General features: G+C 41.0%; 1 protein-coding gene across 1 annotated transcript; it reads left to right on the top strand.

Annotated features, from left to right (window-relative positions):
* The first annotated feature begins 113,459 nt into the window (after positions 1–113,459).
* On the top strand, positions 113,460–216,896 carry LOC126190480 (GATOR complex protein NPRL2-like). Its single transcript, XM_049931024.1, has 9 exons — positions 113,460–113,621; positions 148,324–148,415; positions 151,301–151,457; positions 162,063–162,192; positions 172,853–172,989; positions 198,044–198,141; positions 201,229–201,359; positions 201,461–201,630; positions 212,572–216,896. The coding sequence occupies exons 1-9, from the start codon at positions 113,514–113,516 to the stop codon at positions 212,806–212,808; spliced, it is 1,260 nt and encodes a 419-aa protein (XP_049786981.1). The 5' UTR covers positions 113,460–113,513; the 3' UTR covers positions 212,809–216,896.
* Positions 216,897–257,561: the final 40,665 nt, after the last annotated feature.

The following is a 257,561-nucleotide window of genomic DNA, read 5'->3' as shown; positions in this document are numbered from 1 at the left end:
TTTGAATGAGAACCTGTCATTGATGGCCCTTGTCAGCAGACGACCGACGCGAGTGCCTTAGCTAACAGAACGAGATCTCTTGCAGCGTCTCTCCTGGACTTGTGACCATATCGGTTGGATCCTAGACGACTGGAATACAGGGACCCAGTCAGATGAGTTCAGATTTCAGTTGCTAAGAGCTAATGGTAGTGTTCGAGTGTGGCACAGACGCCAAGAAGCCATGGACCCAGGTTATCAACAAGGCACTGGGCAAGCTGGTGGTGGCTCCACAATGGTGGGGGGTTCTCTGGTCCAACTGAACCGATCAGTGACTGGAAATGGTTATGTTCGCCTATGTAGAAACCATTTGCTGCCATTCATGAATTTCATGTTCCCAAACAACGATGGTATTTTTATGGATGGCTTTGCTCCATGTCACTGGACTAGAATTGTTCGTGACTAGTTTGAAAAATATTTTGGACAATTCAAGCGAATGATGTGGCCAGATCGCCCGACATGAATCCCTCGAACATTTATGGGGCATAATCGAGAGATAAGTTCGTGCACAAAATCGTGCACCGGCAACACTTCCGCAATGATGGACGCCTATAGAGGGAGCATGGCTCAGTATTTCTGCTGGGGGCTTCCAGCGACCTGTTGAGTCCAAGCCACGTCGAGCTGTGGGACTATGCAAGGCAAAACGAGGCCCGACATTATATTTGGAGGTATACCATGACTTTTGTCACATCAGTGTATTATGCAGTTCTTGGTAACATAGTACAATCTAAGGATAAAATAGTGTAAAATTAAAATTTACAGAAATAATGGTATCATTCCAGTACAAGACGAATATACACTACAGAAGTTAGGCAAAGGTATTCCCTATTACCAAAACTATAGTCAACACCCCTGGAAGAATATTTCAGTTCTCTAAACTGGAACGCAGACTTGTTAGTGGAACATACCTGATGGACATTCATTTCACTGATGACACTGTACTGTTTACTTCTAGTGCAATAAATAACCATCAATAAACGGGCGAATTTAACAGACCAAGTCTAAGTCTGGAAGTAGGCCTGAAAACCGATTGCGACATGCCTCGTATAACGTATAATTAACATACGGAAAGGAAAACAATGCAAATTAGAAACAAAATTGGGATACTTCCTAATATCGTGTCGAACCTCCTTTTGTGCGGTGTAGTGCAGTAACTCGCCTGACATGAACACAGCAAGACGTTGGATGTCCCCTGCAGAAATGATGAGTAGGAGTCTATTATTACAAAAGTATTAGGGGTGCAGGATTTTGTGCACGAGCTGACAACTCGATGTGTCCAACAAATGTTCTATGAGATTCATGTCAGGCGATCTTCGTTGCCAAATCATTCGCTCAAATTGTCTAGAACGTTCTTCAACCCAACCGCAAACAGTTGTAGCCTGGTGACATGGCGCACTGTCATCGTTAAAACATTCCATTGTTGTTTGGGAACACGAGGTCCACGAATGGCTGCAAATGGTCTCTAAGTAGCCGAACATAACCATTTATAGTCAATTGTTGGTTCAGTTGGACCAGAGGACCCAATTCATTCCATACAAACACAGCCCACACCGTTTTGCAGCCACCACCAGCTTGCACAGTGCCTTGATGGCAACCTGAGTCCATGGCTTCGAGGGGTTTGCACCACACTCGAATCCTACCACCAGTTCTTACCAACTGAAATCGGGACTCATCTGACCAGGTCACGGCTTTCCAGCCATCTAGAGTCCATTCGATATGGTCGTGAACGCAGGCGAGGCGCTGCAGACGGTGTCGTGTTGTTAGCAATGCCACTCGCGTCTGTCTTCTGCTGCCATAGTCCATTTACGCCAGATTTCGCCGTACTGTCCTAGTGGGTACGTTCGTAGTAGGTCCCAAATTGATTTCTGCGGTTATTTCACGCTGTGTTTCTTGTATGTTAGCACTGGCAATTCTATGCAGACGCCGCTGCTCTCGGCCGTTAAGTGAAGTCCGTTGGTCACTTCTTTTTCCGTGGTGAACGTTAATGCCTGAAATTTGGTATTCTGGGCACACTCTTGACATTGTTGATCTCGAACTATTGAATTTCCTAACATATCCGAAATGGAATGTTCCATGCGTCTAGCTGCAACTACTATTCCGCGTTCAGAGTATGTTAATTCGAGTCGTACCGCCACAATACGTCGGAAACCTTTTTAACATGAAAAACCTGAATACAAATGACAGCTCCGCCAATGTACTGCCCTTTTATACCTTCTGTACGCGATACTACCGTCATCTGTATATGTGCAAATTGTTATCCTATGACTTTTGCTACCTCAGTGAAAATTGCATAGTTAGGTGTATCTCCATAGCGAAAAAAACAAGAATAATTCGTGTTAATATCGTTGTTGCAGTATGAATTAGGGATATGTTATAGAAATGTGTTCCTCATACAGAAGCTATTATTCACATAGTAAGTTATTCACTGTCATCCTCTTTCCCCATACTGCTGTACCAGACTATGTTATCCAAAAGCCGCTAAGTGATCGTAACAAATTTAACACACAATCCTAGTGACTTACACTTGACTTTTTATTTCTTGCTGACTGTCGTTATCAACGAATCTGTGCTGCTATTAATTTTAGTTTTTTGTATAATAGTTGTTCCGCGAATATTATCAGGTTATCATCTGATGACGACTTAACAAGCCGAAAAAATGGTTAGTAATACACAAATATTAGTGGACAAAACGCAGTTCGTTTGCTTTTCTCCCTTGTATATGAAATCATTCTACCTAGAAGCTACGAAATAATTCATTAACACAAGGCCTGGTGATTGTCTGGGTTACACTTCAGTTCGACAAAAATTAACAGTTTGTTTTAAATGTTCAAAAACGTAAAATTATACACTTCACAAAGCGCAGAAAAGTAGTATTCCATGACTACAACATCAGAGAGTCACAGCTGGTATTAGTCATCTCATACAAATTCCTGGGTATAACGGTATGTAATGCTATCAAACGAACCCTCTCGCCCTTCCCTCAACGAACCATTAAATTTAGCGAGGTGAGGTGCAGCAAGGCGTGCTTCAGCGATATAGATAACCATACAGTAACTGAAACCATAACGGAGCGGTATATGTGAACAAATCACAGTAACCCGTGGTTGCTGAAGACCAGAAGCAGCCGCCTATTCAGTATTTGCAGTGGTAACAGTCTGTGTTACTGACTGATCTGGCCTTGTAACATTAGGCAACGTTGCCTTGTTGTGCAGTCTCGATTTTATTCCCGAGGGTTATAATTAAAGTGCAGCTACTCACGGAGATCTAGTATGGGCTGTAATTATCGTATGGCAGTGAAACTTGCTAGATACTCTACTGCGTTTATGCAGAACCGATTTACACTGGAAAAAAATTAGTTCCAATTTTTGCCGCCATGTACAAATCTGATGCTCTACGGTATCTTGTCGACGTCTCCAGTGCTCAAATTAAAGAGATTGTGTAAGTGGCAGTTAATAATTAAATAAACATCATGCCTTTCTCACTAGTTTGACCTTTTCTGCCCACGTCCCATGCCTAATCCGTTACATATGGAAACATTTCCATACGTCCTTCTTCAATTCACAGCGCTGGATTTGCACCTGGTGGCCAAAACTGGAACTAATTTTTCCAGCGTAAATCGGTTCCGCATTAACTCATTAGAATGTCTACCAAGTTTCGCTGCCATACGATGATTACGGCCCACGGTTGACCTCTATGAGTAGCCGCAGTAGCTCTATTATATGGCTCAATGATAGGCAATACAGACAAAAAGAAAATAAAACCTTTTGAGGTGCCGTGCTGTAGAACCGTCGAGAAGATTGTATGGGTGGATCGAACGACAGAGAGAGAGGTACTGAATCAATTTGCAGAAAAAAGAAATTTATAGCACAACTCGACTGAAAAAAGGAATCGGTTGATAAGACACATTCTGAGGCATCAGGGAATTGTTGGTCTGGTAATGCAAGGAAATGTGGGGTGCAGGGGAGAGGAGGGGAAGGGGAGAGGTTGGAGACGGGGACCGAGGCTTGAATACAGTAAGCATCTGTGGTAGTAATCCAGAGATGAGGTTTGCGTAGGATAGACGAGAGTGGAGAGCTGTATCAAACCAGTCTTCGAATTAAGACCACAACAGCACAAGAACGACATTAAGTGGAATGATCACATAGACTCCGTAATGGCTGAGGCAGGTGACAGACTTTGTTTCGTAGGCGGCATGCTGGGAAAGTGCAGCCTGAAATATTACTGTATCTCATTGCTACCTACCAGAATCCCTCGGAGAGCATTGAAGATAAACACCAGTCCTAATTTCCCAATTGCAAAGTGACCTGTTTCCAAATTACATACAAAAAAAACACTATTTCAGCATACATATAATTCGAAAACGATGCTGTGCTGATTAACATTGTTCTTATGTGAGAAACATAATATAAATGTGAGATTAATACTGTAACTAATCGAAAGAAATGTAGCACATGGTCAGGATGTACCAGTAAACCTATCAGTATAAAATTACTACAGCAAATTAAATAGAACATATAAATAAAGCATGTTAATTGAATCTCCGATATATGTTAGCACTAAAATTCAGGCACTAATTGATTTATTATAAACAAATTTAGAAATGTAATTTTTACCTGTAACATAATTAGTCAGAAAATGTTATATTAACTCGTAACTAAGTTGAAAATAGGTTCACCTTGTACAGCACTGAGATTGTAAATTTTTAGCAATGTATAGGTCATATTCGGTTTAACTTTTAATTGTTATTTTACATAAAATTGTAATTTTCATTGTAGGTAATTGTTAACAAAAGTATAAATAGAGGTCACGCAGGCGCCTTCAGGCACTCGTTTTTTGGCTAGGGTTGCAAGCAAATGTATTGTAGGCTCACTCGTTTGTTGCTGAACGGCCCTCATAAATATATGTGAATTTAGTAAAGAATGTTTAACCCCCTTCCCCATGAACGATTGACTTTGCCGTTGGTGGGGAGGCTTGATTGCCTCAGCGATACAGATAGCTGTACCGTAGATGCAACCACAATGGATAGGTATACGCTGAGAGACCTTTTCAGTAGTTGCAGGGTCAACAGTCTGAATGATTGACTGATCTGGCCTTGTAACATTAACTGAAACGTCGTTACTGTGCTGGTATTTCGGAGGTAAAATACTCCCCCATTCGAATCTCTGGTCGGAGACTACTCAGGAGGACGTCGTTATCAGGAGAAACAAAACTGGCGTTCTGCGGACCGGAGAGTGGAATGTCAGATCCCTTAATTGGGAAGGGAGGTTAGAAAATTTAAAAAGGGAAATGGATAGGTTGAATTTAGATATAGTGGGAATTAGTGACATTCGGTGGCAGGAGGAACAAGGCTTCTGGTCATGTGAATACAGGGTTATAAATATAAAATCATTCAGGGGTAATGCAAGAGTAGGTTTAATAATGAATAAAAAAATAGCAGCGCAGGTTAGCCACTAAAAACAGCATAGTGAATGCATTATTGTAACCAAGATAGACACAAAGCCCACACCTATCACAGTAGTAAAAATTAATATTGTAGAATGAAGGCTTTCACGACCGGGTGACATGGCTGTTGATATACTTTCCGGGATGTGAGGTCGTGGTCCAAGAACTTTTCTGCTCCTTACGTTTCGTCCAGGACTGCGCTGGACTTCCTCAGAGGCGCTGCTCCGCTGTCTTGCCGACTGACTGGTCGGGTGTCTGAGGGCGACTTATATATTGTGAGAAAGGGGGGCGTGGTTCAGGTGACACGTGATGAGCAGTGACAATCCATAGCAAAGATGAGGTTGACTATCAATTACCACCTTGTCAAAGATAAAAATTGTTAGCAATTTTGTAGAGCCACTGTCCATATATCGCTAAGTTTCATAGCCTCCTCTTTCCTATTAAAATTATCGTGATGTTTATAAATTTCGATAGCTTCTCTATATAGCCGTGGATAGTAATTTAACGTTGTAGATAAAACTTCGGTATCCGAAAACTTCACTTGGTGGTTGCCTGGTTGAAGAGCATGTTCCGCTACAGCTGACTTTTCTATTTTTCCAAGTGAAGTTTTCGGATACCGAAGTTTTATCTACAACATTAAATTACTATCCACGGCTATATAGAGAAGCTATCGAAATTTATAAACATCACGATAATTTTAATAGGAAAGAGGAGGCTATGAAACTTAGCGATATATGGACAGTGGCTCTACAAAATTGCTAACAATTTTTGTCTTTGACAAGGTGGTAATTGATAGTCAACCTCATCTTTGCTATGGATTGTCACTGCTCATCACGTGTCACCTGAACCACGCCCCCCTTTCTCACAATATATAAGTCGCTCTCAGACAGCCGACCAGTCAGTCGGCAAGACTCAGCGGAGCAGCGCCTCTGAGGAAGTCCAGCGCAGTCCTGGACGAAACGTAAGGAGCAGAAAAGTTCTTGGACCACCACCTCACATCCCGGAAAGTATATCAACAAAAATTAATATGCCAACTAGCTCCGCAGATAAGGAGGAGATTAAGGAAATATATGATGAGACAAAAGAATTTATTCAGATACTTATAATCATGGGTGACTGGGATTCAACTGTAGGAAAGGAAGAGAAGGAAAAGTAGTAGGTGAATATGAACTGGGGGAAAGGAATGAAAGAGGAAGCTGCATGACAGAATGTTGTACAGAGCATAATTCAGCCAAGCTAACGCTTGATTTAAGAAACATGAGAGAAGGTTGTACACTTGGAAGAGACCTGGAGACACCACAAGGTTTCAGACTGATTATGTAATGGTTAGACAGAGATACAGGAACCAGATTTTAAATTTTAAGACGCTTACAGGGCAGTTGTGGACTCTGATCAAAATTTATTAATTATCAACTGCAGATTAAAACTGAATTAACTGCAAAAAATTAGGAATTTAAGGAGATGGGACCTGGATAAATTGAAGGAATCAGAGGTTGTAGAGGGTTTCAGAGGGAGCACTTGGGAACGATCGACAAGAACAGGGGAAAGGAATAAAGTAGAAGAAGAATGAGAAGCTCTGACAGATGAAATAGTGAAGGCACCAGAGGAGCAAGTAGGTAAAAAGACGAGAGCTAGTAGAAATCCTTGGGCAATACAAGAGATATTGAATTTAATCGATGAAAGGAGAAGATATAAAAATGCAATAAAGGAAGCAGGCGAAAGGGAACACAAATGTCAAAAAATGAGATTGACAGGAAGTGAAAATGACTTAAGTTGGAACGGCTAGAGGACAAATGTAAGGATGTAGAAGCATATATTACTAGGGTTAAGAAAGATACTGCCCACAGGAAAATTATAGTGACCTTTGGAGAAAAGAGAACATCCTGTATGAGCATCAAGAGTTCAGACGGAAAACCAGTCCTAAGCTCCGTCTGTCCCGCCCCTTTCATCCTGTTTTTTCTTCACCTACCCACTCCTTGACTCTATTCTCTTCCCCCCCCCCCCCCCAAGTCGTTTTTCTTTCCCCTCCACTGTGTTCCCCACTACTTTCTCGCGTCCGCCCTGCTCCCCCAACTTTTTCTGTGCCCTCTCCCTCCATCAGCTTCCCCCCTTCCCCCCCACCCCCCTCATCTGTCTGGGTCCCCCCCCCCCATACCAATGTGCCTTCGTACTCTGTAGTGTTTTCCGTGCGTGTTCAGTGTTGTGTGTCCTCATTTTAAAGTGCTGCGAACAGAAACGAGACTGTCGCCATGTTTTTGTAATTGTGCCTGTCTATTTCCTAAGTGTTTTTAATCAGCATCACTGACCTCTTTGTTTTTTATGTTTTCTTCACAACTTTTTCGCCATGTACTAGTTTTAAACAGTCAGCGTTTTACGAGGTGCATTCAAGTTCTAAGGCCTCCGATTTTTTTTCTAATTAACTACTCACCCGAAATCGATGAACCTGGCGTTACTTCTCGACGTAATCGCCCTGCAGACATACACATTGTTCACAACGCTGACGCCATGATTCCATGGCAGCGGCGAAGGCTTCTTTAGGTATCTGTTTTGACCACTGGAAAATCGCTGAGGCAATAGCAGCACGGCTGGTGAATGTGCGGCCACGGAAAGTGTCTTTCTTTCATTATTGGAAAAAGCCAAAAGTCACTAGGAGCCAGGTCAGGTGAGTAGGGAGCATGAGGAATCACTTCAAAGTTGTTATCACGAAGAAACTGTTGCGTAACGTTAGCTCGATGTGCGGGTGCGTTGTCTTGGTGAAACAGCACATGCGCAGCCCTTCCCGGACATTTTTGTTGCAGTGCAGGAAGGAATTTGTTCTTCAAAACATTTTCGTAGGATGCACCTGTTACCGTAGTGCTCTTTGGAACGTAATGGGTAAGGATTACGCCCTCGCTGTCCCAGAACATGGACACCATCATTTTTTCAGCACTGGCGGTTACCCGAAATTTTTTTGGTGGCGGTGAATCTGTGTGCTTCCATTGAGCTGACTGGCACTTTGTTTCTGGATTGAAAAATGGCATCCACGTCTCATCCATTGTTACAACTGACGAAAAGAAAGTCCCATTCATGCTGTCGTTGCGCGTCAACATTGCTTGGCAACATGCCACACGGGCAGCCATGTGGTCGTCCGTCAGCATTCGTGCCACCCACCTGGATGACACTTTTCGCGTTTTCAGATCGTCATGCAGGACTGTGTGCACAGAACCCACAGAAATGCCAACTCTGGAGGCGATCTGTTCAACAGTCATTCGGCGATCCCCCAAAACAATTCTCTCCACTTTCTCGATCATGTCGTCAGACCGGCTTGTGCGAGCCCGAGGTTGTTTCGGTTTGTTGTCACACGATGTTCTGCCTTCATTAAACTGTCACACCCACGAACGCACTTTCGACACATCCATAACTCCATCACCACATGTCTCCTTCAACTGTCGATGAATTTCAATTGGTTTCATACAACGCAAATTCAGAAAACGAATGATTGCACGCTGTTCAAGTAAGGAAAACGTCGCCATTTTAAGTATTTAAAACAGTTCTCATTCTCGGCGCTGGCGGTAAAATTCCATCTACCGTAAGGTGCTGCCATCTCTGGGACGTATTGACAATGAACGCGGCCTCATTTTAAAACAATGCGCATGTTTCTATCTCTTTCCAGTCCGGAGAAAAAAAAATCGGAGGGCTTAGAACTTGAATGCACCTCGTATCACCTCTTTTTATTGTTATGTTTCCTCATTATGTTTTTTAACTCTATGTGCTGTAAGCTGCAGAGCAGCGTATTATGCTGCTGCCAGCCTGTCCCCCCTCTGGGAGGGAATCGATATACAATAAAAAAATTATGAATAATACACATTAAAAAGATATGTAGCCTATGTTCGTTCGAATCGTTTATTATATACAAATTTAAAGTAAATCGGTCAAGAACTTTTCTAGATTTTTTACTAGCAAGATTTCCCATATATAGTTATATAGTACATGTATTTAAAAATATGTAACCTATGTCCGTCTGAACGTTTATTAGAGTATTGCGTAAAAATATGAAGTAAATCGGTCAAGAACTTTTCGGGATTTTTGGTAACGAAGTTAAACGACTTGTCTTTATGTAGCAATATGGACGTGCTGGGTGACAATTGTTGAACTACACGAAATAAAATCGTCATAACTTCTGAGCGGTTTGCGTTAGGAAGTTCAAACCGCACGGTTGACAGCGGGGCATAATGGGAATTAGTATGGTTTTGTTTAGCGACGAAGCCCATTTTCATTTGGATGGGTTCGTCAGTAAGCAAAATTGGTGCATTTGAGGGACTGAGAATCCTAATTTCGCGATCGAGAAGTCTCTTCACCCTCAACAGTTGTGCAGTGCCCACTCAGGGAATAATCGGTTCGATATTTCTTGATGGGACGGTGACTACCAAACGGTACGTGAAGGTTTTGGAAGATGATTTCGGCCGGCCGGAGTGGCCGAGCGGTTCTACATCTACATCTACACCCATACTCCGCAAGCCACCTGACGATGTGTGGCGGAGGGTACCCTGAGTACCTCTATTGGTTCTCCCTTCTATTCCAGTCTCGTATTGTTCGTGGAAAGAAGGATTGTCGGTATGCTTCTGTGTGGGCTCTCTGATTTTATCCTCATGGTCTCTTCGCGAGATATACGTAGGAGGGAGCAATATACTGCTTGACTCTTCGGTGAAGGTATGTTCTCGAAACTTTAACAAAAGCCCGTACCGAGCTACTGAGCGTCTCTCCTGCAGAGTCTTCCACTGGAGTTTATCTATCATCTCCGTAACGCTTTCGCGATTACTAAATGATCCTGTAACGAAGCGCGGTGCCAATGTTGGATCTTCTCTATATCTTCTATCAAACCTATCTGGTACGGGTCCCACACTGCTGAGCGGTATTCAAGCAGTGGGCGAACAACCGTACTGTAACATACTTCCTTTGTTTTCGGATTGCATTGCCTTAGGGTTCTTCCAATGAATCTCAGTCTGGCATCTGCTTTACCGACGATCAACTTTATATGTTATTCCATTTTAAATCACTCCTAATGCGTACTCCCAGATAATTTATGGAATTAACTGCTTCCAGTTGCTGACCTGCTATTTTGTGCCTAAATGATAAGGGATCTATCTTTCTATGTATTCGGAGCACATTACACTTGTCTACGTTGAGATTAAATTGCCATTCCCTGCACCATGCGTCAATTCGCTGCAGCTCTTCCTGCATTTCAGTACAATTTTTCATTGTTACAATCTCTCGATACACCACAGCATCATCTGCAAAAAGCCTCAGTGAACTTCCGATGTCATCCACGAGGTCATTTATGTGTATTGTAAATAGCAACGGTCCTATGACACTCCCCTGCGGCACACCTGAAATCACTCTTAGTTCGGAAGACTTCACTCCATTGAGAATGACAGGCTGCGTTCTGTTATCTAGGAACTCTTCAATCCAATCACACAATTGGTCTGATAGTCCATATGCTCTTACTTTGTTCATTAAACGACTGTGGGGAACTGTATCGAACGCCTTGCGGAAATCAAGAAACACGGCATCTACCTGGGAACCCGTGTCTATGGCCCTCTGAGTCTCGTGGACGAATAGCGCGAGCTGAGTTTCACACGACCGTCTTTTTCGAAACCTATGCTGATTCCTACAGAGTAGATTTCTAGTCTCCAGAAAAGTCATATTACTCGATCATAATACGTGTTCCAAAATTCTACAACTGATCGACGTTACAGATATAGGTCTATAGCTCTGTACATCTGTTCGACGTCCCTTCTTGAAAACGGGGATGACCTGTGCCCTTTTCCAATCCTTTGGAACGCTACGCTCTTCTAGAGACCTACGGTACACCGCTGTAAGAAGGGGGGCAAGTTCCTTCGCGTACTCTGTGTAAAATCGACCTGGTATCCCATCAGGTCCAGCGGCCTTTCCTCTTTTGAGTGATTTTAATTGTTTCTCTATCCCTCTGTCGTCTATTTCGATATCTGCCTTTTGTCATCTGTGCGACAATCTAGAGAAGGAACTACGGTGCAGTGTTCCTCTGTGAAACAGCTTTGGAAAAAGACATTTAGTATTTCGGCCTTTAGTCTGTCATCCTCTATTTCAGTACCATTTTGGTCACAGAGTGTCTGGACATTTTGTTTTGATCCACCTACCGCTTTGACATAAGACCAAAATTTCTTAGGATTTTCTGCCAAGTCAGTACATAGAACTTTACTTTCGAATTCATTGAACGCCTCTCGCATAGCCCTCCTCACACTACATTTCGCTTCGCGTAATTTTTGTTTGTCTGCAAGGCTTTGGCTATGTTTATGTTTGCTGTCAAGTTCCCTTTGCTTCCGCATCAGTTTTCTAACTCGGTTGTTGTACCACGGTGGCTCTTTTCCATCTCTTACGATCTTGCTTGGCACATACTCATCTAACGCATATTGTACGATGGTTTTGAACTTTGTCCACTGATCCTCAACACTATCTGTACTTGAGACAAAACTTTTGTGTTGAGCCGTCAGGTACTCTGTAATCTGCTTTTTGTCACTTTTGCTAAACAGAAAAATCTTCCTACCTTTTTTAATGTTTCTATTTACGGCTGAAATCATCGATGCAGTAACCGCTTTATGATCGCTGAGTCCCTGTTTCAAATAGTTCGGGTCTGTTTGTCACCAGAAGGTCTAATATGTTATCGCCATGAGTCTGTTTTCTGTTTAACTGCTCAAGGTAGTTTTCAGATAAAGCACTTAAAAAAATTTCACTGGATTTTTTGTCCCTGCCACCCGTTATGAACGTTTGAGTCTCCCAGTCTATATCCAGCAAATTAAAATCTCCACCCAGAACTATAACATGGTGGGGAAATCTACTCGAAATATTTTCCAAATTATCCCTCAGGTGCTCAGCCACAACAGCTGCTGAGCCAGGGGGCCTATAGAGACATCCAATTACCATGTCTGAGCCTGCCTTAACCGTGACCTTCACCCAAATTATTTCACATTTCGGATCTCCGTCAATTTCCTTCGATATTATTGCACTTCTTATCGCTATAAATACGCCTCCCCCTTCACTGTCCAGCCTGTCTCTGCGGTATACATTCCAATCTGAGTTTAGGATATCATTATTGTTTAGGTCTGGTTTCAGCCAACTTTCTATCCCTAGTACTATATGGGCGTTGTGACCGTTTATCAATGAGAGCAGTTCTGGGACCTTTCTATTGACGCTCCTGCAGTTTACTATTAGCATATTAATATTGTTATTCCTTGTTGCGTTTTGCCTACTAGTACCTTGCCGTGTCTCAGGAGGCGTCTTGTTGGGCCTAGGGAGGGAATTCTCTAACCTAAGAAACCCCCATGTGCACTCCACACGTACTCTGCTACCCTTGTAGCCGCTTCCAGCGTGTAGTGCACGCCTGACCTATTCAGGGGGACCCTACATTTCTCCACCCGATAGCGGAGGTCGAGAAATTTGGACCCCAGTTTTCCGCAGAATCGTCTGAGCCTCTGGTTTAAGCCTTCCACTCGGCTCCAAACCAGAGGACCGCGATCGGTTCTGGGAACGATACTACAAATAGTTAGCTCTTATTCCACCCCGCGAGCGAGGCTTTCCGCCTTCACCAATTCCGCCACCCGCCTGTACGAACTGAGGATGACCTCTGAACCCAGACAGCAGGAGTCGTTGGTGCCGACATGAGCAATAATTTGCAGTCGGGTGCACCCAGTGCTCTCTATCGCCGCCGGCAGAGCCTCCTCCACAACTCGGATGAGACCCCCCCCCCCCCCGGCAAGCAGACAGAGTGAACACTGGCCGTCTTCCCCGACCTTTCCGCTATTTCCCTAATGGGCTCCATCACCCGCCTAACGTTGGAGCTCCCAATAACTAATAAACCCCTCCCCCCGTGTGCCTGCTCGGACCTTGCTGAAGGAGCGGCCACATGTCCACTCACAGGCAGAGCGGGCGATGCCACACGGCCAGCCTCCACGTTTACCCTCCGCCTCGTGCGCCGCGTACGCCGCTGAACCCGCCACTCCCCTTGGGGAGGGGGTGGCCCAACCGCGCCCGGTACCGGCGAAGATTATCTCAGCAGCAGGGGCAGTGGGTGAAGCATGTAACACCTGGGGTGTACCTTGCGACGCACCAGACTCCCCACTGCCGCTACACTCCGAGGCAGCCTCCCCACTGCCGATACACTCCGAGGCAGCAGCCTGAAGACGGCTGACCGCGGCCATCAACACGTTCAGCTGTTCGCGAACAGTGGCCAGCTCCTCCTGCGTCCGTACACAGCAGTCACACATCCTATCCATCCTAAGAAATCAATTTACTGTAGAGAGTTAATCAACTTTTATCTAGACTGCTAATTCACTAAAGGCGGCTGATTGTTGACTAAACTGTGGTTGCTAGCCACTTCTTGTAGAAAACAATGAAAATAGCACTACCTGTCTCTGGACTGTATTGAAAACAAACACTAGCACTACTGGCACTATGGTTGACGAAACGGACTCTCTCTGACTGTATTCAAAACAAACACGAAATCTATGGAACACTATTACTAGCACTCGACAATTGAAGCTTCCTAAAAGCAAAAACACACGGAAGAAAAAGTGTCAAGTAAGAAAAATACAGTTAATACTTAAATTAAGGTAGCTCGCTGCACAGCAGACGTGAAGCAGACGGCAGACCTGGACCGGCGCTACCGCTACGGTCGCAGGTTCGAATCCTGCCTCGGGCATGGATGTGTGTGATTTCCTTAGGTTAGTTAGGTTTAAGTAGTTCCAAGTTCTAGGGGACTGATGACCTCAGAAGTTAAGTCCCATAGTGCTCAGAGCCATTTGAACCATTTGAAGATGATTTCGTCCCCATTATGCAAAGTGATCCTGATTTCGACAAGATGTGGTTCATGCAAGATGGAGCTCGACCCCATCGAAGCAGGATAGTTTTTGATGCCCTGGGGAGCGCTTTGGAGACAGCATGGGTCTCCTTAGCCTCCATATTCTTCGCATCTGAACACACACGACTCCTTTTTGTGGGACTGTATTAAAGACAAGGTGTACAGCAATAATCCCAAAACCATTGCTGCGTTGAAAACAGCCATTCAGGAGGCCATCGACAGCATCGATGTTCCGACACTTCAGCGGGTCACGCAGAATTTCGCTATTCGTCTGCGCCACATCATCGCCAATGATGGTAGGCACATCGAACATGTCATAACCTAAATCCGAATATCTGTAGCGACGTTTACATGTTGAATAAAGTGTGTGCACACCGTAGTTTGTAACTAATTTACGTTTTTTCGTATATTTCAATAGTTGCCACCCTGTGTAAGGACTAACAAAGAATAATAACGAGATCGTATAGCCGAGAACGAAGTGTCTTTCTTCCCTAATGGTCAAATTGTACATTGGAGAAGCAATAATGAAAATAAAAGATACGTTCCGGAGTGGGATTAAAATTAAAGGTGAAAGGATATCAATAATAAGAATTGTTGATGACATTGATTTCCCCAGTGTAAGCGAGAAAGAATTACACGACGTACTGAATGAAATAAACAGTATGTTGAGCAAAATGGTTCAAATGGCTCTGAGCACCATGGGACTTAACTTCTGAGGTCATCAGTCCCCTAGAACTTAGAACTACTTAAACCTAACTAACCTAAGGACATCACACACATCCATGCCCGAGCCAGGATTCGAACCTGAGACCGTAGAGGTCGAACGATTCCAGACTGTAGCGCCTAGAACCGCTCGGCCACCCTGGCCGGCTCTGCTGAGCACAAAATATGGAATCAGAGTAAGCCGAAGAAACACCTGAGTATAAAATGCAGCAGAAATGAGACTTAAACTGGGGACCCCGATGTAGACGAAGTGAAGGAATTCTTCCACCTTGAAAGCAAAATAAACCATGAGGATGAAGCACAAAGGACATAAAAAGCAGACTAGCATAGGCAAAGAGGACATTCCTGGCCAAAAGAATTCTACTGCTATCAAACATCGGCTTTAATTTGAGGAAGTAATTTCTGTGATTGTATGTCTGGAGTACATCACTTATAGAAGTGAATCTGGGACTGTAGGGAAATTTGAGAAGAAGAGAGTCGAAGAGTTTGAGATGTGGTGCTATAGAAGGATGCTGAGAATTATGTGGGTTGATAAGATGAGGGGTTCTCCGCAGAATCGAGGAGGATAGCGATAAAGGGAAAAAATTGACAAGAAGAAGGGACAGGAAAATAGGATATGTAAAATGTAAAATTTCGCGGCCGGAAATGTCAGACTTATTAAAATATTCCGGTTTGTTAGGCTGACGACTGGGTCACCGTCTGGATCTGCCGAGTGCTGTTGGCAAGTGGGATGCACTCAGCCTTTGTAAGGCCAATTGAGGGGCTACTTGACTGAAAAGTAGCGGCTCCTGTCACGAAAACTCACAACGGCCGGCAGAGCGGTGTGCTGACCACATGCCCCTCCATGTCCGCACCCAGTGATGCGTATGGGTGAGGAGACACGGCGGCCGCTTGGTGCCTTTGGTCCTTCAAGGCCTGTTCGGACGGCGTTTGTTTGTTTGTTACGCTGAGGACAGATGAATTTCTTGTTGAAACCTTACGTTTTGTTCCCGTCTGCGGATGACATCATCGAGGGGTTGTAGCTTTGTCGGACTCCTGATCCACACCCTGGATCGCACTGACTTCAGGGAATAACTTCCACGGTGCTAGAGGGAGCTGTGGAGGGTAAACACTCTAGAGGAAGACCGAGACTGGGCTATAACCAACAAATAAGTGAGGACGTCAGGTGTAAGTGCCACCCTGAGATGAAGAGGTTGGCACAGGAGAGGAAGACAAGACGGGCTGCATCAGACCAGCCAGATGACATGACAAAAATAGTGTATTTGACCACAGACCATCTCGTGAAGGAAGATGGAATTCTTGTTTACATATGTCGCTAACAGATTTCGCATGAAACGCTAGTCAGGAAGTAACTGAAGGGAAAAGAATGTGTTTGTCGTATTTGGTCCTCATAACATGCCTTGTTTAAAACGATCAGGAAGACCGTTCGTCCCGTAGCCAATTTTTACCTTGTAGTGTACAATGTAGGGGGCCCTAACTGCAGGGAATATTATGTTTTGGCGCGCAATGCGTCTTTGTCGCGCTCACATACCCACCGGCAGTTATCGCGCTATGGTTCCCAGGTGATGGAAGTCGATGAAATGGCGCAAGTGCTGATGTTTTCACAAATGCCACTTCAGGACGTTACTGTCGATGACAGAGATAAGCATGAACTATCGAATCATCATCCAGCACACATAAAGATTAGAGTGGCGAGCAAAAAACTAATATAAATTACTCTGTAGTAACTCTTACTTCTTTAGTCTGGGCCATTTCAGTAAATTACTTCTGTAGTAATATTCCCTTTTAGTAAGTGTTGTAGAGCTCAATTTATATTTACTTCTTTAGTTGTAACTAAAGTAGTAACGCCTTTTTACTAAAGAAGTAAGCCAGTTCTGCACACTGCTGGCCCGTGCATTACTTTCCCTCTCGGAAATTATTGATTGTCGGCAGACATTATTGCTTCATCTTTTGCGTAATTTATGTTCATCCCTCTAATTTTAGAAGCTAGCAAGGATTATTAAATTGAAATACAAAAATTGGAAAATCTAAATGCTATGGTACTAATTAATGATAAGTTCTGTGTATTATGGAAAATAAACGCGCTATTAATGGATGAATTTATATTTACCCCACCATCTACAACTACCGGCGTCCATTGTTGGTTGGTGACACGTGTTAATTTAAGCGCCAGTTTGAGATACGAGCTAGCAGCAACATGGAGGTAGCCAAGAAACGTTCAAAAAACATACCAGAAAATAAAAAAGAGCGGTTTGCGGAATAATGAAAAAGTACGTAACTACTACCGAATCTAATAAGCACTATGTCAACATGCTAAAAAGGAAAAAGGATGCTTGGGAAAAAATACACGTTGAATACAACGTAGAAGCTCTTACACAAAGAGCGCACGAGCAGCTTTAAGTAATTTGGAAGGACATGAAAGCGACAGCAGAGAAAATGAAAGCTAAATGTAATCGAGAACAATTTCAAACTGGCGGTGGAGAAGGTGAGACGAAGATCGACGATATAAGACAAATGGTTGTTGATATGATCGCATAAGTTTTAGAGGGGTTAGCTGGAGTTAACGACAATACACATCTGAGGATAATGTGATACTTTCAAGCAACTTCGATGATGGTAACTGCTCTGAAGGTGGCAATGAAACTGCTGAAGGTGGAACTTTATCCCATAGCCATGAACCTCGGCCTGCATTCTCTGGTGGGAGCTTATCAGAAGATGCGCCCAGCAAAAGAGGGAGAGAACATGCGGTTGCAGTGAAGAACCGAGAGTTGCTGAAAAAAGCAGACGAGCTTCTTTCCCTAAAAATGCATTTAATACGAGAGGAATACAATGCAAAAATGCTATTAATAGAAAGACAAAGAGAAATCGTGGAAGAAGAGCATAACCCTAAAATGGAAATCATGAATAAGTTCAAGAACGTAATGGAGCAAACTTCAGGTTCCAGATCTTCAGCCAATGTGCTCGAGAAATTTGGGTTTTTGTGAATGAATAAGACAATATTCATATGCATAAAAAATCTTTTATTTCTCTGATACTTTTCAAATGGCTAATAAGTTCTTGTTTCTTGTATGGCACAATATTTGTGTTTATCATTTCAGTATCTGTACTAATTTTTGTTAATACTGTATTCTAATATTTATCTGAATTTGCAATATTATAAAAGGAGTCTTTTTTTAAAAAAAATCGAAACGTTGAATGACTTTGTATACTCAATTAAGAAATGAGAATGTTAATCCCCTAGCAAAAAAAAGGAAGAAAGAGAAAAAGAACATAACTATAAAATTACACTTAAATAAAATGACTCACTTTTCACTGCAGTAGTGACAATCCGGTGGCTTATTTATTCATTTAAGAAGGAAATGTCTTTACACTAGCTTCTAATTTTACTAGCAAACTAGGTGCAATTTTAATTAAAGTAATTACGTATAGTAGACCTTCTGACAGCTTGGCCTGCAGCATCTGCTTCTGGCTGAAATGCATTTTGTTCGATGCATTCACCTCCACAGCATCAGGGTGAAACGCATCTCTAACTTCTATTCCATAACTGTGTAGTACTGCAGCAGCCACAATAACATTCCGACACTTGTTTGGTTTAAATCGCATTGTTTTAGTGAGAATTTGGAAACGTTTCTTCCAAACACCGAACGCCAACTCTATTACACATCGGGTAGCAATATGGGCTCTATTGTAGCGCCGTTCGGCTCCTGTGTGGGCTCGGAACACAGGCGTCATAAGATGTTTGGAGATAGCTTATCCACTATCTCTAACAAGCAACCCATCATATTGTCCATTTTCTAATTTTGCAGCAACTGTACTATTGTCCCAAATGCGTGCATCATGCGTGGAACCCGGACAACGGCTTTACACCTTCAAAATCTTCATATTGGCATCACAGATGGTTTGTGCATTGACAGAAAAGAAGTTCTTACAATTTCTATATAGTTCTGCTCATGCTCCAGAAGGACAAAGTATGGGTATATGTACACAATCTATGGCCCCTATGGCATCTGGGAATCCACCAGTTCGATAGAATTCCCTTTTGTTCTTTGATATATTTTCTTGGCTCTGTGGCTTGGACACATACAGTGGCTTTAAGGCAATTAAAATGTTCATTACACTGTTAAAAGCTCTTCCAGCAGTAGTATGATGGGTATTAATGAGATCCCCTTCTACGATTTGATAAGTACCTTTGAGAAAGATTCGCAGTCCACAAAAAAGTTGCAGCCTAGGAGACAAACCACGGTTCCTGCCAGAATTATGCTGCACTAACGGCTCCAGCAAACCAAGGAGCAACTCAAAAGATTCCTTACGAAACCCAAACCGCTCTCTGAAATCACTGTCGCTATTCATCACAATCCTCATTCTTGGGATGTTCACCTCATTTTCCATTTCCATATATTCTTCGTTGTCCATGTAATCCATAGAATTCAACACTTAAAACACAGAAGATCACACCTTACTCTCTTACTTTACTCCTACTACTGCCTAGGAATAAATTTTGTCCTTATTTCCTCCTTAAGTTACTAACGTAGTAGCGTACTCTTCAATGGTGCTCTCCATCAGTAATGGAGTAAATAAATTTACTTCGGAAGTAAATGAAAAATTTACTCCTGAAGTAATTTACTCCCTTAATTCAGTACTGCCGACTGGAAGTCGCCGATTTCCTTCTCTCTTAGTAACTTATTACTTTAGTTTCACTTACTCCTGGTTGGTTCTCACCACTCTTATCATCTAGAGTATCGTAAGCTGTGAGTGACGTGCACGAGAGACCTAGCACCTCATACACGTTGTGCAAGTACTGGAATGCGTTCTCAAAGGGAACTCCGTAAAGAAGCTAAACTACCTTCAGATATTACATGATAGACGAAGCGACTCAAAAAAGAATGATTTTTCTGCAGCTCAAATTCAAAGAGACGGACAGGATTATCTATCGATTAGATTCTTAAGATATAAAAATGACACACAAAGTATCATGCGAGCGAGTTCCTGAGGTTGGTGTCGGACAAAAGAAAATCAATTACTTTGTAGGAAGTACTGCATAACGCGTCCTACAATGCGCGGAGGAGTTTGTATTGGAATGTCTCGTTGACGAGATTCGTATGTTTCAGTGACTGGAAAATCCTTTGACTGGAAAATCCTTCAACATTGGAATCATAGAACATAAACGATATTGTAATGTCAGTGAGTCACAGTGGGAATTGGTGAACTCATACAGATACCTGACTTTAACCTCTTGTAGAAGCATGAAGTGAAACGCTCACATAGGCTCAATCGTGGATAAAGCAGGCGGCTTTTATTGGTAGAATAGCAGGGAAATGCAAAGTCTACAAAGGAGATAGCGACCCATCCTAGAATACTACTCAAGTGTGTGGGACCTGTACCAAGCAGAACTGACAGGAGATATTGAAAGTATACAGTGAAGGGCAGCACGAATGGTCACAGTTTTATTCGACCTGCTGAAGAGTGTCACAGAGATGTTGAAAGAACTGCATTGGCAGACTTGAAGATAGACGTAAACAATCCCGACAAAGCCTGCTTACAAAGTTTCAGCAAACGTCATTCAGTGATGGCTCAAGGAATATGCTACAACCCCCTACGTATCGCTCCCATAGGGACCGTGAGGAAAAGATCAAATTAATTACAACACGCTCAGAGGAATTTAAACAATCATTCTTCCTGCGTTTGATACGTGAACAGAACAGGAAAAAGTTCTAATACAATGGAAAGTACCCTCTGCCATGCACTTCACAGTATTTGCAGAATATGGCTGTAGGTGTAGCTATACATGTAGATGTAGAGCATTGTTATTCCACTGACGAATTACGACATTCGTTTATGCAAAAGAGCAATAGAAATCCAAAAGCACTGCAACAGAAACAAATGAGAGGAAAGGATCTCAACAATAACGCGTCGCGGATTCTTTCTTCATGGCGTTCAAGATGTAAGTGGGAAATCAAACCGTCGCAAAAACCAGGAAATGCTTGCTGCGGCAGATGCAGATTGCTGTAAGAGGAAGGATTACGGTTCGCCGTCAGCAACGGAGAACATCTGCGGTATTCTGATAGATCTGTCCACAGCCTTCACAAAACGCTGTGGAAGCATCAGACCATGGCGGCTGATGCAATCGAGAGGTACACTGACAGGCAGCGTAATATCCAGTATAATATCCAGCGGTGATGAAATCTTGAACGATTTTATAAAATATAACGAAATCTCTGATTTTCCGCTGCCAGCATCGTGGACTACAGCGAGAAAACTGCGAAACATTCGAATGATCTACTGGCGATATTTACTAAATGTTGTTTCTTATGCGAATGGAGTTCAGATAATACGCGTAACCAGACACATTCGTTCATTATTATACGACTGCACAACAAATTCTTTGCACTACTTAACAAAGATAAAACACACAGTAAAAATCGAATCAAATGTAGAAGCAAGATACACATAATTTGTACAACTAAAATGGGCTGACACAGTCATTTTCATTCGAGTAATAAGGGAAGATCTAGTTTTTCTGCGTTGCGAGTACAGAATTCGAATCGAAAACAGCTGTCAACATGAGTAACGTAGAAGTAAATATCCTCGGAATAGTGATGCAACTTAAATCACTTAATAAAAGCAAGTCTTCTGGTCCAGACTGTATACCAATCTGGTTTCTTTCGGAGTATGCTGATGCATTAGCTCCATACCTAACAATCATATACAACCGTTCGCTCGACGGAAGATCCGTACCCAAAGACTGGAAAGTTGCACAGGTCACACCAATATTCAAGAAAGGTAGTGTGAGTAACCCACTAAATTACAGGCCCACATCGTTAACGTCGATATGCAGCAGGATTTTATAACATATATTGTGTTCGAACGTAATGAATTACCTCGAAGAAAACAGTCTATTGACACACAGTCAACATGGGTTTAGAAAACATCGTTCTTGTGAAACACAACTAGCTTTCTATTCACATGAAGTGCTGAGTGCTATTGACAAGGGATTTCAGATCGATTCCGTATTTCTGGATTTCCGGAAGGCTTTTGGCACTGTACCATACAAGTGCCTCGTAGTGAAATTACGTGCTTATGGAATATCCTCTCAGTTATGTGACTGGATCTGTGATTTCCTGTCAGAGAGGTCACAGTTCGTTGTACCTGACGGAAAGTCATCGAGTAAAACAGAGGCGATTTCTGGCATTCCCCAAGGTAGTGCTTAGGCCCTTTGCTGTTCCTACTTATATAAACGATTTGGGAGACAATCTGAGCAGCCGTCTTCGGTTGTTTGCAGATGACGCTGTCGTTTACATTTTATATCCTCTCTACTTCGACCATCATCAGTTATTTTGCTCCCCAAATAGCAAAACTCCTTTACTACTTTAAGTGTCTCATTTCCTAATCTAATACCCTCAGCATCTCCCGACTTAATTCGACTACATCCCATTATCCTCGTATTGCTTTTGTTGATGTTCATCTTATATCCTCCTTTCAAGACGTTATCCATTCTGTTCAACTGCTCTTACAAGCCCTTTGCTGTCTCTGACAGAATTACAATGTCATCGGCGAACCTCAAGGTTTTTATTTCTTCTCCATGGATTTTAATACCTACTCCGAATTTTTCTTTTGTTTCCTTTACTGCTTACTCAATATACAGATTGAATAACATCAGGGAGAGGCTACAACCCTGTCTCACTCTCTTCCCAACCACTGCTTCCCTTTCATGCCCCTCAACTCTTATAATTGCCATTTGGTTTCTGTACAAATTGTAAATAGCCTTTCGTTCCCTGTATTTTACCCCTGCCACCTTTAGAATCTGAAAGAGAGTATTCCAGTCAACACTGTCTAATCTGAAGGCCGTAAATTCAACCAAATACCTAGAAATTACAATTTCAAACAATTTAAATTGGAAGGAACACGTAGAAAATGTTGTGGGAGGGCTAACCAAAGATTGCGTTTCATTGGCAGGACACTTAGAAAATGTAACAGACCTACTAAGGAGACCTTACACTATGCTTGTCCCTCCTCTTTTAGAATACTGTTGCGCGGTGTGGGATCCGTACCAGATAGGACTGACTGGGTACAAGGGAAAAGTTCAAAGAAAGGCAGCACGTTTTGTATCATCGCGAGATATGGGAGAGAGTGTCACAGAAATGATACAGGATTTGGGATGGACATCTTTAAAAGAAAGGTGTTTTTCATTGCGACGGAATCTTCTCACGAAATTCCAATCACCAACTTTCTCCTCCGAATGCGAAAGTATTTTGTTGACACCGACCTTCATAGGGAGCAATGATCACCACGACAAAGTAAGGAAAATTAAGGAGAATTGTGAAGGTGGTTCGATGAACCCTCTGCCAGGCACTTAAATGTGATTTGCAGAGTATCCATGTAGATGTAGATGTAGATGTAGATGTATGATTCGGAACAGCTATTAGTGAAGATTAATATGGGGTGTGCCCACTCTTCGCATTTGTGATTGCTTGAACTCTGCTGGGGACACTTTCAAGGAGGTATAAGAATGATTGTGGCGGAATGGCACTTCGTTCTTCCTCAAAAACGGAAACCAGAAAAAGTAGTGATACTGGACGCTACAGCCTGGAACGAAATCAACGTTTCATCTCATCCCAAACGTGTTCCATTGATTTCAAGTAGAGAGCGTGGGCAGGCTAGTCCATGTCAGGAGTGTTACTGTCCACGAACTACTGCCTCACAGACATTACTTTATGACCAGGTGCATTGTCACACTGATACCAATAAACATCATCTCCGAATTTGTTCCTTTACTGTACACAGTAGAGAATGCTGTAAAACGGATTCACAATATTCCATATTCTTAATCACAATATGGAACCACACTACAAAGATGAAAAACAACCCCATACCGTAAAATCAACTCATCCGTACTTCTATCGGTACTACACATGACGGCAGGTAACGCTCTCCCGGCAATCGCCAAATCCAAACGGCAAAGGGTATAGCGTGATTCATTGATCTAAACCACTCGTTTATAGTCATCCACTGTCCATTGGCGTCGCCCTCTGCACCGTATAGAGTCGCTTTGAACGGAGTGCAGAAATGTGTGGCTTATGGGCACCTGCTCAGCCACTGTACCTCATTCTTCTTTAACTCCCTATGCACAGTCACTGTGTGCTAGCCGAACTGCTGGTAACACTTTGGAACTCATGAGTAATTCGTTACGCTGATTTCATGGGATTTGCTACAACCACCCTCCGCAGTGCCCGACGATCCCTGTCCATCATTACTTGAGGTCTACCCGGTCTTGGTTTAGTTGTGACCGTTTGAGCGCGTTTCCACTTTCCAATCGCATCCTCAACAGTCGACTTGGGCAGCTTCAGAGTGGTTGAATGCTCAATATAGATTTCTTGGTCAGGTGACATCCAGTTACTATACCACGTTCGAAGTAACCGAGCTCTCCTAACGGACCGGTTCTGCTCTTACTACTTCTTTACTGACAACAGTACTCTCCCCGCCTTCTTTTATACCTGCTTGTCCGTCTCTTGGGACATCTATTACTCACAAGGGAACCTCCCCACCGCACCACCCTCAGATTTAGTTATAAGTTGGCACAGTGGATAAGACTTGAAAAACTGAACACAGATCAATGGAGAAAACAGGAAGAAGTTGTGTGGTACTATGAAAAAAATAAGCAAAATATACAAACTGAGGAGTCCATGCCCAAGATAGGCAACATCTAGGATAACACGCGCTGAGGAGCGTCGTGGTCCCGTGGTTAGCGTGAGCAGCTGCGGAACGAGAGCTCCTTGGTTCAAGTCTTCCTTCGAGTGAAAAAATTAATTTTTTGGGAGTGATTATCACATCCACAAGAAAACCTAAATCAGGCATGGTAGACGAATCTTTTTACCCATTCGCCAAGTGTACAAGTTAGGTGGGTGGACAACATATTCCTGTCATGTGACGCACATGCCGTCGCCGTTGTCGTATAGAATATATCAGACGCGTTTTCCTGTGGAGGAATCGATTGACCTATGATCTTGCGATCAAATGTTTTCGGTTCCCATTGGAGAGGCACGTCCTTTCGTCTACTAATCGCACGGTTTTGCGTTGCGGTCGCAAAACACAGACACTAAACTTATTACAGTAAGGTCGGAGAACACCGACACTAAACTTATTACAGTGAACAGAGACGTCAATGAACGAACGGACAGATCATAACTTTGCGAAAATAAAGAAGTTAAACTTTTCACTCTATGGAGGACTTGAACCAAGGACCTCTCGATACGTAGCTGCTCACGCTGACCACGGGACCACGCCGCTCCTTAGGTCACGCCATCCTTGATGTTGCTTAACTTCCCCATGGACTACTTAGTTTGTATATTTTGCTTATTTTTTTCATAGTTCCACACAACTTCTACCTGTTTTCTCCATTGATCTGTGTTCAGTTTTTCAAGGCCTATCCACTGTGCCAACTTATAACTAAATCTGAGGGGGGTGCCATGGGGAGGTTCCCTTGTCAGTTCCACATTACGTAATGGTGTCCGGCTACTTTTGATCAGATAGTGTACTTCCGTGATAGTTGCTCTCGAGGACTTGTCTGCTATCAACACTTAATGCCCCTCTATCACCGAGTTCATTGTATATAGACTCCACTTCACGCACACAAGGATTCGTGAGTCATTTGGATATGCTATTGCCTAAATGATTACCCTAAGCTTTGGTTTACGTGAACTAAAAGGACCACACAAAATTAAGTTCAGTATGGCCAAACAGAGTTTAACAGCTCGCTCCTCCACAACCCTAAACACTGTGCGACTTCCATCGGTATTTGAGTTTCATTCGAGTAAGTGTCATGGCCTCAAATACCGCACGTAGGAGAACATGAATAATTGAAGAAAACGTTATTACACAATGTAATTATGCACTGTGGAGACGAAAGTGGCCGGCCGTTGTGGCCAAGCGGTTCTGGGCGCTTCAGTCCGGAACCGCGCTGCTGCTACGGTCGCAGGTTCGAATCCTGCCTCGGGCAGGTTACTTAGGTTTAAGTAATTCTAAGTCTAGGAGACTAATGTCCTCAGATATTAAGTCCCATAGTGCCCAGAGCCATTTGAACCATTTTTTAGATGTAAGTCATGGGATAGCGATATGCACATATACAGATGGCGGTAGTGTCGCGTCACAAGGTATAAAAGAGCAGTGCATTGGCGGAGCTCTCATTTGTACTCAGGTGATTCATGTGAAAAGGTTTTCCACGTGATTATGGCTACACGACGGGAATTGACTGACTCTGAAGGCGGAATGTTAGTAGGAGCTAGATGCATGGGACATTTCATTTCGAAAATCGTTACAGAATTCAATATTCTGAGATCCACAGTGTCAACAGCGTGCCGAGAATACCAATTACAGGCATTACCTCTCGCCACAGACAACACAGTGGGCGACGGCTGTCACTTAACGACCAAGAGCAGCGGCGTTTGCGTAAAGTTGTCAGCGCTACCAGACAAGCAACACTTCGCGAACTATCCGCAGAAATCAATGTTGGAAGAACGACGAACATATCCATTAGGACAGTGCGGCGAAATGTGGCGTTAATTTGCTATGACCTACGCGAGTGCCTTGCCTAACGAAACATCTCCTGCAGCGCCTCTCCTGGGCTCGTGACCATATCGATTGGACCACAGACGACTGGACAACCGTGGTCTAGTCAGATGAGTCCCCACTTCAGTTGCTAAGAGCTGATGGTAGGGTTCAAGTGTGGCGCGGATCCCACGAAGAGATGGGCCGTAGTTGTCGACAAGGGACTGTGTAAGCTGGTAGTGGCTCCATTATGGTGTGGGCTGTGTTTACAGGGAATGGACTGGGTCCTCTGGTCCATCTGAACCGATCTTTGACTAAAAATGGTTATGTTCGGCTACTTAGAGATCGTTTACAACTATTCATGAACTTCATGTTCCCAAACAACGATGGAATTTTTATGGGTGACAATGTGCCATGTCACGGGCGACAATTGTTTGCGACTGGCTTGAAGAATATTCTGGACAATTCGAGAGAATGATTTTTCATCCAGATCGCCCAACATGAATCCCGTTGAACATTTATGGGATACAATCGAGAGGTTGATTCGTGCACAAAACCCTATATCGGCAGAACTTCAACAATTATGGACTGGACTGCTATAGAGGCAGGATGGCTCAATGTTTCTGCAGGGGACTTCTAAATACTTGTTGAGTCCATGGCACGCTGGAAAAAATGAAGTCAGTCATGATATTAGGAGGTATCCAGTTACTTTTTGCCACCTCAGTATGTTTGCAATGTGCCACCTGAGTCAATACGAGAGTTGCGTGCAGGTCTAGTGGGAAATGTAGGACGAAAAACTGCAGCTGAGAAAACTTGATCATGTCCGTATTCTTTATGACTACTGGAAATTACGAAAAGAAAAGAAAGTAACGCTTTCTGATGTGAAGTCGGTACTAAGTACTCTGCATTTTTTTCCGACAGCTTTTTTGGAGCTGTTTGATATGCAAAGACTTGAAGCGCATAAGCACAGACGTGCAACACTATTTCTAGACTGGTTTGGTATTTTACAGAATTTTAAAAGCCCGAGAGTGTCACAGAAATAAGAGCGACGTGGAACACGCAGTAAAATTTATGCATGAAAACCATTCGTCTTTTAACCATGTGTTTTTCTCGGAAACTGAGGTAAACACTGTAGTATATCTTACTGTATCGCAAGCTAAACGATTATATTTGGCGATTTTCCTGTCTCATTTTAGTGATAACGTTCCCGATAGTAAACTGTTACGTAATCGAAGAGACAGACGGCAAACACTGAGGCACTACACTGAGGCACTCTGTGAGGGATACTGCGCAATTCAAATATTTGTTATTTAACTTGAAGTTGGTCCCAATAAATTTTGACAATCGGTTGCACTATGCTCAAGTTATTAATTTACAACATTTTAATGTAATGTAGTTGTGACCAACATAAAATTTTGGAAGCCCTTTTATTTTCTACGAAGTCCAGTGCTTCGAACTGATGACACCGAGATCTGTAACGGTTTGAATGCTCTCGAAGTACGTTACGGCACATATGCTCCGTAGCAGTCGTAGCCAGCACCTCCTTTTTCGTTTTGCGTGTTTCAAGAAAGACATCTTCAAGCTATTTCATCCATACAAAAATGTCTATAATACTAGAATAGCGGAAAATTCCAACCATCTATTCACCGCAATCATTACCTGAGGTATCTTCACAGACTGTCACCATAATCATACGGAACAATATCATCATCATCAGCAGCAGTAGTATAACATCCACAATCCCATTTTATTGTGTATTCTATGATCATGTATAGTGCGTGGACATAATTACCATTACGATAAATGTTATAACTGATTTTTTTGCATGCGGCGTTAAAATGTGAACTGACAATAGCGACTGCACAGATTTTACAGAGCGTCCAGCAAAGGAGTCCTTGATTTAAAAATAAAATATCTGGAAGACAAAGGTCGTAGACGATTGTAGCAACGGTGTGTTTGTTATGAAACCTGTAAGGATTTTATACAGATGTTATACAGAAGTTTCGAAATATTCCGAAAAGCTGTTAAAGGTGGCGCTATAATTGCAATACGTAGTGTCTATAAATAGTGGGTCGCAGCTCAGGGCCATTAGTTCTACCACTGCAACGTAAAAGGAGGTCAGTATACCGAAGGAAGATGTTGAAATCGTGTGTGCCATCGAACAACGTGTTTTTCTTGTACTAAAACACAATCCTACGGAAACAAGACGAGTTTTCAAACACGTTTGAATGTTCCAAAAGGATCAGATGCGAAAACCATTCGCAGGCTCTTCGCCATATTTCAACGTACAGTCCCTGTGGCTGATGATCATGCGGTGAATGTTGCCCCAGAAAAATTGTATCTATTCCTGGAAATGCCATCACGATTTCTGAAATCATTCAGCATAATCCAAGGGAATCCGTCAGAATAATAGTAGCAGACACTGTTTCAAGCGTTCCAGCACGCAGAAAATACTAAGGCAGAGCATGCTCATGTTCCCATTCAGTCCAGAGCCACTGTAAGAGTCGTGCGTCAGATGGCTTCCTTTGCAAACCACATTGTCGCACTGATTGATATTGTTGTTGTTGTGGTCTTCAGTCCTTAGACTGGTTTGATACAGCTCTCCATGCTACTCTATCCTGTGCAGGCTTCTTCATCTCCCAGTATCTACTGCAGCCTACATTTTTTGAATCTGCTTAGTGTATTCATCTCTTGGCTCCTTCTACGATTTTTACCCACCACGCTGCCCTCCAGTACTAAGTTGGTGATCCCTTGATGCCTCAGAATATGCCCTACCAACCGATCCCTTCTTCTTGTCAAGTTGTGCCACAGATTTCTCTTATCTCCAATTCTATTCAATACCTCCTCATTAGTTATATCTACCCATCTAATCTCCAGCATTCTTCTGTAGCACCACATATCGAAAGCTTCTATTCTCTTCTTGTCCAAACTATTTATCGTCCACGTTTCACTTCCATACATGGCTACACTCCATACAAATACTTTCAGAAACGACTTCCTGACACTTAAATCTATACTCGATGTTAACAAATTTCTCTTCTTCAGAAACGCTTTCCTTGCCATTGCCAGTCTACATTTTATATCCTCTCTACTTCGGCCATCATCAGTTATTTTGCTCCCCAAATAGCAAAACTGGTTTCCCACTATGTCTCATTTCCTAATCTAATTCCCTCAGCATCACCTTACTTAATTCGACTACATTCCATTATCCCCATTTAGCTTTTGTTGATGTTAATCTTATATTCACCTTTCAAGACACTGTCCATTCCGTTCAGCTGCTCTTCCAGGTCCTTTGCTGTCTCTGACAGAATTACAACGTCATCAGCGAACCTCAAAGCTTTTGTTTCTTCTCTATGGATTTTAATTCCTACTCCGAATTTTTCTCTTGTTTCCTTTACTACTTGCTCAATGTACAGATTGAATAACATCGGGGAGAGGCTACAACCCTGTCTCACTCCCTTCCCAACCACTGCTTCCCTTTCATGCCCCTCGACTCTTATAACTGCCATCTGGTTTCTGTGCAAATTGTAAATAGCCTTTCGCTCCCTGTACTTTACCCCTGCCACCTTCAGAATTTGAAAGAGAGTATTCCAGTCAACATTGTCAAAAGCTTTCTCTAAGCCTACAAGTGCTAGAAAAGTAGGTCTTTCATCTAAGATATGTCGTAGGGTCAGTATTGCCTCACGTGTTCCTACTCTTTTACGGTGTCGAAACTGATCTTCCCCGAGGTCGGCTTCTACCAGTTTTTCCATTCGTCGGTAAAGAATTCGTGTTAGTATTTTGCAGCTGTGACTTATTAAACTGATAGTTCGATAATTTTTACATCTGTCAACACCTCCTTTCTTTGGGATTGGAATTGATTAATAATGGAAGATATAATGTTGGCTGCATCTGGTTTACAAATGAAGCACACTTGCAGCTGAATGGAGTCTTGAATAAACCTCACTGGTGATTTTGCGATTCTGAAGATTTACATCTGTGTGAAGCGAAACGACTTTATTCTCCCAGCCGGCCGGGGTGGCCGAGCGGTTCTAGGCGCTACGGTCGCAGGTTCGAATCCTGCCTCGGGCATGGATGTGTGTGATGTCCTTAGGTTAGTAAGGTTTAAGTAGTTCTAAGTGACCCATAGTGCTCAGAGCCATTTGAACTGTATTCTCCCGAAGTTGCTGGTTGACATGTGGCACTCAGCAGAGGCATTAGTGACCCTGTTACGCCCGAGAAAAGCTCACTAGCGTACGTTACTTTGTAATTTTGGAACAATTTTCCCTTCACATAGCTAAGGAGGATAGACGAAACACTGAGTGATTCATGCAGGATGGGGCCAGACCACATTGTACCGACAGGTGTTTCGCTTTCTTAATGAATAGTTCGGGAATAGAGTCATCACGCTGGATTATTGCAAATTTACTGACGGATGGATGGATTGGTCTCCACAATCACCCGATCTGACCCCTTGTGATTACTTTTGCTGGGCACATTGAGAGACAGTATCTGCCGGAACCATCCCACCATGTTAGACGAGCTCTAATCGGCGACCGGTGTGGCATCGGAATCCATTTCTGTTGAGACACTAGGCAAATATCAGTGTTCGTTTTCAGCACCTTCCTACTATGAGTGGTCGACTTTTCGGAAAGATTGTCATGTAACTGCAAAAACTGCTTGCAGAGGACGAGTTGATACTGTATGCCCTGGACATCGTACAGCGTCGTCTGCTAGCATCTTTTGGAAGTACAGTAAGCCGAAACTTCTCTATAACATTGTTTCAGCTCTCACAATAATCATTCTGTTTGTTGCACTCGTCTGTCGATCTTAATTTTCGAGTTATTTAACTTTGAAATCAGGGACTGCTTCGCCGGGAACCTCATGTAAAGAACGCGTTACTGTTATGAACTAATAGATGCATTGTTCTCTTTCCAGTTTCTAATATGTTGTTATTTAGTCCATATTTTATTTTGTTAACAGTACATCATCCCTCCTTCCACATGGAAGAATTTGTCGACTGGGCAACTCTCAGTACCTATTCTCCGGTTGGAAACTCAGTAACCCTGCTCTTTGCATCGTCTCGCTGCCCGCCGCCGTCGCCGCCGCCGCCGCCGCCGCCTTCGTCGCCCGCCGCTTCGGGGTCTGCTGATACTGGCCGCCCGGCGCCTGCCGCCCACTGCTTCGGAGTCTGCTACAGGCAGCCCGCCGCCACTGCCCATCGCCGTCACCGTCGCCGTCGCCATGCTGTCACCATGCTGTTGCTTCGTCTTCGTCTTCCTTGTAGTCTTCAACTGCTCTGTATCGCCTCCCCACTCATCGTTACGTTTCCTACCTTGGCGGTAGGCTCATCCCGATTTAAATATGGACACTCCAAACTCCACCGTCATCTACACCTCCACGTCCCCTGCCCCTACCATTACTTCATGGAGTACCTCCCCCTAGCCCCTCTCCTTATGCCCAACCTCCCCTCATCACTTTTCCTCCCCCTCCATCTCCGCCCCCACATTGTATCCACACTTTATCAGTCCACTCCTGCTCCCTCTCCCGCCCCTGCCACCCGTCCTCATGAGTTTCCCCCTCCTCAAAATGCATCAAATGGCTCTGAGCACTATGGGACTTAACATTGGAGGTCATCAGTTCCCTAGAACTTAGAACTACTTAAACCTAACTAACCTAAGGACATCACACACATCCATGCCCGAGGCAGGATTCGAACCTGCGACCGTAGTGGTCTCGCAGTTCCAGACTGAAGAGCCTAGAACCGCTCAGCCACAGAGGCCGGCTCCCCCTCCTCCCCAGTCGCCCTACAACCCCAGCACATCCTTCACCTGCCCGGGTCATAGCCACTGGGCCACAATCGCCACCACAGACAATTCACTAACACCTTCACATCCCAAGCAGAGCCTGCCACCTATCACCTCCATTTCAACCTATCCCTCACCCTTCAACCTACCCCATGACCTAACATTGACCCCACTCCTGCCACCACCATCAAAAAACCACTGCCCACCGCCATCCTTTCTGAACCCCATGGATAGCACCCCTATTCCCGCTTCCCAAAGCCCTGCCATACACACCTTCATCCTCAACTGCCCCGACCCCAATTTCCTTGATGCCCTTGCCCACACCTTAGAAATCCACAAATACTTTCCCAATGTTCACATTCCCAAACTCATTTCCCACAAGGTCTCCATCCTTATCAAATCACCCAATCCCTCCCTCAACACCAACCTTCTCAAAAAGATCTCCTGTTTCACCTTTGGTCCTCATGCTTCCCTTACATCCTTCCTTACCCCATCCTCTCCTCACCAGCAACAATTTCCTCGCTGTCCTCCAACCCTCACCACCATGATCACAAAGCTCAGCCCCATGGTCATGGAGATAGGGGTGTTGGTGGAACTGAACACCTACCCTGCACTCAAAATCCGTTCTGCCACATCTGCAATGACTTCGGACGCACCAAAAATGTGTGTGAAATCTCATGGAACCTAACTGCTAAGGTCATCAGTCCCTAAGCTTACACACTACTTAACCTAAATTATCCTAAGGACAAACACACACACCCATGCCCGAGCGAGGACTCGAACCTCCACTGGGACCAGCCGCACAGCCCATGACTGCAGCGCCTTAGATCGCTCGGCTAATCCCATGCAGCTCGGACCCACCTTCCTTATGTGTGTCTTCATCGAGTCCTCCTTCTCCATCGACCACCTACTCACCCAGAGAGCCCTTATTTATAACTGCCTCCACCCTGTTGACTCTTCCTGCTGCCTTCCCCAGTCCTACCAGTGCCAAAAGTGCCTTGTCTATAACGATCATCTTCCCCCAACCTCCAAAAATCCTCCCACCAGCCACCACATTCGCTCCTTCCCAAAAAGCCCCTATACATGTATACCCTGTCCCAGCACCAGGTTGACGCCTTCGTTCTGAATGAAACCTTCCTCGAACCTCACTACATTGTCCACACCTCTCCTTATGTCCTTCATAGAACCGATAATGACCACCCCTTACTGCAAGGTGGGACTGCTGTTGGCCACCTTAAGCATATCCCTGTCTGGCCACAACCTCTCCTCAGTGATCCTACCGAACATCCTTTCCTTAGCGTCTTTTTACCCACCCTCACTGTTACCTGTGCTAGCATATACATCTCCCTGCTGTTCCCATCCCCTATGATTTCCTTTCCCGTACTGACCGCACCTTCTACACCTACAAGATTGCCACAGATGTTAACATACATACCATGACCCTGCCACACTCCAGCAGTGGCATCAGTTCCTTTCCACCCTCCAAGGCGACCTTGTCCTCCTCCCTTAGCATACCTATCCCGAAATTTACACCAGCCCTGATGTTGTCCTTGCTTCTTCCAACCTCCTTGGGCAATCAATGTGGAAGTCATTGAACCCATTGGCAGTGACCACCTGCCAGTCCTTCTCAGCATCTCCTTTGCCCGTTGCCCTCCCCCGGCTTCCTTCCCTGCCCATTCACCCCTCCCAAGGTCGTTCACAACTACTGCCATGCCGACTGGAATGCCTACCATGAATCTATTGACACCTAGGTTGGAAGCCATCCCCTCCCCTTCCACCATCTTGATGACAAGTCTCACATCTCGTCCTTCTTCCAGAAGAACGTCTCTGATGTTGTGGTGGTTCATGTTCCCACTAAACCTATCCACCCCCACAAAGTCTTCCTCCACAGGCCGTACTCCTTCTCTGTGAATCCCTCCGGCTCTTCTGTTCCTTCCTCCACACTCGTGACTGGAACACACTCCTTCACCAATGGCAATTACAAAGACACATACAACAGTAAAGAAACGCTGTGACTGGCGCCATACATGAACACGACTCAACGCCACCCTCCCTGTCAACTCCTACAAATAGTGGTCCTTCTACCACTGCCCCACATTACCACTGCTCCATGTCAATTGCCCCTTCCCTGACAACCTCAGTAAAGCTTCTGACCTCAACAAAGTCTTCTCCATACCCAGTGACCCTCACTTTGATTACTCCCTCTTCCCTGATGTCCTTGAATGCACCAATACCACTGTCCTGCCGCTTGCTCCCAGCTTCCGGTACTTGGACCAGTTACCGTCCTCAGAATTGAACACTCCTATCACAGCCTAAGACATGAAACTCATCCTCCGCTCCAAATGTTAAACCGTCCCTATTCACAATTGCATCGCCTACCGCCATCTCAAGGAATGCCCTTTCTCCTCCCTCACCACCCTTGCCACCCAGTATAACACCATCCTCTTCATTTGCTTTTATCCCCCCTCCCCCCTCCCGGCCCCCCCCCTCCCTGTGGAAGACCTGCCGCAATCTGTTGTTCTTTAAACCTAACAAACCCTCTTCTGGGACCTCCTCCTATTGCCCCATATGCCATTTGAACCATTTCTTGAACCCTATTTGCGGACCGTTCTATCGCTTCAATGATTCCCCAATAGTCTCTTCTCCAGGATGTGTCGCGTGCCCATGACGCCACCTGGTTGCTTTCAGTCTCGTGGTGGACAGTGGTCATCATGTTTTCGCTCACCAATGTACTTCTGCAACGGCCCCATTTAATTCAACCCGCGGCAACAATCAACTGTGTACCATCCCTGCAAAGCTATCTAATGAAGACTATATCTTTGCATGATCTATGGCAAAATAATTGTCACTTCGTGCATGAATGACTAACTAACAAAAGCACAACAAAAATTTTTCCTTTGAGTCAGAGACTGCCACAATACGGTTGCGAGGTAGCGTTAACTGTAATTTATACTTCGTCAGATACTGACGTTGAAAAGAAATGAGCTCCTGAAATTTCGTTTACCACATATATTGTCTACAAACGAAAAAGATGTGGAGATAATATTGTGGTATATGGAATTATGAACATTTCCGCTATGCTCTGTCGACTGATGGCACGACACACAGCTCATAGTGGCCGGACAGTCAGGTGGAAAGACCAGTTCTGTTTTTGCGTCCCGAGATAAGAAGTGTATATATTAGATTCGATTTTTATTGTCACGCGTCTTCCATTTACTTCATAAAGCGCCACACCGAGGAGCAAAAAGAGAAAAAAAAACAGAAAAAACCTCCCTGCTGAATACACCCCGAAGTAAGATTCAGTATCTTATGAAACATAGAACTTAACCGTCGAATATTTGAATATTTCACTACAATATCAACATCGAATTCAACCAGGTAGGTCTCAGAAACAGGATGTTCAGGAAGAAAAGTTTCGAATCACCTTTCTATATATGCAATCTCAAAGTACCTCATCAGCTGTCCTAACAATAAACGAACACGTCATTGTAAATTTAATAACACAAGTATAATGCAGTCAACTGACAAAGGTCACGGGATGACTCCTATATCGTGTCGGACCTCCTCTTGCCTGGTTGCCTGGTGTAGTGCAATGGACTCAACAAATCGATGAAAGTCCCCTGCAGCAGTATTGAGCCATGATCCCTCTATAGCTGTCCATAATTGTGAAAGTGTTGCCTATGCAGGTTTTTGTGCACGAGCTGACCTTTCGATTAGGTCCCAGAAACGTTCGACAGAGATTCACGTTGGGTGATCTGGGTAGCCAAATCATTCGCTCTAACTGTCCAGAATGTTCTTCAAACCAATCGCGAACAATTCTGGCCCAAGTGACATGGCACATTGTCATCCCTAAAAATTCCTTAGTTGTTTTGGTACATGAAGTGATCTGCAAGTAGCTGAATATAACTATTTTAAGTCAATGATCGATGTGGACACAGCCCAAACCATTATCGACTAACCACCAGCTTGCACGGTACCTTGTTGACAACTTTGGTCCATGGCTTCGTAGGGTCTGCGACACGCTCGAATCCTACCGTCATCTCTTACCACCTGAAATCGGGACTTATCTGACCAAACTAATGTTTTCCTATTGCCTAGAACCTAACCGATATGGTCGTGAACGCAGGGTTGCCGCTGCAGGCGATGCCGTGCTGTTAGCAAAGGCACTCGAGTCTGTCTTCTGCTGCCATTGCCCATTAACGCCAGATGTTGCCGCACTGTCCTAACGGATACATTCGTCATACGTCCCACATTAATTTCTATGGTTATTTCACGCAGTGTTGCTTGTCTGTTAGCACTGACAACTCTACGCAGACGCCGTTGCTCTCGGTCCTTAAGTGAAGACTGTCAGCCACTGTGTTTTCCGTAGTGATAGGTAATGTCTGAAATTTGGTATTCTCGGCACACTCTTGACAGTGTGGATCTCGGAATATTAAATTCCCTAACGATATCTGAAACGGAATGTCCAATGTATCTAACGCCAACTACCATATAGCGTTGAAAATCTGTTAATTTCCGTCGAGCTGCCGTAATCACGTCGGAATCCTTTTCACCTGAATCCTGAGTACAAGTAACTGCTCCACTTTCTTTTTTTTTTTTCTTTATTGTCATTTTAATATCTTATACAGGTAGGCCGGCAGCGGCAAAACTACGCCGCTCTTCGGCCACAGATATTACAATTAGTTCATATGAAGACATAGAAAAACAAAAGAAAACGATGGATAAAAAACAGTAAAATACAAGGAGGCGTTCACAGGCGTAGTGAAATAAAAAACGTTCAGCATTGGTACATGATCATAGATGACAGAAATGACACACGTGAACGATGGAGCACGGATGGTGAAACACTAAGGCACTAAAACGATAGCACACAAAAAACCGATGGCGATGATATCCAGGGCATAAATGTTCACTGTTCATGTACGAATCCGGGGACCCGCCAGAGGGGAAAAGGTCGGGTAGGAGGGAAAGGTGGAGGGTGTAGATGCCAGTGGAAGGGGAATGGAGAGGGGGAGGATAGAAGGTAGGGGGGTAAGGGAAGCCCGGGAGGGAGAGGAGGGATGGAGGAAGAGAGGAGGGAGAGAAGGGAGATAGGGTGCCCTTGGGAAAGCGCAGAGGGTGGAAGGGGAGGATCAAAGTTGGTAGGAGGGGTAGACGGAGGGGATGAGGGCATCATCAGGGAAGAGGAGTTGGCGGAAGCCACCTTAGGCAAGGGTATGGAGAGTGGAGAGATGGAGAGTGGGTGGGACGCGGTAATACAGGTGCGGCAGCAGACGGGGATGGGAAAGGATGGGAGAGACAAGCGGGTGAGGGGCATCAAGTTTGTGGGAGGTGTAGAGGACCACATTATATAGCCTGGCCAGGATGGAGAGGAAGGAGACAGGAGCTGCACGGAGGTGGCGGTAGGTAACACGGTCGTGACCAGGAGCAGTGTTGCGTTTCGTGTGGAGTGTAATGATGATATCCTGAATAGTGATGGGGCATTGAGTTCGTTGTGCATAATGTTGTCCAAGTACTGGAAGCCAGGAGCGAGTGGAGGGACAGAGGTGTCAGTTTGATCGCGGACATCAGGGAAGAGGGAGTAATCGAACTGGGGATCGTCAGGGAGGGTAAAGATATCGAAGAGGTAGCAGAAAAAGTGATTGGCCTTACGAAGATTATCAGGGAAGAGGTGTTCATCACTGCTCCGCCAGTGCACTGCCCTTTTATATTTTGTGTACGAGATACTATCGCCATCTGTATATGTGCATATTGCTGTTTCCTCGGTGTATACCGTGAAATGCAGTATAACGTAATATACAGACACGCAGCAGTAATTCAAGCAGAGCAAATATGCAGCAGTGACACAGCATATATATTACGTAATGTATACGAAATTAACAAGCACACTACTTAATAAAACTAGTTTTTTATACAAATATGTTTTTACAGGATTAATAGTTACCTTAGCTGCGGCTTGTTATTTATTTCTACAGCTACGTAATATCTGAATTAGATTACATCATGGCAGGATATTGCTCCACAGCCAAGCAAAATTTGTTTACATACCAACCCAATAGTAGAAGCTGTTTTGTATCCTAACAAACATGAACTCACACAGCACGCTGACAAACAACATCAACATATATAATAGATTAGGTTCGCATGGGCTGAACGAATCGAGATTTACCAAGGGGTGATGTTCATGGGTCTAATACTAATGTGGGTAGCACCACACAGGGTCACTGGACTTTTAGTTCAATACTAAGTCCCCTTCCCCTGGAGGTGTTGGTGAAGGGAAATCTGTATCTTCTCTTTCCTGTCTTCATTTAATTCTCTTCCCAAAATATGCCATAAATTCATAATTTCCTATTTCTTTATTCACATATTTTTTCTTTAAGAAACAAGTATATTATCTGTAAGTAAATAAACGATAATGCGAAAGAAAAGACGAAAGAACTCCACGCAGCCCCACCTCCACGTGGTGCTGCATGGGAAACAGTGCCCGCAGCCTCCACTGCGTAGTCCAGTTCTGCTGCGCGGTAGTGGCCGTGGGAGGTGGCTAAGAGGCCTGCGTGGAGCACTACGACATGTATAAAGTAATAAGATGGCAGGACCTAGAAGTCACAATGCAGCCTGGAAAAGAAAGTATCTTTTCCATCACGGATAAAAAGGCGTCAGCTGCTAAAAGAAGTAAGTCTTTTGTACTTGTTGTCTGATATGTCACGAGATGCATTTCATAGACCAAACCGGAAAACACATTTGGCAGCTTTCCCAGAAAAATTAGTGTTGTATGTTTATCGTAACCATTAAAATACCACTGGGCAGTGTGTGTTCATGGAGTAGAGTGTTGTCTTTGTACAGCTCGTGAAGGAAAATTAAAGCCGGGTGGCACTGTTAAGCTTGCTATTTTGGCTGTGAATATGGAAGTTGGTAAATTTAACGCCTCAATTCTACATGACAAATCGCCATCGGCAGTTAGAACGAGGTGTCATGGGGGGAAACTACTGGACTTGCATTTAAGAGGACGCCGTTAAAACCCCCAGGTCTCGATGTCTTTATTCCATTAGTTGCATTGATCAGTAAGTTGCAGGTAGATCAGTGCGTCGCACCCAGAAAGACTTTGTTTTAATGTGTTGGAAGTTGTACTCTGCTTGGCCTCCCAGTACTGTAGTGTTTCATGTAGAACTGGAGTTGGTGGATTTTGATCAGAACTATGTGACACTAGTGTTCATATCGTTGTCGCGTTACCAAAAGGCGTCGTACTCATACTTGTGCGATACCATTTTCTGCTTAGCGGATGTTAGTGGGGCTGCTCTCTTCTGCAATTTGTCATTTACTCGAATTTCAATTTTTTGCCAAGGTTCGTACCGTAAGGTTTCATAGTGGCTGTTGAACCAGAAGAAGGCAGCCTGATCCCTGCTGGTGCAGCCGGCCATGGTGATCGAGCGGTTCTAGGCGCTTCAGTATGGAACCGCGCGACCGCTACGGTCGCAGGTTCGAATCCTGTCTCGGGCATGGATGTGTGTGATGTCCTTAGGTTAGTTAGGTTTGAGCAGTTCTAAGTTCTAGGGGACTGATGACCTCACCTGTTAAGTCCCATAGTGCTCAGAGCCCTTGGAACCATTTGAACCTGCTGGTGCAAGAGGAGACAAGGTAAAGCTGTAAAAGTCAGGATAATCAGTTCAGCATAATCCAAACCTCTTCTCACAGTTGTAAATTCGTTGGCTACCATGTAGAATGATGATTTAACCAAAATCCTTTCCAGTACCAAATGACGTGACGTAGACGAAGGAATATGATGACTGTCAGAGGAAGAAAAATAAAGATTACGGTTTAATCTCGTCTAGATGACGACGTCGCCAGAGAAAGGATGGAAACAGGAATCGACGTCGCTAGAGGAAGGACGGGAATGGGAACAGAAATCGAACGTGTTATTTTCTAAGCAATCTTTCCGGTATTTGCGTTAGGCAACTTAGGGAAACCACGGCACACCCGAGTTGATGGTCAAACTTGATTTGGAACTCCTCTGCTCAGGAATGCCTATGTAGTACATTAACCAGAGCGCCACCTCGCCCTGTCTTCTCAGGTGAAGTACTCGCAGGTAGGCTATTTGCTCTTGTCGCTGTATTGTGATTTCGTCGCAGAAGTTTGACAAAACCCCTACGATAGGAATAACACTACGGTACCATTCAGTATCGAACGAAAATCGTGGAACAGCACATCCGGAAATAGAACAGACGGAACGAACGGACATACATCTACAATTTTTGTACGCCAGTAGCAACTATGTTTCTCTTGCTACATTTCTTGTCAGTTTATCATCTGCGAGCGGTGTTCAATAAGTAATGCAACACTTTTTTTCTGAAAGCAGGTTGGTTTTATTTAGGATTCCAATACACCATATTGTTCCCCACTCTTTTGGCTACAAAAAACTATTTTTCAAAATAATCTCCGTTTAATATGACGTCCCCAGGCCACCTTACTGAGAGACCCCGCATGGTGCCACTCTTGCATCAATAAAATTGTCGCGCTCAGCCTCGAAACGAGCAAGCAAGCAATTCCGTAATCTTCTGTTAAGCGACGAGGAACTCAGCAAGCGCACAACTTTTGAGTACACCAAGTGGTGGACGAATGTGCCACCACTACCAAAAGAGGCGTCCAGTTGAGCAGCGAGGAGTTTGATTATTGATCCGTCGATCACCTCGAATGAGAGTGTCCGCACGTTCCAACACCGCAGGATCGCAGCAGTGTGCGGCCGGCCAGTACTCTGGGATGTGACAGGTTTGCCAACCTCGCTGCGAATACGACAGACACCTAGCCCAACAACTCGCCATGCTTTTGTTCACTGCCAGATTTCCGTAGGCATTCTGCAAGCGCCTATGAATATCTGCGATGCTCTCGTTTTCCTCCAAAAGAAACTCAGTGACAACTCTCTGCTTGGAACGCACCTCCATTACAGACGCCATTTTGAAGCCTACGAATAGTGCCGTCACGTATAGTAACTTCAGGAAACTATAGGAACTGATGCGGGAATATTCCACGATGTCCCAGAAAAAATTCCGTATTTTTTCAGTGGAAATTGGCCGTAAAAAATTTTGTTGCATTACTAATTCAACACCCCTCGTAATATACACTCCTGGAAATTGAAATAAGAACACCGTGAATTCATTGTCCCAGGAAGGGGAAACTTTATTGACACATTCCTGGGGTCAGATACATCACATGATCACACTGACAGAACCACAGGCACATAGACACAGGCAACAGAGCATGCACAATGTCGGCACTAGTACAGTGTATATCCACCTTTCGCAGCAATGCAGGCTGCTATTCTCCCATGGAGACGATCGTAGAGATGCTGGATGTAGTCCTGTGGAACGGCTTGCCATGCCATTTCCACCTGGCGCCTCAGTTGGACCAGCGTTCGTGCTGGACGTGCAGACCGCATGAGACAACGCTTCATCCAGTCCCAAACATGCTCAATGGGGGACAGATCCGGAGATCTTGCTGGCCAGGGTAATTGACTTACACCTTCTAGAGCACGTTGGGTGGCACGGGATACATGCGGACGTGCATTGTCCTGTTGGAACAGCAAGTTCCCTTGCCGGTCTAGGAATGGTAGAACGATGGGTTCGATGACGGTTTGGATGTACCGTGCACTATTCAGTGTCCCCTCGACGATCACCAGTGGTGTACGGCCAATGTAGGAGATCGCTCCCCACACCATGATGCCGGGTGTTGGCCCTGTGTGCCTCGGTCGTATGCAGTCCTGATTGTGGCGCTCACCTGCACGGCGCCAAACACGCATACGACCATCATTGGCACCAAGGCAGAAGCGACTCTCATCGCTGAAGACGACACGTCTCCATTCGTCCCTCCATTCACGCCTGTCGCGACACCACTGGAGGCGGGCTGCACGATGTTGGGGCGTGAGCGGAAGACGGCCTAACGGTGTGCGGGACCGTAGCCCAGCTTCATGGAGACGATTGCGAATGGTCCTCGCCGATACCCCAGGAGCAACAGTGTCCCTAATTTGCTGGGAAGTGGCGGTGCGGTCCCCTACGGCACTGCGTAGGATCCTACGGTCTTGGCGTGCATCCGTGCGTCGCTGCGGTCCGGTCCCAGGTCGACGGGCACGTGCACCTTCCGCCGACCACTGGCGACAACATCGATGTACTGTGGAGACCTCACGCCCCACGTGTTGAGCAATTCGGCGGTACGTCCACCCGGCCTCCCGCATGCCCACTGTACGCCCTCGCTCAAAGTCCGTCAACTGCACATACGGTTCACGTCCACGCTGTCGCGGCATGCTACCAGTGTTAAAGACTGCGATGGAGCTCCGTATGCCACGGCAAACTGGCTGACACTGACGGAGGCGGTGCACAAATGCTGCGCAGCTAGCGCCATTCGACGGCCAACACCGCGGTTCCTGGTGTGTCCGCTGTGCCGTGCGTGTGATCATTGCTTGTACAGCCCTCTCGCAGTGTCCGGAGCAAGTATGGTGGGTCTGACACACCGGCGTCAATGTGTTCTTTTTTCCATTTCCAGGAGTGTAGTTTAAAGATTTGTTGTGTATGGAACATTTTATTAGTGAAACTTGGTGGGAACAGATATAAATGCCACGATAATATGTAGCTTTTTCATTGAGGGGAAAATCACAATATTTATCTGGAATACATTTCTGTTTCATCACGAAAAAATGACCCCCTCAAAATGTTAAACGTTGTGTGAAACGATTCAAGCTATTTAAATGCAAGTGATCCGTACTTGGTAACGCACGCTAATAAAAACCACAGGCTTCATAACCGTCTGTAGGCACTATGGTTCTATGATTCAGTTGTGTACATTTCGCTCATACGAGGATGTACGCTGTCTCACGTTCCCTGCGCTCGTGTTACTCGACACACTCAGATGATGCATCACTATGGCTGCGCACTTAGCTTATTGGAAGACTCAATAAATCAATGCACCTGTTACCTTATACGGTAAGTTGTAGACGTATTTTCGTGAGGCAAAAACCACACTATGTCTCCGTCTTTGACCGTGAACGTTGTTTGCGACAATCTTTGTATATAAGCGCTGCCAAGACAAAATGCATAACTAAAGCGTGTGCTGTATAGTGTTGAGAAAATGTGTACTTTGCACAAATGAGTAATGGAACACTACGTACGTCTATTCAATCCTTAGTAACACATCCACAGAGAAAAAATACAAGGGAATAATAAGAAACGAAAATATCGTTTCTCTTGTTAGAAATGCCAATGTAATCTATTGCAGTTTGCTAATGAAATGATAATTTTAACTTCATAGGGTACAACTTATCGTTGCTTGACAAAGTGGACGTTGGAAACGAAACGAGAGGATTCAAATACTTTAATACCACGTTTCACAGAAATTAAAGAAGAAAATAAATCAAGAAGTTAGAGTACCAGGAATTTTAAGAGTACTAAAAAGGTGGTTATTTGTGCTCTACTGGCTGGTTCTAACGTAAGGGAGAGAAAGAAGGTTACCATAAGGAAAGAATTACAAACGCAAAGCATAAAAACATCACTTGCAAGATCGCAGAAAAAAACGCACAAGACCGAGTAGGGCTCGAGCTCTAAAGGCTCGGTACAAACTTGATTATACGTATATACAGTACAGATAGTTCATATGTAGGTTTTGATGTGTGAGTTCACAGGTATCAAAATATGCGACAAAAATAGGCCTATCTTTCGATTGGATTAACTTAGAAGCTTAAATTTTTTACAGCGGCAAAGGACCATAGACCTTAGTATTGGACACAAGTTTCTACCTGTTCCTGAGAGTAAAGGCTCTTAAAAGATGGATATGCACACGGACAACAAAGTGATCCCAACAACGGTTTTACCGATTGAGGCACGAAACTACAAAAATGTATAAGTGATGGAGCATATTTATATTCACAAACAGATTTATGAAGTAAAAAACTATTTTTATTTATTTCTTGCACATGAGTGTTGGGAAATTATTCCCATTTTCGAGTGTGCTTTTTTGTGTATTTGTGCGTGATGTTTTCGATGAATACTATAATATACAAACATCTGTAGTTCGCAGCCGGCCGGTGTGGCCTTGCGGTTCTAGCGCTTCAGTTTGGAACCGCGTGACCGCTACGATCGCAGGTTCGAATCCTGCCTCGGGCATGGATGTGTGTGATGTCCTTAGGTTAGTTAGGTTTAATTAGTTCTAAGTTCTAGGCGACTGATGACCTCAGCAGTTAAGTCGCATAATGCTCAGAGCCATTTGAGCCATTTTTGTAGTTTGCAGTTAATGGTCGTCTTTACATATAGCTAATGGCGAAATTGGAAAAAAAAACTCTTAGTTATGGATTTTTCCAAATTTACCGTTAATATGTATAATGAAGGTCCATCATTAATTAGAGAACAGCACGAGTTCATTTATTATACTAAAAGAAACAGAATCACGCAACACATCACACGTAAAAATATCACACATAAATAATAAAAAAACGCGAGAAAACGTAATTGAAAATGGGACTCACTTCCCTAAACGCGTCACGCAATAAATAAATAAAAAATCGCGACTGACATCGGAATAAGTTATTTAATAAGTAAGTAAATTGTTGTTATGGTCGCAGATTTTCTTCAACCATTTATAACGGATAAAATTAAAAAATATGTGCATATCATGATCTGTGAAGATTAAAGCTAATAGAGCAGCATTTCGTAAGAGACAAGACGAGACATTAAACGGACTATAAGACTATCTACGTACAAATAAGTGAAAAAATTCAGGAGAAAAAGAAACCAAGAAAAATGGAAGAATTATTACTGTCTGGAGGATAGTGTAAGGTCAATTTGAAGTAAACAAAACTTCGTTATCGTCGTACATGTGGATAATCATCAAAACAGCCCAGAAGCTAAGGAACGATGAATTTACGCAAAAACACCCGTTTTCTCTCAGAGAACTAACATGAGATACAGCAAGGAAGCAAACAGTATTGGGAGTGTTTGGAAAGCAATTCGTCGAAAAAGTGATAGAAATCTGCATCTCTTCTATTAAAATGTAGCATAATATAGGTTGATACCGCTTAACCACCAACTTTTTTTTCTTTTTTGCTGTGGGAGATTCGCACTCTTTAATGTTACGCAAAAGCCGCAAAAGGTGCTCGGCTATATAATTTGCTATGTGGCCGCATTTTGCAGCATGCATGACAGAGCTGCACTAACTTTGAACGGTCCTTAGGGAGAGATGTCGTAATAAACCGGTTAGCGGCTGTGTTAGCTGTTGCGAAGTGCGGAGCACTTTGCTTCGAGAATCGAGAACAAAATATTTGCCTACTACAATTCACAGGTGACGTGCTTTCGCTAAGTAGTGTAAATGAGCGGAGTATGTGCAGGAGAACGTTCGCAAACCTATTGCTCACAAGCTGCGTGGCAAATAAATTACAGTACCAGATGTACTGCCGACCTCTAGTGTGTGTTCTGTGACCTCCATACTGCAGACGAAGGCTACAGCGCATTCAGATAACTCTTGTATACACTATCCAAGGGACGGTAGCGAAAGTCTTTTGCGCAGCAAGTAGTTAGATGTGTGTAAATGTTGTTCGAGTGACTTGCTCCACATCATACGTTTAAGAGTGAATATGATATACAGCACATGCAGCTATCTAAGTGCCGTTTTTGTGCAGCAAGAGGTTATATGGTGTTGTCACTACTTACCTATCAAACGTAAGTGAAATTGTCCGAGTAAAAGTGACCTTCCCTACACTGATCAACGAACACATAGATATGTCACCTGCGAGTCTGGAAGGCCTGTTTGAAGAGACTTTATGTCAAAACTGAAACGCTTTTGGACTCGGGAAATGACTATAAGTATTAATATACGAAGGACTTCAATTTACACACTGTTGTGGCCGGCCAAATAACTTTTATTGAATGATGCACTACGCTTAAGCGGCGCATATACACGACACTATTTTTCTATTTTTCAGCATAGTGAGGAGGTCTCTGTAAATAACGATCGGAACGTTCTACCAATCGTTTAATTCCGCGACGATAGAAATCCGCTTCTTGGTCAAGGAGCCATTCGAGAACCACTGTCGGAACGTCCTCATCGCTTGATAAATCTCTTTCTCCCCCGACGTTTCCTCAGTTTGCTGAGGAAATCTCATGGTGCAAGATCAGGATTTTCTGATCGGCATCACAAACGCCTATGCGGCCTTAGTCAAAGTGTTGGCACAATTCCACTTTTGCTGGACGTGACATTGCAGTTCGTCCATATAAGTTTGCAGCTGCCGCGCTATTTCACTCTTTACACAGTGATGCGACTGCTATCCATACCCCAGCAGAATTTTGTCTACAGAAAATTGCGTAGTGTAATTTACTTTTTGCAGCTCCAATGTATATTCTATACATTATTCCTGCACGTCAAGCGACGAAAATGGAGAAAAAAATAAATATTTTGCATTTATGCAAAATTAATTAATGCTCCGATAATAATTTGCACATTATGGGAGCAAAGTTTAAAAAAAAGAGTGTCAATAGAAGGACATTTTATACATTTCCACGTTATGTCTAATATACATGAAGAACAATGTAATTTTCGTCGAGTAATATTGTGCCAGCATCAACTTAAAAAACAATTGGTATCGAATAAATTTCATTTTACAGCACATTCGCATTGTAATGAAAAATTATGTTAACTCTGGACTGTGATGTGTACACACTTTGTCCGGTGCATATTTTGGAAGATACTTTCGATTTAATATTCCTGTAATGTATAGTTGCAGTCAGGCCAAACGCTGTTTGTCAAACGGAAAATGCAGTTCTAATTTTCTTTGCATACAATATGTTCTTTGAAGTTCAATTTTCTATGTGTAATCGACAAGTCAACTTCAAACCAATGTATTGCTATATTCATTTCGAGGATATTTTTTGGCAATGATAACAAAATACGGAGGATATTCAGTTTCCAGCAACAACTAAGGTTTCTGCTCCACCGCCCTGAGCTGTCTCATCGACGTTTGAAAATCGTATCAACGTTGGCGGAAAGTGGCTAAAATTGGCATACTTTTAGAAGAACTCCAATTTCTGTGTAATTTTTAAAAATAAGATTTTGAAATTTGAGTGGAGCAGCTACAATGTACTTTGAGAAACAAGATAAATGTTAGAAATTGACTATAGTGTAATATGGCTTTTCATAAATATTGACTTTTATACAGGGTTCAATACGTCTCTTTCGGCTACCAGGGTGGAAAACATGACATAGTATATTTCTGCTGTTTCTGACTCCTTGGATTAAGATAACAATCTTCAAAATACCAATAAAACAAAGTCAAGGAAATATGTGACACACTGCCATGCATTTCAAGTAGAAAGTAATTTCTAAAATACAACATAAGTGAAAAATTGTTCATATTTTCTCAGGGAATATTTTTTTTGAAAATGAAATTACGAGACAAAAATATAAAATTTCAATAGACTTTTTAGCGAAGTTATGACCAGTTCATTGACACAGTTCACAAATTAAACTCTTGGCACCTTTGGATGCCCCCACACAATCTCCACGGCTCCACTTGCGACATGGAAGTCGTTTCATCCACACTTCATTTTCCTTTGAGAGGCTAAATAAGTCAGAACAATAAATACAGGCAATATTATCGTCCTCGTTACTAGGAATAACACCAGTGAGGGCTGAGCTCATCTTCTTCAAATGGTTCAAATGGCTCTGAGCACTATGGGACTTAACATCTGAGGTCATCAGTCCCCTAGAACTTAGAACTATTGAAACCTAACTAACCTAAGGACATCGCATACATCCACGTCCGAGGCAGGATTCGAACCTGCGACCGTAGCGGTCGCGCGGTTCCAGACTGAAGCGCCTAGAACCACGCGGACACAACGGCTGGCACTTCTTCTTCGTCCGGCGCTGAAACAATGACCAGACGCCCCTTTGCACCAGCTCTAGTTGATGTCCTAGCGTGTATAGCATTCTTTTGGATTTTCTTCTCCTTCAAATTTTGCAAGTTTCGTGTCGAAGTTAATTTCTTGTTGCCTTCTCCAGTTTTTCGTTTAGGCCTGAACCTGGTAGTGTTGGTGAGAGTTCTACTGACAAGGCATCTGCGTCATATTGCTGTTCTGGAGATTGGTTGTTAGTCTGACTTTCTGTCTCAATTGCTCCATTATTGCGTTCGTTACGAGGTTGATCAGTTGTTTTCGTTGGGCAGTACATATGGTCTGGGAATATATTTGGATTTAATAGATAAATTCCGTATCGTTGAAAGCCAGACAGTGTATTTTTCGGAGTTGGAGCCATCAAATAAGCTTCGTATCTGGTAGATGGATACTGTTCTACCAGTGTTGTTTCTGTGTCATTTTCTGATCTCTTGATTATAATAGGTGCCTGGTGACCCACAAAATGTCAAGAGACTGCAACCGATGTGAGCGATGTGGAGGAAAACAAAACATAATAACTACAGGCTTTCTCTCTATTTGAACCGCCTGAATGTCCTTATGGGTACTATTTCCATCTAGGATTAGAACAACTTGTCCTCAGTCGTAGGTTTAACTGAAGATATAAAATGTAGCAGCCATTTTACAAAGAGTGATGATATCATGCACCCACTTTCGATGCAGAGTCGTAGAGTACCTGGTGGCCTTTCACCATACAATGTGCCGTTCATTTTCTTCAATTGAAAAATTATACCTGGAGTAACACGGTGTCCATTGGAACTCATAGAAACTATCACGGTTACATGAATACCATGCTCAACGCTTGTAAGTGCATCTATCTGCTTCTTACGTCGTTTAGCAAAGACTTTTGGAGATTTTTGCACTGTTGTTATGGTTGATTCATCAATGTTTCTTGGGTTTAGATTACGTTTCTCTACGATTGAGTTAAAGAGAGTAGAATTTTGCAACTTGAAGCCTATTGAAAGATGGTGCCTTCGCTAGTGAAGTAGGCTTTGGCTCGCAAAGATTTATCTTCGGGTTTCTTCTTCGAAATCCGATAAGCTAGTCTTTTCCTGCCATCCATTTTTTGCGTCGAAAGGCACAGGTATTCCCATTCTTTCTGGTAAATCAAAAGCCAACTTTCTTATCCGTAGCTATCAGTCCAAACAGTTGTGACTCGATATCCAGAATACGGTCAGCAACTTCCTTTTCAGAAAAGGCTTAAACTTACCATTTTTTCATACCATTGTTTCCTTGTTTGTTTCTCCCTGCACAATGACGACGAAGTGTGGCACGAGGCACATTATAAGCCTTAGGTGCTTTAAACCAACCCATCTTTAATTTTCTTTTTGTTGCAAGGCTGCCTTCATGTCGTTTTCATTCCAAGACTGTTTGTTGGTAACCCTCTTGTATGTAATTATCGTACTAAATATAAAACAAAAATACATATTTAATGATCGTATTAACAATATTCAACTGTAATGAACAATATTTTCAAGTTATATGAAGACATAGGAGGTCATGATTAGTAAGGCGGCGTGATTAGGCACATATAACAGGGCAAAATGACGTAGTAGTATGTCGTTCGGTCTGCTGCCGTAAATGATAGTTCAAAAACCATCATCTCAAAAGCTATATTGCGCACTAAAATACAAAAGTACTGAAATATGTCTTACCTTTGTGGTATTTACTGTCCCTCTTCCTCTAATTCTAAACTACTGCAGCAAAAGGCGTATTGGCCAAATACTTCACTGAAATGTTGGAATTACGGGATATGAAAGCACATTTTTCCTTGCCACAGGCACCAAATGATACCGCCGCCTATCGATTGATAGTTTGCTCACTGCTGCCAACATCTCGTAAGAATGAAATTTCCCAGCCTAACATCACTCGTGTAGACGATTTCAGAAATATTGTAAGAAAATTAATCATCTTCTGCTGTGGACGGCCGTAGTCACCTAGACCTCCAGTCAAAAGGATGGACATATAAAAACACAATGACAATATGTCATTTTGCCCGCCTATCACATTTTAGGCTACTTTCCCCTACTCTGAAAACGAGTTGCCCCCCTTCAGTTAACGAAAGGGGGTGGCGGTGTTTACTGAAACCAACGTATGGTTGTAAAGTGTTCTCTGAGTTGGTATTTCGTTGTGAGGAACCTCTTTTATTTCATAATTCGCTCACCATTTTAGTGTTGAGAAGGATCGAGATAGGCTCGGTCAGTTTCATTGTTGGTGACCAGAGGGGCAGCCTGGGAATAACCATAGTCCGCAAGCTACCTTACAGTATCTGGTGAAGTGTACTTCGTGTACCACTATCATTTTTTCCCATCCAGTTCGAATCGCAACAACTGCACAGGACGAATTACTATCGTTAAGCCTCCGTATGAATTTCTCTGAGTGTTCGCTACGTTGATTTTTTGCAATATGTGCGGGAGGAGGTGCTATTCTTACTTTAACAAAAAAAAAAAAAATCTTTCCGAGATACGTAACGCCTCTCTTGTAATGTCTGCCACTAGGGTTGGTGAGCATCTCAGAGACGCTCTTGCGTTTATCAAATGAACACCTGACTAAGGGCGCTGCTCTTCATTCCATTTTCTCCATTTCTTCTACTAACATTTCCTATATGAGTTCCAGATTGACGAAAAGGATGCTGAGAGACAGTGTAGAACCGTATCGAACATGTTACGAAAGCCACGGAAAACGATATCAGCCAGCCTCTGCTATATATTAGTTTCTCGGTCTCAGTGACGAAGTGAAATAAGTTTCACTCGATAGCTGCTTGCGGAATCCATAGTAATTCCTACAGACGAGGCCTTCAGATCCAAGGCAGTCATAATAAGCGAGCATGAAACGTGTTCACAAGAGACTGACGTTAGCTACATAGACCTATAAATCTGTGAATCTCCCGATGACCCATCTTGAGAGCGGGTATTACCTGCTCTTTTTTCTAATTGTTCTGAAACACTTCGTTGCTCCAGCGACTAACGATAGACTACTGCTACAACAAGAACTAGATTTTTCGGATAATATATGTTGAATCGTAGAGGTACCGCATAACACCCAGTCATCTTTGCTTTTTGGAGAGATTTTAGTTGACTGTCAGTTCCGTGACCGCCGATTTCAGTACCAATTGTTTTTCTGATTGTTAAAAAACGGAACTGGTAAATGATCTTCCCAGTGAACCAATTTCTGAAGGCCGTGTTTAGTTACTCGACACTCGCCGTATCAACCTCTGTTTCAGTGCGAGGATGACATTCAGCGACTGGATGGATAATTCTGATCCAGGTACTGACTTCACTTAAGACTAAAAGTTAACAGAAATTTTCGCGAGGTCAGCTGACAGAATTTTACTTTAGAACGCAGGACAACACTTCTCACACTGCTATTCTTGGACTCACTTTGTCTTCGTTGAGTTTCAGTTGACAGCAAGTCCTTAAATTTATCAAGGAAAATCGCCAAACAGCCGAATGTTTTGAGAAGTTGTTTTATTTTGTTTTGAAAATTTGACAACAGCTTCGGCATTGCAATATACGTAGCATCTTCAGGCCTCATGTGTACTTCATGTACAGGTATTCAGATGAATAGATATTGGCGTACTGGAGCCATCCCTATCTGAATACCGTGAATTCGTTATTCTAATACTTCCTTCAAAGACTTGACGACTGTCAAGTCTCAAATAATGAATTCTCAGTATCCAGATATTGATGGCTCCAGTATGCCAATATCGGTACATCCGAATGTCTACACTTGAAGCGCATACGGGGCCTGAAGACGGCTTATTGAAATGCCGAAATCGGTTGTCAAAATAAAATAAAATAACTTCGCAAAACGTAGGGCTGTTTGGCGATTTTCCTTGGTAGATATTTGACCAGCCGCTGTCTCACGTCCAAATTGGATCAACAGAGACAGTCAAATGGTTCAAATGGCTCTGAGCACTATGGGACTTAAAAATCTGAGGTCATCAGTCCCCTAGAACTTAGAACTACTTAAACCTAACTAACCTAAGGACATCACACACATCCATGCCCGAGGCAGGATTCGAATCTGCGACAGTAGCAGTCGCGCGGTTCCGGATAGAAGCACCTAGAGCCGCTCGTCCACAGCGGTCGGTAGAGACAGTCCTTAGATTCGTTTCACGGTGTAGTTCTCATTGACTTCGTATTAACTTTGTGACACAGTTTTTTAAACCGTTATATTTGGATTGTGATACTGAATTTTATCCATTGATACTCAACATTCTAACCGCGTCAGATGAATTTTTACTACTAACAGCTCAGTAAATCTGCCATCTGTTTATTGTTGCACTTGTTAATCAGAAATTTTGTCCTTCCCTTATTAACATTCCACAGAACACCCGTAGTTACTGATGCCGTAACATACGTGTACATCAACTGAATCTAAAATTTAGTTACCAGCAGATTCTCTGTCTACTCAAAGTAATTTTCAGAAATGATGATTAGAACAATATCAGACGAAACCCTATTCCTAGGACCTGTTCGAAAAGCGCGAATGGTCTAATCTGTAGTTGATAAGCGTAAGTCTCCTTCCTATTGCGAAACCTTGGTTAGGTAATTCACACGCGGCCTTTTTCACAGTGTTTAAAGCGTTCTGCGCCCGACCGTTCCGAGACAAGTGGTAAGTATGGCACCAGTTCTGGCGTCCAGCTTAACCTTACGCTATGCGCTGAGGCGACAAGAGTAATGGGATAATTCTTAATATCATGTCGGACCTCCTTTGCCCGGTTTAGTTAGCAACTCGACGTGGTATGAACATGAAACCAATCACGAATAGTTGTGGTCCGGTAACATAGCGCATTGACAGGAAGTCCATGAATGGCTGCAAACGGTCTCCAAGTAGCCGAACATAACCATTTCCATTCAGTGATAGATTCAGCTGGACCAGAGACACTGTCCCTTGCAGGTAAACGAACTATATCATTATGGAGACTCCACCAGCTTGCGCAGCGCTTTGTTGATAACTTAGGTCCATGGTTTCGTGGAGTTTGCACCACACTCGAACTCTACCATCAGCCCTTATCAACTGAAGTCTACATCTACATCTACATCTACATTTATACTCCGCAAGCCACCCAACGGTGTGTGGCGGAGGGTACTTTACGTGCCACTGTCATTACCTCCCTTCCCTGTTCCAGTCGCGTATGGTTCGCGGGAAGAACGACTGTCTGAAAGCCTCCGTGCGCGCTCTAATCTCTCTAATTTTACATTCGTGATCTCCTCGGGAGGTATAAGTAGGGGGAAGCAATATATTCGATACCTCATCACGAAACGCACCCTCTCGATACCTGGCGAGCAAGCTACACCGCGATGCAGAGCGCCTCTCTTGCGGAGTCTGCCACTTGAGTTTGTTAAACATCTCCGTAACGCTATCACGGTTACCAAATAACCCTGTGACGAAACGCGCCGCTCTTCTTTGGATCTTCTCTATTTCCTCTGTCGACCCGACCTGGTACGGATCCCACACTGATGAGCAATACTCAAGTATAGGTCGAACGAGTGTTTTGTAAGCCACCTCCTTTGTTGATGGACTACATTTTCTAAGGACTCTCCCAATGAATCTCAACCTGGCACCCGACTTACCAACAATTAATTTTATATGATCATTCCACTTCAAATCGTTCCGCACGCATACTCCCAGATATTTTATAGATGTAACTGCTACCAGTTACCAATAAAGGATCCTTCTTTCTATGTATTCGCAATACATTACATTTGTCTATGTTAAGGGTCAGTTGCCACTCCCTGCACCAAGTGCCTATCCGCTGCAGATCTTCCTGCATTTCGCTACAATTTTCTAATGCTGCAACTTCTCTGTATACTACAGCATCATCCGCGAAAAGCCGCAGGGAACTTCCAACACTATCTACTAAGTCATTTATATACATTGTGAAAAGCAATGGTCCCATAACACTCCCCTGTGGCACGCCAGAGGTTACTTTAACGTCTGTAGACGTCTCTCCATTGATAACAACATGCTGTGTTATGTTTGCTAAAAACTCTTCAATCCAGCCACACAGCTGGTCTGATATTCCGTAGGCTCTTACTTTGTTTATCAGGCGACAGTGCGGAACTGTATCGAACGCCTTCCGGAAGTCAAGGAAAATAGCATCTACCTGGGAGCCTGTATCTAATATTTTCTGGGTCTCATGAACAAATAAAGCGAGTTGGGTCTCACACGATCGCTGTTTCCGGAATCCATGTTGATTCCTACATAGTAGATTCTGGGTTTCCAAAAACGACATGATACTCGAGCAAAAAACATGTTCTAAAATTCTACAACAGATCGACGTCAGAGATATAGGTCTATAGTTTTGCGCATCTGCTCGACGACCCTTCTTGAAGACTGGGACTACCTGTGCTCTTTTCCAATCATTTGGAACCTTCCGTTCCTCTAGAGACTTGCGGTACACGGCTGTTAGAAGGGGGGCAAGTTCTTTCGCGTACTCTGTGTAGAATCGAATTGGTATCCCGTCAGTCGAGATTCATATGACCAGCACACTGTTTTCCAGTAGTCTAGGGTCCACTCGATATGGTCACGAGCCTTGGAGTGGCGCTGCAGGCGATGTAGTGCTGTTAGCAAAAACACTTGCGTCCATCGTTTGCTGCCAAAGCCAATTAACGCCAAATGTGGCCCATCTGTCTAACAGATATGTTCGTCGTACGTCCCACATTGATTTCAGCGGTTATTTCATGTAATGTTGCTTCTCTATTACCACAGACGACTCTAAGCAAGCGCTGCTGTTGTCAGCCTTTAGGTGAAGGCCGTCGGCGACTGCGTTGTCCTTGGTGAGAGGTAATACCTGAAACGTGGTATTCGCGGCACATACTTGACGCAGTGAATCTCGGCATACTGATTTCCCTAACGATTTCCGAAACTGAATACCCCATGCGTCCAGCTCCATTCCAAATTCAAAGTATGATAACTCGCCGTGCCGCAATAATCACGTCGGACACCTTTCCACAAGAATCACCGGAGTACAAATGAGATCTCCGCCAGTGCAATGCCGTTTTACACCTTGTATACGCAATCCTACCGCCATTAGTATATATATATATATATCGCTATCGCATGATTTTTGTCGACTCTGTGTACGTTAGACATAGAATTTATGACAATATTATTGAAAGAACAGTTGCTATTCACCGTGTAACGGAGATGATGAGTCGCAGATAGGCACAACAAAAAGACTGTCAATCAAAGCTTTCGGCGAAACAATCTGACGGCCTTTTTGTTGTGACTCAGCATCTCCGCAGTATCGTGAGTAGCAACTATCCTTTTCATAATATTACCATTACTCCATCCTGGATTTTCGGTTGTTTGATTCCACTAGAATTTAAGATTCTGCTGGTACTGGTCATAGTACCGCGTTGGTATCATTACTGTTAACGTTTGAGACGAATCGTGAGACGTTACGAGAGATGCTGCTGCAGCTGACTAGTGCCATAAAAACATTTTCTGTTTCTTAAGTGTGTATACAAAAAATGTTATTGATTGTTAAAAATACGACTGAACTATTCTCTCCAAATACGGCACATAATGGATCATCGAGCATATGAAGGGGTTTCACTAACTGATCTATAGAAGCCACATATGCAAGGAAGCCACATGCGCTAGCCAGTCCGAAAAGTTCCTAGACTCAGTTTCTTTCTGGCGTGTAAGCGACTTCAGCACAATAACTCCGGTGGCAGCTTGAAGTAACAACTGTAAACAACAGAGGTGCATTCGAGAAGTCAGTTGTGAGCAGGCAGTGCTAAGTAGTGGACGTGCAGCGGTAATGTGTCTAGGCCGTTGTATTACAAATCGCAATGACAAACTTCTATAAATCAAGTGTTCAAGACTTTTTCAGAATATTTTGAAGAAGAGAAAAGTGTGCGTAAAGTTTGTCCCACACACCTCCAAGACGATAACACAGCGACGCATACCGCGACTTGACTGAAATGCAAGGTGAGGACAATTCTTTTCTGGAAAGAATTATTACGGATGTCGAGACTTGGTTTTGTCAATAAACCTATCACAAAACGACAAAGTGCAGCGGACATTCACATGAAGGGTAAACACTTTGACGACATAGCCGACATTCAAGCCAATGTGAAGCGTGAGTTGAGCAACATCACAAAAATGGACTTTTCTGACTGTTTCACATGGTTGTATGAACGTTCTGTACGTTGTACTCAAGGGAGGGTTGCGCGGGGGGGACACTATGTAGAACACATAAACCATTAAAACTTTCACTTTCAAGTATTGTTTATTATTACACTCTCGAAATTTTTTGCACTGGCGGAATATGCATTTTCCTTTACAAGCGAATCTGACTTTCATAACTAACACACACACACACACACACACACAAGCAAACGCATTTGCACACGTCTTTAATTTTTGTCTACAGTGATAATGGATAGCATTGTCATAGGAATAACATCGAACAGATCCGATCCCCCGGTTCCGTGCAGGGTTTTTGAGACTTTTCCATTGGCTATTAGACGATCGCAGTAACTGTAAATCCACTCCGAATATTTACTATCAAAAACAGTCTTGATTACAATTTATTTATTCCGGTGACCGGTTTCGACCACTGCTGTGGTCATCTTCAGACCAATGAGTAAGAAACTCCTTCTGGTGGTAAATCACTGCTTGAGTACTCACTACTTGAGTAGTGATTTACCACCAGAAGGATGTTCATACTCATTGGTCTGTAGATGACAACAGTAGTGGTCGAAACCGGTCGCCGGAATAAATAAATTGCGATCAAGATTGTTTTTGATAGTAAACATTTGTAACAACATTGATCACTGTTCACTCGCACAGTGTATTCAAAAGTAATCCACTCCGAATAATTCAGAATTGTGAATACCTCCATCCTACTCTCCGCCTGCTCGGACATTTGAAGAGAACGAAGTTCTACAACAGCCTGCCTTACTCTAATGACTGTGGCCGGGCGGTTCTAGGCGCTTCAGTCCGGAACCGAGCTGCTGCTACGGTTGCAGGTTCGAGTCCTGCCTCGGACATGGATGTGTGTATGCTGTCCTTAGGTTAGTTAGGTTTAAGTAATTTTAAGTCTAGGGGACTGATGACCTCAGATGTTAAGTCCCATGATGCTTAGAGGCATTTGACCGTTTTTTACTGTAATGAGTAGGGAATGAAAGACGATAAAATGAAGTTCAAGATCTGAGGGTTAATCAGATTTACTGACAGATGTTACCGAAAAATTTGGACACACATTCGGTATGTGCTGAATATCTTTATTAACGCATTCGTTATCAGTTATCCGTACTTATCGTGTAACAAATCCCACTCTCGCTGAGACGCACCTGCCAAGCCATGCCCAATAACTCTGAGGGGCTCGGAGTAGGTGCCAATTATTCTCGGCCGCATGCCGTCGCCGTCCCTCCCACGACCGGCTGAGGTAGCGGGCGGTGGGGGCGAGGCGCTAAATATACCGGCCACGCTTCCCCGCCGCAACACAACACACAATCACACACACACACACACACCGGTCGGCCGTGAGCCGGCGCTTCAGCGGCTGCGCAATGCTCTTTTAGGGAACGCCTTCTTCCAGCTCCCAGCGCACGTAGCCGGACCAGAAGCTTCTGCCGAGCCAACAGCGCACATAGTGTTACTCTCGAATGTAAATACCGAATAGTGAGGTGAACATTCAGAAACAGGGAACGTCAGGTCCTGAAGGCTACAGATGCGGGCTCCTTGCTTGGCGCCGTCTTTCCCGACCGTCACAGAGACTTCTAAATGGTTTCTGGACTTCTGCCAAGTAACATGTACACATGAAGAGCCAAAGAAACTGGTACAACTGCCTAATATTGTGTAAGGCCCCCGCGAGCACGCAGAAGTGCCGCAACACGGCGTGGCATCGACTCGACTAATGTCTGAAGGGGTGCTGGCGGGAATTGACACCATGACTTCTGCAGGGCTGTCCATAAATACGTAAGAGTACGAGAGGAGGGGGGGGGGGGGGGGAGTCGACGTCTCTTCTGAACAGCACTTTGCAAGGCATCCCAAAATGGTTCAAATGGCTCTGAGCACTATGGGACTTAACATCTGAGATCATCAGTCCCCTAGAACTTAGAACTACTTAAACGTAACTAACCTAAGGACATCACACACATCCATGCCCAGGGCAGGATTCGAACCTGCGAGCGTAGCAGTCGCGCAGTTCCGGACTGAAGCGCCTAGAACCGCGTGGCCACAAGGGTCGGCATGGCACCCGAGGTATGCTCAATAACGTTCATGTCTAGGGACTTTGGTGGCGAGCGGAAATGTTTAAACTCAGGAGAGTGTTCCTGGAGCCACTCTGTAGAAATTCTGGACATGAGGGGTGTCACATTGTCCTGCTGGAATTATCCAAGTCCGTCGGAAAGCAGAATGGACGTGAATGGATCCAGGTGATCAAACGGATGCTTAGGTACGTATCACCTGTCGGAGTCGTATCTAGACGTATCAGGGGTCCCATATCACTTCAACTGCACACGCCCCACACCATTACAGAGCCTCCACCAGCTTGAGCAGTCCCTTGCTGACATGCAGGGTCCATGGATTCATGAGGTTGTCTCATACCCGTATACGTCCATCCGCTCGATACAATTTGAAACGAGACTTGTCCAACTAGGCAGCATGCTTCCAGTCGTCAACAGTGCAATGAGTGTTGACGGGCCCAGGCGAGACGTAAAGCCTTGGTCGCGCAGTCATCAAGGGTACACGAGTGGGCCTTCGGTTCCGAGGCTACGAAAGCCCATATCGATGATGTTCATTGAATGGTTGGTACGATGACACTTGTTGATGGCCCAGCATTGAAATCTGCAGAAATTTGCGGAACGGTTGCATTGCTGTCACGCTGAATGATTCTCTTCACTCGTCGTTGGTCCCGTTCTTGCAGGGCTTTTTTCCGGCCGCTGCGATGTCGGAGATTTGATGTTTTACCAGATTCCTGATATTCAAGGTACACTCGTGAAATGGCAATACGGAAAAATCTCCACTTCATCGCTGTCTCTGAGATGCTGCGTCTTAAGGTTCGTGCTCAGAATATCACACCACGTTGAAACTCACTTAAATCTTGATAACCTGCCGTTGTAGCAGCAGTAACCGATCTAACAACTGCGCCAGACGCTGCGGCAGGCACTTGTTGTCTTATATAGGCGTTGCCGACCGCAGCATCATATTCTGCCTGTTTATATATCTTCGTATTTGAACAGGCTTGCCTATACCAGTATCTCTGACGCTTTAGTGTATATATGTGTGTAACAAACCAAGGCTTACGGCAACTTCCTGGGTCAACCGAAGTTTGCCAATCTACTATCTTTTTGGTAATTGTATCCGGCTGCAAATTATGAGTGTCATGTTTCTTAAATGGTAACGCAACACGTTGGTCAATTTACGAAATGTTATACCGCTCCAAATTTATCCACAACGTAATAACATTTTTGTATGTTTTTGTGTGATAATTTTGTGCTATGAAACTTAATTGTCCTACAGATTTCATTTTACAATACCTAGACTCAAAATATGGTATGAATGTGTACAAAACGTAATCTGGTTTTCTTTTTTTCATTTAATTCTCAGCCAATGCCAAATGGACATGAAATTTTCCTTGTTAAGAATCATCATTATATTCCAAAATTACACTTCAGGAGCAATTAATTTTGATGTAAAAGCTAAATATGTATAAGCCTTACGACGTGGCATATTTTAAAGTTATTGAATCTATTTTCGAATTTTTGTTTCTATACTGCCCAAAACAGTATCAGTTTTTCGAAACCCTGTAACTGCCTCCCAATGCGACTCATACGTTTGGAATTTGGCTCACATCTTCCTCTGTAATGGTGGTAAAGAGCGGCGCCCCACGACGTCACCACCAGGCTCGGAGATCCTTCAAACGGGGGAGGTGTCGACACATGCGAAAGGAAGGCTACAGCTAAGAAGTTCATGTGAGGTGTAAGGTCGGTTAGTGATATCACATTGGTTCCAAATTTCGCCAAAATTTTGTCCAGCTCCACCGCGGACGTGTCGCGCGATGGGAAGGCCGTCACTCTCTCTTACCCACATTTCAATCCTTCTCTCGACGGCTCTGCCATGAAGGTCTGAACCACACAACGTTGAAATCACGCGGTTTTCTTATTGGTGGCCGAGCAAAACATTTCACACACACTGCCGCTCAGGATCAACATGAAAATGCCTCAGGAAGGGGCATAAAGGGCGTTCGTGAAACCACCCCTTCCGATCCACACTCCTGATACTGTCAAACGATTCAACCCTATTCTGAGAACATTGTGGGGCTACAACATCATTGAACGTGATCCGAACCCTTCCGAGTGTAACGCGATGGCAACGTTTTCTCAGGTATACAGGTTGGAAGCACTATGAACCGTTCAAAACCATTCGCCGAAATCTGAACGTGATCCGAAGCAGCAAATGGTATTTCTGCTTCTTTAGCCATCCTGTTTCGCGCCATGCTGTGGCGTCCCCAGGCAGGGATGCGACACTAGCATGTGTGTGAATAAAATGGCTAAGAGGTGTCGAAAACGCTGCGTGCCCTCAGGCATTACAGCAGCCGCGAGGCACTACTCATCTGAATGGGTGTCGAAGTACCTCAAAGATACATTTTTAACGTGCTCTACCAAGTTGCGTGCATGGCACCGAGAGTGTTGCCAAACTGGTGGTCTTAGAGGAACTTTTCCCGTTTTATTCACACACACGTCAATGTTGCACCCCTCTGTGATCACGCCACAGTAGGGCGCTAACCAGGAAGCCTAAAAAAGCATAAACACCATTTACTTCTTCGGATCTCGTTCAGATTTCGTCGACTGGTTTTGAACGGTCCCCGTTAGTTCTACGCAGTATACCACAGCAAAAATTGCGCTCGCAATACACTTCAGAGGTGTCAGATCACGTTCACTCCGGCTGCAGGCCTTCGATGTCCTTACAGAAGATTTGATTCGTCCAGAGCGCGTCAGCAGGGTTTAAGTTTGTCTACAACGCCGCCCTGTTGTTCATCGCACTGCCAACTGTCGTTTTCGACCGCGAAATGTGTAAGAGTGAATGGCCGAAGGAAAAGGGGCGTTTTCATTGACGACCTTTATGCCACCATCTTGAGGGCTTTTCTTGTCGATTCTGAGCGGCTGTGTGTGTGAAATATTTTCCTTGGCTAGCCGTAAGAAATCCGTCTGATTTGAACGTGGGGGCGGGGATGGGGGGGGGGGGGGGCGATTCTGCCCTCCATCGCAGAGGCTCAAAGGAAAGTGCGACATGTGGGTAAGAGGAGGCGTGGCGACCTCCTCGTCGTGTGACACGTTCACGGAGGCTGAATTGTGGTGAAATCTGGCGCCAATGTGACATCATTACTCCACCACGCACCTCACATGAACTTCTGAGCTCTGGCCTTTTCCCTGAATATGTCGACATCTCGCTGTCTGAAGCGTAACCAACCCCGAGGGTAACGTCGCAGTGCGCCACACTTTTCCACCATTACAGAGGAATGTTGTAGGCATCTTCGAGCCAAATTTCAAACTTGTGAGCCGCAACAGGAAATAATCATAGGGTTTGGAAAAGCCATACTTTTTTGCACACTGTAATGTGTTTCTGAGAACTCTGCAGTCATAAAAAAATATGTTGTTGTTGTGGTCTTCAGTCCAGAGACTGGTTTGATGCAGCTCTCCAAGCTACTCTATCGTGTGCAAGCTTTTTCATCTCCCAGCACCTACTGTAACCTACATCCTTCTGAATCTGCTTAGTCTCTTGGTCTTCCTCTACGATTTTTACCCTCCACGCTGCCCTCCAATACTAAATTGGTGATCCCTTGATGCCTCAGAACATGTCCTACCAACAGATCCCCTCTTCTAGTCAAGGTGTGCCACAAATTTCTCTTCTCCCTAATTCTATTCAATTCCTCCTCATTAGTTATGTAATCTACCCATCTAATCTTCAGCATTCTTCTGTAGCACCACATTTCGAAAGCTTCTATTCTTTTCTTGTCCAAACTATTTATCGTCCATGTTTTACTTCCATATATGGCCACACTCCATACAAATACTTTCAGAAACGACTTCCTAACACTTAAATCTATATTCGATGATAACAAATTTCTCTTCTTCAGAAACGCTTTCCTTGCCATTGCCAGTCTTCATTTTATATCCCCTCTACTTCGACCATCATAAGTTATTTTGCTCCCCAAATAGCAAAACTCATTTACAACTTTAAGCGTCTCATTTCCTAATCTAATTCCCTCAGCATCACCTTACTTAATTCGACTACGTTCCATTATCCTCGTATTGCTTTTGTTGATGTTCATCTTATATGCTCCTTTCAAGACACTGTCCATTCTGCTCAGCTGCTCTTTCAGGTCCTTTGCTGTGTGACAGAATTACAACGTCATCAGCGAACCTCAAAGTTTTTATTTCTTCTCCATGGATTTTAATTCCTACTCAGAATTTTTCTTTTGTTTCCTTTACTGCTTGCTCAATATACAGATTGAATAACACCGGGGATAGGCTACAATCCTGTCTCACTCCCTTCCCAACCACCGCTTCCCTTTCATGCCCCTCGACTCTTATAACTGCCTTCTGGTTTCTGTACAAGTTGTAAATATCCTTCCGCTCCCTGTATTTTAACCCTGCCACCAACTATAATTTCACTTATATTCGTCACTATTCAAAAAAGTGGAAATTACATAACTTACTAATTCGATGAACAAAAATTTCCAGGAACAATATTGTTTTATATATAAGTCAAAAAGCCTGTTATGTACCCTACCATCCCTGGTATCAATGCTAAACACTAACAACACTAATGCACTCTAGGGCCATTCTATCTCTTACAGAGAAATTTAACTCTAATATTTACATACTCACCGATGTTGTTTACGTCTATGACGTACCGGTGACATTCGATTGTATGATATGGGTCCTTTACTTTTCTTGTTTGTCAGGCAGTGCATATATGAGAAAAGAAGTCCATGTGGATGCTAGTTTTAATGAATGCATGTAATTTTTTTCGGTACATCTGCTAACAAATTCTGTAACAATACTAGACGAATATAAGCACTCGGACAATACATTTGCACCCTCAGAAGAGGATGTTAATGCTATCTACGAGGAGCGTTCAGTAAGTAATGCAACTTTTTTTTTTTCTCTGCCAATTTCGGTTGAAAAACTTCGGAATTTGGTCTGGGACATCGTGGAATATTCCCGCTTCAGCCCCTGTAGTTTCATGAAGTACCGATTGCTGGCGTCGCTAAACGTAGCCTACAACGGAGGTGCACCCCAAGTTGAGAGCTGTCATTGAGGTTCTTCTGGAGGAAAATCAGAGCAGTGCAAGTATTCATAGGCGCTTACAGAAGTTCTGCGGAGGCCTTGGAGTGAACAAAAGCACGACAAGTCGTTGGTCTGTGATCATTGTAACAAGGTCGCGTAAACCTGTCCGATCTTCCGCGTTCCGGCCGGCCGCACGCAGCTGTGACTCCTGCAATCTTGGAACGTGCAGACACTCTCATTCGAAGTGGTTGACGGATCAGAATCAAACAACCTGCTGCACGACAGTACGTCTGTGTTGGTGGTGTTGACACACTCGTCTACCATTTGGAGTCGTTGCATTTCTCACCGCCTAACAGAAGATAATGAGCAATGTAGGACCTTCCGTGCGGAATTGCTTGTGCGTTATGAGGCCGATGGCGTCAGTTTTTTGTCGATCATAGTCACATGTGATGAAACATGGCTTCATCATTTCGAACTGGAAACCAAACGGCTACCTATGGAGTGGCGCCAAACGACCTCTTCTCCGAAGAAAAAGTTTCAAGTCGCATCCTCAGCCGGTGAAATCGTGGCGAGCTTCTGGGACTCTGAAGGAGTAATTCCACTTGATGTCCTCGCTTGTGGTACAATTTAGATCTGTGAACTTCTCCTTCTCCATGACAATGCAAACCCTCACACAAGTCTGCACACCCGAGAGGAGCTGACAAAACTTGATTCGACGGTTCTTCCTCATCCGCCTTATAGTCCGGATATCGCACCTTCCGACTTTCATATGTTTGGCCCAATGAAGGATACACTCAGCGGAAAGCAGCACGTGGATGGTGGGGAGGTTATCGATGCAGCAAGACGTTGGCTCCGATGTCGACCAGTAGAGTGGTAACGTGAGGACAAACAGGCCCTCCCTGCAAGGTCATGTAAGACCGTCGCAATGAATGGAGATTATGTTGAAAAATAGGTTTTTGTAGCCGAAAGAGTGTGAAACAACATGGTGTATTAGTATCCCGAATAAAACTAAGTTGCTTTCAGGAAAAAGTGTTGTATTACTTATTGCTCATACCTCGTAACAGCACTTCTGACCTTGGTAGTGGTCTGAATTCGGCTACGAAGGGAGACCACAAGTTTTTCAGGTATGGCATATTCGGCTGAAACCAGTCATTGATGGATCTTGTAGAAACGGCAAATTGTGTGGATGTTGATTGCTACGTATTACCCGCAGTTCTAAACATATCAAGACATTTTCTATGGGAATAAGATCGGATGATTTAGTAGACCAATCACGATGTGAAGGGCGACAGGGAGCCCTGTGAACAGGGCTGTTGTCACCTTGGAAGACGAGGGTGTCCGTAGTATACTCAGCACGAAAATGTAGAAGAAAGGGTATTCTAGAATGTTAAAGTAAACATCCTGTTTCACGTTCACGGTAATGTGAGTGAGCAAGACCAAGTTGCGGGGCGATAAAAATGCCCCACTCCCTCCAAAAAAACATCACAGAAATATCTGTGGTCTGATTTAATTCCTCCAGACTTTGCGAGTTAAGCGCCTCATTAGGCAGGCGGTGCACTCGACCTGAAGCATCATTAAAAAGAGGCGAAATCGTGACTCGTCTACAACTACATCTACATCTATACTCCGCAAGCCACTTAGAGGTGTGTGACGGAAGATACTTCTGGTACCACTAATTGATCTCCCCTTGCCTGTTCCACTTGCGAATGGCGCGTGGAAAGGATGTTAGTCGGTAGGCGTCTGCATTAGCTCTAGTTTCTGGAATTTTCTCGTTGTGGTCATTTCACGAGATGTATGCGGGAAGACGTTGTCTGACTCTTCCCGGAAGACATTCTCTCGAAATGTCAACACTAAAGCCGGCCGATGTGGCCCAGCGGTTCTAGGAACTTCAGTCCGGAACCGCGTTGCTGCTACGGTCGCAGCTTCGAATCCTGCCTCGGGCGTGGATGTGTGTGATGTCCTTAGCTTAGTTAGGTTTAAGTAGTTCTAAGTCTAGGGGACTGATGACCTCAGATGCAAAGTCCCATAGTGCTTAGAGCCATTTGAACCAACACTAAACCTCTCCGTGATGCACAACACCTCTCTTGTTGCTTCTGCCACCGGAGTTTGTTTAGCATCTCTATAACGCTGTCGAGCCGACTGAACGATCCCGCAACGAATTGCGCTGCTCTTAATTGGATCTTTTCTAAACAGTCGTACATGGTAGGGGTCCCAGATTGATCACTAATACACAAGAATCGGCTAAACAAACGCCTTGTAAACTTCTCTTGTAGCGCCTGCCACTGGAGTTTGTTGAACATCTCTCCTATGCTCTCTCGCCAACTAAACGATCCCGTGACCAAACGCGCTACTTTTCTTTGGATTTTTTTCTGTGTATTACATTAGTCCTACCCGACAAGGGTCCCACTATTAGTCGTTTCCTTTTCTGTTCCACTCGCAGACAGAGCGAGGGAAAAACGGCTATCTATATTCCTCCGTATGAGACCTAATTTCTCGTATCTTATCTTTATGTGAACCTGACGCGAAATATGTTGGTGGCAGTAGAATCGCTTCGCCCCTCGAAAAGAACTTCCAGGGATTCCCATCTGAGTTCCCGAAGCAACTTCGTTAAGACTTGCTTGTTGTTCGAACCTATCAGTGACAAACCTAGCAGCCCGCCTCTGAATTGCTTCCATGTCTTGCTTTAATCCGCCCTGGTGCAGTTACCGTTTTTATATGTCTTGAGGCAGAGTAATTCGTCCCTGTTACTGTCCTTCAAAGTAGTCACCAGCGTTGTGTAGAACCCGTTGGCAGTGATGTGGAGGGCGTAGTATACGTTAGCAGAGCCTGTTCTGTTGATAGTGCGAATGGAGCGGTCTACTGCCTGTCGAATCTCTGGAACAGTTCTGAAGTGGATGCGACGAAGTGGTTCCTTCATCTTTGGAATCAAATCAAAGCGAAGGACTTAAGTCCGGAGAATATGGTGGATGGTACAGTATTTCCCAGTTCCATCGACCGAACAGAGCAGCCACAACTTGCGCTGTATGCGTCCGCGCATTGTCGTGCAAAATGATGGGTGGGTTGCGAAGGAAGTGCCGACGCTTCTTTCGCAAAGCTGGTCGCAGGTGATGCTCGAAAAACGAACAGTTATACTGTGCATTGACGGTCTGCCGTGGAGGAACGTAATGCGTTAGGATAACACCATCACAGTCGTACACGTGAAATAACTATAGACCTCTCCATTCGCACCATCAACAGAACAGGCTCTGCTAACGGTATACTACGCCCTAACATCGCTGGCAACGGGTTCTACACAACGCAGGTGACCACTTTGAAGGACAGTAACAGGTGCAAACATGTAACTCTTTTGTGTCGTTTATCAATAAATAGTTGCCACTATTTAAGTTCCAACCCTCGTATATGAAATATGAAAACCAAGTTTTTGTTGCCCCTGGAAGCTGTTAGATAGGCAAACTGCAACTAGAATTACGTGACAGTTTTAGCTGTTTTGTAACATGGATTACGAACATCATAACACGGCCAGAGGGGCCCATGCAGCCCACGACAGAGCATTTGGTCGGCCTTTTTGTTGCAGTTACAGAGCAAAGCGGGGCAGTGTGCAGCATCCTGGATTTAGGTTTTTCGTGAATTTCCTAAATCGCTCCATGCAAATGACGGCATGTTCTCTGTCTCTAATGACCTCGGTGCCGACAAGAAGTTAAATTCTAATGTTCCTTCCTTTTCGTTACAGTTGTGTGTGGCAGAGTGAGGAGGTGATGGGTTGAAGCTAGGTGAGTCATAGTCTTGGCTACTCCAGCCACGACGGTGTCCTACACGTAATAAGCGAACATGCAGGGTATATTTTTCACAATCGCCTGCCTAATGGTTGATGATGTTGAATAATGTGAGCTGAGAGAACCTGGCAGACTGGGTACAGAGTTCTGCCACTGTGTCATTCCTCACTGCCTGTATGAACTAGTTAGTTTCAGTAAGTTTTCGCAGCACTTAAAGCCCTTAGTCACAAGTAATTCAGTCAATGGCATAAGCCCTTTCCGATTTGTTATAAATATTTTGCATTTCCAAGTTTATGCCTGTTATATACACTGATATAAAACATTCAAGATCGCTAATGGTGTGTGCTTTCTCTCATACAGTTTTTTCGTGCTAAACGTTTGTCACTGAGGTTACGTGTAGAAGTGGCAGTTCCCAACTATTCACGTTACGCTGTGTCCAAAACATGTGTTGTGTAGACGCGATGCCGTCCTTGGCGACCCCGAACAAGATCGTATCTGACATAATGGGAGCGTCAATGAATGCCAATTGGGTATGTTGCCAACAGGAGGTCGGGCCACCACAGTGTTCGACCATTCTGTTGGTCGGACGGTTATTCCATAACCACATGTAGTGAAGGTGACAAATATGCAAACATACAACACGCTCCTGGAGTTCCGTAAACTTCAAAACGGCGAACGTTAAGGGATACGTAACAACTCAGAGTAGATGCAATACTTGTCACGAAAATAACTGCGACAGGCTCTTTTGTATTGCACCATTAAAAGTACAAACAAATTCACAGTGTTATGAAGCCTTAGCTCTTATGAAGACGAACGCCTTTATTAGCATGTGTCAGATAAACCCATGCAATTAATCAAAATGGGTCAAATGGCTCTAAGCACTATGGGACTTAACATCTGAGGTTATCAGTTCCCTAGACTTAGTACCACTTAAACCTAACTAACCTAAGTACATCACACACATCCATGCCCGAGAAAGGATTCGAACCTACGACCTAACAGCAGCGCAGTTCCGGACTGAAGCGCCTAGAGCCGCTCGGCCACAGCGGCCGGCTGCAATTAATCTCTAGTCAGTCAAATAATATGAGCATTTCGAGAAGATGGAAGTAAAAACATCTCCATTATCAATCGACGATCATAAGCTGATGTTTTGCTGTGTGTGAGGAACGAAAAGCGACACTTACGGGTAAGCATGAACTGTATATTATTACATTCTTGTATGATGTTCAGCCTGGACGTTTATCCAATACTTGACCTGGGAAGACGTTTCAAACATAACATGTGCACTATCCAGTGATTCATGTAGTCTTAAAACTATAGTTGGTGAGGAATGCATCTAGCTTACACTAGAAGTGTGAGCCATTTTCCATCGTCTTTTGATATGATGTTATGTGTTAGTTTGTTGTACATTAGCAATATCTCAGTCTGAGCAGCAGAACTCTGCTGTTCCAGCGATTTTCCGTTTTCGACCTATGGAATCTATTCGCGCCATCTTCACTCTGCTCACCACAAACCCTTAGCAAATACTATATACAGTTTGGAATGTAAATAGACGAATTATTATGTTATCATGTGTATATCTTCATGTTGCATGTAAAGACGCCGGGAATATTTTACTATATGTTGACTATTATGGTGGAGTCGCTGTAAATTACACAAGTTTTCGTCCGAATTTTCGAATTTTCATAGCCAAACCAAGAGCGGGAGTGGGAAAATGGAATATCAGGTTGATCAGCGAGAGATCTAGTTTTGCGAAGCAAGGTTTAGTTGCTCGAAATTAATGGGGGTAATTAAGAAATAATTTCTTTGTGGTTTGAGTAAAAATTATTGTCAGAATTTTCGTAGCCTAACGAATAGTGGGAAATGGACAAATGGCGTATCAGATTGACCAGCACGGAGGGAGGTCTAGTATTGCAAAAATAATATGTAATTGCTTGAAAGTCATCAGATAATAAGGAAAAACTTAATTACTGATTTGAGGGAAATTTGAAATACTTCGCAAACATTGCTGCTATCTGTGAAGTGTGAAGAAGTTCACTTTTCAAGTCTTAGCTACTTTACGCATAAAAAGTTACATAGGTGTGACATTTAATAGTCAATAGTCAAGCAATAGCTGTGACACAACGTAGGGGTCGCTGTGGTCCGCAACAATCTGAAACACAGAGCAATCGACAGAAGTTTCCCGAATGGTGCCGACTTTTAACTGTCAGCGCTTGGAGGCCTGCGGTCAACTTATCGCGGCCTTACTACAGTTTGTCTATTGGGGCTCATAACATACTGTTTTATTGATTTGGTACATAAGTTCGCAGTGTTCCTTCCATAAGTTTAGTAGACACAACAGATACACATAACGGAAACTTTAGTCGTCAATAATATATTATTCTTCACTATTTACAACAGCCTGCCAATGCTGAAGTAATTTTTCGATTTCGCGACTGTAAGAAATCACATGGCTTTGATGCGAAGAACTCGTCGATCCATGTTCGGAGCACATTTTCATCCGAAAAGGAAGTCTCTTGAAGGTCGTTCGAAACAGAGCGGGAACGGAGAAAATGTGAGGATGATTGATTAGGTGAATAAGTTGGGTGCAGAGTGACTTCCCAACCCAACTCCTGCATAGTGTTTCTTTGTCAGTCTAGCAGAATGAGGGCGGACGTCGTTATCGTAGAGTGCGACGGCCGGTGTGGCCGAGCGGTTCTAGGTGCTACAGTCCGGAACCGCGCGTCCGCTACGGTCGCAGGTTCGAATCCTGCCTCGGACATGGATGTGTGTGCTGTCCTTAGATTAGTTAGGTTTAAGTAGTTCTAAGTCTAGGGGAGTGATGATCTCAGATGTTAAGTCCCATAATGCTCAGGACCATTTTTTATCGTGGAGTGGCATCAGTTCATGCAGTCTTCCTAGTCGTTCTTGAATTGCGCCCGTAAGATGTCTCAGTTGTTGACAATAAATGCCAGCAGTGATGGTTACACTCCGTGGAAGTCGTTCTTCGTACACGACACCGTCGCTGCTCCGCCAGATGCATAACATTGTCTTTTGTGGATGCGTACAGGTCTTTGTACGGGGAGCTGCTGCTTTGTTTGGGTTCAGCCTTCCTTTCTTTTTCTTATGTTAGCTTAAAGACACCATTTCTCGTCGTCAGTAACGATGCAGGATAGGGACTGTCGGTGTTGTTCACAAGCCAATTGATGACGAGCAAGCTGAGATGCACATATGGCCACCCTCTGATATTTGTGATTTTGGCTTAGAGTATGCGGTACTAACACATCCAATATCTGAACCTTTCCCATTGCACGCAAATACCGTACAATGGTGGAGTGATCACATTTCATCTCATTGTCCAGTTCTCGACTAGACTGGCATGGATTATTGAAGGTCTTCCTAAACATGGAGAGTCACTAATTCCAAAACGATCCTCCTTAAATGTAGAAAAGCATTTTCTTGCCGTGCTCTGTCCAATGGCATTATCTCCGTACACGGCGCAAATGTTTCTGGCTGTTTCCGTTGCTGTAACTCCTCTATTGAACTCAGACAGAATAATATGTCAGAAATGTTCCGATTTCTCCACTTGGCACTCCATTTCGTAGTGTCCACAGCTCAACTCACTATCTCCAAATAACAAAAGACAAGCTGTAATCTGAAACAGCAATAGTGAATTATAAGTAAAAAATGGCAGTCGATAATTAAATCCATAGCAACTGGAATATCAGGATACAAATCAAAAAAGTTACGAACTGATGAACAAACTTAATATGTTGTTGTTGTTGTTGTTGTTGTTGTGGTCGTCAGTTCTTAGACTGGTTTGATGCAGCTCTCCATGCAACTCTATCCTGTGCAAGCTTCTTCATCTCCCAGTACCTACTGCAACCTACATCCTTCTGAATCTGTTTAGTGTATTCATCTCTTGGTCTCTCTCCACGATTTTTACCCTCCGCGCTGCCCTCCAATACTAAATTGGTGATCCCTTGATGCCTCAGAATATGTCCTACCAATCGATCCCATCTTCTAGTCAAGTTGTGCCACAAATTTCTCTTCTCCCCAATTCTGTTCAGTACTTACTCATTAGTTATGTGATCTACCCATCTAATCTTCAGCATTCTTCTGTAGCACCATATTTCAAAAGCTTGTATTCTCTTCTTGTCTAAGCTATTTATCATCCACGTTTCACTTCCATACATGGCTACACTCCATACAAATACTTTGAGAAACGACTTCCTGACACTTGAATCAATACTCGATGTTAACAAATTTCTCTTCTTCAGAAACGATTTCCTTGCCATTGCCAGTCTACATTTTATATCTTCTCTACTTCGACCATCATAAGTAATTTTGCTCCCAAAATAGCAAAACTCCTTTACTACTTTAAGTGTCTCATTTCCTAATCTAATACCCTCAGCATCACCCGACGTAATTCAACTACATCCCATTATCCTCGTATTGCTTTTGTTGATGTTCATCTTATATCCTCCTTTCAAGACGCTATCCATTCCGTTCAACTGCTCTTCCAAGTCCTTTGTTGTCTCTGACAGAATTACAATGTCATCGGCGAACCTCAAAGTTTTTATTTCTTCTCCATGGATTTTAATACCTACTCCAAATTTTTCTTTTGTTTCCTTTACTGCTTGCTCAATATACAGATTGAATAACATCGGGGAGAGGCTACAACCCTGTCTCACTCCCTTCCCAACCACTGCTTCCCTTTCATGCCCCTCGATTCTTATAACTGCCATCTGGTTTCTGTACAAATTGTAAATAGCCTTTCGCTCCCTGTATTTTACCCCTGCCACCTTCAGTATTTGAAAGATAGTATTCCAGTCAACATTATCAAAAGCTTTCTCTAAGTCTACAAATGCTAGAAATGAAGGTTTCCCTTTCCTTAATCTTTCTTCTAAGATAAGTCGTAGGGTCAGTATTGCCCCACGTGTTCCAACATTTCTACGGAATCCAAACTGATCTTCCCCGAGGTCGGCTTTTACCAGTTTTTCCATTCGTCGGTAAAGAATTCGCGTTAGTATTTTGCAGCTGTGACTTATTAAACTGATAGTTCGGTAATTTTCACATCTGTCAACACCTGCTTTCTTTGGGATTGGAATTATTATATTCTTCTTGAAGTCTGAGGGTATTTCACTGTCTCGTACATCTTGCTCACCAGATGGTAGAGTTTTGTCACGACTGGCTCTCCCAAGGCTGTCAGTAGTTCTAATGGAGTGTTGTCTACTCCCGGGGCCTTGTTTCGACTTAGGTCTTTCAGTGCTCTGTCAAACTCTTCACGCAGTATCATATCTCCCATTGCATCTTCATTTACATCCTCTTCCATTTCCATAATATTATCCTCATGAACATCGCTCCTGTATAGACCCGGTACATACTCCTTCCACCTTTCTGCTTTCCCTTCTTTGCTTAGAACTGGGTTTCCATCTGAGCTCTTGATATTCATACAAGTGGCTCTCTTTTCTCCAAAGGTCTCTTTAATTCTCCTGTGGGCAGTATCTATTTTGCCTCTAGTGAGATAAGCCTCTACATCCTTACATTTGTCCTCTAGCCATCCCTGCTTAGCCATTTTGCACTTCCTGTTGATCTCGTTTTTGAGACGTTTGTATTCTTTTTTGCCTGTTTCATTTACTGCATTTTTATATTTTCTCCTTTCATCAATTAAATTCAATATTTCTTCTGTTACCCAAGGATTTCTACTAGCCCTCGTCTTTTTACCTACTTGATCCTCTGCTGCCTTCACTACTTCATCCCTCAGAGCTACCCATTCTTCCTCTACTATATTTCTTTCCCCCATTCCTGTCAATTGCTCCCTTATGCTATCCCTGAAACTCTGTACAACCTCTGGTTCTTTCATTTTATCCAGGTCCCATCTCCTTAAATTCCCACCTTTTTGCAATTTCTTCAGTTTTAATCTACAGTTCATAACCAATAGATTGTAGTCAGAGTCCACATCTGTCCCTGGAAATGTCTTACAATTTAAAACCTGGTTCCTAAATCTCTGTCTTACCATTATATAATCTATCTGAAACCTTTTAGTATCTCCAGGATTCTTCCATGTAGACAACAAACCTAAGATGTAGGTTACCAATTAATAATCAGATCGGCACATTTACGGCCCGAGGTGCCGCCCCACAATGTCGACATTGCTTCTTCAGCAAAAAAGTTCTACTTCCACGGATCTAGACGGTTCGTCATGAATTATGTAATTGGGTGGATGTAAGGGTTTGAAGCCATAATGTGATCGGTCGTAACCGTTTTCGATGTCTAGGAATCAAAGGAAAGAGGTTCGAAAAAGTCTGTGCTTAGGTACTGAAGGTGAATCAGATGTAGATGTTGACTGTCTGTGGCAAATGGGAACATAAACCACCCTGGGTGGTGAGAAAAGGGAGGTTTGGTGCAAGGTATTTGTGGATACCTCCACAGAGGATTGATTCAAGGATCTTGATGAACACTGAAGTTTTCCGTAACATGTGATAAAAGCATGTGTGGAAGACTGTGCTATACAGGACTTCTAGGATTTCTAGGTATAAGAGTAAACATTTCTTAAGGTGGCAGTACAAGCGGGCTATTTTTTTTCTCTGAGCAGTAGTAGATTGGTGTGTTTAAGTCTGTTCTGTGAAGTGGATGGTTCTAGACTTTAGATACTCCGCAACATTAATCTGTCCATGAGGAACAATGGGCTGAGTACTCAGAGAAGAATAGCGGTCACTGTTGAATGCACAGCCTGGATACAGATTGTAATGCAGCAGTACTTATTTTGTCTAATCTGGCGAGTTGTTGCTCATTGTCGATGTGTTAGAAGATAACACCGTAATCCAATTGAAGATGTATATATGAAGATAGTAAGATACTATTGATGACCGTGCAGTGAGATATATCAACAACACCTGTCGGCAGCTGAGGGTTTCAATTAATTATCATTTATTCTAGACAAGCTGTCAGTTGATGGTAGGAAAGCGTGACAGTATATATGATATAGAAATTTCACTCAGAATAGTCCCTTGTAGCAGCTTTTAGCATATTCTGCTCGTACCGATCATCTCATTGCTTATCTGAATGTATGCGCTACGAGTGTGCAACCTGTAAATATCTGAAGATATCTGTATTCCAAGATTACAGTGCTTATGTATTAGTCCAGAGATTTGTATATTGGCATATGCAGTTGAGATATTGAGGAATACTGTGGCGAGGAAGCAGTGGCTGACGAGCAGGGCCAAGATGCCACTCTTTAATATCGTATGATTGTCATAAATTACTCTTGCTATTCAGAAGTGATTTTGGGTGCTTGAGAATAAGTGTGTGTGTTCCAAGCATCTTCCCAGTCGTCTTTCAACAATCCTTTCAAGTATTTTGCTGAAGCATAAACTCAGCGCAACTGAACTGCACTGAAGAGCCAAAGAAACTGGTACCCTGCTTAATATCGTGTAGGGCCTCCGCGAGCACGCAGAAGTGCAGCAGCACGACGTGGCATGGAGTCGACCAACGTCTGAGGTAGTGCTGGCGGGAACTGACACCATGAATCCTGCAGGGCTGTCCATAAATCCGTAAGAGTATGGGGGGGGGGGTGGAGATCTCTTCTGAACAGCAAGTTGCAAGGTATCCCAGATATGCTTAATAATGTTCATGTCTGGGGAGTATGGTGGCCATTGGATGTGTTTAAACTCAAAAAGAGTGTTCCTGTAGCAATTATGGACGTGTGGGGTACAGCATTGTCGTGATGGAACTGACCAAGTCCGCCGGAATGCAAAATGGACATGAATGGATGCAGGTGATCAGAGAGGATGCTGAAGTACATGTCACCTGTCAGAGTCGTATCTAGACATGTCAGATGTCCCATATCACTCCAGCTACACACGCCCCACACCATTACAGAGCCTCCACCAGCTTCAACAGCCCATGCTGACATGCAGGGTCCATGGATTCATGATGTTGTCTCCATACCCGTACACGTCCATCCGATGGATACAATTTGAAACGAGATTCGTCCGACCAAGCAACATGTTTCCAGTCATCAACAGTCTAATATGGTGTTGACTGGTCCATGTGAGGCTAAAGCTTTGTTTCGTGCAGTCATGCAGGGTACGCGAGTGGGTCTTCGGCTCCGAAAGGCCATATCGATGATGTTTCGTTGAATGTTCGCACGCTGACACCTGTTGGCTCAAATGGCTCTGAGCACTATGGGACTTAACTTCTTAGGTCATCAGTCCCCTAGAGCTTGGAACTACTCAAACCTAATTAACCTAAGGACGTCACACACATCCATGCTCGAGGCAGGATTAGAACCTGCGACCGTAGTGGTCGCGCGGTTCCAGACTGTAGTGCCTAGAACCGACCGGCCACCTAGGCCGGCTGACACTTGTTGATGGCCCAGGATTGGTTTCAACAACAAAAAAGAAACGGTCCTCATAAGTAATTTTCTTGTGATGGTGGCTGTGGGAGGTACTCTGTCTTTGTACGGTCCATTGTAATATTGTTGTTAAAGATTGAGTCTGGAAGTAAGGAGAGGATTAAAAATTCTTGTGCTATAAACCAATATGAAGGTTTCAGGACTTTAATCCAGGATCGTGGCATATAGTTGGGAGATAAGGACCTGTACATTTCCACCTCTTATCTCTCCTATCTTTAATGGAAAAATGTTGGAGATAAAAAAAGTCTCAAATGCTTTCTTCCGGCAACTGTCAGCAGAGGGTATATCTTTCAGGAAATTCATGACACTTGGCTGCATTAGAATAACTTATTAATTTGCTACGAGTTTCGATCACTGACCGTCACCTGGCGCAAAAAATCGCCTCCTTCTGGAAGGTCCTGTTGTGTGTGCGTGAGGAAGGTTGCGGATGTATGGAATGTGTTGCTCTTCTATATTATTACTCATGCAACTGACAGTTAATCCGATTCTGTGGTTCAGCATGATTGAAGTGTGACTTACAGTAGCCAATTTTGCGTTGCAGGTGATGGTCAACATTACAAAATTAATAAACTGTTGTAACGCAGCCAAGTGTCATGAATTTCCTGATAAAAAATCTACCAATACCTTGGTTCGAACCCGCCAGCAACAAACGAATCAGTGCACATAAACATCTTTCATGCAGAGGAAGGACGGAAGACAAAATAAAGTGCCAGAACGTAGCCAACTTAATACCGAGCGGCTGGTCACCGAGCTTATCGTCTTCGCCAGATGAATCACTATCAACAATTTCAGAGGTCTTTGCTCCATGAGATATTGCGAAGCACTGTGGGATTTTATCCAGGACAACGGCAAACGGTATGGTGACCTGGCTCTGTTCGCGACCACATCTTCTCTCTTTGGAGCGAAATGTTATTCATAAATAATTCTCCGTCACTGGTATTCGAACCTGGTCCCGCCAGGCTGAGTTCCATCGCATTATCGTGCGTTAGAGATCTCGATTACGGATATGAGAACTGGTCTCTAATTCGAGAGGAACTAGATGCAAATCGCCTCCCAGTCACCTCGACTTAAATGGTTTCTCTCAATCGCTTCTTACGAAAAATGGAATTATCCCCTTTGTAGATCATTCTCTGTTGCTCCATCCATCCTTCTCTACTTGAGACATCGCTACGTACGCTAAGGCCGCTGTATAGGTGCAACCTTTAACTATGTCACACATTTGAGCCTCACGGTGACAATCCTTAGGATGTCAATGGTTTTTGTACTTCAGTCCCGACTCTGTACGGTAACACAACTGGCGGCAGCGCGCGGGTTACGTAAGGAACGTGACGCAACGCAGCAGTGCATCCCTGTCACGTTATGCTGGCGCCACCACGCCGTCGCATCTCACCTGCTCTGCCGGCGGCTTTCCCAGAGGCTGTTTTGTGTTATTGTTTGCGCCGTTACTGGTGCGGTGGCGTAGGATTGAGACACAAGCATCAGTGTGCATTACAGTTGCAGTTGACTTGGGTCTGGACAAAGTGAGCAGGACTTTACTCGTAAAGCTGTTTCATCAAGACAACAGCAATAGCGTCCCTGCTCTTCGCGAATATCGATGCATTGAATGAATACAGAGAGGCCCTCTTTCCACACGGGGTTGAAATTCATTACTTCTTGGAGAGGACGACTGTCAATTGCGCCACAAGTTACTATCGATGCATTGAATGAATACGGAGAGGCCCTCTTTCCACACGGGGTTGAAATTCATTACTTCTTGGAGAGGACGACTGTCAATTGCGCCACAAGTTACTATTCCCATGGCTGAGAATTCTGGACGCTACGTGCAATCTTCAAGTAGGACACGAGCTGTGTAACGACAGCTGAACATTCCATTCCATCGTTGTTTCCGGCAGCAGTGGAACAATCTCTGTTGCAGTTCCATACTATCGTGGATGCAGACGGTTTTCACAGTGAGCAATGTTTATAACCTGAAACATAAGCATGGTACGCAGTTAACAAATTTTACCCTCTCATATGGAAATTATAGTGTGTTTCTTTCAATGGTTTCTTCGTTATTTCCCTTCAGCGAGTCCTTACAAATATTTCTATCAAGTTTTATTGCCCTACGATCACTCGTTTGTCATGTGGCCCTCTCAAATAAAGAAATTTGATAATCATCCTGTATATAATACATCAGAGCAGTAACTGTTTATCACATGTTGAAAACGAAGACTGGAAAATCACGACATATGCCAAATAAGCAGGAAGCCTTTGCTACGTGCTAGAAATAATGACTACTCCATAAATACATGAAGCAGAAGAAGAAGACGATAGACTTTGGAGAAAAACCGAAACTTTTTTAATGTGCCGTACAACACAGACATTCTTCGTTTACTACTTGATGTGAATATGTCCACATTAAGTTGAAATATTGTACAGTAACTACCAGGAAATTATTTCGGGTTGGTTGGTTGTGTGGAGGAAGAGACCAAACGTCGAGGTCATCGGTCTCATCGGATTAGGGAAGGACGGGGAAGGAAGTCGGCCGTGTCCTTTCAGAGGAACCATCCCGGCATTTGCCTGGAGTGATTTAGCGAAATCACGGAAAACCTAAATCAGGATGGCCGGACGCGGGATTGAACCGTCGTCCTCCCGAATGCGAGTCCAGTGTGCTAACCACTGCGCCACCTCGCTCGGTTTATTTTGGGGAGAAAATGATTGGAAGGGGGGGATGCCTTGGTACGGAAAGACAACGATCACTATAGTTGCAGTGAAATTTGTCTATGAAACATCCGATATATCTTCACGGGTGTTGCAGGAAGCCCTTCGAAACCACAGCGAGGGAAAAGAAAGACTATCTATTTGCTTTTGTATGAGCTCCAATTTCTCACATCTTGTCTTGGCATTCCTTAACGCGAGGTGTAGGTTGGGACAGTAGGATCGTTCTGCAGTCTGTCGCCAAAAGTCGCTTCTCTACATTTTCTCCATCGTGTTTCGCGGAAAGAACGTCTTCTTCCCTACAGGAATTCCCATTTGACCTCACGTAGGATTTCCGTAATACTCGCCTGCTGGTGGAAAGGAATGATAAAAAATCTCGCAGCAGACCTCTGAATTGCTTCCGCTTCATTGTGTCACTTTAATCCGACCTGCTGGGATCCCAAACACTCAAGCAGTATCCAAGAATGCTTTACACAATCTTTGTGTTTGCGGTCTCCTTTTTAGATGAGCTACACTGCCCTAGAAACCTCTTAATGAACAGAAGTCGACCATTCCCATTCACCTTCCCTACAACTGACCTTATGTTCCATATCATGTCGCTTTGCAAAGTTATGCCTAGATATTTAATCGATGTCACTGTGTCGAGGAGCACACCACTGATACTGTATTGCAACGTTAGAGGATTGTTTTTCTTACACGGGCCTGCATTGAGGGAAGTAATGTTTTTGAATAGTCTCTGGGATGGGTTTGACTTCGGTATAGCTGGCCGCTGTATTATTTTACTTTGTGGACTTGAATTGATATTCAGTGGTTTCCTACTGATATTTTTCTGCTCTTATTTTCGAGATATGTACCAAGTGGATACGGAACATAAAGAAAGAAAAATATAAAGACGCTCACGCTTTGAAGGGTATCGATAATGTCGCTGTAATAACACTGAAGATTAAATGCATCTTACAAGAATGTTTGAGATAGTGCAGACACCTACATGACATCTGCATCTACTCACTGTACGAACATAACAAAGACCACTTTTATTTCTCCAGCTCTATTCATGAACAGAGCGTGAGAAGAATTTGGGAGCTATTATTAATCTTTTTGTTATCTTATCAATCCCTGCGGGAGCGATATGCACAGGACTTAACACCCCACCGTCAGCCAGGTAAGCCTGGGACTACCCCAATAATAAATCGAAGCCACTTACCTACAGCTAGGTAATTGTTGTTGTTATACTACCTATCCGCTCTGCCATCTACATTGGTCGGCAAAACTTAAGGACGACAGTAACTTTTTGTTTTCTGTGTCACTGCCAAGAAACGTACTCGATGAAACTTGGACCATACATAGAAAGAACTGCTACAGTATAATTCAGAAGGCAAATGAAATAAATACGCAATGAGACAAGCAGAAACGACACATTGAAGTCACGACTATTTATAATGGTCCCCAGGAAATATAAAAGGCAGGACATCGTTCTTAATAGGATGTGTGATCACCATGGACAGCAATGCATGCCCTGCGACGTGTTATCTTGCTGGCAACAAAGTTGGTAAGGAATTCATGTGGCAAGGCGTTCCATTCCGTTCCGCCACCAACGTGGTTGATAACCGCTGGATGCTCTTTTGTACATGTGGACGTGCTGGAATAGTCTCCACACAGAATCCCACAAGTGCTCGATGGGATATAAGCCGTGGGAATGGGCAGGCCATTCCGTTCGCAAAACATGGTCTAGTTCCAATACCTCCTCCACCTGCGTTGTTCGATACCGCCGCGCATTGTCATCCATAACAAGGAGGTGAGAAACGAAAGAACTCCTGAAAAGTCGCATATGGGGAAAGGGTGCAGTGAGTCAACAATGTTGCCTAGTGACTATACCGTTGTTCAAAGATTTGGAGGACAGTTTACCCATGCAACATTATACCTCCCCACACCATAGCACTTGGACAACCAAAACAATGAGGTTAGGCAATGTTTCTGGCAGCATCACTTTTTGACACCCCTTGCCCTAGGGAGGGCCAGCCGGGGTGGCCGAGCGGTTCTAGGCGCTACAGTTTGGAACCGCGCCACCGCTACGGTCGCAGGTTCGAATCCTGCCTCGGGCATGGATGTGTGTGATATCCTTAGGTTAGTTAGGTTTAAGTAGTTCTAAGTTCTAGGGGGACTGATGACCTCAGAAGTTAAGTCCCATAGTGCTCAGAGCCATTTGAACACTAGGGAGGTATGTGCAGGTTCACTACTCATACGGAACCTGCTCTCATCCGAGAAAGCGCGCGATTCCACTCCTTGCTGGTCAGTCCCTATGCAGGTGGCATCAGATGATGGTGCCAGCGATGTGTTAGAGCCATGGAACGCAACGTGCTTGTCGCCGGGCACAGAGACTACGCTCATGCAATCGCCGTGGAGGGTAAGATCGCATGGTTTTGAGTCATGTTATATGTGGTTGCAGCTGCACCCGCTGTTTGATATGGGTCCCTTCTTGCCTGTTGCACATTGTAGCCGTCATCTGCTGCTGTTGTTAATCGTGTATCGATCAAGTCCTCTCCTTCGGGCAGCAGTGCCCGTGGTTCAAAACACTCTCATGATGGTGAAACAATGCTATGAGCAATACCGAAATACTGAGCTACAATCGTCATACTTCAACTTTCTTCCGGTTTCCCGATGATTCTCCCCTATATGAAGGCATCCAGATTATGTCTCCGGGCTATGTTGTATTGAAGCAGTCCACCACGGTGCGCCATAAATGCTCGCTGACTGAGACACACTGTCTCTTCTAGTTCCTTTAACTGCCACATAATCAGAGGTCAACCCTATTCGACACTATAGTCCCGCCAACCTCATGACATCTATTCACGACTGGGCGACTTCTGGCATCATGCTGCCGCACTTTTATTCATTTCCACCGAGTACTTAAAATGTAATGTTACTTTATTTACACTGAAGACAAGAAACTGGTACACCTGCCTAATATCGTGTAGAGCCCCCTCGAGCACGCAGAAGTACCGCAACACGGCGCGGCATGGACTCGACTAATGTCTGAAGCAGTGCTGAACGTAATTGACACCATGCATCCTGCAGGGCTGTCCATAAATCCGTAAGAGTACGAGGGGGTGGAGATCTCTTCTGAACCTCACGTTGCAAGGCATCCCAGATATGCTCAATGATGTTCATGTCTGGGGAGTTTCGTGGCCACCGGAAGTGTTTGAATTCAGAAGAGAGTTCCTGGAGCCACTCTGTAGCAATTCTGGACGTGTGGTGTGTCGCATTACCCTGCTGGAATTGCCCAAATCTGTCGGAATGCAAAATGGACATGAATGGAAGCAGGTGGTCAAACGGGGTGCTTAAATACATGTCACCTGCATCTAGAAGTATCAGAGGTCCAATATCACTTCACTGCGCACGCCTCACACCATTACAGAGCCTCCACCAGCTCGAACAATGATTCCCTGCTGACATGGAGAGTCCTTGGATTCATAAGGATGTCTCCATACCAGTACAGGTCCATCCGCTCGATACAATTTGAAACGAAACTCATCCGACCAGGCAACATGTTTCCAGTCATCAACAGCCCAATATCGGTGTTGACGGACCCAGGCGAGGCGTAAAGCTTTGTGTCGTACGGTCATGAACGGTACACGTGTGGGCCTTCGGCTCCGAAATCCCATATCGATGATGTTTCGTTGAATGTTTCGCACGCTGACACTTGTTGATGGCCCAGCTTTGAAATCTGCAGGAGGGTTGCACTTCTGTCCCGTCGAACTATTCTCTTCAATCGTAGTTGGTCCCGTTCTTGCAGGACCTTTTTTCGTCTGCAGCGATGTCGGAGTTTGATATTTACCGGATTCCTGATATTCACGGTACACTGATGAAACGGTCGTACGGGAAAATCCCCACTTCATCACTACCTCGGAGATGTTGTGTCCAATCGCTCGTGCGCCGACTGTAACTCCACGTTCAAACTCACTTAAATCTTGATAACCTACCATTGCAGCAGCAGTAACTGATCTGACAACTGCGCCAGACGCATGCTGTCTTATATAGATGTTGCCGACCGCAGCACCGTATTCTGCCTGTTTACATATCTCTGCATTTGAATACGCATGCCTGTACAAGATTCTTTGGCACTTCAGTGTATCTCGTCGGTCGTGCGGTAGCGTTCTCGCTTCCCACGCCCGGGTTCGATTCCCGGCGGGGTCAGAGATTTTCTCTGCCTCGTGCTGACTGGGTGTTGTGTGATGTCCTTAGGTTAGTTAGGTTTAAGTAGTTCTAAGTTCTAGGGGACTGATGACCATAGATGTTAAGTCCCATAGTGCTCAGAGCCATTTTTTTGTATCTCGTCTTTAAATTTTTCAGTGCACTGTGTCGTGTTGGACAGCTGATTCAAGCAGCAAATTATTAACCACGTGTTCAAAAGCTAATACGGTTTTACATTTCATGAAGTGCATCTCCTTACACTTTCTGCGTTAACAGCTACTTTCTAAGGTTTCCATGACGCTGATATTTAATCAAGGTGAAACTGGACATTATTTCGATCGTATAATGCATACTCATAGATAACTGCGTTATCTGTTAAAAATCTGAGATTGCAACAGGTATTAACTGGTAAGAAATTAACACCTAACATGAACAACTAGTCATAAACGCGCCCGGATAACCTTGCATGTTAAAGCACCGCCTCCGGGACGGGGCCCTAATTCCACGCGGCGGACTGACGAAGAGGGCCGGTGTGCCAGCCAGACTGGATGTGGTTTTTGGGTGGTTTCCCACATCCCACTAGGTGAATAGCGGGCTTGTACCCAAGTCCCGCCTCAATTACACTCTTCGCAAACATTTAGAAAACTTTCACTCAGTTTTACGTGAATAACACTAGATGCACACAGTTTGGGTACACATATTCCACCCGGTGGGTTATGGAGTCGCGACGCGAACGGCGTCTAGCGCTTCTTAAATTAACCGTATCAAATCCTTAGGTAACGAAGACGAGCCTGCGCCGATGCGGGTCAAAGGCACAACGAAAAAAAAGGACAACTAGTTATAAGAAACTTCACTGGAGTACCCTGAAACCTTTTCTACTTAAAAGACTTTTGAGTCAGGAAAACGTGTTGCGTCGTGTCTGTTAAGAAGTCCTCAATTCAGTCGTAAATGTCACTGGAGACTCCACATGAAGGGTATAGGTGTTACCACCCCTAATGTTAGTTTGAATATCACGGTGCTTTACTGGGCATTGTCCTACTGGGTGTTGTATGCCGTTCCGTTCCTCCGACCTCTGATCTGAATTTCCTAGCAAGTAATAGCAGGACTTGCAGTTTGATGTGGAATACGAACCGCGGTGCATGTATCCCATTTTTCGGCACTGCCGGAGGTGAATGACAAAAATCCTGCGACAGACCAGAATCTAAGCTAAGACCTTCAAGTTCGTTGTGTGGCAATCACTTAGATACTAACCCAATGCCAACGGCAGTTGTCGGCGCTGTGATAAATGAAGAGATCTTAGAAAATGAAGCAATGTCGAATCCATCTGGTCATATGTAACAGTGGCTGTAAGGATGAAATATATGGAGATCGTGAGTCGGGTTTCGTATGATCGGCGATGTCGGAAACCATGGTGGTTGCCGCGAGGAAGCCGTTTCGTTGCAACCGAAGGACGGATAGTGCTGCCGTTGGGTAAAGCATGTACGCAGTGTATTGGGCTGTGGCCCTGTGTGGGCCTCACGGACGCACTGTTAGTGATAAGCGGGCTGCCACAGCCAGACGCCTCACATTACGAGCCGGCGGGAGATCAACGACCGGCTGAGCTGGCAGCAGCCAGCGGGCCCCTATCCCACTGCTCTGCGATAAGCCCGGCTGGCTTCCCAGCCAGAACTGGCTGCACCTGCTCTTCTCCACTTAACACCGAGTAAACGCAATAAGCGCCAGATAACACAGGTAGCTGCTTAATCCAAACACGCTGGCGTCACGCCCCTAATTGCGACATGCAAGTTCAGCATTTTCTGTTTATCGATCTAGGTCCAAAATCCTATTGACTACTAAGGTAAATATACGTGGGATGCAAATTCCACCGACAAATATGCAGAGCTCGCTGAGAGTTTCAGTATAAGAACTATATCAGTACGGTTCTTGAAACAATTTAATATTGTTGTGCTGAGCGGTTGTTGGTAGATCCCATAACACTTCGTTTTCATCAACTACGAACAGTGAAAAACAAGATGGCCATCCAGTGAGAAACGCGCTATGGTTGTCAATGGAGAACATGCTGCCATTCTCGACTGAAAGTGTTGTTGGTGTTCCACGAGCATTTTGAGAGCACTTCGTACATCGGGATTCACTTGAAACATCCATACGAAGATGTCACAGAAAATTTCGCGACAGTCTATGCACCTCTCAACAAGGAAAACGTCGGTACGGAATTACAAAAGCAGTAAAACGCTATTAATTAAGGCTACCGGGCAAAATATTAATTACTCCCTTAAAAAAGCACACGGATCGTTTGCAGCGCTATGGATGGTGCAGATTTGGTACCAGACGGTCACGTGACTCTTCGCCGTCGACATAAGTCTTGACAGCGTGGTAGTGTACGTGCCAGTCGGTCTCATGGAATCAGCGTACTACAGTAGGTCGGCGTATAACAATGACAGAAAGAAGCTGTCGTGTTTGGATGTTGCGCAGTTGGTTGATGTATCAGAGCGGACACTCCAACGAGTCTACATTGACTGGTGCGTCACTGGCAGCCAGGTAACACGCCGTAAGAACAGTTGTCCAAAAAGCCACTAACCGACAGGGAGTGAGGTCGAATCTCATGCCTTGTCAGTAACAATAGATTTCAAAGTCGACAGGTTCAAATGGCTCTGAGCTCTATGGGACTTAACTTCTGAGGTATTCAGTCCCCTAGAAATTAGAACTACTTAAACCTAACTAACCTAAGGACATCACACACATCTATGCCCGAGGCAGGATTCGAACCTGCGACCATAGCGGTCGCGCGGTTCCAGACTGTACCGCTTAGAACCGCTCGGCCACTCAGGCCGGCAAAGTCGACAGGAATTGGTGCTATTAGTGAATGCAGGTCCATCTCAACCAGATTCGGTGCGAACATCGAGAAGAAGTCTACATGCAACGAACATCTGGAGTCGGGTGCCTCATTAAAGGTACAGTCGCGCTCAAAAGTATCCGAACGACCTGAATTGCATTTCGCCTGATTCGCATGCAACCCACATAACGCAGCTGTCTAGCAGGTCCTCTAATAGCTCCTTGGTACAGTCGTTTGACTATTGAAAATGGTTCCAACAAGTCACCACTAGAAAACACTACTCTGTATCGCAATAACTCTAGATGTAAAGTAATACTACGATACTACAAATATCAGGGAACACCTTATCACAGGTAATACTGTCCTTAAGGCTTGTAAGCTCACATTTATTACAATAAATGACATACCTGAAATGTTACCACTCTCATTATTACGTCAGATAGGTAATGCACGTAGTAAGTTCGTCGTATTCATGATTTCCTTTTCAAAGTAACATATCGTACTTATTACTTAACACAAAATGACATTAAAAATTTAAGTTATTCACGAGCAACTAGTTGAGAATATGTATGAACTTCAAATGACACGACGAACCGTCGCGTTCTACATATGGATTCAAACCCAGGTCATGGAGACTAAGCAAAGATTTCCTGGCTGACGGAAACTAACAGTCATTCCTTAATAGGCATACAGAGAGTGATATACCTTGATTTTAGACAGTATCAGTTAGCAAATACCAACTTTAAATTATATAACGCAAACATTTTTAACGGACGCGAATTCCTACCCAGCACCTATTGTCCCTGTTAACGAACTACGAGAGATGTTAAATATTGCTTCTTAACAAGTAACTTATTTGAAAAGCCTTGAGGCAAAGCTTTCAGTTGAACAGGGATTCGAACCCAGAACCTAATCGGATAGATATCGAAGCACAATCAACTGTGACATACCGCAGTTTCTCGGCAGTAGCTAGATGTTTTCATTGAAATGACGAGACGAAACATTAATTTTTCCCTTCCCAGGACTCCAACACGGCACCTATCGCTGTTATATTCTAGAGGAAACGAACGTTAAATATGGGTCTGTTGCACAGGCAGCGACATGTGTGCATGTTTGAACTAAAAATAATATGACGAAGAGTTCAGTGCTGACTGGGAATAGGGCCCCACACATATCGTTGTTGACTACACACAAAGATACGTCAGCTACCGAATTTTTCTCCACCAGCAGCTCGGAATAACATCTTGAACTTACAGTGATCTCGCAAATAGTTCTGTGTCTCACTGGGAGTCAAAAACGTCAAATATCGTTAGTGTTGACAACGACTGGAAACACATTAAAAATCGAAATTATTATCCACCAGCAGATAGGTGTTCTCATGCTAGATCTTGATAATACATAATAAAATCTTTAGTGCCGGGCCAGGATTCGAACCCATTCACGCGCAATACGTGGAGACGTTGAGGAATCTGCAGTTTTGAACAAACAACAAATTGAAGCCTAGCTGTACTGTCACGAAGGGAACAAATTCCGCGTTAAGGGCGGTCTCAGTTGCATTCCCAGTTCAGAACCAATTTTATCGACATACAGAAGCTCAGATAAAAGATGTAATAAGTGTCCTGTGAGCCTACATAGTGTTTGTTGCGTCACTAGAAATAAATAACTAGTATAAGAAAGGTTGCTGGTGATAGTGTTTCTACATGTCAACACTCCAGACTCTGTTGTGGCTCAACCTAATGTCTACTTGGTAGAGAAGGAATATCATTTTTAATGTGAATTTCAGACCACAATGCCATTATATCTTCTTCACTTAGTGTAGCCAGAAGAGAATGGAATCTGTCTCTCCCTATCTAAAATCACTGACCGAAGTTGGAATCGAACCCAGACCATAGATATATGAACCTCTCATCAGCCCAACGGACCACCAAATCCTCTTCTCAGGGGCTCATTTTCCTATCATAACGCCACATTGGCTGAGAATTCTGACACACAGGCTCCCTGTATCAATTTGCAGCATCTTCAGTAAATTCATTTACTTGGTTGACCGAATCACCATGAACTAGGTGCCTCGGCTACCCAGTGCATACATTCAACTTTATTCTGTAATCACCAAAATAAAATCACGTAACTGCCACCAACACAGAACTGCCCAGAGATGCAGAAATTTAAATAGGAAGTGTTCCTTTCCACTTGAGCCATTCTACTGCGCTATCTGTTTGTTGAAAACGTCGTGCAGTGCAAAAGAAAAGGTATACATGCTTGTCTCTCATAAGTATTGACCTGGCCATATGCATTATCCCACAGCGCTGTGGAATGCAGAAGTTCTTTAGGGACTTGTTGTTCACTTCTGGAGCTGTTATAGCTATGTGTCGGCTAGTAGCGTTATGGTAAGTATCGCGTACCATAGATAATATGTCGCGAGTTCGAGTGCATTCGCTGCTTTATTTTTTAAAACGCAATTCTGCTGTCTGCTAAAGTTATCAATCTAATGGAAGTTGTAACATACTTCCCTTCACTTCTCAACCCAAAATAGTCGTATATGAAAAAAGGGCTAACTTCTGCGACATTTTGTTCATTTCAGGTTTAACAGACAGCCAGACAGTAGATGCATCTCAAAAGTTTTGTATTATGTATGGGTAGAGCACATCGTACCAAAATACGCCGGAAAAGTATTTTCTACATTAGCTGTCGTCTGGTAGTGGCATTTTATTCTTCTTCAAACCTTGTTTGAGAGCTTTAACTCAGAATAAGTTTTCTACATGCATGTAATCAATAAACCGCATGTGCATTTTCAGACTGTTATAGATAACATCAGAGAATTCGCATATATCGTTGATGATTAATTTCTCTCTCATGTTTACTATTGTTTTAACAACACTAAAGAAAACCTTACGAAAATTGTGAGCTGTATTATAAGAAATGTAATAAAACTACTCACAATAACCTAACGACGAAAGTCTGTTATATAAAACTAAGTATCTGTACTCAACCGTGCCTCTATCGACACGAATTAGTAAAATACTACTCACTTAGATTTTGATTGGGTCTGTGTTTAATTGGTATGCTATCATACTCAAGATGTATGCAAATCTGGCATTCCATAAATAAAGTTATGTATTCCTAGAAACCCAAAATTTGCTTGTCAGCAGCGGAAAGAGGCGTTACCTGTTTTGCAGCCTTGTAAGTTTTTCACCATTGCACTAGGAGCCGAAAGAATTTTCTTGCGATTTCCTTATCGATGTTTAATCTGGCTGTTTGTAGCTCTTTCACAGAAGGGATAAAAACGCTACACTCAGTGGGACAGGAACTGCGAACCATAACAGACACTGTGTCACAGGTCAGCACGTTACCACAGAGCTGGCGAAGAAGTATGTCTCTTAGCTTCGTCTTACGAGACCAATAGTGGCTAGAACTCGTAAACCGCTATTTAAAAGACGATATTAGTTGCGATTTCCACGTGCAACGACTTTCCTGGGCTGAAAACCGTAAATTTACAATCTTTTGTTACACTTCAAGCGATAATAACTCAGATTATTCAATGGAAATTACAGGTAAAATCAAGTGAACTCTGAGGCTTAATTCCGTGCACACTAGGAAGTAACTCGTCGATCACAGAGTTGCCAAACATACATTGCCTTGTTGCCAAATCTCAGTTACAATACCAGCAGGAAGAAGACGAACCGATGTGATCTTACAGCGGGCTGGGAAGTGACCATAGCTGGTGTCTCCAAGTCGCGGCTGCTACGGCGTGGAATACGTAATGCGTCTGATTCGCATTTTTGTGACTAGGTTTAGGGACTCGAGTGTAGTTACTAATAATACTCAGAACTGACTGTAAACTAAGCGTCATAAATCAGTAGCTCTCATAGTTGTTTCTATATTTCTTTCCTAAGTGTACTCAAAACTATGACACTCATTCACAGACGTCTTCGTGCCTCGCCGATAGTCGAGCACAACAAACAAATAATGTGTGTGTTACAGCGAGAGAGAGAGAGAGAGAGAGAGAGAGAGAGAGAGAGAGAGAGAGAGAAATCAAAAAGAATGACAGAGAGAGAGAGTAAAAAACTGTAAAGAAATTGAATTATGGTATGTAAAGAAATCATTCATTAAAATAACACGTTCCACATGACTACGAAATATCGTATTCATGATCTATGAAACAAGAATTAATCTAATGTAATCTAATCTAATCATATCATATTGATGACAAGCCATGAAGAGTCATGAATTACCGAAATTTTTGCTAATACCAGTAACCAAATCTAAACTTGAAAATAAATGACAACAATTTTTGTAATAAATCGGGACTTCTGTCAAGACCCTTTCGTCCCTGTTAATTAACCACGAAAGATGTCTGATATACCTCTATTCTGAAGTAACAAAGTGTGCATGCATTTAAAGGTGAAGTGCATGATGTGAAGTTCTGTGACAGAGATAAGAACCCAACACTGTTCTTCCCCTGCCTACGGAATCCTTTTCATGTTAATATCAAACATCAGCAATTACTCGTAGATTACATTAAAACTAAAGTAACTGATGAAGACGTTACGTGATAACAAATACGCGGTGCCTTTCTTCATTTACATGCGCCTAGAAATGGCTATCAAGTACTGCCAAACCAAAAGGCAAGAGATCTTACTGCCTTCCGATATACGTTGCTGTCAGTTCTTCCATATGATTTGATCAACATCACCTGTTTCAAGTTGTTTATAACAGACAATGTTTTAGAAAATCAATTGTTTTCCTTTGCAATAAACAGAAAGATTTTCATTCTAAGCTATCCAAGTACAAAATTTTCGCAATATTAGTTCAATTTTAATATTCGCTTCTATAATGTAGGAAAGTATTTCACAGTTGCAAAACTCGCTTCCGACTCATTGACCTTACACTTAGTCGCTGACCATTAATTCTAGCTCAGAGTGACACCAGATTAAGTAACCTAATGTAGCGAAGACTGTTGGCCAGAGCTCTTTCTCACCGGAAATTACGCAATTCACTCATTGGGCTCCATAAGTACACTGTAACAGTAATTTCTGTGTGTATGCAATGCATACAGATTAAAATTTAGTGGTGCCCTCTCTTCCACTTCTGTATACAATATGCCTCACCTAAACGGGCCCTTTATCATTACAGGTCCTGGGTAGGTGCCGTGTTGGAGTCCTGGGAAGGGAAAAATTAATGTTTCGTCTCGTCATTTCAATGAAAACATCTAGCTACTGCCGAGAAACTGCGGTATGTCACAGTTGATTGTGCTTCGATATCTATCCGATTAGGTTCTGGGTTCGAATCCCTCTTCAACTGAAAGCTTTACCACACGGCTTTTCAAATAAGTTACTTGTTAAGAAGCAATATTTAACATCTCTCGTAGTTCGTTAATAGGGACAATAGGTGTTAAACCTCGGTCGTTCCTTTTTGATGTTATGATGCTCAGCCGAAATTATAGCTTTATAAAGTGGTGCAATAATTCGTAATCATTTTGCTTTAAACTTGCATTACAAGCCGTGGGCCGTGATACATAGATTCTGACAAATTTTGAGAATATGTCAAGCAACTATTTCTCGCCTTCTGCCTGTAGGAAGTGACGAGGAGAATAATATTCGTGAAAAAAAGTTATAAAACATAACATGAGCAGTAAGGCTATCTGAGGATTGAGAACTTATTGGTTTGTGTATTAATGTACAAAATGTATTACTTCTTTAAAGTATACAGTCCTGACGATGTATGAAGGCAAGGACAAACCTTATTGCCCTAGAGCAGAGATGACGTTGATACCAATATCATTTTGCTTTTGTTATGCGGGTGCACGTTGAGCAATAACATACGTCTAGTGTGAACAAAGCAGTAAGTTTATACGTCTTTTACAATTAATCGTATAGAGTGGGTGCCGTTCAGGTAACTAAACAGGAATACTGTGGCTTCACAAAACCCTTTGATTAAAATGGTTTATCGCCAATTCAAGTTCATCTAAAGTTCTTGGAAAATTTGGAAATTTGTGGTAAGATCTTACGGACCAACCTACTGAGGTCATCGGTCCCTAGGCTTACACACTACTTAGTCTACCTTAAACTAACTTACGCTAAGGACATCACACACACCCATGTCCGAGGGAGGACTCGAACCTCCGACGGGGGGAGCCGCGCGGACCGTGACAAGGCGCCTCAGATTCTTGAAAATTTGTAAAAATCTGCTCTTTTATTTGCAAAATTCGAAAAATGGGTGTTGTATAGATATATAAAGAAAAGCACCAACACGCTACGACAAAAGTTAAAAACCAATTATAATAAACACTAGCGCAACCGCTGTAAGCGTCGGAAAAGATGTATTTTGCCAGCCGGAAAGTGAATGATAAATAATGGAAACTTTGTTCAATTTTTTTTGTCAATTATTTAATAGTTTCTGTCTTTAGTCCTCGTAGGGAGAAGACGTATTTTTTGTGAGAAGTCTGCAATAGAATTTGTGATATCTGAATAATAATTTTTATGAAAATATGAAGTGTGAGGATTCTTATTAGTGCAAAACTACGAAAGTTTTAATTTTCTTCGCGCATTATGCTAACGTCATGTCACTGTAGCTGCCTGCATCGGAAGAGGAAGGCCGATAAAAATCAGTATTGTATTCACGGTCAAAAATGAGAAGTACTTATGGCGGAAGAAGAAGCATATAACTAAATTGCATAAAAATCTCAACGGCGTAGAGAACGCAAATACCGACGTAAGTTCACGCTACTACTGACTTACAATTTACAAGACTTGTAAATTAAGACTGAAAGACAATTCATTCACTTCAAAAATTATAAAATCAAATTTGATAATATTTTAATTAATCCTATTAATAATAATAACATTTATTATTTTATATATATTTGCATAGTGTCTCAATGGAAAAATGATAATACGATGGACATGGAGGACGTTCCACAGCAACCAAGGATAAAACACCGAGACAATAATACTTTATATGGTACTGGTGATCAGCACTTACTGAATAGCTGACAAAATAGGCGTAACGCGGGAAAGTCAAATAAATAGATATGAGGAAGTTTTGTGCAAGCTGGATGCCGCATTTACTTAGCGGGGACCAAAAGCAAATGTGGAAACATATTAATCAGCAATGTCTTGAGTGTTTTAAAAAAAAAGCACTTCAATTTTGTGCACCTGTTCGATTCTGTGAACGATACTTGAGTCTGTGTCTTCAACGCTAGAAACGAAACAGTAATCAAAGCAGTGTGGTGAAACTCGATTGGCCAGCAAAAAACAAAACGGAAGCCAATTTCAAACTGCTCTGTACGATTCCAGAATCCAAAAAGCATTATTAATCTCTACTAACATTTTAGCGAAATGACAGGCTCTATAAATTTAAAACTAATACTATAATCTGATACTATGGTGTTAATTCACTTTTTATGGGCATTATTATGCATTTATCCACATTTAAAAATGTCATTGATCTGGATATACTGTTTAACTCGTTCTGCAGTTTCTGACATTCTCGCAGGGACGGTACGCTCCTATACACAACGATAGCTTCGTCGGCGATCGGTCTCAGAGCTTTAGCAACCCTACCTGGTAAATCGCATGCTGTTGTCCTGACTTCGTGACAAAGCACTTTTGAAGCAGGTTTGACTAACAGACTGGGAATACTGTAATGATAAGAGGCTGCGATAACTAGAGTGAGAGTACCATTCAACATTAAAAGTAATTATCTTCACTCATTTTTATCAAAAAAGTACGGGATGTAATGGGATAGGACTTATTGCTCACAGTTTCATAAAGCCCTGTGTATAAAGCAAAGGGAGTATTACAGATAACGCACAGTTTAGTGTCGTTAACGGAGTTCTAAAGGAATCAAACGGAAAATTTATCTCTCTGGGTTTCTCTTTGACCTTTCGAAGGCTTTTAACTCTGAAAATGATAAGACGCAGTAGGACATCAAGGGCTTAGTATATCTAAATAAAGAAAAACAAAGCCTTGCTCCAATCGTAGCGCTTAGCGACTAACAGTAAAGCAAATATTAGCGAAGAATAAACACAACGTTCATCCGAGACTCATTGCTTTATTATCTCAATGGTAATTACACTGACGCTCCTAAGAAACTGGTATAGTCATGCGTATTCAAATACAGAGATATGTAGACAGGCAGAATACGGCGCAGCGTCGGCAACGCCTATATAAGACAACAAGTGTCTGGCGCAGTTGTTAGATCAGCTACTGTTGCTACAATGGCAGGTTATCATGATTTAAATGAGTTTGAACGTGGTGCTATAGTCGGCGCACGAGCGGTGGGACGCAGCATCTCCGAGGTAGCGATGAAGTGGGAATTTTCCCGTATGACCATTTCACGAGTGTGCCGTTAATATCAGGAATCCGGTAAAACATCAAATCTCCGACATAGCGGCGGCCGGAAAAAGATCCTGCAAGAACGGGACAAATGACGACTCAAGAGAACCGTTCGACGGGACAGATGTGCAACCCTACCGCAAATTGCTACAGATTTCAATGCCGGGCCATAAACAAGTGTCAGCGCGCGAACCATTCAACGAAACATCATCGATATGGGCTTTCGGAGCCGAAGGCCCACTCGTGTACCCTTGATGACTACAAGATACAAATCTTTACGCTTTGCCCGGGTCCGTCAAGACCGATATTGGGCTGTTGATGACTGGAAACATGTTGCCTGGTCGGACGAGTCTCTTTTCAAATTGTATCTGGCAGATGGGCGTGTACGGGTATGGAGACAAAGTCATGAAGCCATGAACCCTGCATGTAAGCAGGGGACTCTTCAAACTCGCGGAGGCTCTGTAATGGCGTGGGGCGTGTGAGTTGGAGTGATATGGGACTCCTGATACGTTTAGGTATGGCTCTGCCATGTGACACGTACGTAAGAATCCTGTCTGATCACCTGCATCCATTCCTGTCCATTGTGCATTCCGACTGACTTGGGCAATTTCAGCAGGACAGTGCGACACCCCACAGGTCCACAATTGCTACAGAGTGGCTCCAGGAACACTCTTCTGAGTTTAAACACTTCCGCTAGCAACCAAAATCCCCAGACATGAACATTATTAAGTAATTCTGGAATACCTTGCAACTTGCTGTTCAGAAGAGATCTCCATCCCCACGTACTCTTACGGATTTATGGACAGCCCTCCAGTATTCGTGGCGTCAATTCCGTCCAGCACTACTTCAGACATTAGTCGAGTCCATGCTACGTTGTGTTGCGGCACTACACGATGTTAGGCAGGTGTACCAGTTTCTTTGACTCTTCAGTGTATTTCCCAGAATTATCAGCTAACAAGACGAAGACAATTTCTGATATGAATATAGCATCAGCATAACAAAATATCTACTCGGAAAAGAAATTTACAGGAAATATATTAAGTGCTTTAGAAAGCAACATAGCTTGTTTTCAGATAACGAATTATTGTGTCATTGATATTCGTATACTAGACTTCTTCATCAGCAATTAACCTAAGCAGTCTGAGAATATTGTTCACGTTTCAGAAAATTAAATCCTGTGAGGTTTTTCCTCGAACATGTAATTGCTAGTATAATGACAAAAGTAAAACAGTTGTAAGCACCATTCAATCTCGTAATCCAGTAATGTAGTAAGTTCGTACAGGGAAGAGACAGGATTCAGATCCCTACCCGATTACCTTGAAGTACGCTTCCATTGTCAGTTACCAAAATGGTCCCAGTTAGAAAGCCAGTCATTTAATGAAGTCAATGCACAACTATGGTCACCCCTATTTGGACTACGGTTTCACCATACACACGGAAGAATTTTATTTTCGCACTGTTTATTCCCTGCTCAAGCGGAAAGATTTAGATCTCGTATAGAAAGAACCTGTCAATTGTAAGTGATACGAGTACAGTGTGTTAACTGTAAGACGGCAGAGTTGAGAGGGGAGTGCGGGGAGAGGAGGAAGCAAGCATTGGTTGGCGAGGGGAGAGGAGCCGTTGGGGAGCGGACAAGGCACGCCTACCAGTTGCAGTGCTGGCGCTACAAATTGCGCGTCATGCTTACACGAAAGCAGACGAAAGGCTTGGAAGTAAAACTCGCTTTAAATGTTGTTCGTAAACGAAACTGAAATCGTCATGTTCATTAAAATCTTTATATATAAAAATGAATGTATGTTTGTCTACTATGCGCTCCCCCATGTAGTGACACCAACGACACTCTCTTCACGTAAGGCACCCTTCCTCTGCCAACATTTATTAAACGTTAAGTTATTATCGATCCACGATTCATCGAGATAAAATATTTCTCTGCCTGCTTCCCTGAAGATCTTCATGTCAACAATGAAACGAGATCGCCAGTGCACAATGTCTGGACGTTCTAACAACACATTCCTCTTGTTTTCCACCTTACGCCATATGAATCCCATAGACAAAAGTACTTTTCTCAGCGAGACAATACTCCACTTCCAGCCTATTTTATCGCGCAAAACGGGAAGCAGTGTTCGCAGGCTCGGCACAATCTTCCGCACTGAATAAAATTCCGCTATCGTGTCGCGAATGACACGCTGGTTGAAATCATCGATCATTACTTCGATTTCTCCACTTCTTTTCCTAAGTTAAAAGAGAGAGAAAGATTTATAAGAAAATGCCTTCTGCACTGCATGTATTTTTTTGAATTTGGAAATGTACTGTAATATTAAAGTGTTTCCAAATAATACAGTAACCAGTGGTGTTTCCATACAAAGCAATACAGTAGCAAGGAAAAATTAAATATAAGGTAATTCGGACGAAATAGGGGGCTCCTTCAAAGTGATCGCGAACAAAGTATCTGAAAAGCAAACTCACCTTTTCTTGCCAGGCGTTTGTGGTGATACGCCAGGATGATTCTTGGAAAACTGTCTGAATCTTCCAATGCTACGCATGCTTTTGTCCTGTGTATGTAGCAGCTCTCACTGAAGATTTGTAAATGGGGTGAAGCAATTTTTTCTGTTACTTCCCTTTCGCAACACTCAATCACAGGCAATATAATTTTGCGAGCATCGCTACGTAATACTGGTTTCCTTCTAACCGTAGGCCTACCGGTAGGGTTTGTTGACGACTCCCGAGATAGGTCAGCAACTGCCTCTTCACTCATTTTGATAATGTTTAGCGCAACTGCACAATAAAAACACGCAGAACAGTACAGCGCTAAACAATAACGAAGCAGACGACAATGGCTACCTTGTACAACACAGTCAGCTACGTAATGTTGGCAGCAGTCGAAACTGCGTGCCTACCGAAGCCTCCCGAGGTTTACCGACTTGTACCGATTCAGGATTAGGGAGAGGTCTGCCATCTAAAAGTTTACACACTGTAGTAGAACTGCTGACTTCTGTACGTATGAAGAAAACAATTTCTCCTTAGTTATGGCAAAGACGCATATAGGATGTCCACTAAATAAATGCAGAATATTAACGCGATGAAACATACTGGCCGGCCGTTGTGACCGAGCGGTTCTAGGCGCTTCAGTCTGGAACCGCGCGACCGCTACGGTCGCAGGTTCGAATCCTGTCTCGGGCGTGGATGTGTGTGATGTCCTTAGTTAGTTAGGTTTAAGTAGTTCTAAATTCTAGGGGACTGATGACCTCAGATGTTAAGTCCCATAGTGTTCAGAGCCACTTGAACCATTTTTTTGAAGCATACATCAGAATATGTTAATACAATAGAGATCGGAGACGAACAGTTGATATTTTACAGGAATTGTGGTTTGGTGGAAAAGTCTGGTTTCGAAACCTCTGTTTTACCAATACATAGTTTATCTGAAACCTTCTGGTGTTGCCAGGTCTCTTCCTCGTTCAGAACCGTCTTTCATGAATATGAAACAAAGACTTAGCAAATATTAAACCTTACTGTGTGCACCCCTTTCATTCCCTTCACCCAGTCCATCTCGTACTATTTTTCCTCCTCTTCCGTTTCCTGCCGTCGAATTCCAGATGTAAAAGGTGCCTGCTCTAAATGTTAAACAAAACAAAATATGATCTTTTGTATATTTGATGTACATGAGGGACCGTTTCGTAAAACTAACACCATAGCCACCTATCTATTATTTTTTTTCCCCTATCAGTATTGCTTAATGCACACGCGAAGGCGTCTGTTTTTTCCCTAGTCACGCATCTATGTGTTAAAAACGGTAAATCTTTCATTCAAAGATTTTCTAAACAGGCGAGGTTTTCGCTACCACCACGCTACAGAGTTATCTGAATTAAACGGGACAAGCGTTTGACGGCTAGCGGTGTCAGCTCCTGCTCTCTGGACGCCCACAGTTCCGTTATCTCACGGATGTCCAAAGGGCAATTTCGGCCTAGTGTGTTTGACCTGACTGCAGACAATGAAGAGCACTTTTAGATTTGTGTATCTTTACAACCAAATATGTTTCCGTGTCTTTGGGCTTATTCTGTTCTCAGAGTTACAGATTATAATGGTAACTGTTAAGGGCGTCCTTCAAATATCTACAAAATCTGGTAGATTGGTCTTAATAGTAGACTGGCTTTGCACTACGTCACCGAGGAGATCTTTAGGAAAAAACGGAAATCATACAAATTTCGAGTAACTGACATTGTGGAGGTTCGTAGCTCCCCCCCTCCAACCCCCCCCCCCCCCCCAAAAAAAAATAAGAGATCTAACTGTGGCTATGACGTTCCCTCCCCTGGGCAAAAATATACTGTGCTTACTGTGCTTACAACAGTGGACTTAATTACCAGTCAGCTGTATAGAAATTCTCCATTTCAGTACATCGCAACACAAATTCAGAAGCTAACTAGAATAACGAAACTGAATACGTAAATATCCCGTTAGCTCATGGGGCAGAAAGTAAATATCCATCAGAAGCTGAAAGAATTCGAGTAATATAAATAAGTTCAACAGTCGGACCACTAAATTTGCAATATCTGTTCCCGCACAGCCGGCCGTTGTGGCCGTGCGGTTCTAGGCGCTTCAGTCTGGAACCGCGTGACCACTACGGTCGCAGATTCGAATCCTGCCTCGGGCATGGATGTGTGTGATGTCCTTAGGTTAGTTAGGTTTAAGTAGTTCTAAGTTCTAGGGGACTGATGACCACAGATGTTAAGTCCCATAGTGCTCAGAGGCATTTTAACCATTTTTTTTTTGTTCTCACACATGGGAAGGCTATTGACTTTCAGTATTTCAGTTCACTGTATTTACTTTCAACTTGAAGTAAAAACGACGCTGATGCTTCAAAAAATTCAATGGTTTTGGAAACTTCTCGTTATAGCTTAAAAACAGTCCTACGTAATGATCAAACATGAAAGTCTCTACATCTAAGAACTGCATAAACGTCCAATGTGCAAAAAGCCAGCAAGTAGCAAGCTGAACGAATGTGGACGTATAGTAATTGAGACTGACAGGCTGCAGTTGAATTCATCGTTATGTTTGTAGAAAGTCATACATTCAACCCATAAACGACGAGCACAGAGCTTAAGCAAGTGACAATGGGTTTTTATTTTCTGAGTAAAATTTTTTGGAGTAACAAATACAAATATGAAAGAAGTCGAATGGTTAAATACAATTTTCAGTTATGCCACGTCGCTGTTTACTGAAGTTACTGAACACGATATGTCTTAAATTTACCTAATTTGAAAAAAGAATGGAATTAAGTTTTGCAACGCATATGCGCAAATAATAAGTTTCGGTGACCCAGCTGCGTTTGTACTGCGCCACCCTTTAGATACCACTAACGCCAACTTTGTACTATGTTTCAACCGTAGGAGATATATCGTATGAACAAGCTCTATCAGCACTGCAATACGTAGGTGAAAAGCAAAGTCAAACGATGTAGCTCATTCTCGTAGTACTACAATAAGTTGTCCTGAAAAGACCTTGCCTACTCTCAACGACGTAATCTGTGAGACTTGAAATAATTGTCTGTACTAACACGACGACGTCACGTAAGATTTTATATTCAGCGTCTCACGCTATAAACTACAATACCGCTCGCTACGACTTCACTCTGTGCGAAAAAATGGACACAATAACAATTTTCGTCGTATAATGTGGTACGTGATAGCTATCTGGATATTAATTCCAACAATGCATCTGACTATCAGGCTTCGCTAGGTTTGTAAGGTAAACTACCACCAAAGTTAGAATCAGTCATCAGAACAATACTTAATGCGAGAGTCTACTGGGAGACGGAATGATGTATTTACTTTACCAATAACAGCAACCTATATTGGCAAATATATTATTTTATACTGTTTATGTCTCGTTGTCAATCAACAATAACCTCTATAAGTAACGCCTTGCTACAACAATATCCTCGACTCTATTGAAATTTTATCATAATAAACTATTTCGTTAATCTCAATCTTTCAGAATTAAATAGACAAATTTTTCATTTATATTTGAATCACTTTTACACAGCACACGAACTTGCTTTCCCTGACTGAGGTTAATTATTTTTCTTTTCGTTACAAGTCGTTCACTGAAAAATACTATTCCTTTTCTTTAATTTCTTTGAACTTTGATTTAACCAAAAACCCAGTCTTTTACTGTATTGGCCTATGGATTTACTTTATTCCAAAAACATATATTCCAAATATTTGTCTGCGTTCAAATAAGCCGCTGATTATTTTTTCTTGTACTAGTTCTGGGGCTAAAGGGCAAGTCGGGTACTGATTTTTTCTGTTTAAAACCATTTTCTTTGTTTCCTGCTTTTAAATCAACTACTGCTACAAGTCAGCGGTTTACTTATGAGTGCTGGTTCACTATTCAGAACCCCACTAAGCAGATATGTACTTAAAAAATAAAACAGAAAACCTGAGTGTCACAGCCATTTTTCAGCTATATGAACTCAAATAAACACACAAAGCTCAACCACTTCAGGCGTTGATTTCCGCGACTCATTAATACTTAAAATTCAAAACACAGAACTCGGTGATCTCTTTTAGATAGAATTAACGTGTTCTATTTTCAATGGCTCTTGATTTGGCGTTTTGGTACAAAGGGAAAAGCTATCACTTCCTCAATAAGCTTCCGATTGTTTCTCAATAAATTATTCTGTAGGGCGACCGTTCTCTTTAATATAGACTACACATTCAGTACATCCAATGAGATTTCCAGAATTTACTATATTGCGGCACTCACACCGAAGTCACACAATAAATCCGAACCCAAACATGGCTAAGTCACGTCTCCTTAGAGCTTGCGTACACCTGTACAACCACGATAATACGATGCAACGCTACTATCCCTTAGTACGAGCTTTAACCCTCAACACAAAACGAACTGAACGACTTTGCGTGAACACGTCTCTTCACATACACCATCCAAATGAAATCTCGCAAAAATATTGAAATACGGTTCGCCTGCCGTTGCGTGGCTATAAAAAAAGGCGCAACGCATCATTAACCACAACTAGGAGAAACTAATCTCATACTTCAATGAATCGGAGTTTTTCCTATTCCTGGTGAGTCAACACTCTACCAAAAATCGACGAAATAATCATTTCCTACATAAGCCGGCAATCTTCTCAAAATACCTTTCTAAACGACTTAGAACTACGACTTAGAACTGCTTTGAAGACGTCTGAGCTCTATCCCCATTGCAGACTAGTTCATGTATCGTACGTGTGAGCCGATCTCATCACACTCTTGAGATAACCTCTCTTGAGGCTCACTATTCGAACGATACTCGAATACTACTCCTGAAATTCTCAAAGGACAAGCCAAGAATCATTCTCTGCGAACAAATATATCAAGCTAATTCTCTCTTTAACAATAAGTGTTTCTTCTTTGCAATCGCCGGTAAACGTTTGTAGCGGCCAGCTGCATCGTAGTCGTTATCTTTGCCGCACACCGCGATTCAACAATCGGCTAGGCGTTGCAAATTCGCTGACCTGACAGGACACAGCTTTTCTCGACCATCAGGTGTCACACATGTACAAGATTTTAACACAAAAATTTAAAAAAGCTATATAAACAATCCGATCTCTTCTAGCACATAAAAATCGATAATAAGTTGAGACGATATAAACAAGTGATGCACTTCGTTCGGTCCGAATAAGGTTTGGCGCATTACACGTTCTAATTTTGTAAGTGCAGTACGACATGGTGTTTACGAATCGTTACTAAAGCTGCTCGGAAAGGCATGAAGCTTAATTAGCCGCTAAGTCGCAGCGAAGAATTATGAAAATGGTATTGCGTTTGCAAGACAGATTCGTTAACGAAACTATGTACAGGGAAAAAGAGTTCTTGGTGAATACTCACAACTAAGCAATAAAGCTTATGGTTGATGCACATTTAAAACATTTCATTGATCACACTGCTCGCTCGAAACATCCATCCGGCTCTAATTTATTGTGTGAGAGAGCCTTGTTATCTGTGTATTTTTCTAACAAACTGTCGTGAGAAGAGGAGATGTATGGAAAAGCTCTGCTTACGTGGTGCAGGCAACAGACGAATTATGCTTATGCTCAACAGCGAGCATCTGCCAAAGTAAAAGCGGGTATACAACGATGACGAGTGCATAAATATTTCATGAAATAGAAGAAACTGTGATCGACCTATAGATTGGGTTACGCAAGAAAGTACTGTACTGTAGTACTGTTTGATCTCAAAGGCTGGCAGTAAACAGAAGAAACTACCAGTTCAAACGCTTCAGATGGAAACTGAGATCACTGCATAGTTCGTCTGATAGGGGCGATGGCAGACATAGGACTGATGCCGTCCCAAGCTAGAATGATGTTGAGTATTATCGTGCTGGCCACCGGGATTCATTGCTGCGTTTGCTTTTGATGCACTCGTGCCGTGGCATCAGCTACACCAACATCAACCACGACTTCTCTCACCAGATAGCTTTCCCTCATATGTTAAACTGTGTGCCGGCCGGAGTGGCCGAGCGGTTCTAGGCGCTACAGTCTGGAACCGCGCGACCTCTATGATCGCAGGTTCGAATCCTGCCTCGGGCATGGATGTGTGTGATGTCCTTAGGTTAGTTAGGTTTAAGTAGTTCTAAGTTCTATGGGACTGATTACCTGAGAAGTTAAGTCCCATAGTGCTCAGAGCCATTAGAACCATTTAAACTGTGTCTTGAGAGGTGAAAGTGCTATCAGGAGAGGATTTGCGAAAGCCTACCCACAGTGCTCTAAGAGTGTGCCTGTCTGCGACGTGATCACAGATTTGTGTCAGGGTGCAGAGAAATGAACGGCACTGTTGCATATGCGGAATGGTTCAAATGGCTGCAAGCACTATGGGACTTAACATCTGAGGTCATCAGTCCCCTAGACTTAGAACTACTTAAACCTAAGGACATCACACACATCCATGCCCTAGGCAGGATTCGAACCTGTGACCGTCGCAGCAGTGCGGTTTCGGACTGAAGCGCCTAGAACCGCTCGGCCACAGCAGCCGCCAAAGTGTTCAAATATGTGTAAATTCCTAAGGTACCAAGCTGCTGAGGTCATCGGTCCCTGGACTTGCACATTACCTAAACTAACTTATGCTAATAACAAAACACACACACACACACACGCACACACACACACACGTGCCCAAGGGAGGACTCGAACCTCCGGCGCGAGGGACAGCGCAGTCCGTGACATGGCGCCTCTAACCACGCTGCCACTAAGGTATAGTCGATACGTTTCTCAAGATACATTTTCTAAGAGAATCACGCTTTTCCTCACAAAACAGAATCAGTGCTTCCATCTTTTGAACACATTGATCAAGTCCAAGTTATCTTTGTTGAAGGTATATCTGAGCATCAATCACTTATGGAAGCACTGGGCTCCAAAAATAAAGGAACGCGAAGAAAGGAGAGGTCATACTGCTAACCAGCAAACTACCTGCATCTCCTTTGTTTTCTGGGTCTTCTTCTGACCCATCCCTCAAGAGTTCCGCTTCTGTTACGCAAACAATGTGCTCAGCAAGCACATGTACTGATTCATGCTTTGAGGCCCATCTTATGTCACAGGATCGCTTCACATTAATTGGAACACGTTATTTAAGAAAAGTCCACCTACCCATAGAGCTTGAGAAAAATGTGTACACATTTTGCACAGTGCCAAAAAAAAGTCACCGATTTTGTTTCAGCAGTAGTTGCATGTACTCCAGCAAAACACTGCTTTGGAGCTTATATCCAAAAGGCGCAGTTAACATCATTGTCGCAGTATTATCATATCCTTGTCCACAGCTGTACTCCAGTGTTAGAGCATCTCCGTGAAAATTGTCACAAATTTGTTCTGTAATTTCATTGCCTGATTACAAATGTAACAGAAGGAGACAGCGACCGATTCCTCTACCGTGACATCTGAATCTTCAACCTAAACATAACGACTTACTTGAGTCATTTGGTCGGTATGCGATATATTTGGTGTACTATCAAATGTGATGAAATAAACGTAAATACTTAGAAATTTTCTTCAACATGTCTGTTCTGACATGGTTACTAAGCAGTTTGATGAATTACTTTTGTCTTCGTGGAGAAAGATTAGATATAGCATAGCCGTTTGCTTACTGAACTTTGTGAAGATGATGATCGGCAAATGAATTTCAAGAAAATTTCCACAGATAACACTTTCACGAAGATCTTTTCAACGATCACACAAGGGTAAGGATTGTTTGACTAAATACAGCACACAGTCAAGAATTCTTGTTAATACAAATTTCCGTCTCTCAAGTAACTTACGTTGTTGTAACTGAACAAATGGTTCAAATCGCTCTGGGCGCTATGGGACTTAACATCTGTGGTCATCAGTCCCCTAGAACTTAGAACTACTTAAACCTAACTAATCTAAGGACATCGCACACATCCATGCCCGAGGCAGGATGCGAACCTGCGACCGTAGCGGTCGCGCGGTTCCAGACTGAAGCGCCTAGAACGCCTCGGCCACTGCGGCCGGCTTCAACTGAACAGCATCATCGACTTCTCACATTTCAGTACTCGCATTTCAAGCTCTTACCAGTTTTCAAATGCTTCAACCTGAATATTACTTTTTTCATGATCTAATACTCTGGGGTTCAGCGTTTTCCATGTTTTAAAATCATGTAACTGTACAGAAGAACTTCTCCCTTTATTTTCTTAAAGCATTCAAGGAAAGCAATATACAGATTATTTCACAGGAGAACACAATAACTACATCCATAAAACCTTCTCGTCATTTTCTAACTTCATATAAAACCTATCCTATGAAATTGATCTGTCGATATTTTCTGTTGAAAAAATGAATCTTTATTCTGTAGTTCATACTTTCCTCTCTTGACAAGTTCATTTTCCGATGTCTCGCTTATACAGTCTGGCCATTAACTATAAATCACTGGAAACGTTCAAGTCAATCTGCTCTGAGAGGATGATTTTCTGTACAGACGTTGAAGCATTTTTAGAAGTAGTTCTCTCTGCTTCTGCTGTAGAAAGTGAACAGCTTACGAACACTGGTTGGTATAAACATGTAAATTTTGTTATATTTGCAGAACAGTTTTCACAATAAACCTGTCAAGACTTCCAGTTAGTTTAGCTAGCTGTTCCTGTTTTTTTCATCTTTTCCTGAACTGGTCGACAGATCCCTTTCTTAAAGACATTATGGATCAGATAAACTCTGAAAAAATATTAATTATAGAAATGCATATAAACAGCTAATAAATAAGCACAACTGATAGGTGACTTGTGGAGAAACTTTTAATCGACGTAGTGGCGGTACTGAATCGAAGAAGGCAGCCAAGGCTTCAGCAGATGGCGGTGCATGTGTACAAGTCAGGACAGGAAAGGCAAATAGAACAGTAAGTTCTGTAGGTAGCCAGAAATCACTGTTACGATGAACACTGCCTGGGGTATTCACGCTTCTGCAGTTTTTTTTTTTTATTTTTCCGGTCTTCATTAAATTACAAAAAAAAAAAAAATTGTTTTGTCGCTTAACACATGTTTCAACGGACATATACCAAAAAATGTAGTCCATTTTTTTGCAATAAAACTAATAAACTGTAAACATAAAACGTATTTGGGTAACTCAGATATCCCTTATAACCCTGGGTTCGGTGTGGGGCGGCGGAGGGGTGAAGTGAACTGCGGTAGTCGTGCTGGGGTTGTGGACCACTGCGGCTGCGGCGGGGACGGAGCCTCTCCGTCGTTTCTAGGTCCCCGGTTAACATACAAAATACAACAGATATCCCTCTCAGGTACGCAACCGCTAAGACCGACCAGAATAGCTACTGTTTCCTATGGGAATCGTGCTAAAATTATTTTTTGTACAACAGCTTTTTCATTGCTCTTCCCACAATTCAAAAACCAACTTATTAATACAGAAGCTATGTATGCACCATTCTCTAATATAAAATATTATTTACCTGTGCGTTGTATCTAAAGGCTACTTTATTCTAATGTCTTTTCAGTCCTGATGTTGGTCTCTGTGGAGAGCCTTTATATCCGAACAGAACAACGGGGTCGTCAAGTAAGCGTGAGCACTTCTTTTGCGAATGCGCCACGAGCGAAAGCCGACCACTCCTACCGATCGGAGGTCTCACGACCCGCCTTTTCGAGGGTGGGGAGAATATATCCGCTTCCGCGACAGAACATATAAAATAATAATTGCTGAACAAAACATCACCAGAAGACATCGGGTTTGAAGCAGACTATTTGCAAGTTATGGAACAATGTATCTTACAGTTATTTGCGCCCCTAAAAATGTTGCGACAGACGCATCCGCCCCACTAGCCCCCACTGTGTGCAATAGATATCGGATTTTATTTACTCCTCGTAAATTATTAGTTGCGTATAAATTATTATTTAGTAAACAGTAGTTCCTTTTAAGTTTGTATTTAAATTTTACTTAGCACTTACTTGCTTCGAGCAAACTAAGCTCATTGATTATGTCATTAAAGTTTTTATTTAATTTTTCTCAGCATTTCCTCGCTTCGGGCAAATTAAATTGATTGATTGGGTCATTAAAGTCTGACGATGCACAGTAGATGTGTTCATCTACGTTTCATCAGTGGTTCCACGCGTATCACCGGAAAAGAGGAAGAAAGGAGGACAGGAAGAAAACTGTGAAATTTCAATGTAGAAAACATGTCCTCTTGAGTTGGCACCTTCTCGATCTCTTACAGGGTGTTCCGGGAGGAAAGGTCAATAATCAGGCATATGGCAGGAGCGATCATTTGAAGCAAAACTTCGTATGGACATATGCCCTATTCCGAATAGTTACCGTTAGAGAACAAATTTAATATACATTGTTATTTATTTTCTTTATTATTCAATAAACCACCAGGTTTACATATGTACAACAGTTAGTTAACGTTACAACATGCACTTTACAAAGTTGTTGTTTGTTGTTGTGGTCTTCAGTCCAGAGACTGGTTTGATGCAGCTCTCCGTGCTACTCTATCCTATGCAAGCTTCTTCATCTCCCAGTACCTACTGCAACCTACATCCTTCTGAATCTGTTTAGTGTATTCATCTCTTGGTCTCCCTCTACGATTTTTACCCTCCGCGTTGCCCTCCAATACTAAGTTGGTGATCCCTTGATGCCTCAGAATATGTCCTACCAATCGATCCCATCTTCTAGTCAAGTTATGCCACAAATTTCTCTTCTCCCCAATTCTGTTCAGTACTTCCTCATTAGTTATGTGATCTACCCATCTAATCTTCAGCATCCTTCTGTAGCACCACATTTCGAAAGTTTCTATTCTCTTTTTGTCTATTTATCGTCCACGTTTCACTTCCATACATTGCTACACTCCACACAAATACTTTCAGAAAAGACTAACTGACACTTAAATCTATACTCTATGTTAACAAATTTCTCTTCTTCAGTAACGCTTTCATTGCCATTGCCAGTCTACATTTTATATCCTCTCTACTTCGACCATCATTAGTTATTTTGCTCCCCAAATAGCAAAACTCATTTACTACTTTAAGCGTCTCATTTCCTAATCTAATACTCTCAGAACCACCCGATTTAATTCGACTATATTCCATTATCCTCGTTTTGCTTTTGTCGATGTTCATCTTATATCCTCCTTTCAAAACACTGTCCATTCCGTTCAGCTGCTCTTCCAAGTCCTTTGCTGTCTCTGACAGAATCACAATGTCATCGGCGAACCTCAAACTTTTTATTTCTTCTCCATGGATTTTAATTCCTACTCAGAATTTTTCTTTTGTTTCCTTTACTGCTAGCTCAATATACAGATTCCATAACATCGGGGAGAGGCTACAACCCTGTCTCACTCCCTTCCCAACAACTGCTTCCCTTTCATGTCCCTCGACTCTTATAACTACCATCTGGTTTCTGTACAAATTGTAAATGGCCTTTCGCTCCCTCTATTTTACCCCTGCCACCTTCAGAATTTGAAAGAGAATATTCCAGTCAACATTGTTAAAAGCTTTCTCTAAGTCTACAAATGCTAGAAACGAATACTTTACGAAGTATCAGCTATATTTTTAACACTTTCTCTTCTTAGCTTCATCGCACATCTCACATTACAGCTGTTCGAATTCCGATGTTCGAATATCTCACCCTCAACTTCGATATATTTGTGCACTCTTGGCCTATCACGTTGTGTTGACGTCTGGGTGCCTCTGAACGCTTCCTAATGAGCGCAGGTGTCCACGATGCGACCAAGCAATTCATCTCGCGTATTAACCTTTCGTTTGTACAACTCATACTTCATCCAACATCATAAACAAAAATCTAATGGCATAAGGTCGGACGATCTCGTTGTTCTACCCCCATCAATCCAGCGATTAGTGTAAGTGGTGTTGAGATGTTCCCTCACAAGCCTGGTAAAATTTGGAGGAGCTCCATCATGTAGGAAGTCTACACTGCAGTCAGCGTGGCCAAAGAAACGTCCTCAAGGTGTTCAACAAACGAATATTCCAAATAGTTCGAGAGCTTGGGTAGATGAGACACATACGTACCCACCACTATCCCAAAAACCAACGTACATTAAATGTATTTTTTCTTGGAAACCTTTCGGAGTAGGACATAGGTTCGTGTGTAATTCTTTGCTTCAGATCATCGTTCCTGTCACATCTCTCAATATTGACATTCCTCCTGGGACACCTGTAGAGTGCAACACAAGGCAATGTTCACAGTGATATACTTTTGAATTCTGCTGTCCACTTAGGCTAATATGTCAAACTAGGAGACAAAGACCATCTTAGTTGAGTCCTAGGCTTCTAAGAGTCGCTTCTAACGGCTAATTTGAGGATGATTATAGGGTGTCCATATAGTCGATTGCTGGGCTTGTATTGCACTTTGGACAAACATTTAAAAAATATAGCTTTCGAAACACGTTTGCTCAAATTCAATATTGCCACTCAACATAAAAAAGCGAACACATGAAAATAATGTAGTACAGCCATTAGCATGATCAAATGTGACACTTTCTAAGTAAGTGTTATAAATGACATTATAACAGAATAACCGACTGTTAAATTTTGTTCCGTCGTGTTTTTTCCTCATGATGGCTATTAATCAGTAGGACTTTTTGATGGTTAGTTCGTTTGATTTCCAACAACACATTCTCAATCTTTCCCAAATTTTTCAGTCCCAGATTTTTAATTTTTAGTGTCAAATTAATATCACTAGTATATGAAAAATAACGTTTTTTGTGCGTATTTTCAAAATTTATTGTCTAACCCATTGGATTTAATCATACGATGATGTTGTCTGCGATCATTAATTCAAAGTACAGACATTCATATTTATATTAAAAATGTAAAAAGATACACCTTACGTATAAGGTGAACTTTATACTATCGTTTAAGCATCAAAGAAATCTACCATCAAATTTATTTGTGTCGTTAGCTATCAGTTCTTTGAGATGAAGTTATTTTCGCGTACTTAGTATTAAATTTTAGTTCTCTTGGAACGACACATCCTCAAATTCAATGACTCAGTTACATCAGAAGTAGCAGTCTTAGAATCTTTCTCCTCTTCGATAAATTCCTATGGACAATCAAGAAGAACACCAAACCCATGGATTTTTAGTCTGGCTCTTATCCGTGACTTGTCGCACTAAGTAGATTTCGATAACTGTGGCAGTTAAAACTTTTGTTTACATAAAAAGATTCAAGACAATGAATACCCAGAGTCCTGAAGCGAATGTTTCATGGTCCGAGTCTGTCACTGGGGTCTTACACTTCTCTACGCTAGGGCGACGCTGTGGCTAAGTTTTGTCTCATTTCCTATAGAATACAAGGTGATTTATATTGGCTCATAATTAGAGAAACTCGGCTAACGACGTATATCTAAGAGGGATTCATCCCACATAGAAGAAGGCTATGAACGCCTGGGACACTCCACAGCTGTACTATGAAAGCAGAAAACTGTGTCAATTTTATACTGATTTGACCTTGAAAGAAGTCATTTCTCGGTTGCAAAATACAAGGCAACGAGATCACTGTGTCACGAAGTTAAGGTTTGTTCTTTAAGAAACATTACTACCGAAGTTCGTAATCGACTCTCTTTAAATCCACATTAATACTCCGCAAGCCACATGACGGTATATGGCGGTACGTACTTCTGGTAACAGTAATCTGATCCTCCCTTACCTGTTCCTTTTTACGAATGGCGCTTCGGAAGGGTGATTGTCGGTAAACGTCTGTACAAGCTCTAATTTCTCGATTTTTCTCGTTATAATCATGTCGCGAGACGTGTCTAGGAGAATGTAATGTTTGTCCGGCTCTTTCTTTCGGAATTTCCACAGAAAACTACTCTGTGACGCACATCCTCTCTTGTAGCGTTCACCACTGGAGTTAGTTGAGCATGTCTGTGACGCCCTCGCACAGGCCGAACGATTGTATGATGAAAGGCACTGCTCTTCGTTGGATCTTTGTGATGCTTTCATCTGTTTACTGGCATAGCCGTATATAGGAGTGAGGAAAAATTTTTGTTTCGTAAACAACTCATATTACTTTTCGACATAGTCTCCTTCGAGGGATATTTACTTGGTCCAGTTATCCTCCACCAGAAAAATAGGTTCTCTCAAACTCTCGAAAATACTCGACTGCAAATGTCACGTCCGCATTTAATGAAAATTTCTTCCCAGGAAGCCAAAGTTGCTCTTTCGCCACTGTTGTCGTTGATGTAAGGGACAGTGCATTATCGTGGGGAAAGAACACTTTTTTGTGTGCCAACCTTGGTCTTTTTTCAGCCAACACAAGTTTCCGACGGACCAACAATGAAGCATAATAGGGTCTAGTTATGGTTCTCCCTTTTTCTAAATAATCTATGAGAATTATTCCTTGGGAACAGCCCCCCCCCCTCCCTCCCAAAAAAAAAAAGAAAAACAGTGGCCATCACCTTACCAGGTGAAAAAATGGTCTTTGCCTTCTTTGGTGCACATTCACCAACAATTGTCTAGTGTTTCGCCTCTGGTGTGTAGTGATGGATCCAGGCTTCATCAGTAGCCACAAATCGGCGCAGGAACTCTTGCAGTTGCAACTAATATCTCCATACATTGTGTTGAAATGCTGTGCCGGATGCGCTTTTGGTTTACTGTGAGCAATTGCGGCATCCACCTCGCACCCAGATTCTTCATAGCCAATTCTACACTTAGGATATGATGCTCTCGCTCAGCTGAGATGCCTACACTGTCAGCAAGGTCACGAATTTACGGTTTCCTTTGTGGTGACCTCAACTGGACGGCCGAAGCGCGCTTCGACTTCGGTGCTTGTTCAAAATGGTTCAAATGGCTCTGAGCACTATGGGACTTAACATCTGAGGTCATCAGTCCCCTAGAACTTAGAACTACTTAAACCTAACTAACCTAAGGACATCACACACATCCATGCCCGAGGCAGGATGCGAACCTGCGACCGTAGTGGTCGCGCGGTTCCAGATTGAAGCGCCTAGAACCTCTCGGCCACTCCGGCCGGCTGGTGCTTGTCAGACCACGTTTAAATTCATTAATACAAAAGTAAACGGTATTTATTGATGGTACAGAGTCCGCGTGAACGTCATCCAGTTCTGCTTTGACCTGTGCGGCAGTCCAGTCTTCAAATGAAAATGTTTAGTAACAGGACGAAACTCGGTTTTCTCCATTTACACTCGCAGTCGACATCCTGACCTATTCAGACCGCTGTCAACAATGAACCATACACTGTACATCGCTGAAATTCTTTATATGATCCTCGGAATAATCAAGCTCACCAAACATGAAGGCGCAACCGTTCGTGAAAATTTACCAGACTTGCCAAACCACCCTCGTACATGAGAAAAAATTTTCGAAACCATTGTAGGGTTACCTCCTCACCGTAAACCGCGGTCCGTTATGTTTCCAAGGACTCTATGTAATGTTATAAAATTCCATTCTTACAATACACAAATAGGCATCGTAATGGTGAAGTCTTCAGAAGAAAACCAATGACTTAACCCTTTCCTCCAGGACTGATCCAAACCTCCACATGTCGCGTAGTTACAACCCTTACGCTCGCGCAGTCTTTAAAGTGCACAGGGAGATAAGTATTTTGAAGACAAAGGTCTGTACATTTAGCAAGCCATTCAGTTACGCCTTCTGATATCACCTGTTAACATATCCAGAGTGGCAAGTTACGTATTTAGCTTTAACAATATAGTTGTAAACTCAGTCTTTCGGTTCTTCGGACTAGTAGTTTTTCTCTGTTAGGTAAGATGCTTGTCTGAACCAAGCTAACAAGAAAAACAAGTTTTGCTGGCGACAGTAATGTAGTCAAGAAGTGCTCAGCAGTATCATAATTATTCGTTAAAAGAGTAATTTTGAACTGAAAATACTCCAAGAAAGGAAAGACGGTTTCTCACAGAGGAAAGCTAATACCCTCGTTTAATAACATATATGCAGACTAGCCCTAATGTAGCATGCGGTAGCTGTTTCTCTGGTAATGTGTAATTTCATTCGATCATCAACAAGATATTGTTGCCGTTGTGCAGGAATTTGAGTGAGCAAGAATGAACTAAACAAACGAGAAAAACTACTGTTGCAGGCGACAGTAATGCAGTCAAGAAGTGCTCAGCAGTATCATAATTATTCGTTAAAAGAGTAATTTTGAACTGAAAATACTCCAAGAAAGGAAAGAGGGTTTCTCGTCTGAAAATTAGAAGCCGTAACAGCAGAAGCTAGAAAAGCAAACTCGGATATCGCAAGACTATTTGGTCCTTGCGGAAATATGTTGCTAACTGACGTTTCGGGACACACTTCGTCCTACTAAATCGTGCACTTGCTCTTTGTATTTTTCTTGCCTTAACCTCTCGAAAGCTAAACATTATGCGTTACCGAGACTAGTTTTTAACCAGGTGGCAGGCATCCTTTCTTCTTTATGTTTCTACGACATTAAAAAAAAAATAAAAAGAAAAAAGAAAAGAAAATAGAGGAGATGGAGAGAGTGAAATGGTGGGACAGGGGTAAGGGTGTTCAGCAGCGTTTGAGATAAATAATTAGAGCGCACCGGTGTACATTCTTTTAAATAACGCTGGTCGGTGTACGAGTAATATTTATCTAATGCTTTTATGAAGCAGTGACTGACGACTATGTTTTTTCACTGTGTCATATGAAAACGTGAAGAAGAATACGTTAACATAGTCGACTGTCTTGGTCGTACGAACATTAGTAGTAGTTGCAGTAAATACCAATAGATTTGGTATCCTGTATTATGTTGTCAGTGAGACAACACTGCCCTGTAACGAAATTACTGTTTGTTAACAAGATGAGGTCGTTAAGGAGATCTCGTAGCGCACCAATTAGCATCCGACACTGATTAAGCGATGCTCCTACAGCTATTTTCGGACCAACTCTTGCCTCATATGGTGCAGTGATGCCAACATTCGAGCGCGGAGGTGGATACAATTTCACTAAAGCAGCACATTTGAGGGACGATGGTGAATAAATATCCATTAAAAGTAAAGCAAAATTAGTTTGGAGTCCACATTCATTGTTTGTATCAATTACTCCACCTTAGCGTATTCACTGTCAAACAAGTTCACAAAGCTGCGTATTATGTTGGCTATTGTTTATAAACAGGATCGGTTTGCTCTATATAAATGCGAGGCCACACGCCTCTCACGTGTGAGAGTATGTTGCGCGAAGCGGTGAGATGATTGTTGTGGGTGATGGAAGACCATGAAAGATTTTATGAGGGATGCAACCGCGAAGGACCCTTACGATGTATATTTCTGTGTGAATTCCATCATGTGGCAGGACCTAAAATAGCGTGCCAAGTAAGTAATGGTGCAAGTTTGACAGAAGGAAAAATATGTTAAAATCAATGTTATATAGTGTAGAAACATGCCCTCTAGTGATGTCAACCCCAACAGTTGTCATGAAGCGATCTTGTCAAATCATATTGTTTTTTATATATCTTGCTTTTTTTTTGCTGGGCGCTAATCTCCCATTGAATCTTGAATGAGTGGGGGGACCCATTTTTCAGAATGACAGCCTCACATGTTTTGTCAGTCTGTTCAAAATGCTGTAAACAGCTCTGTGAAAAGTGTGGGTTAATGCTAAATTGTTTACTTACTGAAACAGCTGAGGTGCCAGAAGTAAAACTCATGGCATCGGAGAAAGAAATTATGAGTTGACAATGGAAAGGAAGCTTTTTACTTGCCATAGTGTCCTGTGAGTTTCATTTAGATACTTCTCAAATTGAGCTATAGGAGATTAATCTCTCTGTGGAATACCTGGAAGTTTCTTATGTAGTAGTTTAAGACTAGTCTTTTCATCTCCTTTGCAGTGGGTAGGCTACCACAAAAGATATTGTAATTCTTCTTTAAATTTCCATTAACTAAAAATACCAGATGAAAGAAATTGTTTTAACATTTATGGTACTGAGGAAAACACATACACATGTGTTACACATACTTGCATTTCATTTTGTTAAAACAAAAACTAAGGGTTCATCCCAGTATAAGCCATTTTGTATGTGAAGCAGTCCACCATAGACTGTAAACAATTATTTTTCACTCTGTTCTTTCTCGTAGATGCAGTTGTCCTGCAGTATTCTGAGCTATCGGACTATTTATCAGTACAGTAACATCCTATTCAGTTTTGTTGTGTAAATATCCATTGTTGTATGTGTGCAGTTAAGGGAACTGCAACATTTGTATCTTACCTCTAAAAATATAACTACATGGACAGAAGAAAATGTTCAACTGAACCTACCGATACCAGGTGTTGACTACATCCCATAGCATAACGACAACGTATGTGAAACCTTCTTTTGAAAGTTTTCCAGGAACTGTTCTGAAAAGCATTGTACGCTGCTGTCAAATAATGTAAAAATTAATTTTTGCCTGTCTCTTTACATCTACTTGTATCGTCAGCAAACCACTGTGAAAGGCAAAGTATAAGGTACAAATACTTCTCATTATACTACTTATCAGTGTTTTTCCCCATTTCAGTCACATATGGAACATAAGATAAATGATTGCTTAAATGCCTTTGTGTGCTCTATAATTAGTCTAAACTTGTCTTCATGGCTATTGCTGAAGTAATACATAGAGGATTTTAGTATATTCCTAGATTCCTCATGTAAAACTGGCTCTTTAAATTCTATAAGTAGGCTTTTGTGAGATAGTTGGCATACATCTTCAACCATCTCTCAGTTCTGGTGTTTCATTTCTGTGGGTCAAACAAACCTGTGGCTGTTCATGGTTCAATTCTTTGTATATGCCTAACATCAATATTCCTTGAAACTTCCTGGCAGATTAAAACTGTGTGCCCGACCGAGACTCGAACTCGGTACCTTTGCCTTTCGCGGGCAAGTGCTCTACCAACTGAGCTACCGAAGCACGACTCACGCCCGGTACTCACAGCTTTACTTCTGCCAGTACCTCGTCTCCTACCTTCCAAACTTTACAGAAGTTCTCCTGCGAACCTTGCAGAACTAGCACTCCTGAAAGAAAGGATATTGCGGAGACATGGCTTAGCCACAGCCTGGGGGATGTTTCCAGAATGAGATTTTCACTCTGCAACGGAGTGTGCGCTGATATGATATTGGTAGAGCACTTGCCCGCGAAAGGCAAAGGTCCTGAGTTCGAGTCTTGGTCGGGCACACAGTTTTAATCTGCCAGGAAGTTTCATATCAGCGCACACTCCGCTGCAGAGTGAAAATCTCATTCTGGATCAATATTCCTTGTTAGTCTTATTTCGCATGAGTGTCTCACACTTGAGCAAAATTCTGGTATGGGTTGTACGAGTGTTTGTAAGAAATTTCAGTAGCACCAAAGTGAGCCACCTAATAATTCTATTTCATATCCACAGAAACTGTTACATCCAGGTATTGGGAGGAATTGATGGATTCCAATTATGACTCATTGATATTGAGCCTTAAGATACGGTACTACATTCTGTGAAATGCAAAACTGTACATTTCTGTACATATAAAGTAAACTGCTAATGCTTTGCAGTTCTTTGATATCCTATAAAGATTTGGCTGAAATGTGTGCAGCTTTTTTCAGGCAGAACTTCATTAGCTACAGTTGCATCTTCCGGAAGAAGTGTGAGTTACTGTATATTGTTTGCCAAATCATTAATAAAGAACATGAACAATCAAGGTACCATTACTCTTATTACAATTTATTATTACCATTTATTACCAATTCTGTGTCACTGACCAGCAATGGCTGGATAGACTGTGCCAAAAATTACAAAGCTGGTATTTTACAATACAAAGAGTACAAACATTACAACAAAATTTGAATAGTTTAAGCATTTTACTATAGATACATTTGATTTACCACTGATATTTTTAGTTCTGACAGATTTTCATGTTTTGGTGAAAGTCCAGTAAATCCATTCATTTCCCTCACAGTCAAAAGTTTCCTGGATGGAGTGTAGCAAATATAGTTTTATGTGTCTTGAAAAAAGTTTTTTTAACCTCTCCAGTGGTACGACGTGCACCTCTTGAGAATTCTCATGGCCAGTGTCGGAAAGTTGTCTCTTGTTTCGTATAGTTGTCAGGTTCGTATGTTTATGGTCTGTTTGTTGTGGGTAATGTGGTTGTGTATTTCATGCCTCTTGCTAAAGGAATCTCGATTTTCCTTCAGATGAAGGAAGCTCAAAAATATATATGGCTGCAAACAGTCATTGGTCAACAGTGTTCCTGTCTCATACTTGTTATGATAGTTCTTACTGCCTTCTTTTGCAGTAATAATATGTCCTTGCAGCACAGTGAATGACCTGAGAGCTGGAGTCCATTGGTTATATGGCTATGGAATAGTGCATGATATACAGTTAACAGACATTGGCATGATTCTTAATTACACTTTTATCTCCCAGGAGGTATACTGTGTGTGACAGTTTCTTACATACATGCTCAGTGTGTCCATTCCATGTGAGTTTGTAGTCTGTTATGAAACGCAGTCATCTGACAGTTCCTACATTTTCCGGATATATATTTTTGCTAAAGCTGGATGTCATATGGTGAGTTTTGTCTGCATTTATTTTCATCTTATTTGTGGTGAACCACACCTTGGCCTTTTTGAATAGCATACCTGATTTCAGGACTGCTAAAGTTTGATTTTCCTTTGCAATAAGGCTAGTATCATCTGCAAACACCTTGGCTTAGATAATTTACAAAAATGAGAAAGGGGAGAGGGATTGTGATGGAAACTTGTGCACACTATATTCTAACTTCTGTTCTTGTTATGTTGCTCTTTGAACTGAAACAATCTGCCACCTCTTTTCGAATTATCACTGAAGGGTAGCTAGAACAGCACCTCCCATACCATAGAATTTTAATTTTTGAGTAGGATCATATGGGAAATCCAGCAAATGCTTTGCTCAAATCACACAGTGTAAATGCCCATGACTTTCTTTCTCCAATTGCCAACATTATGTTTCTTAATAAGTCAAATGTAGCAGTATTTGTGGACTTCCCCTTTTGAAAACCATGTTGTGCATCATGGAAGAGATTTCCCTCAAAGTAATCTTAACATCAGACGTTTCATGATAGCTTCAGTCACTGTAGCTTAGATTGGAATGATTGAAATTGGCGTATAGTTTGATACTTGTTCTGGGTCTCCTTTTTTTTGTAAATTGGAACTGTTCATGCTGGCTTCAAGAAGTCTGAGAAGGCTCCTGCATGTAAGCAGTTGCTTATTGCTGTAGTTAATGGCCGAGGTATTTCAGTGATAATTTTCTTCATGATGGACACGACATCCAATAAATGTCTACACTGTCTTAAGGTTTATAGGCTTTCACTAGTTTCACTATGTCATTTGGTTGTACTTTCTTCCAACTTTCCATTTTGCAGTGGGTTATAGTTTTGTAGGAAACAACAGAATACACATCCAAGTCTGGGATTTCAGCTACAGTGTTTTCAATACGTTTAATAAAGTAATAATTAAAATTATCAGAGGTAAAGTATTTGAGAAGGTGGTAGACTTTTTCCTGTGGTTGTGTCATTGTTTTTCTTCTTGGCTCCCTCCACTTCTTTTCTGTTCTTGGCCTTTAAATAATTACAGTGAAGTATGTGTTTGGATTAAATGTCTGTAGCTGACTTGGAATGGTCATTAAAGATTGAGGTAATACTTTTCATATTGGCTACTTCAGGTGTGTGGTGTGTCTTTTCTTAGACAATTTTTTGTTTTTCTTGTGATTTCCCCATATGACTCTGTAGGTATCATTGGGAACATTTAATCAAATTTCGTTTTCATTGTTTGGGGAGGGCAGCTTAAGGCTTTACTAGGCACTGTTTTATAATTTCCTGATCCCAGGCAATATTGGAGAGTGCAACTCTGAATGCCTTTAGATTTTTTTTTCCTTTCTTTGGTACAGTTCTTCTGTGAAACACACAGTTTGATTGTCTTGTATTTACCTGATGATTTTTCATAGTCTGCATCTGTAGCTCCATAACTAGTGCATTGTGGTCTGCTAGCAGCGGATTAGCTACATCTATTTTGTAATCTCGGCTGTGTAAGTTCGTGGTTAATGGTATTGATATAGGAATCACCTTGTGTTGGAAGTCTATTTGCTACAGAGGGACCATAACTATCAAATTTGAGAAAACACTCTCTTCTGCACTGCTATCACCTATGTGTCCATTAAAATCACCACACAATGCAACTGTTGACTTAAGATATGACAGGTGATGTAAACAACTTTCTATTTGTGTAATAAAGTTTTCAAAATTTCCATTTGGGGAATAGTTCACAGAAACAATAATCATATTGATATCCATTAGGTTAACAAGCCAGTTTTAGATCAAAATCTGAACAGAAGTTCCATAAGTTTCCTTGCACTGAGATTTATGTTGACATATACAGACACACCTCCATTTGAAGTAGTTTCTTGGTACAATGGACTCAGCATCTCAAAGTATTCGATACGTATGTAGTAACTACCCTCTTCTTTTGTTAGCCAGTGCTCACATATACATAGCACATCCTGGCTTCACATAATCTAAAGATATTGATAATATATCATATTTGATTTGTCGGCACTGTACATTAACACTGCCTTTGACTATGGGTTTCACTGTTCTGTGTTTGTAATGGTAGAGTCTACTATACACCTGCACTGGATATCATGCAGAATAGTAAATGCCATAGTACAACAGTTTTGGGGCTGTGTAGACCTATTCATTACTTTGTCCTTTAGTTCAAAGTTCCTTGGACCACCCCTGAAGTTCCAGCCCCACAATAAATGATTTACCTGACCATAATAGTCATATGGTAGTGACAAAGCCTCTCCATCAGTCAGATTTAATTAAGAAAGAAAAAATAAAATTTCACAGTATCACAGATGCTACCTTGTCCACACTGTTCAGACAGAATTTACTGGATGAAAAATGAGACACACAGTAGATGATAAATTTAATTATTTCCTGAACGTATTCATACAGTACTATGAATTCAGTTTTCATTTACAATGAGTCAGGGATTGTTATATTGTAAGTTGAGAGAGTGGGTGGCTAACATCTGGTATCAAATTATCCTCTGCAAGATGGAAAACAGGATTAGCTCCAATCAAGACATACTGCAGACAGTAATACAAAATTCTCCATCACCCCATAAAGAGTTTTAGTTACCTGTGCCCAGGTAACTAAAAATTTTCAAGAACAAAGCAAAGATAATTTTGATCATAATAAGGCATGAAGTGAATGAACTCTGTAAAGCAAATGATACTGGTGTCTTTGATGATATTAGCAAGACTGATGACATTAAATTCAAATAATTCTCCACTGAATTCAGTGAATTCTTCCCAACAGTAGCTGAGATAAAGTGTCGAAAGCAGATTAGACTTACTTAGTCAGCAATGCATACACCAACACCAGACACTGTTGAAGAGACCATAAAAATCATTAGATTGATGAAAAGCTGTAACTTCCCCAATTGTAATGTCATTTCAGCTGAAATACTGAAAATCTTGTTTTGACCTGTTGACACCCTTTTCAAGTTGCTTTTGAAATCAGCTACTGAGTGAATATGTATTTCCTGAACATGACTTTTTTAGAGCCGTCTACCTCTTTCCTATATTCTCCGAAAGTTTTGAGACAGTAGCTTATGTCCAAATATTGAGAGAATAATCTTTTAACAAAAGCGCAGTTTGTCTTGTGTAAAGGCTTCTTTACTGAGGAAGTAGTAGATGACCTCATGAGCTCAGTTCTGGTAAAATTAAGCAATAAGAATTACACTGTTAACATTTTGTGTGATCTTGCTATGGCCATTGATTGTGTAGATCATATTCTAGCTGTGAAACAACAACATCATGCTGTTAAAAAGTCATTCCCCTTGCACAGATGCAGGTGTATCTATACAGTAGAAAACAGTGGGCCACATTAACAACTGATACCAAAGGAATGCAGCTCTACTGTATGATTAAGTGATGGCATGCTCTTGAGTAAAATATTCCAGAGGTAAACTAATCCCCCATTTGGAACTAGGGGGAGGAGGGGGGGTGGGACTACTCAGGAGGATGTCATTATTAGAGGAGAAACAAAACTGGCATTTTACAGATAATAGTGTCAAATGTTAGATCCCTTAATCGGACAGGTGGTTAGAAAATTTAAAAAGGGAAATGGATAGATTAAAGTTAAATATGGTGAGAATGAGTGAAGTTTGGTTGCAGGAGGAACATGACTTCAGGTCAGCTGAATACAGGGTTATAAATACAAAATCAAATAGGGTAATGCAGGTGTAGATTTAATAATGAATAAAAAAAAATAGAAATGAGAATAAGCTACTATGAACAGCATAGTGAACACATTATTGTAGCCAAGACAGGCATGAAGCCCAAGCCTACCACAGTAGTAAAAATTTATATTTCAACTAGCTCCACAGATGATGAAAAACTTGAAGAAATGTATGATGAGATAAAAGAAATTATTCAAATAGTTAATGGAGACAAAAATTTAATAGTCGTGTGGAACTGGAATTCGATAGTAGGAAAAGGAAGAGAAGGAAAAGTAGTAGGTGAATATGGACTGGGGTAAGGAATGAAAGAGGCAGCTTCCTGATAGAATTTTGCACAGAGCATAATTTAATCATTGCTAACACTTGGTTTAAGAATCACGAAAGAAGACTGTATATGTGAAGAGACCTGGAGACATCGAAAGGTTTCAGATTGATTATATAATGGTTAGACAGAGATTTAGGAACCAGGTTTTAAATCGTAAGACATAGCCTGGGGCAGATGTGGACCCTGACCACAATTTATTGCTTATGAACTGCAGGTGAATACTGAAGAAACTACAAAAAGGTAGGAATTTAAGGAGATGAGACATGTATAAACTAAAAGAACAACAGGTTGTAGAGAGTTTTAGAGGGAGCATTAGGGAACAATTGACAAGAACAGGGGAAGGGAGTACATTATAAAAACAATGGGTAGGATGAGTAACACAAGAGATACTGAATTTAATCACTGAAAGGAGACAATATAAAAATACAGTAAATGAAGTAGGTGAAAACGAATACAAATGTCTCAAAAATGAGATTGACAGGAAGTGCAAAACGGCTAAGCGCAAATGGCTAGAGGATAAATAAAAGGATGTAGAAGCATATATCACTAGGGGTAAGACAGATGCTTCCTACAGGAAAATTAAAGAGACCTTTGGAGAAAAGAGAAACAGCTGTATGGATATCAAGAGCTCAGATGGTAAACCAGTCCTAAGCCAAGAAGGGAAATCCGAAATGTGGAAGGAGTATATAGAGTGTCTATACAAGGGTGAAGTTCTTGAGGGCAATATTGTGGAAATGGAAGGGGACATAGATGAAGATGAAATGGGAGATATACTGTGTGAAAAATGTGACAGAATACTGAAAGACCTAAGTAGAAACAAGGCCCTGGGAGTAGACAGCATACCATTAGAACAATTGATAGCCTTGGGAGAGCCAGCTGTGACCAAAATCTTCCATGTGGTGAGAAAGATGTACGAGACGGGTGAAATGCCCGCCTCTCAGACTTCGAGAAGAATATAATAATTCCAAATCCAAAGAAAGCGGGTGCTGACAGGTGTTGAAGTTACCGAACTATCAGTTTAATAAGTCACAGTTGCAAAATAGTAACACAAATTCCTTACAGATGAATGTAAAACCTGGTAGAAGTCGATCTCGGGGAAGATCAGTTTGTATCCCGTAGAAATGAAGGGGCATGCGAGGCAATACTGACCTTTCAACTTACCTTAGAAGCTGGTTAAGGAAAGACAAACCTACATTTCCAGCATTTGTAGACTTAGAGAAAGCTTTTGACACTGTTGACTGGAATAGTCTCTTTTAAATTCTGAAGGTGGCTGGGCTAAAATACAGGGAGCAAAAGGCTATTTACAATTTGTACAGAAACCTGAAGGCAGTTATAAGGGTCGAGGGCCACAAAAGTGAGGTAATGGTTGAGAAGGGAGTGACAGGGTTGTAGCCTATTGCCAATATTATTCAATCTGAACATTGAACAAGCAGTAAAGGAACCCAAAGAGAAATTTGGAGTAGGAATTAAAATCCATGGAGAAGAAATAAAAACCTTGAGGTTTGCCGATGGAAGAACATGGAAGTGTTCCTGAAGAAGAGAAGTTTGTTAACATTGAGTATAGATTTAAGTGCCAGGAAATCTTTTTTTAAGTGTAGCCACGTAAGGGTTTGAAACATGGATGATAAACAGTTTAGACAAGAAGAGAATAGAAGCTAGGGAGATGTGGTGCTACAGAAGAATGCTTAAAATTAGATGTATAGATCACGTAACTAATGGGGAGGTTGTTGTGGTTGTAGTCTTCAGTCCAGAGACTGGTTTGATGCAGCTCTCCATGCTACTCTATTGTGTGCATGCTTCTTCATCTCCAAGTACCTACTGCAACTTACATCCTTCTGAATCTGTTTAGTGTATTCATCTCTTGGTCTTCCTCTATGATTTTTACCCACCATGCTGCCCTCCAGTACTTAATTGGTGATCCCTTGATTCCTCAGATGTGCCACAAATTCCTCTTTCCCCCCAATTCTGTTCAGTATCTCCTCATTAGTTACACGATCTACCCATCTAATCTTCAGCATCCTTCTGTAGCACCACATTTCAAAAGCTTCTGTTCCCTCCTTGTCTAAACTATTTATCATCCGTGTTTCACTTCCATCCTACTAAGGAGAGATTGCCTTAATGAAACACTGTCCATGTAGGTGAGGGGGTTTGTGTGATCCAATGAAGTGGAGGGCTATAACGGCGGTAGTGTAACTACCGGCAGGGCCTCCCAAGCAGGACAGGCCTCCATAGAGGATCCAGACAAAGTGTGTCTCACAATGTCCCGTCTAGTGTTCTGTCCTGTCCTATTCTATTCTATCCTATACTATCCCATCCCATCCCATCCTACACTCTCCCTTCCTTTCCTTTTCCTCTCTGTGTCTGCGTGGCAGCAAGCACAGTCCCCTAATGTGGACAGCGGAAGATCCTTGGAAACCAGGACACCGGTGATGTACATAGGCCTTACTGTGAAGGGATGGATAGCATTCTGTAGTCGCGGTGAAGACAAGCTAAGGGGTAAGGCCCTGAAATAAAACCTTCGCAGGTGTCCAGGCCATGAGGTGGCAGCCCCACCAGGGAACTCAGGGTCTGTAGGCTGAGAACCCACACCATCAAAAAACACATCACAGAAACAAAAAGGAGAAACAGCTGGATCTTAAGGAAATGACCTTTGACGTGAAAAGGAAAACCAGTATTGGTTTTTGGAATGTAAGGACGTTGAGGGAGGCAGGAAGGCTAAGACATGTTGAAAAAGAGATGGAGAACTACCGAATAGATATATTGGGACTAAGTGAAATAAGGTGGCCAGAATCTGGGGAATTCCAAACACAAAATGGTGGTGTGCTGCTGTATGCAGGTCAGACAGGTGAGGATGCGATGCATATGAATGGTGTAGGGCTCTTAATATCTAAAAGCAGCAAAAAGAACTTACTGGAGTGGAAACCAGTCTCAGCACAGATAATAAGCGCACAATTTAAAATAAATGTGTGGTATGTCACTGAAAGTCAATGCTATGCACCTGCTGAAATAGCTAAAGGAGAATTAAAAGATGCATTTTATACAGAGCTTAATGAAGTCTTTAGACAAACAAATTTTAGGGACGTAAAAATTTTAATGGGTGACTTGAACGCAAAAGTTGGTTCAGAAAATGAAGGGCTTGAATGTATTGTGGGTTTGCATGGTGTGGGGATCAGAAATGTTAATGGTGACCTGTTGACAGATACGTGTGCTGAACATAACCTAATCATTGGAGGCACATTGTTTCCACATTGTAACTGCCTTAAGATAATGTGGGTTTCTCCAGGCCACATTACTGAAAATCAAATAGACCACAAAGTCATAAACTGCAAGTTTTGACACTCTCTGATAGGTGTCAGAAACAGAAGAGGAGCAGATGTTGGAAGTGATCACCACATAGTTTTGGCAGAATTTAGACTAAAGATAGTGGCAAATAGAGCCAAGCTCAATCACAGGAGCAAGAAAATAGATGTATGGCAAGGTTAAGTGACCAACAGATCAAAGAAACATTTGCCCTCGAACTACAAAACAGATTCCAGGTCCTCTCTGAAGAAAACTTTATGGAAGAGGGAATTGAAATAGGTTGGCAAAAAAACAATGACAGTTATTTAGATGTGGGAGAAAAAATCTTAGAATTTAAGGCACATCAAAGGAAGGAGTGGATCTCTGATGCTACATGGAATGAAATTAGCCACAGGTAAAATTAAAACTTGAGTTAAATCTTTGTAAGACACGAGTGCAGAAGAGCAAAGTGCATAAAGAATACTTGGATGTGAACAAAAAAGTAAAAATATGTCTGCGTTGAGATAAAAGGAAATGGATAGATGAACACGCAAAGTTAGCAGAAGAGGCAGCAAGACAAGGAAATATGAAAGAGCTCTACAATATTACCAAACGGTTGTCAATGAAGAACTTCAGACATGAAGGACCAGTTAAGAACAAGGATGGGGTGATGCTTACAACTCGACAGGCACAGTTACAGAGATGGGTGGAGCACTTCAAGGAACTATTAAATTGTGAAGACAACCAAGAGGAACAGGTAAGAGGTGTTCCAAAGAAAGTCGAAGAAGATCAAGATATAAATCTGCAGTGCCCCACAATGGATGAAGTTAGGATTGCTTTGAAAACCCTAAAGAATGCAAAGGCTCCAGACCTAGACAACATAGCACCGGATCTCTTAAAAGCTGATATTGAAAGTACTGTTAAAATGCTCCATCCCTTTCTGAACCATACTTGGCTTGAAGAGAAATCTCCAAAGGAGAGACTGTAACAACTGGTGTAGTATTACATTGTTGTCAGTGCCCAGTAAGGTCCACACCAGAATTATTTTAAACTGAATTAAAGAGTCTCTTGAAAAGCGACTGCATAAAGAACAGGCCGGTTTTAGGGCACAATGCAGTTGTCTTGATCTTATTAACACTCTTAGGATAATTTTAGAGCAAAGCAAAGAAATCCAAGCAACCATGTACCTGGCAATTATTGATTTTCAAAAGTCCTTCGATTCTGTGAAACATAAAGTGCTCTGGCAGGTGTTGCAGAAGTATGGCATACCACAGAAGATCTTAACATCATAAAAGATCTATATGATGGCTGCAAATGTTGCGTACTCCACAAGAAAAATGTGACAGAGCTCATAAAAGTAACAACTGGAGTCTGGCAGGGTTGCATTTTATCACAACACTTTTTCTACTTGTTCTATACTCAGTTATGAGAAGAGTCACGGCAGGCAGGAGACGAGGAATCCAATGGTGGATCCATGAACGTTTGGAGGATTTGGATTTTGCAGATGACATCGTTTTATTAGCTCAAAGGCTGACTGATATGCAAGCTAAATTAAACTTGCTGAAAGAAGAAGCAGAGACTGCTGGCCTCAAGATAAATATAGGCAAAACAAAGAAAATGAGAGTAAATTCAGGGAACATGGAGGTGCCACTGTTAATAGGGGAGCAGCGGGTGGAGACTGTCAACTCATTCCTGTATCTGGGTAATATAGTGACGGAAGATGGTGGAGCTGGAGATGACATGAAACACTGTCTTAAAAAGGCAAATGCTTCCTTCATACAATTGTATCCAATATTGAAAAATAGAATTAGCAGGCACAAAACAAAAATCCATATTTTTAATACAAATGTGAAGGCTGTCCTTCTGTACGCCAGTGAAAGCTGGAAAATGGATAAAAAAAATAACATCTCAGCTACAAAGCTTCATAAATAGATTTCTCTGACGCATTATGAATATCTGGTGGCCAGAAAAAATAAGTAACGAGGAGCTCTGGCGAATAACAAACCAGATACCTATAGAAGACCAGATACGAGAGAGAAAGTGGGGGTGGTTGGGGCACTTACCGAGAAAACCAGATGGAGCCATTGTGAAACAAACATTGGAATGGAATCCCCATGAAACAAGGAAGAGAGGAAGACCTAGGAGCACATGGAAGAGGACAGTGAAAGGGGAAGCAAAAAGAGTTGGCAAGACCTGGGCAGAATTGAGGCAAATGGCCAAAGACAGAGACTTCCATACATGGCTACACTCCATACAAATACTTTCAGAAGCAACTTCCTTAAACCTAAATTTTTACTCAATGTTAACAAATTTCTTTTCTTCAGAAACGCTTCCCTTACCATAGCCGGTCTACATTTTATATCCGCTTTACTTCAACCATCATCAGTTATTTTGCTCCCCAAATAGCAAAACTCATCTACTACTTTAAGTGTCTCATTTCTTAACTTAATTCCCTCAGCATCACCTGATTTAATTCAACTACATTCCATTGTCCTCTTTCTGCTTTTGTTGATGTTCCTCCTTTCAAGACACTGTCCATTCCATTTGACTCCTCTTCCAGGGCCTTTGCTGTTTCTGACAGAATTACAATGTCATTGGCAAACCTCAAAGTTTTCATTTCTTCTCCATGTATTTTAATTCGTACTCCAAATTTTTCTTTTGTTTCCTTTATTGCTTTGCTCAATATATAGATCGAATAACGTCAGGGATAGGCTACAACACTGTCTCACTCCTTTCCCAACCACTGCTTCCCTTTCATGCCCCTCGACTCTTATAACTGCTATCTAGTTTCTGTACCACTTGTAAATAGCCTTTCGCTCCATGTATTTGACCCCCTGCCACCTTCAGAATTTGAAAGAGAGTATTCCAGTCAACATTGTCAAATGCTTTCTCTAAGTCTACAAATGCTAGAAATGTAGGTTCGACTTTCCTTGATCTATCTTCTAAATTAAGCTGTAGGATTAGTAGTGCCTCATGTGTTCCAACATTTCTACGGAATCCAAGCTGATCTTTCCTGAGGTCGGCTTCCACCAGTTTTTCTATTCATCTGTAAAGAATTCATGTTAGCATTTTGCAGCTGTGACTTATTAAACTGATAGTTTGGTTATGTTCAAACCTGTCAACACCTGCTTTCTTTGGGATTGGAATTATTATATTATTCTTGAAGTCTGAGGGTATTTCCCCTGTCTCATACATCTTGCTCACCAGATGGTAGAGTTTGGTCAAGGCTGGCTCTCCCAAGGCCGTCAGTAGTTCAAATGGAATGCTGTCTGCTCCTGGTGCCTTGTTTCTACTTAGGTCTTTCAGTGCTCTGTCAAACTCTTCACGCAGTATCATATCTCTAATTTCATCTTCATCTACGTCCTCTTTCATCTCCATAATATTGACCTCAAGTACATCGCCCTTGTATAGACCCTCTATATACTCCTTCCACCTTTCTGCCTTTCCTTCTTTGCTTAGAACTGGTTTTCCATCTGAGCTCTTGATATTCATACAAGCAGTTCTCTCTTCTCCAAAGGTCTCTTTAATTTTCCTGTAGGCAGTATCTATCTTACCCCTAGTGATATATGTCTTTACATCTTTACATTTGTCCTCTAGCCATCGCTGCTTAGCCATTTTGCACTTCCTGTTGATCTCATTTTTAAGACATTTATATTCCTTTTTGCCTGCTTCATTTACTGCATTGTTATATTTTCTCCTTTCATCAGTTAAATTCAATCTCTCTTCTGATATCCAAGAATTTCTACTAGCAGTTGTCTTTTTACCTACTTGGTCCTCTGCTGCCTTCACTATTTCATCTCTCAAAACTACCCATTCTTCTTCTACTGTATTTCTTTCCCCCGTTCTTGTCAGTTGTTCCCTTATGCTCTCCCTGAAACTCTCTACAACCTCTGGTTCTTTCAGTTTATGCAGGTCCCATCTCCTTAAATTCATGCCTTTTTTCAGTTTCTTCAGTTTTAATCCACAGTTCATAACCAATAAATTGTGGTCAGAGTCCACATCTGCCCTGGAAATGTCTTACAATTTAAAGCTTGGTTCCTAAATCTATGTCTTACCATTGTATAATCTATTTAAAACCTTCCAGTGTCTCCAGGCCTCTTCCACATATACAGTCTTCTTTCATGATTCTCAAACCAAGTGTTAGTTATGATTATGTTATGCTCAGTGCAAAATTGTACCAGATGGCTTCCTCTTTCATTCCTTATCTCCATTCCATATTCATGCACTACTTTTCCTTCTCTTCCTTTTCCTACTATGGAATTCCAGTCTCTCAAGACTATTAAATTTTCTTCTCCCTTCACTTTCTGAATAATTTCTTTAATCTCATCATACATTTCTTCAATATCTTTGTCATCTGCAGAGCTAGTTGCCATATAAACTTGTACTACTGTGGTAGGCATGGGCTTTGTGTCTATCTTGGCTACAATAATGCATTTACTATGCTCTTTGTAGTAGATTACCCGCACTCTTGTTTTTTTTAGTCATTATTAAATCTACTCCTGCATTACCCTATTTGATTTTGTATTTATAACCCTGTATTCATCTGACCAGAAATCTTGTTCCTCTTGCCACAAAACTTCACTAATTTTTAGTTTAGCTTGTATTGTCTTATCTATGCCATAATCTTCTGGAGAAGTGCAGATATGGTCAAAAGCTTTTAATTCTACTGAAGTATGCAGTAAAAATATTGTGTAAAGTTGACAACTTAATATCTTTGAGAAGTCTTTATAAGGAAATCGCAGTGTGGTTGATAAGAGTGAATTTAAGATGAACTGTAAAATTCACAACAACAATACTAGAAGTAAAAATAATTTCCATATAGACCGTGCATCCCTATGTAGGATTCAGAATGAACTTTCACGTTCTGGCACCAAAGTCTGTAACAAACTGATATTACACACTAGGTAAAAGTCTCCAGATATTCAGAAACAACATCCATGAATGTGAGTAGCAGGAGCTGTTTGGAGGGGACTGGGCAGTTTTTAAGATTAGAGGGTCTTGGGAAACTACAGAAAGGATGTCTGTCTAAAAGGGTGCTGGGCAAACACAGAATGAGGGTAGACCTAGCATCAATCGGTGTTGTAGTTGTAAATTCTCATAGTTGTGTTGGGAAAGAACCAGCACTCCAAGAGCTAATAGAAAGCACTGAAGCCCAAACTGTTATAGGTACTGAAAGCTGGCTAAAACTGGAAGCAAGCTCAGCAAAAATTTTTACAAAGGAATTAACCATGTTCAGAAAGGACAGATTAAATACAATTGGTGGTGGTATGTTTACTGCTGTCAGTAATAGTCCAAGAGAAGAAACTAGATAGTTTCTGTGAGTTAATATGAGTAGATTTTATGCTTGATAATGACCTCTGAGCAACAAATAATCTTGAGCAAATACTGACCATCATGACATATACAGGGGATAGTGACCACAAGGTTGCTGTAGCAAGACTGAATACTGTAAAATCAAAAACCTCCAAAATATATCTGTTTAAAAAAGCAGGTAAAAGCTTTCATGACGTCTTCCTAAGGCATAGGCTTCATATCTTCCAATAAGACTATGTAAGTGTATACCAAAAGTTGTTTAAATTCAAAGAAATAGTATCAATGGCAAATGAGAGATATATACCGAATAAATAACAAGAGGTGATACTGATCCTCCACTGTACACAAAACAGGTTGCAACACTCTTGTAGAAGCAATGAAAAAACATATCAAATTGAAAAAAAACCGAAAATCCCCAAGACTGGCAGTGCTTTACAGAGGCTCAAAATTCAGCATGAACTTCAGTGCAGGGTGCTTTTAATAGTCTGCGCAGTGAAACTCTGCTTCAAAATTTGGCAGAAAATACAAAAAGATGCTTGTCATGTGTAAAGTATATCAGTGGCAAGGTGCAACCCATACCTTCACTGTGCGATAGTAATGGTAATGTTACTGATGATAGTGCCACTAAAGCAGAGTTGCTAAACACGGTTTTCTGAAATTCCTTCACCAAAGAAGACAAAGTAAATTTTCTACAGTTTGAATCGAAGCCAACTGCCAACATGAGTAACTTTGACATACTGTAGTAGCTTAAATCAATAAAGGAAAAGTCCCAGTACAGATTATATACCAGTTAGGTTTCTTTCACAGTATGCTGATAGAGTACTTCCATTCTTAGCAGTCATATATGACCACTCACTCGTTGAAAGATCTGTACCTAATGACTGCAAAGTTGCACAGATCACACCAGTACTCAAGAAATGAAGTAGCTGTAATGTGCTCAATTTCAGCCCATATCACTAATGTAGGATTTTGGAAAATAATGAATTACCTTGAAGAAAATGATTTACTAATGAATAGCCAACACAGATTCAGAAAATATTGTTACTGTGAAACACAACTAGCTGTTTGTTCTCATGAAGTAATGAGAGGATGTCAGATTGTTTCCATATTTCTGGATTCCTAGAAGGCTTTTGACACTGTTCCTCACAAGAGACTTCTAATCAAATTACATGCCTATGGAGAATCATCTCAGTTGTGCGACTGGATTCATGGGTTTAACTCAGAAAGGTCACAGTTCATAGTTCCCCAAAAGAGTGTTATAGGCCCTCTGCTGTTCCTGGTATATATAAATGATTAGTAGACAATCTGAGCAGCCCTCTTAGATTGTTTGCAGATGATGCTGTCATTTACCATCTAATAAAGTCATCAGATGTTCATAACCAATTGCTAAATGGTTTAGTCAAGATATCTGTGTTATAACCTTTAATTCACTAATCAATTGCGTGGATATACAAACGTAGGTACAATAGTGGGTTTCATGCTACCAACTCCGTATCTGTCACTCAACTGCCGTGCCGTGACATGCGGCCGGCGCTGTTCATAGCCAGGTGGCGCTCCCGCACTCAGCCGAGCTGCGGAGTGCCTCTATCGCCATGTTTGCGTACTGACGTAGCGGCACTTTTAAATTAAATCTCGTGGCACTGTCACAACACTTTTCCCCCTTGAAAAAAAAAAAAAGGCACTCACTTCCTTGGAGACACGGACAGTGCGGAGACATCCATGGCCTCTTGGGAGATCCCGAGAAGATCCCACGGAGAAACATGAGAATATGGTCGAAAATGTCCAGGACGGAAGCTTGTGCGTGGAACGTGCCTCCTGGATGAGATGATGGGTGAAAACTCCGGAGCAGCATCCATAGGTGTCGTGGACCTGGGGGTGTGCTCCAGCGAGATGGGTCCCGGAGAAGGCGGCGTCGCGACTGGGGCCGGTTCCGGCGTACTCTGAAGCGGCAGTGACGTTGGCTGCAGCGACACGCACGGGAGACCGGCAGCGGCGACAGGACTGGCTTCTCGGGCTGGTGGAGGCGAAAGAAGGGGCGGTGGCACCGGCGTGGCCACCACTTGTGGGCGCATCTGGTCGTAATGACGAACAACCATGCCCTCGTCCGTACGTATTTCACAAAGCCGGCGGCCGCGAAGAGCCTTGACCACCCCTGGAATCCATTTAGGGTGAGATCCATACCCTCGTGCCCACACGTCGGCACCCACCGAGTATTTTCCCGCACTAGGGGACACAGTACTAGGCCTGACAGGGTGAAGCAGGTGCAGTAGAGTGCGCGGTTGGCGGCCATGCAAGAGTTCAGCAGGGCTGCGATCACCCAGAGGCGTGAAGCGATAAGAACTCAGAAATTGCAACAGAGCGTCATCGGTAGAAAAATCAGTAAGGAATTTTTTCATCTGGCTTTTGAAAGTGCGGACAAGGCGCTAGACCTCCCCATTCGATTGGGGATGGAAGGGTGGTGCTGTAACATGATGAATCCCTTGTCCAGTACAAAAATCACGGAAGGCCTGCGAAGAGAACTGAGGGCCGTTGTCCGTGACAATCGTGGAGGGAAGACCTTCTAGCGCAAAGATTTTGGACAAAGCCAGCGTCGTCGCCGCAGTGGTGGGCGACGGACATCGAACCACAAACGGAAACTTCGAGAAGGCGTCAATCAGCAGTAGCCAATAAGTGCCGAGGATGGGGCCGGCAAAGTCAGCGTGCACCCGTTCCCATGGCTGCGCCGGATCAGGCCACGGAGAGGGCATTGTACAGGGTGCAGCCAGTTGTTGAGCACACTGACCACACGCAGCGACCATGTGGGAGATGTCCGAATCGATACCAGGCCAATAAACATGCCGGTGGGCCAGGGACTTAGTCCGAGAAATCCCCCAATGGCCTTCATGCAATAGTTTGAGAACATCTTTGCGAAGAGAAGCTGGCACCATGACCCGTGGAGATGCACCATCCGTGGCCAGAAGAACAACACCCTCACGAACAGACAGACGAAGCCGCAAGGCATGGTAGTTGCGAAGGGGATCCGATGCCCGGCCCTTGGTCCTGTCCGGCCAACCCCGTTGAATAAAACCGATCACCTGACGCAGGATGGGTCCCGCGCAGTAGCCGACGCGACCTGCGAACCTGTAAGCGGAAAACCCTCGACCGCACGACGTTCTTCCTCATCAATGTGGAAACAGAGTAGTTCATCTCGATCGAAAACCGGGTCGGGGCCCATCGGCAAACGTGACAACGCATCAGCATTGGCGTGCTGGGCCGTGGGGCGATAGTGAATCTCATAGTGAAAACAAGACAAGTATAAGGCCCAACGTTGCAGGCGGTGAGCCGCCTTATCCGGAAGCGACGCCGAAGGGCTGAACAGAGACCAGCGGCTTGTGGTCGGTGATGAGGTGAAACTTAGAACCATACAAAAAAACGCTGAACTTTTTTAGAGCATAAATGATAGCGAGCGCCTCCTTTTCGATTTGAGAGTAACGCCGTTGGGCATCGTTAAGGGTCTTTGAAGCATAGGCGATGGGTCGTTCCGACCCATCCTCATACCGATGGGCGAGAACAGCCCCTAGGCCATACTGTGACGCGTCAGTCGCCAGAACCAAGTGCTGACCTGGACGGAAGGTGGCAAGACAAGGCGCCGACTGCAAATGAGCCTTCAGGTGAACAAAAGCCTGCTCACACTCGTCGGACCAACAGGAAGGAATGTTTTTGCGTAACAGCTGATGCAGAGGATGAGCCACCGCCGCCGCGGATGGAATGAATTTGTGATAATAAGCAATCTTGCCTAGAAACGCCTGAAGTTCTTTGACCGTAGACGGCCGGGGGAGAGCGGTGATGGCTGCAACGTGCTGACGTAGAGGACGTATACCTTCACGGGACAAGTGGAAACCAAGATACACAATGGAGGGTTGGAAGAACTGTGACTTGTCCAGATTGCACTTCAACCCAGCCGAATGCAGAACCCGAAATAATGAACGCAAATTGCGAAGGTGCTCCTCAGTGGAGGCCCCCGTGACAACAATGTCATCCAGGTAGTTGATGCAGCCAGGAACGGAAGCCGTGAGCTGTTCCAAAAACCGCTGAAAAATGGCCGGCGCACTAGCGACACCAAATGGTAACCGCTGGTACTGATACAACCCACAAGGAGTGTTGATGACAAGAAATTCCTTGGAAGACGCATCCAACGGCAACTGATGGTACGCCTCCGATAAGTCAAGCTTGGAAAAGAACTGGCCCCCAGCGAGCTTGGTAAATAACTCCTCAGGACGGGGAAGAGGATAAGTGTCAATGAGGCTCTGAGCGTTGACAGTGGCTTTAAAATCGCCACACAATCGCAGACTCCCATTGGGTTTAGAAACCACCACGATTGGCGATGCCCATTCGCTGGAGGTAACAGGAAGGAGAATCCCTGAAGCTGTTAACCTGTCGATCTCAGCCTTGACAGGTGCACGCAACGCCATCAGAATAGGGCGTGCCCAGAAAAACTTAGGGCGAGCTGTAGGTTTAAGAGTAATGTGGGCTTCAAAATCCTTGGCACGACCCAGACCAGCAGAGAACACTGACGAGAATTCAGAACACAATCCATCCAGCTGTTGATACGGAATATCCTCAGATATGAGGTGCACATCATCATCAATGGAGAACCCAAACAACTGGAAAGCATCATAACCGAACAGATTTTCAGTGCCCGCATGATCCACCACATAAAACATGAGGGGCCGAACAACAGACTTGTAAGCAGTGGAAGCATCAAACTGGCCAACGATGGGAATTTTCTGTTTATTATAAGTTCTCAGATTTCGCGTAACTGGAGACAAGGGAGGGGAGCCCAACTCCAAATACGTGCGAGAATTAATGAGAGTTACTGCAGAGCCAGTGTCCACTTGCATGCAAATGTCTTTATCCAGAACACGAACAGTAACAAACAACTTATTTGTTTGAGAAAGCACACAGTTAACATCCATGTCCGATGCCTCGTCCTCGTTGACAGGAACGTGAGGGGACTGACACACAGAAGCAATGTGGCCTTTTTCCCTACATGAATTACACATGGCCCAACGTTTTGGACACGCGGCCCTGTCATGCTGTACGAAACAACGTGGACAAGAAGGAAGGGCGGAACGAACCTGTTTCTGTGGTTGCTGTTTTCGCTGCGAGCGTTGTGGCCCAACGCAACGTTGTTTATGCGAGTGAACCGCCGCCACATCATCGTTCCCCTGGGAAACAGGCAAATTGTCCGTGTCGAAAGTCGACTGTACAGCGGCTACATCACACCACGCGTCTATTTGCGCGCCAGCAGCGTGAGACACTTCAAAGGATTGAGCGATGCTTAGAACTTCCGACAACGACGGGTTTGGCAGTTGTAGGGCACGTTGCCAAACTTCTTTATCAGGAGCAAGCCGTAGAATAGCATCCCTAACCATTGAAACAGCATAAGACTCATGATTAGTGTCCGTGACAAACTGACATTTCCGACTCAGACTGTGTAGTTCCGCCGTCCAAGCCCGGTAAGATTGATGGGGCTGTTTACGACACCGGTAGAACGCCACGTGGGCGGCAACGATGTGGGTGTTTTTTTGGTAATCGTTAGACAATAAGTCACACATTTCTTGGAAGGACAGAGAGGCAGGTTCCCGCAGAGGGGCTAACTGAGATAGCAGCTGATGGATCCGTGGGGAAATCCAAGATAGAAATAACGACTTACACATCGGAGCATCGACAACGCCGAAAGCCAAGAAGTGTTGCCGCAAACGCTTCTCATAATCCTCCCAGTCTTCAGTGGCCTCGTCGTAAGGAGGGAACGGAGGCGGAGAAGAGGACGACAGACGACGAGTAAGCGACGCTGACAACGCCTGAATAGCAGCCGTCAGCTGTGTTTGTTGTTTAATGAGCGCTTGCATAAGCTGTTCCATGTCTGCCCAGACACGAACGCACAATACTCCAACGCTGGAAAAAAAATATCCGACCTCGTCGCCAAAAAGTGTTATAACCTTTAATTCACTGATCAATTGCGTGGATATACAAACGTAGATACAATAGTGGGTTTCATGCTACCAACTCCGTATCTGTCACTCAACTGCCGTGCCGTGACATGCGGCCGGCGCCGTTCATAGCCAGGTGGCGCTCCCGCGCTCAGCCGAGCTGCGGAGCGCCTCTATCGCCGTGTTTGCGTACTGACGTAGCGGCACTTTTAAATCTCGTGGCACTGTCACAACAATCTGTATGGTGTGAAAAGTGACTACCGACTCTAAATTATGAAAAGTATGAAGTCAGCCACGAGTACTAAAACGAATCTGCTAAATTTCGGTTACATGACGAATCACACAAATGTAAAGGCTGTGAATTCAACTAAATACTTAAGGATTACAATATGAATAACTTAACTTGGAATGATCACATACATAAAGTTGGGGGGAAAGTGAACCAAAGACTGTAATTTATTGGTGCTTAATTTACTAACACCTAGAAATTGCTAGACTGCATGCACTATGCAAGTCCATTCTCTTTTGCAGTACTGTTGTGCGGTGTAGGCTCTGCATCAGATAGGGTTGATGGAGGACATCAGAAAAGTTTAGAGAAAGGCAGCTCATTTTGTATTGTTGTGAAATAGTGCAGAGAGAGTGGCAACCATTAAAACAAAGGCTCTTCGGTGCAACAGGATCTTCTCATGAAATTTCGATCACCAGCTTTTTCTCCAAAAGCAAAAATATTTTGTCGGCATCCACATACATAGAGAGAAATAATCATCATAATAAAATAAAATAAATTAAATCAGAGCTCACCTGAAAAGATTTAAGTGCTCATTTTTCCCACACTTTGTTAGAGGGTGGAATGGCAGAGAAATATGTTGAAGGTGGTTCAGTGAACTCTCTGCCATGCACATAATTGTGAATTGCAGACTAATTCTGTATATTTTGATGTATTTTAGTAATTAGTTTAGGAGTAAAAGAGACCACTTACCAAGCAGCAGAAACGTTGAGTTGTCAGCTGGTGCACTCACATAAGTGAGAATGAAAACTTGCCAGTTTACAGAAGAAATCCTTGTATGAGCTAAAGTACATGTACGCGCGCACGTGCTCTCTCTCTCTCTCTCTCTCTCTCTCTCTCTCTCTCCCTCCCTCCCTCTCCCCCCCTCCCCCCCCCCCCACACACACGTGCGTTTTATTAATGACTATGATTTTGGTTTCATAAGGAAAAGGAAATTTGCATTAGTATAGTGGTTTTGAAAAGAACTGAGAAATTTAAGTGTCTTGAAGGACTTTGTAATACCTGCAGTTATCGTCTACTTTCCTTAGCAAATGCTTTAGAAGTGGCTACTTTTGGAAATATCTCTTCAAAAATTATTTTAAACAGTGTGCGGAACTTAAGAACTTAGCATCTACATCATTTTCCATATACGCTTCATTTCTGGTTTGATTTACAAATGACCTAGAAAAAGTTTGTACTTTATTTCCGAGAAAATCCTTTTGCAGGTTTTACCAAGCCTCTCTTTAGCTTTGTCCAACAGTAATGATCAGAAAGGCCAAGCTCTGTAATAAATAGTTTATGGTTTTCCCTGTCAGTATCTTTAAGTACATGGTCTAAGGCAGATGCTGAAATTTTTGATACCCTATTAGCAGAATGTATCATTTGTGCCCTGCCTGGCTGGGAGCTGATATGCTTTCCAGGACACATTTAATTTGTTGGAGAAAGTGTCCATATTACCATTAGGTAAGAGGCACACTCATGGAATGATTAACTTCTTATAGATGTGTAGCTTTGTCAGTTAAGTGGCTGTCAATTCAAAATTGTTATCTACACTAATTGTGATCAGATCTTCTCTAGCTTTAAAACATGTCACTTCTGATATAAATACATGTTACCCCATACATTAAGGCAGTTCTGCCATAGCAACTTGCACATTTATATTTCAGTAGCACTGTATGCTGCATTTTATTACCTCTGCAATTGTGATTTGTAATGCAAGCCACTATGCTGTTCAAAAAGTGTAATTCAGTTTCAAACTGGTGTACTTTATTTTTAACAGACTGCACGTTTTGAGAACTATAGATAATTCCGAACAAATTTCTTCAGTGTTTGTGCACTCTAGTGTAGTACATTCTGTCTTCTGTGTACCCTTTGAAGAAATGTCTTAACTGGTTGAGATATTTTTAAAGGTGGGGAGCTTGTTGTCATGATTTATTCTAAAAAAAGTCTGCTTCTCGTACCCATAGCAACAGATTTTGACCCACTTGTGGGCTCACAGCCACCTGCTATACTGGCACTAATTAACTCCACTAACCTTCCTGTCTCCTCACGGTTCCCACTGGCACCAGTATAATGAGTGCCTGGTCAGCAGTCATCAGCGCCATCTCCAGCTTCATGTTGATTTGTCATACAGCACTGCCAATACGAGGCTGATCATGCTGCCTGAACAATTCAGTGATGCTCACATTGATGCCACCAGTTAGGGAAGGTATCTTGCTCATGTCACCACCTATTTTGTATGCCCTGTCTGTATGCAAACTGTTCCCTATCCTACCGCTACCTATCACATTTTGTGAAATCTTTACACAAGGCCCTAAACCCTCCATCACGTGATCAAGCCCAGCACTTGGCTTGAAAATGCTGGTGACCTGAGACTCCTCTCCTAACTTCCCCTGTAATTGAGGGCTTACACTTCTGCCATGACTGCTACCTAGCTGCAGTGTTTTTCTGGTATTTGTGCTTTTCCTATCCTTCCTGCTCATGAGCAAAGGCTGTGCATGTTTCCTACTCTTAAACTACCTTGGAGCTTCTCTAACCTAAACTTTGGCTGCTGGAACCTGTTGCTAGTAGGTACAACAAAACTTTTCAGACTGTGTCCTCCTGCTAGCTTTCCTATCAACTACCAGTTCCCAGCCACCCTATTTACTGCTGCCTTCCTTTATCCTCACTAGCTCTCTCATAGTTTGTTCCTAAAGTGCCCAAATGGTATAGATCTTTCCTTTCCTGCTCCTCTGTCAATCTGTTTCTGCTACAGATTTTGCATTTCCAGGAGATGGCCTCAGTGACTTCTCCAGATTTCTCTCCCACACTTTTGCCGCACACAGTTGACACACAAGACAAATAAGACAAATACACCTTTATTACAGAAAGTCATACTCTATTCTGGCAACAAACTTTATAATGCACTACCCAAATCCACAAATATTATGATAATAGACAGGGACGATGTCAAACCAAGTATGAGGCATTACTTGGCCAAGCACTGCTTGTATACAGTGAGGGAGTATCTAGGAAAACAAAATTGTAGCACCAATTAAGATTGTATTTATAAAGTATGCAGATCAATTAAACATTGTGTACTGTTACTTTTTGCTGAAAATGAAGTTTGTAGAAGTTGAATAAATGTGTATAGTAGTTAAGGAATGGTCCAATATATTTTGTACACTGTGCAGTTCTAGATTTATAGGACCAATAAATAAAATAAAAGGAAGTTACTGAATATTGTGCCTATGGGAAATAAAGAGTGTTTCAAAAAGGACTTTACAAGTTTGAAAATTCATATACATTAATTTATAGTAGCTGCAGAGGTGATTGTAGTGTCAATTTGTAGGGAAATACATCAAGTTTTGTCTTGCATAGTTCGCTAGTGCCGAATCGCACTGTAAGGAGCACTAGCGGCATTTGCGTTAAAGATGGCTGCTTGACCAGACCCAAGCACGCTAGCTGTGTGGTTTGGTTTGAAGAATTGAAGTTGGCAACAGCAGTTCAGAGTAATTTCCGTACCAAGTACACTAAAGATCCTCCTAGTAGGCCTACAGTTTATGAGTGTTATAAATGTTTTGTAGAAACAGGGTGTTTGGTAAGACATGGTAAATCATTAGGTCGTCTAAGCACATCTGACGACGTCGTTGAGCAAGTGAGACAACGTTTTGTCAACAGCCCTGTGAAATCAACCAGTGTGCATCTCGCGAACTGCAAATCCCACCTATGACTGTTCGGCGTGTGTTAAGAAACCATTTACATTTGAAACTGTACAGATTGACAATTGCACAACCAAAAAAAGACACTGATAAAATTGCTCACAAGAACTTCTGTGTAGATATATTAAATCGATTACATGAGGATGAACATTTCTTGGACAAAATCATCTTTTCTGACAAGTTGACTTTTCACTTAAGTGGCAGTGTTAACACACATAACTGTAGGATTTGAGGTAGTGAAAATCTGCATCAAACATTGCAACATGTTTGTGATAGCGCTAAACTGAACGTTTTTTGTGCATTGAGCAAGAACAAAGTGTATGGCTCCTTTGTTTTCTGAGAGAACCATTAATGGAATATTGTACCTGGATATATTACAACAATTTTTGATACCACAGATTGATGAGGATGACCAAGATTGAAATGTTTACTTCATGCAAGATGGTGCACCACCCCACTACTTGACTGATGGCCGGGATTTTCTCATTGAATGTTTTCCAGGTCAGTGGATTGGCCGTGATCCACCAATTGCATGGCCCCACGTTCCCCAGACCTGACACAACTCATTTTTTTTTTTTAAATGGGTCTTCATCCCCATGAACCATGGACCTTACCGTTGGTGGGGAGGCTTGCGTGCCTAAGCGGTACAGATGGCCGTACCGTAGCTGCAACCACAACGGAGGGGTATCTGTTGAGAGGCCAGACAAACGTGTGGTTCCTGAAGAGGGGCAGCAGCCTTTTCAGTTGTTGCAGGGGCAACAGTCTGGATGATTGACTGACCTGGCCTTGCAACATTAACCAAAACGGCCTTGCTGTGCTGGTACTGCGAACGGCTGAAAGCAAGGGGAAACTACGGCCGTAATTTTTCCCGAGGGCATGCAGCTTTACTGTATGGATAAATGATGATGGCGTCCCCTTGGGTAAAATATGCCAGAGGTAAAGTAGTCCCCCATTCGGATCTTCGGGCGGGGACTACTCAAGAGGACGTCATTATCAGGCAAAAGAAAACTGGCGTTCTACGGATCGGAGCATGGAATGTCAGATCCCTTAATCGAGCAGGTAGGTTAGAAAATTTAAAAAGGGAAATGAATAGGTTAAAGTTCGATATAGTGGGAATTAGTGAAGTTCGGTGGAAGGAGGAACAAGACTTCTGGTCAGGTGACTACAGGGTTATAAACACAAAATCAAATAGGGGTAATGCAGGAGTAGGTTTAATAATGAATAGGAAAATAGGAATGTGGGTAAGCTACTACAAACAGCATAGTGAACGCATTATTGTGGCCAAGATAGATACGAAGCCCACGCGTACTACAGTAGTACAAGTTTATATGCCAACTAGCTCTGCAGATGATGAAGAAATTGAAGAAATGTATGATGAGATAAAAGAAATTATTCAGGTAGTGAAGGGAGATGAAAATTTAATAGTCATGGGTGACTGGAATTCGAAAGTAGGAAAAGGGAGAGAAGGAAACATAGTAGGTGATATATGGATTGGGGCTAAGAAATGAAAGAGGAAGCCACCTGGTAGAGTTTTGCACAGAGCATAACTTGACCATAGCTACCACTTGGTTCAAGAATCATAAAAGAAGTTGTATACATGGAAGAATCCTGGTGATACTAGAAGGTATCAGATAGATTATATAATGGTAAGACAGAGATTTAGGAACCAGGTTTTAAATTGTAAGACATGTCCATGGGCAAATGTGGACTCTGACCACAATCTATTGGTTGTGAACTGTAGATTAAAACTGAAGAAACTGCAAAAAGGTGGGAATTTAAGGAGATGGGACCTGGATAAACTGAAAGAACCAGAGGTTGTACAGAGTTTCAGGGAGAGCAAAAGGTAACAATTGACAGGAATGGGGGAAAGAAATACAGTAGAAGAAGAATGGGTAGCTTTGAGGGATGAAGTAATGAAGGCAGCAGAGGATCAAGTAGGTAAAAAGATGAGGGCTAGTAGAACTCCTTGGGTAACAGAAAAAATATTGAACTTAACTGACGAAAGGAGAAAATATAAAAATGCAGTAAATGAAGCAGGCAAAAAGGAACACAGATGTCTCAAAAATGAGATCGACAGGAAGTGCAAAATGGCTAAGCAGGGATGAGTAGAGGACAAATGTAAGGATATAGAGGCTTTGGAGAAAAGAGAACCACTTGTATGAATATCAAGAGCTCAGATGGAAACCCAGTTCTAAGCAAAGAAGGGAAAGCAGAAAGGTGGACGGTGTATATAGAGGGTCTATACAAGGGCGATGTACTTGCGGACAATATTATGGAAATGGAAGGGGATGTAGATGAAGATGAAATGGGGGATACGATACTGTGTGAAGAGTTTGATAGAGCACTGAAAGACCTGAGTTGAAACAAGGGCCCGGGAGTAGACAACATTCCATTGGAACTACTGACGGCCTTGAGAGAGCCAGTCCTGACAAAACTCTACCATCTGGTGAGCAAGATGTATGAGACAGGTGAAACACCCTCAGACTTCAAGAAGAATATAATAATTCCAATCCCAAAGAAAGCAGGTGTTGACAGATGTGAAAATTACCGAACAATCAGTTTAATAAGTCACAGCTGCAAAATACTAACGTGAATTCTTTACAGACAAATGGAAAAACTAGTAGAAGCTGACCTCGGGGAAGATCAGTTTGGATTCCGTAGAAATAATGGAACACGTGAGGCAATAATGACCTTACAACTTACCTTAGAAGAAAGATTAAGGAAAGGCAAACCTACATTTCTAGCATTTGTAGACTCAGAGAAAGCTTTTGACAATGTTGACTGGAATACTCTCTTTCAAATTCTGAAGATGGCAGTGGTAAAATACAGGGAGCGAAAGGCTATTTACAATTTGTACAGAAACCAGATGGCATTTATAACAGTCGAGGGACATGAAAGGGAAGCAGTGGTTGAGAAGGGAGTAAGACAGGGTTGTAGCCTCTCCCCGATGTTATTCAATCTGTATATTGAGCAAGCAGTAAAGGAAACAAAAGAAAAATTCGGAGTAGGTATTAAAATCCATGGAGAAGAAATAAAAAGTTTGAGGTTCGCCGATGACATTGTAATTCTGTCAGAGACAGCAAAGGACTTGGAAGAGCAGTTGAATGGAATGGACAGTGTCTTGAAAGGAGGATATAAGATGAACATCAACAAAAGCAAAACGAGGATAATGGAATGTAGTCGAATTAAGTCGGGTGATGCTGAGGGAATTTGATTAGGAAATGAGGCACTTAAAGTAGTAAAGGAGTTTTGCTATTTGGGGAGCAAAATAACTGATGATGGTCGAAGTAGAGAGGATATAAAATGTAGACTGGCAATGACAAGGAAAGCGTTTCTGAAGAAGAGAAATTTGTTAACATCGAGTATAGATTTAAGTGTCAGGAAGTCATTTCTGAAAGTATTTATATGGCGTGTAGCCATGTATGGAAGTGAAACATGGATGATATATAGCTTAGACAAGAAGAGAATAGAAGCTTTTGAAATGTGGTGCTACAGAAGAATGCTGAAGATGAGATGGGTAGTTCACATAACTAATGAGGAAGTATTGAATAGGATTGGGGAGAAGAGAAGTTTGTGGCACAACTTGACTAGAAGAAGGGATCGGTTGGTAGGACATGTTCTGAGGCATCAAGGGATCACAAATTTAGCATTGGAGGGCAGCGTGGAGGGTAAAAATCGTAGAGGGAGACCGAGAGATGAATACACTAAGCAGATTCAGAAGGATGTGGATTGCAGTAAGTACTGGGAGATGAAGAAGCTAGCACAGGATAGGGTAGCATGGAGAGCTGCATCAAACCAGTCTCAGAACTGAAGACCACAACAACAGCAACAATCATCAAGGACGTCATGTTTGTACCTACTGTGCCGACTTCTCTACCTGAACTTAGAGCAAGAATTTACACCACCCCTGAGCAAGTTACACCTGCAATGCTACAGTGTGTTTGGGAAGAAATTGATTTTCAATGGGATATGTGCAGGATAAGTAACATAAGCGACATACAACATCTTTAGTTTAAGATTTAAAAAAAAAACTTGATTTGTTTCCCTACAAAATAATGCTAAATTCAGCTCTATATCTTTCAATAAATTTATATGAATTTTTAAAGTTGTAAAGTCTTTTTTGAAACACCCTGTGCATTTGCACAGTGCACAAAAGGGAGTTGGCTGGCATCTATGCTGGGAGATAAGGGACTGCTAGGAGAAACACCAAGGATATAACATAGAGGAAATGTGCAGGATATAATATAGAGGAAATGTGCAGGATCTAGTGATGGAAAAATGGGTTAGTTGCAGTGGAATAAGAAGGTACCAGAGATCGTATGGAACTAGTGATAGGTTTCAAGGGAAGAAGTAGGTGGAACCTGTAGTAGGGAAAAGGAAAAATGTAAGTTGCAAGTTGCAAGTTGCAGAATATGTGGATTATGAAGCAAATGTAGATGCCTACCACATTATGTCACACAGTATGCTCAACAAGTTGGTGATCTTGTTGCCCTTTGCCCATTGTCAGTGGGAGTGTATTCGTGCCAGCATATAAGTGGTTCTTGGGCATACCTATTTACAATGTTGTGCAATGTTTATGGCAAATTTGTTGAATCACACAGCTGTATACAGGTTGCTCTACTTTTGATGGGGTGGGAAATGGCAGTGATAGGATTGGAATAGGAGAATTTGAACAAATGTGAGGGACAGGCCTTGCACTGGGGCTTTCACAGGAATATGACCCATGGGGTAAGAGTTTGAGAACATGAGTGATGTATTGATGGAGAAGGGTATTATGTAGTTCTTGTGCACAATGGAATACTAATTTGGAAACAGTGAGGGATGAGAGGTTGTCAAAGCCCTTGTATAGGTTGTAATTCATTTGTTCCAGTTCTGTGTGGTGTAGTGTAATGAAGTGAGTACTTTGTAGCTGGCCAGCACACACCTGAAAAGTATTATTGGATATGTGTGAGGACAAGTCACACACAATACCTCTTCACAGTCAAAGCAGTGATGGTATTGTCTTTCTATGAATTTCCCAAGGAGGCATTCAGCATAATGTGGAAAGGAATGCTTGTCACAAAGAAGAAGTGAGAAATTCTTTAGGACTGAGAGTAGGGCATCAATCCTGAAGCCAGATCATAAAGATGTCACAGTGGATTTGAACAAATTGAAGAATTTATCATTCACAGTGGAAAAAATATTAAACTAAGCAAATTGAAAGCTATATATGGTGCTGTTAGATGTAATTTAAAATAGGAAATGAAAATAAAAACTGAGGTGAAATTTTTCATATTTGTTACTATTTTTGCTTTTCTTTATTGAAGTTAACCATGGTAATTAATAAAAAAATAAAACTTTATATAGACAACAGAAATGAAGTCTCGTTTTAACAAGAGGTATACCCTTGGCTTCCTAAACCTTTGTAGGGAACTTCTAGCTGGATTCTGCATCCCCACATCAGCAACACAACACAAAAATAGTTAAATGTGAAATATGAAGTAATAGAATAGAGGCCATGCAGATGTAACTGCAACATTCATGCCCTTAGATTAAGACAGTGTTGTGGCATGCGAAAGGGACTTTGGTCTCATAAGCAAACACAGGTCCATAATGAGAAAAGATTCATTTGCTATAGACACTGCCTGTAAGAAATAAAGCCAGAAAGTTTACATTAAGATGTAAGATTTGAGATAAAGTAGTTGGAAAGGAAATTAAAGATTTTTTTCATCAGTGAAGAAGTATATTCACAAAGCACTGACATCAAGCTTTGTAGATCTGATGAAGGATGGAAGGAAGGAAGAACACTAGATTTTAAAATTTTGTTGATCAGGAGCTTGGATTGTACAGCAGCAAATCAGAAAGTCTTTGCCACATTTTTTTTTAAAAGCCAAATTACAGCTGTAAATATGAAGTCAACATATTGTTTGTGCCAGCCTTATCTGCCCATAGCTCCATCACATAGTGCTGCTGTCAGTTTTAAAGTTGGCAGATGTGCTTCACATGTCCACGGCATTATAACAATGAGGTGTGATTTATTTTCATTGGAGCAAAGTACAAATGCCCACCAAGATCTACAGGGAAATTCAGCCCACATATGGGGAAAGCTGTCTCACTTTGATAGCTGTCAGTAATGCTGTAGTAGTGCAAGGAGTGGTGTGAGTTCAACAAAAGTCCTGAAGTCTTGCATGAAAATGAGCAGTTGCGGAGGCTACATTCATCACGACAACATTTCCAGTGTGGATGCAATGGGAAAGCAGATCAGGATGTGCACATTACAGTCATTTCCCGGGAGCTTAGCATATTGTGTGGGAGGGCTTCATTCATGGGTCCTTAGGTTACCAGAAGGTTTCATATCGATGGGTGCCTAAGTGGTTGGATGACATGATGAAAGGCAAGCAAATCATGTTTTCAATGAATCATCTGGAATGGTATTCCTAGGAGGTTGAAGGTTTCCTGAACCACATTGTTACTGACAATGAAATGTGGATACTGGATTTAATGCCAGAATTCAAGCAGCAGAGCATGGCATGGAAAATCCAGTGTTCATCCGTGACAAGAAAAAGGGGGGTGGGGGGCAGTCCAATTGTGGTTCCATAGTCAGTCGGACGAATTCCACCGCAGGGGCATCTCAGATTTAGTGCTGCAATGGGACAAATGTGTGAACCGGTGTGGGAAATATGTAGTAAAATAGTGTAAGGTACGTAGAATAGCATGAATATTTGTCATTACCTGTATGTACCTTATTTTGGCTAATAAAAAATAGGGGCAAAGACTTTCTGAGTTGCCCTCATATTGGCGGTGTCCTCGTCAAAGGAGCCATACCATCATTTGTGTTAAGTGATTTAAGGGGACCATGGAAAATCTGAATTAACGTACCCTGAAGGGAATTTGAACAACTATCCTCCAAAATAAGAGTCTGTTGTCTTACCACCATAGCACCTTGCTCAGGGGTCTGATAAAAATAAATATCTTATATGGAAAGGCCATGTTGTTCTAATAGGAACCAAACTATGATACTTGTTTATTTTGTTCCCAGTATTAAAAGATCACAGGCCAGATATAAAAAAAAAGAAAGGTGACTTATTTCGTTCCAAAACTGTCACTGTGGCATATGACCGCATTGTGGGTCAGGTCCAGCCTGTGGTACTACCAATTAAAACTATTTTTGTACCTGATGGACATCCTTTCTTCACATGTCTTTCTGTGATGTCTTTTAATATTATATTCTTCTTAGCAGGATTTGTAATTATACATTGTTATCTAACTAATATTGTTTGTGAATTTGGCACTGAAATAAATCAAGACTTGCACGGAAATATTTTTTGAGAACTTCAGCTTGTAATTATTTTAAAACATTTTGGCAGACAGAAAATATCGAGGAAACTGTCCTTCACATGCCTTCATGCAGTTCTTAGAATTTTTTTTGTATAAGGGGCGTTCAAAAAGTAACGAGCCAGAGGCATAATTACAGAAACCAGTACTTTTATGTTAGAAGTATTGACCCTGGCTGTTGAGACACTTGTCCCACTGTGACATAAGACAGTGAATGGCTGTCTCATAAAATTCCCGGGGCTGCAATGCTAACCAGTTCCACACGTTCAGCTGAACATCGTTGTCCAAGGTGAATCGTTTGCCCCTCAGAGCCTTTTTAAGGGGATCAAAAATGGAGTAATCACAGGGAGACAGGTCCAGACTGTATGGAGAGTGGCCGAGAACCTCCAATTTGAATTTCTGCCGGAGTGTCGCGACTATGTTGGCCTTATGAGGCTTTGCATCATTGTGGAGCAGAATGACCCCACGGGTGAGATTGCTTGGTTGTTTTGATTTGCTTGCTTGTTGAAGGGTGGTCAAGGTTTGCGAGTAATGCTGGGCATTCACTGTTGTCCCACACTGCAGGAAGTGAATCAGAAGGGGGCCATCTTGACAAAGAAGAACGTTAGCATAACCTTTCCTGCACTTGTGTGGATGGCCTTGGCTTTTTTTGGTGTGGTGTGATGACCCTGGATGCTTCCACTGGAGACTTTGTCGTTTCAATTCTGGTTCAAAGTGATGACCACTCGTGCCAAGAACGCATTCCCTTCCCAAGCATAGTGCTGCAGATGAGCAAGATAGTGGGCCATTCAGAATACTTCCTGTTGTGGTTGAAGAGTGTGGGGCACCCATTGGGCACACACTTTGTGCATGTGCAGTCATTCCTTCATGATGGTGTGAACATTTCTGACATTCAATCCGACCATGGCAGCTATGGCTTTCACTGACACTCGGTGGTCCTGGGTAATGAGTGCAGCCACCAGCCGGACGATGTCATCGGTAATGCAGTGTGGTGCTCCAGACCGTGCACCACCAGCTAACGACACCCATCCTTCCCTGAAGCCCTTGTGCCACACCTTGACCCTTGGAAGGGACAAGCAGTGTTCGCCGTGCACTTGTGACATTCGTCATTGAATGTCCGTTTCTCCTCCTCCTCCTCCTCCTCCTCCCATTATCAGAAAATTAACAACACCTCTTTGCTCTTGTGTTGACACCTGCATGTCACTGTTTGCAATGTGACTGGCAGCATTGGATGATTGATGCATGCTCCTGCTAGCTCTGTGTAGTCACATGACATGCACACGTGCCCTCTAGTGACGGCCTGTAAACTTCAATGCTCTGGTCAGAACCACACCTTGTTACACACGCCACAATATTACCCTCCTGTCACCGGTTTGTGCATTCCAGACTCGGGCTCATTTCTTTTTGAAAGCCCCTTATATTTAAATGAGTACACTCAAGCAATGTTTAATTATTTGAAATTTACTTGTGGTATGTCACACTAACATATTTGTTACAGTCTGTGACAAAAAATGAGAACCATTGCTTTATTTTAACTTGGCATGTGTATTTTCTGCATGGCACTGCTGATGCTTTTGATTAAACTATCTTCATAGATTTTCTTCATTGTGTATTTCAGGTCCCTGAAAATTATATTTCTAAGGACTTTTTTGATGCAGTGAGTGTCTACATAATACCAAAGGCACAACTCCAAAGGAGTACCATTACAGTGTAAGTTACAATGCAACAAAAAGGATTGCAATGTACTGGGAAATTTGTTTCTTCTATAAACAGCCATTCGGAAGATTGCACAGAAATGGTGTAGTAGTGAATAGTGGGGCAATGTACAACTAATTTCCATTAGAAATCCATGGTCTAGGTGCAAACACGGCATTAATGTACATCGGGAAATGACAAGTATCACTAACATGTAGTTCATTGAATTAGTCAGTCAATCAAACACAAAATGATGTGATGATTAAAATTCATGAGACAACAGATTCCTGGGACAGCTGAGACTGTAAATATTTAAGGCAAACTGTTATTCAGTGGTCTGATTCTTACAGATGTGCTAACACTGTTGTAATGTTGTAGAGACACAGTGTAAGAAATAACAACAACCAAGTTTTATTCTACTCCCACATGAAGAGATCCACAGTAATACTGAATGACACATAGAGCAATGCTAAGTCTCATAACTATAGAACACATCAGTAAAAAATCTCATAGGTGAGCATACAATAAGTAAGTAAACATGGCACAGCACTTACTACACCATCTTTCCAGGTTGCAAGGTGACTTCTCTAGGCCTTGCATCATGTGTCATCTGATTATGCATGCAATGTAGGGCTACAACAAACATTTCTTACTGCACAGTGCTCCAGCTCTTCTAGGTATTTTTAAGTGCACCAGTATGAATTTCATCCAGTGCTGTGGACATCTTTACATGTGCTTACTCACAAACTCCTGAATGCTATTAAACACATTGACACACACAGACTTTTGTGTATCTATTTGTCAGATTTTTGTTCAAAATTTCGCAAGATTGATTCAAAGGTCAATCCACTTGGTGTGAATGAGCTTTTGTGGCTTCTTTTTGCTGTTTTAAACAGAATTGCATCTATTTGTTAGTATAATGTAATTTTGTAGTTAAAAGAAAGTATACTCGTCAAATGAAGACAGGAGAAACATATATATGGCCCAATCACATTAATATGTGCACGAAGAGATGGGAGGTGGCAGCACTAGCAGTGGAGGCTATATAAAGCGTGTTGACAGGACACTGAAAACAGTGCAGTTGTTGTATTGTGTAAGTAGAGTGATTTATTTGCCATTCAAAGGGGCATGATCATTGGCTTTTGGGCCAAGAGTGGAAGCCTTCCCGAAACAAAATAGTTTGTCAACTGTTCATATGCTGCCATGGTTAAAGTATACCAAGCATAGAAAAATGGCATTATCCAAAACCGGTATAAGGCAACTACTGTGCACAACAGGCCATATATGACGGAAGCGAGTGACCGCTGTGGAGATGTGTGTGGGTGAATAGACACGCAACTGTTGTGCAACTGACCACCCACATGAACCAAGGGGCCACCAACAGTGTCTCCTTGACCCTTCAGTGAACATTTTTGCATATGAGCCTCTGCAGCGGGCACCTGTTTATACACCCATGCTGACTGCTGTTCATTGACAATGAAGGCTGGAATCTGCATGCCAGTACCCCAACTGGACATCCACTGGCAACTGGTGGCCTTTCCGGGTGAATTTTGTTTTATGCTCCATCAGACATATGGTCATCAGCATGTACTGCATGAAATGTCTGAAAACAAACAATCTGCAACAGTCATCGGAAGGGTCCATGCTGGAGGGCACTCCCTGGATGAAATCATCATTCTGGATGGCACAGTGAATTAACACAAGTATGTTTTTATCCTTGAGGGGCCATGTCCACCACTACATGCATTTTGTTTTTCCTCAGCATGACGGGCTCTACCAGCAGGACAATGGAAAAGTCGCACAGCTCGCAGTGTATATGTGTGGTTCGAAGAGCACCAATGTGAGTTTACTATACTCCCCTGGCCATCAAACTTGCCAGATTTAAGCCCAATTTAGAATCTGTGGAACCACCTTGATTGGGCTGTTCATGCCATGAACCTCTACAGAGAAACCTAGCACAGCCTCATTGGTAGCTTCTGGAACCTTGTTGACTCTCTTCCTGTCTGTCTTGCAGTAGCCTGTGCTACAATATGTGGTTATCCAGGCTGTCACATTAATGTGACTAGACTGTGTATAAAGGTTAAGTAAATGTGCAAGCTTTCAAAGACAGTGGCACCTTCTTCCAGCGGAAGGGTTGACGGGGAAGGAAGAGGGATGCAGGAACAGCAATCAATCTTTCTTTCTCATCCCATCTGGTAAGTCTCCCATTATATGGGGTTCTGAACAACATTTCCCAACTCTCCCCAATTTCCGTAACCTCAACAGTCCTTTTCCTTCGCCCCTCTTCCTTCTCCTTCAACCCACCTGCCCAAAGGAGGAGACACTGGATCTGAAAGATTGCACATTTGCTTAAACTTTTTATGTTTTATCCTGCAGCCACATGGTGAGTAGATTTTTTATTCATCTACTTACATCATATTTTCAAAAATTATTTTCAGTGATATGTGAATTATTTGTCAAGGTTGTCATCAGTGTGTCATCATTGATTTGCTGTTGGACTAAGTTGAGTAACTTTAATTTTTGCAAAGAAAATGGCACATCCTAATGATGACATGGAGGCAGAGATACTGTAGATTCTAACTGTGATTGTAAGATTGTGTATATTTTCTTTATGTTACGTGGCAGAGGATCACCAGCAGTACCATGTGCAAGATTCATAAATAACTATAGTCAAATGATCCCTCTTTGTAGCATTTAGCTTTTTTAACTGACTCAGTTTCTATTACAAATGATGACTCAGTTTCTTTTACAAATGAGATAAGACCTTCCTTTAAATTTTAATTAAAGGCATGCTGTTATTTATTAAACAGCTTCTTGTTTGTAGCATAGAAAGAGAATTAGCTGTAACGAAGGTAAAATGAAAACTGGAAAAAATCTCATGGCTCCATTTTTATTTCCAGTGTATTATATGATTTGAAGGTGCTTGGCTTTCCAGTTCGAATTGACAACAAAAAATATGCCAGAAATGCTTACCATTACAACTTGTGCTTTGTATGTGATGCATGGGCCCGCACTGTCCAATATGAACCTGTTGTTAAGAAGCTAGCAGATTACTTGGTAAGATGTTCTGTGATTATATTGTAGAATAGACTTGCAAATTTCTTAACAGATGTGTTTTTCTGTAATGGCTGTTAAGTTTCTTGTGCTGTTTAACATATGATCACAACTGTTGTTTCATGTATCACTTGGGCTACATTCAGTCATATATTACACACATGACCTTTCACAAATTTGCCCTCCGGCACCACTCTGCAGCAAGTTGTATCTTTTATTCCACATGATATGACATAAGTAATTGTCTTTCGTTCTTGAACATGTTTTTTAAAGATCAAAGTAGAGGACATTATTATCTAAAACATCTTTAACAGAATTTATAGTGCACACAACTTAAATATTTCATAGACTGAACTTACTAGTGAAGTGAGCACAGGAACCATCTTGTGAACAAAATTATTTTATTGTCTTTCCAGTCCCAGATGAAACAAATTATATCTTGGTTTTGGCTTCATAGAAAGTCATCAAATAATTAAGATAGCAAGTCTTAAATATCTGGGAAGATACAATAACAATTTGATTAACTTGAATATTGTAGTTTTATATTTGAAGTGGTGTGTAATGTTGAAGCATTGGGTGACAAATATGTATCAGTGGAATAGTTGAATGGAAATTGCGGTGATTAAATGCGTAGTAGAATAAACTAATACTAAAACTGTAGACTTTATTAGGAATTAAATTAGATAAAAATACTGAACTAACTGCATTACCATTTGCTGATGATAAGGTAATACTACAAGAAAGTGAAGAATGGCAGTTCATGATGTAAACAAAGTATGTACTGAATATAATCTTAAAATTACATAAGACAGAAGTTATCACCTTTCAAAGTAAATATCCAGTACAATTGAAGATTGGAAAAGCTATAAAAGCTGGAAAAAATTTGCTCATAAATATGAAGTTAAAGGTAATAGTATGTGCACTCTATATAACAAAAGAGTGAGGAATGGTGTCCAGAGTAAAAGCTCCAATTATTTGTATCATGAGAAATGCTTCAAGAAAACTTAAAATTTGCTAATTTGACTTATTGTACGGAAGTCAATTGTGCCAAGGGCCACAGTTTGTAAGAATGCTTAAGAACAGAACAAAACTTTTAACGTTACTCTGCTGCTATTTTACATGAAGACACAAGCAGTGGTTCAACACTGAATGGACTTCTTCGCAACTGGTCTCCATTAAGGACCATGTATGTAATTGTGAGAGTACACTGTATAAATAAATAATAAACTTAAGTCTTGTAACAGTGATATTTGGACATGCCAGGTGTGTGTAAATAAAATATGTGAAAGAAAGTTTGTAAATACTATGCAGAAGGATGAAGTGATCAAAATGCTGCAAAAGGATATCAAATTATTAAAAATAAGATATGCTGTTCTTCAAGGTTAATATGCAGTGTTGAAAAGTGCCAGTGTAGTGACAGTGAATGAAGGTTTATGTATGATATATATCCAGTGACAACACTATTAATAAAGACATGGAAGAGGATGGTCAAGAGGAAAATAAATCTCAGGTGTGGATTATGATCAGTGCAAATATGTGGTGATAAAATTAGCAATAAAGTGCCAGATGTTGTTAAACCAGGATCAACATTTTAGATATTGTGGCAGATGTATATAAAGAGAGTGCTGATTCTCAAAAAGATGTTGTTGTAACTAACAATATGAAACTAGCATGATGAGTTCACGAACTGATACATTTCGACATTTAAGCTTGATATAGTTATCAAGAGCATATACACAGTCCATAGAGCAAACCAGCAGAATAATCCTCAATGAGCAGTCTGAGCACAGTACGATGAGCCAAGACAGAATGAAGAGGTGCAGCTGGCAGCAATCATATAAATTGGTGGTGGCGCTCAAGCTAGTTGCAGGTGGTGCTAGAAAGGTGCCTGCACAGATGTCCTGCATGGCGAATCTGGTGTGGTGCTTCTCTCTGTGTCCGACCCCTGCAGCATTCAAGGTAGAAAACAGACAGAGCTGTAACTGTGATTGGCCGGTGATGGTAGTATCAGTGGGTCAAGTTTACTGCCGAAGGAGATGGTAGCCCCATGGGTTATCACAGACACACTTGTTATCGTAGCAGGAGCAAAACAATGTATGATCAAAAACAAAGTATGATCTGATGAAGCCAGCTCACTTATTAAAGAGTTGCTCATTTCACAGTAGCTACTACAGTTTACAAACATAATACTGATGACTCTGTCTGTGAAACGACTTTGTGTTGTGTTAATACAGAGATCTGTCATACCAACCAGAAACTGAAGAACTGGTGTATGAAATTTATAAATGTAACACTATTATAAAAAGGAAAATTGCCACTCACCATATAGCAGAGATGCCGAGTTGCAAATAGTCACAACAAAAAGACTGTCACAAATACATAAACCTTTCACGATTGCAGTCTCAAGCAGCTGGAAACTACTGAGTGTAGTTTCAGTTACCTGAGACTGCAGTCGTGTGTGTGTGTGTGTGTGTGTGTGTGTGTGTGTGTGTGTGTGTGTGTGTGGTGAGTGGCAATTTTTTATTGTTACATTCCATCCTGAATTTTCCATTGTTAAATTTAGAAATGTCACAGTTCCAGACACTCGACGTTATGGAAGGAATTATTTTACAAGGTGTGGGCTGCGTCTAATTCAGTGTGATAAGAAACGTGCAGCAGGCATAAACAGTGCAGCTCAGGTATTAAACTACAGTAGCGATGAAAAGGATAGAATATGAAGTTATAAAATACAACCAAAGCAATCTATAATGAAGCAAATGTTGCTGCATAGTTGAACTGCAAGTGGAAGCACTTCAGCAAATATAGTGACTCAGAACAGTTAAACTGAAGATGAGTAATGCAGTAGACATAATCAAGAAAATTATAAACATCTATTAAAGGCCTATAACCATAATGTCCAGTCCCTATATAATGAAACAAATATATTGAATATGTTAAAAGTAAATGAAGTGGAAGGTGAATGGCAAGGTTTTATGCCATCCAGACACAGGCTCTCTCCAGACCGAAATAGAATCAGTCTCCTAAACTTTACTTTGGGTGTTCTCCTATAGCACTCAGTAACTGCTGTGAAGGAGTAACCATTTACTATATAAATAATAAAAAGTCAATAGCTTCACTAACATCACTTCACTTAGTGTTCACAAGAACTTTGAGATTGCAGTAGTTAAAAGTCTCAAAAAGAAAATAGTTGCAGCTGTGTACTGTTCCTTACCAGGAAACTCTGAAATGTTCTTGGAAAATATGGAGGGATTCTTGTAATGAAGTGTCGTGCAGTAATTTCTGGTGATAATAAACATTTCATCACTGAAAATGAACACAAGTGCATATTATTAGATCTAATAAGATGTCCCTACAGGAAAAACTTCAGCAGTCTTAGATCAAATAATTATTAACAATTCTAGGTTTGCTGCATCAGTAAACATATGCAATCCAGTATTTAATGATCACAAGTTCCTGATCGTCAGAATGGATATTGAACAAACCGAATCTGAAAGTACAAGGCAAAAAGTGAAATGATGGTTCTTTATGGGGGTATCATAAAGGACTTCAATTAATTTATTAATTAATGAACTTTGGTCAGGTGTCTATCAGACTGTGTGGAAGATAAGTTTGCCACTTCTTTTTTTAAATACTCTAGTACTGCATTATGTGTCAGCTTTCTCCTTACACCCAGAAATTATTAGTAAGGGAAACGAGATAACTGAAAAAATAAAGGAATTAAGAATGAATGAATTAGGAATAATGCATGAAATGATTAAGAAATATCTCCTCCAATAAATGATAATGAAGCTAGAAGTTAAACCAATAAAACAATGTATAATGATAACTAAATCTCTAATGCAACAAATAAAGTAAGAGCTATGTGGGACCTTATCAGAATGGAACCAGAGAGTTATAAAAAATAAGTGAAAACAATGGCCTGACATACAATAAGAATAACGTTGTTAATCCAGTAGAAACAGTAAACATCTTGAACAATAAATTTACTAGAATTGCTGCTGATTTGGGGAAAAAAATCACTAAAAACATGCAACCAACCAGAAATAACTCCCAGTCTTACAACAATTTGACTTTTATTACCAATTAGTGCACCCAGCAATGGTTTGCAAGTGCTAAACATGTATGGGAACCCCCTCTCTTCCATACATCTCCTCATCCCCCCATCTCTCTGTGCATAACCTCTTTCCCCTTCTTTCTATTCATCTCCACCTCCACCCTCTCTATGTCCATTTCCATCTGAATGTTCAGTAGAGTATCATGTAAAAATGTGAAATAAATCTGTCAATATCTTTCCAAGATTTTTGGTAACAATGTTTTATAAAAAAAAACTGTCAAAATGATTTTTTTTGTTATTTTGTAAACATGACAGCAGGACTGTCAAACTGAAAGTAGTTTTTTTTCTTTTTCATTCCAAAAATACCATTACTGTCCACAATTACAAATGTAGCACAAAACAAGATAAAGTAAAATAAAATCGACTGAATTGGTCAAGTCATTCTCGGGTGATGATCTTTCATACACATGACAACTGATTTTTTTAATGTATGTAGATGTAAGGAGAGAAGAAATTGTAAAGCTGTCAAGCAACCTAGCCTGTTTACAAATAAATGTTTGCCATAGCTAATTGAATCTTCTATCCATCTTTGTACTAGCTTACTCCAGTCAGGATTTTTTTTTTCCAGAATTACTAAAAATATGCAAAACTGTACCGTTTTACATATTGGAAGAGAAAGATAATGTGTGTAATTGTTTTCCAATTACTTTGACCTTCAGTTTTTCATAGGTATTATGGTATATTATCGACAATAGATTGACAAACTTACATAAAAAAATATTCTAGCTTGCTTACAGTGTGGCTTCAGAATCCAGAAATCAGCAGACACTGCTGTATACAACTGTATGTACAATGTTTTAAAATCTACAGATGTTAAAATGCAAGTAACAGGAATATTCTTAGACCTAACGAAAAAAGTTTGACATCGTCAACCACATCTTTAGTGATACAGATGTAAATCTGCACAGATTTAAAGCAATATGTGACATAGGAAACAGAGTCCTTTACTACAAAAATTTGAAACAGTAAAAAAGACATAAAAAAGCCGTGGATTACAGAAGGAATCAAAATTTCATGTGGGAGGAAAAAGAAATTGCAAGAAAAGTGGTGAGGACATAACACACACATGGAACTGTTTACTCATTACAAGAAACACTAAGTTTTCTTAAGGAAATGGAATTAGCAATTAAGGTGATAAAATTAAAGCAATGTGAGCAGTATAAAATTGAGGACTGTGAGAACTTACTTGAATAAAAATCAGCAAAAAATAAGTAATAGCAGTCAAGTAGCAAACATATTTATTAATCACTTTCTGGAAATAGTTCAGAAGATGGGTGTGGGAAGTTCACAGGATAAAGTAATAGAGTGCATCCGAGAAGTTATACCATGCAGCCAATTCAGAATTACTCCATGATCCGTCAAAAAAAGTAAGAATATAGTTAACTCCCTCAAACGAAAAATCTCCCACTTTCTTGTCTATGGAATTAGGGAAACATCAGGCACTCTAAATATAGTGAAGAATGTCATTGTAAATGCTGAAATAAGCTTTCTGAAAAAACTCATTTTCTATTTAATATCTTAACTGCTTATTTTCTTTTAGTGTAATACAGGGTGATTCAAAAAGAATACCACAACTTTAAAAATGTGTATTTAATGAAAGAAACATAATATAACCTTCTGTTATACATCATTACAAAGAGTATTTAAAAAGTTTTTTTTTCACTCAAAAACAAGTTCAGAGATGTTCAATATGGCCCCCTCCAGACACACGAGCAATATCAACCCGATACTCCAACTCGTTCCACACTCTCTGTAGCATATCAGGCGTAACAGTTTGGATAGCTGCTGTTATTAATCGTTTCAAATCATCAATGGTGGCTGGGAGAGGTGGCCGAAACACCATATCCTTAACATACCCCCATAAGAAAAAATCGCAGGGGGTAAGATCAGGGCTTCTTGGAGGCCAGTGATGAAGTGCTCTGTCACGGGCTGCCTGGCGGCCGATCCATCGCCTCGTGTAGTTGACGTTCAGGTAGTTACGGACAGATAAGTGCCAATGTGGTGGCGCTCCATCCTGCTGAAATACGAATTGTTGTGCTTCTTGTTCGAGCTGAGGGAACAGCCAATTCTCTAACATCTCCAGATACTGTAGTCCAGTTACAGTAGCACCTTCAAAGAAAAAGGGACCAAAAACTTTATTGGCTGAAATGGCGAACAAATGTACAACTAAATGAAACTTTATAGCTCCCTTAATTCGCTGACAGATAGTTCTTAGCTCTGCCTTTTGTCGTTGCAGAGTTTTAAATTCCTAAAGTTGTGGTATTCTTTTTGAATCACCCTGTATATTTAAAGCTCCTTCAGTACATCTCACTACCGCTGATGTTGACTTAATGCATAATCTCCCTATTAGTGCTCCTGTGTGATATAATATGGTTGTGTATTGACATATTTGTGATAGTGCAGTTTTATTTTGTTTGTAAGTATGTTAATTAAAATGAGTTTTGAATGTTCAAACTGTCTGCCCAAAATATTACTTCTGGCAGTTGTTAATAATAATAATAATAATAATAATAATAATAATAATAGCTTTATTCAACACAGCATCGAATGGTACACTGCACATGTACAAAGAAACAGTAATGATTACAGTTATTTGTACAATACACAAGACACATTCTTCTGAATATGTCATTAATTTACAATTACAATAAGTTGTTTACTGATTTCTAGTTACATAATTTCACAAAGCATTTGTTGTTGTTCATATAAGTACGATAATCTTCTAATGTGTAGAAAGAGTGTTTTACTAAAAATTTCATAAGCTAATGTTTCAGTGTAATTGTAGGAAGAGCCATGACTGCACTAGGCAGTGCATTAGCTAATTTTGCACCTGCGTAGTGAGACCCCTTTTTGTAAAGTGCTGTTCTGTGGCTGCCGATGTAAAATCTTTCTTTATTTCTAGTATTGTACTGGTGCTAATTCGAATAAGTGTTTGGGTGCAGTCTTTTCACAAGCAATATGGCTTTTATAATGTATGTGTTTATAACTGTTAACACCCCTGTTTTTGGAAACAAGTTGCGACATGATTCCCTATATTTTGCTCCACGGATTATTGTCACACCCCTTTTTTGAAGAATCATGTGATCAGGTAGATACTAGAGTGTAGGGCTGTAGACACACATTTGTTATTCATAAAATGTAATGTAAGACTCGCTGTGCTGATGTATTTTCTGTTCGGAAGTCAACATTTAATTTTCTTTTTCACAGGGACCTGTAAGTTTTATCAGATGTTATGCCATGGTATTTCATGTGAACAGAATTTTGTTTCTAATTTCATTTAGTTTCTGTCTTCCATATTCATTTGTTCTAACGATATGCTTCAAAATTTTCTGATTTTTGTTATAACAGCAGAAATGTGGCAGAAATGAACATCTTTCACATTACAGACTTCTCTAAATTCTATGGGAGGACAGGATTTTGCATGGATTACAATGTTGGTGCATGTCAGTTTTCTAAAAGTGATAAAGGTACATTTACCATTGGACTTCAGAATGCTAAAATCCACGAAGTTGAGGACCCTCAGTGTTATCATATCCAATGTAAATTTTATTTTGGTGTTCATGGCACATATTTTTAAAGTAGCGTGCCAGATATCTTCCTGGAGTACTTCTGCTAAACTAAACTTCGGTTTTAATACAAAGCTTTCAGTGTGGCTGTAAAGGAAATCTTAGACTCAGTCACAGAATATTCAAAACTGAATATTGCTCACTGAGCAATGGATATATAAAAACTAAATTCTACCCAAACAGCCCATGAAGGCCCAATGGTACTGACTGGCTACCATGTCACCCTCAGCCCCCAGGCATCACTGGATGCGGATATGGAGGCATGTGGTTAGCATACTGCTCTCCTGGTTGTATGTCATTTTACGAGACTGGAGCCACTAATTTTTGATGAAGTAGGTCCTCAGTTTGCCTCATAACAGCTAGCCAACAGCGCTCGGCATACCGGATGGTTACCCATCCAAATGCTAGCCCAGCCTGATAGCGCTTAACTTTGGCGAGATATGACAGGAGCTGGTGTTACCACTGTAATGAGTCCATTGCCTGAGTAGTGGATGTATAGATAGATGGAAAATATGTAAAAATTTAAAGCAGTATGTGGCATAGGGAACAGAGCACTTTACTACAAAAATTTGAAACAGTACAAAAGTTGTTTTTTTTTCTATTGTGGGGAATTTTTGTGCTTAGACAGGGAAAGAAACAAAAATATTAGTAAACTGATTTAAACTAAACATTTAATTATGCCTGTAACAAAATGAAAAGGAGATGGGCAGAGAGTGTAGTGATAGATTGATCAAGAACATTCTATGCTGGATTCTATAGATAAAAAAGGACGTAATAGAATGTGCATAGATGGCATTAATATGAAACTGGGAAACAGATGAAAGTGATGGGAAACTGCAAGTAGCTGTATAGCACATGAAAATGAAAGGAATGACAAAGAGTTTAAGAAATGTGCAAAGCATGTTACTAATGATCTATACATGTAGGCTGCAATGACAAATGAAAATTTGCACCAAGGCCAGGATTCGAACCTGGCCACTATGCCAGGATGCCAAAGTGGTTAGGGCATCTGCCTAGTGAAGAGGAGATCTGTGTTTGAATCCCAAGTTGGTGCAAATTTTCATTCATCACTTCAGTCTGCATACATACTTAAAGATGCTTGAGACTTGAAATGGTCTCTGGAACCATATAGTTTCATTTAATTGATTTGACAATGTTATGAGGAATGTGAGAGAAATGTTACAGAACAAAAATTGACCCAGAAAAGTAAAAAGATAATATACCAAACATATTACATACCAGTGGTGTTCTACACTGCAGAAACCTAAGTCCTGAAGGAAAGAGGAAGATTTAAAATGTGAGCAAGTAGAAATAGGTCAGGTAGAGTAACAAAAATTGAAATGATGAAAAATGAAATGTTAAGGAAATAAAACATGAGGAACCCCTACGAAACAAAACAAAGCAGAAGAAAAAAATTTGAAATTGGTATGAGCATGTGAAGAAAATGGATGAGACAAGATTCCTGGGATGGTACCTGAGATGAAAATGGTAAGAGACCAAGGAATGCCCAAAGGACAAGTAGTGAAAAGGAGTGGAAGGAAGCATTTGGTCCACAGTAGTGACAAGAGAGGTGGTCTGAAGATGAGAGAAGAAGCAGAGAAGCAGTGACTTGTTCCAAGCAGACCCTACCTGTGATGAGAAACTGTATATGATGATCATGATTACTACTACTGCTGCTACTACTACTACCACTACCACTACTACTTGTTGTATGGGTTTAGAAGAGTGAGGCTTCCCTTCCATGGAATTCTAAAAATCGCTGCAGTTGCCTAATTTTTTCTAGTATAATCTTAAGATGCAAAATTAAACATGAACATCTGAGGATTTAGGATTGAAAACGCAATCTTACAAAAATTCATTTCCTGTCATTGCATCTACATCTCTTCACTGAATGTCTCTTTGAAACTGAAAAACTAAACAACAACATACACAGTCCACTCACATTAATGTGACCAATACCTGTGTTAGACATTAATATGCAATAACCACTAAGAGATGGCAAGTGGCAGCACTAGCAATCAGGGGTATATAAAGCATGTTGGAGGAGGTTGGGGGGGGGGGGGGGGGAGGCATGGAAAATTGTGCAGTCTTTGTCATAACGAGGAAATGGAACAATTTATCTGGTGTCCACAAGGGCACGATCATTGGCTCTTGGGCCAAGTGTTGAAGTGTTTCTGAAATTGGCTAAGTTTGTAAACTGTTCATGTGCCACTGTGGTTAAAGTATACAATGAATTACGAAAAGGGTGCTGTCCAAAACTGGAGCCGAGGCAACAGTGGTGCACTACAGGCCATAGAGGACAGGAGCAACTAACCACCCAGATGAAACAAGTGGCTACTAACCGTATCTCGACAACCACTCAGTGAAGGCCTGGTTCATGGACCAATGCTGACTGGTGTCTATCAGCGACGAAGGCTGGAATTCGAATGCCAGTATAATGACTGGATATCCACTGATTGGTGACAGGCGGCCTTTTCAAACAAATGACATTTTACACTCCATCAGACAAATGACTTTTGGCATGCATGTCATAAGGGTGCCCGTGTAGCTGTGAGTTTTTATTAAAGAATTCTTCCTTCCTGTGAATTGTTTGTGAAGTGCAATGATTAGGGTGCTGGACTCATATTTTGGAGGAATGGCATTTAAATTACTGGTGGCCATTCAGCCTTGGATTTCCTGTGGCGTTCATAAATCCCTATAGTTAAATACTGGGATGCTTTCTGACATGGTTATACTGTCTAAAATCTTGCCATCTGTACTACTCCAAAGTCTGTTAAAATTATTTTACTTCAGTTGCTCATTGCTGTTATGTAGTATTTGTCTCCTTTACCAGTGTTTATTTTGAACCCATCATATTAATCTGATCTATATCCAGCAGGGTACTTATACTTCAAAGTTTTCTGAAATATTGGATTTTACCTTTTTCAGATGGCCATGGAAGTTGAAAATCATTTTCTGTCCAAATATAATCAGAAAGCAGGGGATCATGGAAGGCTTGTGCGAATGTTGAGACAGATTCTCCATGATCTGAATACTCATCGAATGTGCACATTGACTGGTCGGTACAAAATTTCTCATTTTCTTCTCTGTATATTATGTGATGTGTAATTTGTCAAATAGATGGGTAGATCACATAACTAATGAGGAAGTATTGAATAGGATTGGGGAGAAGAGAAGTTTGCGGCACAACTTGACCAGAAGAAGGGATCGGTTGGTAGGACATGTTCTGAGGCATCAAGGGATCACCAATTTAGTATTGGAGGGCAGCGTGGAGGGTAAAAATCGTAGTGGGAGACCCAGAGATGAATACACTAAGCAGATTCGGAAGGATGTAGGTTGCAGTAGGTACTGGGAGATGAAGAAGCTTGCACAGGATAGAGTAGCATGGAGAGCTGCATCAAACCAGTCTCAGGACTGAAGACCACAACAACAACAACAATTTGTCAAAACACACACACACACACACACACACACACACACACACACACACACACACACCACACACACACTTCTGATTTCTAGCAAGTTTTCTGTCTCTGTTGTGTGTGCCTGTTGATGACTCACAATTTCTGCTTTTCGGTGATTAGTCTCCATTACTCTGTTATTTACATTCTACCAGAACTTCCCTGCTATGTTACTGATAAAGATATGTATGTATCTTGTGCTGTAGGTTATCACACATTAGATAGAGTTCTTGTGTGTTGGTCACTGAGGAAAAAAGTGGAGTATTACGCTGTAACAAAAGTATGACAGCAGTGGAGGCATTTAAAAATGGGAGTATAAAATAAAGACCATAAGGTTTGTGAAAACCTTCTGCAATGTTAGTAACTGATTTTCTTTTTAGTGAATGTGTCATAACTGTGAAAGTTTATGCCAGACCATGAGTCATACCCAGGTCTCTTACTTATCACAAACAGTTGTGTTAAAAATCACTATCTGAGCATGTCTTTAGACTCAGTTCAAGTTTTCAGTCTCACTGATGTTCCCTCTAATTATTTTTGAATGTTACAAGCGGATATTCACACGTGAGGTATGTGGGAATAACACCAATGGGAGAATGAATTTGGTAGAGGACCATTGTTTATCCTGTCATTAGGATAGGTAACAAATGACTTAAATTTACAAAAATTAACTGATAGAAATGGAATTTGAAGTCAGTGCAGTGAGGTCATTACAGATTCTGTATTTGAAATAATCTGGATGAAAGTAAATGTGAAACTTAACCAGGTATGGTAATTGAATTCTTTTTGAACTATTTCCCTCAGAAGCTCTGGCAGCATAGAAAGCTTACAGAATTTCATGTGAAAATTTTCTGATCATGCTATTGTAACAGAGGTAGATTTCAACTTGTCAGTAATAGAAGATGAGAGTCATACAATTACAACTTGTTCCACGAGTAGGAATGTGAATGTGATTGTTCTGAACTTCTTTTCTGACCATTACTTCAAGCAGTTAGTCAAAGAACTGAAATCTTTTGGCCTACCTCTTAGATCTACTACTAACTAAATGACTTTTCAAATAAGTTAAAATAGAGGTGGGAATCAATGATCATAAAGCTGTTATAGCATCAATATCTATGAAGTGTTAAAAGGAATGTGAAGAAAGGTAAAAAAATACATTTGCAAGTGTGATAGGAAAAAGATTGCCACTATCTGAGCAGTCAACATCAAATATTTGTCTTCAGGATGGAGATGTGAAGTACCAGTGGATAAGATCTAACAATGGAAAATCCAGGATGGAGTGTAACAGTATTATGAAAGGAAAGTTGCCACTCATCATATAGCAGAGATGCTGAGTCACAGATTGGCACAACAAAAAGACTGTCACAAATAAAGCTTTCGGCCCATAAGGTCATCGCCAAAAATAGACCCCCCCCCCCCCCCCCCCCCCACACACACACACAAACGACTGCAGTCTCAGGCAACAGTAGCTACACTCAGACTATAGTTGCCTGAGACTGCAGTCATGTGTGTGTATATGTATATGTGTGTGTGTGTGTGTGTGTGTGTGTGTGTGTGTGTGTGTGTGTGTGTGTGTGTTTTGTGCCTATCTGCGACTCGGCATCTCCGTTGTATGATGAGTGTCAATTTTCATAATATCAGTGGATAAGAGTCAGTCTTATACAATAGAGTTTGCATATTTATGTGCTGAGAAAAATTGTGAGGTACATGAAAGATCCACTTTGGTTTAGTACCCATAGTACAATTCACTGTAACTGCAAAGAGCTGTGACAGTTGTAACCAAAATCAACACCTTGTTGATAAATGAAAGCCGAATAAAGACAAAAGTAGCATCAGGAAAGCAATGTCGGAAGCATTCAACATACATGAAAGTAAAATGTTGTTTACCAAACTGACGAAAATTTCTAAGATGTTTTGTTCTTATGTAAATTCATGAAATAGATCAAAATTATCTATTCAGTCACTGATCATACTGGCTCCAAAGTTCAAAATGACAGAATGGTGGACAAAATACTGAATCCAATCTTTGGAACTGTTTTACTGTAGAAGATCAGATAGAAGGCTGCAAACCAAAATCAATCCTCTTAAGCTGTTTAACTGCAGAAGATCACAATATGGTCCCTTTTTTATCTTTGCATAAATGCGAAATAACAGATATTGGATAGCTATCTCATAAACAAGGCAACTGTAATGATGATGTATCTGTATGAATCTATAAAGTAACATATAAGAAGTTTGTAACCTCCCCCTCACTTATCGACCTTAATGACAGTGAAAAATTAAACCGCGTGTACCTAATGGAAATTTTGGAAAAGCAATCGTCACCGAAGTTAATCTGTCGGTAAAGAGGGAGGAAAGGGTTACATCTAAATGAAAGGAAAAATGCAAATGAAACTGGTGGAAATTGATTTTGAAAAGGGGTAAAGTTAATAAAGAAAGTAAATGTGCGGCCGTTACGTTAACAATTAACTAGCGGTAATTAGATATTTGAGATTTGGGGGAAGTTACGGTCGCCAGTCCTAAGGACAATTACTATAGTAACTGAAAAAGAAAGGTTATTACACATATAATTAGCACTAGAAGCGTGGCAACTGAAGGTTGACACGTGTAGTGTGAAAACTGAAAGTTTGTCAGAAGTAATAAATTTCGCTACACTCTGACTTAATTTAGCAAAAGAATTAATAAACCCGGAAAATTGAAAGTTAATTTAGTGACTGAAGTTAATAGTGAGCTTTCTCTCTGAAGCACATTGAAATTCAGTAAAATACGGTTAGTCTTGGACTACCTCAACAATCATTTCAAAAGCTACTTGAATCTACGCAATTTAGAAATAAGGGATTTAAAGTTGAACTTGAATTAAATGATTCTGAACAATTAACAATAGTAAAATTTAGTACGTACCAAGCTGAGCTGCAGTCACAGGTAAGCTAAAATACGGTAACAAAACTCGCACTCTTAATTCGTGCTTGTGTAATCTAAATATTGTAGCCAGCTATGAATACTTTAACTGAACTTTGAAATTAAAGCAGTGAAATGCTATATTATTATTTTAATGCTGGCGTTTGAATTTCAACGACACTCGGGTTCATTCCGGAAAAGGAAGGGACCCTGCTTGGTAATGCAATTGGGACAATGAGCAACAAGGGTTCATGCTACGTTGCTGTGATTTTGTGATTTTAACAGTTTTAAAAGCTGAGGTCTGCCATACAGTTCTAAAACTTTACGTGCGTCCAGTCTTCCTTGTCGGTTGATTGAAGGTTTGAAGCCGTCGATCGAGTAGGTGGCGACAGTCACTCATTGTCGGCCGTCGCTGTTGCAGAAGCTGGATGTCGGCGCGCCTTCTTCTCGACACGGTCACCAGGCGAAACGGGCTCTTGATGTGCCCCAGCTAATGCTTCCCATCCACGACACCATGTCAGAAACTATCATCGCGAGTCGAGCGCAATTACATGCTGTCAAACCCCGAAAGCGCGGCAACTCGTGGGAGCGTCACACAACACACCTGCTCCACTGCACTACCCCAGCCAGACTCTCTCTCTGCCCACGCTCCACGCGACAGAGTTAACACTACCAAAGGTCCTACACTCTGGTTCTCCACACGACCTATCGACGTATTCTTTCGATAACATAGTTTTCCCTAGGCAAGACCCAGCATAAAAATACAAATAATGTTTACGAAACAAACCAATTATACATCGACATAAATGCATAAATATATATATATACAAATAGTAAAACAATTACAATATACGAAGACACAGAAATGTTACATATTCAGGTAACAAAAATAAGGAAAACAAATTTATAGTACAATAGATGGAAATAGGAAGATATGCATTTCCGGCGTTACAAGTTGCCCTCCTCCTAGTATCATTTTCTCACAGGTTTCTGGAGCAATGAATGATTCAAAAGATAGGTAAGAGGCACAGATCATTCTCATTTTAAAGAAGTATCATCAGATAGACACACATACGAGGTCTGTCTAAAAGTATCTGACATTTGATTTTCCCTTGAAAAATAGAGACAATAGTGTGGCGCCACTGTACACAGTAAAGGAAGAGACCTTTAGGTGCGTGAGTGAATTTTGTCCCCCACCTTCCAGCGCATCAGTCGCTGTCTGTCGGTTGCCCAGTGAGGTGCTACACAACGCGTTCATCAGATTACCAGTTCTCTCGAGATGACTGAACGTGTTGAGCAAAGATACTGCATCAAATTTTGTCTAAAGCTTGGTGATTCTCAAAGCAAAACAATTCGTAAGATTCAGCAGGTGTTTGGAGAAGATGCGATGAGTGTAACACAAATTAAGGAGTGGTTCAACCGATTCAAAAATGGCCGCACATCAGCGGAGAGTGACCAGCGTTTTGGCAGGCCCCAAACTGCTCGGATGCAGCTGTTGTTGAGAGAGTTCAAAATTTTGTGATGGCAGATCATTTGACCATGTGGGAGATTGCCCAAGAGGTTTTAGTGACTTAAAGATTCTGCACATGCAATTTTGCATGATGCTTTGAACATGCACTGAGTGGCTGCGAAATTCGTGCCCAAGTTGTTGTCGCCAGAACAAAAAGACCTCCGTTTTGACGTTGCACGGGACCTTCTGGACACCACCAACACTGATCCTGGGTTTCTGATCACCGTGATAACTGGAGATGAGTCATGGGTGTACGGGTACAACCCAGAAAAAAAGACAGTCGTCTCAATGGAAGCATCCCGTGTCTCCAAGGCCAAAGAAAGTGCAGCAGGTACGAAGCAAAATCAAGGTGATGTTGAATGTCTTCTGTGATTTCCCTGGAATTGTGCATCACGAATATGCACTGGAAGGATAAACAGTGACAAAGGAGTACTATCAAGGTGTTCTCCGTGATGCAGTTCGGCACAAAAGACCAGGCATGTGGACAGCAAAAAACTGGCAACTGCATCACGACAATGCTCCCACACATTCATCTCACTTGATCCAAAATCTCTTGGCCAAACATGGAATTCCAGTCGTTTACCAACCTCCCTATTCTCAAGACATGGCTCCTTGCGACTTGTTTCCAAAATTAAAGGCTCCGCTGAAAGGATCCCATTTTGAGAGTAGAGAAGAGATAATTCAGAACACGACAACGGAGCTGAACACCATTCCAAAAGAAGACATCCAGAAGTGTTTCTGGCTGTGGAAGGATCGGTGGGCTAAGTGTGTGCAAGCACAAGGGGCTTACTTTGAAGGGGATTAGGGTCCCAACCCCGTCAGGTATTTGAAATATTTTTACTGGCCAAAGGTCAGATACTTTTTAAACAGGCCTCATATGTAGTTATAAGACATTCATGCTCATATATTGTGACCATTCTGTAGTACAAAAATCTCCTCTGTGGGAATCAACATGGATTTCACAAACAAAGATATTGTGAAACTTAGTCTCTCTGTCAACTGACAAGGTGCAGACAGGAAATATGCTGATGGCATGGTCTTTAAGTGGTCAAAAGGCATTCAGTACATTTCTGCAGTGTCCTTAATTAACAAAAAAGGATGTTACAAAGTACTGGATCATCTTTGTAACTGTATTCAGAACTACCTAGCAGATATAATTCAACCCATTATTTGTAAGGGTGAGAAATAATTAGAAATAAAAGTAACTTCTGGAACTCCCCAAGGCACTGTTATAGGATTGGTGGATAACACAGGAAGCTCCGTGAAACTGTTTTTAGATGATTCTGTTGTATGTAGGAAAGCAGAAACACCAGAAAACTTAAACGATATCCAGTTGAAGCCTACAGATGTTTGTTTCTTGACCCAAGGATTATCAGTTGACCCTCAATTTAAATAAATGTGATATTTTGCACATAAACAGCAGAAAGACCTGTAACTGTTGATTATGCAGTGGTGAAAAATGGAAACTGTAACAACAAAAGGAGTATCTATCCAAGTATCTATCCAACCTAAGAGTATCTATACAAATTGACCTAAAGCAGAATGATCGCACAAAACTAATTACAGAAAAACAGACAACAGACAGATTCATGGAAAAAATCCTGAGGAAATGTAATTCATCCATGAAAGAACTATCTACAAAATACTAATCTGATTGATTCACAAGTATTGCTCATCAATCTGTGACTCTTGTTGGTTAGGAGTAATGGAGAAAAATAAAGAAGATCAAAAGAAGATTGGTGCATTTTATCATGGGCTTGTATACAAAGAATGAGGCTATTATGGAGGTGCTCAACAAACTCCTGTGACAGACCAGAGAGGTGTTGTGGATCACAGAGAGGTTTACTATTAAAAGCCTGAGTCTGAATCTTTCAAGAAGAGTGACTGGCTGCATATTATGTCATCCCACATGTCATGACTTGACTTTGACAGGAAAATGAGATAAATAAGAGTTCCTTTGGAGGATTACCGATAGTCATTCATCACACACACTATTTATGATTGGAAGAGGAAAAGGAGTACTGATAATGATATCAGAAGCACCTTTCACCACATACAGTAATGTGGCTTGTGGGGTACAGATGTAGATGTGAAATGAAATTCGGTAACATGACAAAAAGCATATAAAATAATTTTGAACAGTGTATCTCTGGAACTTCAGCGACTGATTGTGAAAAACTGGCCTTGAAGCAGTCTTCAGATTTTGGCCTAGTGAGGTGGCAATAACTTGCCGAGTTCATACTTCTGTGTTCTGAATGAGTTACTACTACATCAATCCTGCCAATGTTCCCATCTCAACACATTCTGGTCTAAAGGTGGTTTTACTGAAATGGGTAGTCAGAAATGAATAAAAAAGTGATGTGGGCTGTTTCAGGATTTGTGTGAAAAGTATGACTACCAGTCAGCTGTCCACATGAATACATAAACACTGTCATTTGTGCCAAGTTAACTGCCCAGGGGCAAAGTATGCTGCTGAGCGTAACATGTTTGACTTCAGTGGCTGCTTCATGACAAATTCAATTTGGAGCAACTCTGTACATCCCTTTCCAATATCAGCTTCTTTGAATTGTGCAGATGAGTATCGTCCCTACAACACATGCCTCCAGAACCCTCTTAGGCTCAGTCTCTGTTAGGCTTTGTCCTAGACCCACATCCACCCCTTTTTTTAATACCTTAACTCCCATCACCATCTCCAATAGCTCTTTATTACTTCACATTTATGTGATTAATCTTTACATTAATGTATATCCAAACTATACTCCCTGTGGTCTGCCAGTCTCAAAGTACATACAGTTTCTGATTCAGATTTCTCTAGCAAGAAACTTTTGGAGAAAAGAGAAGTACCTCTATGAATATCAAAAGACCAGAGGGCAAGCCAAGACAAAGCAAAGAAGAGAAGACTGAATGGTGGAAGAAATACATACACTGTGCAACACAGTTAAGGAGTCACGTTTTCAAAACACTGTAATTGTCTCCTGTTGGGATGCAAAAGTCTGAAATTTGACTTGAAGGTCCTACAACATTCCTCTATAATGGTTAAAAGCATGGTGGCCTGCGACACCATCCCCAGGATTGGCGGTGCTTTGAACAGCAAGGTGTCAGCATATACAAAAAAAAAAAAAAAAAAAAAAAAATCTCAGAAGTTTATGTGAAGTGTAAGGTGGGTTAACAATGTCACATTAGCACAAAATTTTACCACAGTTCTGCTCAGCGCCATATTGTGGGTTGTCACATGATTGGGAGGTCATATGCCATGCAATTCAGTGCTAGGCATTGTGATTCTGATCTGCATTGCAGAGGCATTGAAAGAATGGGTGAAATGTGTGTAAGAAGGGGTGTGATAACTTTCCTGTCATGTGACACGTCCAAGATGCTGTTGGGCAGAATTGTGGTGAAATTTGTTCCAATGTGACATCATTAACCCGTCTTATAGCTCACATGAAATTCTGAGCTCTAGACCTTTTTTGCGTGTGTTGAGAGCTTGCTGTCTGAAACATTTATGAGTCTGAAGGTGATATGTTGCAGGCGGCCATGCTTTTGCACTATTATAGGAGAAGGCTGTGGGCACCTTTGAATCAAATTTCAGACTTGTGTGTCACACTGGGAGACAGTTATGAGGTTTCAAAAAAGTGACCCTTTAGTTATGTTGCACAGGACAGAAGGGCTGTAAAAATGAAACAGACTTGAAGACGTTGTTATGGAAATGGAAAAGGAATTGGATGCAGATGAAGTAGGGAGATATGTTTTTTAGTACTCTGTCAAATTCTTCTTGTGTAATATCACAAGTTGAAAGAATGTGCATGGAGTAGGCAACATTCCCTCAGAATTACTGAGATCCTTGTGAGAACCAACCATGACATTACTATTCCACCTAGTATACAAGATATACACTATTCCCTAAGACTTAAAGAAGCATGTAATAATCTTAATTCTAAAGAAAGAAGGTGCTGACAGGTGTGAATATTACTGAAGCATTAGTTTAATAAATCATAGTTGTAGAATGGAGAAGACTGGTAGAAGCCAAACTTAGAGAAGACGAGTTTGGGTTCACAGAAATGTAAGAACATGTGAGGCAATACTAATCCTAAGACTGACTTTAGGAGACTTGGCTGAAGAAACCCAAACCTACGTTTGTAGATTTAGACAAAGCTTTTAATGATGTTGACTGGAATAAACTCTGGAATTCTCAAGGCAGCGGAAATAAATTACGGGAAGTGAAAAGATATGTACTACTTGCACAGAAACTGGACTTCAGTTATAAGAGACTAAGGATGTGAAAGGGAAGCAGTAGTTGAGAAAGGAGTGAGATACACTTGTAGTCTATCCCATGTGTTATTCAAGCCGCACACAGAGCAAGCTATAAAGGAAACTGAAGTGAAATTTGGAAGAAGGATTAATGTTATATGTGCTGTGAACTGAAGAACATCCTGCAGAGGTCTGTTTAGGGAACTAGGGATACAAACTACTGCTTCCCTATATATTTATATCTTAATGAAATTTGTCATTAAAAATATATCACTTTTTCAAACCAACAGCTCAGTTCGTGGAATCAGTACTACAAATAAGAATAATCTTCACAAGATTTTAAAGTCAACTTACTCTTGTACAAAAAGGTGTGCATTATTCAGGAACACACATTTTCAATAACTTGCCAGCAGCCATAAAAAGCTTAACAACAAATGAAATTCAGTTTAAGAGAAGTTTAAAGGATTTATTGGTGACCAACTCCTACTCCATTGATGAGTTTCTCAGTAGAACCAACTGATTTGTGTGTGTGTGTGTGTGTGTGTGTGTGTGTGTGTGTGTGTGTGTGTGTAAAAAGTAGTACAATCTAATTTCTGCACCATTTCAGTGCAGTAATTTGTTCATTGTAAATAAGTATTGTGGTTGTTCTATTATATGTTCATTACCTTATAAATAAAAAACATTTTTTTTATTTTAAATTCAGTGAATTAATGTGATCTTAGTAAATGAGTGTTGTATAATGATCCTTTCATATAGTGTTCATTAAAAAAAAAGAAAAGAAGAAAATGACACTCATTCCACTTGGAACCTGTGAAAGGTACCTTAGCTTATTTGTTTTAGTTGTAAATATTTGTCATGTATTATTGTTTCCCTGACATGTCTTACATCCTGGAGGACCTCCTCACTACAGATCAATTGGAATGAAAGTAAATCTAATCTAAAAAAAAAAGGAAAAACTTTTGACATTTGTCAGAGTCATTGCAATTCTGTCAGATATGGCAAAGGATTTGTAAGACCAGTTGAATGAAATGGAGTGTTTCTTGAAAATAGGTTATAAAGTGAATATTGTCAATAATACTAACAAGTCTAAGAATTGTACTCCAGGTGATAATGTGAGGAATGATAGGCTGAAAGAAGTAGAGGAGTTGTGTTATGTGGGCAGTAAAATGAAAATGGCACTGAGATAAGCTTTCTTCAAAAAAGATAAATATTTTAAGACAGGCTATAAATTATATTGTTAGGTACTCTTTTCTGAAAGTATTTGTCACAGGTTCTAGTGGATTTAGTTCGCAGATTTTAGGCAGAGATGAAAAGGCTTGCATAGGATAGACTAATTTGGAGAGCTGCATCAAATCAGTGTTTGGACTGAACAAAACACAGAATTTTAACTAACCACTGGAAAGCATCATTATTGAAGTTACTGGGAAGTGTTTGTCATAAGTGTGAACTTATATAATGGAAAATATTTCATAAACCAAAAATGATCATTTAAGAAATAAATCTTGTGAATGATAATTTCCTTATCTTGACCTGTTGTTCTGGCCTGTTCTTTGAAACTTACAGCACTATTTTACATTTTCAACACTATTTCTTTCTTCTTGCAGAGGGTACCACAACAACACACCTTAAAGTGATTCGCATATCTCGTGATCCTGAACCTGTAGAAGATCATCATGTCCCAATATTCATTCAAGATCAGAACACGTTCCGTTCAGAGCAATGGGACCTCACTACAAACCAAGTAAGGTTTTTCAGATAATGTCACCATTCACAACTGGGACTGCTTACATATCTTTCCTATTGGTTTGTAATTCTCCCATTTGATAAGGATGCTAAATAAGGGAGCCCCTATGGTGTTGTTTGTGAAGATCTGGTTATGTGCTGGCACTGAGTCTATATTCTACTTCTTATCTCATTGTGATCATTAACAGAAATATGATGCTGTACTCTTCATGAATATATCAAGACATATTCAATAGAATAGTGTCATTCAAGATGCTAAATGTGTACACCCAGTGGCAGCTCATGAGTATTCATTCTGGGTGTTCACAACTTTTTAGATTCAGATCAGTTTGAGAGCATAAAATTAATATAATATGCTGTATAACAGTTATGCTTATCAACAAATTTACAACTACAGCCACTGCCAATAATAATAACAACATTAGTAATAACAATAATAATAATAATAGAAGGAAATCAAAGGCAGAGGATGAGATGGTCAGATGAAGTTAACCGACACCTCATGTTCTGTTATTACCAAGCAACAAACTTAGGAACCAACACAACTGGATATAGATCACAAGTATACACAAAATTTATTACCAGATACCCAGAATTAAAATTTTTAACAGAACAACGACTAGGTGATGAGATCCGTGTAATAATCAAAAATAACAGGATACCCCAGACAGAATTAGAAAACATCAAACAACAAGTACAACAAATACTGGAACAAAATAATGTGCAATCAGAAGAAGAAGAAGAAGAAAATACAGTAATGGACTCAAACATCCCAGAGCAATCAAACAAAGAACAACACGCATCAATTAAACAATAAAAAAAAAAAAACGAAATCTTAAGACAGCCACCAGAACAAGCACAAATAGAACATGAAGTGACACACATGTTAGATATAGAAGAAAAATTTCAGCTAACATATATAGAATACAAAGACACAAATACAGACATTAGACCATTCTTGCATAGACCACCAAATAACCCACAAGTTGAAACAACAATAACTATCAACACAATCATACACAACAAAATAAATGAAAATACAACTATGGAAGAGTTACAACTACTGGTTTATGTAGGAGCACTCACTACACTAAATATACACACTAGGCAGAGATCAGAACCAACCAACACGCAGAAGAAACCCACAAAACCAGCATGGCAACACAGGCTACAGATCAAAACAGAAAAACTGAAAAAAGACATCGGACAGCTAACACAGTTTATAAGAAATGAAATATCAGACAAAAACGAAAAAGGTTAGGTAAAATCTCACAACAAGAAGCGATAGAGCAATTAGATGAAAAGAAGCAGAAATTACAAGCATTGGCCAAACGACTTAGAAGATACAAAAAAAGTGAAAATAGAAGGAAACAAAACCAAACATTCAACACAAACCAAAAGAAAATTTACCAGACAATAGATAACACACACATTAAAATAGACAATCCACCAAACATACAGACATGGAACACTTTTGGAGCAACATTTGGTCAAACCCGGTACAACATAATAGACATGCACGGTGGATACAAGCAGAAACAAACACATACAACATGATACCACAAATGCCTGAAGTGATAATTTTGCAACATGAAGTCACCCGAGCAATTAATTCTATGCACAATTGGAAAGCCCCTGGAAATGATAAAATAGCAAATTTCTGGCTAAAGAAGTTCACCTCAACACATTCACATCTAACTAAATTATTTAACAGTTACATTGCAGACCCATACATATTCCCTGATACACTTACACAAGGAATAACTTACCTGAAACCTAAAGATCAAGCAGACACAGCAAACCCAGCAAAATATCGCCCCATAACATGCCTACCAACAATATACAAAATATTAACTTCAGTCATTACACAGAAATTAATGACACATACAACACAGAACAAAATTATAAATGAAGAACAAAAAGGCTGCTGCAAAGGAGCACGAGGATGTAAAGAGCAACTGGTAATAGATACAGAGGTGACATATCAAGCTAAAACTAAACAAAGGTCGCTGCACTACGCATACATTGATTACCAGAAAGCTTTTGATAGTGTACCCCACTCATGGTTGCTACAGATATTGGAAATATACAAAGTAGATCCTAAATTGATACAGTTCCTAAACATAGTAATGAAAAATTGGAAAACCACACTTAATATCCAAACAAATTCAAATAATATCACATCACAGCCAATACAGATTAAGTGTGGAATATACCAAGGAGACTCATTAAGCCCTTTCTGGTTCTGTCTTGCTCTGAACCCACTATCCAACATGCTAAATAATACAAATTATGGATATAATATTACTGGAACATACCCACACAAAATCACATATTTGCTATACATGGATGATCTAAAACTACTGGCAGCAACCAATCAACAACTCAACCAATTACTAAAGATAACAGAAGTATTCAACAATGATATAAATATGGCTTTTGGAACAGACAAATGTAAGAAAAATAGCATAGTCAAGGGAAAACACACTAAACAAGAAGAGTACATATTGGATAACCACAGCGACTCCATAGAAGCGATGGAAAAAACAGATGCCTATAAATATCTAGGATACAGACAAAAAATAGGAATAGATAATACAAATATTAAAGAAGAACTAAAAGAAAAATGTAGACGAAGACAACAAAAATACTGAAAACAGAATTGACAGCAAGAAACAAGACAAAAGCTATAAATACTTATGCTATACCAATATTGACCTACTCATTTGGAGTAGTGAAATGGAGTAACACAGACCTAGAAGCACTCTATACACTTACACGATCACAATGCCACAAATATAGAATACATCACATACATTCAGCAACAGAAAGATTCACATTAAGCAGAAAGGAAGTAGGAAGGGGATTTATCGACATAAAAAACCTACATTATGGACAGGTACACAATTTAAGAAAATTCTTTATAGAATGAGCAGAAACTAGCAAAATACACAAAGCAATCACTCATATAAATACATCGGCTACACCACTGCAATTTCATTACCACTTCTGCAACCCTTTAGATCACATAACATCAACAGATATGAAGAAAGTAAATTGGAAAAAGAAAACACTACATGGCAAGCACCCGTATCATCTAACACAGCCACACATCGATCAAGACGCATCAACACATGGCTAAGAAAAGGCAATATATACAGTGAGACGGAAGGATTCAAGATTGCAATACAGGCTCAAACAATAAACACCAGATATTACAGCAAGCATATTATTAAAGATCCCAATACCACAACAGATAAATTCAGACTTTGCAAACAACAAATAGAAACAGTAGATCACATCACAAGCGGATGTACAATACTAGCAAATACAGAATACCCCAGAAGACATGACAATGTAGCAAAAATAACACATCAACAACTTGCCATACAACAAAACTAATAAAACAACACGTTCCCACATAAAAGTATGCACCACAAAACGTACTGGAGAATGATGAATACAAATTATACTGGAACAGAACCATTATAACAGATAAAACAACACCGCATAACAAACCTGACATCATACTCACCAATAAAAAGAAGAAATTAACACAACTAATCGAAATATCCATACCCAATACAACAAATATACAGAAGAAAACAGGAGAAAAAATTGAAAATACATCCAACTGGCTGAGGAAGTCAAAGACAAGTGGCATCAGGATAAAGTTGACATTATACCAATTATACTATCAACTACAGAAGTCATACCACACAATATCCACCAGTACATCAACACAATACAGCTACATCCAAACGTATATATACAACTACAGAAATCTGTAATTATTAATACATGTTCAATTACCCGAAAGTTCCTAAATGCAATGTAACATATACCGTACAGTTAAAAGGAAGTCATGCTTGATCAAGGTCCGCGTCACTTTCAATTTTTGACCAGACATAACGTCTGAGAAGAGAAAGAAGAAATAATAATAATATGAATAACTTATCTGACAAAAGAAATAATTGCTTTTGTGGAATTTTGTTATTTTGTACATAATTAAGTACAGTTTAGGGTGTAATGAAATAATGTGTAAGCTTTTTCACCTCTCCATTTCACATTTTTGTGTAAGTGGCAGTTTTTGGACAAATGTACTAGATCCCTAAGAGATGTATTAGGTCACGAATTTACTTCTGGGCTGGAAATCAGATATTCTTATACTCCACTTATGCAACAAGTAGTGTTAACTGTACACTTCCTTGTCAAATGTTGGGTTGTAGTCGCGCTTATTTGATTTCGTCACTCTCTCAATCAAAGGATCTGTTCTCGGAGGCCCTAGCTAGTTGAGATTTTCACTCTACAGCAGAGTGTGCGCTGATATGAAACTTCCTGGCAGATCACAGCTGTGTGCCGGATTGAGACTCGAACTTGCCGCCTTTTTCTTTCACAGGCAGATGCTCTACTGACTGAGCTACCTAAGCACATCTCATGACCCATCCTCACAGCTTTTCCTTTCTGTTAGTATTTAAAATAGATTCAACATAGCTTGTGTTCACACTGCACACAAAAGCCAGAAATGATTACACTCGAGCAATAATGTATGTCAACATGGTCACTTGACTAGATACAAATCAGGCACTGAGACACATAAGGGCCTAAACATGCTACCATCAGTCCACATTTAAGTGAATATCAAAGAAACCAATGATAGAGCTTTTCGTGAATTTTCAAATATGCAGTGTGGGTCTACAGCAGAGATAAGCATGACTCACCGTAAGATCAGAAGCATGACTAAATGCTACAATCTCACACTCAACTGTGATGTGCTTTAGGCACTTAGAATTCTCAGCACCTCAAATGGATTATTATATGATAAAATTCTTAACTTAATATAACTCATTCAAAAACCCACAAAATAGGTTTGCTGTCAGTACAACTTTAACATACCTGACAGGGAAACTCCCCATCACCCCCCCCCCCCCCCCTCCCTCAGATTTAGTGGTAAGATGGCCCAGTGGATAGCTCATCAAAAACTGAACACAGATCAAGCATGAAAAAAGGAAAGTGTACTAAACTGAAAAAAAAAAGGCAAAATACAAACAGTGAACAGTCCAAGCTTAACAAGTACAATACCTAAACAAGTTAAATAGCCGTGACATTGTGGTTAAGTGGTCACAGTGTTGGACTGGTGCCATTTATTTTTATTGTATTTTATTATTTTTTTCACAACATTATGAACTGTCCGTCCGGTCATTTAATGTTTCTTCTCATTCTGTAGTGTTGGCTGCTGTCACACTATACATTGGTTACAGAATATGAGTCATGTGGTAAGAAAACATTACTGTCACAAGTAAATGTGATGAATAGTGAAAGGTGGCGAGATACCAAATAGACGTCTCAGAGAAATGAAAACAACAAATAAATGGGTGTGAACTCTATGTTGCAACAAAGGAATTCAAGAGTCAAAACATCCAAAACGGAATGCAGCTTCAAAAACGTTAAAAACATGTGTTTTGACAGAGCACAGAGAAACTCTGTGATTGTGGAACTGTTGCATTCATTTGTAGCAACTTATGTGACAAACATGTCCTTGTGAGTGATCACATTTATGTTCATACAAACACCTAATCAGTCGAGGAGGCATATCTCACTCACTTCCAGGTTTACAAATTAGGTGCGTCGATAAGAGATTCATATCATATGACACACATTCTGTCACTAATGTATGACACACCAAATGTGTTTTCCTGTGGAGGGTTTGGTTGGCTTGTCCCCTTGTTATTGAACATTTGCAGTTCCCATTCGAAAGCCACTTCCTATCAGCTGTTAATAGAGTAGGTGAGCAGAATCAACTGTCATTATAGTTCCCTGCCTTACACCTCACTGTTGCAAATGGACATTATGTCGCGACACAGAGACAAATTGGAATACAGCGAACAGCAGAAAAAAGAAAATTTTGCACGAGGGAGATTTGAACGTGAGTCACCTGGTTGGTAGTCCAACACCATAACTACTCAACCATGACACTGTTGCTCTTTCAGGCTGCTGTGTATTCCACTTCTTGGCCTTGGACCATTCACTATTTGTACTTCTATTTTATTTTATTTAATTTTTCTTCACAGTTCAGTACGCCTTCTTTGTGTTTTCATGCTTGATCTATGTTCAGTTTTTGACAGGCTGTCCACTGAGCTCTCTTACCACTAAATCTGAGGGGGGTGTGATAGGAAGTTTCCCTTGTGAAGAGCATCTTATCATTTGTATAGTAGTTAGTTTTGAATACATTATGGGAGTGACAGTGATCAATGTGTTAGAAATATTTACTACTGGAGAATCACTACTGAGCAGGAGGTGGTTCTTACTCTTTGGTCTGAAGATGACCACAGTAGTGGTCGAAACTGGTCACCGTAATAAGTAAATTGTGATCAAGACTGTTTTTAATAGTGAATATTTGTATAGTAGGATTTACGCTGAGCAAACAGAGATAAAAGCCTGCCACAGTGTGCTACCACTTGGTGGCACTGATGTAAACATCTAGTTAAGTGGCAAGGTCTAACTGTGCACATTGTGACCCATGCACACTGTTTATCAAATCCGTACATATTTGGCCCATAAGGCAATTACATCATGTGAGTTGCCCATGTGCAGGAGCCCCCTAAAATGAACACAACTGAAAGTGTGCTTGCGACCCTGTTGCCAAGTTTCACGGAGTATAGAGGAGCAGTAACGCGATAGAAGTGCTGTTCTCTTTCAGATTGTGACCTCTATTTACATTTAAGAGCATTCAAATAAAAATAATCAATAAATCCTCAAGATGTTGAAAGTTAGTGTCTTCAAAAGCTCTTGTGCTCTTACACAGCAGCTGCCACTTTGTATGCCATTGATATTATGTCAGGTGCAAAGGTTTGCAACAGTCTGTAAGCAACAAAAAATGTTGTTGTTGTTGTTGTTGTTGTTAACAGTAGAAACAGCCATTATAATTATAATAATAGTGATGGTGGTGGAGATAAATGTTATTGCTTATAGTATTAATAATGAATTAATTATGTTTTTTTTTGCATTATTTGTTTTGCAGAGGTGAAAAATCTTTGTTTTCTGCATTTTTCCTAACTGTCTTCTAAAACGTGTGAGTTTTGATTATTCAGCTTGTTGACTCGCTCTTTCCTAGCATTTGTTCCATCATACATGACCCATTTTTCATGGTTTTGACACATTTACTTTATCTCTGTGACTGGCTGCTCTTCCTTTCACACAGATATCAGTTAAGGAAGGGACATTATATGTGCAGTCTGTCTGTGAATTGAGTAAACTCTGTTCTCTGTCTTTCACCTGTTAGTGTATTATATTTTCTGAAGTGGAAATTGGAGACCAAGCTAGTAGCATTTGCCTGTTAAGTCTGAAAAATCTCCTAGAAACTGTACTCCACTGGGTGGTGTGCAAGACCAATGGTCATTGATCTGCTGTGCAGATTTATCCGCGTATGGCTCAGTCACCTTCCATTCTCGCAACATGCTCAGCTATATAGTCCAGGGGACAGATATTTTCTGAACTCTTAGTATGTTGTGTGTAAGTGGTCTATAGTGTAGAGTCCAAATTTTGGACATCAAAAACCTTTGAGGGAACTGAGAAAACAATGAAATTTTGGCACTTCCTTAAATTTTTTGCCTATATATATGTATGCTGTCCCCCCCATGAACCATGGACCTTGCCGTTGGTGGGGAGGCTTGCGTGCATCAGTGATACAGATAGCCATACTGTAGGTGCAACCACAATGGAGGGGTCTGTTGAGAGGCCAGACAAACGTGTGGTTCCTGAAGAGGGGCAGCAGCCTTTTCAGTAGTTGCAAGGGCAACAGTCTGGATGATTGACTGATCTGGCCTTGTAACACCAACCAAAATGGCCTTGCTGTGCTGGTACTGCAAACGGCTGAAAGCAAGGGGAAACTACGGCCGTAATTTTTCCTGAGGGCATGCAGCTTTACTGTATGGTTAAATGATGATGGCGTCCTCTTGGGTAAAATATTCCGGAGGTAAAATAGTCCCCCATTTGGATCTCCGAGCGGGGACTACTCAAGAGGATGTCGTTATAAGGAGAAAGAAAACTGGCGTTCTATGGATCGGAGCGTGGAATGTCAGATCTCTTAATCGGGCAGGTAGGTTAGAAAATTTAAAAAGGGAAATGGATAGGTTAAAGTTAGATATAGTGGGAATTAGTGAAGTTCGGTGGCAGGAGGAACAAGGCTTCTGGTCAGGTGACTACAGGGTTATAAGCACAAAATCAAATAGGGGTAAAGCAGGAGTAGGTTTAATAATGTATAGGAAAATAGGAATGCGGGTAAGCTGCTACAAACAGCATAGTGAACGCATTATTGTGGCCAAGATAGATACAAAGCCCACGCCTACTACAGTAGTACAAGTTTATATGCCAACTAGCTCTGCAGATGACGAAGAAATTGAAGAAATGTATGATGAAATAAAAGAAATTATTCAGATAGTGAAGGGTGACGAAAATTTAATAGTCATGGGTGACTGGAATTCGGTAGTAGGAAAAGAGAGAGAAGGAAACGTAGTAGTTGAATATGAATTGGGGCTAAGAAATGAAAGAAGAAGCCGCATGGTAGAGTTTTGCACAGAGCAAAACTTAATCATAGCTAACACATGGTTCAACAATCATAAAAGAAGGCTGTATACATGGAAGAAGCCTGGAGATACTGACAGGTTTCAGATAGATTATCTAATAGTAAGACAGAGATTTAGGAACCAGGTTTTAAATTGTAAGACATTTCCAGCGGCAGATGTGGACTCTGACCGCAATCTATTGGTTATGACCTGTAGATTAAAACTGAAGAAACTGCAAAAAGGTGGGAATTCAAGGAGATGGGGCCTGGATAAACTGAAAGAACCAGAGGTTGTACAGAGTTTCAGGGAGAGCATAAGGGAACAATTGACAGGAATGGGGGAAAGAAATACAGTAGAAGAAGAATGGGTAGCTTTGAGGGATGAAGCAGTGAAGGCAGCAGAGGATCAAGTAGGTAAAAAGACGAGGGCTAGTAGAACTCCTTGGGTAACAGAAGAAATATTGAACTTAACTGACGAAAGGAGAAAATATAAAAATGCAGTAAATGAAGCAGGCAAAAAGGAATACAAACGTCTCAAAAATGAGATCGACAGGAAGTGCAAAATGGCTAAGCAGGGATGGCTAGAGGACAAATGAAAGGATGTAGAGGCTTATCTCACTAGGGGTAAGATAGATATTGCCTATAAGGAAAATTAAAGAGACCTTTGGGGATAAGAGAACCACTTGCATGAACATCAAGAGCTCAGATGGAAACCCAGTTCTAAGCAAAGAACGGAAAGCAAAAAGGTGGAAGGAGTATATGGAGGCTCTAAACAAGGACGATGTACTTGAGGACAATATTATGGAATGGAAGAGGACGGAGATGAAGATGAGATGGGAGATATGATACTGCGTGAAGAGTTTGACAGAGCACTGAAAGACCTAAGTCAGAACGAGGTCCAGGGGGTAGACAACATTCCATTAGAACTACTGATAGCCTTTGGAGAGCCAGCCCTGACTGAACTCTACCATCTGGTGAGCAAGATGTATGAGACAGGCGAAATAACCTCAGACTTCAAGGAGAATATAATAATTCCAATCTCAAAGAAAGCAGGTGCTGAGAGATGTGAAAATTATCGAACTATCAGTTTAATAAGTCATGGCTGCAAAATACTAACATGAGTTCTTTACAGACGGATGGAAAAACTGGTAGAAGCCAACCTCGGGGAAGATCAGTTTGGATTCAGTAGAAATGTCGGAACATGTGAGGCAATACTGAGTGTAAGGCTTGTCTTAAAAGATAGATTAAGGAAATGCAAACCTACGTTTCTAGCATTTGTAGACTTCGAGAAGGCTTTTGACAATGTTTACTGGAATACTCTTTCAAATTCTGAAGGTGGCAGGGAGCGAAAGGCTAATTACAATTTGTACAGAAACCAGATGGCAGTTATAAGAATTGAGGGGCATGAAAGGGAAGCAGTAGTTGGGAAGGGAGTGAGACAGGGCTGTAGCCTATCCCTGATGTTATTCAATCTGTATATTGAGCAAGCAGTGAAGGAAACAAAAGAAATATTCGGAGCAGGTATTAAAATCCATGGAGAAGAAATTCAAACTTTGAGGTTCGACGATGACATTGTAATTTTGTCAAAGACAGCAAGGGACTTGGAAGAGCAGTTGAACGAAATGGATAGTGTCTTGAAGGGGGGATATAGGATGAGCATCAACAAAGGCAAAACGAGGATAATGGAATGTAGTCGAATTAAGTCAGGTGATGCTGAGGGAATTAGATTAGGAAATGAGACACTTAAAGTAGTAAAGGAGTTTTGCTATTTGGGGAGCAAAATAACTGATGCTGGTCAAAGTAGAGAGGATATAAAATGTAGACTGGCAATGGCAAGGAAAGCGTTTCTGAAGAAGAGACATTTGTTAACATCGAGTATAGATTTAAGTGTCAGGAAGTCATTTCTGAAAGTATTTGTATGGAGTGTAGCCATGTATGGAAGTGAAACATGAACAATGACTAGTTTGGACAAGAAGAGAATAGAAGCTTTTGAAATGTGGTGTTACAGAAGAATGCTGAAGATTAGATGGGTAGTTCACATAACTAATGAGGAAGTATTGAATAGGATTGTGGAGAAGAGAAGTTCGTGGCACAACTTGACTAGAAGAAGGGATCGGTTGGTAGGACATGTTCTGAGGCATCAAGGGATCACCAATTTAGTATTGGAGGGCGGTGTGGAGGGTAAAAATCGTAGAGGGAGACCAAGAGATGAATACACTAAGCAGATTCAGAAGGATGTAGGTTGCGGTAAGTATTGGGAGATGAAGAGGATAGAGTAGCATGGAGAGCTGCATCAAACCAGTCTCAGGACTGAAGACCACAACAACAACAACAACAACAACAACAACATATTTTTTTCTCTTACATTCTACTGCAAAACACACTTTTACATTTCTTGTAGGACGTTTAATTTCCTACAGTTTGTGTGGTAAAACTTATTTTTATACTACATGTGTGCCAAGATAAAGGGTTCCAAAGAAATGGCAAATTTCTCCAATTATCATAAAAGAATTATCTCAAATTCTATGTCTTTTTAAAATTTAAATTTTAAAATTTGTGCCTCTAATGGTCAGTATATATCAATGTTCACTCCAGTGCAACCAGTGGACATTGGTAACCAAAAATGTACTGTACTTGACCCTGAATAACTTGTACTACAGCTGTATGGACTAAGACAACAGCAGTCATGTTAGAGTTACTGTGCGTGATCTGTGTGGAATATCTGCTACGAAAACATTAGAATGATCTCACTAGACTTTATTGCACTCATCTACAAAATGTGTCTTCTTCACAACAAAAACCATTACATTGTCACATAAAATTTTTCATCCAACAACCCCAACAAAAGGAACTTCGTTTCTGTTCTGTTGGCGTAAACTGCAGCAGAGAACATGATGGTTAAGCAAGCAATAGGAGATGATGATGGTTATGACGATGAAGAACACTACTGTATCAAAGGCTGTTGATTTCTGTAATGTTACAAAAGAGAAGATGAATGTCAGCACTATTTTATCAGAGAGCCCTTCCCTATATGACTTAGTTGCCGTTCTCAAACAGTTAGATGCAACAGCATACCAAGTTTATGAAGCAGGGGAGAGGTTTCTTGTAACATTCTACATCTACTTCATAGACTTCTACATGGACACTCTGCAAATCACATTAAGTGCCTGGTAGAGGGTTCATTGAAGCACATTCACAATTCTCTGTCATTCCAATCTTGTATAGTGCACGGAAAGAATGAACACCTATATCTTTCTGTGGTTGGTGATTGGAATTTCGTGAGAAGATTCCTCTGCAATGAAAAACACCTTTGTTTTAATGATGTCCATTCCAAATCCTGTATCATTTCAGTGACACTCGCTCCCCTATTTTGTGATAATATGAAATGTGCTGTCCTTCTTTGAACTTTTTCGATGTACTCCGTCAGTCCTATCTGGTAAGGATCCCACACCGCACAGCAGTATAGTAGAAGAGGGTGGACAAGCGTAGTGTAGGCAGTCTCCTTAGTAGATCTGTTACATTTTCTAAGTGTACTGCCAATAAAGCACACAGTCTTTGGTTAGCCTTCCCCACAGCATTTTATGTCTGTTCCTTCCAATTTAAGTGGTTTGTATTTGTAATTCCTAAGTATTTAGTTGAACTCATGGCCTTTTGATTTGACTGATTTATCAGGTAACCAAAGTTTAATGGATTATTTTTAGCACTCGTGTTGATGACCTCACACTTTTTGTTACTTACGGTCAATTGCCAATTTTCACACCATACAGATATCTTTTCTAAATCATTTTGCAATCTGTTTTGATCTTCTCATTACTTTACTAGTCGATAAATGACAGCGTCATCTGCAAACAACCTAAGACGGCTGCTCATATTGTCTCCCAAATCGTTTATATAGATAAGGAACAGCAAAGGGCCTATAACACTATCTTTGGGAATGCCAGAAATCACTCCTATTTTACTCGATGACTTTCTGTCAATTACTACAAACTGTGACCTCTCTGACAGGAAATCATGAATCCAGTCACATAACTGACAATATTCCATAGGCATGCAATTTCACTGCAAGCCACTTGTGTGGTACAGGGTCAGAAGCCTTCCGGAAACCCAGAAATATTGAATCAATTTGAAGTCCCATATCGATAGCACTCAACATTTTGTGCAAGTCAAGAGCTAGTTGTGTTTCCCAAGAACGTTGTTTTCTAAGTCCGTGTTGACTGTGTGTCCATTGGCAATTTTCTTGTAGGTAACTCATAATGTTTGAACACAGTATATGTTCCAAAATATGTGCTGCATATTGATGTTAATGATATGGGCCTGTAATTTAATGGATTACTCCTACAACCTTTCTTGAATATTGGTGTGACCTGTGCAACTTTCCAGTCTTTGAGTACAGATCTTTCGTCGAGTGAACGGTTGTACATTATTGTTAAGTATGGAGCTATTGCATTAGCATACTCTGAAAGGAACCTAACTGGTATACAGTCTGGACCAGAAGACTTACTTTTATTAAGTTGCTTCACTACTGTGAGGATATCTACTTCTACATTACTCATGGTGGCAGTTGTTCTTGATTCGAATTCTGGAATATTTACTTTGGCTTCTTTGGTGAAGGAATTTCGGAAGGCTGTGTTTAGTAACTCTGCTTTGGCAGCACTGTCTTTGATAGTATCTCAATTACTATCACACAAAGAAGGCATTGATTGTGTCTTGCTGCTAGTATACTTCACATACAACCAGAATTGCTTTGGATTTTCTGCCAGGTTTCAAAACAAACAAAGTTTCATTGTGTAAACTATTATAAGCATCTCACACTGAAGGCTGTGCTGAATTTAGAGTTTCTGTAGAAGACAACCAATATTGGAGATTTTGTGTCTGTTTAAATTTGGCATGTTTTGTTGTTTCTGCAACAGTCTTCTGGCCCGTTTTGTGTACCAAGGAGGATCAGCTCCATCGTTTGCTAATTTATTTGGTATAAATCTCTCAGTTGCTGCCGATAATATTTATTTGGATTCAGGCCACATCTGGGGTCTACACTTATCTTGTTAGTTTGGAGGGAGTGGAGATTGTCTCTCAGGAAGGTGTCAAATGAATTTTTAGCTGCTTTTTTGAATAGGTATATTTTTTGTTTATTTTTGGAGCATTTGGGGGCTACAACATTCAATCTCGCTATGACAATGCTGTGTTTACTAATCCCTGTATCCATTTTGATGCTTGTTATTAACTCTGGATTAATTACTGCTAAGAGATCAAGTGTGTTTTCACAACCGTGTACTATACACGTGGGATCATGAATTAACTGCTCGAAATAATTTTCAGTGGTAGAGATATGAATAGACATACAATAAACGATGTTCTCTGTTGACAATTCTCTACAGCTGTGGCAAAACTTAAATTCCACCTTGCAAAACTGACACATACTCAAGATATCACCTGGTATCATTCTTTTAGTACCTACCAACAAGTGCAGAAATGGATGAGTAATGAAAAGATTCCATCTGTTTGGGGCTGAATGCTAACAAGAGGATGAGTGATTCCCATAACAACAATTAAAAGCAACCACGATACAAAACCTGAGTTTATGCCATTTTTACATGGTCTTAAGGCTCCTATAAATGATTAAACGGTTTCTCAAACATCACTAGTTTCTCAAATTAACTCACAGCGTGTGGCTCTGTTTGATGTAGATATAGATGTAGATTGTTTGTCAAATGTAGACTGTTTTTGGTGTATTTGAGAGAAATTTTGATTCAAGGTTAATTTGACAAGATGTTGGACATTCTTTGTGTTGATGTATTGCCAATCATTTTTATGATAAAGAGATTCTAGAGGTGAAAACAAAAGTTGCCAAAATGGTAAAGAGGTTGCTTAATCAATATAGCATGCACAACATAAAAGTGGGAGTGCAATAAAATTTAAAAAAAAATACAAGTTCTCCATTTCTTCCATGCATCATGCACAGACTGTTGCAGTGTGGTAATGAATTTTCACTAGATTTTCATGTTTATATTTACCTCTCAATTTCAACCATTCCCTGGACCAGAATCTTATTTCCTTTTTCTTCCTTATACAGTGCTGAAGTCAATGCGAGAAATGCTTTGTCTGCATTGGTAGCCATTCCCACTAAGGGACCCCCTGCGGGTCCGGGGATTAGAATAGGCCCGAGGTATTCCTGCCTGTCGTAAGAGGCGACTAAAAGGAGTCCATCCCCCTCACGGGGGTAGTTAGCGCCTGCATCCGGAGACGGATGGTTCCACGACCTATAATTGTGGTCTTTTTGGTTTTTCACTTCTCGTTTCTTCCTTCCTTTTGTTGGTTCCTTTCTTTGCTCTTCTCCACCTCACTGTCTTCCTTGCCCTTTCCCTTGACTTCTCCTTGCCTTCTCATTGCCTTCTTCTCCTTGCCTTCTCCTTGCCTTCTCTGGTCTCTGCCTCGGCGTTTGAGACAGTCTGTCCTCTTTCTCCCTCTCTCTCTTCTTTTTCCTCTTCTTCCTTCCTCCCTGTGCGTGCCTGAAGGCCGACCCATGCGTTCGCACGCGTAGCCGGTGACGGGGTAACGCGTAATTCCCCGCCCTGGGTAGACATGTAAGGCATGCGCGTACCCCCTGGTAAAGGCCAGGCCCGGGGAGGGGTGATTGCCTGAGCTGATACCTTCTGACCATGCCGATTGGTCCCTCCGTCTGTTTCTCGGGAGGTGTGACCTGAGGTGTAAATATTCACCTAAGGCGGGAGTGCCCTCTGAGAGGGTCCCCACAAGGAAGGAGCGCGCCATCGGAGACGCTGGCAATCATGGGGGATTCCTCCGCAATGGATTCTACTCCATCTCTCTCGACTTCTGCCCAAAAACGGAAACGTGCCCAGCCACCAGTGACAAAAGTACTACCGCGTGCCCCACAGTTCCTCGTCGTTTCTCGATCTGAGGACGGAAAGGATTTTTCCTCTGTCAACCCTTTCGTTATCCAGAAGGGCGTAGATGCCATAGCCGGATCTGTCAAATCTTGTACCAGGTTGCGTAACGGTACCTTATTACTAGAAACTGAGAGTGCCTTTCAGGCACAAAAACTGCTTCGGGCCACACTCCTGTACACGTTCCCTGTCCGGGTGGAGGCCCATCGAACTTTGAATTCGTCTCGTGGTGTAGTCTATACTAGCTCCCTCGACGGATTGACTGACGAGGAGCTTCAATCTTTCCTCGCTGAGCAGGGCGTGCCGGCTGTCCATAGGGTCATGAAAAAGGTCAACAATGACCTTGTACCGACCCGGACACTTTTCTTGACCTTCGATAGTGTTAAGCTGCCATCGCGCATCGAGGCGGGCTACGAGGTTATTTCTGTTCGCCCCTATGTCCCGACACCTACGCGCTGCTACCAGTGTCAGCGTTTCAGTCACACTCGACAGTCTTGTTCCAATGCGGCTAAATGTGTCGCTTGTGGCAGGGATGCCCATGAGGGTGACTGTCCACCTCCGTCTCCTCGTTGTGTGAAATGTCAGGGTGACCATGCCGCATCCTCCCGCGACTGTCCTGTCTATAAGGAAGAACGCTGTATCCAAGAAATTCGGGTCAAAGAGAAAGTGTCCACCTCGGCTGCTCGCAAGCTATTGGCTAGTAGGAAGCCCACGCTGCTCCCAGCGGGGAAATACAGTACTGTCCTCGCCTCTCCTCGGACTACCAGGGAGGTAGCAACCCAGACATGCGATCTGACCTTCAGCACCACGGTCGTCCGTTCGGCCAGTACTAAGATCGCGCGGTCGACGTCTCCTCTTCCTCCCATCACCCCACAGACACCAGCCCCTTCATCAGCTTCTGCTAAGACGAAGACCCCGAAGTCAGATGCACGGGCCTTCAAGAAGGAACCATCCCGTGCAGACTTCCTACGTACCTCGACCTCCCAGCCTTCGACCGGTACTTTCACCAAACGTCCTTCCAAAAAGGCTCATAGGAAGCACAGTTCTCCTTCTCCGCCACGGCGCATTTCTTCTCCTGCGCCACCCAGCGGTTGAGCCCCAGGCCGTCATCCGTTTCGCCTGGCCGCACCGCTGGTAACCGTACATCTGGCCGTTCACCGGCGGAGGAAGCTCCCCCTCCCGGCCATCCTCCCGAGATGGCCGATGAACCTATAGACCCAATGGACGATGACTGTCCGCCTACTGATAGCGGCTGCAGTGCTCGCTTGAAGCCAGGCCCTCAGCGGCCTTCGAGGTGACCCCTTCTATCATCTTCCTTTTCTTACGATGGCACTTATTCACTGGAATATTCGCAGCATTCGCTCCAACCGAGAGGACTTGAAGTTGCTGCTCCGCTTGCACCGTCCGCTCGTCGTAGCCCTCCAGGAAACGAAGCTACGCCCATGCGATCACATTGCCTTGGCACACTACACCTCTGTGCGTTTTGACCTACCCCCTGTGGTAGGTATCCCAGCTCATGGAGGGGTTATGTTGCTGGTCCGGGATGATATTTACTACGATCCCATCACGTTGCACACCGGCCTGCAGGCAGTTGCCATCCGCATTACTCTCCCCACTTTTACGTTTTTCTTTTGTACCGTTTACACTCCATCGTCATCTGCCGTTACCAGGGCAGACATGATGCAACTTATTGCTCAGCTACCTGCACCATTTTTGTTAACTGGAGACTTCAATGCCCACCATCCCCTTTGGGGCTCTCCAGCATCCTGCCCGAGGGGCTCCTTGTTAGCAGACCTTTTCAACCAGCTCAATCTTGTCTGCCTCAATACTGGCGCCCCTACTTTTCTTTCGGACACATCTAACACCTATTCCCATTTAGACCTCTCTATATGTACTCCCCAACTTGCACGCCAGTTTGAGTGGTATGCACTTTCTGATACATATTCGAGCGACCACTTCCCGTGTGTTATCCATCTCCTGCAGCATACCCCCTTTCCGTGCTCCTCTCGTTGGACCATCTCCAAGGCAGACTGGGGGCTCTTCTCTTCCAGGGCGACCTTTCAGGATCAAACCTTCACAAGCTGCGATCGTCAGGTCGCACACCTCACGGAAGTCATTCTCGCTGCTGCTGAATATTCCATCCCTCACCCTACTTCTTCTCCACGTCGCGTACCGGTCCCCTGGTGGACCGCAGCATGTAGAGACGCTTTACGTGCTCGTCGACGTGCTTTACGCACATTTAAACGCCACCCTACAGTGGCGAATTGTATCAATTATAAACGATTATGTGCTCAGTGTCGTCGTATTATCAAAGAAAGCAAGAAAGCCAGCTGGGCTGCTTTCACAAGCACCTTCAACAGTTTTACTCCTCCTTCTGTTGTCTGGGGTAGCCTGCGCCGGCTATCTGGCACTAAGGTCCACTCACCAGTTTCTGGCTTGAAGGTCGCGAATGACGTCCTTGTGGTCCCTGAGGCTGTCTCCAATGCCTTCGGCTGCTTTTTCGCAGAGGTTTCGAGCTCCGCTCATTACCACCCTGCCTTCCTCCCCCGCAAACAGGCAGAGGAGGCTAGGCCACCTAACTTCCGCTCCTCGAATTGTGAAAGTTATAATGCCCCATTCACCATGCGGGAACTCGAAAACGCACTTGGCCGATCACAGTCCTCCGCTCCAGGGCCTGATTCTATTCATATTCAGATGCTGAAGAACCTTTCTCCTGCGGGTAAAGGTTTTCTTCTTCGTACATACAATCGCATCTGGATTGAGGGACATGTTCCCGCATGCTGGCGCGAGTCTATTGTTGTCCCGATTCCTAAGCCGGGGAAGGACAAGCACTTGCCTTCCAGTTATCGACCTATCTCGCTTACCAGCTGTGTCTGTAAAGTGATGGAGCGAATGGTTAACTCTCGATTGGTTTGGCTGCTCGAGCCTCGACGCCTACTTACCAATGTACAATGTGGATTTCGTAGGCGCCGCTCTGCTGTTGACCATCTGGTTACCTTGTCGACCTTCATTATGAATAACTTCTTGCGGAAGCGCCTGACCGCGGCTGTGTTCTTTGATTTGGAGAAGGCTTACGACACCTGTTGGAGGGCGGGCATTCTCCGCACCATGCATACATGGGGCCTTTGCGGTCGCCTCCCTCTTTTTATTCGTTCCTTTTTAATGGATCGACAGTTCAGGGTACGTGTGGGTTCTGTCCTGTCCGACACCTTTCGCCAGGAGAATGGGGTGCCACAGGGCTCAGTTTTGAGCGTCGCTCTCTTCGCCATCGCGATCAATCCAATAATGGATTGCCTCCCAGCTGATGTATCAGGCTCCCTTTTCGTGGACGATTTGACCATCTATTGCAGCGCGCAGTGTACATGTGTCCTGGAGCACTGTCTTCAGCGTTCTCTTGACCGTCTTTACTCCTGGAGTGTCGCCAATGGCTTCCGTTTTTCTGCCGAGAAGACGGTCTGTATTAACTTCTGGCGCTACAAAGAGTTTCTCCCACCGTCCTTACAACTCGGTCCCGTTGCTCTCCCAGTCGTGGAGACAACCAAATTTTTAGGCCTTACATTTGACAGGAAACTTAGCTGGTCTCCACATGTGTCATATTTGGCCGCCCGTTGTACCCGTTCTTTAAATGTCCTCCGTGTTCTCAGTGGTATGTCGTGGGGAGCGGATCGAACCGTCCTACTTCGTCTATATCGGTCGATCGTCCGCTCCAAGCTGGATTATGGGAGCTTCGTATACTCCTCTGCACGGCCATCCATCTTACGCCGCCTCAACTCCATACAACATCGGGGTTTACGACTTGCGATCGGAGCATTTTATACTAGTCCCGTAGAGAGTCTTCATGCTGACGCTGGCGAATTGCCACTCACCTACCGGCGCGATATACTGCTTTGTCGGTATGCCTGTCGGCTACTGTCAATGCCCGACCATCCGTCTTATCGTTCCTTTTTTGACGACTCTCTTGACCGTCAATACGGGTTGTATGTCTCTGCCCTGCTACCCCCTGGAGTTCGCTTTCGTCACCTCCTTCAACACCTTAATTTTTCACTCCCTGCAACCTTTCGAGTGGGCGAGAGCCACACGCCACCTTGGCTCCAGGCTCAGGTCCGCGTTCACCTTGACCTCAGCTCGCTCCCAAAAGAGGTTACCCCCGGTTCGGTCTACCACTCCCGTTTTTTGGAACTTCGTTCGAAGTTCATCAACATGACTTTCATTTATACAGATGGTTCTAAGACCAATGACGGGGTCGGGTGTTCCTTTATTGTCGGGGCACAAAGTTTCAAATACCGACTCCATGGCCATTGTTCGGTCTTCACAGCTGAGCTCTTTGCCCTCTACCAGGCTGTTCTTTACATCTGCCGCCACCGACATTCTGCTTATGTCATCTGCTCCGATTCCCTGAGCGCCATCCCGAGCCTCAGTGGTACCCGGTTCACCCTTTCGTACACCGGATCCAACGCTCTCTTCAGCAGCTGGTGGACGTCGGTTCTCCGGTTAGCTTTATGTGGGTTCCTGGCCATGTCGGTATCCCTGGGAACGAAGCTGCAGATGCCGCGGCCAAGGCTGCGGTCCTCCAGCCTCGGACAGCTTCTTGTTGTGTCCCTTCATCCGATTTTAGCAGGGTCATTTGTCGGCACATTTTATCGCTGTGGCATGCCGATTAGGCTGCACTTACAGACAACAAGCTTCGGGCCTTAAAACCTCTTCCCGTGGCTTGGACGTCCTCCTCACGCCCTTCTCAGCGGGAGGAGGTAGTTTTGGCCCGGTTAAGAATCAGACACTGCCGGCCGGTTCAGCCATCGCCATCTGCTGACGGCTGCGCCGGCGCTGTTCTGCCCATGTGGGCACTTGCTGATGGTTAGACACATTTTAATGTCCTGTCCTAGATCTTAACCTGCCAAGTACTTTCGATGCCATTTTAGCGGATGACCCACGAGCAGCTGCTCGTGTTCTTAGTTTTATCAATTTGACAAACCTCGCTAAGGACATTTGATGATGCTGTTTTTTAATCCTATGCCTGTCAGTCTCTCTTTTATCGTGTTTTCCCTTTTAGTTGTTGTTGTCAACTTGTGCCTCGCGGTGCATTCTTAGAGTAGTCAGGGCGCTAATGACCATTGAAGTTGTGCGCCCTAAAACCACAAAAAAAAAAAAAAAAAAAAAAAAATTCCCACTAAGGTCAAAATACATGACAGCTGCTTCAAAAGTGAGGGTAAAGTTGACAGACTTTATTGGTACATTGGTATGCTTGTTTGACAAACCTGCAGATGGGAGACAAAAATTTGATAAACATGTTTAATGATGTGCAGGGGCTTTTAGCTGAACTGAGCATATAACTGAGGGCAGGGACAGGGGTTGTTTTTGTTGTTGTTGTTGTTGTTGTTGTTGTTGTTGTTAAACACTGATGTTTAGAGGCGCCTGCTGTGGCGCAGTCATATACGTCAATGCTTAGGAAGTGTGAGATGTGTTTCAGTGGTTGCTGCTGCTGCCATACCGAACTTGTTCTGACACTCAAAATCATGCAACTTAGCATCTCTGCTATATGGTGAGTACATCTACATTGCATCTACATGGTTACTCTGCAATTCACACTTAAGTGCCTGGCAGAGGGTTCATCGAACCATTTTCATACTACTTCTCTATCATTCCACTCTCGAATGGCATGTGGGGAAAAAGGAACACCAAAATCTTTCCGTTTGAGCTCTGATTTCTCTTATTTTATTATGATGATCATTTCTCCCTACATAGGTGGGTGTCAACAAAATATTTTCGCATTCGGAAGAGAAAGTCGGTGATTGAAATTTTGTAAATAGATCTCGCCACAAAGAAAACCGCCTTTGTTTCAGTGACTGCCACCCAATAACACGAAACGAGCTGCCCGTCTTTGCACTTTTTCGATGTCCTCCGTCAATCCTACCTGGTAAGGATCCCACATTGTGCAGCAATATTTCAGCAGACGATAGACAAATGTGATGTAGGCTGTCTCTTTAGTGGGTTTGTCACATCTTCTAAGCGTTCTGCCAACAAAGTGCAGTCTTTGTTTCAACTTCCCCACAATGTTATCTGTGTGTTCTTTCCAATTAAGTTACTCGTAATTGTAATTCCTAGGTATTTAGTCGAATTGACAGCCCTTAGATTTGTGTGATTTATCTTATACCCAAAATTTATCTGTTTTCTTTTAGTACCCATGTGGATCGCCTCACACTTTTCTTTGTTTAGTGCCAATTGCCACTTTTCGCACCATACAGAAATTCTCTCTAGATCATTTTGTAATTGGAATTGACCGTCTGATGATTTTACTAGATGGTAAATAACAGCATCATCTGAAAACAATCTAAGGGGGCTGCTCAGATTATCACCTAGATCGTTTTTAAGTAAATCAGGAACAGGAAAGGACCTACGGCACTGCCTTGCGGAACACCAGATATCACTTCTGTTCTACTTATTGATTTTCTGTCTATCACTATGAACTGTGACCTCTCTGAGAGGAAATCATGAATCTAGTCACACAACTGAGACGATACTCCATATGCACGCAATTTGATTAATAGTTGATTGTGTGGAACTGTATCAAAAAAAGACTTCTGGAAATCTAGGAATGTGGAATCAATCTGAGAACCTTTGTCGACAGCGCTCATTGCTTCATGGTAAGAAAGAGCTAGCTGTGCTGCACAAGAAAAATATTTTCTGTATCCGTGTTGGTTATGTATCAATAAGTCATTTTCTTCAAGGTGATTCATAATGTTAGAGTACAGTATATGCTCCAAAATCCTACTGGAAATTGAGGTCAGTGATATGGGTCTGTAATTCGGGTCTGTAATTCAGTGGGTTACTCCTATTTCCTTTCTTGAATATTGGTGTGACCTGAGCTACTTTCCAGTCCTTAGGAACAGAGCTTTCGTCAAGTGAGTGGTTTTATATGACTGCTAAGAAAGGCGCTATTGTGTCTGCATACTCCGAAAGGAATCTGATAGGTATACCATCTCGATTGGAAGACTTACCTTTCTTAAGTGATTTGAGTTGTTTCACAACACCTAAGATATCTACTACTTTTATGTCACTCAAGCTAACAGCTGTTCTGGTTTCAAATTCTGGAATATTTACTTCATCTTCTTTCATGAAAGAATTATGGAAAACTATTTAGTAACTCCACTTTAGTGGCACCATCATCGGTAACATTTCTGTCGCTATCATGCACTGTCGGTATTGACTGTTTTTTGCCACTGGTGTACTTTACATATGACCGGAATCTCTTCGGGGTTCTCTACCATATTCTGAGACAATGTTTCATTGTGGAAACTATTAAAAGCATCTCGCATTGATGTACGTACAAAATTTCAAGCTTTGGTGAAACTTAGCCAGTCTTGGGGATTTTGGGTTCTTCTGAATTTGGCATGTTTTTTTCGTTGCTTCTGCAGCAGTGTTCTGACGTGTTTTGTGTACCATGGTGGATCAGTCCCGTCTCTTATTAACTTATGCGGTATGAATCTATCTATCGCTGTCAATACTGTATCCTTGAATTTGAACAATATCTGGTCTACATTTACATAATTAGCTTGGAAGGAATGGAGACTCTCTCTTAGGAAGGCATCATGTGAATTTTTATATGCTGTTATATTTTGCATGTATTTTTAGTAGTTTTGGTTGATATGGTTTTGAACCTTGCTACAATGACCTTGTGTTCACTAATCCCTGTATCTGTCATGACACTCTCTATTAGATCAGGATTATTTGTGGCTAAGAGGTCAAGTGTGTTTTCACAACCATTTACAATTCGTGTGGGCTCATGAACTTTCATTTTCATAATATTGCTACATTCAATCATGGGTTTTCCATTGTTTAATATTTTGTGTAACTGTATAGACTATGTAATGTTCTCAGCTATCAAAATGTAATTGTATTTTCATTGTGTTTGGTGTTATTATTTTGACCTGTTACACAGTTTGAGTTAATGAGGGAATGAATGAGACGTGTATGTGAAATAGAAATTATGAGTAACGAAGTGTGAGTGAGTGTGAGAATCTGATTGGGCAACCCCAATGTAAGTCATACACATTGGGAAAAATGTGAATTGTAAAGCAGCCAGTTTTCAGTATTTTAGAAAAGTAAAACTTACTTTCATCCATCAGATTATTAAAGATGGGATAAATTTGTTTTTCTTTTCTTTTTGGGATTGTATTTTTATGGAATTTTATCTAAATGTACTATGTAATGGGAATTGGTCTAAGCAGGGAGAGTACTGGGTATATGAATCAAAATAGAAAAATGTTGTGGTTTTTGATCAATCAGAGAAGAGGTCTTTCATGCACTCTGGTACGGGGAGACAAATTTTACATGTGAGGTGGGAGGCGTCGATGCTTAGCTCTTGTGATAATAGGCCGTGTCGCCTGGAGCTCCATGTAATTTTGTTAAATATGAGTAATAGTGAATTTCTGAAAATTGTGTTGTAACAGAAAAGATTGAATGTAGGTGACATTTGGGATATTTCCTACTTTTTTGTGAGAAGTGAAACTTTCTTCCAGAGGGTAGCAATTCTGCATTGAGTGCTGTATAGTCAGTGAACTTTGTAATTCACAATGTGACATTTTGCATAGTATTTGAGTGAGTATTCAGAAACTGTTAACCATCATGTGTATTTAAAGACTGTTTATTGACCAACGAAAAGTGCTGGTTGTTCAGTATCAGGTCCAAGTAGGAACCTTAAACTGGCTACTAGAGAGATTATGCTGTACTTGTGACATATTTAGTACAAGCCGTGTTCACTTTATTTATTTATTTATTTATTTATTTATTTACTTATTTTTCATTTCTGCTACTTGATACTGTGAAGGACTTGGTAGCAAATATGTATACAGAAAAATGGCACTATAGAAAAGAAGTTTTCCACTTTCTTCATTTAGTAGTTACAGCCATACCTGGTAAATTTAACTAATTATCCACTTTGTCAACACTGTATTGTTGCTGATTTTTTATAGCTTTTCTCAGCTGAAGAACATTATACATCAGTGGAGGGTAAGCCATATTGTTTTAAGATTTGACTAAAGTTGAGTGCTATCTAAGTGAATGGAAAGGCAGAACAATAAACCACACCACCACACTGTGGCCATGCTCTTAGAAGTGTTGCACAGTTCAAATTATAGTGCTAAAACGTGCACTTCTTGCATTTTCCCAAGTTGTACAACTAGAATTTTAATGCTAAAACTTGCACTTTATGCTCTCTCTCTCTCTCTCTCTCTCTCTCTCTCTCTCTCTCTCTCTCTCTCTCTCTCTCTCTCTCTCGCCTCTCACAAGTAAGTTAACACACATTCCTTCAGGTCAAAAAGCTTTGAATTATACACTATCGTCAACTTAAACAAATCTGAATGTTTTGTAAGGTCCTAAGGTCTAATGTACCTGCTAACGGGACTAACATGAGTAGGTTCAGTTTGTTGACTCACTATCTCCATATGACTGCAACAAGTGTAAGTGAATAAGCTGAAATTTTTGAATTTAGTTTCTTATGTTATATTTGCTGTTTTTAGTAATTTCTTAAATCAGGCTTGTTTATTTACACTAATAATAAATCTTCAATTTTTTGTTCTGATTCATTTCAGGTCCTTCCATACATTGACGGGTTTAATCATGTTGCTAAAATTGCAGCTGAAGCAGATGTGGAGAACAATCTTGTTAAGGCATGTGTTCAAAATTTGGTGTAAGTAACTTTATTCAGAGTTCTGAATCATCGCAGGACTTGGAACATTTTGTTGGAGAATGATATACAGGAAATGAAATTAGAAATAACGCATCACTTATGAAGACTTTGCAGATGGTCCTTACAATAAAATGATACTGTATTTACTGCCTCTTCCTTGTCTCATTGAACTTGCAGCTCCATCATTTAAGACCTGTAACCTTAGTGCCCTCCAGTCCAAGAGTTACCCGCAAAACTGAGAATTGAGTACTGTATGGTGGTAATGGTGATGATTACGTAAAACAGGCACTGATGACTTAATGGTTTTGCAGTAAGGAGTACCTCACAGGTTTTTCAAACTGTGGTATCTTTGTGTAGATCTATATTATGGTAACCACTGTCTTGTTGTTACACTCACATTCTGATATACTAGTTCATTGTTATCCTTGGCACATGTTAGACTTAGATTGCATGGAGTGGAGAAACATTCTTGTCATAAGTACCAATTAGGTAATTGCATTTGGTTATTGCTGTATTTGTTTATCCCAGATAGTAACCAATTACATAATGTAGTGGTAATGTGGAAATCTTTATCAGTACTGCAAACATTCAAGGAAGATAGTTCGTTAATGTGTAAATAGTTTTAGCACGTATTTGAAAAACTGTAAGATACTTTATGCTCTGTAAAAAAAAAATAAAAAATAAAAATAATATATATATAGTTATAATAGAAGGAAACATTCCACGAAGGACCTGCCAGCATATATATATATATATATATATATATATATATATATATATATATATATATATATATATATATATATATATATATATAAGTTATAATAGAAGGAAACATTCCATGAAGGAAAAATATACCTAAAAACAAAGATGATGTGACTTACTAAATGAAAGTGCTGGCAGGTCGACAGACACACAAATGAACACAAACATACATACAAAATTCAAGCTTTCGCAACAAACTGTTGCCTCATCAGGAAAGAGGGAAGGAGAGGGAAAGACGAAAGGATGTGGGTTTTAAGGGAGAGGGTAAGGAGTCATTCCAGTCCCGGGAGCGGAAAGACTTACCTTATGGGGAAAAAAGGACGGGTATACATTCGCACACACACACACACACATATCCATCCACACATATCCATCCACATATGTGTGGATGGATATGTGTGTGTGTGTGTGTGTGTGTGTGCGCGAGTGTATACCCGTTCTTTTTTCCCCATAAGGTAAGTCTTTCCGCTCCCGGGACTGGAATGACTCCTTACCCTCTCCCTTAAAACCCACATCCTTTCGTCTTTCCCTCTCCTTCCCTCTTTCCTGATGAGGTAACAGTTTGTTGCGAAAGCTTGAACTTTGTGTGTATGTTTGTGTTCGTTTGTGTGTCTGTCGACCTGCCAGCACTTTCATTTGGTAAGTCACATCATCTTTGTTTATTTATATATATATATATATATTTTGCCTCGTCAGGAAAGAGGGAAGGAGAAGGAAAGACAAAAGGATATGGGTTTTAAGGGAGAGGGTAAGGAGTCATTCCAATCCCGGGAGCGGAAAGACTTACCTTAGGGGGAAAAAAGGACAGGTATACACTCGCGCGCACACACACACATATCCATCCGCATATATTTAAATATATTTTTCCCACGTGGGATGTTTCCCTCTATTATATATATGTTACAGAATTATTCAAATCGTGTATCTCTGACAGGAGACAGTGTGGCATCCCAAAAAGCTCCATCTCAGGGCCCTTATTTTTCTTGAGTGTGTTAAAGACCTATCATCAGTAATATTACCACACACAAAGTTTGTTTTGTTTGCAGATGGCACACTCATTTCAATAAATAACAAATCAAGTATTTTGTAAAAATATCAGTTCATGAAATTTGTAACTAACCTTCGTAAAGACACAATGTATGCATTTCAGAACTTCGGAAGTGTAACATACATCTAAAATATGACTACAGACATGTAGAAGACACTGACAGTGTTAAATTCTTCAGTTAGAATTTCACAATAAATTAAACTGATAGAAGTGTACAACAGATTTGCTGTAGACCTAAACAATATTTTTTCCTTTTCCCTTTTTCTTTTTTTAAAATTGAGATGTTGTTAGACATAGATGACATATAAGTAAACATACTAGCATACTTCAGTTACTTTCATTTGGTAATGTCATGCAGGTTCATATTTTGGGGTGACTCATCAATTCATGCTAAAGTTTTAAAACTCCAAAAGTATATGAATTAAAGTATTTTCTGTAGAGACCTGTTCTAGGAACTGGGGATGATAGTTACTGCTTACCAGTAAATTAATTTATTCAGTTTAAGAGCAACCTAAAGGATTTATTGCTGGATAACATGTTCTACATCTTTGAGGATTCCTTCACTGTGGATCTAGGGAACAGGAAGTATATCTAACCCACTCTATTCATAGAACTGAATAAAAGTTTGAGAAGCCATAACTGTATTTACTGTGTGTGAAAAGGCTCATCAATGGAATGTTTATGGAGATACAGGCTTTGCAGAGGCTTCTCTTGAGTAGTCTTGGAGCCCCCCCCCCCCTCCCCCCCCTCGAGTATACTTCCTCATTAATGCTTTTTCTTACTAATCAGTTTCAATTATACTGAGGTTTACAAATCAACAGTAAAAACCACACAGATAATTTTCATGTACACTTTTCTTTGTTTGGTTGTGTTCTAAGTTTATTTTTATATTCTTTTGGAAACATTGCAGAGGGCTTCAGTACGCCTCCATCACACATAAAATATAATCTGAGGATTCCTGCAAATTTAAATAATTAAATGAAGAAGGAATGAAGTACATTTCTTGTTAGTAGCAGCTACATTTTGTCTGATGATTATGATTCCATGACAGAAGATTCCTGGTAACTGCATTACAGTTGGAACTTGCTTAGTAAATTGTTAATCATCCCTCCCTTCTCTGAGGTACATAGTAGAACATAAATTTTGGGAGGTGGTGGGGTAGAGGGACTGTCGCAGACTGCACTCAGTTATTTTACTTTTGTGTATGTGATTACTGGTGTTGGTTTATGTCCAGCTTATATGCATTGATGGTGCGAATGAAACTTTTTTTCCAGATATTATGGTGTTGTTACATTAGTACCAATATTCCAGTATTCAAATGTCTATGCAGCAACACCAAAATTGAAGTTATTGGCTGAAGATGCAGATCTTCAGGAAAGATGCCTCAAGTTTGTATCACGATCAGGTAACAAGCTATCTTGTTAGACATTATTTTTGTTATTTAAAGTCTAGTGACTAGCATGTTGAAAGTATGTTTGTCAGTATCATGAAGCTTTTTTTTTACAGTAAGGCAGCTGCCACTCTTCAGAGATGTCTTTAGGATGTATGCAGGTATGAATGTGGGGACAACCATTAGAGACTTGTGCATTCGCTTCGGCCCACATCCTCGCCAAATAAATGAGAGGAAGCTTGTCCAATTCGGAGTCCTGGAAGGTCTTATCAGAAGAATACACAAGGTATATGCAACTATCATTTCACTGTACCTATGTTGTTAATATGCTCCATTACATTACATGATTTCTGTTCCACATGTCCTGGGGTGAGGAGTCTTTGAGTATTGGAAAGAAGTCAAAGATGTAGAATTTATGTTAAGTGCAATACAGACACAGCACGTTACTTGATGAAATATTGTATTATCGTAGCACTGGTATTGACTATAATCCAATACATTAATGTTAAGGATTGCTGTGAAGGTACCCTTCAATGGGGTGTAAGGAACTGTTCTAATGAGAGTATTTTATGTAAAACCTAAATTCCACTCTGTTATGCACAAGACATTTAATATACTCGTGCAAGTTGCTTCGTAGTAATGTTTAAACCCTTGAAATGTTTGTAGAGGTTGTTGTTGGTGGTTCTAGTGTTAAAATCACTATTTTCACTCATTTTGCAAAAGCATATGACAAGAGTCATTATAACATTAAGATCAAAAACATCCTCTATGAAGATTTCAGTATTTGAGCAAGGGTAATACAATACCTTCATAAGACATGAAATATGGACTTTTGAATCAAATGTGATGAGTGAATATGAAAAAACTATCATCGCAGACCTGTACAACAATGTTGGGTAGGACCGAAGGAAAACATAATCTAAAAGACTGAAAGATGTTGTTGTTGTTGTTGTTGTTGGTGGTGGTGGTGGTGGTGGTGGTGGTGGTGGTTGTGGTCTTCAGTCCAGAAACTGGTTTGATGCAGCTTTCCATGTTACTCTAACCTGTGCAAGCTTCTTCATCTCCCAGTACCTTCTGAATCTCTCTCTTGGTCTCCCTCTACAATTTTTACCCTCCACGTTGGCCTCCAATACTCAATTTGTGATCCCTTGATGCCTCAGAATATGCCCTACCAACCGATCCCTTCTTCTAGTCAAGTTGTGCCACAAATTTATCTTCTCTACAATTCTATTCAATACCACCTCATTAGTTAAGTGGTCTACCCATCTAATCTTCAGCATTCTTCTGTAGCACCACATTTCGAACACTTCTATTCTCTCCTTGTCTAAACTATTTTTCGTCCACGTTTCACTTCCATACATGGCTACACTCCATACATATACTTTCATAAACGACTTCCTGACACTTAACTCTGTACTCGACGTTAACAAATTTCTCTTCTTCAGAAACGCTTTCCTTGCCATTGCCAGTCTACATTTTATATCCTCTCTACTTCGACTATCATCAGTTATTTTGCTCCCCAAATAGCAGAACTCATTTGCTACTTTAAGTGTCTCATTTCCCAATCTAATTCCCACAGCATCACCCGACTTAATTAGACTACATTCCATTATTCTCATTTTGCTTTTGTTGATGTTCATCTTATATCCCCATTTCAAGACACTGTCCATTCCATTCAGCTGCTCTTCCAGGTTCTTTGCTGTCTCTGACAGAATTACAATGTCATCAGTAAACCTCAAAGTTTTTATTTCTTTTCTATGGATTTTAATTCCTACTCCAAATTTTTCTTTTGTTTCCTTTACTTCTTGCTCAATATACAGATTGAATAACATCAGGAATAGGCTACAACCCTGTCTCACTCCCTTCCCAATCACTGCTTCCCTTTCATGTCCCTTGACTCTTATAACTGCCATCTGGTTTCTGTACAAATTGTAAATAGCCTTTCGGTCCCTGTATTTTACCCCTGCCACCTTCAGAATTTGAAAGAGAGTATTCCAGTCAACATTGTCAAAAGCTTTCCCTAAGTCTACAAATGCTAGAAACGTACGTTTGCCTTTCCTTAATCCATTTTCTAAGAGAAGTCGTAGGGTCAGTATTGCCTCACGTGTTCCAACATATCTACAGAGTCCAAACTGATCTTCCCCGAGGTCAGTTTCTACCAGTTTTTCCATTCGTCTGTAATGAATTTGCATTAGTAATTGCAGCCGTGTCTTATTAAACTGATAGCTCGATGATTTTCACATCTGTCGACACCAGCTTTCTTTGGGATTGTAATTAATATATTCTTCTTGAAGTCTGAGGGTATTTCACCTGTTTCATACATCTTGCTCACTAGATGGTAGAGTTTTGTTTGGCCTGGATCTCCCAAGGTTGTCAGTAGTTCTAATGGAATGTGTCTGCTCCCAGGGCCTTGTTTCAACTTAGGTCCTTCAGTGCTCTGTCAAATTCTTCACACAGTATCATATCTCCTATTTCATCTTCATCTACATTCTCTTCCATCTCCATAATATTGTTCTCAAGAACATCGCCCTTGTATAGACCCTCTATATATTCATTCCACCTTTCTGCTTTCCCTTCTTTGCTTAGAACTGGGTTTCCATCTGAGCTCTTGATAGTCATGCAAGTGGTTCTCTATTCTCCAAAGGTCTCTTTAATTTACCTGTAAGCAGTATATATCTTACCCCTAGTGAGATAAGCCTCTGCATCCTTACATTTGTCCTCTAGTCATCCCTGCTTAGCCATTTTGCACTTCCTGTCAATCTAATTTTTAGATGTTTGTATTCCTTTTTGCCTGCTTCATTTATTGCATTTTTGTATTTTCTCCTTTCATCAATTAAATTCAATATCTCTTCTGTTACCCAAGGATTTCTATTAGCCCTTGTCTTTTTACGTACTTTATACTCTGCTCCGTTCACTATTTCACCTCTCAAAACTACCCATTCTTCTTCTACTGTATTTCTTTCCCCCATTCTTGTCAATCGTTCCCTAATGCTCTCCCTGAAACTGTCTACAATCTCTAATTCTTTCAGTTTATCCAGGTCCTCAAATGCCCATCTTTCTGCAGTTTCTTCAGTTTTAATCTGCAGTTCATAACCAATAGATTGTGATCAGAGTCCACATCTCCCCCTAGAAATGTTTTACAATTTAAAACCTGGTTCCTGAATCTCTGGCTTACCATTACATAATCTGTCTGAGACCTTCCAGTATCTCCAGGCTTCTTCCATGTATACAGCCTTCTTTTATGATTGTTGAACCAAGTGTTAGATATGATTAAGTTATGCTCTGTGCAAAATTCTACCAGGCGGCTTCCTCTTTCATTCCTTACTCCCATTCCATATTCACTTACTATGTTTCCTTCTCTTTCTTTTGTACTATCGAGTTCCAGTCACCCATGACTATTAAATTTTTGTCTCCCTTCTCTATCTGAATAATTTCTTTTATCTCATCATACATTTCATCAATCTCTTCGTCATCTGCAGAGCTAGTTGATGCATAAACTTGTACTACTGTAGTAGGCGTTGGCTTTGTATCTATCTTGGCGACAATAATGTGTTCACTATGCTGTTTGTAGTAGTTTACCCACATTCCTGTTTTCCTATTCGTTATTAAACCTACTCCTGCATTACCCCTATTTGATTTTGTATTTATAACCCTGTGTTCACCTGACCAGAAGTCTTGTTCCTCGTGCCACCGAACTTCACTAATTCCCACTATATCTAACTTTAACCTATCCATTTCCCTTTGTAAATTTTCTAACCTTCCTTCCCAATTAAGGAATCTGACATTCCACACTCCGATCTGTAGAACGCCATTTTTCTTTCTCCTGATAACGACGTCCTCATGACTAGTCCCCACCCGGAGATCTGAATGGGGGACTATTTTACCTCCGGAGTATTTTACCCAAGAGGACGCCATCATCATTTAACCATGCAGTAAAGCTGCATGCCCTCGGGAAAAATTACGGCTGTGGTTTCCCCTCGATTTCAGCCGTTTGCAGTATCGGCACAGCAAGGCCGTTTTGGTTAGTGTTATAAGGCCAGATCAGTCAACAGTCAATCATCCAGACTGTTGCCCTGGCAACTACTGAAAATTCTGCTGCCCTTCTTCAGGAACCACACGTTTGTCTGGCCTCTCAACAGATACCCCTCCATTGTGGTTGCACCTACAGTACGGCTATCTGTATCACTGAGGCACACAAGCCTCTCCACAAACGGCATGGTCCATGGTTCATGGGGAGAGGGGGGGGGGGGGGGGGGCTGAAAGATATACTTACAATATTTTAAGTTGGTCAAAAGTGAGATTCTTTTTCCACTTTATGTGTAATGTCTCATGTCACTGTATATACTGTTTAATGTTTTTAATAAATATCATGACCAAAAATTGGGCAGAATGAAATACTAGTGAGTTCTGATCTGTTGCAAGTAAGTGTTATAAAAAGGATCAGTGGATTACTGATATCATGTGAGACAGTTACATTCCCTTTGAATGATGCAATCATGTAAATTGCTGCATCACAGAAAAAATATTAAAGTATTTTCCTAATTCCTAAAATGCTGACATAAAATACTCACACATTGATGGGCAGTCAACTGCTCCGATGTCCCCCACTCCCCCTCCCCCCCCCCCCCAAAAAAAAAGGGTAAATAAATCAATTGTTTCTAGAAATGGTGGTTACAAATTTATCACTGTAGATAAAATTGAAACAAAGGAGGTACTTAAGTTCAAATTGGTTAATGCACTAAGCCTCCACATATCTTCCTCAAAATAGCCATGAGTCTGCAGATGATGACCAAGGAGTTGCACAGATATACTGAGCTTGCCTTTTTGCCTCAAACTGCAAGGAAAAGATAAGCCTTTGTTGGATTACTTTTGCAAATCAATGTGTAGGACTTCCTCGTACCTGTTCTGTGTGATATATTCATTGCAGTAACCAAGATGTGCTTATAATGGAATCTCAAAACTACATGATTAATAGTAGCTGATCTAAAAGTGAATGTTGTGAAACCATTTATAAAAAGTGAACCAAGGAAGATATCTCAAGCTATAGAATCAATATCACTAATTCCCACCTTTAGTTAGATATTGGAAACTATAATCCTGTCTCAACTTAGTGCCTTTTTTTACAAAACTCAAACTCCTTATAGGTCATCAGTATGTATTTAGAAAAGGGCCAAGCACAACTACAGCAGTTCTTCCATGAAGTCTACTGTCTGTTGGATCACAGAACACAGATTGCAGATATATTTTCAGACATGACAAGAACATTAGATGCATTAAACAACAGGTTGTCACTTGAAAAAAAAAACAAAAAAAAAAATGTCATATCATGTCAGGGATCCATCAGGCATATTATAGCAGCATACGTGTTGAATCATATGCAGTGCATTAAACTGACACACAAATTTGATGAAAAAAATTATAATCTTTCAATCCACCAGTGAAACAGTAATACAAAGTGTACATCAGGGCTAAGTCTGTGGTCCCTTTCTCTTCCTCATATACAGTGTGTCCCTGGTAAGAGTTGTCAGGTAGCTGGAGTCAGCACAAACAAATACTGTTCATCATGTGTGTCATGTGATGCCAGTTGTTAACAGTAAGTGTTGGTTTGTTCTCTTTTAAAACAAAATTATTTTTAAAGCAGAATTTATATGCTCATTCCATAGAGTCATCCCAAATTAGTTGAGTGCAATATTCATTTTATCAAGGTATATGACAGGAATAGTGAAACATGAAGAATAACCAGTAGTCCAGGAATGATTGAGAGGTGCTGTTGCATAGATGTAGCAGTCAGTGCAGGCCTGGGTGATGCTGTTGTTGCTGGATTACTGGTTATTCTTCGTGTTTTAGTGTCCCAGTTAATACATTTTCATAAAAAAAAAGTATTGCAATAAACTAATTTTAGACAGCTCTATCAAACCTGCACATAAAATTCCACTTTAAAAATAATATTGTTTATAACAGAAAAGAAACTGATGCTTTGTGTCAGCACTGGGATTAGAGGAAAGATGTATGAGTAGCATTTGTTTGGGCAACTCCAGCTATACAATGCAAAAATTTAATCATAAATATCTCCCGAAAAACCAGAGAAAAAGAGCCTGATGTCCCTTAGGAGGGACATCTGTTATGTCAACAAATTGCACAACCCATTAACTCCCATATTACAAGCTGAGCAGGTGATACCTCAGTCTTATTCCATTGTAGAGAACATAAGGAGCTAGAATCTTTTGCTATTAGTGGGATAACAGAATTAATCAAGTACTTCAAAGGTCAGTGCTTCAAGGTGAATGTCAACAAATCTCAATTACTGGACAGTTCTCACCAGATGAATGTAAGTAATGTATGTAATGCCTGGACAAAAGAAACTGGGAGTGTACTGTTGCCCCATGTTTCGTTGCAGCTGATGATCCAACTAAAAAATGCATCATCTTCTTTTGCAAACCTTGCTGTAAGACTCTGACAAACTTTGAAAATTCTCAGTTTGTGATTTAGGCAAACAACGCATATGGAGCGCTATTACAGAACTGTAAGTCATTTGTGATGATGGCTTGACAGCTCCCATAACTTATTCTGACCATTCTGTAATTTATGATGCTATTGCTTGTCAATTACCTTCAAGAATGCCTCAAACTGCATATGGAACACTATTACAGAACTGTAGGTCATTTGTGATGATGGCTTGACAGCTCCCATAACTTATTCTGACCATTCTGTAATTTATGATGCTATTGCTTGTCGATTACCTTCAAGAATGCCTCAAACTGCACAAATGTTTTTGTCTGTAATGCTGGCTCAATGATGGTGATCATATTGCTGATTTACCATGTAGTCTCATCCTTCCTTGAACTCTTTATGCTAGGCTATGTTTGATAACCAAGCAATGCAGCCAATCTCTGGAAAATTTTCATTGCTTGAACACCTTCACGATCAAGAAATGTTATAATTATGAGTTGCACAGTGTAGGGGGTGTGCCTGCTGCTCTGACATCGTGAGTGTTACTGACAATCCTGTGGGAAGTATGTGACAGCTGGCTCTTCCCACTCCCAGCAGCTCCACCCAACAATACTAGAAGTGTGGGTCCGGTCCTGCCAACTGTTGACACCCATTAACAAAAATTACATTTGTATTTGATTCACCTTCATAATTTTATTGATGCTTACAGTGATTGTGTTACTTTTCTACATAGTTGCCATATTGTTTCAAGAATTACTGGTAATGTGACAAAACTTTAGTCTTGTGCTTGTAACCAGCTGTTCACCTGTGATGTGACTTCATCATTTGTGCTGAAGATGCCCTTTGAGATTGGGGAACATTTGAAAATCACTTGGGACAAGACCTGGTGAATATGGAGGGCATGGGGACACTTCCCAGTTGAATCTTTTGAGCTCTGCTTGGGTCATTTGAGCTTTATGAAGCACAGTATTCTCACAAAGGAAGAGAACTTTAGGAGACAAAAGTCCAAAACATTTTCTTTTGATGGCAGCTCACAGATTTCTCAAGACATTGTAGTACCTCTCTCCTTTAATTGTGGTGTTGTGAGGCAGGTAGTGAATGAACAAAATCCCCTGACAGTTCCAAAAGATGGTTGTCATAATTTTTTCCCACTGAATGCATGACTTTTTTAAAGCTTTTTCCAGGTTTCTTCCACACCATGCCCTGACATTTTCTCTCAGAGGTTGAGTGATGGACCTATGTCTCATTCCCAGTGACAGACCATTTGAAGAGCAGATCTCCCTCTCTCTGATGCATTCTGGATGAATCTATCAACTGCTGCTTTTGGACATCACTCCAACAGATGTGGCACACATCTTGCACAGATTTTGCGATAGCGATTATGGTCTGTTAGGATCTTTGTGATCCATGAACATCCAGTTGCAGCCTGGGAAGGTAGCTGCATTAGGATGATGTCAATGGTAATGTGATGATCTTCCTCCACAGCATTGCCAATTGAAATAATGTCATCATCACATGTTGCTGTAGTGGGCCTCCGTGTGCACTGTTCATAGTGCACATCTTCGTGCCATTCCACGAATTGTACATGCCAGTGTCAAACCATTCGAATGGCCTTCCACATAGACAGAGGTTAACTCCCAATAGATATCGACAATGGATAGTTGTTTTGGTGTGGAAAAATGAATGGCAAAGCCCACCACACCACTCAAGTACACACACTGTGTACTGGTAACTCCGTGGTAGCTGGCTGTGTACTGGCAAGATACTGCACTATGCATAGTAATCCTTATTGGACAAACTCCCCATGTTAACCTAAGAATAACACTGAAGCACTCCAAATAGTAAACTGTGGAGCTCCAACAAAGCATATCCTATGCCTGGGGTGGTTAACAACAAAGTAGAAGAGCAAACAAAAGATATTTACTAAACTCTGGATAAATGGGGTATGACCTGCAAAATTCAGGCACTTGGTTATGAATGCCAACTAGTAACAGAGTTCACTGAACAGAGGCTGTAGAAATCTAGAGAAGTTGTTTAACCATTACCTCCCTTGCCATCATCACAATTTTAGTTTAGTCCTGAGGAGCTGTTTCAACTCGCTGATAGTTCAACTTCTGGTCCAGACATGGCAGCTTTCAAAGGATTCCCATTATAATTTAACAGAAAAGAAGTTGTTAATAAAATCTTATTTCTCTTGTAGAAGTTGTGTGCTTTATTATCTCTTATAGAAGTTGTTTGCATTATTAACAAAAACATATTTTCATAAATTTTTAACATTTCTCAGGACTTTTAGTAAAATATTTTTTTAAGGTAAGGTTCAGAATTTTGTTTTAATGAATATTGTAATAGTTTTGATATGATCCCATATTTTTCTCTTGGAATGAAACAGGGAACAGTGAAGATGGGGGAGAGATTATCACTTACGGCACGCACTATTTTCAAATTTCAAGATGTTTTAGGATTGGCTAGCAACAGTGCGGTTAAGTACAAATTTTGCACAGACTCTAAATTTTTGTTCAGTGGAACAGGATTAGCACTTGTGAGCAGCAGAATTTTCCCTTCTGGAAAATTGCTTATAGCTATAGACACATATTAGCCGACGTTGATATGCGGTGTGTCTATCATCCACCTTATGATGGCTTGAATGCTGCAGGGAACACTTTCAGTGAGGTGTCTGTATGTTTGTGGAGGAATGGCAGCCCATTCTTCCTCAGGATCCAAAATCAGAGATGGTGGTGATGTTGAACACTGAGATCTGTGGAAAAATTGATCACCTCAAGTGTCACTTAGCATTGACTACAGAAATGTGTGGCTTATTATGAGCTATTTGACTGTTGTATCCTTTTCTTTTTAGCTCTCTAACACACAGTCACTGAGATAGCTACTCCACCCCACTAGCCGAATGGTCAGCATGACCGACTGCCGGCCGAAGGGGCCTGGATTCGATTCCCGGCTGGATTGGGGATTTTCTCCGCTTAGGGACTGGGTGCTGTGTTGTCTTCATCATCATTTCATCCCCTTCTGGTGTGCAGGTCGCCCAATGTGACGTCGAATGTAATAAGACCTGCACCAAGGCGGCCAGATCTGCCCTGTAAGGGGCGTACCGGCCAATGAAGCCATACGCTCAGATCCATTTCATTGTCCTAGCTGACCGCTGGTACCAGTTCAGACCTCACCAGTGATTTATTTTACTAATTTCATGTGATTTTTTACAACTACCCAATGCAGTGCTTGACAGTCCCTGCTTATCAGTACATGAGATTTGTCTGGTCTTGGTTTAGCTGTGATTTGCATTTCCAGTTCAGTCATATCACCAAAAGTTGATGTGGGAAGAATGGTTGAAATGGCTGAAATGTCCCTTATATATTTGTTATTCAGGCGATGTCTGGTACATGTTCAAAGTCGCTGAGCTCTCATGACCGATACATTCTGCTGTTACTGTTTCTCTGCTGACAACATATTGCTCCCCATCTCCTTTTACACTGGCAGGTGTGCCTCTTGTGATGTCTAATGGTCAATTCCACATTACATATGGGTGTCGGGGTTCTTTCAATCAGGTGGTGTACTGCAGGCATGGAGAGACATATCATTGTTGAGTCAACACTGTCCTCCTCCATCATAGTGTGAACTTTCTCCATTATTGCTTGTTCTATCCAAAGTTTAATTTTGGTAGGCAGGCCTAAACATTTATTAAAACTTTTTTGCTATGTAGGTATGGACAGCTATGAAAATTGAATATTGTATGATGCATGGTAGTGTATAAAACAAACAATATAAGGTGTAAATTCTGTTATCATGCTTCTCCATGTGCCAGTGCCCAAAATTTGTCACATATATTTTCTTTTGTAGGTACCTTAATTTGGTTACTAATGTACCATTTTTCCTTATTTACAAGAACAGATTTTTAAAAATTATTTCCTTTCTTCATGCTCCACACCAACACACTGTATGCTGTGACAAATACCCACAGTCTCCTTTCTAATCTCCCTGTTACTTTAAGATGCCAAATAATAATTGCATACTTACTTTGGCAAATCTCACTAGTATCTGCTGTAACGTGGTTGCAATTTTGAGTTTTATTACACATTGTAATATGCTTAATGTTAGAAAGATCCTCATTATCTCTACTATAAGAATAGAAACATGAAATAAATTTGCTATCCCTGCTGCGTACTTGTGACCTGAAGGGGCTACAGCTTCATAGTGTGTGAAGCTGGAAGTGCAGATTTCTTTCCCATTATTTGGGGCCTCACTATTTACATGTACAATTATACAGAAGACAAACTTTACCAATGGATGTTTGGTATCTGTGCATAAATGACTATTGATGACTGGAAGAAAACTTTTCCGCAAGGAAGCAGGAGTAGAGATGGAGTCTAGAGTGGTTTAACAGTTGTGCCTTTTGGGAAATCCATAACTTCAAGTCAGCAGTACAGAATTGTATGAAATAAAGTGACTGACAACACTCGAAAAAGAAGAAACTTCAGAGGAAATGCAAGAGCTAGAGAGAACAGAGGAAAAAATTGAGAACAGTCTGACAATAAAACACCTTTCCCAAATTTTCACAATGGGAGACTGATTAACTGAGAAGATAAGTAAAAAGTTTGAAAACTGGAAATTAAAAATGTCACTGAGCTTCAGAATGTTTGCTTGAATCCACAAGATTCCATACCTTTTTCAAGCATTTCTTTCATTCACTGACTAATAATCTATCATTATATGTTTGTAATGCAATATTTCTGCAATTCCTAACTGATGCAATTGTTTCATGTTACAGTTTCCAGTGCACATTTTGGCATCAGAGTGTTCAAGTTCTGCCTCCAGTTTATCACAGACTCGATCCCAGCAATACCAGCCATATCAACAGCGGCAAGAGGAGCGACCTCAGCACATTCCAATGGTATTCACTGGTGTCTCATGTGAAGATGAGATCTGTTGTTCTCTAGGCATTAGCACCCTGCAGCTGGAAGAAGAACTTGATCAGGATCCAGGGATTGCAGTCATTTGGAAGTAAACTTGGAATCCTAAGAAGCTATGAAAGTTTTGTGTTTAAGAATTTATTTTGAGTCTGTGCCAACAGTTGTTAAACAGCTTACACAGATGTTGAGCCACAGTCTTTAGTTCTTCAGGCTATCGTGAAATCCAGTTTTTGTTGATAAGTATTTCCTCTTTGTTGCTTGCTTCTGTGGTAGTACTGTTACCACAGAAAGATCATACTGACATCAAATTTGTACATGAGAACAATGATTGCAATAATTAGAATGTAAATGTTGGAGAACTGAGGACATTAATTGTTGAGGTATATATTTGGTTGGCCATCTCATGTCAGTACACTAACTCCAAAAAATTTGGCACATTCAGCTGTTGAGTTAGATGCTTCTATGAAGATTACTAACTGTTTATTGGATGAAATTAATATTACTAATGTGTGTGGCACAAATGAGAGCTGTCTTGAGTCAGTTGTTATGTATGGCAGCAAGCAAATTTCAGAAACTGAAAGGACTGATTTTTATGGCAGTTACCAAGGGTTTTTTTCCCTTAAGACAGAGGGAATATTACAAGACATGTGTGACACTATTATTGTTCATATGACATAGTAGCATTAAAAATGATAAATTATTCAAAAGATGAGAAATCTGGAAAAAATAATGATTTACAATATGTTATAATAAAATAGCAAGATCAAAGTTTCAGTGAAGGATCAAAACATATTTTGCTGTTGTCTTTGATCACTGTTGAAAGCCATATTAGATAAGGAATAGCTGCTTTACCTGTTAGTGGAGGGGCATGCAGTAATATCAGAGCTGTTATGACTGTCATCTGACTTGTTGCCTTGCAGCTGTGTGTGCAACATTGTATTATGTAACCGGTTTTGTTTACAGAGAATTCATATAGCCTCCTTTGACAAGGGAGGGTCAGCTCTGTATCACATTGTAGTTACTTTACGGATCAATGATTAGCTTGCAACAGAAGGTGACAATTTTATAACTCGCTAATGGTTGGAACTAGTAATATGACATATTACATTAAAAGATTCATCTTCGCTTACTACTATATATAAATTTTATTTGTGATTATGTTGCCTTCCACTTTGTCATATGTTTATATGATTTTACATTGAAAGTAGCATATGCATTGAGACTGATCTTTTCTTTAAATGGTCAATTACACTTGGGAGTGCAACACAACAGCTATTTACATAAATAATTGACAAGACCTTGACCAAGAATTTTAATTTAATTTTAAGTTAACAATAATCAGTCAATTCAGTAGACATAATTGGAAATGAGCTCATATTTCAAACTTGTGTAATTTTGAATTGCCCATCTGTGACAAAACATGTCTTTATCGTAATATTTGCTTGTTTGCCATCCCAGGATGGATGTTACAGGTGTAAGTAATAAGAAATTTTATCAAATCAAAAAGCCTTGAATATTGTTGTTCTCTAATAGTGTGAGGCATTTTCAGTTATATTTTTAATTACTTGTTAATATGTGAATGGAATGGTGGAGCATAAATTTGAGCTGGAAAAAAAGTTGTAAATGCAGTTAATGACAAAGTTATCACTAGATGTGTGATAGGTTCTAAATAATGACGTTTGGCTGCAATATTCAAAGACCAGATCATTTTCACGATATGATGATGCTTTTATGGGGTGTTATCTGGAGGAGGTTCCAGATTTTTAAACATATGTGCAATATTTCCTTGAGTAGCAATTTAATAAATGATGTATCTCTGAGCATAGTTTTATGGCTTAGATTATGTGTATGCTTTCATCATCATTTGTGACTGGTTTATTTAGTCATTACTGATGCCACACAGCACTGTTTTTATTGTTTCTACTCTGTCTAATGATACAGTAGAAGATATTAAAAAACTAACCTTATAAGTTAAATGAATTGTATTTCACATTTAGGTGGAATTATAAATACTTCTATGTGCTTTAAATAGAAGCATCTTGGAAAAACTGTTACTGAAAAATGCTATCTTGCAATGTACAAATAATATTCCATTAGAGTACAAATAATTATATATTGAGCTAGTCATGTTCTTATTTCTGTTGAAGGTGTATTTAGACAGGCATCACAAGAAAACTGATGTAAGTAATGCTTGTCTAGATACTTTGCTGTGGATGTTCGCATATGCCACACAAGCTCAGAAATCTTTGAGTGAAAGTTAGTATGAGAAGAAAGTAATTTTGAGTCAGTGTAATATATATTTTACAAATAGATATAATCAATCTCAATGAATATTTTCATAAACTATATTTTATATGATACAAATTCTTTACTATATATACATATTTTTGTTGCATATTGTATTCATGTTATATGTTAAACAATATGTTGTTTACCTACCAGATAAACAACATTGAATTATTATGAGAGGAGGATGGCTTTAAATATCAGTGACATTAAAATACAATTACCATGTAAATAAATAAATACTGCTAGACCCATTAATTCATCAAATGTTTTATGAAAGAAAATGGAATCTGCTGAATGTCTTACCTTCAGCAATTTTGTTCCTGGATAACTATTCATTAAGCTTTGGCTTGTATACTTTCATACTCATTTAACTGGTTTTTCATGTTTGTTTTGAAAGATTTTAAAAGTTGGACAGAGGTATTTTCATCCAAACAGTTTTAATGCAGAATGAGGATAATAAGAAAATATGGGTAACCATCAACATCTCAAGATGGAGTCTGCACCCAATAAAGAGATTGCAGAAACAGGGTAGTTATTCTCTTTTACATTTCATATTAGCAACTACCTCCACGAGTGTTCTCCCATGACTACCATAGCAGTTAAAGTGCGTGGTTTCTGCTTCCACATTATTCCATTTCCAGTGCAGTTTGTGTTGTTTTTTATACATCTTCTACAGGCACTAAAGCAGGAGCTGCTGACAAAAATAGATCTTCAGCCGTAGAACCTAGTCCCAGTTATTTCTGCCCTATTGGTAACTGACAAGAAAGTGTTTTATTTTTGTCAGTAAATGAAAACATTCAGTACAGAACAACTTACAGTGCATATATTTTTCAAGGTTGTTGTGTTTTGAAAACATAGATGGACTAAATCTAAAATAAAGAGACAAAAAGATTTAAAACTGAAACATAAAGAATGCACAATGAACTATTAGCAGAAACTGAAAACACGGACCAAAAAAGAACTGCTACAGCACCAACAAACCTCTCACATGAGAAATTTCATCATTTGTTAATGATTATATCCCAATTTGCTATAAAACTTCTTAATTTTTGTGGGTATTGTCACAACAGCAAGATGTATTGTGAAATATATGTTTTGAATATCAAATGGTCAACCTTTAAATTTTACAAAATAGATCAAGTTTGTAAACCTTTCGAGTTACGCTTTCTTGTAAACTAGTAGGTAAAAAAAAATCGTGGTATCTACTAGTAGTTACAAAGCATTTTACTCAAAAATGTGCATATTTTGCCATTTCCATTATTCATCAATGTGTCCAGTTACCTTATTAAATTACATGAAGGATAATGCAGAGTGTGCAGTATTGGCAAAACTTTTTTACTGGGCAGCTTGTTCATTACGTGTCTAGATATAGTTCTAACTTCAAAATTTCATATTTCATTTACAACTGTCTTAGCTGAGAAAGACTTAAGAGTGTTAAAAATAATTTACAATTGTAGATGAAAAGAAATTTTTCTGAATGGCTTTTAAATGTACAGTACGTGTTGAGATTTTTTAATCTACACAGGGGATGAGCTTTAATTATTGTTGAAATAATATTTGTGTTTACTAATCATAGTTAATATTTTCATGTTATTACAATAATATTGTGTTGTTACCAGTTATGTTAGCAATATCATCTATTTTGGAATATTTTTATCATGTTTGCTCAATTTTTGTGTGCCATATGTTTTGTATTCTAAATCAGCCATTGGCCATAAGTGAATGTGTTTTGTTTGCTGCTGTTGCAAATAGAGCTTCATACTCCAAAATTTGCATTTACAACAATGTCAAGTCTGAACAATGATGAATTAGAAGAGAAAATAAACTATCTTACACTTGTATATGTTCTATTATAAACCCTATGCAAAAATTAAAATCTAATCTTGCTTGTCAAGTGCGACTAAATTCTTTGCCTGTTTTAAATGAATACCATTTGACTACATATTCACGTTTTATGTATTTCTAGATTCATTTTTTCAGGTAGTACCCATGACTTACACATTTAGGTCTGTTATGCAATAGAATTCTCATCCTGGATTAGTGGCTGAGAACAACTGACTATTTACTATTTTTAGGTGCTAACATATTGGCAGTCAACAAATATATTCTTGCTATGGTCAAGGTGATATATGTTGACAGTTAATATGCTGTAAATACGTGTGATCTTTGTTCGTCTTGTGAATGTGGCAATTTAGTAATGGGCACGGATGCTGAAACTTCCTGACAGATTAAAACTGTCTGTTGAACCAACACATGTCTTCAGAGTCTTTGCCTTTCCTGGGCAAATGGTCTATCGACTGTGCTACTCAGACTGCTGGATGTTCCTGAGTTATATTAATTCAGTCATTTATTCATTCATTCATTCATTCATTGCATTCTGTAGATCCTATCAAGAAGAAGAATCTTCAGGAATGTGATGTGTCAAGTTGTATGTTAAAGAAGGTATAGAAAGCATACAAAGTTAAGCCTTGTACTATATTAACAATAATGTATCAATAAACTGCTTAATGTTATTCACACATACTACCTGAATTTAATGGAGCAAATTAGTAAGAAAGTTGCTACTTTGAAAAAAGCTACTACATGCTCAGTTTTACTATTTAGTTTAGCGGCTATTAGTAGCTTAATAAATGCTTTTTTTACAATGCTATTTTTCAAAGTAAATATTTTCCCAAATCTGTAATTACTGAGTCCTATTTACAGTATGCTACTGCTTGTACGTTGCTTTATAGCAAACATTGCTACTGGCCCTAACAGGACTTTTTAAATCTGTGAATTTAGATATTCAGATAAATTACAGAAAGAGCATGTTAATGAGATATGTCCTTGATTTTCTTTTGAAATGATAAGGATTCTCAAGTTTTTTTTATGTTGGACAGATGCTAGTTGAATATCTTCCCACCAGACTTCCATTCTGAACCCTAGACAAGGAGGCAAAGTCTACATGAAAATTATTTTTGTGTGTCTTTATTGGACTGTGTAAAAAACAATTACTCCAAAGGTCATTTTCATCATCAGCAACAAAAACCATTAAGAACTAAATGTACTGGGAGGTCTGTGTAATAATTCAAAGTTGCTTAAAAAGATTTCCACAAGATGTACTGTTATCTACTTTAAACAGTATTCTTACTGATTGTTTCTTTTGAATGAACACTTTATTTGTTGTAGATACCTTGCCTCAAAAGATAATTCCTTAACAGTGAGTGAAAATACTCAAAATAGCCAACACTCTTTCCTTTTGGTCAAGACAATGAAAGACTTGAAAAATCATTGTTGCACACAGCTGTGTTAATCAATTTGCTTCCTTTTTAAGGATCTTTGAATTCGTACACTCACTACCCAATATATTTATTGCTTAATGGTTTTTGTGTAATAAATCAGTTAATACAACTGTGTGTAACCATTATTTTTCAAAAATTTTAAAAGCTGTAAATCATCACTCCTCAAAGCAATGAAAGATGGTTCGCCTGATGATGTAGCTCTCCCTGATGGTGGGTAGTCTGCATTAAAAGTCCCAGAGTGGGGAGGGCAGTTGTTGGATTAAGATGACTATCTCAACGTATGGAAATGCCCTGCCCAGGGGTAAATAAATGTTGTAAGTGGTGCTGACACTTGCGATCCTATTGTTCCACTCACTGACGACATCTATGTGAACCAATGTGTAGATCCCATGAGATGCTCTCAGGGCTATTATGGTTCAAACAGAAGGCACTGTAACCATGAAGGATTGTTGAAGGATGAGCAGTGAAATGTGTTTCTTGGAGAGCAACACAGACTGCAGATTAAGACACTAGTTATTATTAGTTCTTGTGGATAATAGCAGTATCCATTACAGTTTCATTGAATTACCACATTAATGGCATTCCGGTTAGTTGTGAAGGGGCCAAGGGGACTCTTCACACTCAGGGGTCACTGTCAATAATTAGTGTGGAACAACATTAATGAACATGAGCTCAGAGTCCAGGGGAGTGGTGGGATCTGGCAACTCCATAGTCAGCAAGCAGCCTTCTCCAAAGATTTATTCTTTTTCTCCTTAACTACTTCAGAGTCAAGACTCTTGTGGGGATTTTTCTGCCACAAGTGTAGAAATTGAAGAGTAGCAAGCAGTCCTGGGACCTGCAGTCCATGGCTCCTTCAGCCACTGGATGGTGTCAGATTACTGATCTGTAAATTTTCACAGAGTGGGTTCCCTAAAAGGGACATCTAACACTAGTAGATACCAGAGGATGATGCTGCTTCTCTAGCTAGGTGCGAGGAGTCAAAGTCCCGTGGATGGTGCTGCAGCAGCTGCAAAAGGATTCATCCCATAGATGAATTTACTGACATTACTATCAGAGGTCAATGTTGAGAGCATGGAGGGAGTAAATACTTGAGGTACTACTGATGACCTGGCCACAATAGTGGCAAAAGTCAGTACCACTGGGATGATATTAGAAGCAGTTATATGAGGTGTGTTCAAAAAATTCTGGAACATACGAAATTTTGCACCAAAGATGTGTTGGAGCAAAATACAGTTGGCATCTCTGAACAAGACTATGTTTAATGTACAGCTGCCAGAAGTTTCATTGCTGTATGTCTGTTAGTTACTGTTGAGCAGAACATTGTGGCACACAGTTTGCGAATTACGAGATGGCAAAGTTAAAGGAGCTATGCACCTGCATTAAATTTTGTGCGAAACTCGAGAAAACCTTTACAAAAACATGCCAAATGATCCAAGAAGCATACAGTAACAATGCGTAAGCAGTACTCAGCGTTATGAATGGTTCACTCAGTTTAAAAATGGCAGAACGGAAGTTAAATATGACCCTCATTCAGGACGCCCTTCATTGTCCACCGAAGATGCTCATGTCGGGGACATCAATGAAATTGTGAGTGACAATCAAAAACTAACTGCCCAAGAGATTGCAAAAGAATTCAACATTTCAGTTGGATCATGTCTAAAAGTCCTGACACAGCACCTTGGAATGCATCGTGTTGCCGCCAAGTTCGTTCCACAGCTGATGAGTCAAGCAGAAAGACCTTCACCTCACAATATGTGAAGAGCTTTTGGATTGTGCAAATGAGAATGAGCTTTTCCTTAAGAGAATTGTAACTGGTGATGAGATGTGGGTCTATGGTTATGATGTTTTGACCAAGATTCAATCTTCATGAAGGGTTGGGAAAGATTCTCCACGACCAGAAAAAGCTCGTCATGTCAGGTTCAATTTCAAAACCATGCTGACAGTTTTCTTTGAGTTTGAAGGATTAGTTTATCTCGAATTCGTGCCACAGGGACAAACTGTTAATCAATGGTATTTCAGGATGTGTTGCGATGTCTGTGAGGAAATGTGAGAAGGAAACTGCCTGAAATGTGGTGAGACAATGCATGGCTCTTGCCTCACGACAATGTACCTGCACATTCATCCCTATTGGTGCATGACTGTTGCACAAAAAACAAAATCTCTGTTCTGCCTCACCCTGCGGACTCTCCAGACTTGACTCATATGGACTTTTTTTCATTTCCAAAGTTGAAAATCCTGTTAAAAGGGCGATGATTTGCAATGATAGACAAGATGAAAGAAAATTAACAGATGGTGCTTCACGTAATACAGCAAGAGGTATACAAAGATTGCTTCTGGAAGTGGAAGTGGTATTGGCATTGGTGTATCAGTTGTGGAGGGGAGTATTTCAAAGGAGGCCATGCACAATAATTAAAAGGTAAGCACAGAAAAAGTTTGTGGACAAAGTTCCTGTATTTTTTGAACAGATGTCATACTTTTTCTGAGCCTCAAAATGTCAGAGGTGATCAGAGACTTTAAGTTCCTGTATTTTATGTCCCTTAATAAGGGTAGCACATTTTGGGAATATGGGAACATGTTCCTTTCACAATTGAGATAGAAATACGGTTGCTCATAAGGTGGGTTTTTATGAAGCAGTCAACCAGTCTTCACAAATTGTGTTATTCATATAATGGAAAGACGTGTCCAAAGAGTTGGTATTTACAGCAGGGACTGATGACCCCAGACGTTAAGTCTCATAGTGCTCAGAGCCATTTGAACTTAACAGCATTGCATCAGTGGTGGGGAATATCGCTTCACTTCACAACAGTATACTATAATTTTGAATTTTGCGGGAAGTGAATCCCCATCAAAAGTGAGGGTGAGTGCTCTGGTGTGAACCTTGGTGTCTGACAGCTCCAACATACATGCTGTGCAAAGTAGATCCCCCACTGCTTCACAACCCATGTCATCTAGATCCTTCTTCTCAACACCAGCTTTTGTATAATGTGTAGGTGGGGGATGTCCTTGCAATATGTCCACTGCCCTAAAGTCCTTCTGGGAACTGCATAAATGTATTGAACAATATGTAAAAAAGGAACAGTTTTGCAATCACATTTGAAATAATGTTAGATAAGTTTCACATGTTAGCTGAAATAGTTGGGAAGCACTTCAGCTAAGGTCTGGTCACAAATAGAAGAACGAGGGCTTCCTACTTCGAATCAGCAGAAGTCGGTCAACTTAGGTCTGTTATTGTTTTGTGTGTGGCTGCTGCCAACCTCAGTGATCTAATATTGAACATTGCATATGTAGCCACTGTGAAGCAATTGTTGTACTATGTTGTGTCGCATATTAATACTTATATTGATGAGTGATGAAGCAATTTTTGTCCAATGTGCTGGCTGTGCTAGATACATTTTATACTGCTCTCCACTCCTCAGAAAAGGGCAAGTGGTAGTTCTTTACAGAGTGCAGCAGAAAAAATCATTAATAATGTCACTGAATGTTGTGGGCTGGAGAGCAAAAATAGAGTTGCTCCACCCTCTCTCTGTCAATGAGACAAATGGTTGTGTGCACAGGTGCAAACTGCAGCATTGTGAGATAAATTTGGAAATTTTGTACAGATAATCTTGGGGAAATCACCAAAAACTCCTGGCAAAAAGAAGTAAATCTCAATTCAAATCTTTCAGTTCGACAGTACCTTGAAACTGCTTTCCCCTTTGTTTGATTTATTTTAAAATGGTGATTTTGTTTGTGTGTAAAAATGCTAGTTCTGTTTTCCTTACAAGCTGACTTTTTGAAACCACATACGTGGTTGTGTAGGTAAGGGTCCAAGGTACTTTCACATCCTGCAATCATTTACCCTGGAGGGTCCATGTTTACAAGTAACCAACAAAAAGTAAGTTTCTGTGGTCCATTATGTTATCAGAGCCACAACAGTAATGACAATATTTGGAGCTCCCCTGTAGCATAGTGTATAAGTTTGTAGTGGCCTAGTAGCGATCACTTGATGTAGGGTAAGGAAACTCTTTGGGCAGTGCTATGGCTCTGTTGCAGCACAATCTTTGTGCTATTCCATCCTGAGCTTCTGCAGTACACATGTTCTCTGGTGTATCTATGCCTAGTAATAAAGCATTGATTGATGGTATTTGTGCACCCCATTATTTAGCCTAGAACATCCTCACCTGTCTACTCTACATTGGTGACATCACATCAAACGATATTATCAGCTATGGATTATTTGACTCATCTTGCTTGCAACAATAATGGAGCCACCTTACAATCTAAGTGCCAGAGACAAGCAAGGAAGTGACTTATACAGAGTTGAGTTCAGTACTTCGCAACAGCATATACAACTCTTGCCTTTTTGTTAAATGTGAAAGTGACATTTTTTTGTGCAGTGCCCAGTGTGCTGACAATGACACCTATGTGCCTGAACAATGTGTACCAGTTAGCAACTTCTGTGTGATTTTGGCAATGAATGCAACTCTGCCACGAACAAACAATACACCTCTCAACAAACCACCAAGGGCGGACAGTGACTGATGTTTGATTATGTCACACTTCCTACATTGTGTACTGTTTTGCTGAACCTATTCACATTGCCATATGCAGTCCATCCGGTCAGGCCGAGCATGGACATCTTCCGAGGTTTATCTTGTGTGCTGTGGTCTTCACTCAAGAGCTTTTCTATCATCTCCCTCTGACAAATGCAGTGCTATGTGAACTCCAGAATTTTAACAGCAGTCCTGTGTGCATTAATTGACAATCCAAGCTGCCAGCCTTTCGGCTGGAACAACCAGATGTCTGGTTTGCTCTCAGAATGAGTGTATTCTCCAAAATCATGGCTCTTTTGATGATTGCTTCAAGTTTGTCATCTTAGTGTCTCACCTAGGTAAGCAAGCCGATCTCATATGGGATGTTATATTGTCAGCAAAGACTGCACTCATTCATCACTGCAACCGAACACTGGAACAACAACTAGATATCTACAACAAATATTTGGATACCAAAATGCCTTCTCAGATCTGGAGACATCTCCAACATCTAATACACACAGCACTCATATTGCACCACACCTCATGGACACTGTGTACTATAAAATTACCTTCTCAGCTACAACTAGCAGTGACTTCGAATGAGCATGAACCACTGGCAGACTTTTCGCAGTGTTACATCAACAGTGCATTAATTCACTGTACAACAATGACCAGTTGATTGTAAAAACAGTTGTAGGTTGCAGATTTGTAATTATTATAAACTTGTCAGGGTATGGCATCATGGGTTAATCTGAAAGTGCACAGGGAGAACACAGCTATAAATGGCTGGCATGGTAATGTTCCACACTACCAAGACTATATGACAGCAAGAATTCAGAAAAGAGCTGTAGCATAAAATGTTGGTGACTTGCACTGGTGTTAATGGCAGGCATATAAGTCCTGTTAAAAGTAATGCCAAAAGCATATGTCACATCCAAATGAACACCAGAATGGAATGTACTGGAAATGAAGAATAAATAAATGTCATTTGGGCAACGAAAAGACAGAATGAAATGTGTTTATGAAATATAAGAGATATGAAATTACCTTAGGTACGACAACAAAAGCAGTTACAGCAGTAGAGAATACAACCATGTGGCCCCCATATGAGGCAGTGTTGCCACTCCTTCCAACCTAGTAGACAACATGTAAATAACATAGATGTAGCTGTGTTGTTTAGGAAGTTATTTTGCACAGAAAGAAGCAGAGGGCACTGCACAGCATTGCATGGTAAACATAGTTAGTGATTAATGTTGAACAGAGAAAAAAGAACATACTCAAACTAGTGTAAATCCAAATATCATAAAACTGGGAAACTAAATATATAAAATGAATAAATGCATTAAATCTAAATAAAACAGATAAGTTGTGCAACAGATACAGTAAATTGGAAAAGGGTAAATGCTGGGGCAATATGATTAATACTGGAGCGCAGAAAAAATACAGGAAAAGGTATAGTCAAACTACATGCAAGGAAAAACTAAAAAACACTAAAATAGGGTGAACAGAAGTACAAAGAATGTAAGGTCTTCTGAAACAATGGGATCTACTGATGATAAGAACTAAACCTAGAAAGGTGGAGAACAGGTGTAAGGTTCTAAAAATATAAAATATATTTAAAAAATATTAAATGGAGCATAAAGCACCTATGAGTCTGTGATCTTTATATCTTGAAGTGTAGGCATTTAAAAGTGACCTTCATAACCATGAAGGTAGAACATAAAAAGTGACAGAGGAAGAACTAAAATTTATTAAAAACGGACATCATCTGATCTTAATGTACTTGATTTTTGGTGGCCAGTTGAACATTGAGTAAATTATCTTTTTTTCAAGAAGGCATGTTTGGCAATTTCAATCTCTTCTAGGAGGTTAAGCCCTTCCCCTATGGAATGTGGTGTAGGACCTCGAGGTTAGCATGTGTGAGTGGTGAATGACTGCTAACTTTAAGATGTTCAGGAGAAGTAGATCCATTTTTTACCTGTTCTTTTTTGTCAGCAACTGTTCACAATTTTATAGGTTCTGTCCTATGTATGCAGTTTGGCAGTTGAGGCATTTAATGTTATAAGCATTGGAAGCTGCATAGTTATCTTTATGGGGTGTTCATTGTAAATGTAGCAGTATTGGATGTCATTGCCATTGTTATATATTTAGAACCTTACACCTGTTCTCCAACTTTCTGAGTCTAGTTTTTACCATCGGCTGATCCCATTCTTTCAGATGTCATTAATTTCTTTGTACTTCTGTTCACCTTGTTTTAGTGATTTTTTTTCTTTCACTTTTCCTTGCATATAGCTTGACTACACCTTATCTTTGTGTTTTTTCCATGCCTTAATCTTATTGTAGATGTATTGTCTCGCATATTCACTATTAAAAACAGTCTTGATCACAATTTATTTATCAAGGTGACCAGTTGCGACCACTGCTGTGGTCATCTTCAGACCATTGAGTAGGAACCTCTTTCTGTTGGAGAATCACTACTCCAACAGAAAGAGGTTCCTACTCAATGGTCTGAAGATGACCACAGCAGTGGTCGAAACTGGTCACCTTGATAAATAAATTGTGATCAAGACTGTTCTTAATAGTAAATATTTGTAACACATTGATCACTGCCACTCCCATAATGTATTCAAAAGTAATTATTGTCTCAAAGTTTACCCTTTTCCAAGTTGCTGTATCTGTTAGATAACTTATTTGTTTTATTTTCATTCAATATGTTTGTATATTTAGTTTCCTCAGCTCTATGATATTTGGATTTACACTATTTTGACTAAGTTCTTTTTTCTCTGTTAAAACTTAATCACTAACTATGCTTACCATGCAATGCTATGCAGTGCTCTCCCCTACCTTCTGTGCTAATTAACTTTGTAACCAATGCAGCTACATCTATGTTATTTATGTGTCACCTACAAGAGTGGAAGGAGTGGCAATGCTGCCTTGTACGGGAGGCACATATATTCATGTACACATAGTTGTATTATCTACTGCTATGACCGCTTTTGTAGTCGTAACTAAAGTAATTCCATCTCTTTTATATTTCATACACGTTTCCTTCTATCTCTTCATTGCCCAAATGATATTTATTTATTCTTCGTTTCCAGTACATTCCCTTGTGGCGTTCATTTGGATGTGACATATGCTCTTGGCATTAATTTTAACGGGACTTATGCACCTGGCATTAATATCAGTGCAAGTCCCCAAGATTTTATACTTAATCTCTTTTCTGAATTCATTTTGTTATATTTTCTTAGTAGTTTGGAATATGACCACACTAGCTATTTATAACTTTGTCCTCCCTATGCACTTTCAAATTATCTGATGAAGCACTATCCATGCAACATGCGTAATAGATAATAAGTACACTGCCAGTAAGAAGAAGGAGGGGGGGGGGGGAGGGGGAGAAGAATCCACTGCCAGTAAGAAGAAGGAGGGAGGGGGAGAAGAAGTGTTAGGGGGACATGTACTTGGAAAGACAATATCGATTTAGATCTGGTGGCGGCATATGCCACCTGGGGGATAGTAGATGTTAGTAGATGTACTGATGATAATGGTTTCAACTTTGTCTGCCAGCATATAGCGCAGTGGCATAGCTATCAGAGCACCATCTGTGTCTACTAATAAGTAGGGAATGCTAACATCCAGAAGGCACAGTGTGGTGCAATCATGTAACGCAAGCAGCCAATGATGCTGTGGAGATGGACTCATGCTTCCTACAGCAAACCAAGTGAGTTTGAAAGGAGTCACACTGTGGACTTCTGAGGAGTGGGATGGTCCTTTCAGAGAACTGCCACACAAGTTGGCTGTGCCGTGGCAGCTGCGTAACAATGCTGGTATCAGTGCTCACAGGACATGCTCACACCTATAGATGAAATGCTGGACATCCACACAGCACAAATGCCCACTAGTACAGTCATTTCATAAGGGCAGCAATGGCAGATTGTACACAGTGTGGTGCAGTAATTAGCACACATTCAAGACGATGACAATCCAAACATGCATCTGGCCATCCAGGTTTAGGTTTTCCATGATTTCCCTAAATCACTTCAGGCAAATGCCAGGTTGGTTGTTTCTTCGAAAGGGCATGGCTGATTTCCTTCCCCATCCTACCCTAATCCGAGCTTGTGCTCCATCTCTAATGACCTCACTATCAATGGGATGTTAAACACTACAGCTACCACAGCACAGATAAGAGGGCTTCTGAGCCTAGACATGTCAATATAAACTGTTGCAAATTGATTATTAATAGTGGGGCTAAGAGCATGCACACTTCTAGCTTGTCTTCCATTCATGTCACATCATCATATATGGCTCAACTGGTACTGTCTGAGGACCACTTGAAAATGGAATGGGGTACCGTGGTCTTCAGCATTGAAAGCAGATTGTGCTTGCATGCAAGTGATGGTTGTTTGTGTGTAAAATGTAGACCTGGCGTGTGCTGTCTCATAGAGTGCATTTGCCCAAGACACATTGGCCTTATCCAAAGATTTATAGCCTGGGGTGCAATAAGCTACAATTCTCGCTCCCCTGTGGTCTTTCTGGAGGGGACACTTACCAGTGCTAGAAACGTGCAAAATGTTAGTCCTGTTATTTTGTCATTCTTGCCACTGGAAAATGGTGTGTTGTTTGAATGGTTGCCCACACACTGTTTGCAAAATTCAACATCCTCTTTGAGACTTGCAGCAGCTTCCATGGCCAGGATGATCTCTGCACTTGCCTCCAACTGAGCACATGTGGGATATGATGGGACAAGAAATGACCTGTGTGACTCATCAGCCAACAACTCCCACAGAACTAATTGAACAGGTCAACCAGGCATGGTATAGCATATTCCAGGACAGTACTTCCCTACTTGCCATCTATACAATCAAGAGTCAGTGCCTGCATTGCAGCCAGTGGAGGCTACACTACACACTAATATGGGTGTTTAAGCATATGAGAATCAGATGTTCTATTGATCTGTAAATGTAATCATTTCATGTACTTCATATGCATTGTTGCAACAATAAATCATGCATGAATTGGAAACCTTGAAAAGTGTGTACTAATTTTTTTCAGCAATGTAAATTACTGATCTGCAACAAATAACTGTTTTTACAATAAACTTCTAATATGGCTGCTGTTCCAATCCGCCAACATGGAGTGGAAAAGTTTTTAACAATGGCCAGCTCCATCCCACTCAGGGAACAGCCATGAAGCATTGCAACAAGTTGCCAAACGAGACCGAGAGCACACGGGGTTGTTGTCTTGGATGACATATCTCCCATCTATCTGGGCAGCAATGTCCAGCCACACCTTATCCAGGGCTGCACTAAAGATGCCAGCACTTACATTTAAGCCAAAATGTAACACACAAAATTCATAATTCCTTCCCCCACATATAGATGCTGTGTGCCTTTTGCTCTCATGGTGCAATGCTATTTGCCAGTAGGACTCTTTGAGATCAATCATTGTAAGAAATCAAATTCCATGAAACTTCAGCAGCTATTGATCTAAATTTTCTGTTTGTGTCCTCACTGGTGCGATAATTTTGTTTATGCTCCTTTCATCAAGTGCTAATCTCACACTGCCATCTGGCTTTGCAATTGCTGATACAGGACTACAGTAGGGTGCATGCGAAGGTTCTACTACTGCTCTATTTCCTTCCTTACCACTTCTGTTTTTGACAGTGATATGGGGCAAGATGAACAACAAAATGTTTCATGGGGGCAGACATCCATCTTGTAGACATTATCTTTTATTACTCCTGGTCTTTTCTCAAACATCTGAGTATATTGTTGGAGGAGTACACTTAACTCCTCCCTTTGTGCCTCAGACAAACAAGCAGATTCATTGACTTTTGCTTGTGTTGCTAATACATTCATGTTCTGTCTATTGAAGTGATAGTTTCCAGAAAGAGATTTTCACTCTGCAGCAGAGTGTGTGCTGATATGAAACTTCCTGGCAGATTAAAACTGTGTGCCGGACTGAGACTCGAACTCAGGACCTTTGTCTTCACGGGCAAGGTCCCGAGTTCGAGTCTCGGTCCAGCACACAGTTTTAATCTGCCAGGAAGTTTTGAAGTGATAGTGTTTTTGTTCATCAAGTAACAATATCTGAGGATGTAACAACTGTATTTTTACACTACCACCTCCTCTGCAGGTGTTACAGGTTGTTCTTAACCTCACTAAAACTACCAATATCTCTTTCTCATCCACTGTAAAATAACACTTACCATTACTTACATCAATCTGTACTTTGAATGGTCTGAAAGCATCCATCCCCATTAAACAATTGACAATCAGCTTTTCTACTATCAAAAAAGTAAATTCTATGGTGATGGTTTTGAATGTTATGGGTATACAAGCCTGTAATTTTATTCCCTTTGATCTGTTCCAAACTGCTGTCAAAATACAGCTATTTTCTACTGGTAAAGTTAGTACATCTATAGGCCTATCCTTCTTAATTTCATTGAACAAACTTCATGAAATAATGTTAGTCGATGTCTAATGTAGATCAATGGGAACTGTCATATTGCCTATTTTAGTCAGTATCATGGCCTGTATTATTTCTTCTGCTTTTTTAATATCACTTTCGTCTTCCATACATAATTGTTCCTTAATATAACTATCCTGATCATAGTGTATAAAACAGTATGTAAATAAGTGAGTGCCCCCACTCCTTTCCTCAGACTGTGACTGAGGGCTTATTGCGACCGCCTTCTGTTTTCCTGTGGGAATGATGGACTAATTTTGCCGCTTTGCATTACTTCTACTACATGCACAGTATGATCAGTGTTTCTCCAATTTGTATCGTGCCCAGGCCATGAATCAGTTTCCCTTTGCCCTTGTGCTCTCTCTTGTGCGTATTCTCAGTTTCCTTGTCTGTCATCATTATTATTTATGTTAGGGTGCCTCCTATTGCCGGTATGTCCTGGCCAATTACCATATCGATTTTTGTTGTCTACTGGGTGTGTACCTTGAAATCTGGTATCTGGACCTCTTTGTTCTATGGGTATTGGGTCTTGGTAACATGGATCATGCTCTCTCCTACCCATTTTTTGATGCCCATAGTTTCCTCTACTACAGCAGTTCTTATTTTTGTTACTTTGCTGAGGCACGTATGGAAGCCAACCATGCCCATTGTTTACACTGTTATTGTCAAAGTGGTTTCCATTACACGATATATCAGGCTGTATATTCCTGATCTCAACTGGAGATCGCCCCTCTTCATAACTGAGATCGATGCAGTAAAGAACAGAGGAAGTTCTCGAGATCATTCTCTTTTACTGCCACCAAGTTTTCCTTATGCGGCGGCAGCTACTCTTGAGTATCTTTAAGATGTCAACATGTAAGATTGGATTCATCCTGTGAAGCATCTTACATTGACACAGTCCTCCCTGTTTGCTGTTAAAGGGCTGAGGGTGCTCACGACGCAGCCTCTCTTGTACAGCGATTGACTGCAATTTTCCAAGAAACGCTTGTTCAAATTGTTCCTACGTGTGGCAACACTCAGCCATGTCGGTAACCTAAAGCAAAGCGTCACCTGGCGTATAGCCTACTATGAATCTGATCTTCAGTGCTGCAGCCAAATTACGTGGCAGCACATTCCAAAATGCCCTTATGAATACGACAGGGATTGTTTCCTCGCCCTCAGTCAAATATACTGGAGATCGCCTATGCCTAATTAGGCCTTCACCTGCAAAATTAGTTGATAAACAAGGTGCTGTGTTCACAGGCTGTGACACCGTCTCCGGCTGCATGCGATTGTACCCAACATGTGACGGCGCCTTCATTGGTATTGGTTGTAAATTATATTCCATTTCTTCAATGCCAGGTATAGTCGCAGGTGAATGCATGTAAGCATTCCAACTTTACGACACTAGGGGAGGCTATCTATTTGGCTTTGATTGTTGGCTGTGGTCAGCTCCTTTGAATTACCGAAACCATTCACAAGCTCTTTACGTATTTGCTCTTCTGCTGTTTTAATATCTATGTCGATTTTATGATTTTAGCAATTATTTTGCTTTCCTTCTGTGCCATTAATTCTCCCACGACATCCACATACTGGTATGTTTCATGCTTTTGCACGAACTTTTGTGCAAGTGTAGCAGTGCTATCTAATATCGCAACCTCGGCCCTTTCAAGTAGTTTCTTCATATCCTTGTCCATATGATCTTGGTAGTTTTTTCACGAATTCATGACCTAGTTTCAAGTGTTCAACCTCTCCTGATAGTTCTTGTATTTCATCCAGTAAATCCTTGCAAACTGACTGCAATTCCATGACGTTGCCTTGCACAAACTTCACAGTTTCTGTAATTTCGGTCTGTGCGGTTTGTAAATTATTGTGAACTTTGGTTATATTTGATCTTCAATTACGAAAGAAAACTTCTGATCTAGCTTATTTATATCTGTGGACAATAAGTCTCTCGCCAAATCTCTGCACTGTGCACGCGTAACTTTGTGCTCAAATCGTATAACTTCTCTAAGTCATTATACAAGTTTGTCCGCAAATTTCACATGTTCATATTTAGGTCACAAATAGCTTCTAATGTTACTTGCACTTTGGACTTGGATGACACGTTAACACCTTGTATATCTTTCAGATTTTGTTTGCTTTTGATTGGGTTCTGGTCACGTAACGTTGAACAAATAGATTTTTTGGAATCCACACTAGTGAGTCTTCTGCTATTATCTCAGGAAAAAGTGCTCCCTACAATCACTTGTGAGCTTCTTTCATCTACTGTGAATGATGTTACATCATCCCTCAGTACATTTTCCTCCACAATAGTAGCTGAGTTTACAAAAAATTCATGACTATTCCGCTTCTATCCAACATCTTGTGGTTCACTAGCATTTGTTGTCTGGCTATGGGCAGTGACATTTTCTACACCTTAATTTCCTTCACTGTTCTGACCAACGTTACTGACTGGTTCCATATTGACAAATTAAAAAATCTCTGTGGAAAATTAAAATAATAATCTTTGTTACCATGTATTTTGAGAGTTTTAAAAACTTTATGTGCAATTTACACTGCGTCTAAATGGCGACTAATTGTTGCCTATGTTATGGTCTACGTGATATTGAGCAATTTTTTATATCAATTATACTTTCACTGATAATAATAACCACAGTTCCACAGTTTTTAGGACAGGATAGGATATGGGATTAGTTCTGATATAGACGCTATCACTCGTAATCATGCCGGCTTAATAATTGGATGGTTCCTACTTTTGTTGCAAAATGGTTGTCTGCATGTTTTTCGCAGTTTACCTTCTGTATGTTATTAGGATAATTTTCCTCTGTAGCTTCTTTTACATCCTTGCTTTTGCTAAATGTCTCATTCATCCATAATAGCTGCAAACATGAGACACAGAAATTAAGTACAATTAGCACATTTAAACTGTATACAATAGAATACTTTTGTCTGCTCACTTACTGTATATGTTAATTCAGCACTGACTGGTCACTGGTAGTCAACAGAAGTGGTGGCAACGTGATTTAGTTATTTCTTGTTTCCAGTTTTTTACAATTTGTATAAATAATAAGTCTCTAAAGACACTTGGGGCAGCGGCAGATCGAACAGATGCTGTTGTTATGCTCATCTGTAACACCAATTCTCATTAATGTCTTCTAAAGAAATGTCCGCAGAAGTTATCACTTTACCTTGTTTCTTCTTGACAGCAGCAGCTCTGGAATCTTCTTCTGCAGCTTTCCTCTTACTAGACCAATTAATTTCTACTGGCCGTCTCACGTCAATAAGGCATCTTCTTCAGATATAAAACTTTTGTAGGAGGAATTGTAATGGACGTAGGTTTTTCCTCCTACTAAATAAAACCCCACTCCAAACTCGTTATAAACACTGCATTGAGATACAAGTTTACACTTCACACAAAAGATGGAGCATCTCCGTAAAACATCCTGCCACGGGGGCGTCCGAAACAAGAGAAGTGATTAATAAAAGAAAATTGTTAACAAATGAATATTTAAAAATATTGAAAGTACTGTGAGATCATTGATTCTATACCACTTGTTGTATAATCTTTTTAGGTTTTTCTTCCCATAAATCATGAGAAAGAGATATAGATAAACAATATAACAATTTAAAAAATTAGTCTTTCATATCCCAGTTTAGTTACACTACAGTTCTTGGAACAGCTCACCCAGGAGCAGCCACATCATTCCATATATCCCATCATAAACGAGTCAGTGATAGAGATAGGGCGATAGTTTGACACATTTGTAGCATCCCCTGCTTTGTACAGGGGCCTGACAACAGAGTATTTCATTCTGTCTGGAAACACTCCTTGTTGCATGGATGTGTTGCAGATGTGAGACAAAACTTCGGTCACATAACTACAGCAAGCCTTCAACAGCTTGCTTGAAATATCATCGATACCAGCAGAATGTTTATTTTTCAAAGACTGTATGATTTTTTTGATTTCATTGGCAGTAATGGGAAGCACACTTATTTGACTGAAAGGTTCTGGAAAATTATTTTTCATTATACAGGCAGCTTTATCTACAGAACCATGGCAACCTATCTGTGTTGGGACAGTTAAAAAATGTTGGTTAAAGATTTCAGCAATTTCCTCCTTCAGTGACAGGAGATACACACCATAGGTGCCACCTGTAATAGCTTTACCAGCACACACAAGTCAGTCAATGGCGTCAGTGTTTTGTAGTCCATGCAACTGTTACGTGGAACTCACTGACAGCTATTCCATTACTTCATTGTCCAGGCTTTGCAAGATATCCCTGCTGGTGGCTGCAACATAGGCCCTGGCATTAGAAGGAATTCAGGGCCACCACCATAAGCAGCAGCCATCATGTGGTCCAACAGGATCCATTCATTGTATTGCCTGGCAGTAAGGCAACCATGGACAATGACAAGATACTTATGACTGCCAACACTGAAGCTTCCCCACAACACCACTGAACCTTGGAAATCTGTCAATTTCTTGGACAATATCCGGCTGGTACCATCCACCATGGGTCTCTGCACATGGACACAGCCATCACCTTGCACTAGAGAATATCTGGAATCATCTGTGTATGACATGTTTTGCCAGTGACAAAGTTGTCAGTTGACACGGGAATGGCAGAACTGAAGGTGAGATGCATGATATTTTCATGTCAAACGCGGTACTTGAACAGGATGTCTGGGTTTTAAAGTCCTTTTTCACAACCTATTCTTTACAGTGTGATTCAACACAGTGGCTCCAGTGCCATTTCTGAGATCATTTTGTAGTGCTCTGGCAGTATCATTACCAGACCTAAATGCAGAGATGGCCAGATATCGGTCCTCACATGGGGTTGTAACAACCCTGCTCAGCTAAAACATTATAAACTCTACTGTAAAATTCTTGCCAAAGTAATTAAAAACTCTAAAAGTATGTGTATAGCATCTGAAATTACTAATTCTGAAAATAAAATTAAAACAATCTGGAATGTGATAAAGAGAGAAACAGAGACTGTAAACTACACCAAAGACAAAAATATTGTTTTAACTGTTGACAACTCAGAGGAAATTGCTGAAATCTTTAACCAACATTTTTTAACTGTCCCAACACAGATAGGTTGCCATGGTTCTGTAGATAAAGCTGCCTGTATAATGAAAAATAATTTTCCAGAACCTTTCAGTCAAATAAGTGTGCTTCCCATTACTGCCAATGAAATCAAAAAAATCATACAGTCTTTGAAAAATAAACATTCTGCTGGTATCGATGATATTTCAAGCAAGCTGTTGAAGGCTTGCTGTAGTTATGTGACCGAAGTTTTGTCTCACATCTGCAACACATCCATGCAACAAGGAGTGTTTCCAGACAGAATGAAATACTCTGTTGTCAGGCCCCTGTACAAAGCAGGGGATGCTACAAATGTGTCAAACTATCGCCCTATCTCTCTATTAACAACATTTTCAAAAGTCCTAGAAAAAGCTCTGTACAACAGGATTGTGGCACACCTTGGTGACCTGAACATCATTAACAGTCAGCAGTTTGGTTTTCAAAAGGGAGTTTCAATAGATAACGCAATTTTCTCATTCACAAATGATGTTCTAGAGTCTATAAACAGCAAGAGGCTGCCAATTGGTGTCTTATGCGACCTATCAAAGGCGTTCGACTGTGTAGATCACCAGATACTCTTCAAGAAGGCCTGTCATTATGGAATTACAGGACCTGTAGGGAACTGGTTAAAATCGTACCTCGAAAGTAGGGAGCAGAAGATTATTCTAGATGTTTCAGATAGTGTATCACAATATATAGTGGACTCTGAGTGGGGAATTGTGCAGCATGGAGTGCCACAGGGATCAGTGCTTGGGCCCTTGCTGTTCCTCATATATGTTAATGACCTGCCTTTATCCATAAATAAGAAGTGTAAATTTACAATGTTCGCTGATGATATGAGCATTGTGGTGGATAATGTGTCAACTACTGACTTAGAATCCGAGGTCAATGATATCCTTAAAGAAGTTCTGGGTTGGTTTAGTATTAACTCCCTTTCAATAAACCTGAAAAAAACCAATTTTATCCAGTTCCAGACAACCCCCAAAAACCCAAAAGAAATAGTTATCACACAGAATGATCAGATGATAAAGCAAGTGTACTTATCAAAATTCCTAGGCGTATATGTGGACAGTAGGCTGAGCTGGGAACATCACGTTCTACAAACACTAAAACGGCTGACGTCGGCAACATTTGCTTTATGAATTTTGTCACGCTTCAATGACATTACCATCTCAAAGTCAGCTTACTTTGGCTATTTTCATTCAGTCATGTGTTATGGCATCATCTTCTGGGGCAATACACCTGCCGCAAAGAAAATCCTCACAGCACAAAAAAGAGCAATAAGAATCATTTGTGGTGTACCCCCACGAACCTCATGTCGAAATCTTTTTAAACGACTTGAAATACTGACAGCAACATCTCAGTACATATATTCACTGATGTGCTTCATAATAAATAACCCCACTCTGTATGAAACGAATTGCCTACATCATGAACATAACACCAGAAGAAAAGAGGATTTCCACTGTGAGTTAAAGAACTTGACACTTATTCAGAAAGGGGTAAAGTACGCTGGAACGAAAGTTTTCAATTCCCTACCCAACAGCATCAAAAGTATAAGGAGTAGTACATCAGTATTTAAACGTAGCTTGAAAAATTATTTACTTGAGACCTCACTTTATTCACTAGAGGAATTCTTTCAGAGAAATAAGTAAAACCCAGATTGGAAAGATGTTTTTAAATTTTTTGACACTGTTTACTGTTAAACTAATGTAATAATGCCCTAATGTAAAAATTCCTGTTTTTCTCATTTCCATTTTTGGGTCACTTTTAAACGAAAAGTGGGAAGTTTTGATTACTGTTCAAGGTTAAAATAGATGCAATAATGCCCTAAATATGAAACTGCTATCTTCACATTTATGTTGACTAGTTTTTAAGCTAATAAGTATGATTTTTGTGCACTGTTATTAATACTATAACAATGTCTTTATTCTATGTATTTTATTATGTACATTGACACGTTCCACATCTGAATGACTTGCTCACATGTACAGATCTATGGAACAAGTATATAAATAAATAGTAATGCTTCAGCTACCTTTTGCAACTCACCTTGTATACTGACTTGTCTCCTTGTAGTGCGTGTACAACCTATGGATGGCCCATGGAGAGAACTGGCACCTGCAGCAACACGAACAAAAGTCCACCCTTTTTGGATCAAACAGACCACCTTTGCAACTTGACCTTCTTTAAGGTGTCACATTGTAAGTGCTTGGTTGAATTTGAGATTGTGCTCCCCACCCCTCATATAAATGGTTTAAAAGAATTAGGGGAACACTCCTCTCCATGTTCAGTATGTGAAATCTATTTTGATACAGGCTTGAGATCTTTGCTTTGAATGTAGGCAACAAGTTGTCAACAAATGACAACTGCCATTCATGTACCTCAATATAAAACACTTATTAGAGGTCACCTGACACTTTACTGCATAACACAGCCAACAGATGATGAATGATTTCAATTGTTGCCTACACTGAAAGCAAAGATCTCAAGCCATGCAATAAGACCAAAAGTACTGGCTGTATCAAATTGACACCCTGGACATTGATACAAGTGTTTCCATAATTCTTTTGAGCAGTGTATATGGTGGGGAGTGGGGGGGGGGGGGGGGGGGGGGGAGGCACAACCACAAAAATCCATCTGATTACTAGTGTCAAAGAGGCACTGTTTTTAGGTTAGAATTAGGATTAAAGCAGGCAGTTTTGAAGGAAATTACAATGGCAGAAGACTTACAAATATTGTGTAAGAAACCAGTGAACGGTAGTATAAACATATTTCATCAGAATATAAGGGCATTAAAAAAATAAGGTAAATGAAATTCTTGTTTGTTTGGAAGGCTTAAAAACTCGTGAAAATGTTGATGTCCTCTCTGAATGCTGTGTAACCATAGGGATAGAGAAGTATAAATGGTTACACATCAGTACCTTCCTATTGTAGGATCAATATGGATAGGGGGAAGTTGAGATATATGTAAAACCTGGTCACAAGCTTGGAAAAGTTAAAACAAGTAAATTTTGCAGAGATTGGAAAACTGAAGCATGCACTTTTGAGCTGATACTAAAAATATGTCATTTGTAATTGCAACTGTATACAGACACTCACTGGAAAACCTCTGAATAGTTTATTAGGTGTTTTGAGACTTTTATTGTGTTGTCTGTCAGGCAACAGAAACTAATAATTATGTGTGATGATTTCTGTGTAGATTTTCTAAAGCATTCTTGAAGAAAAAGTGACCAAGAAAGAGCATTTGAATCATACAATTTGATTTCAGTAATTAATTTTGTAATGCATTTGGACCAATATAAACAAACACTGATTGATAATGCCTGTATACACAAAGGTCACCGAGCAGGGTGGCGCAGTGGTTAGACACTGGACTCGCATTCGGGAGGACGACGGTTCAATCCCGCGTCCGGCCATCCTGATTTAGGTTTTCCGTGATTTCCCTAAATCACTCCAGGCAAATGCCGGGATGGTTCCTCTGAAAGGGCACGGCCAACTTCCTCCCCAATCCTTCCCTAATCCGATGAGACCAATGACCACGCTGTCTGGTCTCCTTCCCCAAACCAACCAACCAACCAACCACAAAGGTCAAACCATCCAAGTAAATGTGTTTCTATTAACAGGTTCTGCACTCATAGCGATGGATATTTCACAGCCAGGCTGCCGGACACACATCAGGTGTGAGGCTCTGCTGTGGTCAGCAGTAGCCTCATGGTAGCCAGTGTGTGTTAATTAATGCTCTCACAGGTATTTATATGTAAGTAATTAGGATAAACAACATATTGCCTTACAGTAATGAGACACTACTATGGGAACCAGTTCACATAATTAATGGCTCCAGGACAGAACATTTAAAAAGTAAATTAAGGAGGTGGATTAGAATTAAATCTATGCAGTGAAAAATACCAAAATCAAATTTAACGTATCATAGCTCATCTCATCTGAAAATGTCTTTTCCAATAAATTAATTAAGATTCTGTCATGCATAAAACCATGAATCATTAATGGAATTCACATATCTTGTAAATGGAAAAAGGGAATGTTAACAAGGAGAAGTGAAGGTCCTGCCTTAGTTACAAATGACAAAAATTTCTCTTTGTTATTAATAAAAGTTATTAAAATACTTATAAGTATGCACATTATGTCTGAAATTAATAATATGTCTAACTGAAGCAAACTTACGTGGAACATAATTAACACTAGAGACAGAATAACATATCGTATCTCTATTGATTTGAATGAAAACATTGTAAATGATAACTGTCCTGTAGTATTTCTGAAATGTAATAAGGGCAATAAGGTCAAGGAGTTTAACAGAAGAAACAAGCAAAATATTGAAAGTTGTTGTCATACAATAAGTGCCACCTGCTCTGTAACATGTAATGCATGACTAAAAGAGAGCATTTTTCCAGAGACATTGAAATATCTGATTGCTAAACCCCATTATAAGAAAAGTAATAGAAGACATGACAATAATTACCAGTGTGTTTAACTGACAACATAATTTTCTAATCTTTTAGAGAAAGTAATGTGCTCTACAATAGGAGCCCATCTTGATAATAATAATATTACAGTGATGCTGTGACTTACCAAATGAGAAAGTGCTGGTAGATACACACAATAAAAAACACACACACAAATTTCAAGCTTTCGCAACCCAAGGTTGCTTCATCAGGAAAGAGGGAAGGAGAGGGAAAGACGAAAGGATGTGGGTTTTAAGGGAGAGGGTAAGGAGTCATTCCAATCCCGGGAGCGGGAAGACTTACCCCTTAGGGGGAAAAAAGGACAGGTGTATACACACACACACACACACACACACACACACACACACACACACACACACACACACACACACACGGTTCGATAACGGAAGAAATTCATAGGCTTCAGAATGAGATAGAAACTTTACAGTTGCATATTTTGAAAGATATGAACTTCAAGCATATACCAGACCAAAGGAATGACATTGGTTCAACAACCATGGCACACACCAGCAAGGCAACATCATCGGAAAATGGGACTACTGCCGCACAACCACAGCAAGTAACAGCAATGGAACTACCTGCTGGTTTCAACACTTCACCAACTCAACGGTTGCAATTACGAGTGCCCCCATTCATGCCTTCTCAGCCACACACATGGTTCGCATAGTGGAAAATATATTTATACAACTAAGAATAGTCAGTGATCACGAGAAGTTCACCTTGATGATAACTAATTTGGACTATCAGACCTCGGCTTTGATATCCGACATTATAGTGAACCCGCCTACAGAAGGAGCATACTGTAGACTGAAAGAAGAATTAATTTCTTGGTGTGTGAAGTCAGTCGACATCAGAGTCGAACAAGTACTGTACCAAGAGAAACGGGGAGATAGGACCCCGTCAGAATACTGGCGTCATTTACGCAGCCTGGTAGATAGTTCGACAGTCTCTGATAGACTGTTACTCCACGTATGGCAACAACAGCTACCAACGCAAGTATCAGACGTACTTACGGGTACAAGGTTTTTGGTGGATACCGGGTCAGACATTAGTTCGCTTCCTGTCAGCCATGCGCCATACAACGAAAAAGACATACAGCCACGTTTGAAGGCAGTGAATAACTTGCTGATTAATACGTATGGATGTAAAGTGTGCAAGATTGATGTGGGTTTTTCCAAACAGTTTACTTGGTCTTTTGTGGTAGCTGGTATATCAGAACCTATTTTGGGTGCTGATTTTCTGGCACATTTTGAGTTGGCGGTCAACTTACAAGGAAAACATTTGTTAAATCTGACAGACAACAGTGCAATATCAAGCACTAAAGGGCATACAACTTGTGAGAAGCTACAGGCGATTGGCAACTCTGTAGCCGAAGAGCTACATGATGAAGAGAAGAATCGGAGATGTTCTGACAGACAGACAAAAGAAGTTAAACATAGTACAGTCCACTATATTCGTACCATACCAGGACAACCAGTTTCATGACGAGCATGTAGAATCGCACCAGAGACATTGACAGAAACAAAGGCGATATTCGAGGAAATGTTACAGTTGGGAATAATTCGCTGGTCAGACAGTCCGTGGTCTTCACCCCTACACTTAGTACGTAAGAAAGAGGGATCATGGAGACCGTGTGGGGATTACCGAGCGTTAAACTCAAGAACCATTCCAGATAGATACCCAGTACCTAGTATACAGGACTTCACATGTGGTTTGGCCGGCGCGAAAATTTGTAGCGTCCTAGATTGCAAGAAAGCATACAACCAGACACCAGTGGCTCCAAGAGATGTTCAGAAGACAGCAGTGATTACACCATTTGGATTATTCGAGTTTTTATTTATGCCTTTTGGCCTTAAGAATGCAGCACAGACTTGGCAGCGTTTTATCGATGAGGTGATAAAGAGATTAACATTTTGCTTTGCTTATCTTGATGACATCTTGGTTTTCTCTCCAGATAGTCAAACACATGAGCAGCATCTGTGTCAACTTCGCAAGTGTCTATCTGACTACGGAGTTGTTTTAAACAAAAATAAATGTGTCATGCACAAGAACCAAGTTACTTTCCTCAGCCATACTGTGTCATCAGAAGGTATATTGCCTCTGCCAGAGAAGATTGCGGCAATACAGGTCCTTCCGAAACCGACAAACTACCAAGAGTTATGACGATACAGGGGAGTAATAAATTTTTATAGATGTCATCTGCCAGCAACGGCTATGGTGCAAGCAACACTCACTGATGCACTCAAGGGACATGATGCCAAAGGTCGACGAATAATTAAGTGGACACAAGAAATGGACAAAGCATTTAATGATCTTCAAGCAAGCCTCAGCAAAGCAGTGTTGCTCGCTCACTCAGTTCACTATGCACAGCTAGCTATTTTTGTAGACGCGAGCCAGTCAGCAATAGGGGCAATGGCAACCACTACGGTTTTTCTCTAAAAAGTTACAGACTGCACAACAGAAGTGGAGCGCATATGACAGAGAATTGTTCGCGATCTACGAAGCAATTCGATACTTCCACCCACAAATAGAGGCTAGACCAGTGACTATGTTTACAGACAAAAAACCCATAACATCGGCTTTTAAAAACACCAGTGATAAGAGCTCACCAAGACAGTTCCATTATATTGAGTTCATAAGTCAGTTCACGACAGATATATGCCATTTAAGAGGTGCAGAAAATTTAGTGGCTGACTATTTTTCATGTATTTGCGGGATTTCAGAAATTATAGACTATGATAAACTTACAGTGGAACAGACCAAGGATGCAGAGCTATGACAGCTGTTAAACGACCCGTCTACAGGTCTGAAGTTCGAGCAAATTCTGGTGCCTAACTCCAAGCGGAAGCTGTGGTGCGACTTTTCTCAAGGCAGACCAAGACCATTCACTTCAGAAATATTGCACAAGATGGCATTCGACAGTGTGCACACACTATCGCACCCAGGAGCCAACGCTACAATCAAGCTGCTGACAGACCGCTATGTGTGGCCTTCTATGAAAAGAGATGCACACCTTTGGGTACGTTCCTGCATTCCTTGTCAACAAAGTAAAGTAGGACAACATGTGTGTGCTGATATTGGAGATTTTCAAGGTACCTCTGCTAGATTCGCACATGTTCACGTGGACCTGGTTGGACATCTCCCACAGTCTGAGGGTTACAGATATTTGTTTATGGCCATAGATAGGTGCACAAGATGGGCAGAAGCAACTCCAATAGTCGATATTTCAGCTGAAACTACTGTGAAGATGTTTCTGTGTATGTGGCTTGCCCGTTTTGGATGCCCCCTTCATGTCACAACTGACCAAGGACATCAGTTCGCCAGTAATGGTATGGTCGAACAATGGCACAGATCACTCAAAGCAGCATTGATGTCTCATCAAGAGAGATGGATGGAAGCATTACAATTAGTTTTGTTAGGCTTGCGGACAGCTCACAAACCCGATATTGGTGCATCAGTTGCCGAGATGGTTTACGGCGAGCCGCTATCGATTCCTGCAGATTATTTAGTACCAACCTCACTACCTGGATCAGAGGGCCTCACACACTGGGTGCAGCAGCTAAAACGTCAGTGCACAAATATACGTTGCCCGCCACCTTCTCGCCATGGCAACCGTAAGGTGTTTGTACACAAAGACTTATACAATTGCTCTCACGTAATGTTGCGAACAGACTCAGTCAAATTGCCTTTACAACCACCATATACGGGCCCATTTCAGGTGCTGAGTAGAAATAAGCATACCGTGGACATAATGGACAATGGTGTTCCGACAAAGGTATCGATTGAACGTGTCAAGCCAGCATGGGTTTTACCCTCTCCGACCTCTGACACCACGCCTGTGCATCAACACATGATGGATGCAGAGCATACCGAAACACCGCTTAGTACATCGTCCGAGACAGATGAATCACCACCACAAACAACAACGTCACTGCCCCTGAGACACCCGACGCACACCAGAGCTGCAAGTCGAATAAAATTCAAGTATCAAGATATTCCTGGGGCTCCGCACTTTAAGGGGGTGGGGGGGGGGGGGGGGGCTGTGTGGCAGTGATATTTTTCATGCCTGGTGCAAACTGATATCAAAAGTGCACGAGAGTTTTTTTTTGGTCATGTGTTATTTTTTTATCTTTGCCGTAAGACTGTAGAGTCTCCTAGTTTTTTGTTAATCCGGGTCTCCTTACTAGGCAGATGCTCTTGTCACTAAGCCACCTGGACACAATGGTCATTGCATCTGCACAGACTCCCCTAGTACATTTTCCATCAGACTCAAATTCTCAACTTATCCACACACTATGACTGTTATGCTCATTGCATGTCCAAAAGAACAGAAAGTGCACATGCACCCCCCCCCCCCCCCCCCACACACACATACACACAAAATTATGATCTCTCCAGTGCAGATGCACACCATGCTCAAACTCTTACATGAATCAGTGAAACGGTGTGAGCAATGAAGATAATGGACATGGGGCTAGGGTAGTCCATGCAGTTGCAATGACCACTGTGTCCAGATGGCTTAGTGGTCAGAGCATCTGCCTAGTAAGCAGGAAACCTGGGTTTGAATCATGGTCTGGCACAAATTTCCAACTTTTCCCATTGATTTGAATTAATAGCCTGCACACCACATATATACTAAATATTGTTCTCTGTTATGTGAATTCATGTGTGAATTGAAATATACCTGTGAGAGGGGGGTGGGGGGATCATCCAATACAAATTTATATTTGAAAGATACAATGCAGGTGATCATAAAAAGTAGTTATTTCAATCAGCACATGCTGTAAATAATAGAATTATTTCTTTTTGTCTATAGTCTAGTACAATACCACATGTATAACGTATAGCAATAAAGAGTCATCATCTCATTATTTCTTTTTTAACAGAAGAGGTAATTAGAAATATGAAGAAGGAACTACCCAGTAGCGTGTCAGTAGCGTGTATTCAGTGTATGTTAGGTAAACACCACTTACCCAGCTTAAGCTGGAAAGAAAGGTGAAACAAATGGAAACACTGAAGTTTCATTGAATTCCTTACATGGATTGACAAAAGTGATATTATATGATATTTTCAGATTAGTTTTGTTTTTTGCCAACCTGAGCCACCAGGTCCCACCGTCAGCCAACTGCAGGCCTAGGTCTGAAGTTAGAAGGATATTAAGTTGTAACTTCTTTCCTAGAGCTATGTAAAACATACTTGTGATTAAGGTAAATGACTGATTATACATGTAGTACATAATTTGAAGTTAGAAGGATTAAACATTGTCATTTATTTCCTAGCGATATGGTAAACATACTTGTGGTTAAGGTAAACAACTAATTATACATGTAGTACATAATTTAATGTTATCTCAATGCCATAAATAGCCTTAACAGTTTGTAATATATTAGAGAGGCATGCTGCTGTTGGTAGGAAGGTAAGCAACAAAGCTCTTTGCATATCATATCATTGAGTGGCGAAATAATGGAAATCCAAGCAGTGTAAATGCGTGACTCCCTAGCACAATTTTACTGCCACAGTTCTAAGAGAATAAGAATGCAGCTGGGTAGATCTTCAACCCAGTCATACAGCATAACTAGAAATCATGCAAATAATGTTTTAATGTGCATAATTACAATAAAAACAACTGGCTGTCAGATGGCCTAATATGCAAAATCCTAATAAATGCAATCTTATCGGACTTGTATATCATCTCAGTGAGTATAACAGAAAGCTAAAACATCACTTACAACATTATTTTATGTTCACAGGAGCTTAAAGTCTAGTACAGAATGACTTGACTGCTTATGAATAATATAAGATAATGGATAAGTGAACCACATTTTATCTCAGTTATTGTGAATGAAGTAACTGATATATGTAATTGTTCGTAGGTTGTTTCAGTCACAGCAGTTGGTCAAGCCGATGGAAGATTTTTAAAACATGTTACCATGGTCAGATTTATGATGGAGATGTAATTATGACTGCACATTTGAATGGATTGCAAAGTTTGTTCATCCTTTCTCTTGTTGGCTGAATTCAGTGTTATCACAAATCATGTCAAGGATAGAAAATACAGAATTTTTCTCTCACTTTGGTCTTGCTGTTTTAGTTCAAAGTCAACATAAAAATACTGGGTTCTAGTTGGTGAAGTAAAGAAAAGGCTGCCTAAAGTCGTCACATAGTGGAGTTCTGCATATAGTGTGGTTTGGTGAAAACCCTTATATTGCAATCAGCTAGTTCCTCTTTCCAAAAAGATAACAGTCAAGATAAATATGCCAAAAAGCCTCTAATTCTGGTCATGAATTTGAAATCTAATTGCAAATAAATTTGATACTAAATGCTTTTGCAGATATTTTTCCTCTCATTGACAACTTATTTGATATACTGGAAGCCAGAGTTTATGATATTAGTTAATGTGTAGCAAAAATTAATGAAGTCCAAGAAATGTTGAAAACAAAATGTGACAGATTTGAAAAAAATATAGAATATTCATGGCCAACATATCTATGAACCAGTAACTAAACTGTCTAGGCATGATACTGCAATCAATTTGGAAGCAAATTCAGTAAACTGGACTGTTATTTTTGAAACTTTTGAATCAATATAAAAAGTGTTACCCAGGACTTGCATACAGTCACTAACAGATTGATGTAGATCTATATTTTCCTGTTGAAGATCAAAGCTGGTGGTGGTTGAGTACATTTTTGGAGGAATGCACCACAAAAATGTTGGTGATTTATTGCAGTTTATTGCCAAACAGACTCCAGACTGCATGCTGTAAAATTGTAAAACTTTTTGAACATATTTTGGCTATTCCTGCACTCAGTTTCCAGTTGGGGAAAGATTTTCAGCTATAAAAAGGATAAAATATGTATGTAGTTCACAAAGTCACTGATGGCTTACAAACATACCTCCATTATCAACAGAAAAGGATCTCCAACAGCAACTGAGGTCTGAGTTCTGATAATCAACAAGATTGCCAGAAAGGTAAGTTCAAACAATGGAAAGTCCAGATTGAAATATCAACAATAAGGATAGATTAGTACTCACTGTAAAGATGTGACTCACTGAGTTGTGACAGGCACAACAAAAAGACTGTTACTCTTTAGATTTTGGCCAAGGCCTTCTTAAGTTCACACAAGCAAGCACACTTCATGGGTATAAGACTGCCCATCAACAGCTGCTTGAGCCAGAATGCACCTGTCATGTTGGACGATAGTAGCAATCCAGAGAGGGATGCGGAAGAGGGAGTGACAGGGGTATGGGTGGGAGGAGACAAGAGCACTGTGCGGGGGCATCCAGGGACTAGATTGCAGCAGAGCTAGGCTGCCACGTGCAGCATTGCAAGGCTGTGTGGGGAGAGAGGAGGAGGATGACAGAGAACAGAAAGAAGAGAAGGAGAGGAGCAGAGAAGGGGAAAAGACTGGTGGGTATGTTGACAAAGAATGACGCAAAATCAGGGTGAGGGGAAGAAGTTTGGAACAGAGGGGGCTTAAACTGTGGGTTGAAGGAGTGGGAACAATAGTTCACTGTAGGTTGAGGATGGGATAATTTTGGAAGTAGAGAATGTGTTGCAACTATAACTCCCATCTGCAAAATTCAGAAAATCTGGCAGTGGAGGAGAGATTTCGGACAGCCCAGATTGTGAAGAAGCCATTGAAATCAAGCATGCTACACTTTGCTCTTGGCTACAGTTTGGTGGTGGCCATTCATCTTGGTGGACAGCTGATTAGTAGCCAAACCAATATAAAAAGCTGTTTAATCATTGCAGCAGAGCTGGTATATGATGTGGCTGCTGTCACAGGTGACCTGGTCCCTGACGAGTAAGGAGAAGCCTGTGACCGGACTGGAAAGAGAAGTTCTGGGTGGGTGGATTGTGCAGATCCTGCACCTGAATCTTCCACAGGGCTACAGTACTCTGCTACATTGTAGAAGGAGTGGCTAACAGGGTTGAAAAGCAGCAAAATGCTTGCTACAATCCCACTCCTTAGATTCTCTTCTGCTCTCTATTCCACATGTAGCACAGGCAATGTGAATACATGAAATCTTCAAATTCTTATTGGTTAGTTTTCAAAACAGTCTGCTGATAACAATAATGTAGACAATTCATATAGAAACATTTTACTTAGAAACATATTCAGAATTTAATTCTTGAAAACCACTTGCACTGTCAAAATTCAATCCAACACATAGTTGCTTTAGGATTGACATATCATCCACTGTTTTTATTCTGTTCTCCTAATTTTTCTGTTTCCAGAAACATATAATTTTCATAGAATATGATGTTAGTTTATAAACTATTTCAGTTAGGAAATTTGAGTTTCTAGAAAATTCTTGGTAGACTTTGTAAATTCCAGTTCAAGCCAAAACTTTCACAACATAAAACTGAACCATCATTTGCAACTATTTAAGAACACTGAGCTAATTGTTAATCAATGAGATTTATCTGTCTAATGAATTTCTGTATTCTATACATTTTCTTTTATGTTAATATCTAAAATGTAATAGCGTTATGTTCTAACACGGTGTGGTGAATGTTCTGTGTGTACCATTAAGTAGACATCATGCACAAAGCCATTAAGTCTGCATTAGTGCTCATTATGTAAACGTCTGTGTCAGTTAGTCCATAACTAACATTCAAACACTGCAAAAACTCTGTTACTCAACAGCTTAAAGTCAGTCGGTATTTAGAATCATTACGTAAAATTCTGTGTCAGTTGGTTCATGGATCATTGTGTGAAAACTAGAATGCTGTTGCCACTTGTACATAAGTTTCCTGACCTATTAAATGAAACATATAAACACTAATCTACAGGTGATTATCATCCTGGGTGATAATACTAAATAAATATATATATATATATATAAAGTCGACAATCTAATCCTATAACGAAGTGCAAAATTTGTTTAATAACTATTTGAAATCCTTTTTAATATGATTATGAATGTTAGTCAGAAGAAGACTACCAAGGAGCCCGAAAGTAGGTCAATCAGGTTACAAGATAAATCTTTTACTTTCTTTTAAAATGTTTTGAGACTTTCAGTTTCTTGCCTGATGTCCTATGGTAACTTTTTACAGACATCTGCACTAGATACAAAACTTCATTCAGAACCATAGAGCAGGTTACATAGTCTGTATGGAAATTATTTCTACTTCCAGTATAGTGGTTGTGAATTGCTGAGTACGTCCAAGATTGACTACCTTAATTAACCACAAATATAATTAGAGGGTAAATGTACTAGTATGCAAGTGTAAGAATCTTGAGGGTGCCTGAAAAGGCTTCTGCAAGGTGTTTGGTTATAAAATTTATACAACATCCTTATTGCATGCTAAGACTTTTTCACTTAGCTGCAATGCCCCATAAGATTATGCCATACAACAGAATTGAATGAATGTATGCTAAGTATAATAACAATCTTGTTTTTATATGAATGCTGAAACTGAGATGAAAAGGTGAAAAGTGTAGCATAATTAATTAATTATCCTAAACATGGTGGATTAATTTCAGTTGAGATAGAATCATGATGCAATAATATAAAAAGCAAACACCAAAATTATGGAAAGTGAAGTGCACTGTTAAAGTCACCACACTCCACTGAAATTGTGCATAGACCATCGAATAATGCAGATAACTCTAATTTGAATATATGTACACATATACATATCTAGTGATCACAGGTCCTGCAGACCACATGCTGCTTCCACAAACTGCCTCCATTCCTTTCAGATTTGTATTTCATTACCCCAGGTGTCTTCAACCCCAGGGCTGCCAGGTACTTCACCAGGTCATCCATCTAGCAGTGCCTATGTTGTTCCATGGGGCAAGTGTGTTTGGTTTCCCCTCAAATGCCTTCTCCACCTATCTTTCTTCTGGCATATGGGCTAAATACTTTGCCCACTGATTCACTCATTCTTCCTCCTCCTCCATTCTCCTTTACCTGTGTTGAATGGTACCTTGTAGGTTACATTCAGCAAGCTGATATACACCAATGAATGAAAATATTATGACCACCCATTTAACAGCACGTTGTTCCACTTTTCAAACACAGTAAAAGAGAGATTTGGCATTGATTCAATAAGTTCCTGACGGGATCTCAGAAGTATGTGGCACCAGATGTCTATGCCCAGGCCAAGCAGTTCTCACAAATTATGGGATGGTGGTTTAGGGGCATGCAGTTGGTGCCTGGTACATGTTCCAATGGCTACAGATCCGGCACATTTGGTGGCTAAGACATCAATGTGAGTTCACTATAATGCATCTCAAACCAATGCAGCACAATTCTGACCTTGCAACATGGACAGTTATACTGCTGTAAGATGTCATCACTGTAGGGGGAGACTTTAAGCATGAAGCAACGCCGGTGGTCCGCAATAATGTTCACATAGTTCACTGCTGTCATGATGCCTTCGATTACCATCACACAGATCCCATGGAAGCTGAACTCAATGTACCCCACAGAATAAGTCTGCTCTCACTGGCTGGCATCTGTGGCATGGTGCATGTTTTGTGCAGCCATTTGCCTGGATGAAGTCATGTAAGGATCCAGTCATCAACCTGGTGTAACAAGGAATGTGATTCATTCGACAGACGATATGTTTGTATTGATCCACAGTGAAAGCTCAGTGATGCTGTGCCCACTGCAGTCATAACTGATGAAGTTGTTAGGTCAACACAGGAATGAGTAGGAGTCATGTGATGTGGAGCTCCATGTTGAACAATGGTCTTTTAACAGTGTGCTTTCAAGCACTCGTGCCTGTACCAGCACTTCACTGTGTCATCAGACCTGTTGCAGATTACACAGTGGAGGATCATATGATCTCTGTGTTTTGTGATGAATAATGGTCATCCAACACCATATGGTGTATTTGTTATTTCACCATCCTTCAACCATTTTCCAAAGCTGCTCATGAGAGTAATACGCCAACAGGTAACCAGCTTCACTGTTTCAGAGATTCTTGTTCCCAGCCACAGTGTCACAATAATGTGCCCTCTGTCTAAACTGCTTATACCAGTGAATTTTCACATTTGCAGCCTACATCATTGCTATAATGACTGTACAGTCCTCTCTCTTCTGCTTACATTCTTTCCTTACTGCATTACATGCCTGCAACACCACCAGGAGCCATTCAACCTCATGGTGGGCAGTGGTAGTAATGTTTTGGCTCATTGAAGCACCATATTCTTCTGTGCCAGTCAATATTTTAAGATCATTTCTGATCCATTTATGATCTCTGTTCCATAAATTCAAACTTCACAGTGAAGAAATTCCCACCACACTGTCACAATTAGAAATAAATGGTCTGTCTATCATATTCTCCTCTGGGTCCATCCAAATCAGTACTATTACAATATTCCATCATCAAGAGACTTACTGCCAAAGAATTAATTATGGCTGCTCACATAGTTCAGAAATTCTTTCAGAAAGCCAAGTGATATCTAACTGCACAAATACCTCTCACCTTTCACTAGTTTGCATTTATAATAATCCATAAACTAACTTCACCAGTGGTTACTTCACACTGACATTAATTTAATATTCTGGTGATATTTTACATCAGTATAATTGCTGTTAAACTTACAAGAAAATTCTGTGTATAGTAATTTCACATAAAAGAAAAAAAATTAACGTGGTGTAATTAAATCACACACATTACTAACCAAACAAAAAAATGTACATGTACCTACAGGAAGAATGGTGTCAACAAAACATTACAAAGAAAGAATAAGGAAAAACTACAAAAATGAGGCCAAAGTAATCAGCTAAAATTAAGGTGAACACAAAGTATATTCAATGAGGATATAGTTAATCAGTGCTGCAGTAATAGTAACATACAGAAGAATGTAAAGAAAAGCAGCAAGGAATGGCCTGAAAAGCTATGATGCTAACATGTGTTGAGTTCAAAAAGCTAATATGATATCAAAATACTTCCAAAGGTAATTTTCCATCATCTAGATTTTGGTGAGCTACAATGGCCAAGACAATTATGGTGTCATATGAGATATCAAGGATCTTCTGAAGGTGAGCTTCTAATTTACTCCAGTGCTGTAGTTGAAACATATTTTCAGATGTGGAATAATGTACTGGGCATTAGTGGAATAGCTCAGAATGTGGTGTAGTGCATTAGATGAGTATGTGCCAAGCAAGATCGTAAGAGATGGAAAAGAGCCACCGTGGTACAACAACCAAGTTAGAAAACTGCTGCAGAAGCAAAGGGAACTTCGCAGCAAACATAAATATAGCCAAAGCCTTGCAGACAAACAAAAATTCTGTGAAGCAAAATGTAGTGTGAGGAGGGCTATGTGAGAGGCGTTCAATGAATTCGAAAGTAAAGCTCTATGTACTGACTTGGCAGAAAATCCTAAGAAATTTTGGTCTTATGTCAAAGCGGTAGGTGGATCAAAACAAAATGTCCAGACACTCTGTGACCAAAATGGTATTGAAACAGAGGATGACAGACTAAAGGCCGAAATACTAAATGTCTTTTTCCAAAGCTGTTTCACAGAGGAAGACTGCACTGTAGTTCCTTCTCTAGATTGTCGCACAGATGACAAAATGGTAGATATCGAAATAGATGCCAGAGGGATAGAGAAACAATTAAAATCACTAAAAAGAGGAAAGGCCGCTGGACATGATGGGATACCAGTTCGATTTTACACAGAGTATGCAAAGGAACTTGCCCCCCTTGTTGCAGTGGTGTACCATAGAATGCATAGCATTCCAAAGGATTGGAAAAGGGCACAGGTCATCCTTGTTTTCAAGAAGGGACGTCGAACAGATGTGCAGAACTATAGACCTATATCTCTAAAGTCGATCAGTTGTAGAATTTTGGAACATTATTATGTTCGAGTATAATGACTTTTCTGGAGACTAGAAATCTACTCTGTAGGAATCAGCATGGCTTTCGAAAAAGATGATCATGTGAAACCCAGCTCACGCTATTCGTCCATGAGACCTAGAGGGCCATAGACATGGGTTCCCAGGTAGATGCCGTGTTTCTTGACTTCCGCAGGGCGTTTGATACAGTTCCCCACAGTCATTTAATGAACAAAGTAAAAGCATATGGACTATCAGACCAATTGTGTGATTGGATTGAAGAGTTCCTAGGTAGCAAAATGCAGCATGTCATCCTCAATGGAGAGAAGTCTTCTGAAGTAAGAGTGATTTCAGGTGTGCCACAGGGGAGTGTCGTAGGACCATTGCTATTCACAATATACATAAATGACTTTGTGCATAACATCGGAAGTTCACTGAGGCTTTTTGCGGCTGATGCTGTGGTATATCGAGAGCTTGTAACAATGGAAAATTGTACTGAAATGCTGGAGGATCTGCAGCAAATTGACTTATGGTGCAGGAAATGGCAATTGAATCTCAATGTAGACAAGTGTAATATGCTGCAAACACATAGAAAGAAAGATCCCTTATCATTTAGCTACAATATAGCAGGTCAGCAACTGGAAACAGTTAATTCCATAAATTATCTGGGAGTAGGCATTAGGAGTGATTTAAAATGGAATGATCATATAAAGTTGATCGTTGGTAAAGCAGATGCCACACTGAGATTCATTGGAAGAATCCTAAGGCAATGCAATCCAAAAACAAAGGAAGTAGGTTACAGTACACTTGTTCGCCCACCAGATAGGGTTGATAGAAGGAATAGAGAAGATTCAACGGAGAGCAGTGCGCTTCATTACAGGATCATTTAGTAATCGCGAAAGCATTACAGAGATGATAGATAAACTCCAGTGGAAGACTCTGCAGGAGAGATGCTCAGTAGCTCAGTACGGGCTTTTGTTGAAGTTTCGAGAACATACCTTCACCGAGGAGTCAAGCAGTATATTGCTCCCTCCTACGTATATCTCGCGAAGAGACCATGAGGATAAAATCAGAGAGATTAGAGACCACACAGAGGCATACTGACAATCCTTCTTTCCATGAACAATACAAGACTGGAATGGAAGGGAGAACCGATAGAGATACTCAAGGTACCCTCCTCCACACACCGTCAGTTGGCTTGTGGAGTATGGATGTAGATGTAGATGTAGCTGTAGTGATTATAGTTACTATTCCAATATTGTATGAGGTAACTGTAATGCCAGCTTATGTTATGGAGTCAATGTAATATTTAGTCATTGCTCAAGAGAAGGTATCTGCTTCAATGAAATTGTTTCGACAGTTGGTGACATTGCTGTAACGTGTCTTCTAAGTGAATGCCAAACAGATCCAACAGGATAGGGAGCAGCACACTAGCCAAGGCAACCAAGTGATGTTCTGTAAGTGAGCTCTACAAGGGCACAGAGTGTTATAAAATAGAGAAATTATTGACAGTTACAAGTGAATATTATATAATGAAAAGTTACATGATTACTTACTTCTGAGCTTTCAATGCACCATTTTGGATAATTGGTAGTCTGAACATTTACAAGTGCTGATTCCTGCCTGCACCATAAGTCAGTCATAATGAGATGGGAGTTTTTACCCATAAGTGTTGGACTGTTTCAGATCTCAGGCTCACTTGAGACATTAATGCCATCATGTTCAACACTAAATCATGACTTACTAAGAAAATAAGTATTTATTCAGTATAATTCATTTCAAAATCATCCTCCACTGAATGTAAAGCATCAGGTGACACTGTCTTGTGTGGCAGGGGCTGAGAATGGAGGGGGGATGCTGACTCCAGAGGTTACCTTCGTATAAAAGCTCTAAGCAAGGCTTCACACAATTGACTAGCATTCTGCCTCCTATGCCAGTTGACTTTGAGCGAATGATAATGGTCACTTACTCCTGTTATTGTTAACAGCCAATCTCTTCTCGATCTCCAAAAATTACCTCCCACTTGTGACATTTTAATGACAGTGGGTGAACATCTTATTGATAACATGCCACATAACGTAATTCAGTAAATCACAATTCTGGGACTAATACTTCAGTAATTTATCATTCATTAGCTTATCTAAATGACATTTAAAGATGAGTACTCCTCTTATACCAAGTAAGTTGGCATAGGATTTAAAAATTTGTCTCATGTACTCTTTTTGCCATTGTGACTTAGGGCTGTCATGGTTTTCCTGGTCATTACAGGTAAATTTGGTGAATATGTTGCACCTATTTCCTTTCCTTAACCTTCTCCAAATGTGCTATTGCTTGATCTGTAATTAGGTCAATTGCAATGGGAAATAAAACTCCAATATTTTTCCTTTCTTTCCAGCCTTCCTCTTCCTGAAGGTATACTGTGTTGTTGTGTTCCAACTTATCTCAGGCAAAAAGTTTCCTATGTATGTATCAAAAGTCTTGCCTGCTGGAAACTCCAAATATATATGAGAGGATAAATCAGTGCTCGCCAAATATAAGGTGTTCTGAACTGTGTACAGGCAGGAAGAAGAACCAGGAAAATGTGTAGCTTTTACACAAAGCCATTCCAAGTTAACAAACCTGAACAAACACACTGTGACCCTTGTGTCCAGATGCTGCTGCTGATAACTAATAATCTTTGTTGAACTTGGTGGTGGAGAAATGCAAGGAGCATAGAAGGGGTAAAGGAGTGGGAAATAGAAAGCACAGGAAGGAAGGGTGTGAAGTTAAACAGTTTTCTGCTTTTCCTATATGCACGTACACTGATCACTGTACCTTCTTGCACACTTATCTATCCTCATATCTACATTACATTCCGTGCTGGATTTTTCATCAATATATGAGGGTTGGAACTTAAATAGTGGCAACTATTTATTCACAGCTGATACAAAAGAGTTACATGTTTGCATCAGTTACTGTCCTTCAAAGTAGTCACCTGCGTTGTGCAGAGCCCATTGCCAGCAATGTTGAAGGCGTAGTGGACCGTTAGCAGAGCCCGTTCTGTTGATGGTGTGAATGGAGCAGTCTACTGCCTCTCAACTGGCTATACCAGTATGGTTCAATCATTTATTTATATTTGTCATCATTCAGTGAGATATATTTAGTCACCACAATTTTCTCTTTCTGGAAGTAGTCTTTGTTCAAGAGTGCTTCTTTCTGATACAATGGGTATACCAGTATGGTTCAATCATTTGCTTATATTTTCCATCATTCTGTGAGATATGTTTAGTCACCACAATTACAGTTACTAGTTCAGCTTAATTTAGTCTAAGGTGTATAGCATGAAGTAATTATCCCATACATTCACAGTGAAACATCTGTTTTAACATAGTACACATTTGAATTGACAGTTTTTATGTTATGTGAATAGTAATTAGCAGTTAATAATAAGTAGAATGAGAAAGCAGCCAAACTCACAAATTTCACTTTTTCCATTCACTTGATGAATAGTTTTGTGCTGGGACCCATTTTCAAATCATTTTAACAGATAATCAAAATGGTATTTCTGAAAATGCAAAAACCGTGTCAAAAATGTGGAAATGAACAGTTACAGCACTGTAAATGTTATAGCATTGTTGCCATGGTTTTTGCATTTTCAGAAATACCAGTTCAACTGTCTGTTACGATGATTTGCAAATGGGTCCCAGCTCAAAACTAGTCATCGAGTGAATAAAAAAAGTGAAATTTGCAACTTTGGCTAGTTTTTCATTGCACTGATTAACTGAAGTTGCTGACCCATAATTATTACAGTATGCTGGAAATTTGTAAATTATGTGACCCAGTGGCTGGGTGGAAATCTTTTGAAATGTGAAATCTGAACCACATCATTCATGGTGACAGATCACATTGTTGAGACGAGAAGTCTAGGTTAAAGGCCAACTGAAAATTTGCATTTTCCATCCAGGATTCAGTCCCACATCTCATTTTCCAGATATGTACTTTTCCATTATAATCTGTTCATCATAAGAAGATGTAAACATTGCACTATGTATTCTTCCGCACTTGCTGGGACCTCATTGGATTTCAGTCTCATGTGGGACTGCAACCAAACTGTCTCATGTACTGTCAAGTACGATAATTAGGATATGTTTTGAGCTGTGCATTACACACACATCGACTTAGCAATAATACGGGACAACAGTTGTACCGTTGCATTTAACTTATCACTGGCCGATCAGCTGATACAGCTAGCCTGCAGTGATGTGGCCAGTTGCAGTTCACATGTAAAACGAGATGAGCAGTGCAGCAATACAGTTTTGAATGTCATTTAATTTTCAAGCAGCATGAAATAATACATAGCCAATCTTCCACAATATGCTCCTTAGATGACTAGACATAAACCGCAACATGTTATAGTTTACAGCTAACGTACTATTGTAACTAAAAACAGTGCTTTTTTCCTAAAAAAAAAGTTTGAGGGTATTTCAACATTGGATAAAATGCAGCGAAATTACTTATAACTGAAGCATGGGATACCACCCGTCTGCTTTTAGCCATGATGTCATCAACATGTCGAACTATAAAAGAAAATGGTGTCGGACTCTTCAGTTGACTTTACTACAGCTCAAATGAAGCAGTCGATACCAAGAAACACCCAAACATACAAAAGAATGTGGTATCGAACACTTCAGTTTACATCACCTCAAATGAATCCAGCAATTCAGTTGTCAAGAACGGTTGCCGCAGCTTCGAAATGCTTGAAACAGTCAATGACATCGCTTTTCCCACCATAAACTGCACTGGTATCGTTCATATTGCAATTACCAACACGAAAAAATGAAATAAAAAATTTACATCCATGAAATAAATCTTTGGCACTCTTCCAAGTTTAGGGGTACGCATCCCCCAGCATTCCCCCAGAAAAACAGCAGTGACTAAAAACAAGAATGATGAAAATTCCTGACTTAACCACAGGGTAATTTCTCCTCATAATCTGTGTGTAAAGTAAGAGAGTATTCAAGGATTTCGCTGTATAGTTAAATATTGAAGGCACTAAAGCTATTAGTCAGTCATATGGTAATCTCTTAGCTATTTCTTTATCCGAATTTGAGAAATACATTTCAATTCTGGAAGTGTCACCTGCTATGTGAATGATGAGCCTCTCAACAACAGAATCCATGAAGTCAACCAGTAGCAGTGTTTTCTCTTCTTATTTTATGACCAGCTACTCTATATCCTGCCAGCATTTGGCAGTGACGTTTGAAAAATCTGTGTGCGCTAGTTCCAGTATCGTACGTCTGGCAGCTTAACAGTCTTGTTACTTCTCAGGCAAACTCTCACATGTTGGCTCCAGATCAGTTCTGTTGGGTTGATATTGTATTGGTACAGAAGCAAATGCAGCATTTTTATGATGTTCTCGATGCTGTGAAAATGATTGTTTTTTATGTTTCTACGATACTTATCTGCCTCTGTGTTATAAAATGATGAACATAGTCCAAATAAAGAGGATTTGGTTTTTCATTTTTGCCTTAAAAATTAAATTGTTATGTTTTCTTAATTTAAACAACTTTTATGAACAGTCTTTCATAAAACATCGATAATTAAGAATTTGTATTTGAAATGGAAAAAGGAATTTTGCATCCAACATGTAATTAGAAATAAGAAGACGTGCATTATTCATAAAAAATGATGATGAATTTCATAAATACAGAATGAAGGTATTTCAAATTGAATGAGAAGAAAAAAGTGATACTGGGGAAATTTGAACAAATGCATGAATAACCACATTTGCTTTACATTCCATTATGCTACCGACTGCATTGCACTTTCAATATAAGTTTGTTTATCAACTGTATTATATACAATGCTGGTAAAACTTCAAAGCTGATTATATCAGTAAATTTATGAAAAACATTAAGAACAGCCTATTTCTTGGCACTTTTTAACTGTGTTCCAAGCACA

Source organism: Schistocerca cancellata, chromosome 1 (assembly GCF_023864275.1).
Source record: "Schistocerca cancellata isolate TAMUIC-IGC-003103 chromosome 1, iqSchCanc2.1, whole genome shotgun sequence".
In the NCBI taxonomy this organism is placed as follows: Eukaryota; Metazoa; Arthropoda; class Insecta; order Orthoptera; family Acrididae; genus Schistocerca; species Schistocerca cancellata.
The sequence above is the reverse complement of the archived record's forward strand: the minus strand, read 5'-3'. Positions and strand labels throughout refer to the sequence as shown.

Coding starts and splice junctions, on each gene's coding strand:
- LOC126190480 (XM_049931024.1), top strand. CDS start 113,514: ATGGAAGACCATGAAAGATTTTATGAGGGATGCAACCGCGAAGGACCC. Junction 148,416..151,300: donor CAAAGGAGTACCATTACAGT/GTAAGTTACAAT, acceptor TTTTATTTCCAG/TGTATTATATGATTTGAAGG. Junction 172,990..198,043: donor GGGACCTCACTACAAACCAA/GTAAGGTTTTTC, acceptor GATTCATTTCAG/GTCCTTCCATACATTGACGG.